Genomic DNA, 288,358 nt, shown 5'->3' with positions numbered 1-288,358 from the left:
GTCCTTGTTATATAGGCTTCCTGGTGAAAGCTATTGCGCAATAGATAGCCGGTTAAGGTCCTTACTTGTCCAGTGGCTTTAAACTCCTATTTTCAATGAAGAGAGGGATGTTATCCTTTTGAAAAGGACTTCTAGATCATGAAAGTTGGGGACAAAAGAAGCTCACCCCCAGGTAGCTTCAAAGCAGGAACATGATTGAAAGTTATGTCCATATTTATACCTGAAAGAATACAAACATAACTTTCATAGTGGAAAAGTAAAAAAAACATTGTACTATGGTCAAAACACTGCACTGTGTATATATATGTAGCCATCAAATTAAAAAATTAAAAACAGAGTAAACACAAACACCAATGTTGAATATAAATCATATTGAGCCTCATTTACTAACATTAGAGGCCATTCATGAATTGCAAAATGGGCATGCTACAGCGCAAAACATTTCTGTACATTTTATTACCCACTCTCATTTAAATATTTTTATATATGGCAGATCCTTACTTGCATACTGCTGAAAAATTGCACTGGATTAGATTGCATAATCAATCTACCAAGCAGAGTCCGACTTTTCTGCAGGCAAACAATGATTGGTCCATAGCGAGTGTGACCAATAAATCATTGATGCACCAGCAAGACATAGGTCTTTGACAGGCTTATTTGCATATGAGTCCTTATCTAATTGAGTCGCATTAATGTGAACATGCCCATGCTGTACTTGGCCTCATTAGCCTTTCCCTTCACCATTCCGCCTCATCAAGGGTTATGCAATTCTCAAAAGTCTACATACGGAGGTATCTGTGTGCATTTTTTTGTGCACGGTACAGAAATGAGTTGCGTGTGCAAAAAAAGCAGACATATGCTCAACTCTAAACGCACCCCTATACATTCTTAACTAGTCCTGTACACAAGTCTCTATAATAAGACCTGTAAGAGAAAACTGCCATTTTAAAGTGATTTTGGTTCATTTTTGGCAACATTTTAGAACTACATACATGTAATACATTTGTCCCAATTCAGTTATGTAGTTTTAGATGTAAACAAACTTTTGTCGTAATTCTAAGTAATTTTACTTTGTATCCACTGAACAGGGGCAAGCATGCCATTAGATTTGCAAAAACATATGGGCGTAGGTCGAAATTTAATCATTTAATATGTAACCATTTAAATTATTACTGAAACTGGTATAAACAGCAAAACAAATGTTTTAGCCGTTTTAGAAGTGTGTTTCAGGCAACTTAAAAGTGGATGGTGATATAAACCATATGCAGAGAATTATGGTCCAAAGGAAGCACATGTTACAAATTATGACTGATAAAAATCTATCAGTACTGGAAATGGAGCGGGAGCTTTGCATCTCGGGTGGTAACACACAAAGTTACTTATTACTTTTCTGCTTCCGTGTATAAACTATCTTTTCAAATAAGCACATTATAAATGTCAGATAGAAAACTTTGTTGTTTGCACAGTATCATTCACACATAATTAAACTATATACCATTACTGAGTAAAATGTTACTTGCCATAGGTCCTAAATTGCTATCATGCCCTATTTTAATAATAATCATTTTATAATTTATATAACACGTTTCTCCTGACAGGACTCCAAGCAGTTTACATATTTTGTAAATGGTGAGACTGCCATCTTGGGCATGCTCAGCTGCTGTCCTATGTAAGCCATGACCCATTGGAGCTTAACTGCAAATTTCCTACCACAAACACACATACTAGGGTCCATATTTGTCATAAACCAATTAACCCACAAGTATGTTTTTGGACTCTGGGAGGAAACCTGATTACCCGTGGAAAACCAACTTGAATACAGAGAGAACAAACAAACTTCCCACTATTTGGAATCAAACCCCAGACAACCTAAAAATATTTTTTACTGTATCATCCGTTTGGCAAGCGCCACATAAAAGAGGGTTAGAATAGTGCTTTGTGCATTGTAGAAAGTGAGTCATGTAGGGTTGTCAATGCTGCATTAGTTCACAAAAATGCCCAACAGATCATTGAAAGTTGGGTTACAAACACAAAATGTGTCACAATAAAAGTATAAGACAAGACCTAATCTTCACCAGCTCTGACCTGGTGAAAAGATCAAGTACTTTGGTGGAGTAGAAGGATTGTGCACAAGGAACACAACCCTAAAAATGCTCCCCCTCCTCACCCATTATTTCATTACTATAATCCCGCTCCGCAAAATGAAGTCTCATTTCTGCACTACTCCAAAAAAATGGCACCCTGCTGTACCTATTCCGTACGTTGGTAGGAATGCTTTCAATCCTACTCTCTGTATGTGCATTATTATTATTATTATTCATTTTTATTTATAGGGCGCCGCTAGGTATCCATAGCGCCGTACAGGGACAGACAGAAACACGGTACAGGCAAAGACAGCACGGAACAGTTAACAAAAAGCACAGTAACTCAGAGCTTAAAGTACAGCTAGATGAAAGGTGATAGCCCCCGGGGGGTAGAGAGAGGGGTAGAAGGGCTTCACGGAAGAGACAAGGAGCTGGAGAGCAGAGTTAATGTGGTGGAGAACAGGAGGAGGGGAGGCCCTGCTCGAGGAAGCGTACAATCTAAGGGGAGGGTAGGACGGACAGAGACGCAAGGGTAGAAGGAGGAAAGGGGGAGAGCGGAGGCAGAGACGGAGAGGGGGGGAGAGGAGAGTGAGGTAGGAGGGGGACAGGAAGGAGGGCAAGAGAGGGAGGCGAGTAGGTCGGAGACTGGAAGGAGGGCAGTTAAGTGCATAAGGAGCTCTTCTGATAACACAGCAATCTTGGTCTGTAAAGGTGCCAAATCTTGGAATTCTCAAGCACTGTAGCAAGTGTGGCTTCAACTGACCTCCTATAAAGGGTTAAGTAAACATCAGGATACGTAATGGAGATATAATGAGGTCAAAGGCAGAAAAGTAGAGAAAAATTAAGCCTGTGCTTGGTATATCCCATATTATATATGTTACCAGCTGCATGACAATAAGCCCGCGTTTGGTATATCCCATATTATATATGTTACCAGCTGCATGGCAAAAAGCCCGCGCTTGGTATATCCCATATTATATATCGTACCAGCTGCATGGCAATATAAATGCCCATATATGTATACTAAAGAAAAAGACAGTTGTTGTCAGCACTTATCCTTAACACTGCATATGTGTGTGTACCTAGCAAAATGAAAGCAGGTATTAGTTCATATTTTGCTCAAAACATTTAAGCCTGCATCCCAGCGTCAAGGGCACCTCATTGTATGCAGTTCCTACACTGACCTATATTCTATAGACACCATGCAGTTAAAATTAAATGCACTCACCTCCCGGGTATATGGGCTCACATCTAACAAGGGCTGGCTTGTAGCCCACACCCAAATGAGCCTTAAATAGGCTTGAAGGACAGCATACAGGGGCAGAAAAGTGTCCATAGTTGAAAGCATAAAGCAATTGAAAGAGTGTCATAAGGTAGAATAAAAATTAATAAATAACAATTTGTAGGGTTTATAGAAAAGTGGTTTACTTTCAAATAAATAGAATATATAATTTTCCTGCATGCATTTCTGGGTATAACTGTACATACAACATTGCTTTTAAAACCCTAAAATCCCATTCTCATCACTCAAGGCACCAACAGGACTTCACTTTTTCACAATTAAAATGCCACATAGAAGAGTATTCTAAACTAGCGATCAGACCAGAAACTGTCACCATGAAATAACATTTTTTAATTAAAAAACTGTATCATACAATACCTATTGAATCAATACAGCCATGTCATAGTTACCACATTTCCATAGACAATCCAAGTTTGTAAAGATTTCTCACTGCAAATGTCCTTATTTTTCATTTCAGACTTATTGTACTGTACAGTTGCTCTTATTCTGCACATTGGATACCATTCTCAATATATATCCTTATTTTTCAAGCTTTAGACATTAGCAAATAAGTATAAATAAATATTTCTCTAAAGTCCCTCTAGAACAGAGGTGTCCAAACTCAGTCCTGAAGGGTTTAAATGAGCTCATGTTTTCAGGATTTCTTCCGGACCAACAGCTCATCTTTTCAGGATTTCTTGAATCATGCACAGGCGAGTTAATCCATTTGGCTGGGTCGGTAATTATCCCACCTGTTTCTACAGATAGAAATCCTGAAAACATTAACTGCTGGTAGCCCTTGAGTACTGAGTTTGGACACCTCTGATTGAGACAGTACTGCACGTGACAAGATGACCATGTTTGTTCCAGTTTTAGCCACCCATTCATTTCTGCCCTCTTCTTTTTTGCATAGACTCACTCTTTAACTTATCTTATAGGTATTTAAACAATAATATGTCCTCTGCTAGTGCACCCATTTAAAAAACATTTACAGGCATAGAAAACTGCAATGAAATTAGGCCTATTAAATAAATAAATAAAATAAATTAGACACAATGAAAGGACTGAAAGCAATTAGGAAACTGCATAAGGCCAAAATCTGTTCAAGGAATTGAAACTGTTTTGTGTTCACTGTGTGTGATCTTGCTATTTTTCTTGTATGATGTCTATATTAACACTAATAGGCTATGAAAATGTGACAGTATAAAATCAGTTATACAGCGTACAACTTTATCTTCATTGCTTATTTATATGGCACCACTAAAGTCTTCAGAGCCATACAGTGGGAAAATAGAGTATAGTATCTAATGCAATGAAAATGCAGAAGTAAGCAAAGGTAAAATACTCAGGAAGCATAAAATAATAACAAGATATTATTATACATAATTAGCATTGTATAGAACAAAAGGAAGGGGGTGGGCGACATTGAGTGAAAATGTGGGCAGAGGCAGACTGGAACAACAGGAGTGGAATTAGGTGGGATACTGGTAGGCTTTGATGAATAGATGGGTTTAAGGAGTATTTAAACATTTGGAGGCTGGTGGAGATGTTGAGTAGGGGTGGAAGTGTATGACTAGCGGCACGGAATAAGTTTTCGAGGCAGTAGTAAGATGTGGTTATCAGTGGTGAGTTGAGATTTGGTCAAATATGTAGGGGAGGGGGAAGGAGTGGCTGGGGCTTTGCATATGAGTAGATTAAATAGTATTTCATAGGGAACAGGGAGTCAGTGTAGTGATTGGAGGTACAGGAGCAGAGTTAACTCAGAAGCTGGAGATGCAGGTTCCCAGGTATAATAGGTGAAGTACAGTCACAGGATATCAGTATTACAAGTTTTAGTTTGGAAGCTGGGGACACAGGATGATCCACGGAAGAATCAGACAGGAGGAAGGTCAGGAAAGCCAGGGTCTGAAGCTGGAAGATCCACAATAACAACAGGGAGCATTATTGTGGTTTTTTTTCTTGGGTTTCACAATAAAAGGTGCTAGACAATGGAACCAACATTAGTCAGATACCAGGGGACAATCAGGACCAGATCACAGGAGTTTCTCAGAGAAACCAGCAGCAAAGAAAAATGATGAATTGACACAGTTTGCTGGAACAGGCAGTTTTATAAAGGCCAGACACAGGTGATTAGGATCCAAGTCTGTCACGTCTCACGGGAGATTCCTATCATTCAGTGTAGCCACAGGCCTTTCCAAGGAGCGAAGTCTAACGAACCACTCGGTCGTCACCTAGAACCACCACAAGGAGGGGGATTTGCAGGTCACGGCCCTTAGGTTATCCCACAGACGTAATAGGTGATAGATGGTAGATGAGAGATTCATCAGGATTAGGGAGAGCAGACTCTGTAGTGGTAGAGTAGTACAGCACAGCAGGGCAGGATTGGTTAGCTGAAGTAGCACAGCACACACATAAGAATCCAAGCCACTACAGTGGAACACTGGGTCGGATACACTGAGGATACACCACACTCAGAAAAGTCACCAGGTGGGATATGCTGGTGCTCAGACAGCGGAGTGGTCAGAAAGGCTAGCCGGGTCGGATACACAGGGGCACAGACAGCAGCGTAGTCAATATGGATAGCTGGGTTGGATACACAGGAGCACTGGAAGCAGCGTAATCAATATGGATAGCCGGGTTGGATACATAGGTACACAGGCAGCGTTGGGTCCAAAAGCAGTGGTCTAAAAAGCCACGGGTCGTACACAGGGAAACACCAGAAAACATGCATAGGATACACAGGGAGAGCCAGACACCAAGTGGTAACTTGTTGCTCTGACACAAGCAGTATGTCAGAGTGTGCTAGATATAGGAGAAGGGATTTCAAATTCCCCGCCCCTGTGTCACATGACCGCAGCCACGCTGCATGCCCGGAAGAACAGAGCAGTGGCAGAGATCGGGAACAGGAGCAAGGACAGGTAAGTCTCTTACAGAGTCTAATGATGAAAATTGAACCCTCTGCAGGCAGGATCTGTAATAAGCAAAGAAGCATCCACAGAGAAGATGCTGTACTGCAGCCAGAGGCAGATCGTGACACTTAGCCTTTACTCCGGGAAGATCATTGGTGACTTCAGTGGAGTGAAGAGAACATAAACCTTATGGTAGAGGTCAAGGAGTGAGTAAGCGGAAAGAAAGTTTGTGAGGCACGCTGCATCAGTATTTTGAGTACTTTGGTGACAAATGAAAGAAGAAAAATTGGGAGATAGTTGGAGAGAGAGATGGATGAGGAGAAAGCTTTTTTTAAGCTTAGATGAGACAAGAGATGCTGGTGAAAAGGTAAAAGTTGAAGTGTAGAGCTAAACGCAGGTAGGTGTTGGGGGAATGAGAGGCAGATAAGTCGATAGGGGGTGGTGTCAGGGAGCAGGTAGTGAAAGAAGAACATAGAAGAACGTAGACACTATCAGCAGATACAGGGGGGAAAAACAGTAATGCCGGTGTGGCCTGGCAAGAGAAGATTTCTTGATGGATAGTGTCACGAATCATCCTACAACTTAAGTTATCCAATCCTGTTGTTTACGAGAGCTTCACCTTTAGCAAACCCCTTTCCCATGTAACTAGAGGTGTTCGCCAGTAATCGGTTGTACCCAAGACTTATTCTTGAGTAGTGATAACTTAACTCAGGTAGGTGGGCACCACAAAGGACTTGGTAGCAGGAAGCTGAGCAGACATCTCTATGGAAACAGGGATGCAGGATGTACCTGAACCAGAATATACTGAGTTGCAATAGGATGTAGCACCAAACTCCATCAACTCCAACAGTTTGGCAGTATAGAGTAGAGAATGGAGCTGGGGAGCAACACAGTGCAAGTGAAGGTGCCAGAGCAAGATCCAGCTGTCAATCTGGATGGTGAAACATCAATGGCACAAGTGCATCTGATGAAGCCGATAGAGGGCACCGTGATCCTGTGGCTGGGTGGTGTACTCACAGACAAAAGACTAAGTCAAACAACAGCCAAAGGGTCGGTCCAGAAAGATATATACGATATATACAAGCAAAAAATCTATCCAGGCAGCGATCAGGGGTAGTTAGGTCACAGGCAGAGGTCAAAACCAAGTATCAAACAAGAGCAGAATATACTCAGGAACAAGAGCACGGAGAAGCAAGCATGTGAACACTATAACAGACAAAGGCTCAGTGAAACTGAGAGGTATTTAAAGCAGTAGCAGCCAATCAGGGCAGGTGTCAGATTGAGCTGCAGGTGAGTGGAGTTCATGTGATCACACCCAGGCTGACAACAATACTGCAGCAGCCAAAATTAAACTGCAGTTACCTGTCAAGAGCTATAAGGGAGGAGGAGTGAGTAAGCAGGTAGCAGACAGAGGAGGTAGTTGTAGGATGTGAAAAGGCAATTGGTTGAGGGACTGCGTGGAAGTAGGAAACCTAGGGCCTCATATAAATTTGGAAGCGTTTTACGTAAAAATGCAGGAGTAAACTCCCACCCAAAATATGCCAAATCACCAGAACACTAATGCGATAGGGCTGTACTTGGCTATTGAAAGAGAGCTGGCGCAATGAGGAAGGCACCAGCTCCCTGCTCCAGCTCACTGCAGCATAACTAACATGCAAAGATGACGCCAGAAGGCTGTCTGTACAGAGGAGCCAGCACGGAAGCAAGAAGGAGGAGGAATGAGAAAGCACAAGAAGAGGACACAGCATGAAGATACATCAAAAAGAAGCAGTGAGAAGAAGAAGAGAAGCTGTGTGTCACGTTAGTGGTACTGAAGAGGCCACTGACTGTTATTAATGCCACTAGATTGGGAGGCGCAGAGTCTAACACACCCCTGGTATTCACCAGGGACCCCCGCAAGGAGGTATGGGCTTGGCTGCGTGAGGTGTGCAGGTCGCGGTTCTCCCAACTAGTCAACAGTGCAGTGGAGCGAACACAGGAAGTCAGATAGAGGGTGCAAAACAACCGAGACGAGGTACACAAGGGAATAGCGAAGAGAATGGTCAGAGGAAGTCGAGGTCACGAACTTGCTGGACAAGAGGTACCGAATCACAAAGCAAAGGAATAGTCAGGAAACAAGCCAAAAGTCAGCAATGGGAATAGTAAACAGGAACAGGACACTGGAATGCTGGAGACTGGAGAACCAATATTCTGGCACCAGATTGTTGGGAGAAGGTGCCAGATATACCCTACAGTGTCCTGTGATAGGTGGAGGTAGATACACCTGACCGCCGACATATCTGAGGAGAGCGGCGTCCCGTTGCCTACCAACAGGACACAGACCTACTGCGCAAGCACACGCTGCGATAGCCAGAAGCGTGTCCCATTGCTAGGCAACAGGACGTGATTCCGCAGAAAGACAGGCGTCCGTCCCCAGCACATATGCACAGTGCGGGGACGGCGCGGGACACTGTGGAGCACTTAGGTAATTAAATTACTGCAGGCACTGGTGAGAAGAGGGGGTTGGAGAGAATAAGAGAGTGGACTGGGAAGGAGAGGGTCTCAAGGGAACAGGGAAGATTTAGGGAGCTGGAGGTTGGAGAGAATTGAGCATTTTTTTGGGGAATGTAGTTGAAATGTCGGCAATGAAAATGTTGAAATTCAGAATGTTGACACCATAATGTTGACAGTCACCATAATGTTGATACAGTTAAAATGTCAAGATCCAGAATATTGACATGTTCATTAGGTTGACGTGGTTAAAAATGTCGACAGTCACAATGTTGACATAAACCAACAAATTGAAACCAACAACAATACCGGCATTACAGTAAAAAAAAAAACATTAAAAATAAAATATGTGCCCCCCCAAAAAATAGCTTAATCAACTCTAGTGCTGCCAACCTAGGCAGGTACTAGCAAAATCGGAGGGACAAAAACAGATGGAAATCCACCTATTTTACTATTACCAGCACTAGGCTTTGCCAGCCACGGCCGGTTGCACTGTAACAGGAAAACCTCCAGCGTGGGGTCAAACCAACCCCAGGTCAGTCAGCACGGGCTGGATTCCCTAGGAAAAATGGGTCCGCAAAAAAAACTGTTTCTCCCCCTAGTTGTACCCAGCCCTGTGCTGAAAAAACTTGGGCTCTTCCCACACCACTGGGTGGTTGGTGTGGGGTAATAATAAAGATTTTATAGTAAAAGACCACTTTGTCGCTGGTGCAATACAGGTCCAAGAACCAACATACCCATGGCTGCCAGGGCATGCTGGTACTTGGGGAACCGCAAGTGCCAGCATGTCCTGGCAAACAGGGCCGCTGGGAACTGTAGTGCAGCAAAGAAAAATGTAAATAAAACACACACACCACTGTAAAAAATACTTTAATTGAAATAAAAAAAACCCTACACAAACCCTCATTTACCCTATTTATTACTCACCTAAATACGGGAGTCTTCCTTTGTAATAGATGTATTAAATCTGTCTGATACTTAAATATGAATGTTATTAATGTCAGGATTGGTGAGGGAAGGGGTGTCTGTTTATGAAATGGGAATGCAATGTATTTAATGTTTCTTTTATTGTAGAGAAATAGGTCTGTTTAGTAAATTGGAATTTTATTAGTTTAACGTTGGGGGGGATACGTCCGTTTAGTAAATGTGAATGTTATTCATGCTGGAGCTTTATGGGGTAACAGACATATTTATTAAATGTAAATGCTAGTAATTAAATTCTGGGGCTGATAGTGTGAAGGCTTACCTGTGGGTTGAGGGTCCGATGGCTTCCCCTGAGCCTGTGGCGCTGCTCCCTGCTTGGTTGGGGTGGCGAGACAGTCATGGCTCACCTCCCGGCCATTTGAATGTTTGGCGCGCAACGGGCCAATCAGTTTGCAGAGCATCAGGTTGACGCCGCATGACGTCAGCATGCCAACAGATATTTAAGCTGGCGCGGGCCGCCATTTTCAGTTAGTCGGCAGTGAAAGGCAGAAGAGGACATCGGACAAGAGGCGATGCGAATAAGAGAAGACACCGGAGAGATGAAGACGGCAAGGACAAGAGTAGAAGACAGAAGACGGCGTGGAAGAGGAAACGGAGGCAGAGGGCCCTTGTTAGAGCTAGGAGCTACTCTGCTCCCTGAAGACTGGCAGATCAAGACCAGAAGACGGCGGCAGACAGGGAATTCCTGGAGAAGATCCTTGAAGACTTGGGAAACAGGTAGGGCCCTTCTGGGCACCATATCTCCCGGCCCACATCTGCACTATTTGGTTACAAAAGGACACAAGGCCCTGCTGCAATTTGGGCATTAGGCCCGTGGCCAGATAGAGGGCACAAGGCCCTGTAGTTAATAGCTAGACATCAGGCCCTGTAGTAGTTAGAAGGGCACAAGCCTTGTAATTAATACCTAGGCACCAGGCCCTGTAGTAGTTAGAAGGGCACAAGCCCTGTAGTTAATAGCTATGCACCAGGCCCTGTAGTAGCTAGAAGGGCACAATCCCCTTCAGTTGATAGCTAGAGCATCAGGCCCTGTATTTGATAGCTAGGGCACAAGGAATTTTAGTTGATAGTTAGGGCACCAGGCCCTTTAGTTGATAGTTAGGGCACCAGGCTCTTAGTTATTGTTGGGGTACCGGGCCCTGGAGTTAGGGAGAAGGGCACAAGGCTCTTAGCTAGAAAGTTGAGGGAGGTGCCTTACGCCTTGTTTGGTTAGGAGAGCATTAGGTCCAGCTGGTTAGTAGGGTAGTAGTTCCTTATATTTGATAGGCCTTTGTTTAGCAGGGTGCTAGGTCCTTGGTAGTGTAGGGGACACTTGGTCCCTTGATAGTTAAACCTTTAAGTTACTGAGAGTGGCACATAAGCCTCCTCTCATCTGTCCAAAAGGGCACCTAAAATCCTAAGCCCCAAAACAAGACGGACTTAACAGCCAGGGCTCAGGCTGCAGGTGGAGGCCTGCGGAGCGGCTGAGTTCCTGTGGCCCTGGGTAACCTGGGATGTGTGAGTAGGCTTGAGTTCTGATTCCTATTCATGTGAGAGAAGTGACAGTGTGTCGCATAGTGGTCCTTCCAAACCTGGTGAGTGTCTGGGGTGTGGGGAAGAGTAGCGCAGTTTGTGTGACTTTGTCTCCCTTAGCAGCTCTTACAATAGGGTGAAAGGAGGCCTGTTTATGAAACAAAAAAGGTACTGATTTAAGGTCCGTCTGGTTAAGGGGAGGGAGGATTAGATTGTCCACTCATTGATCAGCTTTCCAGGAGGGCGAATAGTAATCATCTCTTTTCCAAAGAGGGACCCAACATTCCAGGATACAGCCATGCAGCAACTAAGTATAAGACACCAGCAGCAGCTCTAGAGCTGTAACTAGACATTTTAGTCTCCTGAACACAACAGAACACTGCTGCCCCCCTTAAAAAGGATCTGTCACCTTTGCAACAGGTCCCCTTTTGTTTATTACATGTCAGTCAAAGTCTACAGGGAGAAAACCTTCACCTGCTCCGCTCTTCAGAGTCAGATTAATATTCTGCCCTCCACGCCTGTCCCTGGCTCAAGCCAGCACCACTCACCAGTGTAGAGTACTGACATAGAGCAGGAGAAGGCAGTAGCCACTTTTAATAGATGTTTAGCATTTAGACGTACTAATTCTCTGATTCTGATTCTCTATTTCAAAAACAGAGCAAAAACTAGAAATGTGAATGTTTTATTGTTTAGCAGAAAGATATACATGTCCTATCATTGAATAAAAATTTACCCTGTCCTATTTTTCCATTATCAGAATGGACAACTACTGTAACAAACAGTTTTGCCATTTAGCTACACCGTTCAACATCAACATAAAATATTTATTTTAGGTCTTTTGAGACTCCTTAATCAATAATGACTTGAAAAAATATTCTGAAAGGCCTTCAGCGACATTAAACAATTATTAACACATTATTTATGCCCACTGCTGAATGTGAGAGATCCTTTATCACCATAAACATTAAATAGTTTTTTCCCTGTAAGATTCAAGGTGTAAAACTGAATGAAGTAGAGTGTTCATTTGTTTATTTGGCCCTTTATTACCTGATTCTGCAGCTAGAAAACAGAGTGACAGAAGTGTCATGTCCAGCTGCTGCAGAGAAATCAATAACACTGGGCAGATATATTAGTGAATATACTGTATGTGTAAAAGGATTTACTTACCTCTTGAAGCTCATGAGAAAAGAAATGGCAATGGCTTATAGTACACAGCCAAGAGCAAAGTCAGAAATGGAAATTTGGCTCTTACAATTTAACTGGCTCAGGCTTTGTGGGACAGTGTTGCTGAAACCCAGAGTTTCTCAAAAAATATACTTGGTTCATTAGAAATATGATAACTAAGTTGAAGTAAAATTGGCCATTGTAGTCCCTAGTAAAGTGTTCTCCTTCCCCAGTGGTGTTTTATGAATTTATCAGTGTCACACCCTTATTTAATACAGATAACCCACACTGCAGTATTAGCTCCCCATATTAAAACAATAAATATTTTTTTCATACCATATTCAAATAAATGTAACCATGGTATCAAAGATATACTTCAGCTCAGTATATGTATATATATATATATATATATATATATATGTATCAGAGAGAAAACCACTTGGCTTGGGTAGCTATCAGAGACACACCACGAGCAGGCTAGCCACTTGCTACTGAGAGCCAAAGTTGGATAATGTATAATGACCAGGGACAAAGCTAAAGTCATCAAACAGGCAAACAAAGCAGAACCAGAGTAAAATTGCTTGTGCAAACATTGGTAGGCGAGAAGGCCACCATACACATCACAATCCATCCTTCATCATCTCCCCACCTCTGTTTGGTAAACCAGATTGCAGTCTGTTTGTAAAGGAAGGACAAGAAGGCAATCTAGTGCTAAGTGTAGGTAAATTGGTATAAAGGAGCTGCCTATGGGTAAGGATCCATAACCTGATTCCTAATGAAAAAATAAGATGGTATTAAAATACCTTTTTATTGTCTCTCCTAAAATCTTGAAATTGAAATAAATGAAATAGCCCTAAATATCACTACTGCCAGTAGTGGACCAACTGTAAACCACTTAATACATTAAAGCTGCACAATTAATTCACAAAGTAAAGTTCACTTAAAATCAATCAATTTCCAAATTGACCCTACTCTAGACATTAATGACCCTCTACTGGGTATATCCACGACTGATCAAACTTCTGAATGTCATTCTCCCAGCTGCACATGGCTCAAGGATTCTATAAGCAGGTGAATACCAGGTAAGTATTACTTACACCAGGGTACAAAGCTAAAAAAATATCCAAGCTTTTAAATTCATGCTGTAGAACTGCAGGAAAAAAATATTTTTAATACACTCAAGTGAGCAAGGAAGAGGCCAGCACTCTGGCCAACTTATATTTCAGTTGGGCAATCTATTAACCTTTTAAAATGTAAATCTATAGGATATAGTACTTTTGTCACACTCCGCTCCCCGGGCATCTCCTCCCAAGCCTCAAAACACTGACTATCACTTTAAACCCTCTTCTTAGTACAGGCTGTCAGCCACGGTTTGCACCTGTGATTACTTCACCTGTGTTTTAGTCAGTTCTGCCATTGGTCAGCCCTCCTTTATAAGACCCGTCCTTTCACCTATTCATTGCTGGTTCTTTAAGTCTACACCTGGCCTGATTCAGCTACCTCTGCCATTATTACTTATCACTATCTACTCTGTCTACACCGCTGACTACTGCTGACTCGTTCCACATCCCTGTGGTAAGCTGCGGCTCATTGTTGTTGCATATGTGGATTCCGCTGATCTGTTCATCTTCAGTAATCTTCATTGAACTTTGTATCTATGTTCCACTCCTTAGTGGTACTTGCTGTGACCAATGCTCACTATGTATTCTGTCTGCACTACTGAACTTCACTGATGGTTCCTACCCTCCTGTATACAGCTGTGACCCATCATCTGCAGTATACTCAACACTTCATTGAACTTTGTACTAATGTTCCACTCCTTAGTGGTACTTACTGGGACCAATGCTCATTATGTATTCTGTCTGCACTATTGAACTTATAAGGCCCCTCCTTTCACCTATTCATTGCTGGTTCTTCAAGATAACACCTGGCCTGATTCAGATACTTCTGCCATTATTACCTTATCGCTATCTACTCTGTCTACACCGCTGACTATTGCTGACTCTTTCCACATCCCTGTGGTAAGCGGTGGTTCATCGTTGCTGTGTATCCGGACTCTGCTGATCTCTGCGCACCTGTTCCACCTACCTGTGGTAACCGCTATGATCAACGCCCACTATCTACTCTGTCTACACCGCTGACTACTGCTGACTCGTTCCACATCCCTGTGGTAAGCTGTGGCTCATCGTTGTTGCATATCTGGATTCCACTGATCTGTTCATCTTCAGTAAACTTCATTGAACTTTGTATCTATGTTACACTCCTTAGTGGTACTTGCTGTGACCAATGCTCACTATGTATTCTGTCTGCACTACTGAACTTCACTGATGGCTCCTACCCTCCTACATAGAGCTGTGACCCATCATCTGCAGTATACTCGTCACTTCATTGAACTTGTATCTATTTTCCACTCCTTAGTGGTACTTGCTGTGACCAATGCTCACTATGTATTTTGTCTGCACTACTGAACTTCACTGATGGTTCTTACTTTCCTGTATACAGCTGTGACCCATCATCTGCAGTATACTTAACACTTCATTGAACTTTGTACTAATGTTCCACTCCTTAGTGGTACTTGCTGGGAGCAACACTCATTATGTATTCTGTCTGCACTATTGAACTTCGCTGATAGATACTACTCTCCGGTATACAGCCGTGACTCATCACCTGCAGTATACTCAATCTTCATTGAACTGTATATTTCTCTATGCTGTCTAGATCGGTTCTCCACCTGTCTCACTGGGAACTTCCTTGGAGGGCCGCGACCTGCAGGGTGGAAGCCGCTGAAGCCCAAATTCCCTTGCGGAAATCCCTGGTGAATACTTTCCATCTTGTTAGACTCCGCGCCTCTAAGGAAGTCTAGCCAATACCAATTGAGACAGCAGGATCTCACTCATTCCTTCGTGAGCAAACCTGACAACTTTATTTGGCTGTTCCCACTACAACAAGACTTTTCTCTAGTCTCTAAATATCCCTGAAAACTCAACTCTTCAGGAAAGCTTTTCAAATACCTGAATCACCTTCTTAACCTCTCTAAGCTATTCTGCCCTATCACCACCCCTCTACACAGTTCACTCAAACCAACACCCAGACCAACATTTCAGTGTGACTGGATCACATAGCCCCAACAAGGGTGCAGAGTGGGGACGGGGCAAGCACAAAATACCGAGGCTCAAATATACCTGGAGGCCCTGGTCTGCCATTTGTAGTGAGAGGAGCCACCAACTTGGTGTGACCCCCGCCCCTTTCAATCTCTATGGAAGTGGCCCTAAGATGTTGCTGTAGGCCAGAAATTCCTCTTGGCGGCCCTGGGCCCCACTAAGCACTGTATTCTATTACGTTCTGACTTAACCACTTGTATCTAACTTTTATTTTCTTTATAGATTGTAAGCTTGTGAACAGGATCCTCTTCCCTTTTTGCTTTTCTGTTAATATTCAACTTTGTATTATTACTGTTTGTTCCCTATTGCAAAGCAATATGAAGTGTACATATAAATAAATGTTTATAAATTGATTTCGCAATATTTTTTAATCATGCTAGCAACTTTTTATTTCCTTTTCTTCAAGAAAATACATGATTTTTAATATCTAAATTGCTATTATACTCATATTTATTTATTTCTTTAGATAGGGCTGTAATGGTTATCGCTCTGCCACACTTAGAAATGTTGCTATTGTTATTAAATTTGTTCCGCTCAATTCAAGGCATGCTTGAAGAAATTCAGCAGGATGTTTGTAAAACAACATGCATGATAGTGACACTTTAAGCATTAAAGATTAAACACAGAAAGTACTAGGAATAAGACAGGTTATACCGCAGAGTGATAGTTTTAAAATTGTTGTTCAGCTACATGGGTCATCTTATTCATGCAGCAGTCTACTAGTTTACTCCAACACCACTTTTGATTAATGTTCCCAGACTTGCTTATTTCATGAAAATCCTTACCTAAAGGTTTGTCCTGTGTCCAAAATATAAACAGGGGCAATCTAATAGCCAGTTTACACATGCATATTTTTGCTGATAATTATTTTCTATTATTTTTTTCAATTTTTTTTTTAAAAAAAAGGGCATGATGCTTTGCATGTCATTGTAATTATACTTTTATTAGTGCATGCATTTGCATCATTCTTCTTATTGTCTAAAATAACATTCTTATAAGATTACCGTGTAATCATTTATTTGTCACCAGTCATAAAATGGTAAGACCGCAAGATATAAACATTGTGGGCTTGATTCTTTAAGGAACGTAAATGCCAATATGTGCCGTATTTTGCGTAAAACGATCTACACATGCCCAGGACTGGACCATATGGCAGTGAATACAGCAACATCCAATCCATCTTCAAGCGCAAAGGGCCCACACCACAGCCTAAGTTTTCAGGGGCGGAACGAAGAGGGGATTGATGGGTATGCACATAGTCAATGTTCAGTAAGGGCATGCCAAGTTCAAGCACACACTGCAGTGCCGGTTCAAACTTGCAATCAGCAGCAACTATAAAAATGCATTTTATGTACAGTAGACATTAACAACATCCTAATAAAATGTATATTTTTTAATTATTTTTTTATTATTAATGACTATACTTTTAACAGGTGACATTAATTGAATGCTTTTTTATTCTGTATGTTCTGATGGGACTTTATTTTCAACATATGTATTGGACGTATCCTGCTGTGTATTGTCAGCCAGAACAACGCGTACGTAGACAACAAGAGACTTTTCTGCAAATCTGCTCCTTGTTGAATATGTGCACATGTCCGCTTTATGTGCGTTTTAAATGGCAATTTACGTTCCTTTTCGTCCCTTAACAAATAAGGCCTTGTAACTGTTTTTCATTTACATGTATAGAGAGCTAGGTCTGATTTAGCCATTGCACATATAAGCAAACACCTTAATACTTTTCTAAACAGAGTTTCATCAATATTGCTTTTAACTGAACAAATACAATAACAAAGAAAATAATTATAGTGTATTTACTGTTTAAAGGTGTGGCAGAACAATAACCACTACCGTCCTATATAAATAAATACATGTTAAAAAACAACAATTTATTTTTATTTAAATGCTAAAGGAATATGTACTTGCCTGCAGTAACACAAATAGAAAAGTTTCTGTTACGTGAAAAACAAGTGGTCATATAATGATATAACAAAGTTACCTTTTAGACACAAAATATAAGTAGGCTACTTATTGCACTAATAAAAATGTAATGGCAATGGTAAGCAAAGCATTGTATGCATTTGAAATAAATAATTTAAAATGATTCCTAATTAGAGCATTAATAATAGCATGCACAGTGCACTTGTCACCGGCTTTTAGAGAGTTCCTATATCAATTTCAGTGGATGTTACAAAAGAATCCCAAAGGATGTTCTTTAAAGCATCCCACCAGGACTAGCGATGCAATTGATAGAACTTCGGTGGTTGCCTTGGGCTTGTCACGATATGGAGGACTTGGAGTGCCCAACTGGTTTGCCCGGTGTAGCACTGCCCTCTTGAGGTGCGGAGAGGGAGAGGGAGGTTTTCACCAGAGGCTCCCGCAAGGGAGTATGGTCTTGGCGGCTCCCTAACCACAGCTCGCGGTCCTCTCAGAGGGCAACAGGTGAAACCTGTAGGAGAGCCTGAAATATTGAGGAACAGGGGGACAGAAGAAGATGTTCTGCAGCAGTGGTTACTGAAGAGGTCCAGTGGATCTAGGCAAAGCCTATAAGCCAGAATACAGTAGAAAGAGGTTCTGCAGCAGCAGCTGCGGATGAATCATGTGGTGCTTGTAGCGCCTTTGTATCAGGAACACTTAAGCAAAGAGGTTCTGCAGCGGTGGTTGCTGATGAATCCTGTGGAGCTTGGTAGCACTATTGTATCAGGAACACTTAAGCAAAGAGGTTCAGCAGCGGCAGCTGCTGATGAATTCTGTGGAGCAAAGATGTTCTGTAGCAACGGCTGCTGATGACTCCTGTGGAGCTTGGTAGCGCCTTTGTATCAGGAACACTTGACTAAAGAGGCTCTGCAGCGGTGGCTGCTGATAAATCCTGTGGAGCTTGGAAGCGCCTTTGAGTCAGGAACACAAGAAATAAAGCAGAGATACAGAAGCCAGTATAGAGACATGTCTAACCTGAAGGTGAGACCTGAAGATCTGGCAACTTGTTAAAAAAGCAGGTTCTTTAAATAGGCAGAGCTGACAGGCAATTAGCCAATCAAGACAGTGCAAGTAATAAGCAGACGTGGTGTGTGCACGCTTAGTTTAGCCCAGCAAGTAAATGCAGAAAGAGGTGAGAACAGACCATAATGCAGGTTTAGCTAGTGCAATGTGTGACAAGATCCCAATGTTTAGGGGGTGCCAAAAATAATGAAGGAGTGACATAATGTTACTCATCATGGAATTATTTTATGTAATTTATCTTTATTGAATATTTAAGGCAGTTTCATCAATAGAATACTGAAGCAGAGAAATGTATAATAAAACCACCAATATGAATGCATTATGTTGTAAAGCAATCAAAAACATATTGTATTATAAGAAAGTAGAAAGAGAAAGAGGGATGGTGCCACCTGGACTCCGTGAGGAGAGATTCAGATAAAGGGAGAAGAGGGTATCGGGGTGGGTGGGGGGTATTGTTACCTGGTATATAAAATGTACTACTCATGCCACAGTTAGATAGGAAGATGGGGGAGGGCTGGGTTACTCAAGAATGTGAGCTTTCCTGAGTCCTGGAATTTGATCCAGAGACACCAAGTGGAATAGTACTCCGTGAACCTATCGGCCGTTGAGAGTAAAAGCTTGTTCATTGCTCTGCAGAATTCTAGTCTCTGGAACCAGTCCCTAATGGACGGGGGAGTAAGTGATCTCCAATGGGTCGGTATCACAGACTTTGCAGCCGAAATGAGATGTTTCAAAATGGATTTTTTAAAACTAGAGATCGGGATTTTGATTTTGTTGAGGAGACAAAAAGCAGGGTCATCAGGTACCTCATCCCCTAATATTTTGATGGAAATCTCTATGACCTGATTCCAGAAAAGTTAGAGAGCGGCACAGTACCACCAAATGTGTAGAGAAGTACTTGGGGTGTTCTGACATCTCCAACAAGAGTCCAGGGAGTCCCGGTAGATTTTTGATGATTGTGCCAGACATATTTAGCATTTAGAGAGGACTATGCAGTGGGTTTCTACAACAGAGACACTGGTGGAGCATGTGTAGGTGGCCAATCTGCGGTGATCCCACACAGAGCACTAGCCGTGGACTTGGAGGATCAGAGCATGCAACAATCTCCCACCTGCTAGGGTAAACAGCAGGAGTGAGGATGCAACACCTGAGGGGGAAGATGTCACTTCCATGTGGAGAGGTAGAAGGCACCTCCATGGCTTCTGCCGGCCCTAAATGCCACAGCACAATGGACATTCCACTAGGCAATGATTTTCATTAAATAAGCACAATTTGGTATAAGCAGATAGATCATCACTATGAATACGTTGACCCATGTTCCTGAACATTTTTAAAACTGCTGCTCCACTTCTACAGTGTAGTTATGTTACACTCCTGGGGGTAAATGTATCAAGCTGAAAGTTTTCCGACGGGTTTGAAAAGTGGAGATGTTCCCTATAGCAACCAATAAGATTCTAGCTGTCATTTAGTAGAATGTACTAAATAAATAAATGATTGATGAATTTTTTTTTAAAACCCGCCAGAAAACTCTCAGCTTGATACATTTACCCACTGATATTAAAACTCTCCTGTGCCTGTCTTACTCCTGGCCCTGACTGTGTTTATTCTTATGTATCTTTTGTTTTTCAAAGGGCAGACCCCTACCCATTTTTTCTGGCAATATGATTAGTTATCACATGGCTCTATACATCAAAGGGGTTACTGTCAGCGACAGCAAATACTGTCATGGCCAAAAATATTGCAACATTTGGATTTTTTCTGATAGTGCACCATTTCTTGGAGAAAATTGTTGTAATTGAAACATTTTGGTATCCATATAACTAACGTATGTCTTTGGACTGCAGTGGAATACAAACACAGAAAAGTAAAAAATGTACTAATAGTTTATTCCATAAAGAAATCCTTAAATAGGCCTGACAAAATCATTACCACCTGTTAGAAGTAGTTAGAAATAATTAGATTTAAAGCAGGTGATTCGCTTTCACTTTGGAACTGAATTCGACTGTGTAAAGTAGCAGGTGCCTGCAATATAAAATTAAACAAGCTTTAATAGAGAAAATGACTCATTCTACTGTTTTGTGCCACTGTGTGTACTGCAATGAGCATGGAGAAAAAAAAGAAAGCTAGAATGGGGACAGAAGATTGTAGCCAAACATGTACAATCTCAAGGCTACAAATCAACCACAAGAGAGCTTGATGTTCCCATTTCCACCATACATAATATTATTAGGAAGTTTAAGCCCCATGGCAATGCAGCCAACTTTCCTGGATAGGTCCACAAGAGAAAACATAAGAGAAAATTGAAAACAAGATTTTTGGAAAGGTGGAGAAAGCACCTTGCTCAACTGCCCGATTACCAGGGCCCAACTGGCCGATGATCTGATGGGCCGGTCCGCATGCCCGCCGAGCAGCAGCACTCTGCACGTTGCTCGGCGGACGGAGAGTCAGTGACTACCGCCTATGCAAGTAATCACCTGGGACAGCCCCACCTGACAGGTGCCGTCCCATGTGATTACTTGCATAGGTGGCAGTCACTGACACTCCGTTCACTGACTAGCACACAGGAATAATGTAACAAGGTAAGTGTGTGTGTGTGTGGCTATGGTGTGTGGCCCCATGTAGCTATAGTGTGCGTGTGTGGCCCCATGTTCATATAGTGTTTGTGCAGGGGTGGGCTGGGCCGCTTATAATTACAGCTATTAGGGCCAGCCACCCCCCGAAAGCAATATCGCTGGTAAAAACCGGCGATAAATGTGCTGCATATCTGTGATGCAGCCCCACATCAATGACGCGACTGCATCACGTGTCATGTGATGCGGCCGACTGTGCGGCGTGCGGACCCCGGGCCGACATCTGCCAGCCTGCGCCTGTGTGTGTGTTTGGCCATGTTCATATAGTGTGCGCGTTTGGCCATGTTTATAAAGTGTGCATGTGTGTGTGCATGCAGTATATTAATATAATATGTGAGGGAAGGGAGCATCTTAATATAGTGCGGGGGCTAATTATTTATGGTGAGGTGAAGGAACCTTTAATTTAATGCTGGGTTGGTTTAGGGCTATCAATTGAATATGGGACTGATTTTGGGGAGGAGGGCTATTTATTAAATGTGAATATGAATTATTGCCGGGGATGGATGTGGAAAATGGCTATACTTATTAAACTTTAATGCTATTTTATTTATTGCTGGGACTGTTTTGAGGGAGGGAAATATGTTTTGAGTAAATGGGTTTACTGTTAATTTAATGTTGGGGCTGGTTGGAGGCAAATAGGTCTACTTATTAAATGTGAATATTATTATTGTGGGGACTGGAGGGAGACCTAATTATAAATCATGAGTGCTGCTGTTTTAACACCAGGGCTGGTTGGAGTTTTCTAAGTCTCATGTACCCATTTATTTATTTTTTCAAAATAGGGCAACCAATATTCCAGGATCAAGACAAGAATGGACTGTGCTAAAGAAACCAGGTGCTACAAGTGGTGAAAATGACCAAGACAGGTAGGAGAGAGCAGGACAGTTTGCCACCTTCCCTGAATCTGGTGGGGCAGTCCTGAATTTGGGTGACTGTCTCACTTAGTCAGGATTTGGTCCGACTGCAAGGACAGTTGGGAGGTATGTCCTGCTTCACAACGTACTGCTTGTAAAGGCAGAGCTGTGTGCTTCTAACAGTGTTTATTTGTCTAAAATGATAACCATGTTACATAATAGGGGCCCTGCTGTCAAAAATACCCCTGGCCCTCTGAGCGTTAATCCAGCTCTGGTTAGGGGAAGGGAGCTGATGGCTGCTCCCAGTTCCCAGACAGGACACAGACTGCAGAGCAAGCCGAGGAGCTATAAGTCTTGCAAGATTTGGTAATCTCGTGAGAAAAAGAGTTTCCCTGCTCACTCTACAGGAAGTTCCCACCCTTATGGAAATCAGTAGCACCAGACGCATAGATAAGTACAGTGACTGGGGATGTCATAATGTGCCTGGGGGGATGGCGTGATGTGGCTTGGAGGGTGTGATAAATGTAATGTTTTATTATAATGTATGTATCAATGCCCCATGTTGGCCAAACCCACAACACAATGTGGCCACGCCCTCTTCGGCGCCGCCACTGTGCGGCACATAATTTTTTTTATACTGGTACTGAGGTGGGCCTGTGTACTTTAAATGCCAGGGCTGATTCTTAGCCCCAGTCCCGCCCTGCCGATTACCAATATGTTCAAGAATGCGTAAAATTAAAATGCGAGATCAGCTCTGAGACCACCCTCTAAACTAGGAATGCCCTTCAAAATACCCAATCTCCACCTTAGGTAATTCTAAGTTGCTACAGAACAAAATCTCATTATTGCATGTGTGCGCAATAGGAGGAAAATTTCTGTGCCTCGCTCACATTCAGCAAGGACCACCTTGTTCCTCCCATCATAAGCAAAATTTTGCACATCAATGTCATCTTGACATTCTAATTCATGAGCTTACTTGACACAATAGCATAAAAATATGAGTATGATGCCATAAAATGACATTGCTCTGTGACCCTGTAGTTTTACAGCTTAGAAAATGACCCTATTTATAAGTATACCTTCATACAAAACAAAGAAATAATTTTGACTATTCATCTGTAATCATTATATATATATATATATATATATATATATATATATATATATATATATATATATATATATACACACACACACACACCTTACTGGAACCATTTCCTGTACCCATATTTATAAGGCAATGCCTAATTGCCAAAGTAAATGTAAAAGTTAAATCTGATATTGATTTACTAAAAGGAGTATTGGCTCTATTGCAGCTCCTATGAGCCTCACTTTTACTTTTTTTACTTTTCTGTTTGATTACAAGCAGTGACCTTAAATCTAAAATATGTTTGTATGTTTTTAATACATGTTGTGATCAACCCATTGATATTACAACATGTGTGACCTGAAAGTTACTCCGTTTGCCCAGTAATGTTCCTATCAAACTCAACAGGATCATCATTCACCATGTTTGTAATTTCGATTGGAGGAAGAATGCAGGTGGCTCTTTTGCTGTCGTCTTACGACTACAAGAATAGGCCCAAATATCACAATTGTTCAACCATTCACTCAAAAATTGTCTGATAACAACAACAAACAAGCTTGTAGTCAGCTATACAGCAAATATAAATAGTATCTTAAACATCTGTAGTACTCCCAGGACATGAATGTTTTTACATATATATTTGTAAATGTTATTATTAGCAATTCTATAAAAAGTAACTTGTACTTTAGGTATAATGGTCCTTTAATTAGTTTTTTTTACAGATTGTAATCTGTATGTTACCATTACTAATGCTAGAGATTTAGTGAACACACGTATGGAAATCATATTATAGCTCTTGTGATACTGAATACCATTTGCGACATGTCACAGTGGCATGATGATTCTTGCCCCAGGGAAATGTATTTAGAGAAGCTATGAACACCCCCAATTTTGGAAGGCAAAGCACATCCATCATCGGCAGCAGTAAATCAATATTAAGACTCACAGACAACATTCCTTTAATCTATCAGTTGCCACCACCCCTGCCCACAAATGTTAATAATATTGACATAAGTGCTAACACAATTTCCAAATCAGGACTTCTTAACCTTTTTTATCCAGGACCTAAAATTTATTTGACGGTCAGTTTAACAACATACAGTTCAGTTACAATACAATAATACTTTATTTATTATTTTATTGTTGCCTACATTTTAAGCATACCATTGTTAATATGTAATCAACAGGAAATAAGAACATGTCCAATTTTATATTAAAGCACAATTAATAATAGCTTATTGTTTGGGAGCACACAAGTGTTTGAAGTGGAAATTTAGAAGTATAGGTATAAAAATTAAGTTTGCCCAATCAGTAAGTATGTGTGATTACTGAAAGCAGATTTCTCTACTGGAAGCACTGGGGCAGTACCTAATTTACATGTCTGTTTAGTAGACTTGTATCAAAATTAGATCTATTAAAAATTAGTATTACATAAGTGATAGAACCAATATACTCAGACAACACAGTAAAAATGATTGCTTACCTTATTACTAAGGGCAAATGTATGCTTAAGAGATTTTAATAGAAACTGACAAAGTAAATGTGAACTTTACAGTTTGTATTTTAAAGACTTAAATGGTTTTTCCACTATGTCACAGACTGTAACCCCAACAGTGATTTTGTTTTCTACTATTAGCACTACAAATGCGATTTACTTATTGAAATGTCATTGCAGTCTGCTCTTTGTTTGCAAAGCAAAGATTGGCTACAATTTTTAGTCAATTAATAAATAATCTGTATTCAAACTTTAAAACATTAATAAATAAAATACATAAGACCCAAAACGACAACACGCAAAAACCAAAAAGTACAGAGTAACAACTGTCCCTAGCCTTCAAACACCAAACCAAGGGTTTGTGGCCGGTGAGCCGAATACGGTGGACGTGTTCTAGGGAAGTTCCCTACACATCTTCCCTGATCCACCTCAATCCAAGGATATAAAATATATATATATATATATATATATATATATATATATATATATATATATATATAACGTTAAAACTATTTTAGGGGAGGGCAAAGAGGGTCAGGGCAAGAAAGTGTGCGGAGGGTGAGTAGGAAGAACTAAGGGGTTAAGGTGTAATGAAAAAGGTGGGGTATGGGATCTAGGGGAAATAAACCACAGCCATTAACAACATACAAATCCTTTCTCTGAAGCTCTTTTCCTGGGATCTCGAGCAAAGTGAATGAGAAAGGACATGTGACATGCTAGGACTTATATAGACAGAGTTCTAGGCACTCCCATTTTTTTCCTTATTGGTCGGCCTGGGATGTGGCATTTTAACTCCCTGCAGGTAAGTTTAAATTCACTTACTCTCACATGTATGCATACAAGTTCTTTCGTCCATATGGGACGCTCTTATCATCATTTTCACTACCAACTAATATACTAATTATTAATCAAGCTTTAATGAAGGAGTGAACAAAATTATGAAGACGAAGGAGCCAGTCAGGCAGATTTAGGAGCCAGCTTGTCATATTAAGAATTGAGTTGTGCCCCTCTAGTTCTATAAAAGTTCACTAAACAGGCACCAGCAAAGTCTTTAGGATCTGTTGCTAGTAATTTCAAAAATTACATTATTAAAAACATGGTCAACGAGTTGCAAAGCTGAGAAACAAAATAGTTTTGGGTGAAAAAGTTAAGAACCCTTAACCTAAAGTTACCCACACACATTACAATCTTTTAAAAACCAATAACAATTTTTTATTGTAGAATGTATCCCTCCTCTGCAGAACGCTGCAATTTTATTATGCAGGTGCTTTTTTTTTCTTTACAATAGACGCATAGGGCCTGATTCATGCTGCAAGCTGCCTTTTAAAAAAGGAGGAAGGAACTTGAGCGTAGTTCCGACCATATTCAAATCAAAGCAAATCTCAAGATGCGTTTTGATTGAATCTGGGTGTAAGTACGTTCTGCCTTAACAGTCCATTCTGCCTAAACAGTCCTATGTAGACAGACAGAACCGGTGGTAGTCAGCATATTGATACTGACTACCCCAACAACACTTACCCCAACGTGTTGACAGCGAACGCCTCCTTCCCGACCAGGCTCCTTCCCGACAGATGTGACCAATGACTGGAAGGCATCGCGACGAATGAAGACGCCGGCGACAGTTGATGACGTCACCGGCAAGCGCAACACTGTTATCGGTGCTGTTAAGGGGGTAATGTAAGTATGCAGCCATGGACAACGTACTTTGCAAACCGTTGTACATTGTCCATAAAAAGTATACAAATATGAAAACATTGATGACTATTTTGTCTACTACACTTCTTGTCAGCTTAGAAATTACTGTGGTACCAATTTTATATATATGTAGCACTCACCCATTACCAATATTTAAAATTTACATAAATCTACATTTAGATATATAAAAGTCACTTAATCAAAAATGCTACTACAATTGAATTATTATTAAACCAAGATGGTATTAAAGTATCCATTTTAAAAATCCATTCAGTTTCACATTCCCCTAGCATTAAGGTGCAGAAACCTCTACTTAAACCCAAATTAATCTCAACTATTCCAAGGCATTCTAGCTCATCGGGTGTAATCGGGAGCCAGAATCATTTCTTACATGAATTCTATGGGCATTTTTACTTGTTGTTATTTTATTCACCTTTAACATCTGGAATCTCACTCTTTCATTATCGAGAACTCCACTGCATGTCAGCTTGGGGCAGGTAAACTCTAAGAAGGTAGAGGGGAAGACTTCATCTCTCTAGCCAAGAAAAAAACACAAAAGTGGATATTTTCGCATATAAAAATGATTTCACCATAGCCAATAGCATGTATTTTTGCAGTCCTAAAAATTGTCATGACTGTGATTCATTATAATAATTAAACTAAAAAAATACAATGTAAGCTTTCAGATGTTTGTAAGATGTTTGTCTGAGGAAGGGTTTGCAACATTCGTTTTTTTTATTCAACAGATTTCAGACTTATGTTAATTCTCAACCAAAGAATCAAAGCTCCTCTGGAGGATCTGGAAAAAAAGACCACATGAGTCCATTTCTGATTGAAATGTAAAGGGATGGCCTCCTCTGGAATAAGGATATCAATTGAAGAAGGGTAAAAAGAGTACTTTGTAACACAAAGCTTATAATTCCGAGACTCTTGTCGAAGAGACAACAGCTAACCGAAATATCATGTTTAGGGTAAGAACTAAGGCTAAACTCCTTATACATTCCCATCAGAAGCAAAGATTAAGATATGGGAGACCTGAGGATATAAAATGTCAAAGCCAGATTGCTCTGCAAGTGAACAGAATCTCTCATATCCATCATCGTCATCACCATTTATTTATATAGCGCCACTAATTCCGCAGCGCTGTACAGAGAACTCACTCACATCAGTCCCTGCCCCATTGGGGCTTACAGTCTAAATTCCCTAACACACACACACACACACACACACAGACACACAGAGGTATATCATCATCAGCTACTTATATAGAGCCACTAATTCCGCAGCACTGTACAGAGAACTCACTAACATCAGTCCCTGCCCCAGTGGATCTTACAATCTAAATTTCCTAACATACTGTACACACACACACAGAGACTAGGGTCAATTTAATAGCAGCCAATTAGACTTTGAGTATGTTTTTTGGGATATGGGAGGAAACCGGAGCACTCAGAGGAAACCCACTCAAACACTGGGAGAACATACAAACTCCACACAAATAAGGTTATAGTAGGGAATCGAACTTGTGACAGTGCTGTGAGACAGAAATGCTAACCACTAAGCACAAGTTTTTATTCATTGGAGTCACCGTCAGATCTATCTTTGGGGTGTCTCAGAATTTGACAGAAGCAATGGCAATTCAAAGCTTGAAAATTATGAAGGTTCAGTTCATAATTGCAGCTGCAACAAGGTGCAGCTGCAAGTTTGCATTTGTTTCAATATGTATGATGCATCTGCACTGTAGTCCATTCACATTTTCACCTGTGCCCTTTGATCATTGGATTTAAAAATTTAGAGCTATTATATAGGATAGGAGCATACAGCGTTTGATAACTCATGCTGCCATCCAATCAAACAAGGGTATAATACCCTAAGTCATGGGCTCCTCCAGTTGCCAGGAGTCAAAGATTTGCCTCTCTTCAGATTTGAATCTTTTACACACCACTTGAGGCTGGACCTCGCTTATGAATATATTATGATCTCCTCTGATAGACTCCAGTGATCCCACAGACTGATGCAGTCGGCTTTATGTCCTTAAATATTCCCAAAAATTCAAGACGACTTCAGCTGAGATCTAGCCTTTCTACTTGAACTCCTTTGTTGAATATTGCACTTTACTTACTTAGTGAGCTGGAACAAATACCATGTCCTGCTCTATGCTGAAAAGTATACCAAGAAACAATAGATATTAAGAGGTAAAAAAGATGGGCCTTTTTCCAATTGATTTTACATCCACACTGTCAGACATGTGTGAACTTTCAGGATTTGGTTTCTATACTTCAGAAGCAAAAGAGGACTGTCCATCAGAAGTATGTCATCAAGTCATCAGTTGTATACTTTGATTCTCTCCTCTTTCATAGTTGCTATAATGTCTTTAAAACATCTTTGGTGCCATAGAAAGTCTTAAAGGTAAGCAGGACAGAAAGTGATAATCTGCAACAGCAAACCAAAAACACTTCAGGGGGCTCTGATACAAAGGAACATGTATAAAATCTATTCAATCAGGTAGCTGAACCATGGAAATGAAGGCCTGTGAGGATTCCATTATGAATGTGTGTCATCTTCAATGGAAGGAATAGGACTGATAATCAGTCAGGATTGGCACTGGCAGAGTCGAGACGCAGAGTCTAACCAGGGCCATCTTAACAACATTATGGGCCCCCGGGCAAAGCAGTGCACCGGGGCCCCTACATATATATATATATATATATATATATAGATAGATATAGATATAGATAGATAGATATAGATATAGATGTATAGAGATACATATATAGAGATAGAGATAGATAGATATACTTGCTCAGTGACCCTTGAAGGTTTTTTTTGCAGGTTTTTTCTTTTGCAGGGTTATTTATTCTAATTAAGAGCCCTGCATATGGGCCCCCCTTGCCCATGGGGCCCCCGGGCACCTGCCCATTGTGCCCAATAAAAAAGATGGCCATGAGTCTAACGGATTCCCGGGTATTCACCAAGAAGTGCCTCACAGTGTTATGGACTTTGCTGCTGGGAGGCCGCTAACTACCACCTGATGTGACTAGCAAGAGAATTATGTCAGGAGGGAGGCACCATATCGGTGGGCAAAAGCGGAGTCAGAAACAAGACGAAGGTCGAGGTCAAATACACAAGTTCCAAACAGTAGACAAGCCAGAGTCAGGGTTATAGGTACAGGTTCAAGCTGAGAGGCAAAATTAAGTCAATTAACAGTAATGATTAAACTTCAGCAAACAGCAAGGAAAGCTAGAGCAGGTAAGACCTGACACTCTGCCAGTGATTCCTTCACTTTCTGAACGCTAGTTATAAATAATATCACTTTTTCATACACTAAATAGCCAGCACAGAGGGATCATAAAAAAGAGTCTATACAGGTCTGGAGGCAGGAATCTGGAAAAGGACACCTGGCAGTTTCAAGATACAATGACCAGAGGAATCTACCAATGCCACATCAAGTGAGAGGTCAAGACCCTTCAACCTATGAATGCAGACCTTAATTCTATAACTGTGTATCTGTGTGATGTCACTGATTGTGCATCAGAGGAATTCATGACAAGGAATAGAAAGGGTTGGCAAAGAAAGAGAGGGAAGGTAAGCAGCAAATGATCAGAAACGGACATTGACTTCACTATAAAGTTATCCTTTCATCTTACATCTATGCCTTTCACATGCAAAGCAAACATACTTAATATCTCTAATATCCACCCAGTCTTCTAACCCCATCACCTCTTTTCCACTCACAACTTGCTCCTCTGCCCACCTGCACCTCCTCCCTCTTCCTCACTCACAGCCCATGATTTTGCCTTCTACTACAAAGAGAAAATCAACATAATTCAACAAGACATTTCTTTGTGCCAAATCCTGCACACACCACCACCTCTCCTACACTTCTCAATCCACCATCAATTCATTCTTTCCAGTAACCAGGCGCGGGCTGGGAGGTACCAGCCCGTGGGGCGCACAGGCGGCCGCATCACGTGACACGCGATGCGGCCGCGTCATAATGACGTGGCCCGAACAGCCGCTAGACTTAGCGGCCCGGGTGCCCGCTGCCCCCCGATCCAGCCCGCCCCTGCCAGTAACCAAAGATGACGTTTCTGCACTCCTCTCACCATCTAACCCTACATTCTGGCCCCTCCAACTGTATTTCCTCCCTACTTTTCCACTCCCTCTCCATGACTGCATGTCCACCTCTAACTTACCTTTTCAGTCTGTCTGTCTTCACTGGCACATTTCCATCCTCCTTCAAATTTAAAAAAAAACAATCTGAATCCAGCCTCACTCTACAACAACTACTCTATTTCTCTCCTCCTCTTTGCCTCCCAAACTACAGGAATGTGTGTACAGTGCATATCTCACTTTCTCACCTCTCACTTCATTCTCAACCAACTACATAGATGCATCTACCCCAATGTTGCGCTAAGACTGCGCTCACAAAAGTGATCAATGATCTATTTACAGCAAAGTTTAAGGGTCATTTCTCTAAACTCATCCTCCTGAATCTCTCTGCTACTTTTAACACTGTTGATTATCCGCTTCACCTATACACCCTCTGCCATTAGCCTAACCAGCTCTTTCCTGATTCACATCCTACCACTACTTTACTGTCTCTACCTCAGTTACATCCCACTCCCCACTCTTTCTATCTTTTCAGGCCCCTCAGCGCTCTGTTCTTGGCCCTTTGCTTTTCTCACTGCACACTTCTTCTCATGCGGCCTCCATTACCACTTTTCAGATGATGACACCAAAATCTACCTCTCCTGCCCTGAATTATCCCCTTCTGTACTGATGTAACCAATTGTCTCTCTGCTACCTATATACGGATGTCCCAATGATACATAAAGCACAACATATCCAAAACAGAGCTAATCCTTTTCTCGTTTCACTCCTCTCAGAGTCACCACCCCCCTTAAATCTCTCTCACTGTAAATAATACCACAATTTCAGTGGTCTCCAAAGCCTGCTGCCCTGGTGTCACAAATGACTCCACCTTCTGTTTTATTCCTCACAACTAGTCTCTCTACCAGTCCTGTCACCTCCAGCTTAGAATTATTGCCAGAATATGCACTTTTCATACTACCTTTTCAATATGCTACCAAAGCTTTTATCTCCCACCATGACTACTCCAAGCTCCTCTGATTTGGTATTCACCTCACCCATCTATCCTCATTTCAGTCCATCTTAAATCCCACAGCAAGACTGATCTTTCTCCCCTGCACTACATCTGCCATACCACAATCCATACAATGGCTTCCCATATCCTCCAGAATACAATTCAAATTTCTTCCCCTTACCTACAAAGCCCTCAACAAATTTACCCATTCATACCTCTCAACTCATCTCAAAATACTCTCGCTCTCACCATCTTAGATCGACCTCTGACTTGTGCCTCAAATTGTTTCTGGTAACCACCTCTTATTCCTACCTACCTTCACCACCCACTTATGGAATTCCCTACTACACCCAGACTATCCCACAGCTTTCAAATCTTTAAACTCTCTTTGAAAACCCATTTCTTTATTATAACTTAACCTATTCTGAACTATACTACCCACACGAATGCGCTCACAGCTGTCCCATTCTGCACTCTGAGCCCCGCTCTTTCCTCTTGTTTCAGATATGCCCTCTTCCAATTAGAATATAAGTTCTCTCATGAGTAGGGCTCTCGCTACCCTTTGTTTTTATATCTGCATTTATTGTGTCTACTTTGTATGTCTGTTTTATGTATTTCCTGCTTTCCCCCAGTGCTGCAGAGCACTGTGACACTGTACACAGCAACGATAATAGTAATATTAATAATAATAATAGACTCACATAAAAAATAAATATGAGCACATACACCAACACATGTAAGTAACCTATGCAGAACACCTATATATATAAAAACAATGCCTTACAGGAGTTCATTATCAATATGTGCTACGAAAAAATACTATTTCCAGAAACAACCCTAAAATATACTTACCTTTTAAGTAGAAACACTTAATGGAGAATCACTCATAGGTAATAGCAACAGCAAGCTGGAGGAGCCCCAGGATGATTATTATTAGCATTTATTTAAACATTCCAACATATTACCCACCACTGTACATTAAGGAGATCATGATACAAACAAATAACATACATTGACCTGAAACAGAAGGTTAAGATGACCCTGCTGAAATAAGCTTACATTCTAAGAGGAGTGAGGTACACTTGATATGTAAGTTAGCGTAATAACAAATGTAGCTATTGGGGGGATACATGCTCATAGATACAGACACTATTCTAATTATTGGCTCCAGGCAGTTGGTAGACACAGGTACTATGCTAGTTCCGGGTTCAGGGCAGTTGACAAACACAGGCAGAGCGCCAGTTCCTGGCAGTTGGTTTCTACAGGTAAAGTGCCACTTCATGGCTCCAGGCAGTTGATGGTCACAGGCACTGTACTAATTCTAGGCATTTAGTGATCACAGGTAAAGTAGTATTTCCTGGCTTCAAGCAGCTGATAATTGCAGGTATAGTGTTAATTCCTGACTCTATGCAGTTAGTAATCGCATGTACAGCTCTTGTTCCTGGCTCTAGTCAGTTGGTAAATTCAGGCACAGAGCTAGTTCCTGGCTCCAGGCAGTTGGAAATTCCAGGCACTGTGCAAGATCCTGTCCCCAGACAGTTAATGATCACTGGCACTGTGCTAGATCCTGCCTCAGACAGTTCATGATCACTGGCACTGTGCTAGATTCTGCCCCCAGACAGTTCATGATCACTGGCACTGTGCTAGATCCTGCCCCCAGACAGTTCATGATCACTGGCACTGTGCTAGATCCTGTCCCCAGACAGTTCATGATCACTGGCACTGTGCTAGATCCTGTCCCCAGACAGTTGATGATCACTGGCACTGAGCTAGATCCTGTCCCCAGACAGTTGATGGTCACTGGCACGGTGCTAGATCCTGTCCCCAGACAGTTGATGATCACTGGCACTGTGCTAGATCCTGTCCCCAGACAGTTGATAATCACTGGCACTGCTAGATCCTGCCCCCAGACAGTTCATGGTCACTGGCACTGTGCTAGATCCTGTCCACAGACAGTTGATGGTCACTGGCACTGTGCTAGATCCTGTCCACAGACAGTTGATGATCACTGGCACTGTGCTAGATCCTGTCCCCAGACAGTTGATGATCACTGGCACTGAGCTAGATCCTGTCCCCAGACAGTTGATGATCACTGGCACTGCTAGATCCTGCCCCCAGACAGTTCATGGTCACTGGCACTGTGCTAGATCCTGTCCCCAGACAGTTCATGATCACTGGCACTGTGCTAGATCCTGTCCCCAGACAGTTAATGATCACTGGCACTGTGCTAGATCCTTTCCCCAAACAGTTAATGATCACTGGCACTGTGCTAGATCCTGTCCCCAGACAGTAGATGATCACTGGCACTGAGCTAGATCCTGTCCCCAGACAGTTGATGGTCACTGGCACTGTGCTAGATCCTGTCCCCAGACAGTTGATGATCCTGGCACTGTGCTAGATCCTGTCCCCAGACAGTTGATGATCCTAGTACTGTACTAGATCCTGTCCCAAGATAGTTGATGATCACTGGTACTGTGCTAGATCCTGTCCCCAAACAGTTGATGATCACTGGCACTGTGCTAGATCCTGTCCCCAGACAGTTGATGATCCTGGCACTGTGCTAGATCCTGTCCCCAGACAGTTGATGGTCACTGGCACTGTGCTAGATCCTGTCCCCAGACAGTTGATGATCACTGGCACTGTGCTAGATCCTGTCCCCAGACAGTTGATGATCACTGGCACTGTGCTAGATCCTGTCCCCAGACAGTTGATCACTGGCACTGAGCTAGATCCTGTCCCCAGACAGTTGATGGTCACTGGCACTGTGCTAGATCCTGTCCCCAGACAGTTGATGATCCTGGCACTGTGCTAGATCCTGTCCCCAGACAGTTGATGATCCTAGTACTGTGCAAGATCCTGTCCCAAGACAGTTGATGATCACTGGTACTGTGCTAGATCCTGTCCCCAAACAGTTGATGATCACTGGCACTGTGCTAGATCCTGTCCCCAGACAGTTGATGATCCTGGCACTGTGCTAGATCCTGTCCCCAGACAGTTGATGGTCACTGTCACTGTGCTAGATCCTGCCCCCAGACAGTTGATGATCCTAGTACTTTGCTAGATCCTGCCCCAAGACAGTTAATAATCACTGGTACTGTGCTAGATCCTGTCCCAGACAGTTAATAATCACTGGTACTGTGCTAGATCCTGTCCCAGACAGTTCATGATCACTGGCAGTGTGCTAGATCCTGCCCCAGACAGTTCATGATCACTGGCACTGTGCTAGATCCTGCCCCCAGACAGTTCATGATCACTGGCACTGTGCTAGATCCTGCCCCCAGACAGTTCATGATCACTGGCACTGTGCTAGATCCTGTCCCCAGACAGTTGATGATCACTGGCACTGTGCTAGATCCTGTCCCCAGACAGTTGATGATCACTGGCACTGCTAGATCCTGCCCCCAGACAGTTCATGGTCACTGGCACTGTGCTAGATCCTGTCCCCAGACAGTTCATGGTCACTGGCACTGTGCTAGATCCTGTCCCCAGACAGTTAATGATCACTGGCACTGTGCTAGATCCTTTCCCCAAACAGTTAATGATCACTGGCACTGTGCTAGATCCTGTCCCCAGACAGTTGATGATCACTGGCACTGTGCTAGATCCTGTCCCCACACAGTTGATGATCACTGGCACTGAGCTAGATCCTGTCCCCAGACAGTTGATGGTCACTGGCACTGTGCTAGATCCTGTCCCCAGACAGTTGATGATCACTGGCACTGTGCTAGATCCTGTCCCCAGACAGTTGATGATCACTGGCACTGAGCTAGATCCTTTCCCCAGACAGTTGATGGTCACTGGCACTGTGCTAGATCCTGTCCCCAGACAGTTGATGATCCTGGCACTGTGCTAGATCCTGTCCCCAGACAGTTGATGATCCTAGTACTGTACTAGATCCTGTCCCAAGATAGTTGATGATCACTGGTACTGTGCTAGATCCTGTCCCCAAACAGTTGATTATCACTGGCACTGTGCTAGATCCTGTCCCCAGACAGTTGATGATCCTGGCACTGTGCTAGATCCTGTCCCCAGACAGTTGATGGTCACTGGCACTGTGCTAGATCCTGTCCCCAGACAGTTGATGATCACTGGCACTGTGCTAGATCCTGTCCCCAGACAGTTGATCACTGGCACTGTGCTAGATCCTGTCCCCAGACAGTTGATCACTGGCACTGAGCTAGATCCTGTCCCCAGACAGTTGATGGTCACTGGCACTGTGCTAGATCCTGTCCCCAGACAGTTGATGATCCTGGCACTGTGCTAGATCCTGTCCCCAGACAGTTGATGATCCTAGTACTGTGCTAGATCCTGTCCCCAAACAGTTGATGATCACTGGCACTGTGCTAGATCCTGTCCCCAGACAGTTGATGATCCTGGCACTGTGCTAGATCCTGTCCCCAGACAGTTGATGGTCACTGGCACTGTGCTAGATCCTGTCCCCAGACAGTTGATGATCCTGGCACTGTGCTAGATCCTGTCCCCAGACAGTTGATGATCCTAGTACTGTGCTAGATCCTGCCCCAAGACAGTTAATAATCACTGGTACTGTGCTAGATCCTGTCCCCAAACAGTTGATGATCACTGGCACTGTGCTAGATCCTGTCCCCAGACAGTTGATGATCCTGGCACTGTGCTAGATCCTGTCCCCAGACAGTTGATGGTCACTGGCACTGTGCTAGATCCTGTCCCCAGACAGTTGATGATCCTGGCACTGTGCTAGATCCTGTCCCCAGACAGTTGATGATCCTAGTACTGTGCTAGATCCTGCCCCAAGACAGTTGATGATTACTGGTACTGTGCTAGATCCTGTCCCCAAACAGTTGATGATCACTGGCACTGTGCTAGATCCTGTCCCCAGACAGTTGATGATCCTGGCACTGTGCTAGATCCTGTCCCCAGACAGTTGATGATCCTAGTACTGTGCTAGATCCTGCCCCAAGACAGTTGATGATCACTGGTACTGTGCTAGATCCTGTCCCCAAACAGTTGATGATCACTGGCACTGTGCTAGATCCTGTCCCCAGACAGTTGATGATCCTGGCACTGTGCTAGATCCTGTCCCCAGACAGTTGATGGTCACTGGCACTGTGCTAGATCCTGTCCCCAGACAGTTGATGATCCTGGCACTGTGCTAGATCCTGTCCCCAGACAGTTGATGATCCTAGTACTGTGCTAGATCCTGCCCCAAGACAGTTGATGATCACTGGCACTGTGCTAGATCCTGTCCCCAAAAAGTTGATGATCACTGGCACTGTGCTAGATCCTGTCCCCAGACAGTTGATGATCACTGGCACTGTGCTAGATCCTGTCCCCAGACAGTTCATGATCACTGGCACTGTGCTAGATCCTGTCCCCAAACAGTTCATGATCACTGGCACTGTGCTAGATCCTGTCCCCAGACAGTTCATGATCACTGGCACTGTGCTAGATCCTGTCCCCAGACAGTTAATGATCACTGGCACTGTGCTAGATCCTGTCCCCAGACAGTTGATGATCACTGGCACTGTGCTAGATCCTGTCCCCACACAGTTGATGATCACTGGCACTGTGCTAGATCCTGTCCCCACACAGTTGATGATCACTGGCACTGTGCTAGATCCTGTCCCCACACAGTTGATGATCACTGGCACTGTGCTAGATCCTGTCCCCACACAGTTGATGATCACTGGCACTGTGCTAGATCCTGTCTCCAGACAGTTGATGATCACTGGCACTGTGCTAGCTCCTGTCTCCAGGCAGTTGGTAATTGCAGGTTCAGGGCTTCTTCCTGGCTCCACGCAGTTGGTAAGCATTTCCTGACACTGAGCCCATCAGGTCAGTTGTAGATGAGCCAGCTTCCTCTAAAATAGGAGCATCTAAGGACTAAGAACAGAAAAAAATAATGGTTAAGGAAACAAAGAGGAGGTCATATCCAATTAGGAGTGTGGAATGGAGCAAATTGCATTTGTGAGCTACAACAAAGGACCACCAGCAAATTGTATTTTCACTTGACAGAGTAATTCCCAACCATCTGTTTTGCTAAAGGTTTATAGAAATATAGTAAATATAAACCTCATATTTCATTTTAGAAAGCATATTGCTAACAATACTGGAACATGTCTGTTTAGTACAGCCGTCATAAACAACTTTCAATGTGGCTTTGTAACAATTAATTTAGAATGTTTCCCCCTGCTCAAATATTAGCATTACTGCTTTTAAAATCAGTTATTACTGAACCATCCATGCTATTTTATCATTATATATAGCACCCTGAAATGTAGGGTTTATGTATGTTACAATACAACAAGAACAGACTGAAATATAAATCCTAAAGGAATTCATAACGATCTGTGCAAATCAGCATACATCCTTTGTAGCAGAGTGAAATAAATATATATATATACAATTTAAATATATGCCATGAAAGGCATAAAACACACATATTACTTATATTAAATATTACTCACAAATTCACAAATTTATCCATAAATACAATGTATAGTATATTATACTATGATTAGTATAATATACTATAGTGCTCTACTATATATAAGTTTAGCAAAAAAAATCCCTACTCTTCCCTGCCTGAGACAAAACCTCACATAAGTACAAAAGATTCTGAGACAGCAGAAATACAATGCAAATGTGATCAGCATTAGTTGCCTTTAAAACAGCAGTGAAATGTTGAAAATTCAGGCAGATGAGATCCCAGGAGTCTGAATGGAAAAAAAAAACAATTCAGGGATCAGCCCTCTCTATTATTTCCCTGCTCTTGGAAGATTAAGAAGCAGCAGTATTTTGTGTAAATAATTTATCAGCCAAGCCACCGCCTCATCTCTCTATACACACCCTCCCCCACTAGACCATCCCATTGCTGTGTCCAGCAGATTCACTCCCACCTCAAGCCATCAAGCATGATGATGGATGAAATCCAAACATAGAGAGCAGCTAGACAAGTGTAATCGATATGCAGCAAGATCGATTAAAGCAGCTTCCACCCAAAGCCTCTGCCCAGTTAAAAACTGATTGAAATTCTAGTGCTGCAAAAACAGGACACAACTAGGATAACAAGGTTGCACTGTTGTGTAAAAGTCAGATGTTTGTATCCATTTTTATTAACTTTGTATATCTGTTGAAGCGATGTAACATTTGTTACAATTGCAATGGTAAACATTTGCATAAAAAAGTATAACAAAACATCTACAAACATCAAAACCTTTCAAGTTCTAATATATTATATTTAGGGGGAGAGAGAGAAAGAGAGAGATTGTTATTAGCATTTATCTATATAGCGCTAGAATATTCTGTAGAGCTTTACAATTAGAAACAAACGCAGTAATAAAACGAGACTTGGTATTACAGACAGACAGAGATGTAATAGGGCCCTGCTCACAAGCTAACCATCTATATGACAATAGGAGTTGAAGCATGGTTAAGTGCTATATATTGTATAATGGTCATGCTAGATTGCAATGGTAAAAAGTGCTTACATATGATCGTAGGATCCAGTCACCCACAATGTTGGTCAGGGGGTAAGTGGGTTGTTTGAGTATAGGAAGAACACATGTAAATCTTGTGTGAACTGTTTAGAGGGGTGGTAATATGGTATAAAAGCTTAGGGGGTTAAGAGGGTGATTGATACATTTGATAAGCTTGCCTGAAGAGGTGAGTTTTCAGAGAACGCTTGAAGGTTTGGAGGCTAGAGGAAAGTCTTATCGTGCGACATAGGCAATTCTACTGAGAAAAAAAAGTCCTGTAACTGGAAGTGGGAGCACGTAACGATTGTGGGTGAAAGACACGGATCTTGCGCAGAACAAAGGTGTTAATTTGGGAGATATTTTGAGACAAGTGCAGAATCAGTCTAGTTGCTGCATGCAAAATAATTGTAGGTCTGAGAGTCTGCTTCAGTGAAGACCAGTAAAAAAGGGTATTGTAATAGTCAATGCAGGAGATAATGAATGCATCAATTAAACTTTTTTGTGTGAGATATGTGCATATTCTGTTTCTTAGATATAAGTAACAGGGTTTAGATACAAATTGGATGTGGGGAACAAAGTGTAGTTCTGAATTAAGGAGACCTAGGCAGCAAGCTAGCCTCCTGCATCTCTCAATGGTTACCAAGGGGTTGATAAGGATAGTTTAAAAAAAAAAAAAACATATTACATGTCAGTTATTATATGTTATGAGACCATCCTTGTTAAAACAGTATTGCAGTATTAAGGTCTTCTAGTTTATGGTTATACAACTGATTTTATAATAAATTGCTATACTAAGGCAATATATACAGGATAAAAAAAATATGTACATATTATAAAGTATATATGCATTTTAAAAAAAATTGTGCCATTACAAGTTTTATGTACAATAGAAGTAATAGTAACATCTAAATGAGGTTGACCTTCCAGTGTAAAATATACTTTTTCATGCCATGGTTTTAAAGTAAGATTTCATGTGAGGTGAATAAGGCAGCTTGAGTATTACTACAAATATAAGAAAGTGACTGAAAATCAGTTTAGCTCAGAAAATCTGTGACATCTGACTGGTCTACGCTGTCTGACATTTTGTTAAATAGTTCTGGCAGTAGTGGCTTGGCAGTCATCTGTATTATTGATCACCTAAAAGTTACTTTTCATGTAATTTTATGAATATTTATAATAGTCATGATATTAATCACAAGTCAAATGTCACAGTCCAAATCCATTTAGAGATATAACAATTTTTTTTCATATTAAATTTAAAACTCAATATTGCTCATTAAATAACATATAATACAGTGCATTTGGCACAAATGGGCTGTAGCCCAAAGTAACCAATTAGATGCCAACATGTATTTTCCTAAACTGTGATAGATAAATGATAGGGTTTCAGCACATTCCATTTGATTATATTGTTAAATAAGAACCAATGCAGGGCCGTAACGAGGGCTTTTCCAGCAGTGACACCGCAGCCGTAAGGTCAAGAGGGGCACTACATCTGCCTGCCCATTGCATGCCAAATCACCACCAATGATGCGATGCATGCCACGGGACATGCTAAGATGCAAAAATTATGTCAGGACGCTGTCTGAACACAGGAGACTAAAGGAACCAGCAGGGGAAAAAAACATGAAGACACAGAAAGAAGAAGAGAAGTTTAGGAGCACTCAGGTAATTAAATTATTGCAGAGGCTGGAGAGAACAGGATGGAGGGCTGGAGAGGAGGGGTCAGGAGAGAATGGGGTGGGGGTCTGGAGAGGAGGGGGAGGGAAGACTGGAGATGAAAGAAGCTGGAGAGAAGAGGGTCTAGAGAAAAGGAGGGGGTGTGGAGAGGAGGGTCTGGAAAGAATAGGGAGGGGGTCTGGAGTGATAAGGAGTGGGGGCTGGAGACAACAAAGGTGGTGGCCTGGTGAGGAAGTGGTCTGGAGAGAATGGGGAGGGGGTCTGGAGAGAACAGTGGGAGATTCATGGCGCAGGGGGTTGGAGAGAAGCGGGATTTTCTTTGGCGTACCCAAAATATATGAAACATATTCTAAAAGTATTTAAGTGACATAAAAAAGGAATCAGTAAAATATTAATTAGCAATAATAATTTCTAATAAATGTGGAGAAAGTTATAAGCCATATTTTGATTGTGGGGCCTTTGTATTAAATGGGAATGTTAATAATTTAATGTGAGGGGTGAAATCAGTCTGTTGTTAAATATGGAGGTTATTAATTTAATGCTGGGTTTGATGAGGAGGAATATGTCTGTTTATTTAAATGGGGATGATATTAATTTAACGGTGGGGGCTGTTGAGCGGAATTATATGTCTTAATTAAATGAGTGTTATTAATTTAATTTTGGGGCTGGTGGTGGTGGAATATGCCTGTTTATTAAATGGGAATGCTATTAATTTAATGTCTGGGCTGGTTGGTTGGAAGGAGGCTTATTTATTAAACGTAAACACTTAATTAATTTAATGTTGGGCCGGTTAGGGGAAAAGAGGCCTAATTATTAAACCTGGGTGCTATTAATTTAATGTTGGCGCTATATGGAGGGAAATAGACATTAAATGTAAATGCTATTAATTAAATTCTGGAGCCAATTGTGGGGAAATAGGCCTGTTTATTAAACAGAAAAGGCTACTTATTTAATGTCCGTCTGGTTGTGGGGAAGGAGGCCTAGATCACTTAATGCTCAACTTTTCAGGAAGTGGATTGTAACAATCTATTTTCCAAACAGGGACCCAAAATTCTAGGAACGAGCCAAAGGGGCAGTGTTCTGTTTTGTCCAGCTCACTAAAATGTCTAGTCATCTGCATGAATGTATTTGATCTTGTATGTCTCATCCTTCTCACCAACTGCCCATTGCATGTTCCCATCTCAGTCCATCAGCTCCATCAGCAGAGCTAGAAAGCTGAATGTGAGTCAGAGTTTGTTATAGATAAGTAATCAGAAAAAAAGTTTATTAACCCTGAGATCATATACATAATACATACCCTCAACATTTCAGGGCCTAAAATCAAGACACAGCTGGCAATTCTGACCAATCTCCGCCCAGATAAGCCTAGCCACACCCATATTTGACACTCCTTCTGATCCCAAAACTCTGGACTGTGCTTTGGAAATTGGGACTGTTGGGTATATGCACATGTAACCAGGCTGGCTTTTTTATACTGAGCAGCCAAGTGCTGAAGTTACTGTGGAAACGCAAGGTGAAGCAGTGGTCAGCCATAACAGAAAGTCTGTGAGGAGCAGAGAGAGAGGCAAGAAGGAAAGAGGTTCTGGGGGTCTGAGAGGTGGCAGCGAAAAGAGAAGCAGTGAGGTGTGTGTGGAAAGCAGAGTCTGCTGAAACGACCGAGTGTACAGAGGAAGAGAGGGATACCCAAGCTATGAAAAGAGAAGCTGGGTGTAGATTTGCGCAGAGAGGTCTTTTATCTGGATCACTACAGAAAAATCCACTATTAAGCTGCCTAAACAGCCTGAGGAGATAACACAGCAAAGCGAGCCTATGTGCAGAGAGGGAGACTCCCGCTATTAGAAAATTGCGTGTGAGCAGAGAGGGACAGCTAGCAAGATCAGGCTTGCAGTTAGTCCATGACCCAACAGTGGCTTAGACCCTCATCTTCAGTCAAAGGGAGAGAGAGAAGTAAAAACACACCAAACACTGTGATACTATTAATGCTGAACATACATCAGAGACTGTGTTACCTGTCAGAGATATAATAAAGCTACCAATGTTTCAACAAGTGCACCAATGTTAATTAGTTAAACTCACAAACTATTTAATATTAGCAGGATTGTGATTATTATTGATTTCTATTTTCACACTGTGTGTGGGTGTATTGTGGGAGAGTTTGGGGCGCCAGTGAATGTATGTGTGGCAGCCATCTTGTTGTTTAGTTATTACTGTACTGTGGCCTTTGATTAATATCTTACCTGCTGTCCCATTTTTCCTGTTCATAATTTCCTCATATTAAATCCGCCTCTTCCATTTATTTCCCCTCAAATAAACAGCCAGTTGATTCTTTGCATCCACAGTGTGCGGTACATTATTATTCAGAGGGTTACTGTGGTCGGGTACAAGGGGCTTCCGAGTCAACCCCTGGTGGATTCAGTCACAGTCCAAATCACACCATACTGTGTAGAAGACTCGGGTGGTGGCACTGAAGAGAGACAGAACATTTTACCACCCCTTTCGGTGTGCTAAGGAAAGGGGTGCTACACGCATATTCAACTGTAAATATAACAATATACGGAAATCTAAAGTCAAAACATTGTATTAATGTGTTTGCTTAAATTGAACCTCATATTATCTTTGTACTATTTTTAAAGATAATATACAAAATACAGAAATTCAAAATTGCTGTCATGCTTTGTCCACTTTCCTTTCTCATTACAGCTTGTATAGCAATAATATATGACTGTAGTGTCAGTAATTAGCAGCATTCATATTGTGTCTATGGCCCTGTATTTGTAGAGATCATCTGGTGTGGAAATTTCATCTTAAGCATAGGCTATTCATGATCAATGTTCATGTGTGGGTTAAAGAAATAGAGTTCTTGTCAGGGAATCCACGGATTAGAAATTTAAAGTAGCTTTATTAGGCAGCCAACTTACTGCCTTCCATCTGGTTCACAAATAGAAAATCTTAACACAGCGGAGGTTCCTACTCAGCAAAGCACTGCATAGCCTCAGTCAGTCTTTTAAAGCATCTCTCCTGCAGACTGGCTCGTCTCTCTCTGCAGCTACCAGTAAATAATTACAAAGGATCATATTGAAATATAAAACTATTTTGGAATTTCACACATAAACATTTAGAAGCTTTTTAGAACAAAAATAACCTTGATTAATAATTGTGTCTGGTGCAATTAATAATAATAATAATAATAATATTATGACATTGGCCCTTACCTTAGTCTTTATCTTCAAGTATGTTTAATAGTATGAGAGACTGATTACAATTATTTACATATATAAGAAAGCACATTTTTTAAAATACACATGTTGGTACATACTGAAAGTTTTTTTGGGAACCCTGGTTCCAAAAGATTATTTACCTGAGATGTGGCAGGTCTCCCAATGTTCAGTGTATGCCCAGCACTGCTCAGCTTATTCCTGCACAAACCCGCTGGCGGTGTATTGCCAGTGTAACACACCATGCCTGTCGGGTAAAAGACAGTCAGGAGCCTCTTGATATCTACTACACTCTGCTCATTCCTGCTGACCCAGTGTTTTTTTCAGGCAGGCAAATACTAGAACTATAACGAAGCTTGACTAGAAATATACAGAAAGTCTAACAATCTTTTAGTCTACACACTTTATTAGTAATTAAACAGCAGAATGGAGGTGGTATAGTGGTCCAAGATAGAACAGATTACATACAAAGAGGCTTCTGGGAAAAGCTACTTATAGATTAGTAGATAAAGACCCAACAGAGTGTTTCAAAATTGAACTTTTTCATTGTCACATAATGTCAATCAGGATAGCATTATCTCAAAGGAAGACTTTAATTTGATTTCAATGCCAAACACCCAGTGATACCCATTTGTACCCATCATATTCCAAAAGATCTATAATAGTTTTAAAACACCTCCTGGCAGACCAATCATTTCTGGCATAAATTCTCTTGACAGCTGATCTCTCCCATTGTATAGATTAACATGAAGCCTTATGAGATACAACTTCAATACTTCACGAAAGATTCAACCTTGATCTTACAACTCCTTAAAAGCTCAAGTGGAGAGCCAGATATATATGGGTAACAATCCATGTACAGCAGTAAAGGGAAACATGAAATAGCTGGAAGGCCAAATGCGCGGTCCTCCAGCCTTCAAAGGGGTCACACAGAGGAAGGAGGGAGAGCACAGTGCACTCCCTCCTCCTCCAGATATACTACATGACCTCCCTGCACTTTGCAGAGCAGATCATGTAATGCTGATTAAAGCTGCCCCCACTCTGATAAGATCGGGAGCAACCAGCTGGGAGGCCGAAAGCAAAGACTTGGCAGCCACTGGCAGCCGTGGGCCAGCTGTTGGCCACCGCTAATGTTCAGGACCTGTACACCTCAATCCACCATAATCAGATTTGGGTTTGGCAAAAGAGAAAAGGGGAGTTTTTTAAGTGAGAGTTACTTACAAAGGGGATACAAGGGTTATCTTAATTAATTTTTATTGAAATAAATACAGATGGCTCAGAATGTGGCCCTAGACCCTTTATAAGCAGATACAACATAGATTCCAGAAAAATTGAGGCAATATTAAAAAAAACATTAGGATAAATTACTTACAGGTCCACTTTTAGATCCAAACATATCCAAAAAAGTGATAATAATTTGACTATTAAATTAACCAACACTGCTTCCAAATGGCTATCACAAGCACAAAGAAAACACAGTTTCCTGTGCCAACACTGTAATGTATGGAAACATATGGATACAAAATCAGACTATTAATATACTTATAAAACAAGAGGGAGTGCTTCATTCAACATGTATCAAATCATTTAAAGTAGAAAAACAAAGGTTGAACCATGGAGCACACAGTGTTCCCTCTAAGCTGAGCAATCTGGAAATGATAGAGTTAAACCTGTATCTTACTAGGAAACATCCTGCAGATTGTGAATGCAAACCTTTCGGGTGGAGCCCTCATTAGAGTGACTTTTTAACTCTTTCCAGATTGCTCAGCTTAGAGGGAACACTGGGAGCACTCCAGGCCTTTATCCAAAAAATATTAAATAAAACTTCCCTTTATTAGCAATCTTTAAAAGCACTCATTAATACATTGGTAACAGGCGAATTATCTATAAAAGATGTGAAAAGTAGGAAAATCTGTGATTTAAAATGTAGACCGTGAGAGGGACTGATCTTATTTAACCGAGCACTCATATAATATGGAATAGCAATCTAGCCCGTAATAAGTAGTTCTTAGCCAATATTTTGAATTTGAACAACAATTCAAAAGATTGTCTTTATTATTATTGTATTATTATCATTGTAAGAAAACCATCCCTTTAATTTAAATCTCTTATTGTTCAACCTTTGTTTTTCTCCTTTAAATGCATTAATATACTTAAAAAGAATATACTTTAAGGGGACATTTTACATGTAATTCCACTTTTGTGGTCTGATGAAGTCGTGGACAAAACATATAAACTCCCATACTGTGTCTCCCTCTCCATTGTGTTCTGGCTTGATTGGGTGGAAATGCTTCACCAATAACCATGATGTCACTTCTGGATCGGGCTACAGCTCAAGGTGGAAGCTGCTCTCCACTATACCCCAACAATTTGGAATGCCAGATAAGGTTATTCTTTTTACACTACTTTAAGAGCTTTTAGCGAAGATTTATTAAAAAGCTGTCTACATACTACACATAAATGTCCGTTTCAGGCCTCTGTTTTATTTCCAGAGTAAGTGGTATGCAAAACCATTTCTAGTGGTAAAGAGATAATTTCATAAACCCATAGTGAGTGGTGTGTTCCAGAAAAAAAGTTAGTGGGATATTGGCACATTAGAAAAATATGGAGGCAGAACAGGTATCAAGGGAATTAAGACTGTTAAAGACACCTCATTAGTTTAACAATAGCTGAAAGAAAGAGGGAATTGCAAATGATAAAAAAATATATCACTTTCCAGCTTAGAGAGTACAATTATTAATTATTAGAAATAAAACAAGGACAGGTTGAAATAGAATATGAGGATATCTTAATAAAACAAAATTTCTTAGAGATTAACTGAATTATCAACATAACAAAGTTTCTGGGACCGGAAACAAAAAAAGTAACCAACACCTCTCAGTATTAGCACATTATGTACTCCGGCAGCACAATACAGAACAAATATAGGCATCCAAGATTAGGAAAAATGCCATTATATAAATGCCCATTTACGTGATGCACCACAAGCTATGCAGGCTGGATAAGCACGTAAGTGAGCTATCTGTGCTTCATACTAATTATCTGCTAACTATATGAGTGCTAGTGATAGATAATTTCACAGTGGTTTTATTAAGATCTATTTATACTATATATTGCTTCATGCTTTTATTAAAATCATAATTTAGGATTGTCTCCCTTAAAATGAACATATTACCCCATTTACTTTACCTATTTCAAACACTCCCAGTGAAGGTACCCAAATCTATTCTGCTACAGCTGCACCGCTGGTTTTCCCAATTTGTCCGGCGTCACAAACCCCCATGTACCAGATTTGCGACTCTGCATCGAGCCACACACAATGGAGGTAGGGGATTTTGAGACATTAACCTTTATTATAACGCTACCCACCTGGGCAAAGCCGTGGCATTGTTTTCAGGTGGACTTGGCCCAAGGTGGATAGATCTGGAATCCTCTACTTGCAAGATGTCTTTTTTGGGCTCGTCATTGGGGATGACAGCAAGCGATTTACTTTCCACATATGGGACTATTGTAGATTGCATTTCAAGACCACCACAATACCCTCTCCCATAGCGCCTTTCTGGGATAACTCTGTTTTCTCACTAGGGCAATGCCACTCGTTTTCAATTTTGGCACATGAGAGTCATAAAGCTGATTAGAGATGTACTTTAGTCTGGTCATTGTATTTTACTGGCATCCCTCAAAGAAAAGTTTGATTTCCCGTCAATCAGCCCTTTTGCGTGCCTTCAGGTAAAATATTATGTTGAATCTCTCTCAAAACCTGACATTACGAGTTGGCTAACCCCTCTGGAATCTATGTATGTCAAAGATCTCCTTCAAAGAGGTTTAATATCTAACTTACAGTCAGGTCCATAAATATTGGGACATCTACACAATTCTCATATTTTGGGCTCTATACAACACCACAATGGATTTGAAAGGAAACTAACAATATGTGCTTTAACTGCAGACGTTCAGCTTTAATGTGAGGGAATTTACATCCAAATCAGGTGAACGGTGTAGGAATTACAATGGTTTCTATATGTGCCTCCCACTTTTTAAGGGACCAAAAGTAATGGGACAAACTAAACAATCCTACATCAAACCTTCACTTTTTAATACTTTGTTGCAAATCCTTTGCAGTCAATTACAGCCTGAAGTCTGGAAGGCATAGACATCACCAGACGCTGGGTTTCATCCCTGGTGATGCTCTGCCAGGCCTCTACTGCAAATGTCTTCAGTTCCTGCTTGTTCTTGGGGCATTTTCCCTTCAGTTTTGTCTTCATCAAGTAAAATGCATGCTCAATCAGATTCAGGTCAGATGATTGACTTGGCCATTGCATAACATTCCACTTGTTAGCCTTAAAAAACTCTTTGGTTGCTTTTGCAGTATGCTTCGGGTCATTGTCAATCTGCACTGTGAAGCGCCATCCAATGAGTTCTGAAGCATTTGACTGAATATGAGCAGATAATATTGCCCGAATTCATCCTGCTTTGTCAGTAGTCACATCATCAATATATACAAGAGAACCAGTTCCATTGGCAGCCATACATGCCCACACCATGACACTACCACCACCATGCTTCACTGATGAGGTGGTATGTTTTGGATCATGAGCAGTTCCTTTTCTTCTCCATACTCTTGTCTTCCCATCACTCTGGTACAAGTTGATCTTTGTCTCTTCTGTCCATAGGATGTTGTTCCAGAACTGTAATGGCTTTTTTTAGATGTTGTTTGCCAAACTGTAATCTGGTCTTCCTGTTTTTGTGGCTCACAAATGGTTTACATCTTGTGGTGAACCCTCTATATTCACTCTTGTGAAGTCTTCTCTTGATTGTTGACTTTGACACATATACACCTACCTCCTGGAGAGTGTTCTTGATTTGGTCAACTGTTGTGAAGGGGTTTTTCTTCACCAGGGAAAAAATTATTTTGTCATTCACCACAGTTGTTTTCCGTGGTCTTCCGGGGCTTTTGGTGTTGCTGAGCTCTCTGGTGCGTTCTTTCTTTTTAAGAATGTTCCTAACAGTTGATTTGGCCACACCTAATGTTTTTGCTATCTCTCTAAAGTTTTGATTTTTCAGCCTAATGATGGCTTGCTTCACTGATGGTGACAGCTCTTTGGATCTCAAATCAGGGGCGCACGCAGGATTGTCAGAGGGGGGTTTCCCCCCCTGACCCCCCCCCCCACCCCCAAAAAAAAACCACGCGAGAGAGCTGCTGCGCATGCAGCCGTTTCGGCGGCGCTGTCCTATACAGCCTATATGCTGTCAAAGAAGCGTCCGCGGTGGTGCTGTATAGGACAGTGCCACTATGGTGGGCACTTAGTTAGCGGAGGGGGGGGGTTTCTGAAGACCCAGAAACCCCCCATGCGTGCGCCACTGCATATTGAGAGTCAACAGCAACAGATTTCAAATGTAAATGTCACACCTAGAATCAACTCCAGACCTTTTACCTGCTTAATTGATGATGAAATAACAAGGGAATAGTCCACACATGTCCATGAAATAGCTTTTGAGTCGATTGTCCCATTAATTTTGGTTAGAGGTGTGCACCGGCCACTTTTGGTGTTTTAGATTTTGGGTTTTGGGTTCTGATTGGTTTTGCCAAAACACCCCACTAAAGGTTTTGGTTCTGATTTTGGGTTTTGGGTTCTGATTTTTTTTTAAAAAAGCATAAAAAGTGCTAAAATCCATATTTATTTATTTTTTTCACTCCTACACTATTATTAACCTCAATAACATTCATTTCCACTAATTTCCAGTCTATTCTGAACACCTCACAATATTGTTTTTAGTCCAAAAGGTTGCACCTAGGTAGCTGGATGTCTAAGCTAAGAGACACATGTGGGTGGCACAAACACGTGGCCCATCTAGGAGTGGCACTGCAGTGGCAGACAGGATGGCAGTTTGCAAGAGTTTTCTAGAGGTGCAAGATGGAATTGTCCTTGGGCCCTCCCACCCACCCTGATGTTGTTGAAATAGGACATTCGCACTTTAACAAACCAATCAGGAACAGTGAACGTAGTTCAATCTCTGGTACTAATATTTCTGAACTGCAGGAACAGTGAATGTAGTTTAATCTCTGGTACTAATATTTCTGGACTGCAGGAACAGTGAACGTAGTTTAATCTCTGGTACTAATATTTCTGGACTGCAGGAACAGTGAATGTAGTTTAATCTCTGGTACTAATATTTCTGGACTGCAGGAACAGTGAACGTAGTTTAATCTCTGGTACTAATATTTCTGGACTGCAGAAACAGTGAACGTAGTTTAATCTCTGGTACTAATATTTCTGGATTGCAGGAACAGTGAACGTATTTATATATTGCAGTAGAATTTTTTTTATACTTTTTTAATAATTTTTTAATATTTTTTTAAAATTATTTTTGTATAATTTTTTTAATTATTTTTGTATAATGTTTTTTTTTGTTTGTTTTTTTTTTATGATTTTTTAATAATTTTAAAATAACAATGGATTTAGCAGAACAAAGCACAGGACACAGCACCACTGGCCTCGGTTTCATTTTTTTTCACCGCCGGAAATACCTGAACAGTGCTCGGATCCCCTTGGATCCGCACTGTTCGGGTGGGCTCGGATTGCGCTAATCCGAGCCCTCTCATCTCTACTTTTGGTCCTTTAAAAGTGGGAGGCACATATAAAAACAGTTGTAATTCCTATACCATTCACCTGATTTGGATGTAAATACCCTCAAATTAAAGCTGGAAGTCTGCAGTTAAAGCACATCTTTTACCTAAAGGCATGCAAAAGGGCTGATTGACGGAAAATCGAACTTTTCTTTGAGGGCCTGCCCAAAGATTGCTCTATTTTGGGATGATGTGGCTGCTCTAATAAGTGAAGTTAAACAGAGACAAAATTACTAAATTCCCTGGTCCTTCCTTTTGGGCTCTCCACTAGAGGCTCTCAATAAATATGCAGAGAAGCTGTCCATACAAATCCTTAATGCAGCCAGATGCCTAGTGGCTAAGAACTGGAGAAAATCAGATCCCCATCTAGACAACACCTCATCAATAAAATATGGTTCATGGCATCAATGGAATTTTTTTTGGCATATCTCAATGATAAATCCCACAAAATCTCCCACATTCGGTGCGTTTGGTTTATATATAATAGCCCCCCTCCCCCCCAGTTCACACGACACCAGTGTCTACACTTACACGCCCTTTCCCTCCGCCACTGTGCCTCTCCAAACACAAGAAGGTGCCACTCAATGATACAAATTTCTGGTGAGCATGCTCAGTACTAAAAGGTGGATTTTATGCAAAAAGCTTGGCTTGTGCCCAACTCTAAATGAGGCCTGATATGTTTAATAGGGCCCACACTGTTCTGCTTTGACCTTTGACACGTGTTGATTGGAAGGTGGGGTATATAAGAGCTCACTGTTTGCATATGCACTTATCCTTGATAAAGGGTCCTGTTGGGATACAAAAGAAAGGATAACGGGTTCAATAGGGGTTCTTGTTACAGGTATACAGGCATATTTATTACCCACTGCATTTTAACCACGATTAATTTCAATCCTAATCGCAAAGATAAGGATTGAAATATCAGGAATACTTATAAAAATTCTTCACTAGGAGCAGCAGTCACGAAAAAACCACTCTTCCTGTGAAGACCGGTTTTATCCTCTATGGTCACTACATACCTGCCTACTACTCTCCCGGAATTCCCAGGATGCTACCGAATTTCGGGGAGTCCTCCCGGACTCCCGGGAGAGTAGGCAAAACCCATAAGCCGAAATGTCACCACGCCCTCCTCCTACCCCATGTCACACACATGACTTCTCCCCCGGGGAAGAAATCTTAAAAGTGGGCATGTATGGGTCACTATCATAAAATGGCCACCTTTGTGATAGCAACCAGAGGGGAGAGCAAGTTAGTTGCAGTGAGGGATCCGAAAATTTCCTCTGCCGCAATACTCTCCCCATAGGCTTCAATGGCTAATGCCAGATTCACCTGGAACATGTTAAATTGTGGAAAATAGCAGTCCCCATAGACATCTATGGGGACTGCTTTGGAGTTCGAAGAGAAATGCAAAGCAACAAATAGGGATGCCCTCTTAATAAATGTGTATGTTACTTAAATGTGCATCTGTCCCCAGAAAACGTTTGTTTTCAGGGGATTTTCATGAAAAAAAATGAATCAAAAATAGGTCCCATAGTATAGTATAGGAAGGTTAGCCCAATTTTGCCAAATAAATGCACAGTAAATAAGATTGCATGACAATGATTCGAAGCTCTGTTGGTTGCGTCTGCTTCATATCCTCAATCCAATTGATTCTTGTATATTGATGTACAGAGACTGAATTGCTTTGCCCCAGAGGATAATGTAATAAAAGCACAACTCCTGACTAGAAGTAACCTCTTACCCTACTGAGCTCACACCAACCCTCTGGTGGTAGCACTTGAAATCATTGCAGCTACAAAATGCAGTTTCTTCATTTGTCCCCAGAAGCTCTTTCTTGATAAGCAGAAACACCGGGTGTGAGTGAAAACCGGAATCGCCGGAATGCAGAAACACCGGAATGATTTGGCTCTCTGCAGCGCCCTCTGCTGCTTGGTGTCTTGAGTGAATGTCATAGCTATATATTCTAGTTATCTGTTCTACTTGCCTGAATGTAAGTTGGGATGGAGCGCTGAGTGCATTACCCATCCATTCCGGCTTCTATAATTGAGGTACGAGAACCTTAATCATACATTCCGGCTGCCGGAATGGGTCTGCCAGTATCTTAGTCATCCATTCCAGCTGCCGAAATGGAGCTACGAGGACCTTAACCATCCATTCGGGTTCCGGAATGGGGCTCTGAGCACCTTACCCATCCATTCCGGGTGCCGGAATGGGTCTGCCAGTACCTTAGCCATCCATTCTGGGTGCTGGAATGGGTCTGCGAGTATCTTACCCACCCATTCCAGGTGCCAGAATGGCTGCCAGAATGGGTCTACGAGTACCTTAGCCATCCATTCCGGCTGCCAGAATAGGTCTGTCAGTGACTTAGCCATCCATTCCGGCTGCCGCAATGGGTCTGCGAGTACCTTAGCCATCCATTCCGGGTGCCGGAATGGGTCTGCCAATACCTTAGCCATTCATTCTGGGTGCTGGAATGGTTCTGCAAGTACCTTAGCCATCCATTCCATGTGCCGGAATGGGTCTGCGAGTACCTTACCCATCCATTCTGGGTGCTGGAATGGGTCTCGAGTACCTTACCCATCCATTCCAGGTGCCAGAATGGGTCTGTTAGTACCTTAACCATCCATTCCGGCTGCCGGAATGGGTCTGCGAGTACCTTAGCCATCCATTCCGGCTGCCGGAATAGGTCTGCGAGTACCTTAGCCATCTATTCTGGGTGCCGGAATGGGTCTGTGAGTACCTTACCCATCCATTCCGGTTGCCGGGAATGGGTCTGCCAGTACCATAGCTATCCATTCCGGGTGCCGGAATGGGTCTCAGAGTTCCATAGCTATCCAGGCCGGGTGTGTGAATGGGTCTGTGAGTACCACAGCTATTCATTCTGGGTCCTGGAATGGGGCTCTGAGGACCTTAACCATCCATTCTGGCTGCCGGAATGGAGGTCTGAGTACATTAAGAATCCATTCCGACTACTGGAATGGGGCTCAGAGTATATTAATCATTCATTCCGGCACCCGGAATGGATGATTAATATAAACAAAACCTTATTCCGACACCCGGAATGGATGGCTAAGGTACTCAGTCATCCATTCCCGCAGCTGGAATGAATGGTTAAGGTACTAAGAGCCCCATTTCGGGTGCCGGAATGGATAGTTAGGGTACTCTGAGCCCCATTCCGGCACTTGGAATAGTTGTCTAAGATACTTAGAGCCTAATACTGGTTGCCGGGATGGATGACTAAGGTACTCAGACATCCATTCCAGCACCTGTAATGAGTGGTAAAGGTGGCTAAGATATTGAGACATCCATTCTGGTTGCCGGAATGGATGGCTAAGGTGCTCATACATTCATTCCGGGAGCCGTATTGGATTGCTAAGGTCCTCAGAGCTCCATTCCATTCCACTTTTACACATATAATATTGCATATATATTGTATTGTGTGTACGTGAATATATATATATATATATATATATATATATATATATATATATATAGACACATACACACAATACAATATATGCAACATTATATGTGTAACAGTTGTTTCACATATTACAGAGCACATATCTGTGTAGCAGAACAGAATGCACTATACAGGCAGAGAAAACACAACAAGCTTCGCTCAAAACACCAGGCAGCAGAGGGTGCTGCAGTAAGCTGACTCATTCCGGCGATCCGGCAGTTCCGGATTTTACCTAATCCCAGAAAGACCCTCAAAGTCCTCAATCAGCATTGTGCTCAAATTGCACCCTCATGCAGGCATGATCACAGCAGGAAGACAAGCTCAGAGATCTGGTAATAAGAGGGAGGAGGCAGCTGAGGAAGGGGACTCAGCTTGAACTTGTACACAGTAGCTTTTTGCTGTTTTCAGTGGGGGTGGCCTGAGTTTGTATTGCTGCTGCAGTCATATCTGGCTCAGTAGGAGTTCAGCAAACAGCCAGCAGTCACTGTGCCCTGTACATACGGAATAAAGTGACTGTCGGTGCCAGGGACTGTGTTTTTTTCATCAGCAGTTCTACAAAATACACAGACAAGATCACAGTACCCGTAAAGTTCATGTCACTCCATAACACTCATTGCTCTACAGGAATTTATGGACCGAGAGCTTAAGGCAACCTTTCTTAACCCCTTCACTTAGTGCTCTATTTAGTGCACACTTCCCTTTTAAAAATCCTTCCACTCTCTCTACTTTCACTTCCCTCTCAGTTTAACACCTTCGCTTCCTGCCTTCAAGAGCACAATGCCAAATACCTTAACCCTCTCTACCTTCATGCAGTGCGCTGCGTGTTATATGAATCTGATAACCTCATTTACCTTCCTTCAACTCCTTCACTGTTTCCCCAAAGAGCTCAATCTGCAAGTCAAAAATTGTACCTTGATGTCTACCATCCTCCCTCTTTCTATTTCATGTCATCAACGTGTTTTTATTTTGTTGTTCAGTTTTGTCAGTTTAAAACAAACCACAAACAAACCTAAATATTTATCATTTAGAATAGTATTTTATAAATATGTAAAAATATCATATAAGCAGACCTCCCACGGTCATGGCAAAATAAAGTTTTCAATAATAGTATATGTGAGATGAAAATAAACTGATGATTGGATGTGGGATCAGATGATATTTTCCTGGTGAAGAGAGAATATCCTAATATAATACTGGACAGCTGATCGCACCCCCTATTGCAGCTTCTATAGCTGAACTCACTGAGGATTGGGGCTGGTACGGAAGTGGAGTTTAGCCTGCTGTATCATTTACACTGGGCCGATAGGGAGAGTCAGACACAACACAGTACAAACGTTGAGATAGATACTTTCATTTCTCCAGCGTTTGTGACATCATAAAGAGAAGAACTCCTAGGGAACAAGTCACACAGAGCAGGGAATCCTCAGCAGGGATTCCAAGGAGGAAAGAGGTCCACGTAGCTTCATTTCGTTGAATACAAAGGGGAAGAAAAGAATATAAACTGGACAGACAGCCACACGTCACTGAAGGGAGAAGAAAACATAAACACAAAACAAAAGGCAACACAGGACGAAGTGCTGCCTTTTCCTTGTGTCTTTACTTGGATGTGTTATTTACAATCTGTTTATACAGAGGGAAAACCCGATTGAGAGGCGGATTCTTTCTTATCCTGTGATCCTTATTTCTTCCACCCACCCCTTCCCTAAACCATTGCTTCTCCTTTCTAGCCAGCGGAGAGGGGGGTTGTGTTGGATGTAGTGTCATTCCTCTCACAGCCTTGTGGATTTTGGAAAGAGCCACGCTGTTGGATTTATGGAAACAGTTGTTGAAAAATAACGCTGCATAAAGCTACTCCTACACACATTGCTTTGGGATAATATAGGGGTCTTAACACTTCTTTGAAGGCACTTTGGATTTTTCTCTCAGAAGTGAGGACCTGTCAACTGCTCCAGGGGAGTTTCTGCTCTTGCACTTTGCTCTAATATTCCCGATGAGAGATTCCTGTTTTATTTCTTCGCATTGGTGAAAGTGGATTGACACTTGCCTGTTATCAAAAAGCGGATTATTTTTGTCTTAAATTGTGCCCATATCTTTGCCTCACATGAACACCCTCAGACCACCCTGGAATTACAAGGGGGGATTGTAGAACCGTCTATTAAGATCTGTTGTTTTGTTTCTTGGATTTGTGTCTTATATATACAGTGTTTTTTTATCTGTATTTCTGTCAGCTGGCATTGTGTCCACTTCGGTGGTGATGCCAATTGCCTCCAGCTCAGTACAGCCCACCCCTCCGGACTCAAGCCTCTTTACTCAGTGTCATCCGGTCCAAGCAGACAGGCTACGGGACCCCAAGCAGCAGCAGCCAGTGGGAGGCGGTGACAGCGGGGGTGGTGGAGGAGGAGGTGGGCTGTTGCCTTTCCAGATTTGCCTCGATCGAAGCCAGGCTGTAGCAGGGGCCGAGGCTGCAGCGGCCACCAGCAGAGAAGCTGGGCTAAGCAGCAGATTGCTTGCTCTTGCTTCTGCCTCCTCCCACCAGTACCCTCCTCTTCTGCAGGTCACCCCGTCTTTCTCTTCCCCTTCCTCCTTTTTCCAGTCTTTCTCCTCTGTTTCCTCTCCCCCCTCATCTCCACCACCTCCTATTGCTCCTTCCTTCCTATTCCCAGCTTTCCTGGAGCCCCCAAGGACTAGATCCAGATCTAGGTCTGGATTCATGATGAACCAACAGCAACAACAGCAGTTGCATGGCATGCCTGGGGTACCTCACTTCCACCACCAGCTCCAGACTCCACCACCTATTCCTCACCTTATTTCTTCTGCCCTGCGTGGGCCAGGCATGGACAGAAATGATAACAGCCCCCCAGAGGGAGCAAGACAACCCCACAGCCCTCCATTAGGCACAAGAAGGAGAGGAAACAGTCCGACAAGCAATGAACACCATCACCATCACCACCACCACCACATACGATCTCCAGCAGGTAGGATCACATTTTACTTCGGGGGACTTTAGAATTTGACATGAGGACTATTCTTCTGAAATATGTGTCTAACAAGTTTACATTGTTCACAAAGTTTACATACTCACTACTAGGGACTGTCATTGCCTGACAGATTAATGACCAGCCTGATTCGAACTCCCAAGTTATGTTTACAACTGTGAAACTGAGATAATGGAAGGCAGTGAAAGAGTTAAGTCATGGTGAATGTGGAATTTGAAACAGGCGTTTAAATGCCGGGGATGGTTATGAGACTAGACTATAACGGGTTAAGTGATATGTTTTGATGCAGACAGTAATGGGATTAAGAGCTGCGGAGTGATTGGGTGGCAATAACTGAATGGGTTGAGAGGACAATGAAGGTGAAGGGATTAAATTAGAATGTTCTGGGAATGAATAGGTTAATCTGACATTGGTATTGATCCAAACCATAACTATAACAGGATATTATGGAAGTGAATGGGAGAAAACAGGAGCAGAGGCACCGTTTCTCTCCCCTAGCTCCTGTCATACATTCCTATAATGCTGGACACATGCTTTTGTGGGCGGGGAAGTGGAACTTAAATGGATGTTACTGCTGCTGTATTGCTGTATGTGTGTTTTGTATAAATGCTGATCACATTCAGCAGTCTCCTTACGACTATCATTGTATTTGTGAGAAAGCAGTGTTATTATGCGAGCCAAACTGTCAGAAATGTTGCTGCAGTAGTTAAAGCCCAGGTAGCTGCTGATGTAGCTGTGGACCTGCATGTATCCACTGCAAAGGAGTGTAGTAGCTCCAGCCCTAATTCCTGCCTGACCCCAGACTGTGTTCCTGTCTGGTCTCTGATATTGCCTGCGCTAGAGAGCTTCATGAGCATTGTGCTATCTATTGAGTGGTCAGTATATGGAAAGGTCTGTGGTCTCCCTACTAACAGTATCAGAAGGAGACAGGGACTAATGAGGATATACTGGGATTAGGTAAAAGCCGTAATTGCCGGAACGCCGGAATGAGTCAGTTTACTAGAGCGCCCTCTGCTGCCTGGTGTCTTGAGAGAAACTTGTTGTATGTGTATATATATATATATATATATATATATATATATATATATACACACACACACACACACACACATACACATAATATATTTATATATATTTCTGTTTATCATGACGACAATATATTTTAGTTATCCTCTCTATCTGCCTGAATGTATGTTCAGAGTGCATTACCCATCCATTACAGCTGCCGGAATGGAGCTCCGAGGACCTTAGCCATCCATTCCGGCTAACAGCATGGAGCTCCGAGGAACTTAACCATTCATTCCCACTGCTGGAATGGAGCTCTGAACACCTTAGTCATCCATTCCGGCTGCCAGAAGTGGGCTCTCAGTATCTTAAACAATTATTCCAGGTGCTGGAATGGGGCTCTGAGTACATTATTCATACATTCCAGCAGTCGGAATGGAGCGCAGAGTACCCTAACCATCCATTCCAACTGCCAGAATGAATGTATGCGTACCTTAGACATCCATTCCGGCTACTGTAATGGATGTCTCGATTTCTTAGCCATCCATTCCGGGTGCTGGAATGGATGTCTGAGTACCTTAACCATTCTTTCCAGATATTGTAAGGGATGCCTGAGTACCTTAGTTATCTATCCCGGCTACCAGAATTGGGCTCTAAGTATCTTAGACAACTATTCCAAAGTGCCGGAATGGGGCTGAGTACCCTAACCATTCATTCCAGCAGCCGGAAAGGGGCTCTGAGTACCTTAACCATCCATTCCAGCTGCCAGCATGGAGCTCCAAGGACCCTAGCACCCATTCTGGCTACCGTAATGGATGTCTCGATTTCTTAGCCATTCATTCCGGCACCCGGAATGGATGTCTGAGTACCTTAACCATTCTTCCCAAATGTCGTAAGGGATGCCTGAGCACCTTAGTCATCCATCCTGGCAATCAGAATTGGGCTCTAAGTATCTTAGACAACTATTCCAAGTACTGGAATGGGGCTCAGAGTACCCTAACCATTCATTCCAGCTGCCGGAAAGGGACACCGAGTACCTTAGTCATTCATCCCGGCAATCAGAATTGGGCTCTAAGTATCTTAGACAACTATTCCAAGTACTGGAATGGGGCTCAGAGTACCCTAACCATTCATTCCAGCTGCCGGAAAGGGACACTGAGTACCTTAATCATTCATTCCAGGTGCCGTAAGTGATGCCTGAGTACCTTAGTTATCTATCCCGGCTACCAGAATTGGGCTCTAAGTATCTTAGACAACTATTCCAAGTGCTGAAATGGGGCTCAGAGTACCCTAACCATACATTCCAGCTGCCGGAAAGGGACACTGAGTACCTTAATCATTCATTCCAGGTGCCGTAAGTGATGCCTGAGTACCTTAGTTATCTATCCCGGCTACCAGAATTGGGCTCTAAGTATCTTAGACAACTATTCCAAGTGCTGAAATGGGGCTCAGAGTACCCTAACCATACATTCCAGCTGCCAGCATGGAGCTCCAAGGACCATAGCTATCCATTCCGGCTGCCAGAATTGGGCTCTTAGTATCGTAGACAATTATTCCAGGTACAGGAATGGGGCTCTGAGTACATTTTTCATCCATTCCAGCAGTCCGCATGAGGCTCAGAGTACCCTAACCATCCATTCCGGCTGCCAGAATGGGGCTCAGAGTACCTAAGATATCCCTGGCTACCGGAATGGATGTCTCAATATCTTAGCCAACCATTCCAGGTGCCCGAATGCATTTCTGAGTACTTAAGCGATCCATTCCGGGTGTCGGAATAAGGCTTTGTATATATTAATCATCCATTCTGGGTGCCAGAATGGTTGATTAATCTACTCAGAGCCCCTTTCCGGCAGCCAGAATGGATTCTTAATGTACTCAGACCTCCATTCCGGCAGCCAGAATGGATGGTTAAGGTCCTCGGAGCTCCATTCCGGCAGCCGGAATAGATGGCTAAGGTACTGACAGACCCATTCTGGCACCCGGAATGGATGGGTAAGGTAGGTGCTCAGAGCCCCATTCCAGCACCCGGAATGGATGGTTAAAGTCCTCGTAGCTCCATTACGGCAGCCAGAATGGATGGGTAATGCACTCAGCGTTCCATTCCAACATACATTCAGGCAGGTAGAAGGGTAGAATGGAAAACTATAATATATAGCTATGATATACAGAAATATATATAATTATATTATGTGTGTATATATATATATATATATATATATATATATATATATATATATAGTGGGAGAAACCACTGACATCTTTGACTTTTCGAATTTTGGGAATTGCTCCTTTGGGTTCTATAAAAAAAAACTATACTGGTAGATTATTTGACTTCTTACAGAATGCACCCTAGTGTGTGTGTGTGTGTGTATGTGTGTGTATGTGTGTGTGTGTGGTAGGGAGTTTAGACTGTGAGCTCCAATGGGCCAGGGACTAATGTGAATAATTTAATCTTCTCTGTAAAGCGCTGTTTAGTATGTTGACGCTATATAAATAAACAATACTAATAGATTGCATGCAGTTGTGTTCAGCATATATGTATGCATTACAGCTTCCCAACTAGACAGCTAGACTGTATAACCATAACATACTCTGCTGCACAGAACATGTGTGACTGATTGACAGATGCAATAGAACTGACTATATAATACAGGTATAAAATAAGTTACTTCTAAATGCTGATTTGTCCTGCTGTAAAGCAGGCCCTGATCTAATGTACAGTATATTGTATGCTTATGTTGTATGCATTCCTGCCTGTTTGTCAGCTGTCATTTCAGCTTGCTTATTGAAGCATCTTTGTGTTTGTAAGCCGGACAAGCAAAATGAGCATCAGCATGTTTGGCCAAATGACATGTTCTCCCTACAACTGAGGTATAAACATTTAATTGAGGGAGATGTGTGAGGTCATTCTTACCATTACAGAGATAATCAATGAAATTATTCTTGTGGTAAATGTTGAATTGAATGTCTTTGCTTCATAACATTGCTCTGTATTTTATTCCTGGGGGAAAAAGACCCAGTTCTAACAAAACAAGTATAATGTGGTGGTTGGTACATAGTTTTGATTTGATTAGATATTTTTCAAAGTACGAAAGGAATACATATTTGGATTTTGGATATAAACTATTTTATTTCTTAAGATGTCTATATTGTTTATTGAATCTGTTATTTATGGTGTTATATTTCTTCAGTTCTAAATTTTGATCAGCTGATATCTGGGATGCAAAACTATAAATGTAAGAAGCATTGAAGTCTAGTTTGCCAACATATTGTTTATTGAGTATAACTACTGTCAAGTTTTAATTGCACATGCGATTTAAATAGTAGTTTTGAAATAATTGCCTCATTATTATTGATTTGAACCCAACCATTGTATCAGTTCCTTGTAATTTGTGTGTGTGTGGGGGAGGGGGGGAGGGGGGGGGGGGTCATTTACAAGAACCAAATTGCGTGATACACTTTGTCTTGTTTAGTATATTTGCATACAGTGCATTTACGTTTCTTTTGTTGTAAGCCAGTGAGCGATATATTTGACATATGTTCTAATATTTATGTGTACCTAGTATTTGTTATGCAAATAAAATTATTTGAATGTGCACTTGACCTTTACTGAGTAAAAAAATAAGGCATGACAATTAAAGCACATCAGGCTGTAAATTAATTAAGTAGCGGATTCTGCAAGTTGATATTTGTCGACTTTTCGGAGGAAATTTAAAACGGCAATTGCTTTCAAGGCAAGTTTTGCCTTGAAAGTGATTGTCATATTTATTTATTTTATGTTTTTTATTACATTGCTTTGCTGTGTGTATCTGCACTCTTACCTATGCACATTGAATTAGCAAACAAGTTCCATCAAAAATACTGAATACTTTGAGTTTGGCGGTAAAATCCAGGCCTTTGCTTGTTGCAAAGTCACTGCAACACCTGAAATAAGTCACAAAATTGCATCTGTATCTGCAACCATAGGAAAACTTTGATCTGTCCCTCCTCCAGTGGGAAAATTGGTACCTTGCACACCATTTTGCACAGGAAATCGAAACGCAGAATCTATCACCGGGTGTGCAAAAGCATTCATATGAACACAAGACAAGCAGCTTTTCCGCTGGGATGTTTCATATACCCTGAAACGTTTTCTTAAAAATGAACGACAGTCATGCACTCAGTTATATTTTCTGTTACTATGTATTATATTGTAAAGAGTAGAGGCATTATTGAGGAGAAGCGGTAGGTTAACTCTTTTAGGGCCTTGTGGTATAAAACGTATAATAGTGTGGTATACACACTACGTCTGATAGCTGATAGTGTGGTATATTAGCAGCAGGCAAACATCTGTGTACAAAATAATATTCAATGGCACTTGGCTATCACTCCCAAAATTTGGCTATGCTGCTTTATTACCAGTTCCACTGTGATTGGCTTGTTGTAACCACTGTCTGAATTCTACTTTTAAAAAATCAGGTAGGAAAATCTGAATTTTGACATCACTCTGATTCTGATGTTGTGTTGACCTGCAGGCTTTAGACTTTTACATAATTGATTTTCAATTGTTAGGGGAGGTCCAAAGGACGAGTAGGGGGCATAATGATGCGAATCGAGTCATCACAGCCCTGCCCCTTGCTGCACAATGACGTGATTGCAATCAGCCAGGCCTGAGGACATGAAATTCATCTGTAAGGCACCATACCGCCCTTTGAACTAGAAGGAGAGATGGGATCTGGTCTCTCGGGTGTCTGGGAGAATTCCCCAAAATTCAGGGGTCTCCCAGACGTTCCGGGAGTGTAGGCAAGTATGGTTTAGGTTTTCATTCTACGGATCATTTATTGTTTCCCTGTAAGTGTGTAAATCATTACTTTCATTAGTAAATTGAAGGTACGCTGGGACTGAGTTACATCTGAAATGATGTCACTTTGGTATAAAATAACTCCTTGGTATAATACAGTCAGTTATCAGCTGAAGAACGGGTAACCTATCTAATGTATAAATTTGCCTTGTAGTAAGATATTTACTTCCCATTCCAATGCAAGCAATCAAGTCAACATTTTAGTAAGTCCAGGGACATTGCTTGGTCCTGGCACCAAAGTCTCAAGCTCAACTCTCCAGAATAAAATTGGTTTAGTGATAAAATTATTATTATTTGCAAATCCTGTTGCATGACATTAGTACCAGTATACATAAGAAATAATTCTACCCATCTAGCTGAAAAGTGGGGATCTGATGTCTTGGAACACCACCATTTCATTGATACCCCCCCCCCCCAATTACTCACTAATTGTCAATTCATCAGCTGCTAACCATAGCAGAATTATGAATTTTAGTGCTGTCAATTGTCATGTGTTGACAGCCGCTTATTAGAAATCAGCTGTAAATGGGGGGTTTAGGTTGAGTTATTACTATTGGTGGATGCTTCTTTAGTGAATATTTTGACATTTTAATTGAATAAAACGGTTTGATTTTCACTGTCCAGACTTTCAACAAAACAGACACTGTCTACTGATTTAATAAGACAGACAATTAATGCAATAAAATCCCCCTTCTCTTTCACTATTTATCATTTACAATGAATGTCAAACAATGCAAATTATTATTAAGGGGCATATTTATCAATATGTACCTGATCCCGATGATAAGTAGGATTTTTGTTAACATAATAAAAAATCTGTTATTGCTTGCACTTAAAAAGAGTAGCGTCAGTGCAGCTGAGTAATACGAAGCTGCTCTGTCAGTACTGGTCCAGAGCGCTACAAGTTATCTCATTGCTTTGTAGGGACAGTTTTCTTAGTTATGGACATACATGAGCCGGCTTGTGCAGTACACCTGGGCTTTCAGTACATCTCATGTGGACTGAAAGTTTCAAAATTACTTTCATTATTTAAAAAATAAATATATTTTAACTATTATTACTTGGAAAAGTTTTAATTCGAATATAAAGCATTTTTTAAATACTTGTGTTCTGTTATCAGCATCCTAAGATGTTATATTGTATTTATTGCCATAAATAAATGTTGCATTGTTATTATATTGTGAAATATTATACTCTACAAGGGCAGTTTGATGGAAAATTCAAATATGCATTGTTGGATCTCCTTCCTACCCATGCTTTCAGCGTGCAAAGTCATAACCCCTATTTGTGGCAGTGTGATTTATTTTACCCTCTCAGCTGAGTGGGGAATATTGAGCTGTCCATCTCCTCTCAAAGGCAGTGTCATTAGGTTGGTGACAGGCCTGAGGCAGTGACCACAAAGCACTAGGGATGTAGGGATGTATGCTAGTGTCAGGGGCAGACCTACCTTTTTTGTTTAGGGGTACAGTATACCTTGTAACAAAAATAAAATATAAATAAATGAATAAACGTAAATGTAGTACTCATGAATATATCTATCACTGTAATTGTCCACTTTCTGTATTATTTTCTTTATTTCATTCAGTCTCTGTGTTTTGTCTTTCTCTCTCTTTCTCCCTGTCTCATTTACTTGTGTCATTTCTTTTCCATCCTGAACTTTCTTTCTTGCAGTGCATGCAACGAACCCAACCCCCCTCCCAACCCCTGAAAATCCCTGTAATTGATTCTGTGCAGTTGCATAGTCTAAATGTAAGTCTTTTTTTCTAGTAGTTCTTCTCTTAGATCCAAATCTCCTGACCCTCGTTCCTTCCAATCTGTCTCTCTTTTGGGCCTGAGTAGAAGATCTACATATCTCCTGACTGTCCCAATTTCAGGAGGACTTTCCCACCAGCTTGATAGTCAGCACTTTTGTCCTGACTCCTGGAAAAGTGTGAGCTCTGTCCCCCGCTCACTTGCTCAGGCGTGGTTTTAGGGAAGGAAAGGGAGTTGGTGGTGGCTTAGCACTTCTGAAGCTCTAGTAGGGACACCCAAGAGGACATGGCATGACCACTGGTGTGACCATACCCTTGTGGTAGTGTTGCCACACCCATGTCCAGATTCCCAGGAGTCCAAAGTTGGGCGGTATGTATTTATTTCTAAAATTCCCCATTGGGCTCTATATGTACCTGACCAGTTTTAAAACTTAATAGCATCCACTGCTTATTTCTGTGATTTTGTAATGCAGTATGGTATATTAAGATTAATGCCAATGCATACTTGCTACTTTTCAAACACCGACTACGAGTCTCACAGTTTAGGACTATGTTTCACTTTCAAATGGTGATGGGTGAGTTTCGTGGTATGGCGGTTTATGAAACTATATGAGCATTTTGGCTATGGTGGCTTGTTGGCTATATACTAGCATGTGAGGCTTTATGGAAGTATTTTGACTATATGGGGCATATTGGCTGTCTGGTTGCATATGAGGCTATATAGAGATATACTGGCAATATGGAGTTATAATAACTATACTGACTATTTTAGAGTATGTGAGACTGAGTATATGGAGGTATTGGAAGGGTTAGCTGCATCTGATGTAAATGGCATATTCATCTTTTATGTAATAGCAGGCTAATGCCAATTTTTTATGGTGTGTCATACTACTTTAGATAATGACTTTTGCCATGTGCACTACACTTCAAATCATGTCATCTAACGGTTTTGCTCTAATGTAACACATTATTTTCATGCCACGCAGTACCATAGTGTACCACACTAATTTTGCCTCTGGTGGCGCACTAACTTGTCTCTGACAATCTCACTGTTAAATTGACAGGTCTGTTAATGCTACCATGAGGTGTCATGTTTTATTGTTTAATCTTCCTTTAGCCTTTGGAAAATACAGTATTTAACTTCAAGCAAGCTTGTACACACAGAAATGACATTGAATAGCCAGGACCTATAAGTACTTTATTTTGTTTTTGCTTTAATGTTACTTATTTAGCAGTGACTAAGTTACTACAAAAGAATAAACCTGGAAATACTGATTTGGGAAAAACGGCATTTTAATGGTAATTTATTATTAATTGCCATTGGTTTTAAAGTAATTATTTTTAATTAAGCCCACCTCTGCCCGGGATCATACCGGGAGAGTAGGTAAGTGTGTAATTTCTTTTTTCTTTTCTTTTTTTCAAAACTAAGGTCAAATCGCTATTTATTAACTTGAATCTTGAATATGTAATCTGTAATCTGTAATCTGAGTTCTCAAATTGGCCCAGCCGATTGTACTTGTTAAATTTTGCAACTAATTATGAAATTAAATGATAATATTATAACATTTTTCATAAGTAGGAGCCCCCTTTCCTGGAACTGTTAATTGGTACAATCAAACTGGCCTATTTGAAATAGTGATCTGGCCTGGTAAAACTAGTATGTATTAACAGTACAAAATGCTGCAAGATTAAAAAATATGGAATTCCAAGTTTCTTAAATAGTCAAGAAACATGAAATGTTACCTGCCTGCCTATAGTATATGTAAATATTACCTTTTGTCTTTTCATGGTAGTAAAGCATTTTTAGCACCTAATTTTGTTGTTCAAGGTCTGCAATAGTAAGAATATAAATAAAAAGTGCTTGTTATTCTCCCAAAGTATTTTTCAATATAATTTACTTATAAATAGCTATGTATCCTCACATCTTCTTGCTCTTTTTAAAATAATTTGATTGGAAGGTGGACTTAAAGTCACTTTTTTAGGGGGGGTATTCAATTGTTAGCGAGTTTGAAAGTTCGAGCGTGCAAAGTCATTTTTTTGCTATTTTACCTTATTTTCGAGCGCGAAAACTTCTCACGCAATTCTAATCTTTTTTTTTTTTTTTACCGAAACAGTGTTATCGCGCTCCAAGCGTTTGTCAATGTTAAAGTATAGGCTGGTTGCGAACCCTTAGCGGAAAAAGCTATTCAATTGTTTTTTAACGCCGAGTGTGAAAAAGGCAAATATGCTGTTTTATCTCGCATCTCCATGGTCTGCTCAAAGAAATTTTTTTTTTATTAAGTTAAGAAAAATATACATTAAACTGAGAAAATAGGTGTAAAAGTTCATTAAAAAAAAGAAAAGTACTTAAAAAAGTGTATAATAATTAATAATTTTTGGAAATTTCCCCCTTTAGAAAAAACCATAGTGGTGCATGTATTTAAACTTTTTTATATTATTTTTTTGTTTTTAAGGGGGGGGGGGGGGGGTGGTTGTGCCAAAAAGTATCATGTTTTGTTTTGTTTTTTTTAAAAGCAAAATCGTTTGCTCCCCACTCTATTTAGTCTTCTCCCTAGTGCTGGCAGGCTATTGATGTGTGAGTTAACATAGTAACATAGTTGATGAGGTTTAAAAAAGACACCAGTCCATCAAGTTCAACCTATTTTGGATCTCCTGCAATCCTGCACTTATATTTGAAATTAATCCAGAGTAAGCAACCGCCAATCTGTTTCAATTTTGAAAATCCCCCCAGACTCAATATTACAATCCAATTTTTACCCTATATCCACTACTATCCTTTATTTTAAATTAACGGTCGTATCCCTGGATACACCTTTCCGCTAAAAATTTGTCTAACCCTTTTTTAAACATATCTATTGAATCTGCCATCACAACTTTCCCTGGCAATGAATTCCATATCTTGACTGCCCTTACTGTAAAGAACCCCTTCCTTTGCTGGTTGTGAAATTTCCTCTCCTCTAACCTTAGGGGATGACCACGTGTCCTGTGTATGGTCCTTGGGGTAAAAAGTTCCCATGAAAGCTCTCCGTATTGACCCCTAATGTATTTGTACATAGTAATCATATCTCCCCTTAGACGCCTCTTTTCTAAAGTAAACATGCCTAAACTGGCTAACCTTTCCTCATAACTTAATGACTCCATACCCTTTATCAATTTTGTCGCCCTTCTCTGAACCCTTTCTAGTTCCAAATTATCTTTTTTATAGAGTGGTGCCCAGAACTGTACTGCATATTCAAGATGAGGTCTTACCAACGATTTATACAGTGGCAAAATTACACTGTCTTCCCTTGCATCTATGCCCCTTTTTATGCATGCCAATACTTTGTTTGCCCTTGCAGCTGCTGCTTGACATTGAGCACTATTGCTAAGTCTACTGTCTACAAGCACTCCCAAATCCTTTTCCATTATAGATTCTCCTAAATTAATTCCATTTAATTTATAGATTGCGTTCTTGTTTTTCATCCCTGAATGCATAACCTTACATTTATCTGTGTTAAACCTCATATTCCATTTGGCCGCCCAATCCTCCAGTTTTTTTAAGTCCCTCTGTAGAGAAGCTACATCTTGCTCTGATTTTATTACCTTACAGAGTTTAGTGTCATCTGCAAAAATAGAAACTTTACTCTCTAAACCATCACCAAGGTCATTAATAAATATATTAAAAAGGAGTGGTCCCAGCACGGAACCTTGGGGTACTCCACTTAAGACTTTTGACCAATTAGAAAATGTTCCATTTATCACAACTCTCTGTTCTCTATTCTCTAACCAGTTTTCGATCCAAGTCCAAATTTTGATTCCTAGACCCAGTTCCCTTATTTTGTAAACCAACCTCTTGTGTGGCACTGTATCAAAGGCCTTTGCAAAATCTAAGTAGACCACATCTACTGTCCTGCCCTGGTCTAAGTTCCCACTAACTTCCTCGTAGAAACTAATTAGATTAGTTTGACATGACCTATCCCTCACAAATCCATGTTGATTCCCACTAATAATTTTATTGCGTACCAAGTAATCCTGAATACTGTCCTTTAAAATACCTTCCAGTAGTTTCCCCACTATTGATGTCAGGCTTACAGGTCTATAATTCTCTGGTTGTGATCTCGTCCCCTTTTTAAACAACGGCACCACATCTGCTATTCGCCAATCCCTTGGTACTGAGCCTGATGAGATGAGTTAAACTCTTTGAAAAATTTGACGTAGGGTTCCCCCTAATTTCATTGAACCAGCACTAGGCAAACCAGCCGGGGTGATAGGCACTATAGCAGGGGGGGGACGGGGGGGGGGGATGCAGTTTGGGTCCCACGGCCATAATGACTAAACACCCACAGACTGTTCAGCGCTGGCCTGGATTCCCTAGGGATTGTGGTCCGCTGAAAAATGTAAGCGGGCCACCCCCCTAGGGACACCCAGCCCAGTGCCGATAGCACTAGGGCTGTGGGTAGTAGGGTAATAAATGGGGATTTTGTATGAAAAAAAACATAAAAAAAAAAAAATTTGATTTGTGGACATGTCCCAGCCAGCCATGTTGGCCTAAATAGTGTGGGCATGCTGCTACTTGTCTAACTACAAGCACCAGCGTACCCATAGCACCCAGGGCATGTTTGCACTTGTAGTAGAACCACAAGTGCCAACATGCTCTTACACGCACGGCTGACTGTGATCTGTAGTTCCACAAAGCAAAATGTTAAATAAAAGCACAACACCCTCATTCCAACCACAAATCTTTATTAAAAATAATAAAACCCCAAGAAATACAGTAAACACCCTCATGTACACCATAGATTTTTATTGAAAAAAACAAAAAACAAAATACTCACCATGGACGAAATCCTCAGTTTTATGATGCTTTACCTACACACACTCATTTACGCAAAGTCCCAAAAATTATTTTGTACCTTCAAAGAAATGTCCGGCTTGCCCACTGTCCCATTGTTGCTTGCAGTGCTGGGGCCCTTCTTCATTGCAGTGTGGGGGCCCATTCTCTTGTGCAGTGCTGGGGCCCTTCTTGATTGCAGTGTAGGGGCCCAATCTCCTTTGCAGTGCTGGGGCCATTCTTGATTGCATTAATTTACTTTTATTTTTTTATAGTAAAATGAGTGCCTTAACCATTTCAAACTCGCTAGGACCAATAATAGAGCGCGAGGGGGTGCATGCAAAAAAACAATTGAATTGAGTTTTGGTTTTTTTAAACGCGTGCTGAACAGGAAAAAACGAGCGCGTGTTTTTGTTTTTTTTCGAGCGCGAAATTTTAACGCATCTCGCTAACAATTGAATACCCCCCTTAGTGTCATAATAAAACATTTTTGGTATTGCTATTCTCCACTAGTAGGACGTAGGTGTTGGTATATGTTTTGTTTTTTTTCCTTGTACATTTGTTTTACTTTGTATGTTTAGCATGATTATTTGTTAAATAAAGATACAGGAAAGCATTACTGACAATCTGCTGCCCTTTTCATTATAAAAATACAGTTGTATATTTACTGTATCACCTGTATGGAAATGACACTAGAGGTATATTTACTAAACTGCGGGTTTGAAAAAGTGGTGATACAGCAACCAATCAGATTCTAGTTTCCATTTATTTAGTACATTCTACAAAATGACAGCCAGAATCTGATTGTTCGCTATAGGCAACATCTCCACTCTCTCAAACCTGCAGTTTATTAAATATATCCCTAATAGTCTTAATACATATAAATATTGGTATAACCTTGCTTGGGATCTATAGGCATACCATCCATTGTCAATGTGAGGTGGTAGAACTCTTGTCATAATACTGACTTTACCTTTATGTAGGTATGTATATTAAATGAAACAAAGGTAACCACACGTCAGGAGTTTTTTGTTGGTGGAGGCCAGTAGGTGTTCTATAGTTTTCCACAACACATTGTCCACAAAGGGCATTGTTCTTTTGAAGCTAAATCCTTATTTTCGATCATGCATTTGTCAATACAGCTGTATGCCAGCTTCTATTCATGCCAATAAATGAGGAGGTATGATGATTTGTATTAGACTATTCCCATATGTTTATTAAATAAATATATAAAAATAGAGTGAAATGAACTGCTTTTTAAGTAAGGAATATTAACCTTAAAATAGGCTTTATTTACTTCTCCCTTCCACGGTTATAGATTTTTCCTTGCCCAGCCAAAATCCTGTTGGCATTTTTTTCTCTGATTAGTAATGCTTGACTACATGAAGTTGTGACACACGGCTTGAAATCGTGACACCTGGGTCCTTTTCATCTACAATAGTTGACATGTGTCACCAGACCATTTTACCAGTGGACCAATAAGAGGCTAAAACAGTTGACACTGCAGCCTCTGAGCGGTTCCTAATACCTGTGAGATTCGTCTGTATTTTTTGTTATTTCTCTCAGTATTTCGTCTGCAATTTTAAAACCATTTATATTTATTTCTTCCCCTTTTTTTAAACTGATTATCTTTTCTTAAAACCACACAGTTGTTAAAGTGAACCTTTGCTATTCATTTATGTATTGATATATAATTTAATTCATCATTTATGGCAAATAAAATATACAAAACACTATGCAATACAAGTTCAGATTGTAACACTGCTTAGTGGGTCGTGCCATTTTAGTCACATAGCAACGGAAAATTATGCATAATGTCTTCAATTAAGTTGTTTTTGGTGTGCACAATAATTTAGCTTTTTCTTCATAACCAAGTTAACTGTGTTAATTCTGAGAAAAATGACAGAGATGTTAAAACAGTGGATTGAGGAATATTGCAGAGCTGCTTGCTGCCAGTATTATTTAAATTCAATATGAGGCTTTGGGCTCAGCAGTAATAATTAGCACCTTACATTTGTTCTCCAGATAAGAAAAGTGCCTGGCTTCTGATAGAGCTTATTACTCATTTTATACTATTTGTACATATTGGTTCATTATTAATATTGCTCTAAAAATATGTTGATATACATTGCATCTTACAGCATGTTTAATAATTATTAAATAACATCTTTCTAATAAATGCACAAAATGATAATGTCTTAGAAAATAAATGTTAAGACGTCAACAATATTCATTAAAGGAAAATGTTCTTCTAGGTGGGGGTTACTGTTACTCTAGATTACTACAAAAGAAAATGTGGGGCTTTTATAGTACAGACACCATCAATATAGTTGCCAATTGTCCCTAATTTCCAGAGACAGTCCCAGGTGTTAGACATTGGCCCCTGGTTTTCAAATTTGACCTACTGCGCAGTAAAAATTATCTTTTTCTGCCTTTCAGTTGAAATTTGTAGAATATATTCTTATTTTCTTGAGAATATATGTTGATGTTCATTCAAGAGAAGTATTTAATATGAAATATATATAAATATATATATATAAATAAAGTGAACTCACTATAATAGGGATTGTGGTGTGCTTTTGTGTATGGTGTGTTGGCCTACCTTTTAGTGTATCATGGGGGAATTCAATTAACCGCGTTACTTGTGAGAGTAACGCGCCCCGCACACCATTACTGTTACTATGGTAATAGTGCACATTATTACCGTTAGTACAGTAGTTTCAACACTGACTTTTGCTCGCAGCTGTGAGAACCGCGAGCAGAAACCTGTGTTAAAATTACCGTTCTAACGTTAACAGTGCCGCATTACTCGGTCAGCTGAATTCCGCCCCATATGTGTTTATGATGTTCTACATAATAACAATAATTAGTATGATTGAGAACTGCTATATCACTTGCCCTGCAATATCTTCAAACAAAATACTGGCAACCAGTGGCCATATTTTCCTAACAAGCTAGCATGGCATTCACATTGCAGTTTCCTTGTTGTGTGTATCAAGAGGACCTAGAAAGGTGTAAAATGTTTTATTTTCAATTTTTCATAAATAATTAACATTTTTTATATCTATTTATAAAGAGAAGTATACTGATATGGTAATGGAAAATGCATAACATTATGCACTAGAGAACATAAGCAAACAAAAACAACAATATTTTAGCGTTTTTAAGTTTCCGGGAGAGGGGGCGTGGCTGGAGGGTGGGAGGGGGCGGGGCGAGGCCAATTGCGTCATTTTGGCATCGCGGGGGCGGGGCTAAAATGACGCAATTGGCCCCTCCCGCCCTCCAAAATGGCGTGATTTACCGAGAATCGCGTCAAATGACGTGATTCTTGGTGATATTCAGGATCTGGGAGAAATGCCAGCTCGCCTGGGAGCCCAGGTGACTGACCCGAATTTCGGGAGTCTCCCGGACTTTCCGGGAGAGTTGGCAAGTATGAAATAAGGGTTTGCTTTACATATCTGTATGTTTAAAAACAGAAAAATAAATGGTGCTTTTGTCCCCGTCCCTGACTGAGTCGCCCGCCTGGGGGTGGTTATTCCTAAAACAGGAGTCACTCCACACATGTACCCTCCCCCGTTTAGTGGAAACCAGCCCAGGCTTTCTATTGCTGGGACTGTCTAACGAGTGTTGCCTAAGAGAATTTCTGGGATTTCATGCTACCCTAGATGTGATGATACATACATTTTTTTAGACTCAACTAGAATGCAAAAGTATATAAATAGGGCTATCTAAGGAGGATATTGTACTATTTAGACAACTGTGTACCAAGTAACAGAGATCAAAATTACCTTGGATTTGTACTGCTGTGCCCAGATGGTATGTATTTGCAGTTTTTATATAGCGCCTACACATTAAGCACCGCTTTATAGAGATTATGCACCTCTGCACAGTAAGAAGTGCCCATAAAATGCACCTACTACACCAACATTATAAGTAGTAAACTCACTCTGCCTAACTGCTCCCCTTGTCCTGTGCATTTATAAATGGCCCCCTCCCTGTGCGCAGAAGTGGAGAATATCCAGCGGGCAGACCACAAGTCACAAATAGCATAGACAGGCTGAAAAAGGTAAATGAAACGTTTTCGTGAATAAAATAAGCAAGCAAACATAATATATGATTTATTTTGAATTAAAATAGTAAGTAAAAAATTGTTAATGCATGTGGGCAGGTACACACTTATGCTGCAATGTAAAGGACCAATTAATCTAAAATACAAGTTGCCTTACATGAAAAAACTATTAATAACATTTGCTATGTAGTGGACTGTAAGTTATTGGTCTCTGTTATTAGACATGTTCTGCAAATTGGCTGGCTATTGTCAATTGAATTGCTGACAGGAAGTCTTTTGTGTTTAGTAAAAACATCTTCCACCCATATGCGCAAACTTAGGATGGGTTTCAAGTTGTCCACAACCTCCCCCCACCCTCCCCCTAAACACACAACTAAAATTGAAAATGTAGTTTTGGGTGGCATTATTAATAAATATAACTTACCTGTGATGTCCCTGTGGGGGGGGGGGGGTGCCCAATGACAGCAGCAGTCAGAGAAGGCTATGCTCGCTGTTGATGAACAACACTCTGTCTATATGAAAAAAGGTTGTCTTAGCAGGAGTGGGTAGAGTGCCCAGAGGTCTGCCATAGTCAGATAGTTTTCCTAGCTCTTACAGAGACAGGCGTTTATCATTTATAGACAGCACTTTGTCGGCAGGACTGAACACAGCCTTTCTTGACTGTGGCAGACCTAAGATTCATCTGATCCCAATGTCATATTACAAAGCGGCTTAGCCCTACTCTCAAAATAGACCTACCTGGCTATTTGTTATTTTCTAAGTAAAAAAGAAAAAAGTCAGCAATAGACTGCAGCACGGCAAGATAGCAAGACTTCATGGGGAAAGAGAGCTATTAATTAATGAGGAGTGAACTATTAAGCTTTGTATGACAAATCACTACATCAATTTGTGGGAATTCCATCTACTAATAATAATATGGACAAATTAAACTCATCATTGTCAGCTACAATCTGTCAGTTTCCAGCTTGTAAGATAGAAAGCCACAGTCTATATAACATTCCTACCTCATTGTTTTATATCAAATTGGGGGGCATTTATTAAAAAGGGTACAAATTAATAAGTATCAGTATTGCCCATTGCAACCAATCAAATGTTTGTTTGTTTTTTTCAAATTTGTAGTAGAAAAATAACAGTTTTCTAATTGGTTAATTTGTGCCACGTCACTATCTTTCTTTGCAACAACTTTGATAGAGTAATTTTGTGCCAATGTCTTTGTAAAAGAGAAAAAGAAACACATATAATAAGCAGTGTAGGAGTGATGCAGAGTTGGCTGCAATTGCAACCATATGCAAAGAGGAAACTATCATAAGATGCATGTCGGTTGGCAGCAGTGGCATATGCACCTGGTTTACGCCAGCCATACATCACATATACTTATGTCCCACCTGCGCCCCATGTTTTTAATTTTCTTGTTTGCAACAACCACTTTTAGGCATCAATAAAACTGCTAAAAACCTCTTTAATGCAGCAGACACAACTCCCTGTCTCATGTATGAAAAAGAAAATTATTTAGGCACACACACACAAAAGCATAATATATGCCAGTGCAATGAGGAAAGCCCCAATCAGAGTTAGCAGTGTATTCACAAAGAGGCAATTACAGTTTGCTAGCGCTGGTGACCATCATCGTCATCATCCGCTATTTGCACCTGGCCCTGACCGACCACTAATAATAAGGCTTTCACATTGCACATATGTGTCTTTGTCCCTGTCTGTTACAATCGCATGAACACGCCCTTATTATACTCAGCCTACGTTAGAATGCCCCTGTCCCACCTATCCAGGTGCAAGCAGGTGTGACAGCATCACACAGATCTGCATGGGTGCATATGTGTGCGGACACTTGGCATGCGTTAGTTTACGTAAGACAGCAAGTTGGCGTAATACTCACTCAGCATCATCCCCTATGTTAGGGGTCAAATAAAAATGCTTTCTAGTGTATTTCCAAGGGGAATAAATATTATTAAATTATTAACAATATTCATTAAAAAAAAAAGTCTTATGTTTTCTTCAATATTTTTTTAAGTAAAAAGGTAGAAAAAAAGGCCAAAAAAACATACTTTTTCTTTACCACACTGATGTTGATAACGGTATTGGATATCTATAAGAGTTAATTATAGCTTCATATATTTACTAGAAAAAGGAAGTCATCATTTCCGTGTTATAGAAGTTTAGTGATGGATAATGTTTATATGAGGTTGGGAATGAGACAACAAAGAAAGTTACATGATGTAGTGCAGCTGGTGAGAAGGGGCCTGTAATATGGCCAGTAACAAACCAATACAGTTGTATTTTATCACTGAATGCAGAAGGGGTTCTATCAGTGTCAGAACTATTGCCACTACAGCAGGACCAGTTCTTGAGCGGTAACATTATTATTATTATTATTGTAGATTTACATACCTTCCAACATTTGTCCCCAGGTTGGCGGATCCTCCCACTACACAGGCCAGTGGCGGATCCAGGGGGTGTGGGTGATCGGGGCGATCGCCTCCCCTTGCAGGGGCTTGCTCCCTGCGGCTGCACACTATGTGCAGGTCCGTTCGGCAGAGACAGGCAGGGAGAGTGTGCTGGCCGGCCGCTCTGATTGTGTTTGAAATATAAATAGGTTATATTCTCGTTACAATGGATCTTAAACATACAGTCATTTGTACAATTATATTCTGCTCATATTTATGCAGACATTTGGCTAGCCCTACTACTTCATCAGGCTCATAGACATCTTTTATTAAAATTTGGTATCTGCAGAAAATGCTATTTTGCTCTCTGCTGCAGGATCACCAACCAGAATCTCTGTTCTTATCATGCCACTAATTTGTTCATTTGAGGCCTGCATTTTACCTTGATGAGATTTTGGTGGGATTAGATTGCATTCAGAATATAATGAGATTTATTAAATTTGCAGTTGTATTGTCCTGGAAGGAAAATTGAATTCTTTTCGAAGCAATCTAAAATCTGAAAAATGTAACTAGTCTAATTAAATGTATTCAAATTCCAAATCAAAGGTAGTATTACAGTAAAGTCAACGCAACATAATAATTTTATGGAGTGTCTCTGTATGTCATTGTAATTTACCCTTCAACCAAAAAAATCAGTGTTATAAAGGAGATTTATAATGTGCCTTATTGTAATAAGTTGTGTGTCATTATTCTACTTATTTTACACCAATGTGAACAGTTTCGACAGGTGTTAATCTCAATGACTAAAAATGTGTGAAAATAATTCAAACTTTCAACACAGCTCCAGTCACGAATAGGTAACACGTCAAAACAAAATGAACATACAATAAAAGTAAAACTTGTTCATGTATCTCCCCAGTGTACACTTGTTAACCTTTTTTCTCTCTATTGACAACATTGATAATGGTCTATACAGTTTATTTCAACTTTTACCTCTCCAGCTCTCCTAATTATACGTAAAATAAATTAGTAATGCAGTAAGTAGTGACTTCTTTCATTATAGTGGGAGTCAGTTATACTTGCCAGGATTACTATTATATCAAGTTTAATTTAACCTGCAAATAGCTTATCTGCCATAATATGCTGCTCTTGTAATATTAAGACTATGCATGATAGTTTCAATATTAATTTTCAGCTATGCAGAGTAACCACGATACATGACTATGTCAATTGATTGAAAAGTAAAGAATAAACATATTCAAACATGGATGTTAGGATATAATTTTTTTGCTTATTAATTTTCTTCATTTTTTTGTGCTGGTATATCTGTAAATGCTGGGTTCACTAGTGGTAATCTAAGACTCCTTCATTTATGATGTTCATGTATAAATATAGTCATGCATATACTGGTATTACAATTTCAATTTCTAGGCCTTTGCTTCTAAACCTTTCCTATTTGCAGTCTGGGGAGGGGGAAGACATCACTCCTTGAAAGCAGACTTGTTAGGACAAAGTTTATAGCTGTCTGATAATAAACTTTAAGTGATTATAATACATACATATGTACAGGGGTGTAGGAAAAATTTTCATGGGGGGAAAGGCCAGGGACTACTATAGGGCTTGGAGCCCCTTTTTCTCATTTTTGGTATCTCGTTTTATGACAGTTGTAACAGTGACTGTATATATACAAAGACACCCAATCCTCCTATCCTATGTTAATTTTTGTCAGTGTTTCTGAGGTTGGCCAAAAATGTATTTATACATTATTAAATAAATATTATTATTTATATTAATTACCAATTAGTACAATAGCTGTTAGAAAGATAGATCAATTCAATTGTTCATCTTAAAAATTTACATTTTTCATAGTCAATAGCCTAGTTTTAATTCAGAGTTCGTTGACAGCCTAATCTCATTTGATTGGGAGTATTATTTAATCTATAGTCACTGCCTCACTGGTTATGGTATGTGCTATAAATTTAAATTGCTATATCTCATTTTTGTTACTGGACGAAATACAGGTTATTTATGAAATGTTTATGAATGGAACACTTAGGGGTATATTTACTAAGCTGCGGGTTTGAAAAAGTGGAGATGTTGCCTATAGCAACCAATCAGATTCTAGCTCTCATTTTGCAGAATGTACTAAATAAATGACAGCTAGAATCTGATTGGTTGCTATAGGCAACATCTCCACTTCTTCAAACCCGCAGTTTAGTAAATCTAGCCCTTAGAGTTTTTAAAATAAACAAATCAATCAAACTGTATTAAATCTATAGTAAGCAATCTATATTAGAACAGATTCTTAGTTATATTAGAACAGTTCTTAGTTATACTAAGACAATCTATCATTTAAAAAAGTTTCACAAGTTTAGAACAGATACCATGACTTCAGGAAGTAGCATGAAGGCTTTATGGGGGGCAAAATACAGTCTTTGCCCACCCAACAGAAATCATTGGGGGGCAATTGCCCCACTGGTTCCTAAAAGCCTTCATATGTAAAACGTGAATGCAAGTGTGTGCAGAGTCACTGGAAATCTATAGATCCCAGATTGTATGAGACCTCCCAGAGCCCCCACCTTCCATTTTACCAGCTACTTGTGAAGGAATATCATGTTAATTCTACTTAAACGCGGTGGTGTTCAGGGACTCTCCAGCTGAAACTAAAGTGTAGCTTCAACACCAAATATTTACACGCAAACAATCCACAAATCTACCAAAGACAGCCAGGAAGAGTCAAAGGATCATAGAGAAACAGAGGCCAGCACATATGTGTTTTAAAGGGCATACTTCAGTTTATAGTTCCACATGACAGATTTAGCTCTAACTGTAGGTTTAGACATACCCTAGACTGTATTTATTCACATCCACCTTTATTTTGATCTTTTTAATATTCCATGTTATCTGTGCTGTCATGGTATGTATTAAGTCTGGGTAAGGTATACTGTCCTCTTTTGTAATCGACTTGATTCTCATTCATATATGAATGAAAGAAAATATTTTTATTAGGGCATATTGGTATCAAGTTACTTTAGTGCAAAGCAGCATTTACAAGCTATATAGTACTTCAAAGCGTATTGCTGCACGAAGGTAGATTGTAACTGAATTCATAGGTGAATCCTACAATACACTTACATTAGGTCTAAATGACTTTGTCATTGCATTACAGAGTATTGGAATGTCAACCAAATCAATTTTGTCAGGCTAAAGAAATCCCCTAGTCTTTGTGTACAAAATAGCTAGAGGCAATATGGTAATGCTTAAAATATAATATGAGAAGGAACGAGTGGGGCCTGGTGCTATATTCACATAAGCACAAACTAAACCGTGGAAAATAAGTAACATTACTTTTGCTCCCTTTCCCTTCTTTTGTTCATAAATCTGTTATACTACATTAAATTCATTCTGGTTATCGTTATATTTCACATTGCATTACCATAAAACAACCTTGTTTAAAAATTAAACCTTGAAGAAAATATACATTGAATTACTGCATAAATATGTGGATCCTGACATATTTTCCATATTAACTGAGTCCTTTGTGTGATGCTATTTATCATATCTGTTCCTGAAACTATAAGGGATATTTTTGCAGGCAGAGTGTGTCCTTGACAGAGGCCTTAGTCTGGAAAGTTCCAATCTGTTTTGCTAAAAATAAGGCGTAAAAAAAATAAAAAGCTTAATTCTAACTGTTTAGAATGGGAACAAGGTGTGCAATTGTACATGTTGTTCATGCTTTGACCTTGAAAAAGAGGCTCTTTACTTCTAAAGCTACACAGTTGGCAATAGTGCCAGACGCTGGCATCTCTATGGCATGCAGGGCTTTGTTAAAAAGTTGGAAGTGGATCAGCTCTGAAATCTTGTACCAGGTAGACGTAAAACTTTGTTTAATTTCTCAAAGTCACTCCAAAAGCAATTGCATTTTTCAGAGAAGGGACTACTTATGCATATCTAAATAATGCCTGCTGGCTGCTTCACTATATTGACCAAGTCAGCATTATTAACCTGCAGATTCTTCAATATTTTCATCACACTTAGGATACTAATATTATTACTATTACTACTATAATTATTACAATAGTTAACCCTTTATAAACGGTAGGAGCCAGCAGCAGCTAGATTTAAGTATTGTGGTACTAGAAGTTTGCAACATTTCAAGTCACATGACATTGCTTAATCCAGTGTTGGCTAACTTGTAACACTCCAGGTGTTGTGAAACTACAAGTCCCAGCATACCCTTCCAGCAAAAAGTTGTTATATATTGGCAAAGCGTGCTGGGACTTGTAGTTTCACAACACCTGGAGTGTCACAGGTTAGCCAACACTGGCTTAATCCAATTAAATTAAATTATCTTGTAAAGTATTTACAGAAAGTGAAACAGCATACCGACACAACTGTACTTTCAATAATGTTGATTATCTATTAAATATGTCTGTTGTTGCAAAAATAGTCCTTGTGTTCTGAGCTACATTTGTATTTTTATTATGTACATAAAACAAAGATATCCCCATTTTACATAACAATAATTTCACTAGGTAGCTGTGCTCAAAGTATATGGATAATGGCTGCCTTCATTGCAGGTGTTTAGCATTGATGAAACCAGTTCTAAGGTTGTGATATTTTCAATTGGGTGCTGTAAGCACAACCTAGACCAGTGTTGGTTAACCTGTGACACTTCAGGTGTTGTGAAATTACAAGTCCCAGCAATAAGCTGCTATATATTGGCAAAGCATGCTGGGACTTGTAGTTTCACAACACCTGGAGTGTTACAGGTTAGCCAACACTGACCTAGACACTACACCGGGATGGCAGCATGGTGCAAATCAATGCACTGGCCAAACTGGAAATTTGGAAGTGGCTGTATGAAAAATGCAATGGGAATGTAAGTGAATGGAATTTGATAGTTTTATAATGAAGGCAGTAAGAGAAGTAGCGGTATGGCATACTACTGTATATACCACAATGCAGGTCATATGAACAATTTCTGAAAGTATATCAGGAAAAGTTCAATTTAAGAAGAGAAAACATAATGGGGGTATAACCAATGTTAAAGGTGTTATGCAAATGAGGGCACAATGGCAATAGAAAGGCCATCATTTTTTTCCCAGTAAAAATGTATTTTTAACAAGCCGAAGCAGGCTCCTTTAAGGGTGTGACTTTTTGGAATGCACTTTGTTTAGAAAACTAGAACACACTGTGTTAAAATGGAACAAGATCAATGCAACGACATTGCAGAAATGACAACTTGGAAATTGGCAGTAGGGCAGGCAGTACAGCATGACAATCAGGGGAGGAAGGGAATCGTTCACATACAAAAAAAAAAGCAAAAAAAAAAAAAAAAAGCTTCAATACCTACTGTACTGCCAGCTGTATTTACCAGAACAGCTTGTTGATGGCACAACTTCCAGGCTGATCTTCAGCTGTTCTTTTTTATTTTTAATGTAGTGCTTATTAAAGATGCCGCTTCACCAGTCTATGAAATTATCTGCACATGGGCCTGACAGCTAAGATATCATTACATGCTTAACATTTATATTGATGGTCTTCAACATGTGTGTCATTTTGCATCACTTTAAAATACTTTCTACAATATTTCATTGCTAAACAGGTACGAACAGAAAAATAACAATATCGATCAGTTAGCAGAAATGTCCTGCAATTCAACATAACTTTTTTTTAGTCTAACTGGCTCTAGACTGGTAATAGATATGGAGCTAATTTACTAATATAGTGCAAAAGTGCAATGCTTAGCAACCAATCGCAAACAGTAAGCTTTGATCAGCAAAGGGTTACTGCACATTGCCAATTTTGCCTGCACAATGTTAATAAATTATCCCCAATATCTGATTGGTTGCATTAGGTTAAAGCGCATGTTTGTTATAAGCTCCATGTTGAAATTAGGCATCAAATCATGTTGAATTCAATTTACAACTAGAGATGTTCACTGACCCCTGTGTTCTGGTTTTAGTTTTGGTTTTGGATCTGGATTAACTTTGTGTTTTGGTTATTGTTTTCGCAAAACCGCCCTTAGGTGTTTTGGATCCCGATTTTTTTTCTTCTAAAATCCCGTTTTTGGGTTTTTTTTTTGCTAAAATCACATATTTTTGCTTCCCCCCCTACATTATTATTAACCTCAATAACACTAATTTCAAGTCATTTGCAGTCAATTTTGACCACCTCACAGGTCACAATATTATTTCCATATACTTTCAAACAAAGATTGCAGCGACCTGGCTGGATGCTAAGCGACAGAGCAATGACTCAATCACACGGCAGTTCCTAGCACATCTAGGAAACATTGCCACACAGCAATTGCAGAAAAGAAAAGTGGTGCAATTAGCAATGGAGCAATGGAACACAGTACAATGTGACTGCAGATTTAGAAGACCAAGCCTGCCAGATCTATTATCTGTTTTTCAGCAATGAGAATTAGCAATGGAGCTCTCCTGAATGTCACTGGAGACTTTGAAGAACACTGCTACCCCTCCTCTTTCTTTTCTACCTATGACGCTGCCCAACTGCACTAGAGACTGCCAAGAACCATGCTACCCCATCTGTGTCCATCTGTGAAATGGCGCTGGATTGCCGTGGAGGGTGGTACTTATAGAATCCTAAGCTCGCGAGATTCGACGACGTAATGATGACGTTTTGCCTCAGTTTCAAATCCGAGGGCACGGAAAAGTACAGAGCTGGTTCGGCTCGTTACTCGGATCTAAGTTTGGGTGTGTTCGGTTCTCGGGGAACCGTGCCTGTGCATCTCTATTCACAACATTATACTTTTTGTATCCAGGTAAAATTTTGAATACTATAGATGCTAAAAAAAATTATGTTTAGTTGACCATAAAGTTTAGGCATACGAAGCACTGTAGGATTTGCCATACATCTTAACTGGAAAATCTTAACTACTTTTTTATCGAACTATCTATTTTTTCTCCTTTTCAAAAAAACAGTCACCCACTCAAACGTTTTATTGTAACTCATGAACAATCAATGTTTTGCTCTTTTTATGGCGAACAAATCATGAGGTATTATAATTATATTTATGTCTTATAGGACAGAGAACCCTGCTGTGTCTTTAAGATACAACTCTCTAAAACAAGTTTAAAAGAGTTTAATTCATTTTAATGTGGAAAGTTAAATTGAATATTGGATTGCAACTATACTCACAGTACAGGGCGTTCTTAATTAACTTTAATAAAGGTGTTTTGCATTGTACTACTGTTTAGCTTATTTTGCAGCATTGCAATCTTTTACATCTATCTATGTTTAAAAGGTTAACGCTGCTCCTCACCTTTATAAATGCACACACAAAACACTCAAGCAAATTTGGTAAAATGTTTGCAAATGACTCTTTTGTGTACTTAAATAGTTCTACTGACTAGATTATATCTGCAATGCCATCTAAAAGGCAAATGTCTGCTGTGGGAGTAACTGCACAACAAGAAGCAGTAAAAATACGAAGGGCGGAGTCTGACGACAACCTATGACTGATGACCAAAGAGAACGTGAACGTGATCATCATCGTCATGCAAATATGACTCCTTAGCAAATTGCCTATCACAGAAAAAACAATGGAAGAGCGAACAGGACAGAGTAATATCACGTCAACGTCTACAAAGTCAGTGAACAAGCTGCCACGCCATTCTTGATGTTGGTAACTTTGATGAAACAAATTTTAATGCTCTTAACTGTGGTCCCATGAACAGTATTTGTGAATTTTGCCACGCTAAATATTTTGCGACTGAGCAGCCATTTGACAAACTTTTCAATAAATGCCGCCACAAGAGTAAAGTCAAATTAGGTGCAATAAGGTCTTTTCCCTGTTATTGAGCACTTAATGAAAGGACAGCATGAACATTCTAAGAACACTCTTATTTTTTTCCGTTATTTTGATGGGCTTTTATCTAGTGGTGGTATATTATACTACAGAATATGTTAAGAAAGAGATGCAAATCTTACTTGATTGGTTTGAATGCCACAAACATGTTCACAGAACCATTGTCAATAAAGTCTGGTTCAAATCAGTAGCCCACTTTCGCCGTTTGCACTTGAGGTTTGCTGTTCTCCTTTGGCTGTAAAATCCACATTTTAAAATATTTTTATTTTTAAACACTATTTAAATAATATTTTAAAATAATAAAAAAGTATTTTATTTCCTTTAATGAATTGTGTTGGGGAGAGGACATGGGAGACTCTCTTGAACTGGAAGAGTGGGCTTCCATTCGTGAAGCTGTTGCTGAATCCTCTATATGGACTCGTATCAAGGAGAAATTATATAAAGTTCTCATTCGATGGTACCTGGTTCCTTTCAGATTGAATGCAATGTTTCCCACATCGTCAGATCTTTGCTGGCGGAACTATGGTCATCAGGGTTCCCTGTCTCATGTTTGGTGGAGTTGCCCTAGAATTGAATCCTTTTGGCGAGAAGTATTAGAACTTATTAATAAGATCCCACATTTGTCAGTTCCTTTTCATCTCTCCTCTGCCTTCTGCCTTCTGCCTTGTCTACCACGAGGATTCCACAGATTAGTATGGAAACTTCCTGGCCATATTCTAACTGCAGCCAGATGTTTAATTGCAAAAAAATTGGAAAAACCCTGAACCCCCACAGCTCCTGCCCTAATTGCCAACATTTGGCAAATATATAAAATGGAACACATCACTAGCTTACTTCACGGCAATCCCAACCTATTTACTTGTACTTTAATACCGAAGGTCCTCTCCGATTCTTTGTATTTTCACATAGGAGATGAGAGTTCATTACACATTTTGTCATCCATTCCCCCCTCTTATTTCATCTCCCCCCTCTGCCTTTCCCTACCCTTTTCTCCCCCTACTAACATTTCCTTATTCCTCCCCCTCTGTTCCTTTTCTCTCTTACGATCTATACATCTGCCTGTACTATTTTGATGCACATAACTGCAATCTCACGCTGAGAAACTTTAATACTTTCATTCTCTTATTAAAAAATTGCATTGTGGATTTGTACTTGTTCTGATATTTATATGTTAACATTCCAATCCCAATCCTCTCCCCGCTCTTTTCTTTTTTGTACCCCTTGCTCACACCCTTTACTTAAATGAAATGTCAATAAAATTTTATTTAAAAAAAAAAAGTATTTTAAAATTGTTTTTAAATTTAAAAGACAGTGTTTGAAGTTCAAGCTTTGCAGATCGCAGGTAACTAATATCCAATACAGAGAACACCCAGTAACCAATATACAATAAATAGAGCATCTTAATAAACTATATACACTGTTATTTTTTTCCCGTCATTTTGACGGGCTTTTAACTATTTCTATTATAAAGAACTCAAAATAAAGTTTACACACAGTGCGTTTGTTTAACAAGCCTGTGTAAAGATACACTCAGAGAGCATGCACAGTGATATCTTAAGTGAAAAATTATTTCTTTTGTTATCGGACTGCTGGAAAAATTGTATAGTGTCACCAGAGCTCACCTAAGTGTGAAGACTATTCCAGGAAGGGCATTACATATATATTTACAAATAAGTATCTTAAGGTGCAAGACATGTGGTCTTGCACAGCTTTGAACTTTTATGTTTGAGCAAATGCATCTAACTGTCCATTTAGTATATTCATAATTGCATGCCCAAGTCCTGGTTTTGGACCTGCCCCTGGATACTATTACTGTCCCACAGTACTTCAAGCATCCAACTAACCACCAGAAACCTAGGAGAATGTCGTGCAACAGCGGTAGTTCAACCACTGACTACACAATCTATCATGTCAGTGCAAGAGCAGTGAAGCTGAAATGGGTCTAAACAGCACATGTGCAGGCTCCCTGGCATCCTCAGAACAGAGCAGAGACTGCAGGAGGTTGGACCACATCACTGCCCCTCCAATTTTTGCAACGGGGTCTGATGATGTAGTATTAAACCCTTGGCTGGGGATCTATGTGGGTTGTTTCCTAACAAAGTTCAAATCTGCAGTAACCAAAAGAAACCAACTAGCAATTAACTTTTATCCGTCTAATTCACATTAGACATTGAAAGCAAGTGTCTAGTTGCTGTTGCACATTCAGAGATGATGAGATATTGTGATTAAAAACGTTCAAAAGTGTAAATAGACAATATAATCAGAATTGTTTTTTCCTATACAAAACAAAAGGAATTGTACTATATAGTTGGTCAATGCTGAAAAACAGGGAAAGCACAGTTGGCAACTATGTCCTTCTCGTTATTGACATTGCTACATGGACACACCTGACTGACAACTAAAGCTAGTGAGCATTCACATCCTATAGGTTACAATTAGTGCGGTAGGGTGATGAATGCACATTTGGCTAGTACGCAGTCATTGGGGGAGATTCAATTTAGCACAATGTGTCTCCAGCGCATCCATGGAGACACATTGCAACAATGTTCTGGCTGGAATCTGGTCTGATTTTTCCTCACATCCATGGAGGTGTGAGGAAAAGTGAATGAAGATTCCCTACAGTGATGGCCAACAATGTGCGCATCCAGACATTGCGGTGATGTCTCCAGATATCATCCAGACATTGCGGTGATGTCTCCAGATATCATCCAGACATTGCGGTGATGTTTCCAGATATCATCCAGACATTGCGGTGATGTCTCCAGATATCATCCAGACATTGCGGTGATGTTTCCAGATATCATCCAGACATTGAGGTGATGTCTGGCTGCACATCGCCGGCATTTGAATCACCCCCATTGTCTGTCCATAGTTTTCTCCAGGCATGGACAGATTGCTCTGCAGCCAATTTGGCCTGAAATGAGACGTTGGCTGTAAGAATTACCTTAAATAATCAAAGTAAATTGCGTGCTCTAGTTAGATTGGTATTTTTACCCTTTTTCTGGGAGTCCTTGAATGCTTTTCTGCCAGAGTTCTGTACATTATTGTTTTTAGACAGACAAACTGGGCTGTTGAGATCATAATATTGTTAGAGGAGGAGAAATAAATACAGTATCTCAAATACAGTATGTCACTTAGGGGTACTTTCATTTCAAGATGCGGTCATCCCCAGCGGCAGTGTTTGTGGTCTTTCAAGATTTGGGAAATTGTTTGTATATACTGACATACAGTTCGCTATAGAGATCTATAATCTCTATTTGCACAGCCATTCAGACTTCAGCGACTGTAACTTGAACCAAAATTACAGTGGGTACAAAACAAGTGCCTGTGTGTATGAGCCCTTAATCTGTGAAAACAATGCAGGTAAAAGTCTTCAATCATAGTAATACAATGAATAAAAGGCAGCAGAATTCAACTATCCATTTTACATGTCTCTCGATAACAGGAGCTTACTGTGGTTTCTGTAGGTTGTCATACTTGATATTAGTTTATTGGTCATAAAACTCTTTATAGCTGCTGTAATATAACTTAGAGCTGTCCTTCAAGTTGAGTGCCTTTTTACAGTTCTAGGTAGACGTCAATTTATTGGATTCTGCTGGTTGCATGTCAGCCTATTTTAATTCTTTCTTGCCTTCCATATTGCCTTGATTCATGCTTGAGGGACAAGGACGAAGAGCTCCTCTAGCTTTTAGCCAAACTACATGTTACCTTTGCACTTAAAAACTCATTTAAGAGAATAAATGTCAGTTCACTACAGACTGCTACAAATTTATGTTGTTAGCACTACATTATTAAATGAAAGGTATGAATCCCATGTTGTAATTTAATCAAAGGGCACTCATAACATTCTTACCATAGTTGCCAATATTTTCTGCTAAGCTTTTGTATAGCTTAGAAACTGACCCCCAAATTGCTTGTTTCAAAAATAATTGTCAGCATATTTGGGATTAATTTTTTTCCCATTTCTGGTACTTTTACATATGTCAGTAGCAAAGCACATTTTCTCTGTTGGTAAACTGAGTTTATTGCATGGGGCAAAACACATTCTATCTATCTATCTATCTATCTATCTATCTATCTATCAAAGGCTAACGCTGCTCCTCACCTATTTATAAATACACACACAAAACACACAAATAAATTTGGTAAAATGTTTGCAAATGACTCTACTGAATAGATTTTCCTCACTTTTTCTGCCTTTCTTGTGTCATTTATTTAGGTTTTTTTGGCTGACAGTTACCATTTATTACCTTTGCTATTCCAAATTGACTCAATTTTCGATCCATTCGTTTTATTTTCACTTTGTGTTAAGTTAATAGGAATATACTACCTAACTTAAGCAATAAAGTGTAACTGCGATGCCACCTAAAAGGCAAATGTCTGCTGTGGAAGTAACTGCACAGCAAGAAACAGAAAAAAGATGAAGGACAGAGCGTGATAAAGGCAGACGACAAACTATGACTGATGACCATACAGAACTCGAACGATCGTCATTGCCATGTGAATATGACTCCTCAGCAAATTGTCCGTCACAGAGAAAACAATCAAAGAGCGAACAGGACAGAGGTAACATCTTGTCAACGTCTACGAAGTCAGCAAACAAGATGCCACGCCATTCTTGAAGTTGGTAACTTTGATGAAACAAATTTGAATGCTCATAACTGTGGTCCCATGAACAATATTTGTGAATTTTGCCACGCTAAGCATTTTGCGACTGAGCAGCCTTCTAACAAACTATTCAAACAATGCTGCCACAAGGGTAAAGTCAAATTAGGTGCAATAAGGTCTTTCCCTGTTATTGAGCACTTAATGAAAGGACAGCATGAACATTCTAAAGACACTCTAATTTTTTCCTTCATTTTAACTAGTGGTGGTATGTTATATTACGAAAGAAGGTATGAAAGAGAAATGTATCTTATTTAATTGGTTTGAATGCCACAAACATGTTCACAGCACCTTTGTCAATAAAGTTTGCTTCAAATCAGCAGCCCACCTTCGCTGTTTGCACTTGAGGTTTGCTGTTCTCTTTTGGCTTTAAAATCAACATTTTAAAATATTTTTATTTTTAAACACTTTAAATAATATTTTTAATTAATAAAAAAGGATTTTAAAATTGTTTTTAAATTTAAACAGTGAACACTACAGTGTTTGAAGTTTGAATTTTGCATACCAAAAAAAACTCCTCAGAGATGCTTATCTATCTCTTTCTGGCTAATTTCAAAAGATTATTGACACTTGAATAGGTTCAGACTCATATCATCTAGCAAAGCACATGTTGAGATTACATTACAAGGTTACATACAATATGCATTGTCATACATGAATTCAACAGAAAATAACAATCAGTCATTGGATATACTACATAATTGTCACAAAGGACTATTCCGGGGTGGTGGGGGGCATCATTTTTGGCTCAGCCTCCTGACGCGATCATCAAAATTCGCCACAGGGGGTGGGTCCAAAATGACAAGAATCACTGTGAATCACATAATAGAGATCCCCGTCCTGCCCACTTCACTAGGAAGTAGGCGGGATGCTGGAGAGTAGCCTGTTCCGGGCAAGTATGACTAATTCCAGTGCTGGTTCTTCAAATGGTCACGTCTTCTTATGCTGGGAGCAGTCACCTAATGCTTGCAACAATTGCTTATCACTTCGAAGGGCACTATCATGTGCCAGTTTAGGAATTTACTAAGCACCAAAACAATGGGTTTGGTGGCAATATGGCAGTAAGTTACCTGGCAATAAAAGCACTTAAAATTGAGTATTTCTGCCCATATACTGAGCTATACACATCTCAAATGCTCCTGCCTCCGCATTAGCAGCATATGTGCCTGGTTACTTAAGTCATCATCACCAGCGAGTATTTATATTTACCCTTTAGCAGGTACAAAAGATAGGCTTCCTACAAGGCATATATGCTAGTTTCTGTAGGTCTCCATGAGCCACATCTGTGTAAATACTAGTGCTAGCGTACATCCCTTTCTGTAAGTGTTAGATACACGCTCTTCTACACAGGGACATTTGCATTCACTTGCTTTCTGAGCCTGTTTACAGGTGATTTCACACAAGATGAGCTATGCAAACTGGCATACATCATCCTCTGAATCAGCCCCAAAATGATTTAGGAATAGCAGCTGTGCAAAAACCATAAAAGACACACATACAGTAAATATGGACCAAACCTATATATTGACCTTGACTTTCAATACAAAGCACCATCTGACACAGTAAAGGCGACTTTACTTTACTGGGTATGAACTGGGTATGAAAAGTAAAACGCCTTGATGTCTCAAGTAATGGATATCACCTTGGCCTGAGGGACGGAAATGTAATACTAGCTGTCTGCCAAAGATTAAATATTTAAAATTTCAGGTACTGTTTTCTCACATGTCTGTGATGGAGTGAGATATTGTGAGCATTATTTACCAACATTGCATTCAGATGCAAATTAACACAAAACTATAACAGCCAATCAGGTATTTACTTTCATTGTGTAACTAGCACTAAACATATCAAAGCTAATTGCTGATTGAGGGCTGTGCGTTAGTGCAAATTTGTTTAGCAATACAATATCAGTAAATAAAACTCATGTCAAAGTTTCCCTATAAAGTTCATTATTTTGTCTTGTAATTAGATTAATTACCTAGCTTTCCATTCAGATGGGAGATGTGCATTAAGCTAGAATTAGATGTGTTCTCTTATAAATTAATCCATAATAGTGTGTGTGTCCTCAATTCCATAACATTATCACTGAGAATAACCCATGATATTATTTTCCACTGGATACTGAATAAATAGTCCAAACATATTGCTAAGTTAATAGTGTTTGTGTGCAGGAATGCCTCTATTTTAAGTAAACTAGATTGCAAGCTTCATTGGGGCAGGGACTGATGTGAGTAAAGCTGGGTACATACTACACTGTTTTTGTCCAATAATCGGCTGAATCAGCCGACATACGACCGCTCGTTCAAAAGTCGGGTCAGTGTGTGCAGTGACATGATGGTCGAAAGTCTGCCCAAATGGACGATTATCGCCTCATTTGGTTGGTCGTATCGTTTAATATTTTCGTTCCAATCTCGTTTTCGCTGTGTAGTCTGTATAAACTTCCGACCGATTTACAACAGTGAGTACGAAATTACAGTTATTGCTCACGACAACATGGCTGTAAAAAGTCGCTAAAGGGACGTCCGCTCTTCCCTTTATCGTCCTAAACAAGGCTAGTGTGTATGCAGTCCATTGACCGAGCGATCGGACCATCGGTCGCATGTAAAATCGCTCGGCATAAAAAGTTGGTCGAAATTTCTGTGTGTACCCAACTTAAGTAAACATTCTCTGTACAGCACTGCCTAATATGCTGTTGCTGTATAATTAATACCTGTACAACAACATTGTTTCCAGTTGCCTCTCTTAAATATATAAAAAAAAAGTGTTTAATATTATTAGTTAAAAAACAGCTATTTGTTATCAGATGCAAAATTACTGTCTCTTAAGACATTGATTTCCAACTCTAAATAGCCTTAAACATCTTTTTTGTAGAGGAATGCTCCTTAAATGGTCTCTGATTTTACAAAAATTCTCTAATGTAACTGTACTGGGTAGTATGCAACCTGCTATCTTTTCTCACCTCTAACCTGAGCTAGTTCAGCACTGCAATTGCTCTAAGCTGCTAGAACACCTTAATAATGGCTTTTATAATACATCATACATTTTTTATTCCGCTGAATGGCATAAAGGCCAGAAGGTATAAACTTACCAGTTTCTGAAGTTATAGTTCCTCTACAAGAAGACAGGCCACAACTTGCCTGTAATATTTGCTATTGGATTTTTTCAAGAGGGCAAACAGTGTTCTTATGTTAGTGGTAGCTGTTCTTGCACAGCATCATTACTGAAATAGTTATGAGATTTAATTATTTTAGGTTTACCAAGCAAGCGCATGATGTTTTGTATTGTTGTAATTAGCGTAACATTAACTATCACCCCTTATGTTTGATATGTTTACAGGGTTCTGCTCTTTGTGACATGATTAAGGAAATACAATATTTTATTGTTAGTCTTTTACTATTTTATATTGACACCACATGGATCGTTTTTTCTGTAGTTGTTGATGATATCTACTTTGTCTGAGCAGTTGGTTTATCATACACAGAAATGATTGTGTAGTTTAGTCAGCCGTATTAGTCAATAGATCTGTCACATAATTTGCATGCAGACAGCTGAGCTGTGTACAGCATCTATATATCACTTGATCAGCACTGGATTTGTGATAGATAAGAGTAAAAAAAAAATGTTATTATTATGGAACAGTAATAAACAGGTCTGGAGAAGGATATTAATATCTTTACTGGAAAACCACTTATTTTAACCGTTTGTGTTAATTATTAAACTACTTCCCTAGTGAACCTCATTTTTGTGTTAAATTACTCCTAACATAGGAGGTACCTTTTATCAGGTTTCACCATTTTAATTTTCTTTTCTCTATTATATTGGTTGATCTTCATATTTTCACATCCCTCCCAGCATTTAAATTTTTGTTATTGAGACACAGCGAGAAGGGGACATGGCATGGTCGCATGACCTTGTCCCCTAGGCACACCCTTGGACTGCCAGACAGCACCCGCTTACCGTTGCTCTGCAGTGCAGATCACCAGCAGGAAACACCTCACAGCAATCCCAGCAGTCGGGACAAACTTCTTGGCTGTCGGAAGAGTTGGACAGTCCCCCAGAATCAATACTGTCCCAACTAAATTAGTATGTGCTCACATATATCCCTTATAATAGATGGAGCAAAAAGCAACCCATTGCACGTACTCGTTGAGTATGCAGGATTTGTATACATGCCTCCATAATTGTGATGTTTTGTCTGAATAGGAGTCTTCTGATAGAAAATTCTAAATGTATAATGTGTGTCAAGATTTAATCTTTTGTTAACCTGGAATTCTTATGTTATCTAATTCAGAAGGTTTTGCTTACTAACATTGCATTTAGGTACAAATTGAGCACTAAATAATAGCAACCAATCAGACACTCGGGGTTATATTTACTAAGCAGTTGTGATTCACTGCACTTTGCCATCATTTTTTTTTAAAGTGCAATTTTATTAACCCGATGGCCTTTGTGTTTAATAAAATTTCCATTTTAAAAAATGAAGCAAAGTGCAGAGATTAGTAAATATACCCTTTGGTTTTGTTGCCTAACACTAGACAGATACTTTTAGTAATTGAGTACTAGTGTATGCTGAAAGAAATTAAATAATGTCCCTTTAATCATTAAATAATTTTCAGTGCAGAAACTTGAACTATGATGGCAACAAAATAATGCACACCTGGCCCTGGGTCAACCTAACTTTTAAAATTCTTCTTTTCTTCTAAGGTAGAGGACATCTAAAAGGTACTTCTTGGATGCTGTTCATCATCTTTGAGTACCTGGGATTATGTAGTCTTCTGCCTATGGTCTCACTACCCCACAGTAGTCACAAATGTCATTGGGGCTGAACTAACAAGCACTAATAGCTTTTCACTATTAGAAGGTGTCTTATCCAATGGTTAGGGTCTTTGGATCTATGGAGTCTATTTATGACCCTCTGCAAAATCTACACCAAAATTATCATACCTTATCGCCGTCTTTCGTAACAATAAAGGATGACGTTGTGTACTTATCCATCAAAAAGTCATGCCGCAACAGAGCGTCCAATAAAAGGCTGTCCCAGCAATAAGTCTCTGTTAGTGACAACTCCGGCTTCTGACCCGGATTCTTTACTGGATATGTGTGCCCATAGGTCAGCGCATGCACAGAGTCAGTTTAGTTAGAGGAGGGAGGGGAGGAGTTTCTAGCCTGCTGGGGAGGGATCAGAGATCCCTCTCCTGTGGAGCTCTCCCCATAGGCTAGAATTGGGGACAAGCTTCACTTTTTGGAGTTTGGTAAATAGGTCCAGACCACAGTCCCCATTGGGAAATATGGGGATTGTGGTATTCTGTCTAACGCAGGAGATTTCTCTTTAGGATAATGTTAAACAGCCATTTCTGCATGGATTTAGGCTCAATAATTAGGCCCCTATATCACATTTAGCAGCTAAAAATGCTAGACAACAAAGTAGACAACCTTTATAATAACGGTGGTAAAATGTAAACATTGTTTACCTAGATAAAGCAACTTAAGTTATTAATAACAAGTAATTATACTTTCTGCATTATGTAATATGTGAAATGAGTTACAGTAGTAACATGTGGCAGATGCACATAACAACAAGCTACATCTTTTATGTCCCTTCTATAGCTACGTTTCATGTTAGTACACACAGAATTTTGATAAAGCACCATAGTATTTTTTCTTCTTCAAAGTCAGTTTGCCGATTCTGTACATTATAGCATGCTTGTACAATTCTGTGACAGGTCTTATGGATACAGCACTGTACATCACATTGGCTATTATTAGCTCCTTATACTCTATAGGCCTGAGTCATTAAGGGAAGTAAAGCATAAGAAACGAGTAACTTTGCACCTGGGCAAAACCATGTTACATTGGAGGGGGAGGTAAATTTAAAATGTGTGGACAGATTTATAGTTGGGGTAGGGCATGTCCTATATTTCAGTGTAATAATAAAGCTATCAAGTATTTGTGTATTACCTGAAAAAACAGCCAGTATTTAACTTATGGGCAACATTATAAACTAATTTGCACCTCTTGTATCGTAACATGGTTTGTTCCAGAGAACAATTACTCCTTTTTTGCCTTACTTCCTTAATGACTCAGGCCCTATATATTTGCAGCAGCAGGCCAGGACATTTATCCAGAACAATACCGCTTCACACTCATCTGCTTACCTGTTACAGATAGAATATTAAAAGGCCACTAAATCTAATATTCAAGTTTATCCAACATGAAAAGGCATCTTTTAGTAGTCACAAATATATATGTAAAAGTTATTCACCATGCTTAAAATGTTTGAAATGATGGGCTTGATTCATCAATATCTTGCATGAAATTAGAACTGAGGGATGAGTTAAGCCCGAGGGAAAGTAAATGCTGTAGTTTGGAGTACATAACCATTCTGGATTTCTGAGGGTTAACAAAATGAATTGGTGTGGTTATGTACAAGCAGGTGTCATGAAGAGGATAGGGACAGGGGCTTTGACCTTAAAAGGAGTGGGGCGGAGTTAGATCACTCTCTCAGCCCAGGACAGCAATCCCTCTCTCCCATTCCCGAGTCCTGGTGCAAGTGTTCGCTACCTGATCGAGGTACAGTACAAATGGCCATAAAATGCACAGGCCGGCGTTGTCAGGGGAGTGGACTCGTGGATGAAGGCCGTGGTAGATATGGGCTATGGTTCAGCTCTGGAATGTACTTGGCATCACATGTCTATGGGCCTTGGTAGGAAGCGGATGTTATGATTCAACCCCTGAGGTAACAGGAGGTGCTCGGTGTGTGAAAACAACATGGTCTGCCGTCCTGCGGCTGTTGCAGCCTTTAACGTTGCAGGTAACCACTGTACGTTAATAAATAAAGTGGGTAAGCACACATTTATGGTAGTCAGGTGTTTGGAACCCGTACCCTTCAAAGAATCGGCTTAGGTTCGGTGCAAGTACAGCTCATCTGGGCTGACTTGCGGTGCATTACGATTAGCCCGGAGGGGTGCGGGTTGCGGATAGCCTGGGGACGGCTGTCCCATTAAGTGTAACAAACAGTGTGCGTTTTTGGATGGACAAGGTCGAATACAGTGTTCTCCCGCCACCATAGCAGCTTAGGTTTATTTAAATAAGAGTTATTTGCCAACAAGTCGGTGTGGTGTCTTTTATTACTTAAGATTTAAGGCTAAAACTAAGGTCTGTTGGTTATGTTATCAACTATAAGCATTTTATAGCTCTGCGCATGCTCAGAAACTTTACATCAATGAACACAATTAAATGCATTTCACATCTGAACGCAACTCCCTACGACTTTAAGGGCGGAACAAGGGTGGAACCAGGTGGATGGATGTAGTCACAGGTGGATGGATGTAGTCAATATACATTAAGGGTGTGCCGAGAGCAAGGCCTACGCAGATTCAAGTTCAGGGCATCTCTTAGGTACGTGTTTTTTTTAGCCGTATCATTTGCACCAGCTACAGGGCAAGTGTAAGTGTAAGTGCCGACTGATAGTGATGACAACAGGTATGCATACCATGTGTTTGCAAGTAAGAGAAACTTATGCATTAAGAACATCCTGAGTTATGTATTTCATGTAAAAAATAGTAAAAACTAAAACATTTTTTAATCATGATTATAGTATCAAGATTTATAAGTTTATTTTATAAAATCATTTTTTTTTGCCTGCATTCTGACCGGACTTTATGTTGCACATATGCATGTACATATTCTACGGTGTGTCATGCCTGTCTACCTACGGCAAGTAACGCATTGCCAGAGTATACTTATACCCAGGTTCAAATGGAAATATTGTTTTTGAATATGTGCGTACAAGTGATGTTCGTTTTTTTTAAAAGTCAAGTCCTGTTCACATTGCGTCGAAGATGAATCAAGCCCTATATGTGCTCTTTTTAGCTGAATGCTCTTGTGCTATGTTATAAGCCATTTTAAGCTCAGAGCAATTCCTATTTTTTATTTACAGCAGGATGATTTACTAACATGGTGCAAGAGTGCAAATGTGCAGTAACCCATAGCAACCAATCAGATATGTGCTTATATTAGACTGACGTATGTTGGACATGTCCAAAATCATTACAGATTGGTCGCTGCATCTTGTAAATCACCTCCAGGATGTCTGATTTACTTAGAACAAATGCTTCTCCCATGCAGCACACATTTTAATTAACTTTAGTTCAAATTCCTAAGAGATTTCTACATTTGTAAACATTGCTAAGAAGAATTTTTTATCTAAAGCAACTGCAGACCAAAATAGAACTTACTTTAACCATGAAGGTAAACTACATGGCAAAGTAAAGGAGTACTTTGCTCCTAAGCGTTGCATGCTTAGTATAGAGCACACAGGATGCTGAACATATTTACTTAAGAATAAACACATCATTTGTTTAAGGTAGATTATTTAGCTTACTAACACACAGGTTTTCATGTATGTAAATGTCAAAAAATAGATTTACTTTTCAGTTTATTGCAGTAGAATACATCTCATCATTTGGATTCAGTAGCCTTTTAAACCGACTTACATTTTAACATCAAAATAGCTGAGTATTCAGAGAAAATATAATAGTCTATACAAACCTTGGTTGTGTACATCTTTGTGTCATTCTGTTTAATATGTGTATTAATAATTATGAATGCTTAATTATATACTGTATATCTGCCATTTATAAGATATGATATTTTTATTCCTATATACTTTATAAAGCAGAGTAAATTTGGACATACATTGGTTTACTTTATGTGGATGGATACAGTATACAGTACAGGTTATTGATATTTATAAAAGCTTATTATTTGAGATGGGATCACATCTGTTTTTTGACATGTGCAGACTATTGAATGGATTTTAAGGCTTGTTACTACAAGTTCAGCCAAGTCCAGTCACATCTACATTTGAATAAACAGCAGCAGCAAGAGATGAGTGCTGCAGGTACAGGCTGTAATATGTTGTATTAGGCAATACAATATACAGGCAGGTGTTCTATACTGTGATGGCTGTTCTGTATACTGGGTGGGCTGTAATATATACTTATATATAACATCAACAAGGGTGAGTGGGTGCCACGTGCACATGCCACTGATGTGTGCTGCAATTCAAAGCTTTTGGGGGGGGGGACAGGAAGGGGGGTTAGTGGTGGACTAGTTTTTCGAAAGCACTATGCACACTTCCAGGAATCGTGGTGCCCTTCTAAGACCACATGTTCTTTTTGTGTGCACGCACATTGTCCCAATTAGCCCAGGACAATGTTAGCAGGCATGCCATAGATGCTATAATGTGTACTGGATATCAATCTTTGCACTCAGGGCCGGATTAACCCGAGTTCTAACTGGGCTACAGGGGCCTCAGGCATCCAGGGGGCCCTTGAAAGTGCTCAGCAGCATTATTGATCGGACCAGGGGCATTTAAGCCCCCGGCCCGATCAATACTGCTGTGCCTGTGTAGTCCTTCCCCAGCGCTCAATAATCTCCATACTGAGAAGATCTCGTGAGGGTGAGACTATGAGACTATGTCAGTGTTGCTCTTTGCTTTGCAGAAGTGGGAAAATATATATACATAAATTAATAGCAAACATGTTATTAATTCAGATATCATATATCTTCAACAAAAGAAATACAAATAAATACATTGGAATGTATTTGTATTGCTTCCTTCCTTCCTCAAAACAAGTCATAATCCATTATTGTATTAAATGGGGCGTATTCAATTGTCGGCGGAAACGCCGAAAATCCTGCGTTATTACCGTTAGTACGGTAATAGTGCGTGGAAAAACCGTTAATACGGTAATTTTCTCGCTGGCTTTCAGCTCGCAGCTCCCTGAGCCGCGAGCTGAAATCCAGCTAACTACTACGGTAGTAGTTTTTACGCGGCGGGACTTCCGGAGAATTGAATATGCCCCAATGGGTTATCAATTATAAAATGATGATAATAATAATAATAATAATAACAACAATAATAATAACAATAATAATAATAATAATAATAATAATAATAATAATAATAATATAATTGAATTTAGCCTTGCAACAAAATAGTTTTTCCCCAAATCAAAATATAGAAGAGTACAAGAAGCTTAGGCATGTGCAGTTATTTACAAATGTCTGGTATTGCTTAGAAACCAAAAACATGTTATTACTAGGGATGTGCACCGGCGACTTTTGAGGTCTCGTGTTTTGTGTTTTGGATCCGGATTTTCGTTATTTTTGAGGTTCGGATTTGTCTCGCAAAACACTTGACGAAAGGTCTCGGTTCGGATTTAAGGTATTGGATTCGGATTTTTTTTGAAAAAAACATAAAAAGTTTAAAAATCAAGTTTTTGGGCTTATTTTCACTCCTAGGCTATTATTAACCTCAATAACATTCAATAACAAGCATTTCCACTAATTTACAGTGTATTCTGAATCTGAACACCTCACAATATAGTTATTAGTCCAAAACGTTGCAACAAGGTATCTTTCTGGACTGCGTAGAGGAGTGGGTCACCACAATATATATTAAAAACCCTGAACTTTTATGATTCGCACCAATAATTGTACCTGGACTGCGTAGAGGAGTGGGTCACCACAATATATTAAAAACCCTGAACTTTTATGAATCGCACCAATAAATGTACCTGGACTGCGTAGAGGAGTGGGTCACCACAATATATATAATAAGAAAACCATCAACTGGTTTGATTCGCACCAATAAATGTACCTGGACTGCGTAGAGGAGTGGGTCACCACAATATATTAAAAACCCTGAACTTTTATGAATCGCACCAATAAATGTACCTGGACTGCGTAGAGGAGTGGGTCACCACAATATATATAATAAGAAAACCATCAACTTGTTTGATTCGCACCAATAAATGTACCTGGACTGCGTAGAGGAGTGGGTCACCACAATATATTAAAAACCCTGAACTTTTATGAATCGCACCAATAAATGTACCTGGACTGCGTAGAGGAGTGGGTCACCACAATATCTTAAAAACCCTGAACTTTTATGAATCGCACCAATAAATGTACCTGGACTGCGTAGAGGAGTGGGTCACCACAATATATATAATAAGAAAACCATCAACTTGTTTGATTCGCACCAATAAATGTACCTGGACTGCGTAGAGGAGTGGGTCACCACAATATATTAAAAACCCTGAACTTTTATGAATCGCACCAATAAATGTACCTGGACTGCGTAGAGGAGTGGGTCACCACAATATCTTAAAAACCCTGAACTTTTATGAATCGCACCAATAAATGTACCTGGACTGCATAGAGGAGTGGGTCACCACAATATATATAATAAGAAAACCATCAACTTGTTTGATTCGCACCAATAAATGTACCTGGACTGCGTAGAGGAGTGGGTCACCACAATATATTAAAAACCCTGAACTTTTATGAATCGCACCAATAAATGTACCTGGACTGCGTAGAGGAGTGGGTCACCACAATATATATAATAAGAAAACCATCAACTTGTTTGATTCGCACCAATAAATGTACCTGGACTGCGTAGAGGAGTGGGTCACCACAATATATTAAAAACCCTGAACTTTTATGAATCGCACCAATAAATGTACCTGGACTGCGTAGAGGAGTGGGTCACCACAATATCTTAAAAACCCTGAACTTTTATGAATCGCACCAATAAATGTACCTGGACTGCGTAGAGGAGTGGGTCACCACAATATATATAATAAGAAAACCATCAACTTGTTTGATTCGCACCAATAAATGTACCTGGACTGCGTAGAGGAGTGGGTCACCACAATATATATAATAAGAAAACCATCAACTTGTTTGATTCGCACCAATAAATGTACCTGGACTGCGTAGAGGAGTGGGCACTGGGCACCACAATAAAATATATAAAAAACCTTCAACAGGTCTGCATTACACTACACATACGGCTGCTCCTCCATCCTCTCCATCATATACATGTTGGAGTTTTAGCGTGTGACAACCTCTTGTTTTTGATAATGTCAGTGCATTTTGAATATTTTTCAATTTGCCCCACACCACTGAATGTACTTTATCTATGATACGCATCTATCTATCTTGACTGCGTAGTGTGGTGGCCCCGGTACACAATTTGGTACCGGGGCCACAATAAAATAAATACACCCTCCACGTGTCAGAATTCCACCAAACAAGTATCTGGACTGCGTAGTGGGGTGGCCCCGGTACCCAACTTGATACCGGGGCCACAATAAAATAAATACACCCTCCACGTGTCAGAATTCCACCAAACAAGTATCTGGACTGCGTAGTGGGGTGGCCCCGGTACCCAACTTAATACCGGGGCCACAATAAAATAAATACACCCTCCACGTGTCAGAATTCCACCAAACAAGTATCTGGACTGCGTAGTGGGGTGGCCCCGGTACCCAACTTGATACCGGGGCCACAATAAAATAAATACACCCTCCACGTGTCAGAATTCCACCAAACAAGTATCTGGACTGCGTAGTGGGGTGGCCCCGGTACCCAACTTGATACCGGGGCCACAATACCTCCTCCAAACATGCTACAGACAATTCGTCATTGAGATCCCATTAAGTATGTTAAAGACAGACAGGGTCCAAGTGTTATTAGTTGACTTTGTAAAGAAAAAAACTGTCCCTGTTGCACATAGTCGTGCAATGAAGACTTACTTTTTCATTTAAAGGCACGATCTTTCAAGTGTAGTGTTTGTAAGTCTAAGTCATATTATACTTTTGGTAAAATTGGGTTTTTTTGTTCCTCTTTATGTTAAATAATTAGTAATAGAATTAAAGTAGGAAATAGAATTAAATAGAATTAAAGTAGGAAATAGAGTGGTATAGAGTTGTAGTGTGGTATAGATAGAGTGGTCCACACAATATAATAATAAAACCCTCAACTGGTCTGAATTCCACCAAACAAGTATCTTGACTGCGTAGTGTGGTGGCCCCGGTACACAATTTGGTACCGAGGCCACAATATAATTAAAAAACCCTCCACGTGTCGGAATTCCACCAAACAAGTATCTGGACTGCATAGTGGGGTGGCCCCGGTACCCAATTTGATACCGGGGCCACAATACCTCCTCAAAACATGCTCCAGACAATTCGTCATTGACAGACCCCAGACAGACAGGGTCGTAGTGTTATTGTTTGACTTTGTAAACCCAAAAAAATGTCCCTGTTGCACTTGCACATAGTCGTGCAATCAAGACTGACTTTTTCATTTAAAGGCACGATCTTTCAAGTGTAGTGTTTGTAAGTCTAAGTCATATTATACTTTTGGTAAAATTGGTTTTTTTGGTTCCTCTTTATGGTAATTAATTAGTAATAGAATTAAAGTAGGAAATAGAATTAAATAGAATTAAAGTAGGAAATAGAGTGGTATAGAGTTGTAGTGTGGTATAGATAGAGTGGTCCACACAATATAATAATAAAACCCTCAACTGGTCTGAATTCCACCAAACAAGTATCTTGACTGCGTAGTGTGGTGGCCCCGGTACACAATTTGGTACCGAGGCCACAATATAATTTAAAAACCCTCCACGTGTCGGAATTCCACCAAACAAGTATCTGGACTGCATAGTGGGGTGGCCCCGGTACCCAATTTGATACCGGGGCCACATTACCTCCTCCAATTTCCAAGTGTAGTGTTTATAACATCTTAACACTACACTAATTCTAGCACGTCAAAACCTCTTGTTTTAAATAATGACAGGGCATTTAACTTTTGATTTAATTTATTGAATTTGTTGGCATTTTCTTTTACTTTTTGAACATGGCAAACGACTGTTGAATGGTCACATAATGCCAAAAAAAAAGGTGCAAGATGGAATTGTCCTTGGGCCCTCCCACCCACCCTTATGTTGTTGAAATAGGACATGCACACTTTAACAAACCAATCATTTCAGCGACAGGGCCTACCAAACAACTGTGGCTGAAATGATTGGTTTGTTTGGGCCCCCACACCAATAAAACAATTCATCTCTCCCTGTACAAACTAAACAGGCTCTACTGAGGAAAGATGTCGTCCTTATCCTCAACCTCTGATTCCTCTCCCCCTACAGTGTGTACTTCCTCCTCCTCACACATTATCAATTCGTCCCCGCTGGACTCCACAACCACAGTCCCTCTGTACTGTCTGGAGGGCAGTGCTGTACTTCATTGAGGAATTGATTATTCATTTTTATAAACATCATTTTTTCAACGTTGTGAGGAAGCAACCTCCTTCGCCGCTCACTGACCAGGTTCCCCGCTGCACTAAAAACTCTTTCCGAGTACACACTGGAGGGGGGACAACTCAGTTAAAAAATAGAGCCAGTTTGTACAGGGGCTTCCAAACTGCCTTTTGGAGTTCTACCACGTCACTACCTCTAGTTAATTTAGATTGCAAGGCTTGTAAATATAAATACTTTGAAGATAAAAAAAAGCAGGCTGCACAGACTGTGGAGCTAGAAAGTGAAATTAAATGGACCACGTTACTTTGGTGGCTATCTATGCCCCCCCCCCCCCCCCCGCCCTACACTTGTAGTTGAATATAAATAAAGCAGCCTGCATAGACTGTAGAACTAGCAATTCAAATATACAAAGAAATGGACAAAGGCAGTTTGGTATCTGTCTGCATCAGATCCCCTCTCCACTAGGAGTAAAACAGAAAACTTTTCAGCCGTTATATAATCTAGAATATAAATAGAAATTGAGAAATGCAATTTGGTATCTGTCTGCATCATAATCATCAACATCCTCCTCAGCGCCAGCTACATCAATATCCTCCTCCCAGTGCACAACATTCACACCTTCATTAGCCAAATCTGTAACTGGACTGTGGGTGATCCTTCCAGCATATGCAGAGGGCGTGCTGCAAATGCTGGATGGAGTCACCTCTTCCCGTACAGTGATGGGAAGGTCAGGGTTCACAACCAACAACACCCTTGGACTCGCCTTGGGGATTTGTGATGTCATCTGTTTAGAAGGCAGAGTTCTTTGCTGTTTTGTTGTTGTTGCTGACAGCATAACTCTCTTAAATTTTTTGTAGGGGGGGGGAGGAGGGCTTTGATCCTTGGGTGAAGTTGGACCACTAGTCATGAACACGGGACAGGGCCTAAGCCGTTCCTTGCCACTACTTGTCGTAATTGGCATATTGCCAACTTTACGTTTCTCCTCAGATGATTTTAAGTTTCTTTTTTTGCTGTTTTTTGAGAACTTGGGCTTTTTGGATTTTACATGCCCTGTACTAGGAGATTGGGCATCGTGCTTGCCAGACGACGTTGATGGCATTTCATCGTCTATGTCATGACTAGTGGCAGCAGCTTCAGCATTAGGAGGAAGTGGGTCTTGATCTTTCCCTACTTTATCCTCCAAATTTTTGGTCTCCATTATATGTAGCACAAGATACTGCAGAATGTGTGAACTTGGTAATATTGCAGTACCAATGGACTTATAATGCTGGATTGGTTTTGCAAATTTGGTTATAATTATTATATATTTTTTTTTTTTTTTTTAATTTTTTATTTTTTTTTACTTTTTTTTTATTTTTTACAAACTTGGGAATAATGGGGAAATAACTATGCCCTTAGAAGCACAGAGCACAGGACACAGCACCACTGGACTGAACAGGACACGGCACAGGACCCAGCAGCACTACGGAACTCAGCAGGACAGAGCACAGGACACAGCACCACTGGACTGATACTGCAGAATGTGTAAACTTTGTAATATTGCAGTACCACTGGACTTTTACTGCTGAATGTGTGAACTTGGTAATATTGCAGTACCAATGGACTTATACTGCTGGATTGGTTTTGCAAATTTGGTTATAATTATTATATATTTTTTTTTTTTTAAATTTTTTATTTTTTTTTACTTTTTTTTTATTTTTTACAAACTTGGGAATAATGGGGAAATAACTATGCCCTTAGAAGCACAGAGCACAGGACACAGCACCACTGGACTGAACAGGACACGGCACAGGACCCAGCAGCACTACGGAACTCAGCAGGACAGAGCACAGGACACAGCACCACTGGACTGATACTGCAGAATGTGTAAACTTTGTAATATTGCAGTACCACTGGACTTTTACTGCTGAATGTGTGAACTTGGTAATATTGCAGTACCAATGGGCTTATACTGCAGGATTGGTTGTGAAAATTTTGTGGTAATTAAAAAATATTAAAGTAGTTTTTGGTATTTTATAAAAAAAAACTTTTTTTTATTTTTTTAAACACAGGGGAATATTGGGGAAATAACTATGCCCTTAGAAGCACAGAGCACAGGACACAGCACCACTGGACTGAGCAGGACACAGCACAGGACCCAGCAGCACCACTGACCTCAGAAGGACAGAGCACAGCACACAGCACCACTGGACTGATACTGCAGAACACAGCACAGCACAGCACAGCACAGCACAGCACTAAACAGCACAGCACTAAACAGCACAGAACTAAACAGCACAGAGGACCACCTAACACACCCTCCCTCTACCCTGATCAATGCCCGAGTGAAGATGGCGGCGACTAGCGGGGAATTTATAGGATCCGAGTATCGCGAGATCCGACAACGGGATTATGAGTCAGAGCCTCAGTTTCACTTTTGAATTTGGCGCCAATACCCGGATCTGTCTCGGATCCGACTCGGATCCGCAACGTTCGGGTGGGCTCGGATTTCAGAAATCCGAGCGCGCTCATCCCTAGTTATTACCTTTCTCTGCTCACCTGCTTTATCACTGTAGTTATGGCTACTTTGGCACATGGGGACACAGCAACTAATGTGTTAGTCATTTAAATGTTCTCCATGGCACTTTCTGAACAATATAAAGGGGGGCGTAGGGGGACGTGGGGGGTCAAATCACATGTGCAGACAGTTTTTGTTTTTTTTCTAATGCTCCATAATGCATTTTCAATTCAAAGCCTAGATCGCAAATAAAACCTTGATGCTTGGGGACATTTAATATGTGGGTGTATTTAAAATATGTTTACTTTGTAATACGTTCAGTTGGTTCTTCTGGTCCTGAGGAGATGTGTGTCGACTTTTTTCTTACTCACAGTGGTATACTTCCCAAAATTTTCACTGTCCGAAAAGAGACAATTGCAGCCTCATCTCTACAGACTAATGGACACAAATAAGGAAGCAAAGATAGAAATATTACATGAGTAAAGTTCATAGTTACAATGCAGTAGCTATGGTTCTTTTGCATTTACAAACTAGCCATATTTCAGAGCTGTGAAGGTTCTTTATAACCAGCATGCCAAGCAGTTAATAACTGCATGGGCATGCTGGGACCTGTAGTGCACCAAGGACAAAATCTCCTTGTGTACGTCATACTTGTCAACTTTGGATATCACCCCTCATGGAGATCTCCAAAGTTGGGTGTATCTTGGGGCCACGTTAAATGCATTGTCCTGGTCCCGCACCCTGCTATACAATACCAATTTTGGCCTATTATAGCAGGACGGGGCCAGGATGACATGGTTAGCCCCACCCCCATCCACTTCCCAAAAGAAGCGGGCAGGATTCAGGAGGTTGCCTTGCTCTCCCCGGAGTCCAGAAGAGCTCACAAACATTTGTGAGTTTCCCGGACATTCCAGGAGAGTAGACATGGTGTATGTTCTCCCCGTGTATATGTGGGTTTCCTACTGGTGTTCTGGTTTTCTCCCACACTTCAAAGACATAGGTTAATTGCTGTAAAGCACTGTGTAATATGTAAGCACTAGAAACTGATAATAATAATAAAAGAAAAGATGGCATTTTAATTCCCAAAGTGAAACTGTCTGTTCAAAAAGGACAATTTGGAGTTAGTTAACAGAAAACAGATGTGTGGTCTCAAAACCCCATTACAGACTGAACTTCTCTAATCTGTCAATCATGGGATTAGGCTAATGCCAGGTTTAGAGAATATTCCTTAGTAGAGAGGTCTTCTATGTGAAGATTTTGTCAGAATAGAGAATTTTCTGTGCTCTAATGATTTATTCACTTAATCTGTTTTAGAGTATTGGACATGAACTTTGGGACAACTTGTGCCAAACTACAGATGTTTTGTTGAATAAGAGAATTAGAGGAAACTTCTAGTTGATAAATACAAACTTTTAAAAAATAAATAACAAATAAAATAAAAAATACACAGTTTTCTGGATTATAGTGAGTTAACCGAATACTTTCCTTAAAATAAGTTTGAGAACATGAAGAACATATAAAATTAAGAAAACACATTTTGATTTGGTGGGGATAGTCTTTGCTCCATTAAACACATTGTGGGGTATTTTTCCGCGGATTCTCGGCTCTTTGCATTCATTTTTTAATATGGCAATTTTATTAAGGACAAAGCCCATTGGGTTTTGTCTGTAATAAAATCAACGGTTTAAAAAAATTATGGCAAAGCACCGAGAATCATCGGTTCGTCTGAACCGCTATTTAGTAAAAAATAACCCGTGTCTCATCACTTTCTTTGGATGTTTAAACTAATGTAGTTTTGTCTTGTATGCAATTTGAGCATAGGACCCCCATTCTTAGAAAATTAGCATTCCAAGCTATAGTTCCCGGTACCAAAATCCAGTAACGTCATGTTTTTCCCAGTCTGTAGCTTGGCATCCAAATAAATCTGCTTGTGGGACACCTATACTAAAATAAGTGTTTTTTTAATGCTAGTAAAAGTATGTAAATGGGTACAGGGATGAAACTATTGGTTCAAACCACCCCATACTAACTCCCACTTGCACGTGCCTGGTTACACATCACTTGTTAGCAACACTGGTGTTTTGCTAACGCTAGTGGGTAACCACCGTAATACAAATATTATAACTGTTTTACAGTATTTGGCATCCAGATTAAGTAAAATTTATATCACATGTGCATAGTTACCAGCATTTGTACATCATTTCCAGGGATCCTAATTATTATTGTTATTATTATTATAGGTGTGTAAGGCACCACATTGTCCGTTCAGTAGGGAAAATAGAGCATACATAAAACAGGAACATACAACTTAGACAAAATATTTGCAGACATGAAAACAAAGGGTAGGGCGGGCCCTGGTCATCTAAGTGGGAGAGGTGACAGCCGAAACAAGAGGAGCGAGTGTGGAACAGAGTGGAGATTGGAACAGTCGTGAGGGTGCATTAGTGTGAGTAGAATCAACGGGGATATTGTAAGCTCTAAAAAATAATATAAAAAATAGAATCATACAATATAAACAAGTATATAAGAATGTCACGCATGGTGTATACCTTGATCATGACATGTGCGTTTAACAGGGCTTGTTCATCCAATGGGCTGACTAGGCTGAAGCCTAGGGCGCAAAGCTTTTAGGGGGAGCAAAATTGTGATAGGGAGAGGTAAAAACTTAAATTCATTTTAAAATATAAGAGAATTAGAGAAAAAATGCAGTATGGTGTAATGACGTATTGCCATGGTAAAGGCTGAAGACAATGAGTCATCCTTGGGCAGGTGCTTGAGGATAAGTGAGTAGGAGAGACAAGGATAACGACAGGCACAGTAGCGCTCAATCTTGCCTCCATTCTGATTTTAATGAAAACAAAATAAGTGACAAAGATTGCTGTGACCCTTTTAAAAAGTTAAGTAGAGCTGAGTTTTGAACATATGGGAACATAAAGTTTTGGAGGGGGGGAAGGAAACTGGATTTTAAATTAAGGACAAGTTTGTTTTTACCTACAGCATATTAGCCTGCTGTGAAAGGTGAAGTGGCACTACAAGCGTATTAGCCTATAGACTTTTCCAAGGATCACACACAATGCAAAGACTAAAAAATGTCCCTGAAACCAGGAACAGTTAGCAACAATGCATGTATGTCCAAGTTATTTTCTGTTTAAAGTGATCTGCAGTTAGTAGAAATACAGTGTAGAGTTTCTGAAGATTATGAAGCCAGACCTGGTACAGCAGAGGTGTGAAACTTGAGGCTCAATTTACCTATTTCTACAGTACACTTTGTGGTTATGGGATTCACTCTTACAGTGGGCTCCTCACCAACTTCTGCACCCATGTTTCCATGTTCTTTGTCAGATGACATATTATTACGGTACCTCCCAATATTTTATGTATAAAGGGACAATTCATTTGCTGGTCATGTGGCGTGCATGCATCGCGCCTCGCACACTACCGGCAATTACTTTAGAAATCTTGACTCATTTTGCAAGGAAAAATTAGTGGAGATTTCTGTACATTCGACATGTCTTACGGATGTTCCGGACACACTTCGTGGCTAATTGAATCCCCCTCGGATAATCTGGAAATGAAAATGCGCCTCAAAATGGGGTACGGCCATGCCACATTTCGGATGTGGCTGTGTCATGTGACTGTGCCACATTCCATGTGGGGAAGCACTTGGCTGTCTCTGATCTTCTGTCCTAAATACACCCCCACATTGCCACACACACCTATGGCAAATGTGTGCAGCACCCATTCACCACTGCTCTGCTGTGCAAAGTGGTACATACCTCCCAACATTCCGGAAGTACCCACAAGTACTTACATAGTACCCCAGGGTCCAGTAAGCATAGTTTATGGGCCCTCTTGGATAGGACAAAGTTTTGCTTAAAAAAAAGCTGGTTCGTATTCATGACTCAATCAAGGTGAGTCTTCTATCCCTTATGAGAAATTCAAGTGATCAAAATAATAATTATATAGAAATATGTTTGGTAAAACCTCTGTGTAGATTCATTGTCTGGTGAACATGTCAAATGTAGCAGGATTGACTAGCAATACCATAAAAATAACTTGATTATGTTTGATATATGTTCAGATAGTCCTAAACAACACACTGGGGCAGATTCAATTCCCTGCGTTGTTCCTTACTACGGTAATTGCTGAGCTTATTTTTGCTTGGCGCTCCGTGTTGGAAATACCGTAGTAACGGTAATAATACGCAGCAATTACTGTAGTAAAGAACAGTGCAGGGAATTAAATCTGCCCCATTGATACAATTTACATATTTCTGCTGTTTCCTGGTAAAAAAAAAAGTTGTGATGCATTTTTTATTCAGAAAAAAAGGTTTAGAGCCCCAGCCATGAACCTGTCAAAGTCTGATTAATCAGCCAACCTTCCCCTATGTCACAAGAGAAGGAATTATTATAAAAAATATTTTAAAAGCAATAAAATCACAATTTCTCAGTTTTGTTGGGGATCAGTCTGCTGCTCAGAAATTGTTCAAATATTCTAGCCTTCCCCCAGGACATAGAGTATGCTTGAAATTATGCTAGTCTAATACAAGGTGGTTTTCCTTTGATTAACCTACATGTCACACATCCTACACAGGACGTGGATTGTCCCAAACTGGAAATCATCTTTAAACTAAAACACAAAGAATCACCCTGAAATGGTTTCTATGCAGATCTGTGACTTTATGACGAAACAACTACAATATTGCAGCTTTCAAACTTGCCATAATATCTTTAACAAAAAAATGTAGATTCGTGTCTACAGTAAGATGCAAATTAGCTTACAGCTTACAGTATATGTTCCTAACATACAAAATGCTTATTTGCCCATTAAGGGTTGATATGTAGCAGGTTATATATAATAATAATTAGGTTATAATACATAAGTGATGCTTATATTTGTGTACGTTTTTATAAATAATATATGCACAGAATATGGACAAATGTCTGCACTTAAGTGTTCTTTCGGAAATCGTATTGTAAATTCTTACTGATATTAGAAGTCATCTTGGAGATTCATGACATGTATAGAAGCAGTTAAGCTGCAGCCTATATATGGACACGGAACTCCTCGGTGAATGCTAATATCCTTATCATTTCCATTTTCCATTATCCAATACTCTATACTACTTTTCATCATAATAATCTTCATTTTTTTACCATGCATATTAAGTGTAAATACTATACAGTGTCTGGATATGTGAGTCTTACTTGTTTTTTTTTATTATTATTTTACAATCTGCCTAATTAATGGTGTCTCTATAATACAACCTCATTATTCAGCTTATTTCCATTTTTTTCACATGTCAACTTCACTTCTGCAGCACAAAAGCATTATTAAGATCTCAGTCGTGTGCACCCTGTTTTCGTTCACTTTTGACTTTATAGCTGAGGTTTCACACCAATTTAGCTAGCACTGCCACAGCAGAGACTGTTACTGTTGTGTGTTTTCACAGTCTGAGACTTTCATTAGCGTATTTGTGTAGGATATGTGTTGGTAGAACTTATCTTAAAGAATTCTAATTATCCCACATTAACTAGGGAGTATTCTTGTTAGCTGTTTCCTAACTTTTTCGGCAGTGCAGCCAAAAATAATACAGTCTGCATGGTTTTCAGTTCTGGAACTGCGTGCTTTCCGCAGCTCAGCAAGGTCAGCAAGATTCCTCTCAAGTTTTTCAGGCCAAGTCTAAAGGAGTAGAGTGCGTTTGGAAAGGATTCTGCAAGGCTCTTAAAAGAACATGTTGTACTGTATAAAAATAATTAAAAATTAAAGTGCAAGTGGGGGATTACCTTTAAGAACTGGAAAAATGGGCAAAATAAACCAAAGTGATAGTAACGCACGCCTTAGTGATGCATTATTAATGCATTTTGCATGTGCCTTTCATGTGTTGCAGTTGTACCCATACCATATATTGTATTGGCAGTGCACATTAATGCATGAGAAATAGGACTAGCTGCATTTTATATTTGTAATTGCAATGGTGAGAACAGTACCCTCCTATTGTCATTTTTTTAATGTAGTTATTGAGCATTTATTAATGTCTCAAAAAACATATAGTTGTTAACAAGATATTAATTATGCTCCCCATGCCCTTTTGTGAGCGCTGCAATGGTGAGACATGACATTTTTGTTTGCAAGTGTAGTATTTTTTTGCTGCTAACTTTTACTATGATCAGTGTCATAGCAAGAGATTAACACGCTGGTCTACACATCCCAGACATCGTTGGTATTACTGCCATGCTCCCGTTATTAGTGTTTCACTCCCATGAAACACAAATGTCCTCCTAGTTGTACAGTACTGTAGTGTGCTGTGATATAGTACATAATATCATACCTCCCAACATTTAGAATGTCAAAAGTGGGGCAAAATAATCCCTGCCCCATTTCTACCCAAACCCCAACCACAAATTGACACATTTAGACAAAACTCCACCCACTTTCCCATTAAGCCCAGTACCTTTTGCGGCCCACAAATCGGGATGTCTCACCAAAGTCAGGACAGTTCGGAAGTATTGTAAGGTACGTCCCCACAATTACGCTGCTGCCAGGGACGGTCGCCCGACTCCTTCTGGCCACAAGTGTCCCATTGTTTAGCAAAGGGATGTAGTTGTTCTCGGGTCAGCTTCTTTTTCTGCACGCATGTGTGCCAGCTGCATCCACGTTGCTTAGCAACAGGGGCAGTTTCCTCCATGCTGTCAGCGGTCAGTGATGTCTCTGACCATCAGGAACCCCCAATTAGGATTAGCCTCTGATTACTGTCAGCACCAATCAGCAGTGTGCTGCCTCTATTTAAATCAGTCTCTGGCACCATTAGGGTGCCAAAGTATTAGGCTCACATCTGACTCCAGCATTCCTGTTCTCAGCATCTCCTCTATTCCATTGCGTTCCTTGTTTGACACGGCTTGTTCTTGACCCCCCTTTGGATCCTGATTTGGCACTGCATTCCTCTCCTGGTATTACCTTGGCTTCTCTGACCATCCTTTGTCTTTCAATTTGGTACCTTATTGCCTCGCTGGTTTGATCTTGGACTGTCTGACTATTCGCTGTTCACCCCTATGTCGCCGGTGACTGTCTTGGTGTCTTGCAGTTGCGCTAATACTAGCAAATAGCCATCAACTCATATTCACCTTCTTCGTTACATGTATGTAATATTGATGCAGGGAGATCTGAGTGTCAAGACCTGTTATGTCATTGTTAGGAAGAGGAGAGATGTTAGCCCTGGATTCTCCCCTACTATTTCATATGGCGGCCATCTCAGAAAAGTCTCCCTTTAAGACAGCTCCTAGCAACATATACAAAATTAATTTAAACCTGAGATCAATATAGTTAAACACAAGCCTTTTCATGCAATATGCTGTAGCCATGGAAGCGACTATTTAACGCAATGTTTAAAGATAAATAGGATTATAAACTGTCAATACAGTGGCTCAGTGGTTAGACCTTCTGCCTCACAGCGCTGGGATCATGAGTTCGATTCTCAAACAGGTGCTTAAAGGATCTGCTGCTAAAGTCTTGGTGCCAGATATCTTAGGATACCTTCAGAGGTCTTATGGAGTTCGTGAGGCAGAGCTGTTTTGGCAGCATAAGGGGGACCTACACAATATTAGTCTTGTGGTTTTAATGTTGTGGCTGATCGGTGTGTATATTTTACGTGGAGATTTCCTTTTAAAATAATTTAAAAAATAATTATTTTCAAGTCCCAAATGATAAGTGATCATTTCAAACTTATTGCATATTGTAATTTTTCAGTCTCTCAGATTTTCTTCTGCATTAATCCACTTCACACACCATAATTACAAGTGGAGTACTGGCTGAAACCTCATGCTTATGGAAGTATGGATCTCATGGGACCAATGTGCTTTGTAATTACAATTTTAGAAGAAACAGCAAAAGGAAAAAAAAAGCAAGTGAGACATTTACATTTCCGGTGCTTATTGTGAATTTATGGTTATAAAATAGTAAACGTATTACAATTGTTTCTGGGAGAATTGGTATATTGGAGATAAAGAATACAGAGCCAAAATATATTCATTTCATACCTGATAGCACTTACATACAATCTCCAGGAGCACCAGAGCTTAATGGATAAACATCAGGAGGACCCTATATGATATTACCAAAGAACATCATAGCTCCCAACATTTAGAATCATGGGACAAAATAAGCCCCATCCACATTTCACCCAAATCCCACCCACAGACATGCAAATTATTATAAAACTCCACACACTTGTGTTAGGCCCCACCCTTTATGCAGCCCACAAATCAGGATGTCCCTCCAAAATCGGGACAGTTGGCAGCTATAGTGCAACCTTAGAATACCACAGAGAATTGCATTCAGGATACGAATACTTGAATACTAGTTTTAATTCTATACACAGCTATTTATGCCACAAAACACCAATGTTTACCAAAAAAAGATATAGGGGTAGATTTACTAAACTGCGGGTTTGAAAAAGTGGAGATGTTGCCAATAGCAACCAATCAGATTCTAGCTGTCATTTATTTAGTACATTCTACAAAATGACAGCTAGAATCTGATTGGTTGCTATAGGCAGCAGCTCCACTTTTTCAAACCCGCAGTTTAGTAAATATACCCCATAGTATGTGTTAGTACACTGAATTTGAGAACAAAATGAGATTTTGTGAGTTATTGATGAGATAAAACGTACATGTCTTTACTTTAGACAGGAAAAATGGACAGTTTGGATAGAAAGAATAAAAGGTTCCAATCAGGGGCGGACCTAGACTTTATGTTTGGGGGGGGGGGGGGGGGTGATTTTGCATAATCATGCCCCTCCTTTACTCTGATTGGCTGGCCTGCGTTAAACCCTGCCTTCCGCTCGTGATTGGCTCCGCCCCCTCCCGTTTTGATTGGCGGCTGGGAACTAGCTTTCTGCTGCTAGGGGGGGCGAATGCCCCGATCGCCCCCCCTGGATCCGCCACTGGTTCCAATGAATGAATTGAATGTTGCAGTGGAAAGCTGCATTGTTCTGGCGATAAAGTCTTCGAGTTCCACTTTTGATGCGCCGTGCTGTGCAATACCATTCCACGCTGTATTTGTAAATTTACAATTCATGGACTTTATCATTTATGATTAGAGGTGACATTCAATACATTCTTTCCTTTAGGTGTTGCTGGGGTAGGGCCTTGGACACTTTAGCCAAATTCTGAAAGCAAAACATGCAGCATTTCGAGGGCAAATGCCAAAAGATTTTAAAATGCCATGAAATAGCTTTGAACATGTTCCTCGTCTTTAGAGGGAAGTATTAATTTAGTAAAGAATAAGCAGGCTAATAAAAAGTAACGAGGCTGTAAATTTAGCAAGTGAGGGAGGCACAGCAAGGGGCACTACAACTTATTAGCTCGTTATGTGAACAAATCAAGTGTTGCCCCTTTATAATTTGTACCATTAAACTGTATATTGCTCTAATACCATATGATACCCTGTACAGCTAAATCATACTTGCCAACTCTCCCAGAATGTCAGGGAGACTCCCGAATTCCAGGTAGGTCTCCTGGACTCCATAGAGAGCAGGACATTCTCCTGCATCCTGCCCACTTCCTAGTTAAGTGGGCAGGATGGTGCTTTCATGTAATTGTGTCCAGGGGTGGGGCCAAAATGTTGCAATTTGCCCTGCCCGCTCCCATCCTCACACTTCACCACCCTTCTGGGATTTCCCGAAGAGAAAGAGTAAAGAATTGGCAAATATGAGCTAAATTCTTAACTGCTCCGTGATACCAGTCTAATCTGCTCTGCATTACCCCATGCATCCTGTGGAGATTCCCAAAGTGGATGTGCTATTAGAGCTATTTATAGCACATCTTGCTCTTCAATATAGATTGAAAAAAATATGGTTCACGAAGATTTTGGTGTAGTCTATAAAACAAAAGTGGGTTTGGATGTAATGGACACATTTTGGGACACCATAAAACACACCTAGTAATGAATACATAATAAGGTTATTGTGATTAGAATCAGAACATGCTTTTCGACAACAGTAATTAGTTACAGAGAAGAAAACTAGAAGCCTTTCGCTGTTATATGGCAGAGGCGTGTGATCGAGGTGTTTGGCAGTGATAAAACTTTCTAATTATTGCACATCAAAGGTTATAACATTTTTTTAGCAAAGAAAAAAAATATCATACTTTTTTTTCCTAACATCTGACTTTTTCAGTCAGACATAAAATTAATGTTTTTCGTAATATTTTCCATTACAATTATAAGAATTTACACATAATCGTGATAATTTACAGCAGGCTTCACAACATTTTGATTATTCCAGGTCACACTTATTTATAATGCTGATTTACAGTATAATAATATATGATGATTTTCAGACTCTGCACTTAATGCAACTCTAACAAATTTTCTATATTAAAAACAGGGAATGTTAGTTCACATATTGCAATATATGTTAAGTCTTCTCATTCTGGCCAGTCCTAACAGTTTTTATCTGGGCTAAAGTCTTACCTGCACATAGCATTTAAAGGCAAGTCTATCCCAAGCACTAGCAGCCATGGGACACCTGGGACTCACCTTAAACAAGTTGGAATTAATTAATGAATGGGGTGCAAGAGAGATGGGACTTACCCATACTTGCCTACTTTTGAAAAATCATTTCAGGGAGATTAAGAAACACTCTGCTGCTGATGGGGGCGTGTCTAGTTCCAAACCTGGCTTACCTAGTGTACCCAGGTTTGTTTCTAGCACCACCAGTTGTAACTTATAGTACTATGTGCAGCATACTGCCACAGGGGGTTGTGTAGAAGGGCTGAATGGAAGAGAGCAAGCTTGCAATCAAAAGGTGACATTGTGCCATCACATGCGCACACGAGCATGCGTAAGCTGGCAGTTCGGAGACACAGCTTGGATCCAGGAGGTTATACTACCTTCTGGGGAAGTATCCCAATATTCTGGGAGGTCAGGAAACTACGTGTATTACATCAGAGAGACCCACAGGGAACATTGTGGCAATGGTGCAACACCTCTAAACCTTAGTAATAAAGCCCCAACAAGGCAATGCTTAATTTATTCCCTAGTAGTTATTAAAGACTTGACAAGAAAGACTATTACACAGCCGTCACAGCAGTGAGGTGGCTTACGTAAAGGTCTTTACTTAGTGATCGGGGTGAGATAGGTGTATCCCGGAGGGTATCCTACTTTCTTGGGAGTCTGGGAGGGCTCCCAATATTCCGAGAGACTCCTGGACATTCCAGGAGAGTAGGCAACTATGGACTTATATTGTATAAACAAAAAAAAGACATAGATCCTCTGAACTCTCCATGAACAGACTAGGGTGCAAGAGGGGGTTGCCCACATTATATAGACAAAAACAAGGATACTCTGCATTCTCCAAACACATAAACGACTTTTCTATATTAACAAAAGTATTTGGCCACACCTGTTAATTATTGAATTGAGGTGTTTCAAACAGACCCGGTGTCAGAGGTGTATAAAATCAAGCACCTAGCTTTCCATTTGCAAACATTTGTGATACAAAATAGATCCTTCTGAAGAGCGCAGTGGCTTCATGCGTGGTACTGTGATAGGGTGCCACTTTTGCAATAAGACGGTTCGTGGAATTTAATCTCTGCTGGATATTCCACGGTCAACTGTAAGTGATATTATTAGAAGGTGGAAGCGTTTAGGAACAGCAACTCAGCCACGAAGCAGAAGACTGTGTAAAATCACATAGTGGGGTCAACAACTGCTAAGGCGCATGGTGCGTAAAAGTAGCCAACGCTTTGCTGCTTTCATAACTGAAGAGTAGTAATCTTCCAATGGCATTAATGTAAGCACAAAAACTGTACAGTGGGAGCTTAATGGAATGAGTTTCCATGGCCGAGCAGCTGCATGCAAGCCTCACATCACCAAGACCAATGCCAAGCGCTGGATGGAGTGGTGTAAAGCACACCGACACTGGACTGTGAAGCAGTGGAAATGTGTTCTGTGGAGTGACGAATCACGACTTCTGGCAGTCAGATGGGTGAGTCTGGGTTTGGCGGATGCTGGGAGGACGTTACCTGCCTGACTGCATAATGCCAACTGTGAAGTTTGGTGGAGGAGAGATAATGGTATGGGGTTGTTTTTCAGGGTTTGGGCTAGGTCCTTATCTCCAATGAAGGGCAATCTTAATGCTTTAGCACACCAAGTCATTTTGGACAATTCTATGCTTTCAACTATTGGATATTCAATACGTTTTTAAAATCTACTGAAATTCATGGAAGTCCTGTGAGTGCCGCTGACTTTTTTGAATGCACTTCCCTTTGTGTGTGTGTGCGTATATATACTATTAAATTATTAAATTCCATTCACTTACATTTTCTATACAGCCACTTCTAAATTTCCACTTCAACCACTGTATATATATATATATATATATATATATATAGTTTTACAGTGAAAGCAGTTACAAGAAGTGTCGGTATGGTTGGTGGGGTACGTTATTCCGACGAGTCTATTACCGACACTGAGTATACAGACACTTCCAAAGACACTGGCATCTAGACTGCCAGAAATTGCGAACAGAGTGAATGCTGGCACTTCACTTTCTCGTCTAATAATAGATCGACATTGAGATTTCTGTATTTAAAGCGGAAATGGCAAGAGACGTCGCCTATCCCTAACCCTAAACATAACCGTAACCCTAACCCTTAGATTAAATTGTCCAGTTACCGGGTCCTGCCTTTGCCGCTTTAAATTCAGAAATCTCCACGTGAAGTGTAGGCAGTGGAGGATCCAGGGGTGGGGCTTGCTGCCGGCGGCTTCACACTATGTGCAGGTCCGTTCGTTAGATACAAGCAGGTAGAGTGTGCTGCCCGGCAGCTCTGATTGTGAAAGCCGGGCAGTATACTCTCCCTGCCTTTCTCTGCCGAACCGACCTAGCCTTAGCTGTCAAAAAGGGGGCGGGGACTAAATCGCCCCCTACTTCCCAAATCACCCCCGTAAAATAAACTTCTAGAACCGCCCCTGAGTGTAGGCATGCAGTATGTTCGCAATTTCTAGCAGTCTGGATGTCAGTATCGTCAGAAATGTTCTCTGTCTGTTTTATTGTAAGTCTGCATTTAATCCATGTCGCTGTTATAGTATCCGGCATTTTTTTTGTCTATATACTCAATATATGTAATAGACTTGTCAGAATAATGAGTACCACCGGGTGTGGCATACCACTGTATACCGGCCCACTTCCACCACTGTATATATGCAGTATATATTCATTTATCAAAGTTCTGCGATTATCATTGCTACATAACGGGCGTAAACACACGTACTATGAATCTGTGAAGCAGCTGCCCTGCACTGCATGTTATTTACATGGTAAATATGTTGACAATTTGCAGCTCTGCCAGGAAATTAACTCTCCAGCTGTTGTCATTTAAAGAGATGAAAACCAATATCTTTCCATAGTGCCGTATGTACCTGATGCATGATATTGTGGTATTCTCCTCCTTTAGCATCTGTAAGACTCCTTTTTAATGAAATAAAGCTTGTTCCACACGTAAGGGCTTGTAAGGGGGACAGGAGGGCAGTTGTCCATGGATTGCCCTTGCTTTTCCAGATGCAGTAAGAGAATGTAAAGTGCTATAAATACTGTAACAAGTGCATAGTCATGTGGTTATGTATTTATCTAGCTCAGCAGCAGCCATCTAGCAGCTATTCCCATAATGCTTTAGGGGATGAAATGGGTACAGTAATAGTGTTTCTGCAGGAGGACATGGCTGCTCGTTCATCATGAATCACTAGCTCTGCATTCCTTCCCATAATAGCCTATGTATGTAAACACATGTACCATAGATCACTTACTTGTGCTTGCCCTCAGGGCCAAATGCTGCCTGTGCTCTGATGAACCATAACAGCAAAAACTATTATGTTAAAAAATATGGTACTGTGTTATATTGAGCAGTAAGCCTTTACTACACATACTAAAAATGGCAAAATAGCTGCCTGTAGGTGTAACTATGTTTTAGTACATGCCTGTGCCATACCTAGTTGGTTAAGCATTGACTTAGAGCTGTACTACCACCTAAGATTTTCCTGGGGCTCCACAATTCACTGGCAAATTAATTTTGGTAACCACATTTAAATGGTGACGGAGAATGTATGAACTAGGGGCCCAAGCTTGTGATTCATCCTTCACGCTCACTGGTTTTCGGCCCTGGGTTGTGAGAGAAAGAGACACTGATTCTATTGTTTTTATTTATACGTTATATTTGGCTATTTTAAGCATTAGGTGACTATTAATATATATATATATATATATATATATATATATATATATATATATAGATATCTCTCTCTCTCTGTCTCTCTCTCTCTCTCTATATATATATAGATATATATATATATATATATATATATATATATATATATATATATCTATAGATATATATATATCTATAGATATATATCTATAGATATATACACATGTACATACTTGCCCACTTGAGCAGTTTCTGCACCAGGAGATCAGGGCTCAGTGAATCGCGTCATTTGGCCCCCTGAACTGGCAACACATTTCCAGGCCTATTACAACAAGGGGCAGGGCCACAATTATGCATGAATTGCCTCACTAAGCCCTGCCCTCCGCCACTTAATTTACTATTAAAGTTGCCGGGAACCGGGAGATAGGCCTGTGGAAGTCAATTCTGATGTGTGTATATATATATATATATATATATATATATATATATATATATATGTATGTATATATGTATGTATATATATGTATATATATATATATATATATATATGTATGTATATATGTATGTATATATGTATGTATATATATATATATATATATATATATATATATATATATATGTATGTATATATATATATATATATATAATGTGTGTGTATGTGTATATATATATATATATATATATGTGTGTGTGTATATATATATATATATATATATATATATATATATATATATGTATATATATATATATATATATACATACATATATGTATGTGTGTATATCTATATCATACTTGCCAACTTTGGCCACTTGCTTTCCGGGAGATCGGTGGGGGAGGAGGGCGTGTGGGGGCAGGGCTCAGCGATTCACGTAATTGGCCCCGCCACCTACACTAACATCGGGGCCACGATGATGTGCAAAATCGCGTCATAAGCCCAGCCCCCAGCTACTTAGCTTGATGAAGGGCCAGCAACCGGGAGGTTTGCCTGCTCTCCCCGGAGTGCAGGAGGACTCCCAGAAATTTGGGAGTCTCCCGGACATTCCAGTATATATACTCAATGGTTACGAGATTGGTCGTGGTTGCTCCTATCTAACAAAGAATGCGACTGTTCAGCTTGTGGTACATATATTATTAAAAGTCTTTATAAGAATAGGTGTCTGTAAAATGATATAAGGATAATTATCCAAAACAGTAGCAATAATGTGGCCAATTAAATAAGTTATATTTTATAAACTAGCTGCCAAAACCTACTTGAAATATTAATGTTACTTTACTCTAAGGCTATAGCACCTCTTAATAAATACCCTGTTTGGCAGGTGGCCCCGTTGCAGCTTGTTTATTTCCAAATCTTAAATTTTAGTTCACAGCAGTTGGGTCAGATCTTTATCTTATTTACCCAGAAGCTACCTATTGCTGTAAAGCAACTTGTTTAAATCCTCCAAGTACACAAAGCAAGAATGCTGCCGGTCATATTAACCATTTCTTAGCTGCAACTGTTTTCTTTTTTTTTTTTTAAAGTCTGGTGTATTTTCTGTGATTTAGAAAAATGGCATCTCATCTTTAAAACTAATACGGTAATGATTATGAAATCACTTGTTTTAAAACTCCATATAGGTTGCATGTAGTCATACTATTCACAGTGAGACATTAGTATTTTATACAAGCTTACTGCACTTCTATTATCATTTAGTTTTGCTGACTGGGGAGTGCCGATTCGGAGTGTTAAGTTGCCATCACAGGCTGCGGCATTAAAATACAGTGTAGTGAATGAAGAGTGTTGAAACAAGATAGCAAGGTGCTGACTGAGGCTTGGGAGAAAGTGTAATAGATGAGAGGCCTGAGTCATTAAGGAGAGCAAAGCAAAAAAAGGAGTACATTTGTGTCTGGACAAACTATGTTGCAATGCAAGGGGTGCAAATTAGTTTATTATTTTGCACATTAGGAAATACTGGCTGCTTTTTCATGCAGCACACAAATACTTGATAGCTTTATTTTTACATTGAAATTTAAAGTTGATCCTACCCCATGTCCTACCCCAATTATTTATCTATCTCCACATTTAAAATTTACTTCCCCCTTCAATGCAACATGGTTTTGCCAAAGTGCAAAATTACTCCCTTTTTTTGCTCAGGCCTGGGGTGGATAGTGTTATACCCTAGTTAATCATTGGGATGACATATGCAACGACTAGGGAGAAATTCTCATTAATGAAAAGGGAGACATAACATTCTAGTCGGTGGGGTTTATAAAATGCTGCTCATAGCAGCAATGTGGGCTGTGTTATAATGTTGTATGCTGTTCATTAGAGCAATTAGTTTCTGCATTTTGGGCTATAAGATATGCTGCTCATACCATACAGTTATATCCTGATCATTGCTATAATGTTCCGACAATGGTTATAATGCACTTGTGTGAAGAAGAGTAGCCTATTTAAAAGGCACATGTACTGCAGCAATACTCGTTCTGTTATTTGACATTAAATAGGGTCCATAGTTTCATTGAGCACACGAGAGTTTGTTCTGTAGCGTTAGTCTGAAAGTAAACAGTATCAAAACATAAGTCATACTCCCTGTTTGTGTTTGTAAAATGAAAGCATAATGACATTGAAAATGCTTATATGAAAAGGCTTTGCTCAGGAACTAGTTAGTATGGCATTTATTTCCACAAATGACAGTGTCTTCTTGTCATTCTGGTATAATAGCGATCACCTTTAGAGATTTCATCTCACTTTGTGTTCTTCTCTAGTTGAATAATTTATTGTACCTTGATGCTATCAGACTAGTTGTTTTCAGGAAACATTTTGCACAGAGAGAACATTTATCAACGTTTAACTTCCTGTTCTATATTAGGTACAAAATAGCACCATGTTTATCAAAGATAAAAAAAAATAATTTGTTTGTTATGTACGTAATGTCCTAGAAAATATAAGGCGCTTGAAATATATTAATTTGTTTTCCTATGTCCTTGAACTTTGTATAATAATCTGTATTTTTTTTTTAATTTTAACTTTGCCATATTGGGAGGAATTCAATTCCCCCCGAATTAGCGCAGCGTTAAATCTATTACCTTTATTACGATAAACTTAACCTGGCTTTCTGCTCGCAGCTCAGGGAGCGCTGAATCTACCGTAATAACAGTATTTAAGCGCACTATTACCGTAATGACGGTAATAGTGCGCAGGCTGCGTTACTTTTTACAGTAACGCACCCAATTGAATTCCCCTCTTTGGGGCGTATTCAATTGTGAGCGTTAATGCTGCAAAACGAGCGCTCGTAAAATATTACCGTTTATACAGTAATATTGCGCGCGAAAAGCTTTAATACGGTAGTTTACTCGCGGAATTTCAGGAGCTGCGAGCTGAAATTCCGCGAGTTATTACCGCATTAACGCTAAGATTTTTCGAGCGTTCGTTTGTTAGCGTTAACGCTAACAATTGAATACGCCCCTTTTTTGTGTCTTTTCCCTATACAATTTTTATCTTTAAGTTTTGAATGACACCGAATGATAATAAACATAATTGAGGGCCAGAACCCTTCAAGGATTTTTGTAATGTATAGATAAGGGATAATGAATATATAGATAATGGAGGAGATAAGCGGGATGAGATGGTGTGGAGGTTACCATTTCTATAGATTTTTTGACCGCCCATCTTAAAATAATTTTGCCTTTTAATTTATTAGATATACAATGTAAACTGCCTTTTGGTGCTTTGCTCTCCATCCTCTTATTTCCCATGAGACAAACTCTCCAGTGTTACATTGACACATATCCCTATCTTCTTGCATGTTTTTCTAAACAAGTCTCAGTGCAGTCAAATTATTCAAACACTTTGGTTTTAGTCGTGTCAGATTTCAGCTTTGAGCTAATTAATTAGGCAGCAAAATTATTATGTATTGTTGAGAGACTAGGGATTTTTGTTTGCCTTTGAGAAATCACTGAAAACTCATGAAATAAAAAATAGGCACACTCTAATTTAAAGATGAAACAAAAAAATGGATCTTTTTTTTTTTTTTTTTTAATGTTTAATTTTTAATGATTGAAATTATAATGTGGACATTTTTTAAAGGCACTATGCCTTTAACAATGGGTAGTGTGGGTTGTTTACTCACATGGCACATTTTCAACGGCTGTGACTGTTTTTTAAATAAACTAAGTAAAAGGATGTCAATTCTTGAGAATTGTAATTTAGAGTCCATATCCATCTTTGAGTTTTGACGCACTTTCTGTTACACACTGAAACACTAGAATTTTCACGCACAATGTACTTTGAGCAAGATTCATGCCGCAAACGCACTTAGTAATAATTACTGGGACAATATTTTTGGATTATATTTTTGTTAGTTATGCACTTACCATGCCAACACAGTCACGTAAACTGCAGTGGCGGAACTAGCGAGCTGTGGGTGGTACACGGAAGCAGGGGGGATGAAACCGGTGCCCACAGCCCACTAGTTCCCTGTGCAGCGGGCCCCATTGTCTCCATGAGCCCACTGCACCTGCTGCACCAAAGGTAGTTCCGACACTGGTAAACTGCACAGATGGGCATGGATCCTTGGTATTCATTTAACTGAATATTAAACAGATGTAGATGGGTGAATACATTTGTTAAGATTTGACCAATAGTAGGCCCTTTGCTCACTGGCATACTACTCAGCTGTCCCGATGTCCTGCCCAGGGACATGTTCATCCCGCTGGTTGGAATGTTGGGGGGGGGGTATCTAATTGGAATCCCAGCGCTGCAGCCCTCTGGGGCCCTGACCATACCCACGTTGTGTCATGGCCTCACTCCAGTAGTGCAGTGCCCATGCCCCCTATTTATTGTCTCAATAACTAGAGCCAATTCGAAAAAATACTTTCATTTTTGAATTTGGCAACCACAAGATACCTTAAATTTAAATTCATTCAATTTGAGGGGGTTGGCATTATGCAAAATTTGTACTTATGTAATTGTTGTACATAGTTCAGGTTGTATAAGTTTAATCTAAAAGGAAAATTTAATATTCTTGAATCTGGATTGAGGAAACTTGGTTTTATTTCAAAGGTCAAATGCATTGGAGTGCACAGCCACAAGTCACCTGTTCACAAAACACTACTGCAGAGTGCGCTGGAGGGCAATGCACTCTACAAACACAACATACCAGTCTTATCCATCACAGGAGTCATGCGTGGTTAATGACAAGGTCATGTTATCATTCTGTGATCAGAATATAATTAGATTACTTATCACTACCATTTGGAAAGTGAACAACTAAGTCATGTAAAGGAGCAAAGAACTAGACCTGATAGGTTGCGGTGACAGGAAAAAATGGGAGAGGAAGGAAATCCTATATGACCTAGTTTTCCTAAGAGAGCCAGACCATGTGAAAAAGCTGTGTTATTATTTTATGATTTTTTTCCACTGTACTGTGCTGTGACACTCTATACTGATCTGATGTAGGAGATTGGGGTGGTAGGATGGGAAGGTGATAGCAATTGGCAATTACGCCTGGACACATAAATCACATTACATATAAATCCAAAAAGGACAGAACAGGTAGTGGGATTGCAACCCCTCAGTAAGTGAATATTGACACTGTTGCAGTAATAATAATATATGCATTTTTGCTATACTAAAACCAGCTGAAGTTGTGTTCCAGGGCTTCGTCTTGTGAGCTGTACTGTGTTTACTTTGTGCTGTTAGTCTTGGCAGTGTGGAACCTCTTCAGCATTTCCTGTGTGGGTTGGAATGCTCTGCAGCTTGTCACACCTGTCTGTAATCCAGGAAACAGCCAGCATTGCAGGAGCTGGCTGCCTCCCAGCTATGTGAAACCTGGCACTGCCCTTTGGGGACCATGCTTGACCCTAATACAGAGTAGACTCTGCTCTAAATGTGTTACTAGCCAGCTGAAATATAATGCACTAATCCCCAACAAACAGAACGGCTTCATTGTAGTTTTGTTTAATAACTGTGATAACTTTGTGACTACAGATGTTGTTATCAATTGCATTTTAATAACATGGTGCTTGCAGAGATAGGTGTAACATGCTAACTGTTCTTTGTGTAATTCATGATAAGATGAATTGACTTGGCAAGGTAATAGCAGGTAGTAACGATGATGAACTCGCCATATGTGACATCTGACTGAAGGGTTATTGCGTGCCACTAATGCTAGTTCCCAGAATAAATCCTTTGGGTATAACCAATGCCTCACGTATGCAGACTATGTTTTGTTTTGTTTTTTATATGAGACTGGCACCTGCTAAAGCAAAGGTAATTCTACTAAAAATGTCATGTTTTTGGAAGGTTGAATAAAGACAAAGGTCCATCAAGTTCAACCTTTCAAGTTGTAATTGTGTTGATCCAGAAGAAGGTAAAATAACTCCCCACCCCACTCCCAGTCTGACAGTTGTCCTCTGTATGGTCCTTGGTACTATAACGTCCGTCTGTATCGTTTGCAATAAAGATTCTCCGATGCGATTGCTGTGGATCTAAAACACATAGGTTTTATTCGCAAAATACTAGGAGGCAAAGTTTGGCATGCATACGCTTGCGCTGTGAGAACAATGGTTTCCAAAGCCAGAGGTGAACAATTTATTCACTGTACAATTGTAAAAAGCAGTGGCATCACAAAGTTACGGTAAGGTCCACATTCATAGGTCGATGGGTCATAACCTCCCAAGAACTCAATGTCCCATTGGTGGATTCTGGTCATTATTCTTTGAGATAGTCAGGTGTCCTTCCTCAGGCTTATGCCTCTAGACTTGTATAAAGCAGTTCTTTTATGACATTTCTGGCCTTGCTATTTGGTGTATGAAAAGTGATATTATTTATAACTAGCGTCTGCAATGTCCGAACACTTCATATATAATACCAGAAATGTTCTCATGCAGTTGCGAACAGAATGATACCAACCTCGATGTCATTTAAATGTTGGAAACAATAATTAGCCTCTTTACACTTTATATTTTATATTAAAAGATAGCAAATATGTTAAACATATTTAAATATTGCTACGATAATAATCACTTTGCGTATTAATCGCATCGCAACTGATTGTAGTATACAGAAACTATTGATTACCACCTTTGTTGAATTCAACAGTACACATAGGTTGTCAGACCAATCTTTGGATTTACCTTGAATATATCTACATATTAATTATATTACCTGTTAGGTGGCTTCATTCCAAAGTCAAACTTTTTCTATACTTTAACCATTCTTTTATATTTTTTTACTGAGGTTGCCTGTCTCTAAACCCTCTTAAATATTCCTGTTTCCTTCTTACCGTGAATTGCCCAAAACTGTACTGCATAGTCAACTAGTGACAAAGAGTAGTGGAACACAGACACTTTTCATCATAAGTAGTTTTTTAGCTTCAGTCATGCTAATATCTCATTTTTATTGCGTTATTATTACAGCTGGAAAAGAGCAGCACTTATACCGCTTGTAATAAACTCCTTAAATACTGTATGGGACAAGCTGCTCAAATATAATGGATTTCAATTGGAATGCATCTTTAATAAGACGTTTTGATACTTTACCAAAACACTGCCGTCAACGTTTTAAAAGTCACTAGTGATTAAAGCGCTCATGTGACATCCTCCTCGTAGCATATAGGTTAATTAGTAAAAATTTGGAGCAATTACACTTTGCTCTTTAAACTCCTGTACTACACCAACCTTATAAAATGGCAATACTATGTTTGCATTTATACCACTTTTTACACATCCCAGGAATGTTTTCTCCTTGTTGTTGTTGCATGGCACTGTGTTCTGCTATTCAGCCGTCTGTCAATTAGTATTCCGCATAGATCCCTGTTTTTTTTTAATTAAGTCAGCGGTATGATCCCTCTTTTTCTGTATACTGAGTGCACAGACACACACTAATCAATTTTTCATGCACATTGACACACACTATTTCTTTTGCGCACTATTACAATTCTCATACACACTGACTCACACCCCTTCTCTCATGCACAAATTTATCATACACACTGACTCACAGTCTGATGCATACAAACTGACTCAAATTCACTCTCATACACACTGACACACACTAGTACATTTCTCATGCGCACTGTCACACATTTTCTCTATCATACACACAGTCGTACACACAGACACATAAACTTACCTTTTCCTGCGTTGCTGCCTCCAGCTTCCTCAATGATAGTATGGGTTAGGGGTCGTATCTGTGTTCTGATTACCTGACACAGTCACTCAGCCAATCAGAGCACAGCAGAGACAGTGAGTAAAACATTAACTGTTACTTAAAGTCAGGAGTTTATGGACTAATCAGCAAACTACTTGTTCCTTTGGCATCTAATAAGGTAGTTATGAAATGCTGGGGGATATTGCAGAACTAAGGTTCTCAAAGCTTTGAAATAAAAAACTGGGATACTCATGTGACCTGGTTTGCTTTTTTTTTGCCTTTTGATTGAGTGAGTTAATTTATCTGCATTATACTGTTACCTTTAATGTGTCAGAAGGATGAACTGTGAGAAAACAAGCCATGTGTATTCAATATTTCAAGGGCTAAACCATGGGAGCCCTAAGGACATTTGTACTCACAGAATTAAATAAAGTCATAGAAATTTACACTTCCAGCCAGAGCCATGACTAGAAATTTTAAAGCCCCGGGTAAGAAGGAAATCTGACGCCCCTCAACTGTAACCAACTTAACCTAAATGATTAATTTCCCTGCGTTCCTTCAGCTTTGCACCCTGGCCGGTTGTTTCCCTCATACAGCCCCAGCTTTGGCCCTGGTTACAGCAAAGTAAACCCTGTTTATAAGTAGGATATTTTTTGTGTTCTGCACATAAAACCATAAAGGTATGCTTTGGACACAGGTTTTTGAATAATTCTGGACAATTTAGGGATTAATAGTCCTCTAGCACACTATAATACACCAGCTGAAAGATTGGCTGTCTCTTTATCCATTTAGCCAGCCAAGAATGCAATGGGCCAGCTGTGATGAAAATTGTAGTCTCTAAATATTAAGGAATGTTTCTCCTGGCAAGATTAGATAAATCACAACATCAGTTGTTAGAAGACAAACTTAAAGCAACTTAAAGCATACCTCCCAACTTTTATTGGTCCTGAATCGGCACAGTGTGCGCAGGATGCTGCTGTGTGACACACCTTCAAGTGCTTCCACAAAATTGCACTTTTCATACATACTTTGATGTGCTTAACTGGTATCCATTGAATTGATTGGAGTCCAGCTCATCACATACAAAACACGTGGTCTCTGCACATGCACACTACAAAAATTGTGACATCTCAGACAAGAGAGTCTCTGAAGACGAAAACACTTAACCAGCAGACTTGTTTGCTTTTTCATTAGCTTTACACTTACCATTGAGGATTAAATTATCCCTGGGCCAGTCCGACCAATAGGGGTAAAAGTGGGAGGGCTGGGCACCTCATATATATCCCCAGGGAAAGTTATCTGTTCCAGTCAGCTCCACGAGATCCCGGCCACCCACCCCAGGATCGAAGTTTTCTCCTTGTTTCATCGTGTTTTAATCAATGCTTTTTCCAGCGTCTCAGAGCAGGCACAGTTGGAGGGAGGGCACTGTGAGCAGCAGCTGATGAATACGGCGCTATTGCTGATTGGCCTCAGGTCACTGCCCCCTTCGAGGTTAAGTGACTCTTGATCCTTTTTGTGTGAGGGATCCCTTAGCCTGCTTAGAAGCAGGTCATTTTGAGTCGAGAGGGGGTGTGGTCACCTGCCGCCAGATACAGCGCCGGCCAAGCAGTTAGGGAGTAGCCTGGTTTGTTAAGCGGATGCAAGGCCAGTTTGCCATGTCCACACTTGGTTCCAGTTATCAGTCGTTAGCTGTCCCGCAGTGCACTTTTTCCACCACCAATTTCATTTTAAAAATACACTGTGACCTAATTTCACCACGGATTCAGTCTCTGTGTCGTTATGTTAGTTATATTAAGTAAGTAATCTACGGTAATTCAAGGTATAGGAAAAGGTATGAAGTTAGGCATCCAGGTTATGATGGTTAATATTATTATTGTTTATTTGTATAGTGCCACTATATAGCGCAGTGCTTTCCAGAAAATATGTAATCGCTCAAATCAGTACCTGCCCGATTGGAGTTTATAATCCAAAAGGCTCCTTTTTAATACTCCCAGCAGCTCACCAAAAAACTTATCTGCACTCCAGGTGCCACAGGGAATTGACTCATTGACAATTTCTTCTCCCACCAGCTCACATTGGCTCTGAAATGGGAAGGGGAGGACAGAGAGGGAATGGAGAGAGGAAAGAGATTACTGAGAGGGAGGAGACAGGGAGAAACCGATCTCCCTGATTTGCAGTATATAGAACAAGGTAGCTGGTCATGAGGGAGTAGCCAGTCCCCAGAAGTACAGAGATCGATGTAAGGAACAAAAGAAAGAGTTATATATGTGTTGTGGGAAGAGAGCTGTCAGTGACTCAAACGAATATTTAGTAAGTTTATATGGTTAGCAGTTCTTGATTAACCAGCATCTGATCTCACTACCCAACTCATTATTACTTGCTCAAACAGCTTGTGGGTTGCGGGGGACGGAGCCAGTCATCAAATGCTGTGAAGAAATAAATTATTGAAGACTAACAGGTGGCCGCTGTGTGGCGCCACTGTATTCCGGCGCCCTGGCGGTCGTACATGCTGCACCACCTTACTTGCAGTCTTGACACAAACACACACCAATTTGATTTTGAATTGTAGGAGGGAAGCGGGGCTTCTGGATTATATCCATGCAAACTAGTGGAAAACATACAAACTCTACACAGATAGGACCATGGCTCCTGTGCTGTGAGGCAGCAATACTAACCAATGTGCACCTACTTCACCACTTTCAAACTGAATGCAAACGTCATTGACACCCTAGTGCAGTGGTGGGCAACAGGCGAGCAGTGATTGGCCCGGTGAGCCCTCTCCTGATGCCCCCCAGCCAGCTGCTCCCAATCTTATCAGAACAGAGGCAGCTGACTTCCGGGTCAGGTGACCTGCTCTGCACAGTGCAGGGAGGTCATGCAGCATACGTGGAGGAGGAGCGTGCTCTGTGCTCTCCCTTCTTTCTCTGTGTGGCTGGAGGGCTTGTAATGTCATTATTCACTTCAATGTGTGCTGATACTAATGTGATATGAAGCAACATCACAGCCATGTAAACAGGTTGTCTGTTTATTCCTTTGTTACCTGCTATCAAACTGTGGTAGTTAAAGTGGCAGGTCACAAGTTTGAACACAACCAAAAACTCACAACGTGGAACAGTAACTTCTGTTTCTTAGGCCATCAAATAAGTTTTTTGCATATTTTAAGTGTATTCAGTTTACTGGTACTAAGCCATTATGAATTGTCATGCCATATTGATAGTGTTGACCATGTTCTTGTCATATACTTCCAGATAACTACACAACTTTTATTTAGTATCTTAAATAAGAAGACAATGTTTTGTGGTCTGTTTGTATCATTTAAAGCAAGTGTGGAAATGACTTCATCAAAAATGTGCTACTGGAAGTTTGGAAATTCTTTGCATTTATTTTTATTATCTATGTAAACATTTATATGGTGAAGTAAATGATCCACTTCACTTGCAGTAAGAAAGTTTCTGTATACATCCCAGAATGAAGAATTTATAAAATAAATATTTATACTACTTTTACATGCACTTGATTTCTTACAAACGATTTTGCTTCTGAAAACTTAAAAAAGCAGAAAAGATTTAACAGTATAGTGTAATCACATACATTTTCATCAATATTAAGCACTTTTAAATTTGCTTTTAGCTTTATTGATCATTTTATATTATTATATTTCATTGTAAAATGTATCTTTATTAATTGAATATTTCCTTTTTTTGTTGGTCTATTTTTCTGATATTATTACAGTCATAATCATTAAATAGTATAAGTTGTGTTATATATCAAAATGGTTCTCCAGTTAATTGTAACTCTCAAACATCCCTAAACCACCTATTTATGACCTTCTTATAAATGTAAAAACATTTGATTTATACTCACCTATCTCCAACAGAAATATAATATACAGACACTGAATAGCTCCTTGCTCACTTCTTCCAGCCTGTATGGATAACAATTAAGTCTGTATACCAGCTTTTCCATCTAGTTCTTATTCCTTACTGATAAATAGTAATGTGTTATACATTATACTAGAACCTAGCACTATGATGTATTATTCAATATATTATATTAATATTAATATATTATTGTTATAATATAGCTGCCATAGGTTACATTTTTATAGCTGTTTTGGAGATTATATAGGATTCTGTAGTATCAAGTAGAAATAGGCTTATTTTACTTGAACTTATTTCTCTATTGTGATGTCTTTGCAGCAATACAGATGTTTCTCTTCTTCTTTCTCAGTCTCCTTGGCTCTCCCGGAGTCCATCACTTATATAGTTAGGTTAGATTGGAACGCAACAAGTTCCTGGATACTGTGGCCTTAGTGGAGCAAGCTTATAACTCAGTTTATATGCATGTACAGTGTTTTGCCCAAGCTGTGGAAACGAGCATGTACATTGAGCCTCTTTTAACATTTTAAAATTTTATAAAAATCTCTTTATTGACTAATTAATATTAATTGTTTTTATTTGCCTCAGTTTCTAGCGCTTTTTTCTTAAATCCCAATTTTTAACAAATTTATTTTCTTATTATCCTTTCATGGCATTATCTTTAGAATTATATCATCCTTCACCCTACCTGCAACACAGACATTTGTCCATATTGCCCCCTCATTACTCCACTCATCTCTATTTAACACTCGTAAACTTTTTTTCTATTTATAGTCACTAACAGGAACATTCTCACCCTGTCGACAGAGGAAAAAAAGGTAACATATTTTACAATCATCTTACTGATCATTCTATTTCTGATTCTATCAGCTGGTGATATATCATCTAATCCAGCTCCCCCATCCCCTGTCCACCGTATACGTATATCAGAACACCGAAATCCATCAGACCTCAACACATCACCTGTCTTCTTCTCTTCCAAAGTCCTTTAAATGTGCCCCTGGAATGCACAATCTGTTTGTAACAAACTAAACTCCATACATAACCTCTTCCTCTCTAACAACCTAAACCTTCTGGCAATAACAGAAACATGGCTTACACAATCAGACACTGCCTCACATATAGACGTTTCACATGGTGGCCTTCTTCTTTTCCACAACTCCAGACCTGAAAGCAGACAAGGAGGTGTGTTTGGACTACTTCTTTCCCCACATTGTACATTCACAATACTACCAAATGTCCCGTCATTTACATCTCTGGAAGTACATACTGCTAAGAATTTTAACCCATTGTCTATGCGTGTTGTTGTGATCAGTTGCACCCTTGGACCAGTCCAACAATTTCTTGAAAATTTCTCTAAATGGCTCACTCATTTATTATCTTCCTCTCCAACATCCCCATCCACATTTCACTAGCGCTTCTACTTCCTCCCTCTACCTCTCCCGGTGGACTGATTCTTGTACTTAACAGGATGGCCACTGCCTTGATCTTGTTTTCTCTAGACTATACTCAGTTTCTGATTTCTTTCCCCCTCTTGGACCATCACCTTATCAGCTACAAGCTCTCCACTAGTACTTTAACCTATCTGCTGTGTAATTCTATCAAGCCTCCTCATACCTGCATTAATTTTCAACAGTTTTCAACCTCTCTCCAACAACTTCTCTCCCCAATGTCTACATTCTTCTCCCCTGATATGGCAGTAGCTCATTTTCACCAAACCCTAGCAACAGTCCTTGATCAAGTGACTCCAGCAACTCTTCATACTCCATGTCAACTTCGATGTCAGCCGTGGCACACTAAAGCAACATGAAGTCTTCAAAAACTCGCAAAGCAGTATGCCATTGACATAAATCTCATACCTCTAATGATTTCCTCACATATACTGCTATCTACCACACATATAGAAATGCTCTGGACACTGCTAAACAAACACATCCAATATCTTATCTATACTCAGCCCTCGAACCCCAAACACCTTTTTAGCACATTTAAATTTCTTCTCAACCCTAGCACCCCAAACCCTCAAACAAGTGCCCAAGATCTTGCTTCCTACTTCAAGGGCAAGATTGATAATATCCGGCTTGAACTGGAATCCTCTTCCTTGACAAACAACCAGATCAATTCCTTCCCAGAATCCTCTAACACCCTTTCTTCATTTGATCCCACAAATGAAGATGCAGTATTTACTTTCTTCTTATCTTTCTACTCTACCCCCTGTCCTCTTGACCCTATACCCTCAGAGATCGGTATATCTGTGTCTTCTGTGCTTATCCCACTCCAAACTAAAATCTGTAATCTCTCTCTCTACTGTTATCTTTCCGTCATTATTTAAGCATACAGTGATTACTCCTATTCTGAAAAAACTAAATTCCGACCCAAACACTCCCTCAAATTACCGTCCCATATCTCAACTCCAATGCACCTCAAAGCTTCTCGAGAGAATTGCCTTGCTTTCTTTCTTCACACAACCTACTGGATCCTCTTCAGTCAGGCTTTCATTCTAAACACTCCACAGAGACTGCATTGACTAAGGTTGTCAACATTTTGATTATTGCTAAATCTAAAGGTCATGACTCACTTCTAATTCTCCTGGATATCTCTGCTGCATTTAACACTGTTGACCACTCTTTTCTCATACAAATGCACAATCCCTAGGTCTTCAAGAAAATGTTCTCTCCTGGTTCTCATCATAGCTATCAAATTGCTCTGTCAGTGTTAGTTTCTCTGGATCCACCTCTACTCCACTTTCTTTATCAGTTGGAGTACCACAAGGCTCAGTCTTTGGTCCTATCTATACCACTTCTCTTTGAAATCTGGATTTGTTTCATCTGTACGCGGATGATACCCAGATTTATCTATCCTCTCCTAATCTTTCACCATCTGTGTTGGCCCACATCACTCACTGTCTTTATGCCATTTTATCTTGGATGTTCTCTCACCAACTCAAACTCAATCTTTCAAAAACATAGTAAATGATATTCCCCTATCAATAGTATACAAAAATGAAAGGTGTTCATTCTAACATTATTGCTAGACTTATTTTAAGGGATTGGCACTCCCTTGAGGGTGCGACATGGACCTGTCTCTTTTTTACTATAAAACAAAAATTGGATGTACAGTGAACCTTGGAGTATGAGCGCAACAGAACTTATCTTTATTTCATAATAAATTATATTCCAACCCACCAACAGAAGTTACATACCTGACATTGTTATTTCTGTTGACAACATGACCATAAATCCCACCCCGCAAGCCCGCTGCCTAGGTCTGACTCTTGACTCAGAGCTATCCTTTGTTCCCCATATTGACTGTATATCTAAATCATGTTAAATACATCTATAAAACATTTCCAGAATACGCACATGTTTCACACAGGACACTGCAAAAACCTTAATTCATGCACACATCATCTCCTGCATTGACTAATGCAATTGTTACTGATCTTCACCAAATCAGGCACTGACTCCTACAAACTATTTAAGGAATGTGTGGGTTACCACTTTGTTTCTTAAAAATACAAGTAGATAAAGTTTATATAATATTTGAAAGTGATATGTATGTTTTGGGTCTTTGCATTTGTATGTATGTTTGTAGTATACTTTTTATGGGCTCTACATACATATGAAGACTGTCAGTGTCGGACTGGGGCATGAAGGGCCCACCGGGGAATGCAACACTAGGGGCCCACCAAAGGGGGTGTGATCAGCCATCATAGAGGCGGGACCGACACTAGAGGGGGAGTGGTCAGTCCACGAAGGACAGCTAGCACCATAGTGTAGCATGTAAAGAATGCAGTGTGTGTATAAAGAGTACACAGTGTTGACCTGCCCCTTAGATTGGGCAGAACAGTCACCAAAAATCAGGATTGTCCCACTAGACCAGGATTGGCTAACCTGTGGCACTCCAGGTGTTGTGAAACTACAAACCCCAGCATACTTTGCCAATATATAGAAGCTTATTGCTGGAAGGGTATGCTGGGACTTATAGTTTCACAACACCTGGAGTACAACAGGTTAGCCAAGCCTGCACTAGACTCAGAACATTTGACAGACTGTCCAAACTGTTGTTGTCACTTTTAACACCTGTGGCTGCTGGTTTCTTTAGTTGCGGCTTGTCTGGATCCTGGAATGTTGAGGGCCGGCCCTATTTGGAAAAAATAATGGGTACATTTAGAAACGTCAACCATCCCTGCCATTAAATAAACAGCACCCACATTTAATTATAGACCCAAACCAACTCAGCATTAAAGGTCCCATCACCCCCTCCCTATAGTGTTCTCTGTGCAGCCCCCCCTCACTATAGTTTAGCATAGGTAGCCCCCCTATAGTTTAGTATAGATAGGCAGCCCCCCTATGCCACATAGTAGTGCCCCCAAAACAATGTTATGCCACACAGTAGCGCCCCCAAAACAATGTTATGCCACATAGTGCCCCAAATGTTATGCCACAGTGCCCCAAATGTTATGCCACAGTGCCCCAAATGTTATGCCATATAGTGCCCTCAATGTTATGCCACATAGTGCCCCCAAAGTTATGCCACATAGTGCCCCCAATGTTATGCCACAAATGGTTAAAAAATATACTTACCGATATCTTGCTTGCTGCAGGCTCTCTGTCCTTCTCTCTTCTTCAGCGGCGGCGGCAGGCGGGAAGATCAGCTGACAGGGGGAGGTCATGATCACATGATCGCAGCGGCGATCGCAATTGAGCAGCGGGGACGCTGGGTTCTCGTGGGGCCTCCAGGTAAGCTCCGCCCACGGATAAAAGGGGGTGTGGCCGTACGGTAGCCCGGGCTACCGGTGGTTTAACCGGTAGTCCGCTGGGTCAGTCCGCCACTGAAGACTGTCAATAGGTAGTATTTGTGGGATTGTTTCACTAAAATGTTGCTTTTTAGTATAATAAAAGAGACACTATTGCTTAACAACAGAGCACTGGATTCTTAAGGTTAAAATCAATAGACTACCAAATTAATAAAATTAGATCATTAGTTTGACTTAAGTCTTGAGAATTACCTCTTAAACCAGTAGTGAGCAACTGGCGGCTTAGGGGACAAGATGCAGCCCTTAGGGAGGTCACATATGGCCCTATTCACCTGGATTATTTCCTATAGAGTTTATGTAGCAGGGTTATTTTTAGATTGGTTGGTGATATGTTTTGACCAGTTTGACTAGCCAGTCATAGATTAGCATACAGTATGGGTTGTCTGCACACTTTGGTCTACTATTCTGATCTGTTGGTGCTTCTCTGCAAAAGCAATGCACAGACCTACCACTGCTTTGTACAGCAGTCATATAACTTAGAATATTAATGTACTGTAATAAAAGTGGAAAACTAAAGTTCCTAAAAACACCTTTAAAACAGATGGTACTAACATTAGGGAGGAGGGTGCTGCAAACTTTAATAAATTATAGATTATTTGTGTAATGTTCCATATGGTTTAAAGGTGTTTTAAGATGCTTATCTTTTACATTACAACAATTAGGGTAAAAGATAAGCATCTTAAAACACTACTAGTAAGTAGACCAATGACTCTACACCCAACTGGCTCTAGGTCCTCATCTTCTAAGAGTGGATTTAGATCCTTTTCTTACATGTCTATCACCTGGAAATCTATATCCAATCAACTTTAGAACTCATTTATATTTTATTTGTGTCATTTCACAATTTCGGAGCAAACATATAAAATCATGTTGAGATATAGCTACAAAAGGGAGCAATTTAAAACATTAGGTGCCCCATTTAGAATTAAGAGCACCAGCTAAGCGTGGAAAGGTACAGTGGAATAAACCATGTTGCTATACACATGCAATGTTTTTGCGGGGAAAATACTGCCAACTTTTGCATTTGGCAAATAAATCATGTGCAGCTTTTTTATACTGTGATTTAGAGTTGAGCTAATAACAGGGCCATCACTTAAATCTAAATCTGACTGAACTTGTTAAATTTGCTTCCCCCCTCCTTCCTCACCTGTAGTGTAACATTTACTAGATTTATTCCAAACTGTAAATTGGTCCCAAGGAGTGAATTCTATGTTGTCCTTATGATTTTTATTGTGCTGTATTTTATTTACTATATTAATTAATATATGAATTAATTGTATCATTATCAAACATTTGGTAAATGTGGTTGTAACATGACAGTGATTAGCTTGTGGGTCATTCCACATCAGATCACCCAAAAAAACATGATTTGTCCACCACCCATCTCAGATTTTTTTAAAATTTTTTTAGTTAAGAGAGGATGTCAAAACAACTATTTCTGCCAAATATCTCGACTGTCTGACAATTAGTTGATTATATATTGATTTTTCAATTTATTAAATAATTTACTAATCGCGGCTTCTTTATCCAGTTTATTTGAAGTATTATGGGTGTTTATTAAGTAATCCACACAAAATTTGGACCACTAAGGTAACTCTTCCTCCCGAATCCAAAAATCCAAACGAAATTACTTTATCTGCCTCATGTTTTGCGTTACAGCAAAAACGCACGGTTTTCGAATATCAGTAAAAACGCTAGATTCAATTGACATTAGGGATCCCATTTTTGGGGGGCTGTTTAAAAAAGGCATAAATTACTACCACAAAAAAATCAGCCAGGTACTCTGTTTCATAGTGGAGAAAAAAAAATAATGAAGTTGATGCTCGATTACTGTTGTACCGCATACATAATTTACACATTGTTAAATACCATACCAAAAAAGTGAACTAAACTGAGGCAATGGGATAAAACTCCCATACAGGAAATAAAGCAAACAGAAACTGATGGGAAGGGGATTCCCTTTACAGAGACCAAAACTGAAACTTTCCAGAGAAAGAGAGAGGAAGACACAGAAAGAGTCAATCATGGCAGCTGCTCATTTGGTAGTCTTTTACATACAGACTGCCATATTACTATTTACTCAAAAACCATTGGATTACATAGCTGGGACCACTCTACAGGTGAAGAAAAAGAACTTTTGATTCTGAGAACTGTAGTTTCAAATGCAGTAACCAATGATCTTGAAACCTTAGTCTGCTACCATCATGAAAAGCTACTGCTGCTAAGATATGAAGAATTTCAGAAAACATGCTGTAATCCTTTTTTTGTCTCACAAAAAAGGAGCCAGAAAAAGCTTAAAAGTTATGTCACTGAAGTGGACCAAACAACATGGAAACTGTCAGCTTGTTGTATATTTTAGGCAAGATGATTGTGACACTTCAGACTGTGTGAGCCTGTGCGTTATTAGCGATAGCCATGACCATGTAGCTATAACTGTGCATGTCTTCATTACGGTAGCTATGAAACACTTAGCGAAACTATTGTCAAAATTGGAGTCCGTATTTAAAAGACTACCAAATGAGCAGCTGGAAAGTTTCAGTTTTGGTCTCTCTAAAGGGAATCCCCTTCCCATCAGATTGTTTGTTTCATTTCTTGTATGGGAGTTTTATCCCATTGCCTCAGTTTAGTTCACTTTTTTGGTATGGTATTTAACAATGTGTAAATTATGTATGCTGTACAGCAGTAATCGAGCATCGACTTCATTATTTTTTTTCTCCACTATGAAACAGAGTACCCAGCTGATTTTTTTTGGGGGGTAGTAATTTATACCTTTTTTAAACAGCCCCCAAAAAATGGGATCCCTAATGTCAATTGAATCTAGCATTTTTAATGATATTGGAAAACCGTGCGTTTTTGCCGTAACGCAAAACATGAGGCAGATAAAGTAATTTGGTTTGGATTTTTGGATTCGGGAGGAAGAGTTACTTTAGTGGTCCAAATTTTGTGTCGATTCCTTAATAAACACCCGTAATACTTCAAATAAACTGGATAAAGAAGCCGCGATTAGTAAATTATTTAATAAATTGAAAAATCAATATATAATCAACTAATTGTCAGACAGTCGAGATATTTGGCAGAAATAGTTGTTTTGACATCCTCTCTTAACTAAAAAAATTTCGTATAAATCTGAGATGGGTGGTGGACAACCCTGGTTGTGTGCTGACGCTAAGCGTTTGCACTTAACTGTATTTGTCCAGCTGTACACATGCTGTATTCACATGGTCACTGCATAGCCATTATATGAGGCTTAAATTTTATTATTCCATGTATACTGATGGTCTTAAATGGATCTAACAAGCCATGGAATAGCAGGTAATCTTCCTTGCTAATGATAGACTTTTCATTAGTCGGAATCCTCCAGCTGATACTTTGGGGCATATTCAATACGGGTTCCGGTCCGCGGTAACGCGTTATTGCTGGTATTACGGTACCGCAATAACGCGGATTTTCGTACGCAACCCTATGGGCTGCGAACGAAAATCCACGTTATTGCGGTAACGTGGATGACGTTCGCGGGCCGTTCCGGCGCGTTACCACGGACCGGAACCCGAATTGAATATGCCCCTTTGAATCAGGAAAAAAACTGAATATATTCAGTGCTTGAACTGGGCACAAACCTTGTTGAGTCTAACCTTTGTCTCAGATTTTGCACAGAAACCTGTTTGCATTTATTAATGTGAATGGAACTTGCAATTCTTTTTCTGCCAATGGAAAATTAAATCCTATTCATATACTCCAATATTGTGTCCCTAGTTGTTGCATCATTATTATTATTATTATTATTATTATTATTATTATTATTATTATTAAAAAATAACAAAACATTTCTCACACATAAGGAAGGATATATGATTTTTTAAGTCATGATTTTAACAAAACATATTGATGCGAATTAACAATTGTTTCAATATACTATACTTCCGGAATATGTTGTCCACATGATGACACTGTATTTCCCAACAGGGGAGAATTTATGAAGGAGTGATTTGAGCAACTAATCGGTTTTTGGCGAGTTTTTGGGTGGGTTACAAACTGTCTGAGATATTAAATTCTAAACCGGCGGAAAATTGCTGACAAGCCACGTTTGACAAATGAATCATGTTACAAATTACCATGCCGATGTTTTACATTTTCTGAATACAAAGCACCAGATATAGTAAGCTGCAGTTTTGCAAATCATTGGGGAACCTGCATTTACTTCAATTCGCCAGTGGTTTGAAGTGTTTGGCTGGGCTTGAACTCAACGCATCTTGCCGCCCATCGATGGCGATTTCAGTTTTAAGTCACCAATTGTTGCATCATAAATCCAGCAACTTGGAGACTAAAATCGTAGGCGATATGAGATGAGTTCAAACCCGCAGAAATAACTGATCTTTGATAAATTCCCACCTACATGTACTAAACATATGCACTAATGATTTCTATAATACATCTGTATATGTAGCTTAGCAGTCTTGCAGAATGGCATTGGTAAATATTGGCCTGGCTTAAGAGGATTTGGGCATAACTTGGACAGTTGGGAAGTGTGGTACATTTTGTCCTGATTTTTCTAATTGGGAGGTTGGGAGGTATGCAAGCGTCTGATTGGTTGATATAGAGAGATGTTTTTTCTGCAGTTACAAGTGTACCAGTTTTTAGAAATGTATCCTATATGATTTGAATTAAAATAGATGACAAGCAATGTATTCCACAATAAATTAATAATTTGCATATGTATGTAACAGTAATCCAATATTCCTTGCCTATCTGCACTGTCTCATCTCATCTAGGCTCTCCTACAGGCACAACCATTTATTCACATTAGATAATGTTTTTTTGTAACACATTCATTATTCTCATAGCATGTTGTAGCACTGTGACATGAGTAAAACGTACAGACACAAAAATATCTCTCATACGGATAGTCACTTCTGATGCTTTTCTTTAGTATTTAGAACATAGTTGCCTACTCTCCCAGAATGTCCGGGAGATTCACAAATTTCTGGGCAACCTCCCGGATCCCGGCCAGTTTGGTAAGTTAAATGGACGGGGCGGGACTTAGTGATAAGATTCACATGTCATTGTGGCCCTGCCCCTGCTGTTATAGGCCAAAAATGGTGATGACTGTTTAGAGGGTGGGGCCAATGACGCAATTCTCCAATATTAGATGTCACAGAACAGAATAATCCATCACTTTGTGCTAAACTGTATGGATGCACAGCACTAATCAGCTGTACACAAAAACAGCATACACCTGGTAATCTCACTTTACGTTACTGAGGAACTGTAAGAACATTTTCTAAAAAAGCATTACTCTCCAGAGTTCTTTCAAACACAGTTTCATTTTGGAAAATGTCCCTTTGTGAAATCTTTTCAATTATTTTCATACCTGTTTGTGTGCTGGCAGATTCCCTCTTGCAAGGATTGTACTGACCTTTCTTTTATTGAAGACAGATAAATTCTGTAAAATTTGTCATATGCAGTTATAGTGCTCTGCGAGTTGATCTGCTTAAAATATCAATTCTGTTTTTGTCCTTTAAAGATGATTTGTATCAGACTGTGTACATTTGAAGGGTGACTGACGTGAATGATTAAATACATTAGCTGTAGGCTGAAGTGCTGTGTAATGCATACCTGCCAACTTTTCCTCGTTGGCTTCAGGGAGATCCTGGGGGAGGTGGGCATGCGGGGGTGGGGCTTGATGAATCGCATCATTTTGGCCCCACCCCCTGAACGATTGTCACAATTTTGGCCAATTACATCAGAGGGCAGGGCTAGGATGACGCGATATTTGCACCATTAAGCCCCCCCCCCCCCCCTGCCACTTATCTATCTAAAGAAAAGCAGCTAATGAATCTCTAGAGACTGAAGTATCTTTTACATTTCTGTGTCCATTACTGAAGTCATGTTGTCTTACCTGTCAGTCTTTGATTAAATCTTGGTCTCCATGAAAATGGCCACCTCCATAGGCATCAATACATGGACATAGGACACAATTTCTGAACTGTGTCATCATGCCACAGATGGCAAAGCCAACCACGTCTTGTACTGGCTCAGCATCAGGGAGAATGCCAGACTCTTCAGGGAGTGAGGGAGATCACCCCTATTTCAGGGAGTCTCCCTGACATTCAGTGAGAGTTGGCAAGTATGGTGTAATGTTGACACTACATAAATAAAGGGTTAAAAATAATAATTACAAGTAAAGCCAAAAATGTACATTTTCATAGAGCCCCAGTTTTTGGAGTGGGTAGAAACCATATGTAATAGTTATCTGTGCTCAAACCAGATCAAAGCTGACCTTCACCACCTCAGAGATAACAGAGGATTTCGGTGCAAGGACGAGGAGAAGGAGCAGCTCAACACCCTCCATGGTAACTACTCATTACCATGTATGTACACCTACTCTTTACCAACTCCTCCGGCCACGTCTCAGACATACATTCGTGTAAAACAGCCATTTGGAGGCAAACATGGTGGAAAAAGTGAGAATGGGACGTGCTTTCCGCCATATTTGCCTTGATACATAGAGCCCTTAGTTTAGAGTGGAGTTCAAGGACTTCAGATAAAAAATAAAATCATATTTATCCTAGAAGCACTTTCATACCTCCCAACTGTCCCAGTTTCAGCAGAACAGTCCTGATTTTAGGACTCTCTTCCAACCCCCACCCCTAGGGACGTGTTTGTCCTGTAGGTGGGAACTTTGGGGATATCTTCCATTGCAGGGAAGTGGTGAACAGGTGCAGTGCACCAAATGCTGCACTGTTTGGATGAGAATGGAGACTTTTAATGTACAGACTAGGGCTTTACAGCGCTAGGGAGCTCTTGCGGCGTGTCCACAGCCCCACCGTGACCTCGCCCACATTGTGACTTGACCACGCCTCTGTCCCGCTGTCGGGATCTCAAATGTTGGGAGGTATGTTGTTTGCAGGTTCCTCAATAACTCTAATGGTCCTACAGTGCTCTGTTCTCTTCTCTGATTGCATGGTGTGGTACTGTTATAGCTATCACTGAACTCAGCAAATCTAGAGAATGGCGCTTACAAGGTAAACTTAAACTAGATACATGACACAAAAATATTTTTTCTTCTGTGAGTTACTCTTTAACAGTATCGCTGGTAGAATAATTTCTCTTTGCAAGTGATAACATCAGTGTTATAAAAGCTAATGTGTATATATCTGAATTTGCTTTCAAGATAGATTCTGCTACATGGCAATAATTTTGAGTTTCTGTTAATATATCATAGCCTCCTGATGTGTTTAAGATTCAAATTATTACATTTGTGTCATCCCAGTTTATCCATAGAAAATTGATCTTATTATTTCAACCAGAAAAAAGATATTCGTGGGTACATTGTACTTTAATCCATTACACATGTTACATAAACAGTGACTGCTCATTTTAGTATTCAAACAAAACAAATAGCTGCATCTGCACATAAATCATAGGACTTAACCTTAAATATTGTCTGACAAAAGATGCAAACTTTTTATGCCAGCTTGCAGATGGGCTGCCGATATACGACAGTTTTAATTAGCAAATTTTATTTTGTCAAAAATAAAATTAAAAATAATACAGGTACTGTAGATCACAATTTTAAACAGCAAAGAACATTGTGAGGAGTACTATTTAGTAACCTATCTCAGAGATGCACTAAAACCACAGCAATCAGACATTTGCTTTCATTGTCTAACCTGCGTTAGACAAAAAAAAAAGCTAATTGCTTATTGGTTGGTATCGTTTTAGTGCAGAATTGGACTTTCGACCAACCCAAATGTGTTAACCAGAATCTATATAGGTTGGAGATACATTGGCATATTTATTAGAAGGTTTCTTTTTTTTTGTTGTCATGTCTTTGCCTGTAGATACCTATTTAACAAGCATTGCGGCGGTACATGTGCTAACTCAACAGTTGTTCTTTTATCATCATCTCAGAAGAAAATCATTGAAAAAATGTTTTATTATTTGAGAAAATTAATTTTCCTATGTTGAAAGGTTTTAATTATTTTATTTTCTATCTATCTATCTATATTTATTTATTAGTAGAACTGAAAGCCCACATCTGGTCTTTCAGTTCCACTAGGTATGTGCAGGCCAGTTAGACAGCGCACGCATGCGCTTATCCCCCAAGAGCGGCCTGAGTAAGCAGTAAGTTAACCCTTACTGATCCATGCCAGTATTTATTGCAGCAATAAGTGATTTATCGCCAGAATAGAAAAAAAAAGTAGGGGCAACAATCCTGGTCATAGTACAGAGTTTATATTTGTCAATAATGTAAAAACAAGGCAAGGTTTTCAATCAATTATAAGTAAAAAAAATATGCTTAAAATATGGGGCTTAAAATCCCCCAACACTAAAAATTTGACCTCTAAATCGGTCTCTCAATCTAAATCGGACTCTAAACTAGTTATTTTATGGGTTGTTGTTTTATGGGGACTTTATTTCCCGGGTGGACTATGATAGATCAAAACACAATTTATTTGCGGAATCTTTTATTCAGTTAAAATTGTGTTCGTGTGTATACTTATTTTTACTCTTTTTGGTATAATAAGCAGGGGTCTTAGGGGCCTGTGCCTTTATACTGGGACCACAGGGTTGGCATAGTTACCACTCCAGGGGTGGCTGCACCATTCACAGCTGAACATAGGCATTGTACAGTAAGGGCGTGCTGAGGGCATGCCAAAGCGACTGCGGCCGATTCAAGCTCTGGGAATCCTGTACCTATGTGTTTTTTAGCCATATCATTTCCACCAGCTACAGGGCAGATGTAAGTGTCAACTGATAGTGATGACTACACGTATGTAAGCCACTAGGTAGCACAGCATGTACAGTATGCATTAAGAACATCTTGAATAATGTATTTAATGTAAAAAAATAATTAAAAAAACAATCAAAACATTTATATTAATGATTATAATATTATGAGTTGGTAATTTCTTTTACACATTTTTTAACAATATTTTTATTAGAAGCACTTAGTGCATACAAAAATCACAGTATAAATTTTGAGATTTACAATGGTGCAAAGGAATGAAAAATATCAATTTAAGCATAGTAAAATTACTAACATAGATAAGTTAAGCCATCATGGAAGACTGAAAGTTAATGACACAGTTGAGTCAATCTTTTGTGGAAAAGTGAGTTTAATAAATAATTTATCATAGATATCAAAGTGTTCATAAAATAATCCAATAAACAATACCTCTCAATCTACACCTTACACATTTTTTTTACATGCGTTTCTGATGGGATATTATGTTGTATTTATGCATGTGTATATCCTGCTGCTTGTCTGACTGTCTACATATGGCAAGTAATGTATAGCCAGAGCGTATTTAAATCCAGATTGAAACGTTTCATGAGATCCACTTGTATTTGAATACGGGCATAAGTGCGTACAAGTTACTTGCGTTCTTTTTTAAATGCAAGTTGGGTTCATACTCCGAAGAGGAATCAGGCCCTGTTTGCCTGAAAACAGTGAAAACAATTTTGGTGATCACCACAGCTATTTAATAAATCAGTAAATAGATTCACGCTCTTCTCTACTTAACACTTAATAAATGGTGATGTGCAATGTCCGTCAATTTATTTTGTGAGGTTAGGAAAATGGTGACTTATCAGTCAATTTGCCCTAAATAGATTTAGGGGTAAATGTATCAAGCTGAGAGTTTTCCGGCGGGTTTGAAAAACCAATCAGATTCTAGCTATCATTTATTTAGTACATTCTACAAAATGATAGGTAGAATCTGATTGGTTGTTATAGGCAACATCTCCACTTTTCAAACCCGCCGGAAAACTCTCAGCTTGATACATTTACCCCTTAGTGTTTTAAATTTTGCATGAAGACACTAATTTATCCAGTAGATGTAATTTTTAAAGCACCACCATGTGTCATTCCCTCATTCACTATTAATATACAATTCTTATAGGTAGGAGACATATGTAATATATTACTACAATGGGCTACAAGTTCCTATATCTTTCTCTCCAAATGTGTAAATGTTTGATTTATGAAGAAATCAGAGGATTACCACTGATACGTGTCACTTATATATTACATGGATTACAAAATGTTTTCATAATAGGTATATCCTCTTTATTATTTCTTTCTAGAGATACAATATCTGGTTAAACACAGGAGCAGGACTAAGGTCAAATCAGCCCAATTTGCTCAAAATCTGAGTACCTTACAATTTTTCACTGTCAGGCTTACACTGGACCCCCACTGTCTTAGTGGGAGTTCTACCATACACACTTTTATAGAGATGCCGTGTCTCTCTGTATGTGCACTGGCATTTTCTCCTACCCAAAACTGCAGTCATCAAAACTTCTGTTAGCTTTGACCAGGAATGGGGAAAGACAAGACAGGTAAAACAGAATCGTACATCGTGATTCCAGATCATTTTCTTTTTCTTTTTTTTGTGTATAATTATGACTGGAAATGCACAATAAAAAAATACATGTATTTGTTTTTTTTGGATAGGATTAGTTTCCTTTTGATAGAACTAAAAATAGCCATCTTTTAAAATAAAAACTATCCTTTTTGCCAATTAAAACCTTTGTTTTCATGTGTGGTTAAAATTTCATCAGGTTGCTTAGGTGGGCAATAATGTATTAAGTAGCCTGTGGGTACAAATACCATCAACTACAGTGTAAATCTGCCTCCACAGAGCACTGCCCTAAATTACGCTCAACATGCATCCAACTCAGCATTAAGCTTATAAATGTGGAGATGAAGAGTCAGAATGATATAGAGCATGAATTTTAATAGTGTAAGACATAACAGCTGGTTATTGAAGTGACACAGAAGAGAGAAGTTTGCAAATAATGTGTTTTAACACATACAGTACAAGTGATTTCAAAGAAAAGCATGGTAATTCTTGTGTTCTGCTGTAATCTGTCTTCATGTCACCAAAATGTTAGCATTTATTTGAAACCACAAAGACTTGGTTGGACTGATTCATCAAGGCACGCATTCTGAGCGCAACCTGCGTTTAGTATTAAACTCACGTATATAGGCTTTGTGTACTCCCGAATTCATTAAGGCACGGATCTCAAGATACGTGTACTGTTGAAATCAGGGGCAGGTCTGCTGTGCTGTACTACACAAGATGCTGCAGGATACGTCCAATACCTATGTGTATTATAAATTTGCCAAAGAACACACAGAAAAAAAAGAAAATTATTGCATTTATCTCACCTGTTAATAATATAGGCATTAATGATCAAACTTTTTCAAAGAAATAAATTTTTTAAGATGTTGTTAAAGTCTACTGAGCATAAAATACATTTTACAGTTGCTTGTGATTGCAAACACATGTATTAAAGTAATTTTATCGTTTTCAAATAAGCATTGCCCAAGCGATTGTATTGTGTTTCTAATGCACAAAATGATTTATTTTAGCAGATGTAAAGTTTAACAGTTCAATACATGATTGTAATATAATACAGTACAGTACAACCAATATCAAAAGATAATTACATACCGCTGCTATCGCTGCGTTACCACGGGCCCCAGTGGACAGTATATCTGTTTAGAATACTGTGGTCAGAGTAGACTAAAGACTGGGGGAGCAGCTATAATCATATATACATTCAGTGTTACAGAGAACAATAGAAAACACGTGGCTTGCTTCTATAGGTTCAGACTTCGGGTGGGTCCAGGGTAAACAGGTCATAGGCTAGTTCAGACTAAGGAATCCAAAGGTGGGGGTCATCTCTCCAGGGGATGTGCTCCAGTTACAATTAGTCCATTAGCATTTTACCATCTGATATCAATCTGGCTATTTATTCCCTAACATCAATAACTAGAGTATGCAATATGCGATCTCTTCGACGATGGAACCGGACAGCTGCTGATGAATAGGGGATTAGTATGATATCAGACATGACACATTTCCTATAACCTGAACCTTAAATAACACTAAAGTGTACATATACTCATAATATATAAACTAATAATAAACCAAATACTATCTGCTCATAAATCACTTTGGAATGGAATCTATAAATATATATGTGAAACTAAATGTTATAGTGCATGTGCGTGCGGATTTTACCGTGCGATCGCACCATGCCACGCGTTACGTGACGTACGGATCTGTGTTACATGGCGTACGGATCGCAATGGCACGGCAAAACAATATTAACCAATATACTTTCATTCATCCAATTATACGACTTCGACACATGTTATAGCATGTATACTAGACTGTCACCACTACTGATCAGGACTTAGACTTGCCCTTTAGCTGGAGCAGGAGATACTGCACAAAAATAAGTTATTTGGGATGGCCAGAGCTGGATTCGGAAGTGGCTGTGAGCCCTTGAAGTTGGCACGCCACTACTATAAATTGACTACAGCCAAAACCCGCCCCCGCCCAGTTCACTCCTAGAAATAATAGGCTGTAGTAAGTGTTCTTCGTTTTCAAACACGCAGCAGACAGGGCTGCATTCACAAACGTATTTTCCGCAGAGTGATTTTGCATACGATACGCTCAAAATCGGCCATAATATTTTTACTTTAATATTGAGAGTTCTATTTATCAAGATCCAGCAATATGGAAGATTTCCTATCACTGGTCATCTTCTTTCACCCAGCTGAAGATGAAAAGATCGCTGGGGTGATGCTCAGTTGTCCGGCAATACTGGAATTATCGAATCATACATGCGCAGTCAACAGGAAGTACGGAGAGGCTCCAGTTCGATTTTCGACTGAAAAAAAATAATAAAGTTTACCAAAAAAATGATTATAACTTTAACATATGAAAATATGCTTTATTTAAATAATAAAGCATGTATTCTTGTCCCCAGCAGCTGTTATCACAATCCTGAGATGGTGATAGGGGCAGGAGGACAGCAGTGGTACTTGTACCTCCCCTATCCTTGGTAAATAAAAACTAGTTCACGTTATTACTTTGTTCTGATCTGCATTTCATTACTGAAAGCATCACTTCATTTTTTCTCAAAAACAGCATTTTTGATTTTTATAAGACATTTGAAATCCATGCCTTACCAACTAAAATTCTCAATAGGTAGAAAAGATGCAGAAGTGTGATGGAGAGAGGTGACTTTGGTATTTGAGGTTTATCTTTTCCACGATATTGTCCATTTAACAGAATAACATATTTTTCTAACCTCTATTTTCTCTCACTGTGTCTGTTAGTAAATGTACCGATGCCTGACTTTATTGAAAGATAATACTATAAAATGTTAGAAAGGCTAAACAAAAGGGAGGACTAAGGTCGCCATTTCAACCATTTATAGTTAGACACATTGGAAACATACATGCTCTATAATTGCATTGAATATAGTTCAAATTTATACTTGCAACTTATACACTCTACACCATCCGAGTACTCACACACTCTACAAGATCCGAGTACTCACACACTCTACACCATCCGAGTACTCACACACTCTACAAGATCCGAGTACTCACACACTCTACACCATCCTAGTACTCACACACTCTACACCATCCTAGTACTCACACCTCCCTTCTGTGTGGTCACCCCCTTCCCCTTTCCGACCCAAGTTTCCCCCCCCCCTCATACTTTCCACTTTCTCCGCAGTTAATTTTTTATTTTATAACGCATATAACATGTAAAAAATTCAAGTCTCTTTTGAACGCAACGTGCCGATTTAATTGTACTGTTTTTGTTTCTCCATGTTTGTACAATAGCTTTACAGTGATGTTCCTTGTATTTACCTGCTTACCCATCCAGAATAAAGAATTCTAAAAAATGTTTATACCTGCAATAATATCAGCATCTGAATATATTTCAGTGCAGCTATATTGGGTCTACTATTTTTCAAAATGTACCTGAATTTTACAATCTATCTTCAACTCTCAAAACTTTCACTTTCAAACTCCTGAATAACTTTAGACCTCCACTTTGCGAGCATCATATGAAAGAAGGTAACACAGGTCACTCTGTATCGCCACTCTTCTCACATGTTAGGGAAAGTGCTGGTGGTTGTCGTAACAACCAGTGTACAGACAGCCTCTGGTACTCTTACTTGGTTACTAGCACTTGCTGGCCAATGATGTAAAACAGTTACAGAAAACTCTGCCTCTTATCCTGATAATATGGGAGCACCACAATCCTGAATTACCGTATGTTAAAACAAGCATTGTAAGATTTCTAGTGTAAAAAAGACTGAAAAAACTAGGCACATGGGACCTATGCTCAGGACATCATTTGAGATCCACTTCACCACTACATTCTTTCATAGTTCACATTCCTTATTCTGGCTATTTCTTCCTTCTGTACACATCAATTCTATTCCCACCAACTGTCATGTTAAACACAGTAGGTAAGTCACAGATAATGCATGCACAGATGGATCTGTATAAAGTCTAGGCCACACTAATGAATTATAATCTTTGCACCTGTCCAGAATTTAAAATTGAGCTGTCTGAAAACTACTTAGTTTCCCATAGATGATAGAATATAATTGCATGTACCTTTTAGATTAGTGCCATGGGGCATGGCATTAGGGTTATTTATAATACCAGCAGTTTCTGGTCCCCCATGAGAATGATATTTACTGTATCGTAGTAATGTCCTAACAAGTTAATTTTATTGTATACAACTATATATGCTATTTATGTAGAATAGGGGCTATATTGCAAGGTAGAAAAGGCTATTGCATATATTTCCAAAAATTGCATTGTTCCAGTTTAAGAAACCATCAATAGAAACATATTCTAGAGCAGCAAAGTAGTCTACTCATTAGCAGGTTCCTCCATTTTCCTATTTCTCTCTCAAATACTAGACATTATCCCTAGCTACCTCCAGTGTGCGCCCTAATCCCTTTTGGGATAATTTATTCTAGAGTTTAAGGCTATTGTTTTTGTAATGTATTTTTTTCAGATATTTATGCGTTAATTAGCTAAACCGGAATAAGTTTTTTTTTATTATTGTAATAGTGATCTTGCTCCTGTTAAAAGCATTCATCTCAGGATGAACTCTGCTAGGTGCAGTTATATAGCTTAGCGTGACATGCAATCTGTTTTAAGTCTTTTGAGTTGTACAGAGCATGAGAACTTTAGACTGGAATGTTTAAGTGTCTGTGTTCCTTCTTGTTCTGTCAGAACATAAAGAAACCCACACACCTACCAATTTTTCTCCTCCCTCACCTGCTCCCAGCACCTAATAAGTGTCACAGTGCAGCTGCCGTCGCTGCCTTCTACTTTGAACTGCTTTTCTTTCGGACTTCCAGCCTTGGCCTCTTTCTTTTTGTTTCACTGATGCTTCATTGAAACTCAATTTGTATGGCATGCTAAAGTAACAAAAAAGCTGTAAATGTGAAGCAGGATTTTGTAGAAATATATAAACACCAAATTACCCGCCCTAAGCAGGGAAAAATGTTTAGTTGACAGTTGATGTTTTAATACCATGGTGCATAGAGGAATAAGTCATATAATAAGCTTGATGCCTGTAGACTAATGAAGGCTAATGTCTGACTGGTTACCATGATTTACAGCAAAATGATGACTCTCACATGGAGGTTCTATGTATCTCACTTTGCCCATATCAGTTCAGGTTGTTTGCAGCTTAAATTGAGAATGCATATTTTCTAACAGTATGTTCCAACAATTCAGACTTGTGATGCAGCTTAAATTACAGTGAAAGTAACTAGTTTACTCTATACGGCACCCAAAAAGAAGCAAAAGATGACACTTTTGGACAAGCTGAATAGTTGTCCTGGTTTTCTGTTTCAGAATATGGAAGCCCTACATTGTGATAAATAAGTTGTTTCACTTACATTTCTACCTTTAAAGAGAATCTCTTGTGTTTGAGACTTAAAAGAAGTTTCGTTAAAAATATAGGTAGGTTCAGGGCTCTGCTCCTGCTGGAAAGTGATTCAGCAGTGAGATCTGAATTTGCATTGTGGAATACTATCATTGTAGCATAACTCCAGATCTCTAGAAGACCAGGAGGAGGAATTAAGAGACTCGGAATTATGTTGCTGCTCACAGTTACAGATGAGATTTGTCTCATTTCATATGTTTTACTGGTAGAATGTGGCCTTACTGGTAGACTGTGGCCTTAATTGTTCTCAGTCCTGCCCCAACCACACCACACATGGGTCCAGATCAAGCATTTGGAATCCCCCCCCCCCTCTAGAAACCCTGCATTTACCCTGCATTACATGATTTGGCTATACTGGTTGCTCTATGGGCTTGGTTATTTATGCTAGCCATGCAACTATATATTGGAGACTTTGTCATAATTGTAGAACTAAAAACATGTTTTAGTCTAATTTCAACAAGTGCATCATTGAAAGGAAAATGTCATTTGCTAGTAGGTTATACTTAACAGTCCGCGTGAGGGAAACTCTCAAACTGACACTACCACCTACTAGCTATGAATACAATTTGTGATGACACTTTGCCTTTGGGCTGGTGCTTCTATATGTGTCACATAAGTACCTAGCAGACTACACCTCTCTTCCTTTATTCTATTACTACTGGACATGACTAGCAAACAAATTGTTCTATTATAATCAATCACCTTCAATAAATAATAATAAATACAACATCAACTAGGAACAAATGCTGAAAATTGCATCTACTGTGTGATGCTGTTCATTTGCTTTATACAGAAAAAAACAAATACTTAAGATACTGTGGAGGTGATTTAGAAAAGGTTTCATTTTTCATCCAGCTTGGTGGACTTGTGTTTAGATCCATCAGCCAATCAAGTTAGAAAAAAGTAAAAAAAAATCCCTAACCTGGCTGGCTTTTGGATACTCACTTCACCTAGGGGGAAACTTCTAGTAAACAATTTCCATAGTATTAAGGGGCAGATGACAACTCTGTGATTCTTGTGTGTTTGTTTCAAGGACCGTTGGATCCTACATTGGGTGTTTCTCATATTAGATGTAGAGATTTTGGATGCTACTATGGCTGTGTGAGAGATCCCTTAGCATAGTAACTGCAACTGGTGAAAATGTCATGAGTATACCCTTTAAAATCCATGGATAATTTTATGTTTTATCAGAATTACTTGTGCATATTTCACTACCACTATGTAATAGCCATACAATTATTTTAAGGAAATATGTAAGGGAAAGGAAAGATAGAGGTAAATGCATAGAAAACGCTCAGTAGAGTCCAAAACTTTATGGTATTTTTACATAATTGTATCTCACCAGGGCATTTGTATATGGGATTGTGTACTCCATAAAGTCCATGATACTATCATCATACAGTAGATTGCTTAAGTAGACTTCATTTAACCAGTGATAAAGGTTTTAATATTGCTGTTGTATTTGTGAAGAAAATTAGGGCTCTAATTAATATAAATTTGCCAGAGATAGTCATGTTAAGTTTAAAATGTTAAAACAAGTTGCACTTATGAACTTTGTTTTATTTAAGTACATTTGACTGCACACTCTTCCTGATAAGAGCCTCTCATCATTACTCTGTGTTGTTGTATTACCCAGCACCTTCCACTATCTAAGTTTGTTGATTGTTTCTATTGTCCTCTCAATATAATGACACTGCTCATCACATACAGCTACTTCCTTACTAACATCATCACACATGTGTACAGGTCTCCCTTAAGATAAGCAAACTTGTCTCCTGAAATACCCTGTGCTCTATTGAGCATTTGGATTATCTCATTGGCTACAGGTTGTTTTGCTGATTTCATGTTAAACTATTTGAAAATGAAAAGTCCATGCCACTTGTAAAAGAGACAAAATACAAGTTTGCCGGGATATACACCGATCAGCAAAACATTAAAACCACCTGCCTAATATTGTGTAGGTTCCACTTGTGCTGCCTAAACAGCTTGGACCCATCGTGGCGTGGATTTCATAAAACCTCAGAAGGTGTCCTGTAGTATCTGGCGCCAAGACTTTAGCGGCAGATCCTTTAAGTCCTGTAAATTGTGAGGTGGGGCCTCCAAGGTTCGGACTCATTTTTACAGCACATCCCACAGATGCTCAATCAGATTGAGATCTAGGGAATTTGGAGACCAAGTCAACACCTTGAACACTTTGTCACATTCGTCAAACCATTCCTGAACAGTTTTTGCAATGCGCGTTCATTATTCTGCTTTTAGAGGCCACTGCCATCAGGGAATTGCGTTGCCATGAAGGGGTGTGCTTGGTCTGCAACAATATATAGGTAGGTGGTACTTGTCAAAGTAACATACACATGAACGCCAGGACCCCAGGTTTCCCAGCAGTACATTGACCAGATGATCACACTGCCTCCGCTGGCTTGCCTTCTTCCCATAGTGCATCCTGGTGCCATCTCTTTCCCAGGTAAATGCCACACCCAGCCATCCACATGATAAAAAAGAAAATGTGATTCATCAGACCAGGCCACCTTCTTTCATTGCACAATGTTCCAGTTCTGGCACTCACATGCCCATTTTAGGTTCTTTCGGCTGTGGACAGGGGTCAGCATGGGCACTATGCAGCCCCATACGCAGCAAGCTGCGATGCACTGTGTGATCTAACACCTTTCTATCATAGCCAGCATTAACTTTTTCAGCAATTTGTGCTACAGTAGTCTTCGGTGGGATTGAACCAAATGGAATAGCCTTCACTCCCCATGTGCATCAATGAACCTTGAGCGCCCATGACCCTGTCACCAGCATCAACACTTTTGGTAAGTGCCAATCACTGCATACCGGGAACACTCCATAAAACCTACCATATTGGAGATGCTCCGACCCAGTCGTCTAGTCAACACAGTTTTGCCTTTTGTCAAAGTTGCTTAGATCCTTACGCTTACCCAGTTTTCCTGCTTCCAACACACTAACTTCAAGAACTGAAATTAATGCCTAATATATCCCACCCTTTGACAGGTGCCATTGTGATAAATTACTGTTATTCACATCACTTCTGAAGTGGTTTTATTGTTGTGGCTGATCGGTGTATGACCTGTAAACTTGCTTTGTACAGAATAATGGCATTGCCACCTAGCAACAGCTGGTGCTGCAGGTAGCAAGTCTCCCAACATACTCCTGAGGGAAGAAGGGTGCCACCCTCCAATAGGTGTTTCCAGAGCTAATTGTTGGTAATCCATCCCTAACGAAGGAAAAAGAGAAAGGAATAAGGGGAACCTCCTGACTAGTGAAGAGGACAATTGTGTGTGTTGGAACCACTGCTGGATATTTATTGTAATATAAGGATGCAAAACATAATGACACAACCATCAAATTGAAAAGTAAACAGTAATCGAGGGATGAAAGACAAATAATCAATTATCTCTGGAAACAATAACACTGGAACGCTGAAGAATATAACATGGGGAAGCTGGCAGCTGTCTTATAACGCACTACATTTATTGCTTTTAGATTTCACAGATGCTTCTTGCTCCATTCTGTGCATTTAATGCAAGTTATATGTGCAGGTCCACTTGGACGTCACATGCAGCGGTTAGGCATTTGTTCACACGAGCCCCAGCTCTGTTCTTAGATTTTAAAGATATACATACCCTCCCCAAAACTTTGCTCTGGGATCTGTTGACGGAGAGTTTTACCCCTGCTTTGGTGTCAATGGAATAACCTCCAATGACCTCCAAAACGCAAATAAAAACTTCAGTTTACAACTGCTTGTCAAAACGTTCATTTACACTTTCATTTCAATGTTTTTAAATGCAAATTAAACGCCAGTGAGTATAAGCCCTAGACATTGTAAATTGGCTGTATGCCACATACTGTCAAGTACTAGACTTTGCATGAAGTTTTGTACTCTCTGATATAGCAGCAATGTAAACCTGCTTTCCCAAGATCTTTATGATGCAAATAAAAAGAGAATACCATGATTAAAACTCTTGGAGGGGAAATAAATCTTTTGGTTAGGTATGCAGTAGCATTTATTTGGCTTTAATAACACTGAGCAAACACATTTTCCTACAATATTTTGCTCGACATCTGTGACAACCATCGGCACTGAGTAGATTAACATGAGACATTTTTGTGGGTTCTAAATATATTAGTTGCCACATTCCAGCCCTTGTGAATCCTACATGCTCAAGCTGCCCTGTACTTCCTGTTGTTTTTGCTATGAAACATAGTAGAAGGCTGAAAATACTAAGTTATCAGTAGCAAAAGAAGAAAACCAGGGAAAAAGTGTAATTAAATGACGATAAACATATTTCCATGCTTCCCCTTAATATGTGCTTTGTTTACATGGTAAATGTAGCCCTTCATATATTTGTTTTAAAGCTATTTATGATAACAAATGACTTTGTAGTTTGTATTACTAATATTTAAACAAGCATCTCGTACAAGTGTAAACAATTTTGGAAAACTCTTTTCTGTTAATAGTACTTTAAAGTATAACTCCGCCCAAAACTAAAATGTTGTGTTGGTTGAAGTTAGGTAAGTCAAAGAAAGAAAAAATACTGGCTCACCGGTCCTCTCTTCCAGCAGGGCACTTGATGACTGTAATGGACGGAGCAGTAGAGCCACTCTTCTGCTTGGACCAGATGTTTATCACATTCAGCAGCATTGCCAAGTCCCCTAGCCTATGAGCTCCCCATTTGGATTAATGATTGGAATACGTGGATGGGCTAAATCTGTGGACTGAACTGATTTTGTTTGGCCAGTGATTTATTTGAATTTGCCTATGACACTGCATCAAAATCAAATGGACTACACCAGAGCAAACAAATGTTTGATCTAGTGATGCATTTTTAACGCGCTTACCATGCGCTTTTCATCTGATGAACTTTTACCAGTACAATCCACAGTATTGGTAGTGCGCATTAGTGCATGATAAGTAGATGTGCTGTGTTCTAAAGGGCAGATTCAATTCCCTAAGTATCTGCGCGCTGTGCCTCTGGAGCGGCCGCAATCCACCTCACGTACATATTTTTTTACTGAAGTAACGTTGATTTCTGCGCGCGCCCCATAGAGGTGCAACCAAAATCCATGTTACTTTTTACCGTAATGTCTGTAAAAATGCGTGTCCGCAATGTTCTTAGGAATCTGCCCATAAAATTTAAAAAATCAACTTTATCATTTTACATTGCAATGGTGGGTATGGTTTTATTTGTCTTATTACTTAAACTCTTTTCATTTTGTAAGACGTGGAAAGCACACTAATATTGTATAGGTGTGAACAAACCCTGAAACTAGGCTCTCAAGATTACTGTGAGGTTTTTGTTACATTGTTGCAACAGAGTTCAGCTCTAGCCATAATGTATAACTTTTAATACTAAAGAGAAGGTGATGCATTTCATTGTTTTTAATATAGCCAGACAAATGTTCTGATTGGGACATACCTTTTCAAAGATGAAACTTCTAATGAACAGGACATATAGGTAAACAAATGAATATAATACAACATTTAAAGCTGTTATTCTTTATTTTAACTGATAGAAGTGAGGATCAGAAGAGAGGTGTACAGACATATTGCCTCTATTAAAACACGCCTAAAAATGTACTTCCCCTTTAACAGCAATGCTACGTTGCTTTCATGTTCTTGATGGTGACAGAATGAGAGGAGGATAGCTTTGTGCTGAACACTGCTCAGGTAAAATAGCAGAATAAGGGTTTAATAGTGCCCTGTAATCACTGCAGCTCTAGAATTAGAATTCTGCCCACAGTTGAAGAAGTCGGATGACAGAAGTCTGCATGACTTGAAGCATATGGTTACAGCCAAAGATAGAAACAGTTCTCCCACTCTTTTCTGTGAAAAGAACTGTGCTTAGCAGAGTTTATTAATACGGACCGAACAGCAGTCTGCACTGCTTGTTTCATTCACATCTGCAGTGTGGATAACCCATTAACATCTGTAATGCAGCCACTGGAGAGCTCTCAAGCATCACATTTAATGTGAATGGCAGTAATGCTGTTGGTATGCTGGCATAAATTGATCCAAACATCCCAATATGCATGCTTTCTTACTTAGCTTATTCCTTGCAATTTTTGAGGAGATATTACTTTTTTTTATTGTTTATTTATATAGTGACACCATTTTATGCAACTCCATAGAGAATATGCACACAATATTAAAGCTACACACCCAGATATGGTGAAAATTCATCCTACCCAGAGTGCCCCTTGTTGGAGCCCTGTGGGTTTATCCCAGGGCCTCGTCATTTGTCCTCTAGCACTGGCTGAAAGCTGGGTGCTGTGTGAAGCTGCAGAGGGTGGCGTGACCACACAGGCGAGGAGGCGTGGCCATGTGCCAATTTAGAAATGTTAAATGTTGGGAGGTAGGTTATACTGAAAATTGTATGTTTGGAAATTCAATACTTTGTGTGGATTTTGTTATTAAGTAAGATAAGAGAACCCTCATTTCTTAGATATATCTTTTGTTCAAAAGTTGGTGTCAATATCCTGTAGCATGCAGAATAAAACAGCTCATAATAAGTAATACATGCACAATGGAAACTGTTAAAGAGCAACTAAATCCTTAGGGGTCTATTTAACAAATGGTGAAGAGCCAAAATACTGGTAAAGGCTCTTTCACCACTTTTCTTAGTTAACAAAAGGTTAATGCTGCAGATATGAGAGATTTCCTGGCATTAACCTAATTACCATAGACCTCTATGGGGACAGCAACATTAGGAGATTTATTAAGTTGCGAAAAGCTCAAGATGGCGTTTCCTGTCCTTTTCCAGCTGAAGCCTCTCCAACATCGCTTTGAAAGTGATATGCGTATAGCGTCTTCTCTATCCTCCAGCAGTGTTAGGCTGCCAGTGAACAGAAAAAATCTTAGTGGAGGAGAGGGGCCTTTGGTGAGGATCCCAGCGCAGTCCCATCGTGGTAAATTACAACAGTACTGCAGTATGTATCTCTGTGATTTATGATTGTTACCAATGCTGAATAATAAATAACCACCCTAGTCTAGTATTCCAAACAGAAACCATTAACAAGCGATATATTGGCAAATAAAAATCTTCAAAACACAATCTTCGTTAATCTGCTGGTTCCAACACTAACCCTGCTATATCTCTGGATGTTATATGTAATATCTTTCCCTTGCTTCCTGACCTGCAGTTGCAAATAGTAAACAGTCCCAGTTAACCTCTAAACACATTCAGATTCAAGAGTCACACGGTGGCTTAGTGGTTAGCAATTTTGCCTCACAGCATTGGGGTCGGTCATAAGTTTGATTCCTGACCATGGCCTTATCTGTGTGGAGTTTGTATGTTCTCCCCGTGTTTGCGTGGGTTTCTAACCTGGTACTCTGGATTCCTCCTACACTCCAAAAACATACTAGTAGGTTAAGTGGCTACTATTAAATTGACCTTAGTCTGTTTCAGTCTGTGTGTGTATGTTAGGGAATTTAGACTGTAAGCCCCAATGGTGCAGGGACTGATGTGAATGAGTTCTCTGACCAGCGCTGCGGAATTAGTGGTGCTGTATAAATAGCTGCTGCTGCTGTTGCTGCTGCTGCTGATGATGGTGATGATGAAGAGTCACATAAGAAAATTGAACTTGTTTAAGACCAAACATTTTTTTCTATTATGTTTGCCTGTTGTCACCATACTGAAATGCAAAGTATTCTGTCATCATAAATACCACCACAATACTGGTTAAATAGACTTCCACATGCAGATGGTTATCGCTGATAGTAACCCTTTGATATATTGAGCAAAATTAAAATTGCCCTATTGCCAACAAAACCTCCTGTTTTCGTCAGCAATAGAGTGTTTTGTTCTTTGATAAATATACCATTTAGTCCTATATGCATTGGCAGCAATCTGTAACTTACTAGTTTAATCACTGATCACTTTAATAATATAATAATTGCAACCCAGTAATATGTAACCTATCTAAACAAATAAAATTCTAATAATAATAATAATAATAGGAGAAAAAAGCATTTCAGACAAGTAAAGATTAATGAAAAGCCAATGGGAAATTAAAACCTGTGTGCGAGTATGTGTAAATACCAAGATTCTTCTTATAGCCTTCCACAGTGATTTAATGGGATTGCTGCTTTAAACTAGGAAAGATGGCCCTCAGGTGTGCCCCTTCTAGTTTTTGTTAAATATACCTACTACACACATTCTATAGCATTAATGTTTTGAAATATAAATTCATACTTGCCAACTCTCTCGGAATGTCTGGGAGACTCCCGAAAAACGGGTCGGTCTCCTGGACTCCCGGGAGAGCAGGCAATTCTCCCGATTCCCAGCCGGCTGTGCAAATTAAACAGAGGCGGCGGGGCTTAGTGGCGCCATGTATGCGTCATTGTGGCCCCGCCCGTATTTTTATTGGCCGAAAAAAGTGATAACGGCTTTGGGGGCGGGGCTAATGATGCAATTCTTTGAGCCCCGCCCCCACACAACCACCTGCCTCCCGAACCTCCCAGGACACAAGTTGCCAATGTTGGCAACTATGTATAAATTTTGTTCAAATATTTGCATTTGGAAATAGAATGTTCGGGGAATCCTGATAATACCTGTTAATGTGACTATGCTATTTTTCAAAGGATGATGCATGACATCCATCATTTATTACAGCTCCAGAATACAGTTATGTTTACTTTACACTGACCGGTGATTCATATACCTCCCAACTTTCACAAATGCAGCAGAGAAGTTACAATTTCTGGACCCCAAGGGAGGCGAGTGAGACTTCATAGTAAAATAGGTATGGTTTTGCAGATCAGGGTGCTGTTTGTGTGAAATTGGCACAGGGAGTTGCCAGCAGAAATCCGGGTTAAAATTACCGTATTAACGGTAATAGTGTGCAGGCCGTGTTACTCTCGAGAGTAACACGATCCATTGAATCTGCCCCATAGTATGATAATTATTATAATTAGTAATGGTACTATAGATATACCAATTCATCACTGACTTAATAAGTTGTTTTCCAAGCCTTTATATTTTCCCACTATCCAACAACTAAAAGAAAATGGTCATAGAACTGAGGGGCAGCAATGTTGTTCTGTGTTTTCTATTATTGTTCCATAGTTTGGGTGCACAGCTTCATTAAAGATGAATGATCCATATTATATACCAAGGTACTGTAGACCTTGCAATAATTTCTCTCTGTACCATAGTAGCATAACATGTCTCATTAATGGTGATCATATGTCTTTACAATAAGCAAGTTGCTTTCAACAAATGCTTTTACCTGCTATTGCCCCTTTAAGCACTGCATGGGTGTAATGGTTTGCTTGACATCCAAGAGAATATGGTTCCTATTTCCTGCTCTGATCCCAGCTTCTGTGTTTTATTGTTTTAAACTAGAACTAATAAAGACAACTTTAAACTATTTTTATCTGCTTCAGTGACCCTTTGTAATCCCAAGATTTATTCACCCTCCATTTGTTTGAAGCCTTAACAAAAGATAAAAGCACACTGCTTCAGTTGTGGGGTTATATAAAGGATGTGTGAATTACATGAAATGTGAACTGGTTAATCCATCCGTTTTGTGCCACACACATTGTTACAGCAGCATCTCAGAATGTTTCCTTCCATCACTGCCTGTCCAACTGGTAAATCACAGAGTGTATACATGTATTTAGTATGCTCACTCTCAGACATATTGGTTTCATACCTGTCTAGTACAATATTTTTCTGTGTGATCTATGTGTAAAATGCAAAGTGGCAAAGAAATGCACTATACGTCCAAACTTTGAAAACAAATAATTGGGACAAAATAAGCCCCACTTTCAATATACCCAAATCGGCTCCTCCTACCCACATCCCTGGTCACTCAACCATGTCCCCTTTTTAAGAAACTTATACAAAAACTTTTGCGATCTGATTGAAAAAATACATAATTGAAAAAATAAATCTAAAAAAAATAAATAGATAGAAAAAAAATGCACATTAATTCAATACATAAACTCCCATGCCTGTCACATACAGTCCCTGCCTGTCACATACAGTCCCTGCCTGTCACATATAGTCCCATGCCTGGACAATCCAAAAACACAAGCTGCACGTCACATTCATAGTTGCTTCTATCATGATCATGTACAACTTATAAAGTTACATCTTACACTAATCAAAGAGACCACTGCTGTTTATTACAGCTATACCAGGCTGCTTAAAATTATATAATAATATATGATAAAATGCTCTCCCTACTGTAAATGATTGGGATATTGTAAGTTAACAAGATGTTATGTAAGACTGTGGGCATATTGCTTTTATACAGGTCACAGAATTCAGAGTTGAATTCTAATATCCCTAATTGACAGTATGGGATACATTATTCCTTATAATACACAGGTTTTCCTAATGAGCACTGAAGCGATGCCATCAGAACTCACAGTTCAGACAGATATTATTTACAGGAGTTTATACATGTATTAACATCACTTGTGTATTATAAGAACAATAATCATGTAACGCTGTGCCCCTCAACCCAACATATGCAGTTCTAAGTGAGGTTTAACAGCCTGATGCCCACCACAGTTACATTAAATGTCAAATGCCCACCATATACAGCCCAATACCAACATAAAAGCTATCTGCCATCACACACAGCCTTATGCCAGCTCAGTCATATGCTCAGCCACAAAGTATTCATACTGGTCCCGCCATTCTGGTGCAGAGTTCACTTCTAAAAACAAGTCAATCAACCTGTCATTGGTAACAGCACAATGGTTGCATTTTGCTATGTAGTGAAATCAGACATTGTTATGGTTTCTTCCTATTAGCAGTGCATTCACTTATTACATTTTACCAGTCAGGTAGTTCTGTGTCCTGAGATCCATTACTGAAAGGGCGGTCCCTCAATGGGACTCTGGGTGTTTGCAGGTTTTAGCTGTATAGAGATACTGCTATAATGAATGGAATATAAGATTTAACATGCCCACTGCAGTACAGTATACAATATCCGAAGTCATATCAGACATTTGTATAAAAGCACAGAGTGTGATGTGGATAGATGAATCTGCTGGGCAGCAAAGGACCCTTAAATTGTATTTAGTATTGGCAACTAAACAACTGAGATCTATAGTAAAGCATTTCCATGTGGTAAATCTTTGCTGAATACAGATCAATAAATGATAACTACCTACATAGAACTAATGTTTGCAAATTACCACTTGTGTTGTTGAGTATGATTGCCCTTTTATTTGTTAACAACAGAAAGAGGTTCTCAGATAATCATAGATTTTGCCTATCATTTAAAATTTTCATGTGTTAAGCAATGTTTGCTGAGTGTTTAGCTCAAACTTCATAGATAGATAATACATGAATGCATTTTTTACATGCTTCAAGCCCCACAGCAAAATGCATTGATGTCAATACAGTACAAAATGAACACTACAGAAATCTATTTGAACAAGTTGAATATATGAACTTAATTTAATGTAAATTAAATTTACTGCACCATTTGACAGGAGCCTCATGTCACCACTCTGTTGGGGCACAACCTGCGCATTTTACTATTTAACTCTCAGCCCGTGGCCTCCTGCATACCTCTTCTCCACCTTACCTCCCCTTACCTCCCCTTACCTCCAACATTCTAGGTTTTAAAATTGGGACAGTGTATGAAAAGTGACATGGCCACATTACAACAGGGATGTGGCCAAACCCAAAGTGCATAGATCCTAGTCACATCTATCTTTGTACTGCTGCCCTTTAGCACAACTGCAAAGAGCTTTGAGAGGTTAAATGGCAGTTTCTGCAGGCACACAGGACTTCTCAAGGTGTTTTGGGCATTCCCTATAAATATTGACCTGTCTGTCAAAACTATCATGCGGACAGATGACAAATTCAGCTCAAAGCCACAAAATGACTAATTTGTAATTAAAATGAGTTCATATTTTAGTAAAATGCGAATCACATAACCACTTTTATCGGTGTACATTCTAAAACCTAGTGATTGAAATAATTGTTTGCTGGACAAACTTGTTAACATGCTAATTGTGTTACGATTCAAGTCTGTGACATTCACAAATGTCACACAACATAATGTAAGAGGTCTCAGATGAATGTCCAGAAAATAATATTCTGCTAGAAAGGTTATAGAAATACTTTGTTTTTTTGGTTAGTGTGCTGTGTCGTGGGCTCATTTGTATGTAAACAGATGTTTTAAGAAGTGTTAGACACCTAGGATATTGTTCGGATATTGCTTGAGACACCATCCTCAATGGAATTGAGTGTGAGTGTCAAAAACAACCATTATTTCCACATAGCACTGAAACATGTCAGGCCATTATAACATTAACATCACTATTACAGTATAAAAGTAAAAATGCAATTTGATTCTATATTAAAAATACTTTGAGGCATACATATATTTACTATATATACCTTTTCTGTCCAATTCTTTGCTGTGCAGATATCTTCTTAAATGTCCCCAAACAGATTAATCAACATGTATAGATATAAATGCAATATACAGATCCTGATTCATTAAAGGACGTAAATGCAGATTTTGTGCGTACAATCCTTCTGCACATGCCCAGAATTGGACCATAAGCCACAGAACGCAGCCGCGGTCAATTCATCTTCCAACGCAAAGGACACACTGCAGCTTACTATTTCAGGGAGGGAACAGGGCGGGAAAGGGGCATTTGCCCGTAGTCAATGCACAGTAAGGGTGTGCCAATCCTGAGCGCACACAGCAGCATTTGATTCAAACTCTGGGCATCTCTCAGGTACTTGTTTTTCTGCCGTATCTCTTGCTCCAGCTACAAGTCTAGTCTAAGTGCCGATTACTAGTGATGATGGCTGTATATGCACGCTATTACATGTGTTTGCAATCAGGAGCAAATTTAAACATTTATTTTATGTACAGTAGACAATAAGAACATCCAAATAAATGTATATCATGGAAAATAAAATATAACAAACCCATTTTTTTTATTTTGTAATGTTTTATCATCGATACCTATATTATTAACAGGTCACATTAGTTTTTGTTTTCTGTGCATTCTTTTGTGATTTTATATTCCACATATGTGTTGGACATATCCTCCAGTGTCTTCACATCCGCTCCTTGTTGAGTGCGGGCATACATATACCCCCAATTTACATGTGTTTTAAAACAAACGCACTTTGCTCTCAGTATGCGTACCTTAATGATCAGGTCCATGTTCTTTTCTCACACTAAAGTACTGTATGTCCTCACTTTCTAATTATTAATGAAAATAAAACTGTACTTAAGTATAGATAATATTATACTTGTATTGTATTGAAATATTTACCTAACAATGTGGGCCTGATTAATCATCTGATTAATCATCGGCAATAAGACCCTAGGCGTGCCATATTTTGCGTGGAATAGCTCTGCGCATGCTCAGAAATGGATTTTCCACGAATGAACGCAATTGCATGCAAATCATGTCAGAATGTCACTTAAGTACGTGTTTTTTAGCTGTATCATTTGCAATAGCTAAAGGGCAGGTGTAAGTGCCGTCTGCTAGTGATGATTATCACAATATCATCTTTGTATCAAAAACTACTCTCATGCGTGCCACTAGATAGCACAGAGCATGTGTATGTAGTAGTAAGAAAAAATGGATTTTATTGATTATAGTGTTATGAGTTGGTAATTTCTTATATAATTATTTTTTTTTGCGTGCATTGTGATGGGACTTGATATTGCACATATGCGTATCCTGCAGTCTTTTCTATCTGTTAACATACAACAAGTACTGTTGAGGCAGAGTGTACTTATATCCAGATTCAAATGGAAACAAACGTATCTTGAGATCCACACGCTCAAGTTCCATGGTCGTTTTAAAATTGCAACTTGCGTGCCTTTTGTGTTCGCGTTCGATGATGAACCTGTATGTGTATGCTAAATAGCTTCCATGTCTGAGAGATCATTTGTACAAAAGTTAATAAAGCCAGGCAAGGATCCTATCCATTATAGTTTTAGGACCACAGGCTACAGGGGATACTGTTCTGTTGCTGTTATGTATAATGAAGTGCCTGGATTTCCATTTTACCCCCCCCCCCCCCCCACCACACTACACTCTTTTCTTACACAACACAACACAGCATAGCATAGAAGCCATACCACAGCGATACAATTTGGCATGGAAAAAGTTTTAGTCATAATAATGAAATAATCATGAAATAAGAAAAAACACCAGGAATTCATAATAACACTATATTATAGTGCCAGAATTTATGCCATCACTATACTTAGTGTAGGTGTACACTTAATTCAAAACCACAAACAAAAGAAAACTAATACCCTTCCTCCACCCTTTACAATCACATCCACGCTTGCCACCTGGTATATTCTCTGTTCAAAACGACATTAAAATGTATTATTTCCATTCTAAGTCACTTTCTTTATATTGCCACCCACGCTATAACACCTGTTTTGGCTTGATTTAAACTGGTATTATATAGGCAGTATTGTCAGTAATAATAAGAGGTTGTCCACTTTTGGATAACATCATCTATATAGCAAACAGTGGGGACTCTCCCATTTACCTGAAGACGGTCAGAACTGATGGATGTAGTCCATCCATAGCTCTGCCATAGAGCTATGGAAGAGCGCTGGATAACCTGCAATGCACTTCTTTTCCGCAGTATGGAAAATAAGCAGCATTCTCCATAGTCCAGCTCTGCGGCTGCAATTAACAGAGAGGGTTACCCCGCTCCACCTATTTGCTTACAGAGGTGCATGTTTAGGGGTTTCCTAAAGGTGAGAATCCCTCTAAGAATGATAGTAATAGACCCCTAACTACTACACATAATAGAGATATGTAATGGTTATTTATGTTAAAACAATATTGCCAATACAGTTAAAACCATTATTGGGGATGAGGGGATAATGGAATAAAATACTGAAATGGTGGCTTTATGATGAAACTTGGGCTGTCCTGCAATCCTGGCACTTTGGGCCCAGGACTTTGTGGCCATCCTACTTATACCCCATTCATACTGCACCAAAATCCCGGGTTTTTGCCGGGGCGAGCTCAAACGACTCGGGTCTTGGTGCAGTATGAATGGTACAAGTCAAAAATCCCGGGTCTAAAAACCCGGGTCTTCAACCCGGGATTTATTGAGGGGTAATTCCCGGGTCGGACCCGGGTTGCCTGCACTATGAATGGTGCAACCCGGGTTTTTCAACCCGGTTTGCACAGAAAACAAGCTGATTGGCTGTCGTCGGCCATTAATGTGGTAAACAATCACCACCCACTTTTGCATCATCTTTATGCGTCAAAAAACCAGTCACCTTTCAATGACATCACCATTTTTCAGCCAATGAAAACTGCTCTGGTGATGACTCCCACAAATTGCCAGGGCACAGACTTGTGCATTATGAATGGGGTCAACCCGGGAAATTCCCGGGTCCGAGGTGCAGTATGAATGGTGTTTCTGAGCTGGGACGCTCCGAGCCCCGGCAAAAACCCGGCTTGAAAAACCCGGGATATTCCCGGGGCGGCAGTATGAAAGCGGTATAAATTGGGCCAGTTGGCAGAGCAAAAAATATGGGCACTTCCACTCATATTAATAAATACAACATCGGGAAAGGAGATTGTTTTATAGCGCAGAATAACTATGCCTTTTCCTGGACATTTATAGATAAATTAAATTAAACCATATTTAAAATTATCCTCTTTCCTCTTTTGACATCTTGTGCTTAAAACTAAGCTCAACTTACAAAAAAATGTACATAACTAAAATGATAATAATGTGATTTGAAAAATTTTTTATTACATTTTCTACTGCTTTTTGGTTGAAAAATAACCATCACTGGAGTTTTCTGCTAACATGTAAATGAAAGAAGTTGAAAGCTAATAGTTTGTACTCTCACAGTCCCTCACTTCCCTAGTTGCTTTTATAATAGGGAATGTTTACTGTTAGTTGTTTTTGTTTTAGTTTTTTACCTTGTGGAGTCAATGTTGCTGCTGCAGTCTGCAAAAGAATTAATGGTTAAATATTGTGTTTCAAAAATAGGGTAAGAGAAAAATTAATATATTTTCAAATCATCTCATCAACTAGAGAGTATGTATGAACAAAACAATCCAGAGGACATTTAGTTTAGGTTCTTTTCAGTAGATAGTCCTGACAAATATATCATAATGGGTAACTTATAACAGTTGTTAATGCACCTTTTAAATGTAATTTGTAATCATTTATAAGCTTGAGGTGCAAGTGAACTTGCAAAGCTAGTAGAGAGATGCAGTGCGCTGCCTGATTGTATGTTCAGGTCTATCAATGTGTTCATAAGCACCACTTAGAAAATATATCATTGCTAGTAGTGAATAATTCCTTTCTTGTTTTCTTGTGTAGGTCATTTGGGCCAAATGTTTCAGTGTCAGCCAGTGCATCAAGACCACATATGCAACGATGACAACGAAAAGGTACGGGTGCCCTTAAAAGCTCATAAATAACATGACAACCTTTCACACTTTTAAAGAAAATTCAATAATTGCTCATTACTTAAGCAATAACACATGGCGAGAAGTGCATTAAACATTTCAGCGCACAGCCTGGGAGTCTTAAACGCCTTAAGGAAGAAGCTTAACCTTTATTAAAGAATGTTTCTCATGAAATTCAAATATGTGCCTACATATTACGTAATATATTTATTCATGTGTATTTCTGTCTGCAGATAGATGCATTAACAGACGGTACATTGCAAAAGAAACACAAAATAATAAATGCAACAAACTGAGAGATGATTTGAATGAATAGTTAAATAAAATAATGTAACTTGTGTGTTCCAGATGCCTAGCTCAGCAAAGTGAGAGCATTTTGGGATGTTTGGGACATTTTGAGGGAGGGTAGTAATACATGTCCATGCCCTCCAAATGCCCTTCTGAGCATGTGTGGGGACCTGCACATGTGCTGTGAAGACCCATATTTTGTTCCTGAAAGCCAAATGCAGAAATTAAAATCTGAAACAGGGCTTCAATGCTCATGCACTGCTCCCTGCTCGTGCTCAGAAGAGCAGAGTGGGGGACAGCGTAAAGGTTGGACTGTGGCCAGCATAGTGGCTTAGTGGTTAGCACTTCTGCCTCACTGCACTGGGGTCATGAGTTCAATTCCCCACCATGGCCTTATCTGTGTGGAGTTTGTATGTTCTCCCCGTGTTTACGTGGGTTTCCTCAGGGCACTCTGGTTCCTTCCCACAATCCAAAAACATACTAGTAGGTTAATTGGCTGCTATCAAATTGACCCTAGTCTGTCTGTGTGTGTATTAGGGAATTTAGACTGAAAGCTCTTTTGGGGCAGGCACTGATGTGTGTTCTCTGTAAAGCGCTGCAAAATTGGTGGCGCTATATAAATAAATGATGATGATGATGACCTTTTTGTTTCAAAAAGAATTCAGGGGGTGTACAGTTTCCCACTTTTTTGTTAGTTTGATGTTCTGTCCTAAACATTTTGTCAAAGGCAGAAGTGCATAACGATTGTTAAGTTATATCATGTTATGGTGGACATTGTATGAGTCCAAAATCAACTCCATTCACAACGACATCCCATCAGGTGCCTCTCTCATCACCCCCCACTCTTCTCCTGTCCTCCCCTTGTAGTCTGCCCACACTTGTTCTTTTTCTCTCAAGTCGCTGGGGATGAAGACATGGTCTTTCTCCTGTTCTTCCCCCTGCCCCCTGGACCCTATCTCTTCCAGCCTCCTAACATCTGCTCCCATCTTGCCCACCTCTTCAACCAGTCCCTCTCATCAGGTATCTTTCTTTATGTGTCCATGCATGCCCTCGTCTCCTCCATCCTCAAAAAACTCACCCTATACCCTGACACTTTCTCCAAATATTTATCAACCTCTCCCCTCCTCTTCGCCTCTAAGCTCCTCAAGAGGATTGTCTACTAAGCCACCTTGCCTTCCTTTCCTCCCACTCCCTCCTTAAACCTCTTCAATACAGCTTTAGTCCCCTGCACTTCACAGAAACTGCCCTCACCAAGGTCAGTAATTTTTTACTTGCCGCCAAATCCAAAGGTTTCACTGTACTTATCCTCTTCAACCTCTCAGCTGTCTTTGACACTGTATACCACACTCTCCTTCTGAAAATCCTTCACTCCTTCGGTCTGCGTAATACTGTCCTCTCCTGGCTGTCCTCCTACCTTTCCAACTGCTCATTCTCTGTCTATACCCCTGACTCCACCTCCCAAATCATTGTGTTCCTAACCTCCCAAGACCCCTCACCTCTCAGCTTCTCTCTACCCATTGAAAGTATTACCCTCACATCTGTTCCACAAGTCTTCTGCCTAGGAGTTATCCACATCTCCTCCCTCTCTTTAACTCCCCACTTTTAATCCCTTTCTCAATCATGCCACATCCACATTCAACTTCCAGTTCTCCAGGATTGGACCCTTTTTCACCCTAGAGGCATCGAAGATCGTCATCCACTCTCTTGTCATCTCTCGCCTGAATTACTGCTACATCCTTTTCTCTGACCTTTCTTTTTCCCGCCTCTCCCCATTACAATCCATCCTCAATGCCACTGTTCAGGCTTATTTTTCTTTCCCACCACTATGCAGCTGCCTCCTGCCTCCTGTCAGTCCCCATACTGGCTGCCTTTCGCCTACAGAGTCCAGTTCAAACTCTTTACCTTTCCTTTTCCCCGTACAACTCCAATCTCCTCTCCCTTCTGCCCTTTCTGTTCTGTCAGCACCCGTCACCTCTCCATCTCTCTCATCTTCTCCTCTCACTCCCGCCTACCAGACTGCCCCCATCCTCTGGAACTCAATCCCTCTCACTATCAGGCTCTCCACCACTCACCAAGGCTTCAAACGAGAACTAAAAATCCACTCCCTCACCAAGCCATCCAGTTCTCCTCCTAAACCACCCCTACTGCCCCATCACACTAACCCACCCCCTTTGCGTCTGTCTCATTTTTTTATCCCTCCCATCTAGAGTGTAAGTTCTGACAAGCAAGGCCCTCTTCCCTGGTGTCATCCTTTCATGACCTATGCTACCAGCACACCTGTGTCTTCTGTCATTTCCTTAATCAGTGCCTCTGTTCCTGTTTGCAGTGCCCATCTTCTTTGTTACAGGCTCAGCTTGTGCTGACTTGCTCCTCATTCTGCCCCCCATTCCCCAACTTGTCATGCCTCTTTCTTCTAATTATAGTGAGAGGTTATAGCCTGCTAGTAACGCACTGCTGCTAGTTGGCTTCTCGTTACTGTGTATTTTGCCTGTGTTGTATTGTCCTGTTATGTCATGTACTACTTTACTTTATGCTCACTGTGCTGTGGACCATTTGTAGCTCCTTATTAATAAAATATATTAATAAAGTAAGCAGAGAGAAGAAAATTGGTGTTTGCACTCAGACATAGATTTAATTAATCTCATCAAAGATTCAAAATTGAATAATTAATTCTTATTTTAAACTGTGTTCATACACATGTATGTTGCATAATACAAAGGATCAAATATGAATGTAGCATGCACTGGTCTTCTGCATCTGTTTTTTCAATGATCATATGTTGTGGTCTCTGTTTACCATACATAATCCCTAGTTAATGCTCTATTATTGCTTGGTTAACTCTCCAGTGAAAGCATAGCAGCTCAGATCGATATACAGTAGAAATGCCTATAGGTCAGCGTTTCAACTTTCAAACTCAAGATATCCTGGTTTTGACCTGTTTTTTACCTTAAAAACTGGGGAAAACACTTTGGTGCAACCAAAGAGTGTGCATGCAAAAGAGGAGACAATATTGCATTCCCTTTGTCAGATGTTAGGAGAAATATTATTATTTAATATTTGACCACAGAGCTAGATTGCAGTCTATCTGCAATTTTATTTATTTTTGGTTTGGTTTGGTTTTTAATATTTCGCCAGCTTTTTAGGTATAGGATGATCTACTATCATTTTTAATAAATACTAATAAAATTTAGTTTTATAATTTACACTTATCCTTCCATTGTCTTGAGTGCCCTTTTAGTCACCTTATTTTTTTTCTCCCAATAGTTAGGAGAAATTGCCAGATTGTTGTTGTTGTTGTTGTTGTTGTTAGGGACATCATTAAATAGAAGACCTATCATTTAATATCTTGTGTATGAAGCTGGCCACCACTAATCGTGCTATTTTATTTAGGTTTATTACTAACAAATATTACATCTTGGTTCAAGACACTACAGACAAACGTCCTTACCAATAGTATTGTATGGACCATTTTATTGTATATCCTCCTTCCCTTTTACTTGGGCCTCTGGCGAGCCTTAATGCACCACTTGCCAGAGGGAAAGTGGGGTTTGTTAAATATCTCTTCACACAGTTAGACTCGTCTCAGCTTTTCTGGGTTTTATCTTCAATACCATGCCTCCTTCTGAGGAGGCTTCTCTCTTCAGGTTGTATTTCCTTGCAGGTTCCATCAAGAAATTCCTTAGCTGACTCCCTAAAAACATTTGCAGAAGTACACACACACTCTCACAGGTAAAGGGGATAAGCCATTTGGCACATTTATTAAAGTAAAGGCCTGGTAACTTAGGGTCTGACACCTGACTAACAATGGTTAATGTGGATAAATGGATTTTCTCTGCAAATAGCAGGGGGAAAAGGTGCAACCTTGAAGCTTTAAGGGTTACATGTTGCAAATGCAAACACTTACAATAACATGTACATGGTATAACACAATACAAAGTGGTATCACAAACAGCTAAATTGATGTAGCAATAAAGAGTAGCATAGAAATAATAATAATGCAATGGTAATGTAAATACAGGCACATGCAACTGTATAACAGTAGCTCGAATCAGTTTGGTTAAACCATACTTGCCTACTCTCCCAGAAAGTCTGAGAGACTTTCAAATTCTGGGGAGTCTTCCCGGATTCCTGGGAAACCACGGCACTCTCTTGCATGTCGCCCACACCTCTAGTAAATTGCAATTAAGGCATAAACACAGATCTTTTTCAATGGCAATTCAGGCCCAACTGGTTTCAGTGACTCTCCTCACAATACAGCAATGTGTAGGGGCAACAGCAATCAGATACAGGCGTCTTGAAAAATGGCAAAGAAACAGGACAGACAGTAGGCAAATGGAATACTCCTCAAATCTCCCTGGATCTCTTAAGAATGATAAAGTCTCTCTCATCTGCTATCTTGTAGTAAAACATTCACAGTACTCAGTGTGTGCCTTCTGTCTTCCCCAGTTCTCCCAATTACAGTGTGCTGTGCAGTCTTTCTTTGGTTCTCACCACCTTCAGGACACTCAGGCTTACAGCAAACGGGCTGGCTGTGTGCTTCTCTAGATGTGGTAGCAAACTGGCAGACACTGTTTCATGGTAACAGGTGACCTCCCTGTGTAGGTCTGTTGGCCACAATACAAACCTCTTCCCAACTTGTCCACACTTTTTTCTGTGGTTTTGGCTCCAAAACCCTGATTTTTGGCTAGAAATGAGGTCCCTTCATGTCTTCACACTTGACAAGTGTAGTTTTCAGCACCAAATATTGTTACATTGCCCCCTGTTGCCTAGAACTCTGCCCACCATGTCGGTCAAGTTTCTGGACCCATACCTCCCATTCTGGTAAGCACTGAGTCTGGGGGTTACGCTATTAATCTGGAAAAATAATAGTAGACATGATCAGAGCTATTAGGTGAGATGAGAGCCTTTTCTTAAGTGGCAACATACTAGGGGCTTCAAAAAAGAGGCTCTCACTTGCCTCTTCTTACCTCCTCAGTCTGTGGCACTTGCTCTCTTGCTTCTACTCTGCTTTCTGTGTCAGCCATGGTGCTACAGCAGTGAGAAGTCAGCAATCGGAGTATGGGGTTAGGTCAAGTACTGTTTTGGAGTTGCACTTGAACTGTGTCCTAGTCACACAAGTTCCATCCCATTGCTGAGAGTGTTTAAGGTATAAATGTGTATATGTATGTGTCATTGAAGACACCTTCAATGTCTGTCATTCCAAAAAAAACACCCACCCTTGTCCACAAAATAAAATTATATCCTGCAATTTGGCAACTTGACACCTGAAAAAAATCCCTAGGGAATCCAGCCCCGCTTTGACCAGCCTGTGGTTGGTTGTCATTATGGAGGGGGGACCCCACTCTGCGGTTTCCCCTGCTATAATCCCTCTCGCTTTTTGTCCCCCCTAATTTTGGTACTACCAGCACTAGGGTTCAACTGGCAGGGGAGGAGGGGGCACGCTGTATTTTTTTTACTGTGTTATTTAATGTATTGCACCGACAGGTCTGGAGCTTGTATTGTCGGTGGCTGTATTGTGCTGGCTGGTCTGGCGCTGACATTGCCATTTGCCGACTGTTGACCTTACTACCTGTGGACAGTCACAATGTTGCCAATTTAACTACATAGACACAATAAACCTGTCAACATTTCTGACTGTTGACATTTTAGTGTCAACAGTCTGACTGTCGATAGGTTCAGCATTGACAGATCGTACCCAACCACTGTTTTGATACCCAAGTTCAAATTAAAGTTAGTTTACAATATTTCTCAATGATTCATTTTCAGTCTATCAAATATGTAGACACTTCTTTTAACCTGCAGACAAAATTTCCCAAGGGTGAAACATACATTTAAACATATGGAAAATGTACTGAAATACATACTGAAATACTCAAGCCATATGGCACCTATAAACTGATATATCCATCATTTTGGAATTGTGACCTTTTGTCTGCTTCTGGTAACAATGCCCTATCATGTGATGATGCTTAAGAATGTTCACACAGAATGCTCTCCTTTATTATTTAATGACTATACAGCCTTTGCAAGAATTTCCAGGCACATTAGTGTCTATTTGTCAAAGATTCATTTTTGTGAAGTTGCTTTATTGGGTTTTTTGTACTATTGCTACATACATTTACTTCCAGCTGAGATGTATGGACTTGAAAACTGACGTCTTAAACTTGATTTTTAAGGTCATGTCAGTGGTATGCCTCAAACATTTAGAATCCCAAAGGCGGGATAAGGTAAGCCCCGCTCCAGTTCTGACCAAACATTAGCAAAAGATAAAACTCTACCCAATTTTTCTGCTAAGCCCCCAGCCCTTTTGCAGCCCACGAATCAGGATGTCTCACCAAAAATTCGGACAGTTGGGAGGTATGCAGTGGCACTTTAATAATTAGTAAATATTAGAAACCTATTTTTAAATCTTTACTGTAACAGAAGTTACTGCAACCACTGGCCAAAATAATATTTTCGGATGATTTTTCTTTTTCTTAAAATTAACAATTCAATATTAAAAGGCCACCATCTGGCATTACTGTTGTATTTGATAGTGATCAGCCAGGAGACACTTGGAAAAAGTCAGTTGTGCCAGGCAGTAGAGGGCAGCTTGGGATTAAACAGGAGACATGGGTAAGCAATTATTTGCTCACTTGTATGTCTCTTGCCCAAGCACATACCACCTTCAGGCTGGGAAGCATGGCTTTATCACATACTGTTATTGCATTTAACATCGTGAGGTGGTCCAACCCCCTTTAAATGGACTTTAGTTAATGCCTTAAAACATAACTTATAATTATATTTTTCATTTCTTGTTGAATGCTCGGAAATGGTTAGACTTCCATTTTGTTTCCATTCATATAGGAAATTGATGCAATAATTTCAAAATCAATGTGATTAATTGCTTTGGTGGAAATAAAGCTCATACTTAGATCATAAAGCTTATTTTGACAATATTACAGGATAATAAAATGGACTTTTATATACTGAATTTGGAAATATACTAGCTTTGGCATGGTTTAGAATTACTCTCCGGGGACATAGAGTAGCGGGTGCATGTTGATGGCCTAATCATCTGGGAGTGTTTATTTTAGTCTGAAAGTGTTTAACTATATTTTCACACCTATCACAAATGTGTGCCCAATGTTAATTACACTCCATTTTCACTTTGACCATTATATATATATATATATATATATATATATATATATATATATATATACGCACACACACAGTGGTTGAAGTGGAAACTTAGAAGTGGTGCTATGGAAAACGTAAGAGAACATTTTACATTCAGGACATGTTCACATTTTATCTAATATCTCACTTGAACTGAATTTCATGTCTGTTTTAAAGTTATATACCGTAACAATTTAAACAAAAATTTTGACAGCTTAGCCTCTCACTAGTTTGTTGATACCAAATACATGCAGTTCCCATCACAGGTGTTACTATCACAAATCTCCAAATACAACCAATGCCAACATGAGAAAATCAGAAAATTATAGTACAAACTATTGCCCATATTGTGTTGAGTACCTTTATACCTAACTTGGATAGGATTGCTTATGTATGTGCACAGGAAAATGGTGAAAATATCAGCGTAAATAGGCATTCTCATGTAATATGAAGTTAGCCTATCTCTGGACTGATAGATAGTTTTGATTGTTAAGGGGTGCCTATTGGGGGTGGGCAGAGCTGGATTTACACCTCATGCGGCCCTAGGCAAGATATCGGTTTGGGGCCCCCCCTTCACACACACAGTGGCCCCTCACACACACGCAGGGCTGCCATTAGAAATTGTGGGGCCCAGTACAAACGAAAGAGTCTGGGCCCCCCCCTTCCCAATGTATAGTACGGGTTATATTACATTGGCTCCATATTAAGCCACACATAGTACCCCCAGATCATATTATGCTACACATAGTACTCCCAGATCATAGTATCATACACATAGTACCCCCAGATCATATTATCATTCACATAGTACCCCCAGATCATGTTATCATACACATAGTACCCCCAGATCATATTATCATACACATAGTACCCCCAGATCATATCAAGCCACACATAGTACCCCCAGATTATATCATGCCCCACATAGTACCCCCAGATCATATTATCATACACATAGTACCCCCAGATCATATTATCATACACATAGTACCACCAGATCATATTATCATACACATAGTACCCCCAGATCATATAATCATACACATATTACCCCCAGATCATATCAAGCCACACATAGTACCCCCAGATCATATCATGCCCCACATAGTACCCGCAGATCATATCAAGCCACACATAGTACCCCCAGATCATATCATGCCCCACATAGTACCCCCAGTTGATATCACGCCACACATAATACCCTCAATACATAATATATTTGTTACATTGACATATGTGCATAGTGTAGGAACCCCCTGTGTGCTCACATTCTACTCAGCGCGCCAGCCAAGACAGGAACATCAGCTGTCAGCACAGGCAGTCCCACAAGCCGGACATCACAGAAGAATACAGCCGCCGGCTCTATCACAACCCCACCCCCCAGTGACAAGAAACAGTTCTCAAAATAAAAGAGCCGACCCCCCCTCGCACGAGTCGCGCGCGGGGGGGGGGGGGCTGCCGCGAGTCGGGGGAGAGGCCACAATTTTTTTATTTTTATTTATTTTTTTATATTTTCACTTGTCCCCCCCCAGCTGGGCCCCCGGGAGCCGCTAGGCCCTAGGCAGGTGCCTAGGTTGCCTAGCGGTAAATCCGGCCCTGGTGGTGGGCAGTATCTAATTATTACATTTATGTACATGATATTTTTACATTTTTGTATATCTGGTTATTTTATTTATTGTTATACTTTATTTTTAAGAATAACCCTGCTGTATTTTACTCATCGGAAAACAAGAATCTGCAACTGCTATGTGAGAGCCGCACATCAGCTTCCGTTTTTCAGTAATAGTGGGAACTTGGAGCACAGGGTATGATTTTGTGAAGACTATATAGGTCATAGTTTACATGTAATTTCCTAAGGTATTCTTGTCAGTGTCATGAATGATATTTAACTCCGGAAGCTCCATAAAATTCAAGCCTGTCTTAGAGCTAATAGGGTTAAGCCCCATTTTCTTGCAGGTCGACAGGTCCACATAACTGCATCCCACACAGCCCCAACATCCGAGTATCTCTTGTTCTCTGGACAACACAAAAAAAAATAATAATAAGTAAAAGCTGTTTTGTGTGGGGAGCGAAGTACATGGGAACTGCTTTTAGTTTGATTCACAAGTGTACTGAATTCATGGTGAGTGAGATCAGTAGGAAATGAGAGACTAGGACCTTTCATGTGTGGCCTCACTGCAATAAAACATGACTCACTGTCTAGAGCATTAACCATACCATATTAGAAGTAGTTCTGTGTATTAAAAATAAGTTGTGCATTGCTTAGAAGTACTGCAGTTTAACCATATACAAGGCTGGATGTAAGCTAAACAATATTTTTTATGAAACTATTCAGTTATGGTGGATTTAGCCATAAAAATGACATAAAAAATCATATTTATGTCAGCTTGGTGATTGGTAAAATAATAAACTTGTAACAGCTGCTTGCTACTTCTGTTATTTTTTTAGCTTGTCAGTCATAGGTCAGGCAGAGTTGTATTTACTTTCACATGAAAACGCAACGTACACTATATGGACAAAAGTATTCGGACATCTGACCATTACCTCAACAGGGACTGTAATGACATTGTATTCAAATACATATACTTTAATATAGAGATGGTCCCCTTTTTGCAATGGTAACAGCTTCCACTCTTCTTGGAAGACTTTACACAAGATGTTGGAGTGTTTCTGTGGGTAATTGTGCCCATTCATTCTGTAGAACATTTATGAGGTCAGGAACTGAGGTTGGACGAGAAGGTCTGTCTCACAATAAATACACAAAAAATATTCTGCGCTATACCTAAATATGGATAGATTGATTGATTGGTTTGATTGAGGAAAGCATATGTCATGAAAATGCTGTTTATAAGATATCACATACAAATGTACAAGGGTATAAGATACAAATGCATACAAGTACAAAAATGTATAAAATATTTGTATAAAAACAAATAAACATAATAAACATAAAGTCTCTGGTAAAATATATTATTGCATCCGTATGGGTTCACTACTGCCTTGAAAAAGTCACTCCTGTGACGAAACACGTCGGCCAATCACGAGTCACATCCAGTTTCTCCACATCCGGTTCGTCATATCCGGTTCATGACATATGCTTTCCTCAATCAAACCAATCAATCAATCTATCCATATTTAGGTATAGCGCAGAATATTTTTTGTGTATTTATATGTTAACAGGTTGGACTCTCCTGATATTCCGCTGCTGACCTATCTCATCCTATAGTGCGCTTCCCCTCCTATATCTGTCTCACAATCCCTATTCCAGTTCATCCCAAAAGTATTCAATGGGGTTGAGGTCAGGGAATTGTGCGGGCCAGTCAAGTTCTTCCACACCGAAGTCATCAAACCATGTCTTGTAGTCCTTGCTTTGTGCACTGCGGCACAATCATGTTGGACTAGAAAAGGGCCTTCTTCAAACTATTGCCACACAGTTGGAAATGTCTGTATACTCAGTGTCGGTAATAGACTCGTCGGAATAATGTACCCAACCAACCATATCGACACTTCTCGTAACTGCTTTCACTGTAAAACTATATATATATATATATATATATATATATATATATATATATATATACAGTGGTTGAAGTGGAAATTTAGTAGTGGCTGTATAGAAAAAGTAAGTGAATGGAATTTAATAGTATATATACGCGAACACACAGAAAATACCATAAGTTTGCTTGTACCTCCCAACACAGCAAAGAAAATGTACTCAAAATGGGCAAAAAGGTGTTTTCATTTTATTGGGTGAAATTGCAAGACAGTGAACTAAAGCAAAATGCATGTATTGTAAACAAGAAATACATTGAGGTTATTGCTTTGGTATCAATCCACATTTCCAAAAGAGCAAAAAGCAATATTGTACACATAGGTTTTCATAATAGAATTTGCACTTAAAAATGATAATGCATTATTATTTGTTGCTAGTTTGCAATATCTTGAATGAAATGCATAAAATGTGTAGGAATAATATCGTTTGTCCAATAAAGCTTACTACATGATGAGCAGACAATAAATTGTAAGCAGGGCCGGATTAAGAGAATGGAGGCCCCTGGGCTAAGGGGGACCACATTCCCCCGTTAGCCACCTGAAAGCTCCTTACTGAGGAGATGTTGTGACACTCTCACCAGATCTCCTCAGTAAGGAGATTACTGAGCACCGCGGAAGGACAACAGTGACAGACTCAGAAGCATCGATTGGGGCGGGGGCGCCCGATCAATAATGCTGCTGAGCTCTGTCAAGGGCCCCCTGGATGCCTGAGGCCCCTGGGCTGTAGCCCAGTTAGACCTCGGGTTAATCCGGCCCTGATTGTAAGGGACCACATCATTTGCAAGAGGGTCTCCTGAGAGGGTCTCCTGAGTGTGTAGATGCCAGGGTAGGGAAAACCTGGGTACTTTTAGGGCCCACCACATCTCCTAGCTCATCAGAGTTTTTTCTGTAGTATAAGGCTTAGTGGACTATTCTCCTGGCTCCCACTGACAAAAAATACCAGTGGGAAACAGGTAAGTGTTACATGCTGTTTATCGAATTCTGACCTTTTGGAAGGCATTTGGTGCCAATTTCAGTTGCATTGTAATGTTGATGGGTCCTTTGCTTTCCATCTCCACCAACAGATGAGAGAACTGTTTTAACACACTGATCGTTGAAGAGCGATAATCTTCCAACATATTTCCCCACCAAATGTCCCTTATTGCTATGCATTACCTTACTGAAAAACACTTTTTTTTTTCCCAAGCACAGCTGTTTCACTAACGGCATCCAATTGCATTCCAAAATACCTTTGTATACTTTTTTGTATTTATTCCCTCCATACATTCTAGGTCACCAACTCCATTTTCTGCTATACAGCAGAAGACCTAAGTAAATCCTGCACCTCCGCAGTTGGGCTAAAGTATTCTGGATCCAGGACCTTTCCACTCATTCTTTTGCTATTTTTCCGTCATGCCCAAAGGAGTAACATTATTTTAATCAGTAAACAGAACCAAATGGCAATAGTCCACTAGTTTAGAAATATGAGTCTTGGCAAACTCCTGTCTATGCTTCTGAAAGACATTTCTCACAGTTTGCACTGTTACTTGGACTCAAAGTTCTCTTCTACTCCAGCAGCCACGTTTGGTTCACTGAGACCAACATATTTGGCTAAAACTGCTGATATATCTCTTGGGTGACTTTTGCTCATGTCCCCTTCCTAATTGATTTTAAATCTGACTAGTCTTTTTAAAATGATTTACAATATGCTTTTCAATGTTTAAGAGTACTTGGCGTAATACCGATTTTACATCAAAAAAATGTTTTTCTCATTAAGCTTGCTTTAGAATTTTACCAATAATATTGTTGGCACCTGATTTATCGTAATTGCATCTACCCCAATATAGTTCCATCTATATATCTATGAAATAATGTGTCCCCTTCATAAATATAAAATATTTAAATATAAGGAGTTCTGTGACCATAAAAAAAACACAAAAATGTAGGTCGACTGATTTTATACAATTTTCAGTAATGGGGTGTTATTCATTATAATACACAAGTTGAACACTGACATTTGTGTAAAAGATAAGTTTTGTTTTGAGAGTAGTAATAGAATCTCTTAACTGAAGCTTGTAATTGGTTCTCCATCTCGCGTCCATCTCTGTTCCCTGGTTTTCCGTTGGGGCTGCAAGTGGAACAAAGGAGCCCGGGAAAATGTAATTTCCTCTAAAAACAGATACAAGGATCAGTCCCATGGGCTCCAGACAGGGGGAGTAGTGGTAGTGCAGCTTTAAAGTAATGCTATCCCAAACACACAGTGGAGGCAGCCATTTTGTGATTGGCACACATATTCATGAGAATGCAGCCTATCAATACACAATGTGCTATGAATAGATCAAGCATGTCCCATGAACATTACCAATTAAATAATTCAATGATATCAATTGTTCCCAGTCAATTGATACTCTGCATTGCTGTTAATAGAGGCTACATCTATAGTGTTTATCATTACTTGTAATAGCATTGGAAGAGTTCAGCTGATAACAGAACCTTTTACTACTAAAAACACAGATAGTTTTCTTTTCTATTGCAGATTATTGTAGCAAACAGCTTTGGCAACAAAAACATCCTCTGATCGGCAGATCAACAGCAGTGCAAAACTTGCTTTAGTGCTATTACAATACAACAAAATGATATTTTGATAATAGCAACACAAGATTTCAGTACAGTTTTCTATCAACTGATCACAAGACCTTTTTACTGCTGTGAAAGCAGTAAAAGGTTCTATGATTGGTTGAGCTCTCTAGAAGTGACAGTATAATGAGCATTCGGGCGTGGTCTCCCCTCTCTAATAGCTGAGCTAAAAGTTGGGCTATGACAGGGACATGGCTTAAAGGTAAGAAAAAAATTTGTTACTGTAATAAAAAAAATAATAGTGTGCATATCTACTCATCTATCTCTCTCTCTCATATATATATATATATATATATATATATATATATATATATATATATATACACACACATACATATATACACATATACATACATATATCTATCTATCTATATATGCGGTGGGGGCATAATCCATATCATATAATCATCATATAGTCATGGCACGTTTAGGGTCTGGTTATTTCACAATGGGGCGTAGCCATGTCACCTAGGATGTCTGTAGCGCTACTGAAGTGCTAAGCCGCCCCCAATACCCCTCGAGACATATCTCCATTGCTGCAGGCACCTGTTCACCTCCCAGCCTTCCTAGCTGTCAGGACAAACATCCATTTTCTGTATGTTGCTTACAACTATTATAATGTAGTGCTGTTCTAGGCAATGTTGAGTATTTAGTAACTGAGTAATTGGTATTTGAGTAACTAATTTAGTAATGTATAAATTCTTTTTCCCATAACGTAAGTTACTGCAACTGATCATTTTGCCTTATGGTTATTCAGAATAGGCCAGCATCAAATAAATATAATTCCTTATTTTTATATATTTTCTGACCATCTTTTATACAGTCGCAAAAGATTAAAAACTATAGACTTTAGTAAGCGAGATTGAAATACCTAAATTATTATGTAATAGTAGTCTTAAGAAACCCTTTAATGAACACAAGCAAAAATACTGCTGTTAAGTTTTGTGCTCAGTAGTGACATAGACACAGTAGATCATTTATTTTTAAAAAAGCCTTGGAAATGTTGCAAAAGAATTTCCGTCTGCAAAAAAATAGCCTTGGGTCGTGGTAAGCAGAATTAACCAGCTGCACTTTTGTTTTACAGTGTTTCAAAGCTAGATTTTGATGTTTCTTATGTTTGATGCCTAATAGTGGTCACACCTGCAAATCATTTGGTGATAGCTTGGAAATTGTGATGGCAAACAAAAAAACAGCCTTCAGGTTACCAAAGTTTTTAGGAGTTAATGCAACTTTAAATCTTTTTGGGGAAAAGGATCTAGACAAATGAGCATTTTTCCATTCTTTAATATTCTTATTTTGTTGAAAGTAACAAAATGCACGAAACTAATCTTAGATTTATGCAAGACACGACCTTGATGTGGCAGGTATACAAATTTAAAGGGAAATGATACCTACAATAAATATAAGTGACTTTATATGAAACAGCTGTAAACAACACAAACCTACACACCAACCAACCACAGGATTTGCACAGGGGGATTTTACATTTACCTTACAAAATATTCTTATTCACTGAATTTGAGACAGTGGTTGGCATTGCTGCCTCACAGCTCTGGGCTTCGGTTTGATTTCACTCCAGAGTCCTATCTGCATGGTTTCCTTGAAGAAAAAAAAAACACCTTTAGCAAGAAGCAAGGTGGCATCCAGTAGTATGACAGAACATCCCCTAAACCTGGTGGGTAACAGGCAGCTTGCAAGCCACTAGTGATCCACCAAGCCTTCACCTGCGGGCCCCCGCCTGCTGCTCCCAGTATCACTTATTGTCTGCAAGCAGATAATAAGAGTGAATGGAACCAGCTGGCTTCCTTGTCATGTGACCTCTTCTGCATACTGCAAGGAGGTCACGCAGCACAGCCTATCAGAGGAGGGGGAGGAGTTAGTGCAGTGGATGCTGGACTACATCTTCTCCCTCCTTCCTCTGCAGGCTCCAGCTGTGCATGTAAGTGTGAAGGAGTCCGAGGGGAGATGGTAGAAGATAGAGGGTAGATGTGCAGAGGTTTGCATGGAGATCTGAGTGCCATGGAGGCATGTGGGAGAGTTTTGGAATAATTGGGGGGGGGGGGGGGCATTTTGTGACAGGTGGGAGTCTGAGGACATGTGGTGATATTTTGGAGAAAGTGGCAGATCTGAGTGGCATGTGGGTTGATTTTGGAGCATGTGGGTGCATTTTGGAATGAGTGATGTGGGGTTGATGAAGTGTTTTGAAATTAAGGGTAATGTGCAGAGATTGTGGAGGGCCACAAATGTGGCCCTTGAAGTATATTGGATTGCCTATTACTGTCATAAATGCTTAATTTGGTTCAGATCTGATGACTGAGAAGGTCATAGCTTGTGGATGGGGCATTATCATCTTGGAGAAAACCCCATATATAAGAAATCAAATACTGTAACATGGGATGAAGATGATTACTCAGTACAACTATTATTAAGTAGTGATTAGCATTGACCTTGATACCTAAGGGATTGACTGAGCCAAAACTGTACTAGGTAAATGTTGCCCACAACATTACTGGACAACCAGAACACTTCATTGTTTAAAGCAAGCACTAAGACCAGTGGCAGGCAGTTTATGTAAATGCTTTTCGTATGTCCAAATGTTTAAACCACACTGAAATGTTTATCAAACTAGTTAATAGACTATACCTGACCCCCTCCAGAATCCATAAAATGTGGCCCTCCAAGTCTAAGTTGTGCTGGGGACAATGCTCAATGGTTGGGGATTTGCTTCATATTTTTTGGGCATGTCCGGTTTTACACTCTTTTTGGGCTCAGGTATTTGATTTAGCTAAGAAGGTAACCGGATTAGCTCTTTCTCAGGCCCCTGAAATTGCCCTTCTTCAAGAATAAACATGTCTCATGTCCCGAGACAGGCCTGTTATGGGTTTAACCGTATTCTCATTGCTGCCAGAGCTGCCATAGCCCAGGCATGGAGGGCGCCGCTCCCCCCCACCCTATCAAAAGTAATAACCAAAGTCCAATATGCGTTCGAGATGGAAACACTTGATGTCCCCTACTCTATGAGACCATGCTCCCCACTGTTGAAATGGTTTGAATGGCATGTCTATGTGACTGAGGGTTGGTGGTGCTCCGGTTAATAATCCTTCTTCCCCTCCCCCTACTAATGGAGGTCCTTTGCCAATAGATGCGCCTTGATGGAGTGTTTAAATTGGGCTGTCAAAGACTTAGACCAAGTCTGGTGGGTTAGGAATTGCCACAGTAGAATGTAGACTGTATACTGTATAATGTCTGTAACCTGCATATGCTGTATTGGTGTGTTCATATCCCCCCTCCCCCTTCCCTTTTTTTTTCTTTTTTCTGTATCCCCTGTTAACCTCACAAATCTCAATAAAAACGATTAATGAAAAAAAAAAAAAGACAAAAGCGAGGGCTATATCATTCATTAGGTTGGCGCTAGGTCTGCTCTTGTCCTTTTGTCCTGAACATGGTGAAGGATGAGTACTCATTTTTGGTTAAACTTGCTGCTCGTGGTACAGGTTGAAATTTGCAATTTTGATCTGCAGTTGCTCACCTGTTATTTTTTCACTTTAAATTAAATGACAAATATGATACTGGATTATGCGCTTCTGCTCACTGTTACCCATTGCTGATAATATGTTCCTTTGGAGTTCTGAGCTGACATTACTTTTGACACAGTTGCTCGACAAAACATTAGCAAGTTGAACTGTCACTGAGGTCTCCTCCTGCACCCATGCTACTCATTATATAAAAGGGCAATCTAGAATTTTTGCACATGAGCCTATGCTGGCTTGCTTTATTAACGCATGGGACACATCTTTGTGGAAACCTTTGTTTTCAATATGCTCGGTTTTCCTCACTTACTCAAAACAGGTTTTTCCATGTTTTTGTCCACTAACTATGCAGAAGGGGGTTCAGATGGGTCGCTCTACAAGTGAAAATCTAAACTAATGCAGAAATATTGAGTCACACATGCCCCCTCTCCAGCACACCTTCTTCTTACCTTCTTCTCCACTGCACAGCACACAGGATGAGAAGATCTCCAGCAGCCCGCCGGCACTCAGTTAATTCAGTTAATTCTGCTGTGTGGGTGTGGTTGATATATAACTAGGAACACTAAAGGACACATTTCATGTAAAGATGCTCACTGACTCCTGTGTTTTGGTTTTGGATCTGGATTACCGTCGTGTTTTGGTTTTGGTTTTGCCAAACCGCCATTGTGTGTTTTGTTTTTGGTTTTGTTTTGAAATTTGTTAAAAAAATTACATTTTTTGGGCCTAAAATAACAGAATTTAGGTATTATTTTGTACCTACACTATTATTAATCTCATTAACACTAATTTCCAGTCATTTCCATTCAATTTTGACCACCTCCTAGGTCACAATATGATTTTCATACACTTTCAAAGAGAAATTGCTGCAGTTCTTGCCAGTGATAAGAAAAAGGCCATTGTCATACCTCTTAAGTGTGGAATTATTTTTACACAAATCCTGGCAACAGTAGTCTAGCCATTTGTAGCGTTTTTAAAGCCACACTCAGTAGAGGTAGGGAACTTAACCATCTGGGATCCTCATCCATGTTAACTCATTTTTCAGCGAGTTCTTGGAAAGCTGTTGGGAAAATCAGAAACTTAGGTAAAAAAAAAAATAACAACAAGCAGTCCAGTATCATCTGCCTCCCTTCTCTCATCTACATCCCAGCACCTGCAATCTACCCCCCCAACACCTTCATCATCAATATCCCCAGAACCAATAATTTACAGTTAAACAATCCTTTGCAAGAGGAAGCAAGTATGAAATCTGTCACCCAGTCGCAAAGCGGATCACAGACGCCATAAGGACTATGCTAGTATTAGAACTGCATCCAATGTCCATTATTAATGCAGCTGGTTTTAGACAGTTACTTGAGCTGTCCCTATTACCAAATTCCATGACGACCCCATTTTACTCGAAAAGCTATTCCTCACCTCTACCAGAAAGTTCTTAAAAATGTAATCATTGGGCTACAAAATGACATTCTACCCACTGTACACTTAACCACAGATATGTGGGCAAGCGGAACTGGGCAAAGTATAGATTATATGACTGTGACAGGCCACTGGGTTGGTCATTCGCCTTCACCAGCAGGGACAGCAGCACCGTGTACCCAAGTACGTCACATTTTTCAGAAGTAGGCTACTTTGTGTATCAACAGCTTCACTAAGAGGCATACAGCTGACAATCTGTTCCAAAAACTAAGGGATGTCATTGAAAGATGGCTAATCCTGCTTGGACTCTCCTGAGGATATGTCATTTCTGATGACGACCCCAATATTGTTCAAGCATTACAGCGGGGTTGAATTCCATCACATTTCCTGTTTTGCACACAATCCACTTGGTGTTACAGAACTTTTAAAAAATGACAATGACATGCAGGAGATGCTGTTTTTGTACATAAAAATTTAGGGGCAATTTCAGTTTTCTGCAACAGCATGTAGGAGAGTGCAGCAGCTGCAAGAAGACTAGCATTTGAGGGGAATGTACTTTAGTCCAGTGAAGTAGTCACCTGTGAAGAGAGTGCAGACACGGTTAGCTTGAGTCAAGTGATTGCCTTAATAATACATTTTGACAAGGAGCTACAGAAATTTAACGTGTGACATAAAACAAAGTATATGTGCTAACTATATTTTAATTGTAGACTAAATACTTAATTTGCTTCGCAAGGATCCAAGACCTATCCACATCTTGTTTAGACGTCTTCTCCTTCAGTTTCTCAGGCAACTGCTTGTTGTACCAAAAATTGCTTTCCCAAGACACCCAGTGGTGATGGAGATGATTCCGCACAACATTTAGATATTTGTTCTGCTGTAAAAGAATTGGCCAAAAATCGTGACAGCTCTGCCCTAAAATGAACTACTAATTCCATTTCGAAGGACATTATCGGCAATTACATCATAGTACACAGACTTCTATGATGGTGGGATGAATTAGTATCGTTTGAGGAAGATTAGCACTGAACCCTCCACCTCTCCTGTTTCTGAGTGAGCTATGGTACAATAAAATGTAACTGTAGAGTGTCAGCCCTATTATTTCTATTTCAGCAATTACAATTAGCAATGGACCTCTGCTCTTTGGGTGTTACCTATAGAACGCAGTAGAATTTGCCTGCAAATTCTACAGACAAAACTGCTTGTCTTCCTCTTCATCAATGACTCTTAGCAATTGAGCACTCGACTTTGGGTGTATATTACACCCAAACCATATTAGTGCAAATTAGGAAAAATACAGTTTAATGCCTGCTAGGCCCTCCACCATCCTTTGCATGTTAATAGTAGGATTGGTTGCAGTTATGGGCAAGGTCACACATTTTTTGGTCAAATCCTTCAAACCAGCCCAGATGTCAAACTGTTGTGGTCTGCCACCTGCGTCAACTCTGCTTGTGTTTGGAAAAGGCAAATTGGTGCCAGAACCTCACGTGCCAGAACTGCTGCCACTGGTGCCACCTTGCTGCCACTTGCGCAGGACTTACACAATCAACCGCATCATCATCAGCGCCCTCGTCTGCTACCCAAATCTCCCCCTCATCCTCTTCTAATTCCAAAGTGTCATCTTCACTTGGTTTATCACCGGCTACACTCGGGCTGTTCAGGCACACATCAGCAGAACTGCTGAAAGGGTCCCTCTTTATGGGTACACTAACAGAATGCTCACGATTAGACATACCACTGTTGGATGGACTCTCCACAGGGATTGGTGTCATTTGTGATTCAGAGCAAACATTATCCTCTAATGCCTTACTGTTATCTTGCAGCTCGGCTTTGAAGCGTAACAGTAGTTGTGCATCACTTGTAGGCTCGGTAACATTTTTGGATCTGCCACTAATAGAGAAAGGTGAAGGCCTCATTCTCTCTTTGCCACTGTGTGTGTAGAATGGCATGATGCCAATTTTTTTTTTTTTTAATCGGCACGTAACTTTTCCTCAGTTACACTTCTTTTTTGCTTCAACACGGTAAAATTTTTTTGTGGTGTTTGTTTTTTTGACTGATTTCAAAAGACTGTAGTTTGACATCGCCTTTCCCAGATGATGTACTTGGAACACTACCATCAGGACTGGTGACAGAACCTGGTTGCTCATTCTGCTCATATGTGGACTGCTTTGAATCCATTCTGAGCCAAAAGCACTTGTAGTGCTACAAATTGTTTTAGATACTGCTGACAAATATGACTTTTGACAGCCAGAAAAATGATTGCAAAAGAATGGGGGACACCCCAAAAGCACTTGGAGTGCCAGAAACTGAACAAAAACCCTCCTCTCTTCTCCTCTTACTGCTGTAACAACTGGTATTAAGATTAGAATGGTATTGAATAGAAACAATAATGTGTCCAATTACTGCTCTGTCCCGCCGCTGATATAGCCAGTGACCTAACCCTGCTTTCTCCCTCTGTCAAATGGCGATGGATTGCTGTGGAGGCTGGTATTTATGCTTTTCAAATCTCGCGAGAACCAAGCTCCGAAAAACAAATACGTCACGATGACGTTTTGCCTCGATTTCGAATCCGAATGGGCGGGAGAGTACCGAGCATGCTTGGCTCGGTACTCGGAAAGGCTAAATTCGGTAGGATTCGGATCTCGGGAAACCGAGCCCGCCCATCTCTAATTTCATGTGACGACAAATGCGAAATTTTATGACCACGGTGAATATTTTGTGCAAAATTTCATTTTCTATTACTGAACAGTCTTCTGGACATTATTATGGGCTGGCTTTCTCTTACTTGCAAATTTCATGATTTAACTATTGTACTACGTACAATAACTATTTCATTATACATTTTATTAAAATTTAAATATTAATTTAACAGTTTTAATATGTACTATAACAAAATGTGTTGTGCAGTCAGACATGAACACATTTTTTTCAAACAGCATTATGCAAATATATATTTTTTGCCCTGTGAAAGGATGTACTTGGTATTGATATTTGGTGGCTAGCACAAATTCATATTGGGCAGGAAGATATTCCCTATCTTCCTGTTCCTGGATATCTTCCTGTTCCTGTGATGTGCAGTGGAGAATAAATCTGCAGACTGGATGTGCCATCTGAATAAAGGGCTCGCTGAGAGGATTTCTATCTTATCCGGTACCATCAGAGTGACTGCTAATCTTGGCCCAGATTTACTGAATATTCGGTACGAGCACTATACATCTGTGGAGAGTGTCATATATCACTTTTAATACACTATGTTTGGCGCCCCCAGTCTTTTTGTATTTCTTTTTGTATTTCATATATATATATATATATATATATATATATATATATATATAGGCTTGAAATAGCATAATATTGTATCTCAATAGTAAACTTACAAGATAGTGGTGAATTATATCTCAGTATTAATGAGAAATTTGCGATTACTAATAAATAATTGGGAATATTGTATTTCAGAAGTTTATCTATACAACGATAATGGTCGTATTGCAATAGTAAATATAAAATAACCAACACCTTATCTGGCGTTCAGCAGGCTGTGATTCAGAGAACAGCTGCGAGGGATCTGCGGTCCCCCTAAAAAACAGTATAGCAAAAAACAGAAATTGCAACAATGAATTCTGAATCACATAAACAAATAATGTGTGTACTGCGGATAATTCCCAAATCAACTCATTTATTAAAATTTAAAAATACAACAATATATAAAAAATACAATTAAAAAAAACATGCCCTATTTGCATGTAGCCAGAATAAAGAAACATACACCTATGGTTATTCGGTGTTAACCCATGTAAAAATTAATGTAGATTTGCAAAAACAATGGTTATTAATGGTAGGTCCTTCTAATACCATTTGATCACATGCTCCATGCATTTAAACCATCTAATATATTCAATGTTTCAAGCATTGCATCCCAAAAAGATCCTGAGCCAACATATTATGCATCCGAAAGAAAAGCCGTTACTTTGTCAACAACTCATAGACCACCACAAGTGAGTTTTCGAGGTATGTAATCCCCAAATTATACAATGCCCTCTGCCGATTTTATAGGCTAGTAAAGAATATATTGAGCAGTTGGTTTGAGCTGCATGTAAGGAATAACCATAGCTATATGTTTATATATCCAAGCTATATGCAAATAGGGCATGTTTTTTTTAAATTGCATTTTTTTATACATTGTTGTATATTAACATATGAATATTTTAATAAATGAGTTGATCTGGGAATTATCCGCAGTGCACACATTATTTGTTTATGTGATCCATTGCTGCAATTTCTGGTTTTTGGTATCGCAATAGTAAACCTACATAATAACGAACCAATAATATTTCATTATATATAAATGTATTTACACAGAAAACCTATCCTATGAGAAAGAACATAGAACATATAAAGGAAATAATTCACACGGAAGATGTGAGCAATGTAAATTTATGATATCCATCAAGTTTTCTCTTGCAGGGCACATTATTGTCATAATTCTATTAATAGTGGAACCTTGTTCGTGAAATGTGTTTAACCTGCACATGCAGTAAGAGTTATGTTGTCACATAGTGAGCTCTTTAAAGGATAGAGTAAGTGAACATTGGTACAGAATGTCAGTGTCGGACTGGCCCGCCGGGGGACCGGTCTATCCCCCGGTAGGCCCCGACCCTGATCGCTCCCCTCTTCGTTGGTGGGGGAGCGAGTAACTGAAGAAAAAAAAAACAAAATAAACCTTGCGTGTCTGCAGCGCCGGCTCCGTGCGCACTGAATGCCGGGCGTGATGACGTCATCACGCCCGACATTCAGTGAGGAGCGCCGCAGACAGAAGACAGAAGACAGAAGAGAAGATAGAATCAGATAGAAAAGGTAAGTGAGGGAATGGAAGAAAGAAAGAGAGCGTGAAGGGGGAGCATGAAGGGGGAGCCTGATGGCAGAGCATGAAGGGGGAGCATGAAGGGGGAGCCTGAAGGGGGAGTGCAGGGGGAGCATTATGGCAGAGTGAAGGCGGAGCATGATGGAAGAGTATGAAGGCAGAATGAAGGGGGAGCATGAAGGCAGAGCATGATGGCAGAGCATGAAGGGGGAGCATGAAGGCAGAGTATGATGGCAGAATGGAGGGGGAGCATGAAGGCAGAGCATGAAGGCAGAGTGAAGGGGGAGCATGATGGCAGAGTGAAGGGGGAGCATGACGGCAGAGTGAAGGGGGAGCATGACGGCAGAGTGAAGGGGGAGCATGACGGCAGAGTGAAGGGGGAGCATGACGGCAGAGTGGAGGGGGAGCATGACGGCAGAGTGGAGGGGGAGCATGACGGCAGAGTGGAGGGGGAGCATGAAGGCAGAGTGAAGGGGGAGCATGAAGGGGGAGCATGAAGGCAGAGTGAAGGAGGAGCATGAAGGCAGAGTGGAGGGGGAGCATGAAGGCAGAGTGGAGGGGGAGCATGATGGCAGAGTGAAGGGGGAGCATGAAGGCAGAGTGGAGGGGGAGCATGAAGGCAGAGTGGAGGGGGAGCATGAAGGCAGAGTGGAGGGGGAGCATGAAGGCAGAGTGAAGGGGGAGCATGAAGGCAGAGTGAAGGGGGAGCATGATGGCAGAGTTAAGGGGGGCCAGGAGAAGGGGGGAACAAAAGCAGCATGACACAGGGTGATGAAGGGGGGGCAAAAACAGCATGGAGGGCGCAGTGTGATCATAAGGAGGCCCAGCATGGTGATTAAGGGGCACAGTAATGTGTGTGTGATGGCACAGCGGGCTTGTGGCAATGTAATGTGTGTGTGGTAGGTGGTAGCTAAATAATGGGTGCTATTTTCTTTGTAGGGTGAAGGTGGGACAATTTAATTTAAGATGGGGTGGTTTGGGGGCTTTTAATTAAATGTGAATATGAATTATTTAATGGCAGTGACGGTTGCGGGAAATAGGTATATTTATTATACGTATACATAAATGCGATTTATTGCAGGGGCTGTCTGGAGGGAGGGAAATAGGTTTATTAAATGGGAATACTATAACTTTAATGTTGGGGCTGGAGGAAGGCCTAAGTATTAATTTTTGGTCCTATTGATTTAATGCCAGGGCTGGTTGGAATCTTCTAAATGTACCCATTATTTTTTCCAAATAGGGCCCTCAACATTCCAAGATCCAGACAAGCAGCAACTAAAGAAACCAGCAGCTACAGGTGGTAAAAGTGACAAGAACAGGTAGGACAGTCTGTCAAATATTCTGAGTCTAGTGCAGGCTTGGCTAACCTGTGGCACTCAGGTGTTGTGAAACTACAAGTCTCAGCACACCCTTCCAGCAATAAGCTGCTATATATTGGCAAAGCATGCTGGGGCTTGTAGTTTCACAACACCTGGAGTGCCACAGGTTAGCCAAGCCTGGTCTAGTGGGACAATCCCGATTTATGGTGACTGTTCTGCCCAATCTAAGGGGCAGGTCAGACTGTGTACTCTTTATACACACACTGCATTCTTTATATACTACACTATGGTGCTAGCTGTACTTCGTGGGCTGACCCCTCCCCCTCTAGCGTCTAGTCTCGCCTCTATAATGACTGGCCACACCCCCTCTGGTGGGCCCCTAGCGTTGCAGTTCCCCGGTGGGCCCTTCATGCCCCAGTCCGACACTGCAGAATGTCCAGAAGGAGGAAGTTTAATAGCCCAATATTTTCAAGTACATGTGTTAGACCAAAGGTGTGAAAATGATTGATCTAGAACATGTTACTGCAGGCCCTAAAAGATGAAATAGATACAATTGTTTATTACTATGTGTATTGTACTACATAAACCTTCTAGCTTTCAATCGAAAACATGGATTAAATAAACCCAATGTGTAGTGCAGTGGTGTAGCTAAAGGGCCCTGGTGTTCAATATGAACAGTGGCCCAAACATACAGGAGCATCAGCGCAACTGTTTTACTAGATATCGGAGACTTTCTAGTCTAAATTCTCATGGGACAGCTGTGCAGTGAGATTTCATTACACAGTGCTTGTGATTTGACTAACCTCTTCAAACTGCAAAACAGGCTGTTTTGGTGCTTCTATGGCCATAAAACGGGGGGACAAAATTAAGAAACTCTTAAGTTAATTGAGTTCGCAAGTGGAGCCCCAGAGCCCCAGTGCAGTTCCTACCTTTGCCAACCCTATTGTTACATCACTGATTTCATTACTGGTGTGTAGTATTATATATTTGTATACAAGCCTGTATTAAGTATTATTAACCCCTTATCACCTGGATCCTAATTAGATAGCAATGTAAATGTTTTTTCTTATGCTTTGGAATGGCAACTTAGAGACTAATTCATTAGCACTATTTGACATTTTTGTGCCATAAACACAGTTTAAGTGTTCCAGTAAACAGTGCTGGCGCTGTTCATCCCAACTGACTAGTGAATAATTCACTGACCAATATTCTTGAATTCCTTAAATCCTGACATCATCAAATTCTGATTCAGTACAAATTGATGGTGTAGCTAATGCAAAAGGTCAACTTGTTTGTAAGATCATCTGGGCAGGCTTACCTTTTGCTTAATGTCAATGTGCGTAATTTGTTTGTATCATGTTTGCCTCAATGTACTGTGTAATATGTCAGCGCTTTATAAATAAAGCATAATCTTGAAAATTGTACAATTGCCGGTGGAGACAATTGCATTCTATTTCCAGACATGGGTATTGTCTGTAATAATCAGGGCCATAGAAACTGAATTATATATTCAGGGCTACCCCTAGGATGGCTGCCATACCAGTCTGAGAACCTCCACACATTGTGTTGCATGTATTTAGAATGATAATTGGTGTGCTTATATGAATGAATATAAAAATATTATTAATTATAAAGGTTGTTTAAAAAATATCAGGAAGCTATTATTGATAAAAGATTCATTCACAATATATATTTGTAACTATTTGTATTACTTGCGATAAGCCATTGACAGTGCTATCGTCTTTTCTTCTTCAAAATGAAAAACTGAGAAAGGACAATCCTTAGAAATCATAGTTGAGAACATTTGAACAGAATGGGCCTCATTTAAAGATTTAAGCAAAGGGTAATTTGCTCCTGGATAAACTGTATTGATATACAAAGGTACCATGTGGATTTTAGCACACAAATACTGGGCTGCTTTATTGTTACACTGCAATCTAGAGTTGAGCTAGCACACGAACCGTAAATCTGCCCACGCGTTTTATATTTGCCTTCCCAACGTGGTTTTACCAATGTGCGAATTTGCTCCTTTTTGTTTTACTTTGCTCCTAATTCTAATTGAGCCCCTTTATCACTAAAGAGGATGCTTATATTACCTTCTGGAAGTACAACACATATAAAGGCAAAAGCATTGGAATTAATTGTAACACATTTCTAAAGAAGCTTAAACATTCATCTTCAAAAATATAAAATATTTATCATATTTAAAGCATAACCGCTACTCCGGGAGTCTCCTGAATTTTCGGGAGTCCAAAAGAAACTGAGATTTTAACACAGTCCGGCTTTATTTCTTATTCTATGTTTTTTAATAAGTTTTTTAGATTACTTCCAACAAAGATTGCAAATAGCACTTTTACTAAGAACATACTAACTTACCATTGTTTAAGTTACCTGTGATTTGTTTTCATTTCATTAACCAAAGTGTCTGACATTGACTTGGCAACTGGAAGATTTAAATTAATGATTGTTACATGGAAATGAGAATTTACTCTTTTCTAATATGCCCAGCTCCTGTCACTTTTGTTTTATGAACTTGGCAAACAAATGATTAAATACAAATGTGAAGGTGAATCTGTTGTATTTGTATTTTAGTAAGTTTGACGTCTCTCCCTTTTGCAGAGGCAATTTGGATATCCTGACACAACAACTCAGTGGCCAGATAAGGTTTTTTTTTTCCAATATACAGAACAGTGACTCTTGTGGACAAATTATTGTGTATAACAAAATACAAACAAAGCGTATCACAGACATGAAGGTAATGTTGTTAAATTATGAGCTGTAGAAATAAAAATCATTCTAGAAATGAATGTAAAAGTATCATTTTTCTTTAACACCTAAATCATACTTCATCAGGACAAATAAGAGCATGACCTCAATCAACCTATACCATTACCATTTCCCATTAGGCCAAATACATTTTGTCGTCTGAAAATTGGAACTGACCTGTAAAAATCATGGTTGTTGGGAGGTATGGTTAAACAATCTCTTTCCGTACCATAGCAGCAATATTCATAGTCTTTAAGATGACTGTAGTTATTCTAACATTCTGAGGGCATTTTAAGGTATTTTTACCATAGATTAATTGTGGTGAGAATGTGTGAAATCATTGATGTGTGACTGGGGCCTCTTGAGTTCAGCCTGTGCAGTTAGGAATTCAGTAGAACAACAAAATAGTAATTAGAACCTAAGACAACAGCCCTCTAACCTTGTTGATGTTATGACACATTGCATGTTATCATTAACAAACATGAGTACTTAAAAAAGGAAAGGCTTGGCAAAACCTTCATTTTTAATTAAAGTATTGTTCACATATCCTTCCTGGTGCAAACTTTGCTCTTCATGTAAAACATTTTTCAGAAAACACCCGCTGCTCTGTTCTTCCTGGCGGCGCTTGGCTGTGATCATGTGACACGGAAGCAGGGAATTTGAATTCCTTTCCTTTATATCTTGCCCGCTCTGACACTCTGCCTATGTCAGAGCACCAAGTTACAGTTTGACGTCTGGCTCTCTCCCTCTGTGTTTCCTGTGCTGCTTCCTCGTGTTTCCTCTGTGTATGACCTCTGCCTTATTTGACCACTGCTACTGAATTATCCTACTACTCTGTTGCCTGAGTCCTTCTGTGTATTCGACTCGGCTGACATCCTGTGTATCTGACCCTGCTATCCACATTGACTTCTCTGCTGCCTGTGCTTCAGTATATCCGACCTGGCAGTGCTCCCGTGTATCCGACCCAGCTATTCGTACTGACTACTCTGCTGCCTGTTCCTCTGTGTAACCGAACCGGTTATTATTATAGTCCTTCCACTGCCAGAGTATCAGTGTTTCTGACTCTGCAACTCTCCTGACTGTGGTATCTCTTCTGTGTATCCAACCTGGTGTTCCATTGAAACATGACAGTATTCCTCTGTGTGTGCTGTGCTTTCTCAGCTAATTATCCTGCCGTGCTTTTCCGCTTCAGGGTCTGCTCTTCGGATCTCTCATCTAAAGACTCTCACATATTACGTCAGTGGAATAACCTAGGGGCCGCAACTTGCGGGACTTCGGAAGCAGAACCCATCCCGCCTTGTGGTGGTTCTTGGTGTCCGTTAGGAAGGCCAGTGTCAACTATGACTAATAGGAGTCTCTCGTGAGACGTAACACTAAGTTATTATCTGTCAGAAAATAATTTTCAGTTCAATGGTAGGATATTTGTGGGCAACTTTAACATATAAAATATACTGCACAAGTTAGGCTAGAGGTTTTTTGCCCATTTATCAGGTCAAACACCCAATGAATGACTGTGTAGCCTAATATCGCATTAGTGTGTATACATATGCGATGCATGAGAGTACTGATCATCGTTTCATTTGATTGGTCGTTTTGTTATGCTCCTTTCTGGACATCTGTAAATTTAAGATGTCTCTACCTCTCCCACGTAGTACTTTGTTGGAATGTCAGGCAACTGGCAATAATGTGCTTTTAATGGAAAATCAATAGTAAACCTGTTTTAGATGCTCCATATGACATTTATGTGTTGCTGTTTGCAAGTGTCTTCTTACTACATGTGGAAATACACATTCTCCATACAGTATCATGTATTTCCTGAAGTGACATGCGACCTTATATTCGATTGCTCATTATTATAATATTCTTGTTTATGTGTACTGATTTTACATATTATAGACAGTAAAACCTCTATGTGTATAGAACTGTATTAAAGTATATATATAATATATATATAGAGAGAGAGAGATTCCAGGTGAGGCGGCACTCAAGGATTTAAGACAAATTGTAGTTTGTATCAAAAGGGTGTATTTAATCCATTCCAAAGTTTCAGTATAGAACTTCCCTCAGGGACATCATGTGAGAGTCTGACAGACACTCAATACATATAGTGCACTGCATAATTAACATACCGTCCACCATCTGCAAGGTAAAATGAGCTACCTATGTTAGCTCTGCCATCCCAGCATGCATTGCAAGGGAATAGCACACCCACTAAATCAAAACTGCCAATGAATAAACAATGCAGGGCAACATCTTCATAAGGGACGTGGCTAACAAACGTCACCATGGCAACTCAAATTGTAAACATGCAAAAAAAACAAATATTGTAATGCAAAAGTATTAAACCAGCATCTATTTACCTACTGATCGCTGGATAACCGCATAAAGTGCCATAATCATTTAAAACTACACTAAATAAAGACATTTAAAAAGAAAAGGAGAATGCATATATGTTGATATACAAATGGGAAAGCCACACATTATACAATATATCAGTGTGACTTACAATATCTGCATGTATATATGAGCTATATTTAGTGAAGAGAACTCTTACTGTTATTAATACATGTATTAACCATTAGTACTACTAAAAACAGTTGCAACCTGGATTTCTATATATAATGATACTATATAACTACATAATCTATTATTTGCATGATCATATCTAAATAAAGCAGCTATAAACCACTAACAATACATTGTATATTCTAATGAATGTTCGAGAATGCATGCCCATGGGAGACCACCGAGGCTCGAATAAAAGAGCCTGGGAAGTCTCACAGGGAGCATGCATCCAGATCTACAAGAAACAATTTAGAGGGAGATGCTCATTAAGCCCATATGGAGCCACTGTATTCAAGCGATATATTCAAGCAGATTCCAATTGCATTAATTTATTATCTCTATCTCCACCTCTAAACAATGGTGGAACATGGTCAATAATTTTATACCGGAGCATAGCCATATTGTGTCTAGCAAAAAATGTTCAAAAAATGTCTAGCAACCAGTTGTTCACTATTGGTTTTTTTTTTCTATGGCCATTCTTATAGCTAATCTGTGAAGAGCCATCGTTTCCTTGAATTGCCGAGATGTTTTGCCCACGTAGTAAAAGCCATGTAATGTACACACTATTTATGAGTGCCAAGCACCTGGATACTGTGTGTGTATATATATATATATATATATATATATATATATATATATATTATACAGATGTGTTTTGTATAGATGTGTATTGCATATGCCTGTGAAAATTGCTGCCCGGTTGGTCATGCAAAATCATTTAAAACGTGTGTACGCATTAACCGACCAACCGATCGGACCTTTGGTCATAGGTACAATCGTTGTAGACATTGGTCGGAAAATTCTGCAGTGTGTACCCAACCTAAGTAGAGTCACCTACAGACACAGCCAGTATTGGCATAGCAATCAAAACTGACATGCGATGATTTTCTATAGCTTTGTGCTCTATATTTGGAACCTTTTGATCGTTGTCTGATACTGCAATCAGACCACTGAGCTCCTGTATAATTTTTAAACATGAGAACCTCTTGAAAACCTACTGTTGTTTGCCTTTACTTTGTTCCTGAACATCATTCCTTGCTGTCTACTATTGACCATAGTTCCTGTTTTGAATTTCATATATTGAGATCCATGTGTGGCTGTGAGCCATGCTATTTAGATTATAACCAACTAATTGTTGTCCACAGCATCAAGAAACTACAATAGTGATGTCACCAGGGTTTCCCATAGCTGGAGGAAGACCCAAATGCATACATGTCCACTTTTTTGGTTACCCCTCTGAGAAATTCCGGAGAGGAGGTAAAGTACGGATGAGGTGGGGGACTGAGGTCAAAATAGCATGATTTGCAGTGTACCGCCCCATCCTCAGTGACACTATGATACAATCGCGACCTCACATCATGGAGGCTCCCATCCTGGGGAAGTGGACATGATGCAAGAGAAATGCCTGCTGTCCTGGGGGTCCTTCCTAGAATTCGGGAGAGTGGGCAAGTATGCCTAAATGTCCAGTGGAAACTTATTCCAGGTCTCCCTTAACGATAGCGCTAATAAACCACACGTTATTTAGATCTAAAAGTAGTAGATGGCAACTATTACACTCAGTTTGTACTGAATATTTAACTCCTGGAAATAAGGGGCACTCACCAGCATGCCCCGCTACATTCCTCTAGTTAAAAGTAAGTATGAAAAAAGTAACAAATGTGAAAAATACATGTATAATCTTGTGTTTGTGCCCTATTCCACACATTAAACCTTGTTTAAAGTATACATGTGTAAAATCCATGTACTCAGGAAGATTAGAGGATTAAAATATGTGGGTATGTTGCAGGAATCTTGGCAATATGTGATTTGTAGTTATTTTAGCCTGTTTGTCTCCTACATAACGTGTTTACAATTAAGATTATATTAAGAAGACTAAAATATAAAACATAAAACAGTTATTCCAAAGAAAACTACTTCCTTGTCAAAATGTGAAAAATTGTCTTGTTATGGAGTTGCTCCTGTATATGAAGGATAAGGAGACAAGGAAAATATGAGTTTATTGACATATAGAAATTGTCACAGGCACTAGGAGTCTTTACCCAGGGATCACCAGGTGATGGACTTACCAGAGCAGTATAGATGGTAATATGGTACTCTGGTAGCGGGGTGATCACGGAACAGGAGACAGCAGATGATAGAGATGCTCGTGAAAGTCTATGACTAGCAGCACTGGTAATATATATGTAGTAGTACACGAGGAACTAAATGGACAAAGGAAACGTGAGGGTAGTCAGTGGTCTGCGGTAGCAAGTTGTACCACTGCTATAGTGAGGAGGAATGTCCAACAGCAACGAGGAGGTGATGAGAGTCAGCGGTCTGCATTTAGCAAGTTGTACCGCTGTCTAGGTGAAGGAATGGAATCCAGGTGGAGGTATCCGAGGAGTCAGTGGTCTGCGTTAGCAAGTTGTACCACTGCTATGTGAGAGGACACCGGAACAGGTGACACAGGAAACAGGGATCAGTGGTCTGCCTCTAGCAAGTTGTACCACTGAATATATATGTGAGGAGGAGCACGGGGAGAGACTGCAATACAGAGGATACACGGACACCCTGAACTTGATCCACGATGACATGCACAATATAGTAATGACTGAACAGCACTGCACAATACTACAAAGTCACAGGAACTATCTGGGCAAAAGATAACACAGTCAATGATGGCAATAGTCTCAGCGGATAGTAAGCTCCAGAGGAGAACAACTCAGTCCAGCAAGATATGCAATACACCAGCACAGTCAATGAGAAGTATGCATACCGTGGTTCAGGAGCAGGCTGTCAGACAGGAGTGCAGAGATACCTGAACGGCTGGAGGCCGGCAGGATGCGAAGTCCCTGGAGGGTGAAGCGGTAATCAAGTAGGTGCAGCGCACAGGTAGGTAGACCAACAGGGATAGCAACAAATACTCAGGAAGCAGTAGTATGTAGAACTGGACTCCTGGAGAACCCTGAAGAGTAGCGATGGTCTAGACGAGATGAAAGCAGCGAGGCGTAGATCCGATGCAGACTGGCGAGTAGACACCGGCAGGAACACTGAGAAGCACGGAGAGCGGATCAGCTGCTGCAGACACGAGTAGAACTGAGGAGTAGCAGCCAGCAGGACTCTGCAGGTACATGGAGGTAGCGGGTAGAAATCAGCAGGTGCAGTCACGATGAAACACGGGAGAGTAGAGCTGAGCTGGAACTGTTGAGCACGGAGAGCAGCGGATAGGAATCAGCTGGTGCAGTCTCGAGGAAACACAGGAGAGTTGAGGTGAGCTGAAGACTGTAGTGCACGGAGGCAGCGGATAGGAATTAGCTAAACAGTCACGATGAAACACAGGAGAGTTGAAGTGGTCTGAAGACTGTAGTGCATGGAGGCAGCGGTTAGGAATCAGCTAAACAGTCACGATGAAACACAGGAGAGTTGAAGTGGTCTGAAGACTGTAGTGCACGGAGGCAGCGGATAGGAATCAGCTAAACAGTCACGATGAAACACAGGAGAGTTGAAGTGGTCTGAAGACTGTAGTGCACGGAGGCAGCGGATAGGAATCAGCTAATACAGTCACGATGACACACAGGAGAATTGAAGTGGTCTGGAAACCACAGGAATCAGCAGCGCTGAATACACGAGGAAACACAGGAACACCTTCAGAGGCTCATGGGGAATGAGACTCCAAGATCAGGCAACGAGGTATGGAACTCAGGTGCTTTAAATAGGAAGTGTTGCCTGATCAGCCAATTAACTAAAGGGACAGGTACTGAAGGTTTGAAAGGGCTGCGCATGCGCAGACCCTCAGGATGGTGGACGGCCACGGTTCCTAAATACACGGGAAGAAGCACTCACAGTCTGGTGAGTGACAGAACCCCCCCCCCCCTTTTAAAGGTGGGCACAGAACACCTGGAACCGGGCTTGTCCGGATTTTTGGAATAAAACTTCTTAAGAAGAGCTGGAGCGTTGAGATCTTCAGCTTTGATCCATGAACGCTCCTCAGGACCAAAGCCCTTCCAATGAACGAGGAAACGAAGAACTCCTCGCAAAATTTTTGCGTCCAATACCTCAGTAATCTCGAAATCTTCCTCCTGATGAACTTGAACTGGCTGAGGTGCTGAAGGAGGAGCCGAGAAACGGTTGATGATGAGAGGTTTGAGCAAGGACACATGGAAGGCGTTGGAAATACGAAGGTTCTTAGGAAGTAGAAGTTTGAAACAAACTGGATTTATCACTTGAATGATCCTATATGGACCAATAAAACGGGGAGCGAATTTCATAGATGGGACCTTCAAACGAATATTTTTGGTAGATAACCAGACACGATCTCCAATTTTCAGTGGTGGAATAGCCCGCCTCTTCTTATCTGCGAAAGACTTATATTTGGCAGATGTCTTCTTTAAACAGGTTTTGACCTGAGACCAAATATTTTTGAAGGTCTGACACACAGTCTCTACAGCAGGAACTTGGGTGGGAGGGAGGGCAGGAAATTCCGGAAAAGACGGATGGTGACCGTAAACCACAAAGAATGGAGTTTTGGAAGATGACTCATGGTACATGTTGTTATGAGCGAATTCAGCCCAAGGAAGCAATTCTACCCAGTTGTCCTGATTGGCTGATGAAAACATCCTTATAAAGGTCTCGAGATCTTGATTGACCCGTTCAGTTTGTCCGTTTGATTGAGGATGGTAGGAAGATGAGAGTGCTAATCGTATGCCCAAGGTTTTACAACGGGCCCGCCAGAATCTGGAAACGAATTGTACTCCTCTATCTGACACAATCTCAGACGGACATCCATGAATACGAAAGATTTCCTTGACGAAGTGTTCAGCCAGAGTAGACGAGGAAGGCAAACCAGACAAAGGGACAAAATGAGCCATCTTCGAAAATCTGTCTACCACTACCCAAATAGTATTACAATTTTTACTAGGCGGAAGATCAGTAACAAAGTCCATACTAATATGGGTCCAGGGCTTGGACGGAATGGGTAGTGATTGAAGCAACCCCGCTGGAGTTCTGCGGGAGGATTTAAACTGAGAACACAATTCACAAGCAGCTACAAACTCTTTCATGTCTCTCCTCATCGAGGGCCACCAGTAACTTCGAGAGAGAATCTCAAAGGTCTTGCGTTCACCAGTATGTCCAGAAAAACGAGAAGAATGGAACCACGAAAGGATTTTCCTCCTAAGAGTAGGAGGCACGAGGGTCTTTCCAAATGGTAGCACTTTAGTGGAAGAAGCAGCCAGCGAGATACATTTGGGGTCTAGTATAGAGTGGTTGGGAACCTCTTCAACGTCAGAGGACGTCACAAAAGCTCGGGATAGAGCGTCAGCTTTCTTGTTCTTGGCAGCTGGTTTGAAGGTTATGATTAATTCGAAATGAGAAAAGAAAAGAGACCATCTTGCTTGACGAGGATTCAAGCATTGGGCAGACTGTAGGTATGACAAGTTCTTATGATCCGTGAAAATCGTCACAGGGTGACGAGCTCCTTCCAACAAGTATCTCCACTCCTCTAAAGCTACTTTGATAGCCAGCAACTCCTTGTCCCCGATAGTGTAATTTTTCTCCGCATGCAGGAGACCCCGAGAGTAAAAGGCACAAGGATGGAATTTTTGTTGCTCCGATCGTTGGGAGAGAATGGCTCCTAAGCCAACATTAGAGGCATCTACTTCTAGGAAGAAGGGAAGTGTCACATCAGGCTGGCGAAGAATGGGAGCAGAGGAGAAGGACTCTTTAAGGAATTGAAAGGCTTGGAGAGCCTCGGATGACCATTGCTTAGTATTGGCCCCTTTACGAGTCAGGGCCACAATCGGAGATGCAATGGACGAGAAGTCTTGAATGAAGCGTCTATAGTAATTGCCAAAACCTAAAAAACGCTGGATGGCACGAAGGGTAGTTGGCTGGGGCCAATGTAATACAGCATTCACCTTTTCTGGATCCATTTGTAGGCCGACTCCGGAAACAATATACCCCAAAAATGGAATCTGTGGCAACTCGAATGAACATTTTTCTAGTTTGCAGAATAATGAATTTTTCCGGAGTCTGGAAAGGACCTCTGCCACATGTTGGTGATGAGAAGGCAGGTCCTGTGAAAAGATCAATATGTCGTCCAGGTAGACAACGACACATACATATAACAAGTCCCGAAAGATCTCATTAATGAAGCCCTGGAAAACAGCGGGGGCATTACACAACCCGAAAGGCATTACTAGATATTCATAATGCCCATCTCTGGTGTTGAACGCTGTCTTCCATTCGTCACCAGACCGGATTCTAATTAAATTATAGGCACCACGAAGATCCAACTTGGTAAAGATCCGAGCTCCCTTGATGCGATCAAATAACTCAGTGATCAACGGAATGGGATACCGATTTTTAATAGTAATGGCATTGAGTCCACGAAAATCTATGCAGGGGCGTAGTGATCCATCCTTCTTTTTTACGAAGAAGAACCCGGCTCCAGCGGGAGAGGTGGAAGGTCGAATAAACCCACGCTGGAGATTCTCTTGGATGTAATCAGATGTAGCTTGAGTTTCAGGTAACGAAAGTGGATACACCCGACCCCTAGGAGGAGTCTTGCCAGGTAGAAGATCGATCGGACAATCCCATGAACGATGAGGAGGAAGATGTTCAGACTGAGCTTTATCAAAAACATCGGCAAATGAAGCATACTGAGGAGGAAGTCCCGGTGAGGAAGATGAGATGGAAGATTGCTGTATTTTAAGAGGAATGACTTGAGAAAGACAACGATGATGACATTCAGCTCCCCAAGACGTAACTTGAGGAGTGCGCCAGTCAATCTGGGGAGAATGACATTGAAGCCATGGAAGGCCTAAGACAATCGGACTTGTCGTAACAGGAAGAATTAAAAACGAAATCTCTTCATGGTGTAGCACACCAATCTGAAGCGTTACTGGAGACGTACTCTGGGTGATGAGACCATTGATGAGACGTGATCCATCTATAGCAGTCACAGTAATCGGTGTTTTTAAAGTAATCACTGGTAGGGACCATTGATTCACTAGGGATTTAGAAATGAAATTTCCTGCTGCTCCAGAGTCAATCAGTGCTTGAGACTCAAAGGATTTGGTAGCAAAGGAAATCGTAACATCAAAAGCGCAGACTTTTAATTTCGTAGAAGATGGAGAGGACTCCAGGGACCCTAACTTCACCTCTCCAGAACTAGTTAGGGCCTGGCATTTCCCGATTTCTTAGGGCAAGAACTGAGCATATGTGTGGAATCAGCACAATAGATACAAAGTCTATTCTTTACTCTTCGGTTCCTCTCCTCTGAAGTTAATTTGGAACGTCCTATCTCCATGGGGATCACAGGAGATGAAGCTGGACGAAATTGAGGGGTTGAGCGAAGAGGTGCTTTAACTGAAGTTGTTTTCTCAGATTCCCTTTCACGAAACCTCATGTCTACACGATGGCAAAGAGAAATCAAATCTTCTAATGACCTAGGAAGCTCTTGGGTAGTCAGTGCATCTTTAATTTTATCGGAGAGCCCCTGCCAGAAGGCGGCAATTAATGCTTCAGTGTTCCACTGAAGTTCAGAGGCTAATATCCTAAATTGAATGACGTACTGGCCTACTGTACGAGAACCCTGACGTAAACGGAGAATGCTGGAAGCAGCGGAGGTCACACGACCTGGTTCATCGAATACACTTCGGAACATAGAAATGAATTTGGCACTATCTTGTAATACAGGATCGTTTCTCTCCCACAGAGGGGAAGCCCAAGCCAGAGCTTGTCCAGAAAACAATGAAATAAGATAGGCCACTCTGGAACGATGGGTAGAAAAATTTTGAGGTTGGAGCTCAAAATGAACTGAGCATTGGTTGAGAAAACCCCTACAAGTTTTGGGGTCTCCATCGTATTTTGACGGAGTAGGCAGGTGAAGCGTGGAAGCCGTAGACACCTGGGATGGCACTGGGGAAACGGAGGAAAGCACAGGAGCTTCAACATTAGCTGTAACGGTCTGTCCAGATGTTCCTTGGGAGGCTAACGACTGGTAACATTGAAGTAACAGCTGTTGGCGAGCATCCTGTTGCTCCACACGGGTGACCAGATGCTGCAGCATCTCTTTGGCTGTAGGTTCCGTATCTGGGTCTGTCATGGCCTGATCTTACTGTCACGGGCACTAGGAGTCTTTACCCAGGGATCACCAGGTGATGGACTTACCAGAGCAGTATAGATGGTAATATGGTACTCTGGTAGCGGGGTGATCACGGAACAGGAGACAGCAGATGATAGAGATGCTCGTGAAAGTCTATGACTAGCAGCACTGGTAATATATATGTAGTAGTACACGAGGAACTGAATGGACAAAGGAAACGTGAGGGTAGTCAGTGGTCTGCGGTAGCAAGTTGTACCACTGCTATAGTGAGAAGGAATGTCCAACAGCAACGAGGAGGTGATGAGAGTCAGCGGTCTGCGTTTAGCAAGTTGTACCGCTGTCTAGGTGAAGGAATGGAATCCAGGTGGAGGTATCCGAGGAGTCAGTGGTCTGCGTTAGCAAGTTGTACCACTGCTATGTGAGAGGACACTGGAACAGGTGACACAGGAAACAGGGATCAGTGGTCTGCCTCTAGCAAGTTGTACCACTGAATATATATGTGAGGAGGAGCACGGGGAGAGACTGCAATACAGAGGATACACGGACACCCTGAACTTGATCCACGATGACATGCACAATATAGTAATGACTGAACAGCACTGCACAATACTACAAAGTCACAGGAACTATCCGGGCAAAAGATAACACAGTCAATGATGGCAATAGTCTCAGCGGATAGTAAGCTCCAGAGGAGAACAACTCAGTCCAGCAACATATGCAATACACCAGCACAGTCAATGAGAAGTATGCATACCGTGGTTCAGGAGCAGGCTGTCAGACAGGAGCCTTAATTCTATAAATGTAAAAACAGCCCCGAAATGAACTCAGAACCCTGAATCGGTATTCCCACATTCCCATGACATGCTGCAAAATTCACCCACAAGCCCTCAGACTCCACTTACCACAAAGTGCCACGTATGCATTCAGACCCCACTTGCCATAAAATGTGCCATCAGACCCCCACAACCCTTAAATCATACTTGTAGTTCAAAACTCCCCTACACACCCCTCAGACTTACCCACATGTCATTCAGACCTCAACACATGCCCCCCACACCTCTCCACATGCCGTCTCGTACTTCTCATAATGCCCCCCACAAACTAGCGCTGCCCACATGTCCTCCAGTCACTTGGCACTACCCACATGCCCTCTGCTCACTGGATATCCTAACATGCCTATTCCCTCCAGTATAAAAATACTTACCTTGACAACTGCAAGGAAGGAGCGCATGTGGTGCAGAATACACAGCACTCACTCTCTTCTTCCTCCTCTGATTAGATGTGCATTTGTATGACCTCCCTGCAGTGTGCAGAAGTAACATGAAGTGGAAGCTGATTGCTCCCGTTCAAATTTTATTCTCTGCTTTATAACAAAAGTCAGACTAGGAGCAGCAAGCTGGGGGCCATAGGTGAAGGTTCGTCAGGCAGTCCATTACTCACCAGTGTCTCACACAGTTCAAGCTCAAATGGAAAAGCATATGATGTCAATTAATCTTAATGTGACATCAGTAACCACACCCCTATTTTGAATCGACCAATTTGCACATAACATAGTGTGAAAAGCGTGCAAACAGATGGCTCCTCACACAGGTTTTTCTGAAACACTTTGACATTTATTTTACTTGTCAGGATGGATAAAAAGTCTTGGCAGTGTCTTAAACAAAATGAAACTTTCACAGCAATAAACATAATCCAATACTCCTCAACTCTGGCTATAACTGTTAGGTCCCTAACTGGTCACTGGTCACTTTTTGGCATCAGTCTCTCACACACAGATCAAACCCAGCTATTTAAGCATCCTGTCAGGCCTTGCTCTGGCTGACTCCTTAAAAGTAAGTAACTGTGTGTGTGTGTGTGTGTGTGTGTGTGTGTGTGTGTGTAGATTTAACCCTCTCTGCACCTTTAGGCTGTAGTTTCACCACCACTCTTTCCTGTACCAAACGGTGGCAAAGTGTCCCAATCGCCTCAATAGCAAGAGAGCAGTTAAAGAATGAGAACTGAGACTGAACCACAAATACATATAATACTAGGGGGTATATTTACTAAACTGCAGGTTTGAAAAAATGGAGATGTCATTAGTTTAGTACATTCTACAAAATGACAGCTATAATCTGGCTGGTTGCTATAGACAACATCTCCACTTTTTCAAACCCACAGTTTAGTAAATTTACCCCTAAGTGTTAAGTGATATTTAGTTGTTTCCATATCAACCCTACATATTATTTTTAATATGATTTCTTTTAACAAGTCTCCTTTTATAGATGTATTCTTCTTATGTACAGAGGCATATATGTTCAGTGTCTATACAGATATAAATATCATTTATTTTACACAAACATGTAACTGTCCAGTATGCACCCACACTTTTCTGCACTTTTGGTTCATATAAAATGTATTTCTGAACACTATTGGGGGAATAAAGAACCCAGATAGAAAGGATTGGATAATGTAGGAGGTGGAGAAGCTTTGTTAAGGGGTAGAAGCTCTGGAACTGCTTAAACTGCTAAACGTTTACATTCTTAAGTATCTAGTCAAAGAGTGTCCATAATGTTCATCGTTTTTCTTAGCCTCACAGTTACTGAAATTCTTACATCACAGACATAGGAAATCCTCGTTTGAATATAGATGAGTAAGTCAAAATGCTTCTGACTCATTCGCCCTCAGAATGTTTTCAACATCTTTTTCAAAAACTAAAAGGAGAAAACATTTACATCCATGACATCTATTGTGTTGAAAAATGTGTTGCAATTTAGACTACAATTAATGTAAAAACTGTGAGCCCTGGAAACCAGGGACAATTGGCAGGGCCATCTTTTCCATTGGGCACAAAGGGCAGCTGCCCAGGGGCCCCACGGGCAAGGGGGCCCCATAGGCACGGCTCTTAATGAGAATAAATAATCCTGCAAAAGAAAAAAACCTGCAAAAAAAACCTACAAGGGTCACTGCGCAAGTACATCTATCTATCTTTATCTCTATATTTCTATATCTATATCTGTATCTGTATACATCTATATATCTATATCTATATCTAGGGGCCCCGGTGCACTGCTTTGCCCGGGGGCCCATAATGTTGTTAAGATGGCCCTGACAATTGGATCATATGTTATGTTAGTATGTTGCACTACGGATGTCAGTGAGTTCAAGATATGAAGGTTTATGACCATTACAGCACCCTTAGCTAGCTACTGCGCATTTACCTTTTATTAAATGCATAAATTAATGGAACTCTGGTTATCTCTGGGGTTTTCAGTATTTTTTCCTGACCTCACAGAAATGTAAATATGCTCACCCATCTGTTTAGACATATGCTGGTTTAAGAGGTGGCTTGATTTGCCATGAATTTATGATAGGGGTGGGTAGACCAAGCTGTGTTGTGATGCCACATTGCGTTTTACTGCGTACAAATAAAGTTAGATGAGAATGACATGGGTTTATTTTCCAGTTAGCAAAATCATTTGTACAGCAAGTGGGATTGATAGCTGTTCTTAGCGTTTACGTACCAGAACATTTGCAAGTACAGTTGACTGAAAATTGATTTCTTATATGGCAGAGGAGGCCTATATTATATCACTAATAGGCTTCAGAGCCAAATGTTTTCTAAGCTGATGCAGCCCCATTCCATTGTGTGTATTATAAATATCCTTTTTATAGTATTTTGGATGTTCCTCAGCAAAACATTTTCACGTTCACAGCAATTAAATGCATTTTATCTATTTTACATATTTTTACATTGTTTATTGATCTGTGAGTTATGCCACATTTGGGAAATATTGAGATTTGTTCTGTCTTTTGCCAGCTTGAAGGTGAAGTATAAAAATATATGCAACCCCTGTTTAGTTTTTAAACTGCTGCAACTGATCAGCGACTGCTTCATTGTGTGGTTTGGAATTGATACTTTTAATCTGAAATCCCTCTTTCAGATTAGACAGCTGTTGAATACAGTATATTATTGCATTCACGCTGGCCCAATTTTCAGCACCTAAATATGGCAGTTGTGTTGCCATGATTGTCTGTAAGCCTATCCTTCAGCGATTCCGAACCTGCCAGCGGTGGGACCTGGAACCATACAGAGTGGTTCGTGGCCCTGCAATCATTATAGACAACATACAAATAGAAGGCTTTAGGAAAAAACACAAATATTATTTTATATATATATATATATATATATATATATATATATATATATTTATTTATAAAATCTCAAGAGATTGCAGCTTGGGGTTGGTCCTTGTTTTTTTTTCTGTTTGCAACATTATTTGATTCTATGTTAAGTGGTTAAAAGAAGCATTTACCGCTAATTTCCTACTGTCTATAGTTCGTTGCTATTAAATTTTTAGATACTGAAAGTTGTGGCTCCATCAAAGCACAGACTACATTCTTGGTTATCGTTTTGTCGTCCAGAGTAAAACCTACATCCACATCACAAAATTCCAGTGCCTCTACAAGCTAGTGATAAAAATGAAATGTGTGTTGCAACAAAGACATCAATAGATTTGTCACTTTACACTTAAAAAGGGTTTTCTGCGTTAATTTGCTTAGTCCTGCAAAGTTCTGATACTTACAATCAGTGAAGACTTCTGCTGGGGAGGTTATATAAATATAAGCACCAGAAAAGAGGGGGATCTAACACACCATCAAAAAAAGACAGCTGGCTCCTGATTGGATAAACATGCAAACATCTAACCAAGAATCGGCTCTCATATATAACCAATAAGAGGTTGAATAACCATTTAAATTCTCTCTGCAGACAGAAATAGCAACAGTACTTGTTTATAACTCATCATTAGACATGATAATAGAGAGAAAGTGTTAAAGGGATGGCCTTCCTTGGTTCCCTTCCTCTATCGGAAAGCAGCTGCACATAATCAGCCCTGACAGCAGGGAGAGAAAAGAGCTGTCAGTTCTTGGGGACCCAACCAGTCTTAGCTGTTTAAGCATCTTAGCAGGGGGTCTTATAGTAACCGTAGCTCCTGATTGAATTGGCAAAGGCTTCTGTTCAATCAGGAGATGCATTCATTATATACATACTGAACATCTTTCTCCTTTCCTGGGTGACATCTCTAGCAATGTACTGCTGCATTCCCTAGCTGGCAGGGTTGTCCAAAACTGAACAACAGCTTCAAACAGGTAGGGCCGCATGAGGATATCCGAGAGTACTCTTGCGGCCCCTGGCTGTTTCCTGCTTTATTGTCAGATTTTTTTGTAATAGCTTGTAACACTTGTTTTAAAATGCCTGCTACGTTATTATAGTTTGGTGTCTCTTTCAATGATTAAATGTATTGTTTTAGCTTGTTACTGAGATTACATGCGGCCCCTTTGAAGGTTAGTGGGTCGCCACATGCTGTCCCTGAAGTGCATCAGGTTGCACATCTCTGGTGTAGATGAAGTCTTTTAAAATATCCTGTCAGAACCATTATTTTAAGGTAATTGTTGGCGATGTATTGATATTGCTACAGAATTTCCACAAGCATGATTTCCCCTTGTGAATAACTTTATGGTCTAGGTGTACTCAGGGATCTGTACTTGGACCAATGCTATTTAATATCTTTATTGATGACATTACAAATGGTATTGAAGGGGAAGTATGCCTTTTTGCAGATGACACAAAGATATGCAACAGGATAGACACACCAGGAGGGGTAAAACAAATAATCAATGATCTAGGTAGACTAGAGGAATGGTCAAGAGTGCAGCATCTACAGTTTAATGCAACAAAATGCAAATCATGCACTTCAGTATTAAAAACCGAAAGGCTAAATATAGTAATAATGGCACTATAATGGAAACTACTGAGGAGAAAACGGATCTAGGAGTCACTATTTCTGGTGACTTAAAGGCAGGTAAGCAATGGAATGAAGCAATGAGAATGGCAAGTCAGATGCTTAGTAGCATAGGGAGAGGAATCAGCAGCAGATAGAAAGAAATAATAACGCCACTGTATAGGTCATTGGTGGGGCCTCATCTAGAATACTGTGTTCAATTCCGGCGGCCATATCTCCATAAGAATATAAATACAGTGGCAACTAAAAGGGTGCATGGCCTACAGCACAAAACTTATCCAGAAAGACTAAAAGATCTTATTATATATAGTTTGGAGCAGAGAAGGGAAAGGGGGGGGGGCATGATGGAAACGTTCAAATATATCAAGGGTTTTAACAATGTACAAGAGCAAAACATTGTTTAAAGGAAGAGATATATCATCATCATCATCACCATTTATATATATTCGAACATGAGGACATGCACTGAAACTCTAGGGAAGTAGGTTGAGAGGAAATTTGAGCAACAATTAATTAAAGGAAACGGTAGTAGATAAGTGGAATAGGCTCCATCAGAATTGGTAGAGGCTAATACAGTAGAGCAATTTAAACATGCTTGGGATAGGCATAACAAAAGAACTAAATATGGTTTGAGGTTACCATAGGTTAAAAATGGGCAGACTAAATGGGCCAAGTGGTTCTTATCTGCCATCAAATGTTTCTATGTAGGTGAGGTTTCCTTTTTATTTTAGGTATGTGTTTTTCTTGAAGTCACCACTGGCTCCATCCTCTGCTATATTGTTTCATCCTCTGCTATATTGGATGCAGAGATAGATAGATAGATAGATAGATAGATAGATAGATAGATAGATAGATAGATAGATAGATACACACACACTGATCAGCCACAACATTAAACACACCTGCCTAATAGGCCCTCCTCGTGCCGCAAAACAGCTCTGACTCGTCGAGGCATGAACTCTATAAGACCTGTGAAGGTGTCCTGCGGTATCTGGCACCAAGACGTTAGCAGCAGATCTTTTAAGTCCTGTAAGTTGTGAGGTGGGGCCTCCATGGCTTGGACCTGTTTTTCCAGAGCATCCCACAGATGCTCGATCGGATTGAGATCTGGGGAATTTGGAGACACCTTGAACACTTTTTTATGTTCCTCAAACCATTTGTGAACAATTTTTGCAGTGTGGCAGGGCGCATTATCCTGTTGGAAGAAGCCACTGCCATCAGGGAATACTATTGCCAGGAAGGGGTGTATTTGGTCTGCAACAATGTTTAGGTAGATGGTACTTGTTAAAGTAACATCTGCATGAATGCCAGGACCCAAGGTTTCCCAGCAGAACATTGCCCAGAGCATTACACTGCCTCCTCCGGCTTGCCTTCTTCCCGTAGTGCATCTTGGTGTCATCTATTTCCGAGGTAAAGGACGCAGACGCACCTGACCGTCCATATGATGTAAAAGAAAATGTGGTTCATCAGTCCACCTTCTTCTATTGCTCCATGGTCAAGTTCTGGCGCTCACATACCCATTGTATGTGCTTTCGGTGATGGACAGGGGTCAGCATAGGCACACTAACCTGTCTGCGGCTACACAGCTTCATTCGGAGGAAGCTGTGATGCATCGTGTGTTGTGACACCTACGATAGCCAGCATTATCTTTTTCAGCAACTTGTGCTACAGCAGCTCTTCTGTGGACTGAACCAGATGGGCTATCCTTCGCACACCACGCCGCACATCAATGAGCCTTGGGCACCCATGACCCTCTCATCAGTTCACCTGTTGTCCTTCCTTGGACCACTTTTGGTAGGTGCTAACCAATGCATAACAGACACTCCCCACAAGACCTGCTGTTTTGGAGATGCTCTGACCCAGCCGTCTAACCATCATAATTTGGTCCTTCTCAAAGTCGTTGAGATCCTTACGCTTACCAATTTTTCCTGCTTCCAACACATCAACTTCAAGAGTTGCCTGTTCATTTGTTGTCTAATATATCCCATCCCTTGACAGGTGCCATTGTAACTAGATAATCAATGTTATTCACTTTACTTGTCAGTGGTTTTAATGTTGTGGCTGATAGATAGATGGATACCTATCTATCTATACGAGTCATAACTATTTTCTGTAGTTTGGGTTCTAATTTAAAACTGGTTATTAAAGCTATTAATATTGCAGCACAAAGAATCCTAAATTACATACTATTGTTATCATGTAAAATTATATGCAGACAGCCTGTATTGTTTCACATATGAAATTTGAAGATCAGAACTGCCATATACAACTCTAATGTGTAGTAATGTGACTGAATGTTTGCCCAGACGAAATATGGCTGTCATGTCATTGACATCCTGTTACGTCACGTCTACACCAACACAGACTACCTTCCCCTCCTAGAGGGTTGCTGCTGGTTCAGTCATTTCTATGATTCAGTTATGACTAATTGCCGGTCATAGAATTCTGATTGCCAGGAGTCAGCATAAATGATTTAGTGATGTTGTCTCACAGCTGCTGAGCTAAGAAGCCAGAAGTCCAAAGTTAATTGGGGTGGGAATGTAATTAACCGCAGCACAAAAAAATGTTACTGTAACAGCGACCCCGAATTAATATACGTTTTCCCTCTAGTGTTTGAATTGTATCTTTTAGATTGCTGATGTCTAAACAGCTTGGACTGGTTTACATCTAAGGTCTCCCCATAGAAATTACCGTTGTAAACGTAACCCCCTGCGGGACAGTTGGACACATCTTTAATTCTGGCAAATATGGTCTTAGAAATGAAGCGCACAACCATCTCATTTACGAACACGTATAATATTTAATTCGGTTAGTATACATTTGTTCTGCTCTTTAGTTTTATTTTATACCTAAACAGTTTACTTCAACCTCTTCTGTGAGTATTAGCTACGGTTGATGTGAGGTTCCCAGATCAAACATGGCTACGTTTCCGCTACTCATACATAATAATGGGTTGGGAGAGGCGCTGCTGGTCTCAGTGACGTCACAGAAGCACGCCAAGCATTAGGGGCGGGCCTTACTCACCGCCCAGGCCCAGATTACAGGGAGGAGGAAGAAGCAGTAACAGCAGCTACAGATAAATAAAGAGAATGGAGAGGGGTGGGTGGCGGTGGTGTACAGAGAAGCAGCGGCCTCGGCGTATGTAGAAACGCGGCCCGCGCCTCCCAATCCGGTGGGGAGTGACGAGTCCTCTCCCCTGGCGGCGGAGAGCGGGGTCTGGCCACGGAGGAGGCGAGTTGTGTATAACATTATGTACTCTGTATGTATATCTCTCTCCGTGCTTACATCTACCATGGCGGGGTGGGGGCTATGTATATACTCGTGCCGTGTCCTGTGTGTGCCTATGTATAGGGGGATGGGGCCGCTCTTATGTTGTATAGCTTACTGATGTGGAATGAGAACATATAATATATGTATACCTTCATCCGCCTCTATATGTGTTTATTTTATTTAGAACGTATTGGTTTGGGCTTGATAGGTTATAGCCGAGTTTTATGTGTGTGTTTACAATATGCTTTAAAATGCCATCATTCTACCTGTGCATTTCATCAGTTACCTTTTTAAGTTAGTAATGAATAGCTTGCCTTTAGGAACTCTATAACATCAATCTGTTTTTTAAAATACATCTGAACACATATGTGGTGGGACACAACTACCATTTGATTTTGTTTTAGCTGTGAAATTATCTGTATTCATGTTATCTTTTACTATAAAAGGGGAAAACGTCTGAAATACTCAGTACTGCTGTCTATTTCATGCAATTGCAGAAGGAATAGCACAGATCACTCTGTTCTGGGTTTATATAGCTTGGAGACTAGAGAAGAGGAAAGGGCCTACTGCTGCCTTTGTCTCATCTGTTTCTCTATCTCTTTATCTTATCAGAGAAGATGGGGTTGTACTCATCTTCCTCAGAGCAGACATACAGTGTACATACCCAGTATCTCAACTGTGAGCATTTGATATTTTGTATATACACTTTTTATCTTCACTCATTTATGATACTTTGTATATAGCTGTAGTATGCAGGTATATTTTATTTTGAGTGTTTAAAGCAGCCACTGATGGATGCTAATATGTATGATGATCAATGCTTTGTTTCCAAACACACCTTTTTGGCAAATGTTTATATTGAGATCTGGAGCTTGGCTTTACAGATATGAGAAATGAAAACATTGTAATTGAGTGTATAATAATTTTCTGCTTGAATTTGTATTTACATGTCATAGTATGTTATATCTGAGTGTTTTAATGTTATGGATTAATGTTCATGTGAGTAGCTTAATATTTGTACATGGTGGGGTTTGTTTTGTTGTTTTAAAAATATATATTTTTTGAGACATGTCTGTCCATCTTTGTGTGAACTCTGGTGACAACCTTGCGTAGGCCTTCTCTTATGTTTGTATTATACTTTTAAATTTGTTGCTTTTTTTGTTTTTACAGTGGTAGAAGTTCAATATTTTGTATATAACTTTATCATATGTACACATTTAAATGTTAACGCCTAGGCAAACAAAAGTTTGTCAAATCACAGAAGGCAAGACAGCTGATAAATGTAACTTACCCTTGGCTTCATCTCTAGTGTTTTAATCAGATTCTTTCTGGATACAAATCTTTATGTACTGTTACTAGTATCTGTTTTGCTCTGAAATGAAACGGTACCAAATCGAGCACGTGTGTGATTCATATAGTTGATTGTGGTTTGTTAATTGACATATGAATATCTGGTGAATCACATGCTGATGTGTATTTGAATTTGTTGTACGTTGATATATTTAAAGGACTATCGCCCAACAGGGGCATTCTGTATAAACTTCTGTGTCTGTGAATTTATGTGTGTATATATTACATACACCAATTCTTTTTTCATATATTTATTTGCTATGGTTTACAGTTTATTTTTGTGAATTTGCCTTTTAAACAGAAGACTGTTAGAAGCGATACTGTGTTACTGTATTAAAAGGCTAAATGTCCCAGATGACTTAATCTGTGCTTATAATCCGCCTTAGGGGGAGACCATTTTATAATATAAATTTATATATTAGAAGGTGGACCTACCCTAGCTTAAACACATTTGCAACAGAACAAACATCCATATAGTTCATAAGCCAGTCATCAAAACATTAATCAGCAAATATTATTATATCACTTGTTTGTCTTGTCTTTGCATTAATGAATTGTAATAAAGGAAAAATATATAATACCACTTAATACTTTGAATAACATTTGTGTTTTTGTGCGATCTTTGCGCTAGAGTGCTCACATGGACATTAAGTGGGTGTGCCTTAAACTACTAACTACTGTGCTATATTTATAGTTTAACAATGGTGTATGCACATGGAATGTCTCTTCTGAAAACTTGTGCAGCATTAGTCTGCTCCTGATGTAGTGGTGTGTGTTTGTTTTTTGTGGTTTTATTTTCTTCCTGGTATAACAATTTGCATTGCATGAAATAATTTGGTTCTATTATCCATGCAGAATTTATAAACATGGTGTTTTTAGTCAAATTGGGGTACCTACAGTCCTTCACTTTATGTAGTCTATAAGACAGATTAGCTTTTAGATGTAGTTAGGTACTTTTATAAAGTCCCTTTTTATGTGTTTCTACATGGAGATAATCTCAAACATAGTTTGTGTATACTAAACAGTCTGGTAATAGGCAAGCTCCAGATCTATTTTTGCTTTACCATTCCACACTGTATTTGTAAATTTGCATGATTTTTTTTTCTTCACATCAGTGATAAGTTTATATAGTTTACTCAGACAGCTACCCAGTACTAAAGGATATGATAGATATTGTTATCTAGAACTTGCACTTCAGGTTATATTTATTTACACATCACTGCAGTGTTCTTGCGTTTTGTAATGTTTTTATCACTGTTTTAAATATTTAAAGCTTGTATTTATTTTAAACATAGTTTGTCTCTGTCTGAAAGTACTTGCACATGTTTCTTATCAAATACTATCTGCATGTTTTTTGTCTTTAATTCCCCATACGCTTTTCTTTCCATGGGGTTTTAATTCAGGTGAGGCATCCATGAAATTATTTGTATTTTGGGATCTGTTAGGGAACTGCATGTCATTCTGTGATATTGGAATTTCACTATTAAAAAAAGCTAGTTTACAATTTGCAAGAATGGGTAAGAAATTGTCCCATGTTATAAAGGGAGTAAAGATTGTACAATCTAAATGAAATGTAAGATATTTCAAATTAAGCCACGTCGTTTTTTTGTTTTGTTTTTTTTAAACTTTGTAGTTTTTCACACCAATCCAAAATGCTCATCTATTTGGCCGACCCCTCCTCTAGCTATGTCAAATGTCTGCCTGACCACAGTGTTTGTTCATGGATGGGAGACATTTTTTCTTATACACACCAGACTTCCTGTAAATAGTATTGTTGGGAAGCACAACCTGTTTTCCATAGGACTGTTTTCCATAGGTGTATGTATGCTGCAACCATCAAATTTGGCTCCACTGGAGTGAATACAAAAATGTGGGGGAGAAAGGTACTTAACACCAAATTGAATAAAGTGAATTTACATCTACCTTTCATCAAACAGCTTGAGTTTTGGTTTCTTACATTTTGTCCAGAGGGTAGTCAAGCATGCTCATTACTTTGCTTTGTTTTTACTGGCTGGGAAGTAGTCAAACAGGAAATCCAGGCAGGTTCCTATTGACTGTCACAAAAATTACCAAAACAGAACCCTATAAAAATAAAATTAACCAGCTTCAACAGTGATCCATTGTCAATCTAGGATCTTACAAGGAAACTTTCAGCACCTAAATTAATTATAATCATTATCTTTTAAAATTATTACTTATGTTTGCAAATTATGCATATATATTTTTTTAATATAAAGCAGCTTACATTTTTTATTTGTTGTCCTTTTTTTTTTATATGTACTTGTATCTGTTCTTTGCTTCACCATGGTATTGATGTTGCACATGACTTTATGTAACATGGTACCATTTGTTTTCTACTTAGTTTAGTAATACAAACTTGCTGGGAAAGTTATGTTTTAAAATTCATACCTCGCAGAACGCTGTGACGGTAGCACGGTGGCTAAGTGGTTAGCATTTCTGCCTCACAGCAACGGGGTCATGAGTTCAATTCCCAATCATGGCCTTATCTGTGTGGAGTTTGTATGTTCTTCCCGTGTTTGCGTGGGTTTCCTCCGGGCACTCCGGTTTCCTCCCACACTCCAAAAACATACTAGTAGGGTAATTGGTGGCTATCAAAATTGACCCTAGTCTGTGTGTGTTAGGGAATTTAGACTGTAAGCTCCAATGGGGCAGGGACTGATGTGTATGTGTTCTCTGTACAGCGCTGCGGAATTAGTGATGCTATATAAATAGATGATGATGATTCTGGGGTAGACTTTTGTACATCCGTTTTCATTTTTAGTATGTTTAAAATTTGTCCTTTTTATCTAATGTAGTGGACATGGTTCAATAAACCTTTTTAAACAGAATGTTTAAGGACAATATAATGCCAGCTTTATATTACTCCCATTTCTTTATTGACTATATGCCCTTTCTAAATAGGTTAATACGGTGGATCCCAACTTTCTCAGTTTGAGGCACCCTTAGGGTCTCTGTAATTTTTTTTTTTTCTTTTTTCAAGGCACCTCTAAGCCACTACTATTTCTAAGTAGTCCCCCACCTTGCTTAACTGGCTCTGGCTGAGGCACCCCAGGGAGCCGCAGCGGGCTGTTTGTGAATCAATGGGTTATAGGACATAATCCTTTTTTTGTGGTAGGGATTTCAGCAGCAGGAAAAACCTACTAGCAGTATTTGTACATCAAATTTTACATTTTGCTTTAAGCACACATCTAATATTTCATGGTTAATACACAATTTCATTTGACATGATGTGAATTGGAAATACTGCTTTCTCATTTTTTCCTTTTCTAAACTGAAGCAATAATCATTCAAACAGCAACACCATGAAGGAGGAAATATAATGATGTAATGATGATGTAAGAATATGAACATGAAACTGCTTGTCTCTATTTCCTATTTGTTCTACACAGCAAACCAAATTAAGGTAATAAAAAGATAACATTTTTGTGAATCCATTTTCACTCATGTTTTTTTTTATTTTTGCTTCTAAAAATTGTTGTCATTAGGCAGCACTATATGCCTGGTGTACACTGCACCCCCCCCCCCCCCTTTGGGGCAACCATTTTGTGGTCTAAATCAATATTCCTGTGAATGCAGAATATACATTTAGGAACTAGAAATAGTAAATTAACGAATAGTGTACTGCCAAATGATTCTTTTGCTTTAGCTGATCTTTGCTGTCCACCATTCATCCAAAATAAGTCATGGGAACTTTTTTTTTTTTTCTCTTTCTGGGAAGTGTTAGTTACTTCAGCGCATTATTTATACATGTTGCTTGAATGTCTTGGATAGATTACAAGCATGCAGTGTATAGTTCATATTACACTTTCCTTTACTTGCCTCAGTTGAAACTTCAGAGTCTGGAGGATTTTTCTTTGCGCACTTCTGCTGGTAGATTTACACTGGAAAGTATTTTTCAGATTACAGATCAAAGTTGAAATGTCTAAGATAGATAAAATCATCCTTCTCAGTTTTTTTTTTTTTTTTTTACCCCTTAAATTTTGAGACTCCTCTTTCTATGAGCCCCCACCTCATACGGAAATAGAAAAACATGAGCATTTATGAATTTGTGTGGTAAAAAGTGTTTTTCTCTGCAATATCGTATGTGACTGACACTAATCACTGTAATTTCTTTAAGTGTGCTTAGTGGTGTAAAATGCTCAGCTTGTGTGTGTGTGTGTTTAAGCCCTTAATGTTTTTGCTTTTTTTGTGACAGTCTACAGATATTAATAGAATGAGAAATAAATATATGTGGTTTTAGTGCTTAATTTTACTGTGCAAATGTTAATACAAACATGCAAACACCCCTTGTGGCAGCATGGATTCAGCAGTCCTTTTTTAGAAAAAAAACAAAACAGCATTTTGAGCTTAATGGAGGTCACTGTAGACATATGACTAGAGCAAGGTGCCTTTGAAAAAAGCAGGGGGACACTATAAAAAAAAAAAAGCACTGGTATGGTGACATTAGCATTTAGCACCATTTACATGTGGTGGTCAAGTGTTTTAAAACATTGGTAAATAGGCAACTTCAGAATTTATTTATTTTTACCAATGTTTTAAAACACTAGAACAACACATGTAAATGGTGCCAAATGCTAATATCACCATACCAGTGCTTTTTGGGGTTTTTTTTTTGCTAGTGTCCCCCTGCTTATTCGGTTAAAATGTAGTTTATAAAAATTACATGTTTAAAATGATTTTTTTTTTTTCTTCCTTTTATGTGTTGTTAGCCCTAAATTGTCTAGTGGTCCTTGGTGACTGTAGATAATAGAATGCTTATGGTATGTAGCATTTTGAGAGGTGTTGCAGCAGTTGTGTGAAATATCATGATGATTAAAACTGCTTACTACCACCTAAACTAGCAATCCATCTCTCAGCCTAAACATGGGGCGTAGGGGAAATTAATTGTTCAAAGCAGCTCCTTAGGTTCCAGGCAGTGGATGAAGCTATAATGCTCTGCTCACATCCTTATTGATTAACTACCTCCCCAACATTAACTTCTCCATTTTATATCTAAACACAGCAACTTGAATTCTCCTGTATGTTAGTGAACCTGGTATTGGTCCTGAATTGAATTGACAAGCTTGGCCTGCCTGACAGACCACATCCAAAAACTTTGTTCTGGTTTTCAAGCCTTAGACATCGTATTTAAAATGGAGGGCTTTCTGGTTACTTTTAGGCCACCACAGTTACCCCCTAACACGTGCTTTGTAACAGCTGTGGAAATGCATATGTTTGGCATTCTGTTTTTGTAGCAAGGGGTCATAATTTTTATTTTATTTTTTTTACGAGCAGATTTCAATTTTATTGCCACCTTATCTCTGAAAGCCATGTTTTATCTGGCCAGTGTGCAAAACAATTTACACACTTTAAGGGGGGTATTCAATTGTTGCTTTTAACGCGCTAAACCCAAAAAAAACGAGCGCTCGAAAAATATTACAGTTTATACGGTAATATGCGCGTAAATACTGTTAATACGGTAGTTTACTCGCTGAATTTCATCTCGCAGCTCAGGGAGCTGCGAGATGAAATTTAGCGAGTAATTACCGTATTGATGCTAATATTTTTAGAGCGCTCGTTTGAGAGCGTTAACAGCAACAATTGAATACCCCCCTAAGGGTACGATTCAATTCTGCCCGCGAATAACGAGGCGTTAACAGTATTACTGTTAATATGGTAATTTTAACCCGGATTTCTTCTCGCGGCTTAGGGAGCAGCAAGTAAAAATCCAGCGTTGAAATTACCGCATTAACGGTAAAACTGCTAACGCTGCATTATGCGTGGGAGAATTGAATCGGCCCCTAAATATGAGTGAAACCTGGGGATCATTGATCCCTACACTGATGTGGATGTTCTTGTTAGACAGGCAGCAATACAAAACCAAACAGACAAAAACATAGATTTGAAATGTGAGAAATTTCCATGTTAAATTCTGTTTTGGTAAGTGCTTTGTATAGCAACAGTGAAAACAGGACATGGTTCTTAAGCCTATAAACCCCACCCGGCCCTCTATGCAGGATTCATTTGCGATGCTTGTGAGGAAAACATTAAATAAAACAATTTAAATATGCCCTTAGGGTAGTGTCTCAAGTCAATTGTCACTACTTGCTTAATGCAGCGTCTATGCGCTCTGAATCTAAAGCCTTTATTTCTATGCGTAAAACATGGAAAGGATGTTGCAAGCAATTTAACTGTTGATTATTCATAATTAACCTATTTTGAGCAAATGTCTAAAGTCCACCAAAAAATGGTCTCCAGTTGAAATGTCTAATATTTCAGCAGACCGTCGTCACACAGCAATTTAAGTGCTTATCATCTGAGATTTAAAAGTTTTGTACTTTTTTATAGCTGCTATAAAAATTGTTCATGAGCACTTCTGAAACTGGAAAAGAACAAGCGTGAAAAGCGTGTCAACGTCCTTAGGCTCTGAAATATCAAGATTAACTGTTTATTTTGGGAAAGTTTTTTTTTTTTTTTTTTTTTTTTATACACTACTTTATTTCACTCTATCAATTGTTTTTATGAGTCGCATGTTTTATGTGTTATTTACTATGTTACATAGTCCATGCTGAAACAATATTTACTGTTTTGTGTTTTAGATTGCAGATGGTTTGCTAATCCAGTCCTTTCCTGATATCTTAATCTGTATACATGCTCTTGAACCTGCTGCCATTTGGCTGAGTTGTGGGAGGTTACTGTTTAATTGAAAATGTGTCTTGATGCTGTAGCATTAAAACAGACCCATTTTACCCTTCTTTGTTTCAGCAGTAGCTGAATTTAAATTGGTTTGATGCATTTTCTTTCAGGGGAAAAAAAGAAAAAAGGGAGCTGCTAACAGGGTTTTTTTTTGGTTTTCAAAAGCCTTGAATGTGTGTTTGCATAACACAATTTGTATTTAAAAGGAGTTCATGTAGTGTTCTGGCTTTGACATGCAAATGGAGTTGAAAATTCAATTTGAGTAACTTTGATGAGATTGCTGTGTTTGGTGTAATTTCTTCTGAGTTGTCTATGCATTTTCAGACTAGTTATGTTGGATGTGGTGCTTTCATTTCACGAAATGTTTTTATATCCCACATACATGTTGAATCAGTTTATGGAAATAAAACAAAGCCTGACTTGATTTCTTTTGAGCACTCAATTGGATTTCACATGCAATGCATATTTCATAGAAATTACATATTTACTATATTTTTTGCAATCTCCCGGATGCTTTAAACAGCTAACGAAGACAAAAGGTGGTCAAAAGGACAACAATTACTGATCAGTAATCCTTGTGTATGTAATCTCACTTTGCATGTTATTTGAAAACTGGTGATCCACTAATGGAAATCTCTAAATCAGTTTAATTGTAAACTACATTTTAAGTTAACTATTTTTAAACCATATGTTTTTCTAAGGACTTGGATACAAATCTTGAAGGAGAATAGTTTTTGTCTTTTCCGGATTAATGCAAAGAACTATTAAATATACAACAATTCTTAGACTGGCTTCCTGATGGCCATTATTCTTTTAAAATGTCGTCTTTGAAACCATATCCAATTTTTACTGAGCACAATTTGAAATGGTTGCAAAACAGCTGCTTTATTTGCACCTTAATATGTCGCTCCTGGTACCATATTTTCTTTGAGTAGTCAGTGATACTGTCTGCCTTCATGTATGTGTGCCTGTTTTCTGCGTCTGGTATGCATCTCGCTGTGGAAAGTGGTCATTGTTATTGTAAACCATATTTGCATGGTCTGATTGCAATGTGCAGAAGGATCACAATCAATGGTTCTTTGCTTTATTGCAACAAATCTTCTGAACTTTGTTACATGTCTATATTTAACTATAAAAATTTATTTACTGTTAGTGTTAATATTGCAACCTATATGTACCGGATGCATTATTAGTGTTTATTGAAAGTATTACGTTTTCTAGCTTGGGTTATAAAAAGAACCAGCTTCTAGTGTGCTTTAGTTTATCATTAGATACTGGAATGAAATGGCAACTGTAAGTTATGTGTTGGGGTTCTCAAGTTTATAGCTTGCCAAATATTGAATTTGCTTTGGGACATTGTAACAAAAGTGCCTTCTCAAACATACTATTGTATGCTTCATATTGACAGTATAGTTTGACAGACTACATATGCTAGCCATTTGTAATGTTTTACCGAACATTTTATGGACACTGATGATTTGTTTAGGTTGAGAATAGCTTTTTTTTTTACTAATCTGGCATTTCATAATTTTCTTGGGTGAGATGTGACTTTCTGCTGGTAGCATATTAGAATACATATCTGGTATATTTATAGATGTGTGTTGTAAAATGAGCAGTTAGCAAGTAGTTATCGTACATTTTTTGACCAGGTACTTAAAAGTTTGCTGTTGTAGATTAAGCAGCAAAACAACTGTATGTTCGTAAGTTTCAGACAGTGCAACTTGTGAGGAGTTGAAAATATTTTCAAGGCACTTTCTGCTAGTTTCAATATATGATAGGCATTGTTTTGGTATTTCAGTTTGGAGTGTATGTACATTTTGGTTATGGTTACATGCATCAGTCAGCTGGTAAGGGTATTACTATGTTAAATGTTGCAGGATATCTTTCATTAGTGGTAAAGATTTGTAGCAGAGTACAGCTTCTTAACTATTGGTCACGGCCATCAAATCTGTATTGTTGCCTAGCCCTTAGACGCTGATCACATTGCATTTTGTGGTACTTTATTCATGCCGGAATACAACACCATAAAAAGTCATGCAGATATAAAGTGTTAAGACTAATAAGGGCAAATGGGGTCACAAAAAAGTAGAATAATGCCACATTCGTAGCACATGCTGTGTGGTGAAAATTGTATTCATAATTTATGTCTATAGCAAAAGCATATTCCGTATCACTTTACAATTTTTAACATTTCAGAATTGTTAGACACCATCCAAAAATGCCCGGTGATCATATCGACATTATCAACCCTCTCCAAATTACTGCAATTACAAATGATGCATTGGTTGTCAAATGCCTTTTTTTTTTTTCCTTGCACAAAAAGGAAAGAATCTTTCAAATTTCTGTAACCCCCTCTGTCCGCCCCCCCCCTCTTAATTTGAGATGTCAATGCTGTTGCCAGCTTGTCAGCAGTGACAGTGTCAAGACAAAAGTGTAATACATTATTACATCATTTCCTTTGTGACATTTAAGTTTGTTTTAACAGAGAGCAGCTTATAGCATGTTTCTGTAACTGACCACTTGGTTGATGTGAGAGTGACCTACATGTATAACTTTAATGCCTAGGTAATTTGTTTATTTTTCTTTGTGCTTCAGAACGAAGATAGTCCCAGCCCAAAAAGACAGAGATTATCAAATTCGGTTTTTGATTACACAGCGGCATCTCCTGCGCCATCGCCGCCAATGCGACCATGGGAGATGACATCAAATAGGCGGCCTCCTTCGGCTCGTCCCAATCAACACCACTTCTCAGGGGAAAGATGTAACACTCCTGCTCGCAACAGAAGAAGGTAATACAGGATTCTGCTGTAAGGTCCTTTTGGATGTGTCCATGGGTAGTCATTAAGTATTTGAGGTTAATATGGCATTTTTCCATTGACATTTCCTTTTTACACACAGATTTAACACCTTAAACAGCATGTTAGAAAAATAATGCAAGAATCATACACCCCCCCCTTCCCCCTATATTCTATGGAGAAAATAAAAAAATCGTGTTGCAGATCTTTGTTATACATACACTACACTTCCAATTTTGCTTTCAGAGCCAATACATTTATAATCTATATTAAGCTTTGTATTTGTGTCCTTTTGAAAGGCTAACCACTCATTTACAGATTTATTTATTTTTTGTCCTGTTAAAAAAACAAAAAACCTACATAAATACCCTAATAAACATTTTCTGATAAAATAAGAAAATAAAAAAATGATCTATTTCAAAACCCTATGCCATCTGTGAGCATTTTCTGTAAATATACATTAGTAGTGGTATATGGCATTGAGCAGCCCCCTCAGCCATGTCTCATTTCCCAAACCATTAGGTTTGAACGGAGTGGCACAAGTGTATTTTGATGTAGAGGGGTGGCCCTATACAAGTTTCACTACGACTGTCTGAGCCCCCAAAAGAATTTAGGAGCTTCAGGCCATACTATATACAGTATATGAATTGTACATTTCGCCACTCAGGAAAAATCAACACAAATGAACCTGCCCTTAAATACGTTAATCTCCTAAATCTGTTTGAACCCTTTCACTGCTGAGCCTATCTTGGCACCTTTTGATCTGGTCGCATTCCATCATTCATATTAGTATATTGTTTATACAGTAAACACACAAATTGCACCTTTTTGTTTAGTTTTTTTTTTTTGTTTTATCTTTTAGAAGATTTTGAATTTTCAGAAAATACCTTTTTAGATTGCTTATCTTTTGTCCAAGAAAGTGGTGGTGTTTTTTTTTTTTTGTTTGTTTTTTTGTTCTGTTTCTTTTTTTATTATTGCAATTTCAAGAATGACCTAAAAAAAAACAAGTGTGTTAGGCTTTTTTTTAAATTTATTTACTCTAAATACCATCTCTGGACTTAACACTTCCTGTAGGGCAGGCCTGACCGACCTGTAGGTCTCCAAGTGTTGTGAAACTACAAGCCTCAGTGACCTTTGCCATTATGTACCTGGAGAGCCACATGTTGGTCAGGCCAGCTGTAGTGTATTATTGCCTGGTGAATCACCAAGCAGTAAGTTCTAAGAGGCCATGTTTTAAAGCGGGCACCCCCATCAAATGAGTCGCACATAGGAAGAAGAGTGCACACAGTACTTCCTTCTCTGGGTATGCCGTTTGGCCTTCCTGCACTGTGCAAGGTCACATGATGCTGAAGTCTGCTGCCCTATTCTAATAAGATCAAAGGCCATAAGCTTAGTTTGCCAGATGCCGTCTGCTGCCCACCTGTGGTCTAAACTGCAGAAACTGCTGTTTTTGCACAAATATTGCATGTTTGATCTGTAAATCCAGTGTTAATATTCTTCTTTTGGCCCATTTGTGGTCTCCTTCTCATGCGCATGGCAAAATTATGTGGACACCCCTTCTCATTGTGTTAGTATCAGAGTATTACGCAAAACTTTACACTCGATAATGGCTATTCAAATGAGTCCCTGCCCCAGTAAACTCTATTATTCCTAACACAGGTATTCACACACTTGGACCAGGTTAATCAAAGTCATTAAACTTGCCGGTATGTTTATGTGATATCATTCAAGCATATGACATGACTAGTTTTTGTTTTTATCTTTTAGCCCTCCTGCTAGGCGACAAAGAGGAAGAAGGGACAGACTGTCTCGCCACAATTCCATTAGCCAAGATGAAAATTATCACCACCTCTCATATGGTCAGCAGCAGCCAATAGAGGAACCCAGGGCTTTCCACCCACCGAATGTATCCCCTCGCATGCTGCACCCAGCTGCACATCCACAACAGCAGAGTGCCGTAATGGTTGACATCCATGAACAGGTGGGAAAGAATTTACAGTTCTGATGATCCTATTCAGAGGAGATTATATACACACAACCAACTTATTTTTTATTAGCCTTGTAATTGGGGCTCTCTCTTCCAGATTCACCAGGGCACAGTGCCGGTTTCTTACACTGTCACAACAGTGGCACCACACGGGATCCCCCTCTGTACTGGACAGCACATCCCTGCTTGTAGTGCACAGCAGGTTCCAGGCTGTTCTGTGGTCTTCAGTGGACAGCACTTACCAGTCTGCAGTGTGCCTCCTCCAGTAAGCTGTGAAATATTTTTTTTTTCTATTTGCATTCCACCTCCAATTTTATTTCCGTCATTGTTTTGAATGAATCGTACTGTCATTCCTCCTAAACAGAACCTTCACTTGTGCTTGTCTAAAATGGAATACAGCTTATTAACTTTGATTGTTCCCTCTTCTACAGATGCTTCAAGCTTGCTCAGTTCAACATTTACCGGTTCCCTATGCTGCTTTCCCACCCCTTATTTCCAGTGATCCTTTCCTACTGCATCCTCCACACCTTTCCCCACATCACCATGCTCATCTGCCCCCTCCTGGCCAATTTGTGCCCTTCCAGACACAACAGTCTCGCTCGGTAAGAACATTTCTACAATTCACTGATAACTGTAAACTATCTGAATTTTCAGTTAACTATGTTCTCATCAGTTTGTGTTCTGATTTTGTTTTGTTGTTTTCCTGTTTGCCTCCATGTTATGCTATTGTACGTGTTATATACTTAATTTAGAAAAGGTAAAATGCGACATGCAATGCATCTCATATTGTAATGGGTTGACCTGCACAGGCCAACTTACCTTTTCTATCTTTATAATAGCGGGAAGGTCCGCTTAAATTAAGAGACTGTTTTATTAGTCTTAGTGATTACTCATACAACGGGCTATTAATTGTATTACTGAGCTGGTAAAAAAAGTGATAAGAATGTAGAAAGTATTTGCTATAGCATTGAATACATCCATATATTAACAATCCTTGGTTAATCTGACACCTCCATAATTCATACTTGCTTTGGGATTTCAGTACTGACTGGGACATCTGCAGGCTGTATTTGTCTCCCAACAGCATGGAGATCATTAAATTATTGGTTTCCTGTCCCTCCTATACTGTAATATGCTATAGTTTATCACACTACATTCTGGAGAAATCTGGAAACCTAAATTTTGTCTCCATGCTGTTAGCTGGAACCTGTGAGGAAGGGAATTTACAGACCAGTCACCTATTCTTCTCTGGATTGAGCCAGAATTTTTATGATTAAAAGATGGGTGTGTTTCTCTGAGACTAGCCTCTTTGAAACTTGAACCCCTCCCCCCCCCCCCCCATTAACTTAGTTGCTCTGTGCCCACTGCCGGGAGTAATATATAATGACAGAGGATTTATTAGAGTAACTTAGTAAATTGATATGGGTTGGGTGGAAAGTGGACCCAAAATGCTTCAGAAAATGTACTTGTCTCTTACCTAAGAAATGTTCTTGTATGACCCAGGGGATGTTTTTGTTGTTTCCTGCAGCCTCTGCAAAGGATAGAGAATGAAGTGGAACTGTTGGGTGAACATCTACCTGTGGGTGGATTTACATACCCTCCACCTGCTCATGCACCAACGTTACAGCCAACTGCCCCGTTACAATTCATAACTCATGATCCTTTGCACCAGGAGGTTTCCTTTGGAGTTGTAAGTCATTTTCTGTTAGTTCGCTGTTCAAAATTTGTATTCTAAAAATGTAAGAAAAGAATCTATTACCAAGTTGCTTTGTGTAATGTGTACTTTCCAGAAGAAAAGGTTACCCTTGTGCACCTGTTTTGCTTTGGTGGATGACGTGTAATACAGTTTTTTTGGCTGATTGCTAATATCGCATGCCAAGACAGACTGCTAGCATACAGAATATGTTCTCTTGGGTCGTTTTTTCTGTACCTCACAGCTCTCCTCCTTGGGCAGCTGGCATAGGAGAAAAGCCCAGCACATAAAGAGCATCCTCTATTAAATAGGGTTTGCAACATGATCATACAAATGAAGTTGTAACACCTTCTATATTGTGATATAACACACATGAATATCTGATAACACTAATTAGGCAAGACTAGAAAATAATACTTTATATTTATGCAATAATTTAAAAGACTGCGGTAAACTAGTAAATGTCAAATTAAACAATTGGAGAGAAGTAGAACCCTTCTTTTTTGTATATATAACAACAATTCAGTAAAGAATTTTTAAATCATAACTAAAATAATACTAGGTTACTCCACAAACTGCAGAAATTGGCAAAAATACCTTTGTAAAATAAGAGAACACAGCTTCCCACTTGGTGGACTAAACTGTGTCCAGAGCTGTGTATGCCATTGTTTATCTAGTGTTTTACAAGAGACAATATATGGAAATGGTGTCTATGAAACAAAATCGGACAATAGTGTCACTGCTCCAGAGGGCTTACATTCTAATTGTATTTTGGCTACATAGACCTAAGTTGGTGGAGTAAGTACACTAGATGGTTGGGCTCTGCCACACCATGTATGTATGATCCTGATTATTTGAATGCCTCACTAGTTAAGGACTGCCTCTGCAAAATACATGTACAAAGTCAGATCATAGTTAGATATAGGAATGTAAAAATCCAGCAATGGAGTTCAGTTTGCTTTTGAGAATTGGTATGGTAACTGTTTTTATATATAAAATATATAATAGTATACAGGAAAAATGACAGTGGGTTGAGAGGAGTTGTTAACAACTATGGTATGGGCAAAAACATTATTGGGATGGGGTAAGAGAAGAAAGGAGTAGAAAGGTTGACTGTGATAGGAGAAAGGGTCAAATGTGAAGAATGTTTGGAAAGTAGGAGAGAAGGATCATCACTACTTCTCCAATGCCTGTGAAGCCTGCAAAATCTTTAGGAGAATACAAGAGGAAGGGAAGGGGGGGCAGGCGCAGTATGGAAGTGAGCATTGAATACATTAAAACAATTTTAGGGATCAGTTTGTGTAAGGATTAACACATAGGGCTAGATTTTATAAAGGGTGGTTTGGTAAAACCGACAGCTTTCAGATTTGTTTATTTATTTCTGATTTTAAAACCTAAACAGCCAGAATTGACATTTTACAAATCGTCATCCCGATTTTAACAATGATGAACATACAGCCATCCAAATGGCCAAAAAAGAAGGCGGTTGTGAGCGGCTAGATTGCTCAAACTGCATGTTTGAGCTGTTTTGCTGTTCAGAGCATAAGAGGAAGTACCATTAACATTTCAATTATTGGGGCCATTATTTAATAGTTATGGGGCAAAATTAATTTATACTTGTGTGTGCCCTTTTTTAAGGGGATACTATTGTATTGTATTGTATTGTATTGTATTTTGGGGTAAATATGAATATAATTGTTAATGGTGGATATAATTATGTTGCACAATTTGGAATTTCATAGCACCTGAATAATTCAATAATTTTGTCCCCTCAATATAATGAAAATTAAGATTTGCCCCCATAAGTAAACTTTAAAATAATTTTGCCCCAATAATATAAATGTCAGTGGTGCTTCCTCTTATGTGTTCTGCATGGCAAAATGAGATCAAACAGCATGTTTGAGCTATCAAGCCATTCAGAAGCAGGTATTAACTGTCCTATTTTTTTGGATGGCGGTTTTAACTAGACCACCGGCGGCTTAGACAAAACCCCCTGAGGCTTAGCTGTTTTCAATCCGTCGCACATCGCCAGGCATTTTAAGTTGCAACTTCAAACTGCTCTATAGTAAATTTGGCTTTTAAGACCACAAAACTGCCGGCTGCGTGGCAGTTTAAAACAGCCACCAGACTCGATTCTTAGTAAATCTAGCCCATAGACTTGATATACATGGTTTATTGCCCACGGTGTTGCCAAGCAAGAGTTAACAGTTGAGAGGAAACAGAGTAGAACACCTCCTCCAGGGGTGTTCTGAGCACTATGAAGTGCACAGTGAATGTGTTTGTGAATTCAGTTGTGGTCTTTGGTTTAATGGAGGAATGTCCTGGAACTGTAACAGGGCATACCAATAATGCCAAAGGCTCTGTTGTATGCTTTGACCAGTAATTTCGGTTTGGAAGTAAATAGGAAGGAAGAGTTTCAGAGATTTGGTTGGGTGCAAAATCAGAGTGGTCGATGGAGTGACTGTCACAGGTATAGTGGGGGAATTGGTAAGGAGGATGCAGGTAATATTGTACATGTTTGAAATAAATTGATGGTTTTGAGAACAGAATGGAGAGCTGAAAACCTCAGGATTAACTAGGTCTAACTGATGCGCAACCTTGTCAGTGCTACAATTCATCCATTGTTTCAGCCCAAAGGAAAATGAAAGTGAGATAAGATATGAGGCCCAGGAGTTTGGTCATTAGTTTGTTAGTTGAAGTCCCTTAATGGGAAAGTGGGAGGTAGGGGTGAAATAACGTTGGCCAGGATAAAAAAAAATTGGAGAGGTAAGTAATGGCAGAAGATCTATAGCTAGTTGATGAATAATGACAACATGTAAACGGTGAGGGTAGGAAAGATAGATAGCATACACGTCCAAAGAGAGGGAAACAAGTCTCTGGAAAGCACCTGATACTTGGCAGCTGGAAGGGAGTAGATCGACCCCTTTTCATGAGGTATAGGATGAACAGTCTGTCATGGCGGATGGCAGTTTCCACTGCAGGGTCATACTGTGGCAGTGAGCTGGAGGAGGAACCAAAGAGAGAATTGCTGTACAGGTCTGGTCTGTTAGTGAGAGAACAAACATTTCTCTTGTCTCTTAAAAAGCTGTTTTGAGACTCCTGTTTTTGCTTATGACTCTTCAATAGCAGAACAAGGGTCTTTTTAAATGTTATTTGCATGAATATTTCTAATTATCACAATTTTTAATTTACAGCCTTATCCTCCATTTATGCCTCGAAGACTAACTGGTCGTAGCAGATATCGATCGCAACAGCCAATACCACCACCACCTTACCATCCAAGCCTTTTACCTTATGTTTTGTAAGTACTTGAAACTCAAATATTCCATACCTTTTTTTCAACAGCTACATTATATCAGTATATTGTATCGGTTATATATAGTAATCTTTACTACACCACGTGTGCAAACACAAATATCCATCAATTCTTTATATTTATTTTGTCTATTCTGGAAGTTTGGACAGCCAAGCTCCAGTACTGACCTAAAGTACAAAACAAATGAAGGATTCAGGAAAATAAAATTATTTATATGTGTGTGTGTGTGTGTGTATATATATATATATATATATAATATATATATAATATATATATTTCTGACAGCTTTTGAGTGAAATCTCAAATGAGTACTATCTATGAAAGAGGAAGATATATTTTACTGAAGATGAGTGGCATTATTTTGCTGTTAAATATCAGCAAGGCCAGTCCCACTTGTCTTAGTACTGATAAGGTTCTGAATTTGGGTATTTATCTCTTAACTATCAGGTTATAGTGTAATAGTTCCCTTGATTTTTCCCAATCCTGTTACTGGACACCATACAGCATATGTAATAGCATGGAGTAAGTCTGAGAAACGTGTTGCCTCTAACAACCAGTCATAGATGGATGAATAGATATATATATATATATATATCTAATGTACACAGGACTTATAATTACTTGCTAAAGGTTGTCCTGTGCGAAGGTTATTATTGAAAGTCTTAGAGAACTCTGTTTTTACTCAATCCTTAATATTGTATTTTATGAACTAACTATTATACATCTGCCCTATTTACTTTTGGCTTTCAAGTTAGTTTTCCAGAGTTATGACGAATTGGTTTAAAGATGATGCCATGATATCTGTTTAGAAACGCTGGCAGGGAGTTTTCTCTGCACATTTTAATACTGGCTGGCTGGTAGATAACAACCCTCCGTGCGCGGTGTGGGGCTTTTGGTAATACATGAAACCTCAGTGAACCAGTCTGACGGTAGCCTGATTTTATTTTGTCTTAATATTTTTTTAGTTCTGAATAATTCAGAATATGACAAGCTCTCATAAAAATCGGACTTTATTTGCTGGACTTAAACACAAGCAGAATGTGACGATAAATGTTTGGCAAAATATTGAGTAGTGCTCAACTGTATTAAGTGTTCATGTACACTGAAACAGTCCTTCTGCTTGCTTTAATGCTATGATTTTATTTAATTAAAGTTACCTTACATTTGGCAACACAAAATGTATCATTTGTTCTCTTCTATATTGCTTGCTTGTGGAGGTACTCAATGCATGTAGTAGTATGTCACGATGTATACATTTTGGAGAGAGCGCAAGTATTTTTTCTAATGCTTTTTGAATTTCAATCCCTCCATTTAAGACTATTTTTATATTACTCTATACCCATGACCCCAGCCAGCTCCCTGCAAAACAGCACTTATTTGTTTTCAGTTTGTTTTTTTTATTAATAAACTATTGCATTAATATTTTAGACTATGCATTGAACTGACATTCTGTTAATTGTTATGCTCACTTATTTTGTTTGCGTTTTTAGTAGATGTGTAGCATATACGAGTTTCCGATTCTCTGTATAAATAAGACTATTTTTATAGCAGTTTGAAAAGACCTAAGGACACTAGGAAACTTTTTTTTATGTTTATTTTAGATCAATGCTTCCAGTGCCTCCTACTGTAGGACCAGCCTTTAGCTTCGAGTTGGATGTAGAAGATGGGGAGGTGGAAAACTATGAGGTTGGTGTATGTATTCACAAACATATTTTATTTGCAATTCCTTAATGCCCTTAGACAAATAGCCAAAAAACACTGTTAAATATCTATATAAAGCTTTTTTAACTACTTTTCTAACCAGTCTGGAAGTGTATCACTTACCCTTTACAAATTCTATGCATTAATTAGGAAATACATTTGTAGAATGTCCATTTCATTTTTTCATTGCAGGCATTGCTGAATCTAGCCGAAAGACTTGGTGAAGCTAAACCACGGGGATTAACAAAAGCAGACATTGAACAGCTTCCATCATATAGGTTTAACCCAAACAACCACCAGTCGGAGCAGACCTTGTAAGTTTCAGTAAATGTGCAAATTAAATGTTTGATTATCTCAAATGGAATTAAGGTTGTACAGTTAAGGCACAAGTGATTGGTGTCTTATGCTACAGCTTCTGCTGTAAATTTTGATATTTCTGTTTTTTTCTAATGCGGTGGAAGAGGCATAAAGGGATAGTCAAAACAAAAGTATGTGTGTTAGGCCTGGTCTAATGTAATTTTATTTGTGTTTTTCCCTTCCAGGTGTGTAGTGTGCATGTGTGATTTCGAGTCAAGACAACTTCTAAGAGTCTTACCATGCAACCACGAATTCCACGCCAAGTGTGTCGACAAGTGGCTTAAGGTGATATTTTTATTTTAAGAGTAGTGTTTTGTTTTTTTTGCTCTTTTGAGCTGGTGATTCCAATGATTTGTCTGCATATATGCTGTATTATAAACTATAATTTAGTTTAACTACTGATAGGCACCCCTAAGGTCTGTGTAGTCTGTCTTTTTTTGTTTTGTTTTTTTTGTAAGGTTCTTCTGAATTCTTGCAATCTCTGAATTGAGCAAAAGTCACCCAGGCTGTAAGGCTGCTGTACAGCAGTAGCTGGAAAGCACTATGGGCCTGATTTTCAGTTAGGAGCAAAGCAAATTGCACCTTTGCAAAACCATGTTGCATTAGAGGGGAAGGTACATTTATAATGTGGGAACAGATTTGTAGTTCAACTTTAATTTCAGTTTAAAAATAAAGCTATCAAGTATGTGTGCTACTTGAAAAACAGCCAGTATTTTCCTTGCTTGCAAAAAGATAAGTCAATTTGTACCCCTTGTATTGTAACCTCTGGTTTGTCCAGGTGCAAAGTTGCTCCTTTTCTGTGCTTTGCTCCTCACTCAAAATCAGGCCCTTTGCGGCTAATGGCACCTTATCTTTGTCTGATCTTTGCTTTAAAAACCATTATTGAAAGCCAATGACAGTATAGTCCCTCTTACCCTGCTTATGTTTTGAGTACCCTAGATTACTAAATTGTAAGGTTACAACCTCAAATACTTGGGACATATAGTGAACTTTTTAAGAAACGGTAATAAAATAACTGCAATACATTGTAATGAGTGTTTTTTTATGCTCTAAAACTTTCACTTTGTACCTGTTCTAGAACAAGCTGAATTTTTCACATTTATTAACATAAAATGTATGTTTGATTTGTTTCTGACATGAAAACACATTAATTAATCCTTTTACATTAAACAATATTTACCCATCAACTCATTTAAATTCTTCTGCTTTTTTCATCTAGGCAAATCGTACCTGCCCTATTTGTCGAGCTGATGCTTCAGAAGTACATCGTGATTCAGAATGACCAATCTCAGAGCACAATTCTCGCTCGGGTGTTCCTAGTCACGTGTGTGTGTAATTTCATATGCACACCAACTATCCATTGAACTTAACCCGTGTGGCTTCCAGCCTATTCTTTACACAAAAGGGTCTGTGGACCTCTTTTTGCACTGTGTGATTTAATCAATTATAAAGCTTATAATTAGTCTTCACAATTATGGGATTGTTATACTAACCGTGTGATTGGGACTCCAAAGATTATTATTATTATTTTTTTATATTCCTTAGCTTATTTTGTGTGTGCACTAACATTCCCTGGTTTTCGTGTGATCATTCCGAGTGTATTTGCTGCAAGATTACGTGGATGTGATCTTTTAGCATGTGCTTTTATATTTAAACGGAAAATATGAAACAAAATACAGTGGTAGCTCCAAACAATTTAGCAATCTACCTTATTATAGAGCCTTCAGATACTGTGAGTGCGAACGGATGGAATGTAAGACTGTGTGTTAGTGGCGATGTTGCTTTGTATGTTGGCTTGTGTCGAGCACAAGAGCGTGAATATGTGCAGTTGGGAACCTATATACCAGCATGTACTGAGAACGTATGTGTGTAGTATTACTTATGCTGCAATGTATAATCTTGTGTGTTATTTAAACAGTACTAGTACTGTACACTGGTTTCTTTTCTTGTGTTTGCAGTTGCACACTGAATGCTAAGGGTGTAGCAATCTATAGGCATTTCATACCGCTTTCTCACCTTTCCATATAATTTTTATTTTGCCACTGCAGGAAAAGGGGAAAAGTGCATCAGTTCATAACTTAAGTACTACTAAAGGACACTACAGAAGTTGCTATTTTTTTCTTGTTTATTGAAAATTGGGCAAGAGCCCAACAATGAACTGATCATTTATTAAGCCATAAGTATACATATTTTTTTGGTGAGAGTACCTCTTGTGTATGTAAAGCGTGCCCTTTGTAAAGTCTTTCAATTTCTTTTAAATAGTAGCTAAATTCTATTTTGGTTAACTTTATCCAAATTTTAATTATTGTAATATTTGCACCACACCAGGTCATTTTGTGATAATATACGTTGTATTTTTTATTTTTTTTTTGTATAATCAATTGTAGGTGTTTAATAGGCATGATCCTATTTTATTTTTGGAGCCATCTTTGTCTTAAATGTTGCTTAATTTATTTCACTTTGTTACTGAGTTCTAAACAGCATTTGAAATGAACACTGAAATGTATTTCACAAAAAGCAAACTCCAAACTTGATGACCAATACATGGTTGAAGTGCTTTTAAGTGTCCACAAGAAAAAAGGCCTGCAAAGCATAGACTGTTTTCTTCAGATTTATTGGTTAATTTGTCTACTTCATTAAACCGTTTTACATCTCTTAACTGAACAGGACACAACTGAAACAGTCTGTGTCAATGTAGGTAAATCTGGGCATGGATGTAACGTGTAACATTTACCTCTCCATTGTTCATATGTGGTTTTCTTAGTTAACGCTCATGACCATTCTCTATTTCCAGTTTAAAAATGGACCTGTTGTTACTATGAATCTATATTTTCTATTTCAATGGTGCAGCACAAATTGTGTGTGCCATGCAAAGCTTGTGTTCCAGAAATTATTAAATATTTAGTTCTTTACATTTTAATGTCTCATCCCTCTGTTTGCTGCTGTTTCCTAATTCCAGTGGCATTCTATAGAAATTAGGACATCAAAGATTTAGCAGTATGAGGAATTAAAATTGCTTTGCTTCAAGCCCTGTCAAGGAGACAAATTGGCATGTAGGACTTGTAGGTCCATTTTGGTTAGGTATTGTAAGGATGGCACATTTTGGTCATTGTATTCATCCTTATACACATGGAGACAGCCATTTGGTGGCTAAACCAAAATTTAGCTGATTAATTTGCTAGGAACAAGTCTAAGGTACGATGCACAAAGTGCTTTATGCCTTAATGATTTCATTAGCTCCTAATTGATAGGCAACATTCGCTTGAATATTGGTTTAGCCACAAATTTGCCTTGTGTATATGGCAGTGGGTTAAATACTCTTTTTTGAGTTTTCCTATTTACATTCACAAGAGGAACAGACCACAAATTAGTGGGTGATCTTTGGTAGCTCATTCTCTGATTTAAATATTGGTTAAATAAATTTTTCAAATGCACTTTTTCATTTTCCCCCTGCAATGCTGCTGCTTAATTGGGTGTTCATTTTTCTATTGGTTGCAATAGCACAAGCAGCACAATTATTGATATTGCTGTATTTTGCTACCAGTCCCAGCTTTAAGTTAGTAATGTGTGTATCATAACTTGTGATGCATGTCTGTCCTGTGCCTGTCACAGTTCTGTGTCTCAGACAGTGTTCTGTTTAACTTCATGCTGCTTCCCCTTTTTCCGAGCTTTTGGTTCAGTGGACTAAACAAAAGCACAATTTGCCTATGGTTTTTACACACTGTTGCCTCCATTACCCAATAGCAAAGACAGAACATTTAACTTTTTTAAAATAATATTAAAACCTGTAAACACCACAATGTTCTGGAACCAAATGGACAAAACTTGCTCTTAGTATCATTATAAATCGAACTTGTCCTTGTACTAACCAGCCACTGGCCATTGTCACATTTTTAATAAACTAATGAAACCATGTAATTGCAGACATTGTATACCACACTCCTCTTATAATGCTACAAATACTTTTTATATACTGCGAAAAAGTTTTTACTTGTATAGACTTAACACTATTACACTCAATATTCACTTTATTAAAGCATGCAAGCATCGCACTTTTTCTAGCTTAAACTGAGCTAAATGGGATAATAAAACAAACAAAAAAAAGTCTAGGGTACACATTTAATAAATTTATGTTCACCTTCTGGCACAATGCAATTTACTTGTTTCGTTTTATTTTAGGACAAATGTTTAAAGAGTAGGGTCACTATTCAGAGTTTTCTAGTTACACTCTGGAGGCTGGTACTTCTGGAAAAAATTATTTTTTTGCATGGGTCTCGTGCAGACGTGTGCTGACTAACTTCCTGTGGTTAATATACTAAATAGAGCTAAATCTATAACAAGCACACATGCATGTGTTCTGAACCAGCACGTACCAGCTACAAATTTCTCATTTTTCGGGTTTTGCGATTTTACTTTTTTTTTTTTTTTTTTTGTACGTACGGCCAACATGTCCAGGAGTCAGATGATCTTTCTCAGCTGTTACTGCCATTTGTTCTATATCTGATGCCTCTAGCCCTAGCATGCAGTAGTGCCTGACCAGCACAAGAATCAATACAGATGTTGGTTGTCATCTCCCACTCCCTAAACCTTTTATCAACCGTTGGCTTCAACATCTAGCATTCTGTTTGCATTTTCTTTTTACTTTTTGCATGAAATTCTTGCTTTTTCATGTTTTGTGGCTCTTGTCTACAAGTGGTTATCAAGGCCTTAAGATGTTCAGGGTTTTATTTGATAGAAATTGTTTTTTATAGTCTTTCCTTATATACCTTGCCCCTTTACAGTATTTTTCCCCCCTCTTCTTCCTAGTGAAATATTTCATCTGAATTATCTTTAGGCCTTACAGGAAAGAGCCTTTTGTGTGCTCTCCCTTCTTGGTACATTTACAGTTACCTCATTTTGCTATTTATGTGTTTCAGATTTGCCAATGAAAGCTTATGGATTTTATTGGATTCATATTTTTTTTTTCTTTAAATCATTCTCTATTGTATCATTTAACATGACATGTAGTTTTAAATGTATTATAAATATCTGTAACCAAATCATTTGAAGGCTTGATAAATTTTTAACAATTTGTACATTTTTTATGAGAGTTACTAGTAATGCTTTACTAAGTAGTGCAATGATTTATTTTTTATTTTTATTTTTTTTATCCCTGTGTCCAATTTTGGAGTTGAGAGAGGGTTGTTCAGTAATAAATGTATGGTGTACACCTAAGTCTGCTTTGATTTGTGTATTGAAACTGTAAAACAGTTTGTTTTATTTTTTACCATACATTATTTGGCAAAAAAAAGCTTCCAGAGACGATATACAGAATATAAATGGCTAATGAACTTCACTGAAGATAATGTTTGGTTCATTGATAACTTGTCACTGGTGTCCTTAATTGAAGAAAGAAAATATCCGTCTACTTTACTGAAAATAAACATAGTACATGTTCAGCATTGAACATTCTAATCCAATGTGCTTTGAGCAGCTTTGTTTTCCACGAGCAAAAAATGAAGCAAGAAGTTAGTGAATAGTGGGCATGATTATATTTGGCTTATATTTGTATTCCCTGACACATCTATTTTCTAAAGAACTTGCCTAAATTGTGCATTTCCTCATTAAATTACAGCATATATATGTACCAATGACCATTACCTGCGAACGACCAGAATATTCTGTCCATCAGTGTTATATCAGTGATGTATTTTATGAAAGCTATTCACAGTAGGTATGTAAATGGGTTTTTTTTGGTTGTCCACAGCACAGGATCTAAATGTGGGTTGTTTTTCTGGTGCATTTGGGGTGGGACAAGCAAATGTGTGGTTACTACAGACTGTAACCTTTTCTACAGGAACAGCTCATGTTATACTGTGCAAAGGCAATAAATTGCGACTAAATTGTAATATTCTGAGAACCCATTATAAACAGTACTAAACACATTCATATATTCCCCCCCCCCCCTTTCCCAGTATATTTGTTTGTACTGATGTTAAAGGTGCAAACATGGCTTTTTATTTTTTTTTTAGTGGATGTAAGGGTGATTACCAAATTATTTAAAAAATGACTGGTAGCTGAGGGGGGAGCGTGATATTTTTGTACTGGAAAAGATGGAATTGTTTATCTGCGTGGGAACACAAACGCAACTTGTTGGATAGTGGCAAAATGAGAGATATAAAGTCATATTGTCCAACTGGAGGCTCAGCAATAGCTGTTTAAACACAGCATTTTTATTTTTTAAAAAATATTCAAATTCTTTGAGAATGGATAGTAATGTTGAAAGTGTTTCAAAGAAGCTTCATGTCACTGTAGGTACAGCATTAAAATTGTCTCTAGCAATGCCACATATCTCTCTACAAATGTGGGGCAATGATCTTGAAAGAAACATCTAGGATAGTGTCAAAAGAAGTGGTCTTTTAAAAACAGTTGAAGATAGGTAAGAAGGAATTGATTAGTAATGTGTAAGGCAAGAATGGACTCTATGAAATGGTTTGCCCTGGCATCTACAGCAATAATCCGTTTAGTGCGATGGCTACAATCCTAGGATAGTGTCACCTTTTGAAGGAGAATACCTATTTGGAAAGAAGCTGGACTCCTGTTCCACAGTTTTCTTGAGGGAAGTTTGTATGAATACTACAAGACAGGTCCATATCCTGGATGCCTTCTAAGGAGCGAGAGCAGATTTAGTCATAACAGGGATTTCTTAAAAGCCAAACACAGGCCTTGAAGATGCCACCTCAGTCAATTTCATGCAGGGATTTCCAGGACTTGTATTGTGTCTACAGAGAGGCAATGCTCTTTAGGCATTTAAATTGATCTTCCCAATACTTACCAAAGGATTTGTTCTACTGGAACATAATGGTGGCAGACAGTCACTTCTAAAGTCTATTCTTCTGAAAATCTGCAGACACATTTGAATTCATGAGATATCCACCATGCAACAGCGTTCTTAGATACCCATCTCCAAAAAGTCAATAAATATCTGCTTGTTGGGCTGTCTACAGTTGTAAAACCAGGAGCTGATTGACAGGGTTCCTAATCGGTGCTTAGCGCTATTCCACGGTTTTTATTGTAGAAAAACATGGTGAAGGAAGTTGTACAATTTTAAATTCATGACATCTCAACAACATTTTAACATTGCGTCAAAAAATTTCTCCGATTTCTGATTTTTCAACGAACATTTCTCATTCTGTTGCGAGAGCTGGTTTGGCTTGAGAACCAACAAGAAAAAAAAACAAAACAGCAATTTCAGACTAAAATAGTTAGTGATTTGCCTAGACCCAATAAAAGGAAAATAATTCTTGTCCCTGGAAGTTTGCAAAGGAATCTCTGGTCCATGGTGGGGAAGTGCTTAAGAGTGTTAGGGCTCATGAACACAGCCATGGATGCCATGCCCTGGATGAGACTACACATGAGGCACCTTTTAAAAAAAAAATGTTTTCTCTGAGCCAGGAAAAGAAGTTGAAACTCTGTTTCAAGTCATTTTTTTTTTTTTTTTTTTTATGAGACCAGATGAAATCTGCAACGGGGGCAAAGAAAACAATCGCAGTAAAATCATGTGCGGAACATTATTGGATTTTGTTTGAAACATATGCCAGCAAAACTGAATGGGATGCTCTCTTTTGTCACCTGACAGCCCATTAAATACAGAATAAAACAATGGAATGAAAAATTGCACTCGTGAACGCAGCAATATTTCCAGCAAAAAGTGTCATCACAACTGCATCTCTATCAGAAAATGAACGAAGACCATAGCAAATTTACTGCAAAAGCTTTACCACTAATTCACCATAAAAAAAAAAAAAATCTTGAGTCCCAGCACATTGGTCTGTAAAACATGAAATTATGTACTTTTTTACTAGTTCAAAGAAATACTCAAAATGAAGATAAGTATAAATTCCTTAACAATGGATCCAGTGTTTACAAAATTCTTATTGTTTTTGAAGTTGGCACATATAAATAGGCGATTGCTTTTATTTTATATAATAAAACATACGCTTTATTTTGGTTTTTTTTACACAACACTTGGTGTTTGAAATTACATATCTAAACACTATTACCATTGGTGCAATAACCATACTGAAGTTACCACTTAGTGACTGTGCTAATCTGAGCTATAGACTGCTACCACGCCATCCTTTTGTAGTTGCATGCGCTTCCAGTTTGTTGGAAAAATGACATAAATTAACACAATGATGGTCTTTACACACTTAACCCTTCCCAGAGTTGCATGATTCCTCTAAAACCCTTTATTTTAGAAGGATAGCGAGAAAGGTTCTTTTATTTCACAATATACTAAACTGCTCTTGCGTTAAAACACAGCAATAGACATGATATACACTAGCCAAAAAAAAATACACATTCCCCTGCTGGGCTCCAACTTATTCCTACCAGAGATTGCTGCTATAAAGTGCGATGAAAACTACTTTTTAGATGGTAAAGGCTTGATAGAATCTCGCCAGTCCAGCTTAAAATGGCAACTCCTTTTGGCTGCTCTTACATTAGAATTTTGAATTCAGTTTATAATATGCGTCTCCCCAAATCCTGTTGATTGCCAGGGTGCAAAGAATATGAAGGGACAGTGAAAGTTATTGTGTTTCTACTAAGTTTTTGGCCACGAAGGAGATGGGTTGCAGAAGTAGTGGTAGTTTCAGGTGGCAATAACAAAGCCACGGTATCTTCCAGTATATCTGAGTCTTCTACATCATGGACAAATCAGCATTAAAGTCCAGTATCGTGGAACCTGATTACGTGAGATTGCCGAGTCAACAAGGTTTCTCATTAAATCCAATATACACTGTTAAAATCAGAAAGCGATCCGCTTCAAAGGTATACTATACAATGTGGAAAGTTTCCAGGAACTTGTATACTCTTAAGGTACATATCGCTAAATAAATACTTCTGTCGGTTGCATCCTAGAATTTCTACCAGGAGAATTAAATAAAGGTCTAGCAGTGAAGGCACTTAATGTACAGAATTCTGCCTTAATGACGTTAATACAAAAGAGACGGCAAGGAGAATTGAACCATTATTTCTGCATTTTTGGCACTATGTTATTTGGACTTATGGAATTTGCATTTTAACCTTTTACAGGAAATATCTTTTGAAGTTCCTTGCTGGGATAGTAGTCTTTATAGTAGTGATTACACATAGAGTATTAGACCTGCAAGCACTCTAGGCTGAAGAACCCTTTCTTAACCTATTTCAGAATAATGTGGGTCTTGGGACAAATACTACCTTTTTGCTCAGTGATATCAAACTTTAATGTAGTTTAGGAAATTTTTGTCCCCTCCTTTTGCCTTAAGCTCAAGTGTTTCACTGTCTGGACTTTAAGGAAATATGCAATTACCTGTGTCACACTGCGGGGTGTAGGAACAAAAAGCAAATATTTTGAACAGGTGCAAAAAGAAAGAAAAAGATGACACTAAACACACTGCCAAATGGGTTAAATTTTGTATTCAAGAGGCCTACAAGATAGAAAAAGAAATTACAGATTCTATTAAGGCTCATTCAACTGTAGCAACGGTAGCATGATGAGCAGAGAAGGAGTCCTCAATCAATGATTTGTGTAAAGTACCAGGATGGTCTTCCTTGGTACATATTGTATTGAAGTCCAAACCTCAGCAGGCGTAATGTTTGTAGAAGGGTTCTGATTTTGAGGAACATCAAGTGAATTATCGGCTTGGGTATTACTACTTGGTATCCACTGCAACAGAAGAGGAAAAGGAAATCCATTAATTGACGTTTCCTTAATCGCCTCTATGGCAGCCAAACTTACATTACTAAGTTTTTATACTTTGTATATGTGATTTCTTCTTCTGAAGTTTTAAAAACATGTGTAAAGCCAAAAGTTGCCTTGAATAATGGGGAGTGACCTTATGTACTTTCTGATGGTGTCTTGTTTTCAGTTCTTGGTTGGGAAGATTAGTCCTTTGCTATCTGTAACCGTGGAGTTGATCAAGGAAAAATAATGGTGGTAATTGTTCATTTGGCACACACTTAGACTTATTTATTGAAGCTATGCATGTAGAGTACATGTAGTAATAGCTTGTGGTTAGTGTTTAGAGAGAGGAGTGATGTGAAAAAAACATGTTCCCAACCTACACAGTGGTAGGACAATTGTCTGCCAACTGCTATTCATTGTAATACAATTGAAGAGTATGTGTTCTCTCTACAATTGTGTGTTTCCAAGGCTTCCTTTTTTGTAGGGGTAAATGGAAAAGTTGTGTAGAGGACCTGGCTTGCCCAAGGTTTGTATCCCACTGGGCTGCTTGCTCTACCAATTGCTAGTTTGTAGACAAAAGAGATATTGGGAGCCATCAGTAGTTTCTAGAGTACAGCTTCTGCCACTCTGATCCTGTCTGATACTATAAGTAAATTGGCTTGCATCCGGAGAGGAGCCCCTTCCCAATGGCTCGAACTTAAACTAATGCTGAGTACATGATGGATACTGGCTGCCATATACATGTCTGCATACATACACAAACACTTTTTCGAACTTGTTTTCCTAGCATGTTGTTTTGCAAGGCTTCATTTATGTAATCGGAGTCTGTAGGAACACCACTTTAGCATCCTAAACTCTAACCACACTTTTTTTTTTATTTTTTAAAGTCTATAGTATAAAAATATATGTATTTTTGCCAATTCTGTCAGAGTATTGTATGTTGGTAGTAGCCTGCAGATTTCATATCCCAGATCAATTGATTTTTGCTATTCCTTAAATACTTTTTTCTTTTGTCCATTTAAAAAAAGTGGTTTACAAGTGTACTGAACAAGAAAATAACGGCTTTCCAACCTCTTTTATATTTAGGCACATGTTTACTGTGCATAATCCTAAATCTAGTCTTGTGATTTTTAACTACCTCCCCCCAGATGTCTGCAGGTAAACTAGTGGCGAGGGTTGAAATCCCTGTTGCCACTCAAACCAGCAAGCTGACGCATGGTAGTGGCTCTGGAAAATATATGTCTGGTTTTTACTGTGTTTACACAACTTATATTCCCATTCAATTTATGGTTCTTTATCATATACAGTGTGATTGCAGTAAAATCTGTGAAATATGCCTTTTGATGTAACAAAGTTAATACATTAAATTTGTATGTGTTTATTTGTATTTTGATACAATATAGAAAACACCCATCACCTTATTATACTGGAATTGCTGTAAAGGGAAATATATAAGCCTGATCATGTCACTACCTGCATATAGGAAAAACTACTACCCAAGTAAGGAATGTGCAAGAAAGAATTGGGGGTGGGAAAGGGGGAGTATAACATTTAGGGGGAATAAAAAAAGGTAATTGAAGGGCTGTGGCACAGGTTCTCATGTTAATTAAGATTCTGGTCTGAAACCAGATTAGAGGATGGTGTAACACTGACCACCACATTCTTTTCAGTGCCAAGTGGGAAGCTTTACTGTCTAAGTGTCCTTTTGATGAACCATGCAGTTGATATTGCTGTAAAATGTAGAGGACCCATTATTTCCTGTCCCCCAGCTGTCCTGTGTTGAATGATGTGCCCTGAGTCTATGCTTTGCCTGCTACTATGGATATAGACAGATAGGGTGGGTTGCGCTACCTCTAGATATGTAGAGCAGCCAATAAACGAACCTGAAGGTGTGCTTGAGGAAATCCCTACCCTCCCAAGGGGAAACGGGGTTTAAAATAAATAAATATCAGGTTCTGGGCGCTGATCAGTGTGGAATGTATGACGGGATGGATAAGTGAAGTGGGATATAGTAGATATTTATTGTAACATGGTTTACATGGAACACATTCCGGCCAGAAAAAATTGTGCATACAATGCACTATATTGTGTTATAAAGGCACATGAAATCACAAATGTATCACAAAAAAATAATAATATATATCACAAAAAATGTATGTATTTGTATACAGGAGCTCAAAAAACAAAAAACAAATGGAGAGCAAAAACACGGAAAAAAATCACAGTCCTGGCTTAACATTAAGCCCGCTAAGTAGGCTATAAGCCCTTGTAGATATGGCGTTAATGAATAAGAAGTGTTGTCCAAAGGACCAATGTAAATGTCCAAAAAAGTCAAACAAATGGTCCAGGGTGACTTACATATTGTCGTTCGGCAGAAAGGGTTGTTCACGGGGCGAGGATTCCTCCTGGCACACAATTAACTGTCTGTGGGTGTCTGGCTGATTAGCACCAGTAGGAGTGGTCAGTTGACTGTAAGAGGTACCCCAGGACATCTGTAAAAACCCTTTCCCCTAGACAGGTTGCCTGAGTAAACCTATCCCTATCCTGTAACAAGAGGGTTTTAAAATCAAATGAAAACTATCAGAAGAGAAGGGAGGGGGAGTTTATGGAGAAATGAAAGGTGCAAAGTATTGAAGTTGAATGGTCTTGTGACCTCATGCAATTGGTAGCAAATGCAACCAGTTGCTTGGTCAAAGCATGTTTTCGAGGCCAAGATTGTAGCATCAGCAGGGGAGAAAAAGTCCTGCACTCATGATTCATTTGAGACATACATGATGGTAATTCCAGCAGCATTTAGGAGAAAACTTTAGAGCCACGCTCTTCATTCATTTAAAGTGATCGTAGTTTTGTTCTATCTACTGTGCATTTTCAGGTGAATCTGTAAAACTAGATGCATATAAATATTTCGCCCTGACACCTGGTCTTCTGACTTTTATACCTCACTCTTGGTGTCCCATTGTCTTGAACTGCCTTTCCATCTCTTCTCCCCCCACCCTCCACCTTTTGGGTCTTGCCTATCCATCCTCCAGCCCTGTTTCTTCATGGACAGTTTCATCAATTTTGCCTGGCACTGCTCCATTGTTGCATTACAGTCTTTCATTGTAGCATGAATTACTCTACTTTGCTTTCTCATTTTGCAGGATGTTGCTTTGTAACTAATTATCTTGTGCAGCTCATATCTTGCGTGTCTCCCATGTTAACTCTCTTCTCTGCCACCTGCCCGCTCCCTCATTCCTGCTCCATCAATAAGCCCAGTGCCTCCCCACCTAGTACCCATTCACCCCACTCTCCCCTTCTTTCTTTCTACCCTATTCTCCCTTAGTTTCTCACCATGTCTTCTTGCTTCCTTTCATTTTCCTTTAAGTGCCACTCTCTTCAACTCTATCCATTTCTTTGTCTGTCATCTACTGCTCCCTCCTATTCTCACTTCCATTTCTTGATACCTGTGAATCCTGGCTTCCCCTCTATCCACAGACCACCCCTTCATCTTCCTGGGCGACTTTAACATCCCCATTAATAACCCCTCTGAGCCAGTGTCCATCAAACTTCTTGACCTTTCTACCGCCATTGGCCTCTCACAATGGACCTCCACCCACTTCCCATCTTCTGAACACAATCTCCTCTTTCTGTCTCCTGCACCGTTTCCTAAATCCTCCTTCACCAGATGCAAATTGATACCCTTGACTCTCTTATTGATTGAAACTCTCCTCTCCCCTATAACCACCTTGGCCTGTTCCAACCAGATGACCTCCCTCTACAGCCATACCCTACTCCTCTGCCACCTCTGTTTGATTCCACTGTTCCAAATCCCAACCTTGCACTCCAAATATGCATGGTTCCTTAAAAAATGCTCATGTACTCCCGCCACTGGTGGAAATCTCACTCCCTGGCAGACTACATTTCAAGTTCATTCTCTCCTACAGCTCCACTCACTTGCCAAGAAATCATTCAAGTGTCTCAGCTACTCCCAGTCTTTCAACCCCCAGCGAATTCAGCGTCCACCTGCCTTTCTGCCACTGGCTTTGTCTCCCTTTTCACCTCAAATTTCTCCATTGCCTGGCCCACAACTTCAACTTTTCCCTCTCCTCTGGCTTCCCCTCATTGCTCAACATTCAGCTCTTGTCTTACCCATTCAGAAAAAAACAATCTTGACCCACCTCCCTGTCTAACTACTGTCCCATCTATCTTCTCTCTCTTCCTCCAAAACACTTGAGTGTTTTGCATTTACAACCACCTCAAAAGCCTCTGACAACTACTTCCTTGACCTCACAGAAATTTACCTGACCAATGTCACCAATGATCTTCTTTCTGCCAAGTCCTTGACTTCTCCCTGCTTATCTGTCTGGACCTCTGTTTCCTTTGACACTGTAGACCACCCTCTACTGCTGTGCACCCTTCACACTATTGGCCTTTCTGGCACAGTCCTCTCTTGGTTCACCTTGTATCTCTCCAACAACTCTTGTTGAAGAGATACAAGGTTTGCTGTTTATACCTCTGGCTCCTCCACCATTCCTGCTTCCCATAGGAGTCCCTCACGGCTTCACTCTAGGTCCCCTGTCTCCAGAATCCCTACTATGCTGACACCTAAATCTTTTATTTTCTGATCTCTCCCTTTCCCTCTTTCAGGTATCATAATGCTCCTCTGCCATCTCATCCTGAATAACCCAAAATACGCTCTAAATTCACATACACACCTTTCACATGCAGCAATTTACACTAAGAAGGTGTCACCCAAAAACACCAAAATTGTGAACAACTCCATATACAAATATATGCTTATGAAAAGACAACTTTTATACAATAGTGATTTTATTGTAAATAAGGTTATTTAAAGAACATTTATCTTTGAAGCGATCTTATTCTCTTGGAAAGTGTGTGATCTCTAATGTTCTCTTATCCCGATTTCACATGTGCAAAAAAAAGTATAAAACAAAACACCATCATAGTGTAATCTGGTTAACCTTAATAGGGAGAAACTTTTGTTTTTATAGTTTCTTTGGAGACAAAAAAAAAGTAATGGCGATCTTAAATGAACTTTCCTCTCCACTGAGTAATGAAATGCAAGCACTTAGAGGTTTTATTTTACCCCCAATCAATCATTTGCTATTTAACTGGATAACATATTTATAAAATATTTGTTACCCAATAGTTACTTTTATATCCTATTTTAATCATAGCCATCAGACGCCATTTAGAAAAAATAACATTCTTTATTTCCATACAGTCTTTGGATAAAAGAATCTCATTATGACAAAGATTTGAACTTCTTGCAGTATCCAATTCCTATATGCTTACCGCTGTCACTGATGTAATATAAGCATGTGTGTGATATCCTAGATGTCTGCTTGATGTTTTGAAAACTGCCCATCAACTCCTATAGCTTGTCATGTTGGAAAGTGCACAATAGACCCTAGATTTCCAGAGTTCCAACGTGTTTCGATTAGGGTCTTTTTCAGGGCATGGGGATTGCAGTCTGAATACTAATTTTTAAACTCGTCACAACCAATCATGTTCTACTCCACACTCATGGGTTAGGGAGAGCAAATGGACCTGAGTTTTTTTTTTTTTTAATTTAAACCTTCAGATCTTTTAAAAAATGCATACTTTCTGGTACAAATACATTTTCCAATATAGAAGCATAACAGAAACAACATAGTGAAATTTTTTAATAACATATAACTATCTTAATCGTAATTGGGTAAAAAGCATTCTTTCCCCCATATTACGATATTGTTTCATAATTAAAACATAGGTAATATATAAAAATCATTACAAATAATGCAGGGAGATGAAAGTATATCCACTTTAATGAAACATATTAAAATAAATCTGTCCTTAATTTAAAATTGTAACCGGTTGGTTACAGAGACGGAATGTCTTCCAGCTGCGCCACTGCTATGCCTCACCACAGGGGCGCACGGAGGATTGTCATGGTGGGAGGGGGGGTTTCTCCCCGACCCAAAAAAAACCCGACAGAGCTGCTGCGCATGCGCAGCAGCTCCGTTTCGCCAGCGCTGTCCTAAACAGCAACTATATATATATATAATATATATATATATATATGTGTGTGTATATATTATAACTTTCCTAGAGGTTCTACCTATGTATTGTTTATAGCGACTTCATTCTGTCGTGTAAACACAATTCTGGGAATTACATTCTTTTATAAATAATTGGTGGAGGTGGCTCTTACATCGTGAGCTTTCATAACGTTACACTCAACGCTTTTACACATAGCACAGGACCCACACCTATAAAAACCACTAGATGTAATCACACTCCCAGTCACATGTCTGGGAATATAACTATGCACCAGGTGCTTCCTAAGATTAGGTGCCCTTCTGTTAATGAATTATGTAGTGTCTGAAATATCTTTTAAACTGGAGTCCCTGATTTAAAACTGGGCAAAAAATTGTAATTACCTTTTCTATCTTTTTAAAATCCGAATTATATTGTGGAATGAAACATTTTGCCATTTTTGTGTTTTCTCTCTTTTGGGGTTAACAAAGTATCTCTGTTTAAACTTTCTACCATTCCTATGATTTTATCTAGATCTTGTTCTTTGTATCCTTTAGAAATAGTTTTTTCATAATAAGCATTTATTTTCTAAAGTTCTCTACTTCTTCACAATCTCTTTTTATTCTTTGAATTTGGCTGAAGGGTATATTTTCCAACCATTTAGAATGGTGGTTACTGTCTACTCCAATATAGGAGTTGGAGTCTGTAGATTTTATATAATTATTTATCAATAGAAGATTATCCTAAACATAAGTTTCAAACTCCAGAAATTTAACCATATTTTTACTTATCGTAAATGTTTATTCTATGTTCAGACTGTAAAAATTAAGTTTAAAGCTTCATAAAATCTGGCCTTCAGAATCCAAATAATGTTGGAGAAGCTGTGGCGAAACTGGTACGTGCCCCAAACTTTAGCTATTGAAATATTTCATTTAATTTCACAGGTTTCCAAACTTAACACTTCTCCTTCTCCAGCTATGGCACTACTACACCTATATCCGCCACATTTCCAACGCCACAATCATTATGTCACTGGTTGCATACTTATTGCAGCTAGAGCTGCAATAGCACAGAATTGGAAATCCCCTTTAATCCCAGCTCTCTAAAATTATTACTAAAGTTCAACATAGTTACGAGATGGAAACTATAGGTTTTAAATATTCTACAGTGGCTTCCTCTCTGTTGATCAAATGGTTCATATGGTATGAGTATTTTACAGAACATAGATCAGGGTCTGATTCTTAAACCCTGTTGAGGGGTCTTTAAATTGTGTATTTGAGTCAGACCCAAAGGTACTCTTCTTATAATCTGTCTCCTGCTCTGTCTTCATCCCCTTCCCCCTACTTGTACTCCCCACTCTCTCCTCCCCCAGCTCTTTTTGTTGTAAGTACTTTGCAATATATGGTGTGTTTTTATTTTTACTTTTTACTTTTCTTGATTGTTTGTCTTTGGCAGTGCTGATTGATCATTGTATTCGATTTACTGATTTGTTTTTATGTTCCTCTAAAAACTCAATAAAAACCTTTTTAAGGTAAAAAGAAAAAATTAAGATTAGAACAAAGCATATCTAATGCCCATTCATCACATCGCCAGATTAAAAAAAATACATAGTCTAAATAGCGATGCTATGGAACCAGGTTCGTCCATATGGTGGGATCATTCCAAATATGGGATTTTTCCCATCATCCCATAAAGATGTTAGTATAACTAGGGACGAACCTGGTTCCTATTGCCGTCCTTGCCAGTTGAGCATAGTACTCCCGTCATACCAAAAATGGTTATTTCAGAGAATAAAGTCTATCTATTCTACTATGAATGCTTTAAGTTCCTCTTTCTTAGAAGATCGATCCCAGTAATATTTAACTGCTCTGATAACATCATTATGGTTAATGATGGCGTACAGGGATTTTACATACGCCATTACCAGGATGTAATTTTCATCTCAAATAAAGAACTGTAAAGCATTCAAGATGTGATCAACATCATAGATACATTCTTCTCCTATATCTAAATCGCTTTCTTCTCCACTCCCATTTTGAAGTAGCCGATTCCTTTCTTTGTTGAATCTACTGTACACGGTTAGTGACAAAATCATGTTTGTCTCTTGTATTTCCTATGGTTTTTTTTTTCCACAATAATTTTTTCTTATTTATCCAATTTTTTTTCTAATTTCATGTTCCATTTCTTTGTAATTCTCCAACTCAACAAATGGAGAAATTAATGTTTTTAAATAAATCAAATTATTATTAACTAGTTTTTATAAGCTCCCTCTTTCTCTCTTAAACTATCAATTCCATCAATGAGAAGGCACATCAATTTCAAATTTTGTACCATTTCTTTATAAACGCTTTTGATTTAGGACTGAATGTAGGAACTTTTACCATACTTAAACCTCTAAGTATTAACTGTTCGCTTAAATACTTTTTTAATTTGACTACCTCCCACCATAATTTACTTTCCTTACTCGGTTCTCTTTCTATTCTAATCATTATTCCTTCTATATGTAAGGTCCATGTATTCCATCATTAACCATAATGATGGTATCAGAGCAGTTAAATATCACTTGGACCAATCTTCCCATCACCGTCCCTGCCTGACTGGCAGGGACGGTGATGGGAACCAGGTTCGCCCCTAGTTATACTAACATTTTTATGGGGTGATGGGAAGAAACCCATATTTGGAATGATCCCACCATAGGGACGAACCTGGTTCTATGGCATCATTACATAGACTGTTTTTTTTGTTTTTTTTTAATCTGGCGAGGTGATGAAAGGGCATTAGATATGTTTTTGTTCTAAACTTAATTTTAACAGTCTGAACATAGAATTAACGTTTACGATAAGTGAAAATATGGTTCAATTTCTGGATTTTGAAATTTATGTTTGGGATAATCTTTTATTGATAAATAATTATAACAAATCTACAGACTCCAACTCCTATATTGGAGTAGACCGTAACCACCATTCTAAATGGTTGGAAAATATACCGTTCAGCCAAACTCAAAGAGTAAAAAGAAATTGTAAGAAGTAGAGAACTTTAGAAAATAAATGCTTATTATGAAAAATCAATTTATTTCTAAAGGACACAAAGAAGATGATTTAGATAAAATCATAGAAAAGGTAGAAAGTTTAAATAGAGGTACTTTGTTAATCCCTGTGGCCTAAACTCCATGCTTGTTGGTTACATCTTCTGGGATCTCTGCTCCCTTACCTTCCTGAAAGTCTGCTATAGAATGGAAATCATCACCCCCCCCCCCCCCCCCCCCCCCTCTATATTTCGGGAGGCAGGTACCTGAAAAACTTCCAGTCTGTGCTCCTCTTCCTCCTAAGAGCCGAAATACATTAGAGCAGGGGTGGGCAAACCTGTCCTCAAGGGCCATATCCAGTTCATGTTTTTAGGATTTTTGTCTGTAGAAACAGGTGGGATAATTACTGACCCAGCCAAATAGATTAACTCAGCTGTACATGATTAAAGAAATCCTAAAAACATGAACTGGATATGGCCCTTGAGGACAGGTTTGCCCACCCCTGCATTAGAGGGACCAGCTTTCCTGCCACATGCCAGTGGCGCACACGATCTCTGTGCCCACTTCTATGGCTGCCTACCTAAACCTACCTGCCCATTGAACTGCTTTTCACCTGGCTACCCTACATCACCCAGCTAAAGAAAAGCGCTGCCTATCTCTGACATTGCATCTGCATAAGCTGCATCGCTTTAGATGTCAAGACCTCTCTCCACAAGCTGTCTCTCCTTCCATGGCACACTCCCACACTCTGCTGCTGGCACTGGAGACCACTCTGCTATTTCAGCCAGCCGTTCAGTGTTCCTAGGCCTCCCACAGCAGCTGCTGGCCGCTATCTTGGATCCGATTCCCCACCCCCTTCCTCCTGGGGACAGCAGGGATCTCTATTCGATCCCCTTCTCTAGCACACCCAGGTAACAGCTTCCCCACACATCTGATTCCTTACCTGGCTTTTACTGATTGCATCTGTGGAGCTACAGTTGATTGCTGACTCTTTATCAGGGAGCAGCCTGACCTGGCACCAGCACTCTCAGGGTCACAGTGAGTACAGATTCACTTGTATTTAACGGTCTGCACAATATCAGCTGGCCCGTTCTTATAACTTGCTGTAAAACATGGACTTTGCTACAACACACCAGTGAGTATGGTATTGCTGCGCTCATGTGGCCAGCTCTGGAACTGCAGCCCATCATTTCTCAGCTGCGCAGTTTAGAATGTAGCTGTGTATACTGTAATATTGGGTCACTAATCTATATTGGTGATGCAGATTAATGGACTACTTTTTATCCCCATTTCTCCCCCTCTGTTTTCTATTCACCATTGCCTGTCCAGTTGCTGCCCCACTGCTTCTATAACAGCATAGTGATTGTGAGAGATTACACAAGCTGTACCACAGTTCCATCTGTCACCTTGGGGGCTCATAACTTTCTGGCATGAAGAGGGTCTGAATGCTGAGCTTATTTGCTAACGGGAGCACAAGGGAATCGTGTTGCATCAAGCTGAGTGGAAGCAGGATACTTTTCCTACCAGTTACAGCCCAGCTGCCATCTAATGCTGTCGGCTATTACTACAACTGTGGCAGTTCCAAAGACCTGAGTACATTTGTGTCGTCCTGCATAAGCCACGGATTTTGTGCACCACCTAGTGACTAATGTGTGGTACTGCATACTCATTTTTTTGGAAGCTTTTATACTGTTCCAGTGCTTCACCTGTTGTATAATACCTCAGCCCTGCCGACCTGAGTATGTCTACCTGACAGCTTTTCTTCTGGGTCTCTAACCTAGCTGCCTTCCATGCCATAACTCCTATCCACAAGGATACCTTTTCTATAGGAGGTGACCATTGCATACAGTTTGTTTAACCTGAATTACCTTGGCACTATGCCTCCTAAAAAGGTGAAGTCTGACAAATCAGCCCCTCTGGTGAACTTTGGTACTGGTTCTGCCACATCTTCATCACATGTTACTTCTCATGCCGTGATGCGGCAGGCGAGTCAACTTTCCCAGTTCTCTCCACCTAGGACCCAATCGGACCCAATTAGTGTTTTGGCTGACACACAGGCCCTGGAAATAGATGGTTTTGTTTTACGCTGAGGTCCATTCAGTCTCTGCTGACAGTTCTTAAAACGGACATTACCTCTCAACTCACGGCATCGATCAAGGAAATCAAAGCGGAAGTGACCGACCTTGGAGCTAGAACAGATCATCTTGAGAACAAGATGGAAGCACTTGTAGTTTCCCACAATGACTTGATCTCTGCTTATGATCTACTATGAGGATATCGGGATTAAAGACAAACTGGTGGATCTTGAAGATGGATCAAGGCATAATAATATTAAAATTCAGGGTATCCCTGACTGTCGCTAACTCTGATCTTTATGAATATGCTACTGACCTGTTCCAAAAGCTACTACCATTGGCCTTGAATTCTGACCTCCTCATAGACCATATTCATTGTTTGCCCAAAAGGAGAGAAAGCACACACACACACACAAAAATGGTGAATGTTTCATTTATTACACAATATAATTCAGATTTTAAAAAGATAGAAAAGGTGATTAAAAAATATTGGACAGTTTTAGTCGGGACCCCTGTTTAAAAGACATCATTTCAGAAACTCCGTCATTCATATACAGAAGGACACCTAATCTTAGGAACCACCTGGTGCATAGTTATATTCCCAGACCTGTGACTGGGAGTGTGATTACATCTAGTGGGTTTTACAGATGTGGGTCCTGTGCTATGTGTAAAAGTGTTAAGTGTAACGTTATGAAAGCTCACGATGTAAAAGTCCCCTTCACCAATTATGTATATCGGATAAAAGAATTCATAACATGTAATTCCCAGAATTGTGTTTACTGGATAGACTGAAATTGTCATAAACAATACATAGGTAGAAAGTTGAAGTGGTCCAAACATCTGAGAAATCTAAAAACAGATACACCCTACATTCTTGATCTTTACATTGTAAACAAACTCATAAGTGTGACATTAATTCCATAGTGTCATTTTGTAGGATTAAAAAGGTGGTAGGGAACTGGCATAAAACAGACTGTAAAACTGTTCTAGCTAAGACAGAAATACAACTTATTTATTCTTTTGGGACTTTAGGTTCAAACAAATAGTTTGACCGAATATAGTTTCTGGTCTAAAATATGAAACTGACAGATTACATTGTATTTTTATGTGTTTTCAGAGTGCTATCATTGTAAATTAGAGTACACCAACTTTAGCTCTATAAGGCATAGTGGTGGTGCAGCTGGTAGACATTCTATCTCTGTAACCAAATGATCTATGTTCAATCCCTTGATGGGGTAAGAACTTAACAGTGTTAATTATATTTTATTTTTTACAATTTTAAATTAAGGATGGATTTATTTTAATATTTTTCATTAAAGTGAATATACTTTTATCTCCCTGTGTTGTTTGTAATGATCTTTATATATCACCTATGCATTAATTATGGAACAATATCGTATTATGGGAGGAAAGAATGTTGCTGTTTTTTACCCAATTACGATTTAAGATTATAATTATATGTTATTTTAAAGTTTCATTATGTTTCTGTTTTGCTTCTATATTTGGAAAATGTATTTGTACCAGAAATGATGTATTGTTTAAATGATCTAAAGGTTTAAAACAGAGAACTGGGGTCTGATTGCTCATCCTAACCCCATGTGTGTGGAGCAGAACATTATTGGTTCTGAGGACTTTAAAAATCACGATTCAGACTGCAATCCCCATGCCTTGATAAAGATCCTAGTCAAAACGTGTTGGCACTGTTGGGATCCAGGACCTATTGTGCACTTTCCAACATGACAAGCTGTGGGAGTTGATTGCCGGTTTTCAAAACATCAAGCCACCATCTAGGACATCACACGCTGCAGATTGTTGATATTTTATACATGCTTCTATTCCATCGGAGACAGGGGTAAGTGTACACCTACATAGGAATTGGATACTGCAAGGAAAAGTCCAAATCTGTCATATTTTATCCAACGATTGTTTGGTAATAAAGAATGTTGTTTTTTTTATTGGCGTCTGAACGTGATTGTTATGATGTATAATACAAAGTAACTGGTGAATAAAATAGATATATTATATATATGTTATCCAAGTGAAGAGTAAATAGATTTGATTTGGGTTTAATTAAACTTCTGATTGTATTTTATTACTCAGTGGAGAGGAAAGTTCATTTATGGTTTCACATGAGAAATCGGGATAAGAGAAGATTAAAGATCACACACTTTCCAAGAGGAGAATAAGAATACTTCAAAGCGATAAATGTTTTTTAATGGACTTTATTTACAATAATATCACAATTGTATAAGTTGTTGTTTTTCATAAGCGCATATTTGTATTTTATTTGTATATTTAGATCTCCTCCTGAATGTCCCAAGGTTTTCTTAAACTCATTATGGACTTTGTCTTCCCTAAGTCAAGAGTCTACTCCGATCCCCAACTCTCCTTGATTGTTGCCATCACCACCATCTCCTCTGTCTGCCTTGGATACATCCTTGATTTTTCCCTGTATTGTACCTCCCACATCACTCTCTCGCCCCATCCTGTCTTTTTCCATCCCCGCAACATCGGTTGTATCAGAAACTTCCTCTCCGATGGTGCTGCCAATATTCTCAACCAGTCACTAATCATTTCTCACCTCGATTAACATAGAAACATAGAATCTGACGGCAGATAACAACCACTTGGCCCATCTAGTGTGCTCATTTTTTAACCTATGGTAACCTCAAGCCCTAATTGATCCTTAGTTCATTGTAAGAAAATCCTAACGTCGGTCCCAGGTATGTTTAAATTGCTCTACTGTAATAGTCTCTACCACCTCTGATGGGAGGCTATTCCACATATCCACTACCTTTTCTGTGAAGTCATTTTTTCCTCAAATTTCCTCTGAACCTATTTTCCTTCAGTTTCAGTGCATGTCCTTGTGTACTAATCTTTCTCTTCCTTTGACGAATATTTCCCTCCTGTCCTTGTTAAAATCCTTGATATATTTAAAAGTTTCTATCATGTCCTCCCTTTCCCTTCTCTGCTCCAAACTATACATATTAAGATCGATCTTTTAGTCTTTCCAAATAAGTTTTGTGCTGTAGACCATGCACCATTTTAGTTACCCTTTTTTTGTACAGTCTCTAGTGTATTTATATCCTTCTGGAGATATGGCATTCAGAACTGTACACAGTATTCTAGATGAGGCCGTACCAATGACCTATACGGTGGCGTTATTACTACTTTCTTTCTGATACCGATTGCTCTCCCTATGCAACCAAGTATCTGACTTGCCTTTCTTATTGCTTTGTTACATTGCTTACTTGCCTTTAAGTCACATGAAATAGTGACTTTAGATCCATTTCCTCCTCTGTAGTTTCCATTCTAGTGCTGTTAATACTATATTTAGCCTTTGGGTTTTTGAGACCCAAGTGCATGATTTAGCATTCTTGGCATTAAACTGTAGCTTCCATTCTCTTGACCATTCCTCTAGTCTACTTAGATCATCAATCACTTGTTTTGACCCTCCTGGTGTGTCTACCCTGTTACATATATTTGTGTCATCTGCAAAAAGGCATACTTCCCCTTCAATACCATTTGCAATGTCACCAATAAAGATATTAAAAAGCACTGGTCCAAGTACGGATCCGTAGGATACTCCACTGCAACTCTGTTTCCTATCCTGCAACCAAGATCTTATCCAATAAACCATCTTAAAATCCAATCCCAAGCTTTCAATTTATTTAACAATCTGTTATATGGGACAGTATCAAAAGCCCTTCTAAAGTATAAATAAGCTACATCTACGCCCCCCCCCCTGCAGCCTATCAATTTAATTAATTTACTAAATCATCTATTAATTTGGTTACCCAGTCAAAAAAATTCAATAAGATTTGTTTGACATTAACATCCCACAGTAAATCCATGCTGTTTTGGATCCCGTCAGTTACTGGGTTTTAGATAGACTACAACTTAGCAATTTTCCTACTGATGTAAGGCTTACTCTTCTGTAGTTGCTTGCCTCTTCCTTGCTTACACTTTTATGCAGTGAAACTACATTTGCTCTTTTCCAGCCCTCTGGAATTAATCCTATAGCTAGTGTCTTGTTTAATAATTATTTTTATTTTTATTTTTTTTTAAATATTTTTATTAAGGCTTTTGATATGACAGAGAATGTAAAAACAAAAAGCAGAGATATGCAGAATAAACAAATTGTTAAGTATATGAAATCCACAACTGTCAAACTTGGAAAGATAGTCAAAAGATTTAGGTATCCGATATGGTAAGTGAGACATATCCTTATAAACTCTGAATATATAATAATGAAGAATGTAGTAGAATAGAATAAAATCATTCTAAGAGATTAAAACTAATAGTTATTACTAGAACAATAACCGTAACAACAAAAATAGTGGAGTCAGAAACTTCTCACCTGAACCCAGAAAAGTCCACATCGCCAAGAAAAAAGTTATGAGAGGGATAGGAAAATGTAACTACATCAACTCTCTACTACCTATGGCTAGTGCAGTATAAAAGAGCGAGGGTCCGTTGAGAGTTGAAGGGAATACCAGATAGTATGATGAAAATATTGTTGGATGGCCTGTTTTGTTGGCATTGGCAATGACCGAATAAATTTACTCCAGCATTGGGACAAGGATGACGTAGGGAGCTTCTTATTGAATGTTGTCTCAAGCCATTTCAAATTAAAAAGGAATAAAAGTCTGGTGGTTGCCATCTAAAGTGTTGGTGAGTTGTCATATATTCTTTGCTGCAATATCACTTTATGCCCCACAAACCCAAGTAACAATTTATCGACCCTGGGGATGTTAGATTGGTCAGCCAAGTGCCCAAAAATTGGCCATTAAGGCATGCTAGTGAATGCTATGAGTAAAGTGAAAGTCAAAGCGGCCCAGAATAGTTGGATATAGGGACAGTCCCAAAAACAATGATTGATAGCAGCAGACCCAGAGCTACATTTTGGGCAGTTGCTATTAGATACGTTGATGGTGTGCCTTTGTTGTGGGGAGAGATACGCCTTGTGGGTAATTTTATAAGCCATCTCTTGGTATCCACTAGTCAGGATAAGGCATAATGTAATTTGGAATTTATGCAACATGTTGGTAATTTGGAGTCCAGATATTTCAGTGTTAAGGTCAAGTTCAGGTCTAATATGAGCCTATATTATGGAAGTGGAATAAGAGTCCTGGAGTATAAGGGAATTGAAAGGGTTAGGGAAGTTGTAGGGAGTTAGGGAAGGGAGGATGTAATGCAAATTGTGAGTAGCTTGTGAAAAAGACGAATCTGTCATTTGTGATTAAAGGCTACTCATTTGTATTCTCTTCATAGGTGAGGGATTTCTGGGAAGGTCCGACAAAGCCTTTCAATTTGGTGATACCTAATTGCCTCCACTTAGAGAAAGGTAGTAAGGCGATAAGGCTTCACCATTTAGGAATTCCAAGTTGCCCTCAAAGGGAAGGAATAGTGAGCATGTGTGAGATAATTTTTGACATCTGGCTAACTCCCAGGCTCAGCATGTTGAAAGTATTAAGAGGTAATCAATGCAATGGCTGTGGAGTTTATCCAAAGGGGCAAGCCTGAAGTACATAACCAAGGGATAGAAGATCACACAGTTGAGCAACTATTAAGGTGTCTGAGTACAAACTGTAACCATGGATCCAATCTATGTCGTAATTGACAGGCAATATTGTAATGTTTAAGATTGTGTAAGTCGATGCCACATCTTTGGGACAATTGCTGCAATTAAAAAAAAAGACTAATTCTTGATTTTTTTTTTTATCGTGAATCCTGCAAATTTAGCAAATCTGTCTAAGTATAAGGATCAGTGGTGTCGACTGTTTTGAATTCAAGATAAATAAGAGTATGTCTTCCGCAAAAGCAACAATAACTTGTCGACTACCAATTGCAGTGCCACAGTGGCCTTTGACAAAATAAATGTCGCAATAGCAGATCTTGAGCCAAATTGAACAGAAGTGGGGATAGTGGTCATCCTTGTTGCATTTCAGTACTCAAGGGGAAAGAAGCGGAGTTAACATTGTTTACCATAACATGGCCATGGGGATCAGAGTATATGGTATGAATACATTTGAAAGACAGGGCCAAAATGTTGTAAAAATTTTAAGTCTAGTCAAATGGGGCCAAGCTATCTTATCGAAAGCCTTTTCGGCATCTAGATTTACTATATTGTCTTTATGTTTGAATTGGTGAGTGTCTGCAATGGCTGTTTGGATACCTCTAACTGATTGCCTATGTTTAAAAAAACCTATCTGGGCAATAAAGATCAGGCGAGCCAGAACACATCTGCATACTATTCGCCATTTGGTTGAATAACCAATGGCGTTAATGGTGTTACCAGCACCCATTTAAGTTCTTCTAGTATTTTTGGATGTTTCCCATCTAAGCATACTAAAAGAACTTAAAGGGATGCTGGTTACACCATTAACAGAATTATTCATCCAGTCACTAGCTACAGGAGTAGTAATTCTGTAAAAGAGGAAATATGGTCCCACTGCACAAAAGTGGAAGCAAGGAAGCTTACTACAACCCACACCTGTCTTGTTCCTCTTCAGTCTAAATTCAAAGCTGCTGCAAGACTGCTCTTCCTTTCCTACCACTCCACTTCTGCCTCCCATCTCTGCAAAGCCTTACACTGTCTCCATTTCCCTTTCTCTTCAAAACCTTCTCCAACTCCTATGCTTCCTACATTTCCAATCTCCTCTCCATACATATACTCCATCTAGTTTTCTCCGGTTGACCAACCACAGCTGCCTCAACTCTCCGCTGGTAACCACATTTCACTCACACATCCAAGATTTTAGACATGATGCTCCGTGACTCTGCAAAGGTTGAAATGTTCTCTAAAAACTCACTTGTTCATTAAAGCCTATTATTCCAGCGTTTAACCACTTCCCTGTCCTCTTCATCTCATCTCTTCATGTGCCTTTCCACAAGCACAAAGTGAACATTACCTTCATTCATCCTCCCCTCTTTGTATAACACACTCTTGTCTCAACCCCATGTGTCCTACTTCTAGTTCCTTATATTGACTTTCCCCTGTGTCACCCTGTTTTCTGCTCCTTCCCCTCTAGACTGTAAGCTCTCAAGCAGTACCTTCTTCCCACCTGGCATCCTCCTTTCTTTAATTATGCCTTCTGCATGTCAGCTGTGTTTTACACCTTGGTCTCCACATCTCCCTTGTCTTTGCACTCAGTGGCTCTGATCCTGTTAGTTGCACCCACTCTCCTGGATACAGGTTCAGTTTGAACTGATTAATTTCCCTACCTCTTCCCTTATAACTTCTAGTTATAGTGTGTTTGTATACCACTTGCACCCCATTGCCTTTTATAGCTATTTGTAGCTGTGTTGTGATTTATATTGCAATGTGTTTATTTTATTTTTCTATAATGCTATGTGCTCTTTTGTTGTATACTCTCTGTATGGCTCTGCAGACCTTTTGTTGTGCCCTATAAATAAAGGATAATATTGTGAAGTTCCAAGGACAAGAACATGACCTAAAATCTGCTTGGGTTACAAATAAGCAAACTTTTGCTTATAATTATTGTGGGTCAGTGTGTTTTTTTTTTTTTTGTATTGAGTTTATGGCAGGTAATGTTGGATGGCAAAAGAGTTTCTGAAGATGGGGAACAGTGGTTTTAAAGACTGGAAATGAGTGGGACATTGCTTGTATGTCAATTGAGATAGATGTGCTTCTGCAGAGCTCCATCTGTTCACCTCTATTATCCTTATACATTGGACTCCAAAACCCTACAATTTTTTGCTCAAAACAAAACTACAGTATATATTTAGCCCTCTGACTGCTGTTCAGGTGAGTTTGGTCACTTTTTGCCACAGATACGCCACTCCCAACTCAGGCACATAGTCTAACACATGGTCACCATCAACATTATGGCCGAGAGTGGATATGGATGTAAAAGCTTGCCACCAAACATTTACCACCAGTGGTTACTGCAGCTTCCTGTACTTGAAAAAGTTAGCGTGTCCTCAATTCAGCATAGGCTTTAGTCTCAGACAGACAGACAGAGGCCTGGAAGGTGTGCAACCTGAGGGTTGCCTACCAAATTGTCCCTGGGCTTGCCCTGGCTATCACTGACCTTGGGCCGAATTGGGTTGTAAGCTCCCAGAATTCCACTGCAATTCACTCTGCCTCGACTGGAAGGCAACCCACCACATCCCTCCCCATCAGAATTGGCCTAAAGAAAAAGTGGAGAAGATGGCTGGCAGGCATCTCCTTGCCTTCTCCATCCCATTCCTAACTGAAATGCCACTTCAAAGACCTCTCTCAAAATGCTTCCACTTATAGACTCAATTGGAGCTCAACATCCCTCATTATGGAAAAGCAAAGATCCTTCAGCTAAAACCAGCTATTCTGATTGTAATTTTACCTGAATAATCCACCAATTTTTTCACTGTTACTTAATATCCTGCTGCAGACACAAATCATCTATATGTCCTCTCCTTACCATTCCTTCTGGATTTTCCTCCCCACTCTCCCTCCTCCAAAAATTCCCTTTTTGCAGGCCAATGACACTGAAGGGCCTGTCCTTCCCTTCTCAGTCACCACTTGGAGGAACCCATAATATCTGGCATCTCATGCCCTCTGCTGTGCACATGGGCATAACTTGCGTCAACCCCCCCATACCACTGAGAATCTTTGGGGTACTCAGACATCAGCTTCTTTCTTTCCTTCTGTGATACAGAAAGAGACACTTTGGGCTAGATTTACTAAGCTGCAGGTTTGAAAAAGTGGGGATGTTGCCTATAGCAACCAATCAGATTCTAGATGTCATTTTGTAGAATGTACTAAATAAATGAAAGCTAGAATCTAATTGGTTGCTATAGGCAACATCCCCACTTTTTCAAACCAACAGCTTAGTAAATCTAGCCCTTTGTGTCTGTATAGATTAACTTTCCCTTCTGCTTTCCATTCACCCTGGTCTCTCCTCATCTCTGCTACCCTCCCCTTTCAGCTTATCCTACACTCCTCTCCCTTTTCTCTAATCATTGCCTCCCCACAGTCCATAATATCCAAGAGCTAGCTTACAACCTTCCAAGCAATATTTGGAGGAAACATTGATTTTAGCTTTCCTGATCTGTCTGAATGCCCCCTCGCAATCCACAGTGATCTTTCCTGCAACCTTCTATGTATCCTGATACATACTTTTTGTTTTTATGGATTGTTAACATTGTATAGCAATTACCTATTATGCCCTTTGCCTCTCTAATTATTCTACAATATTGCTTCCCTTTCTGCAAAATTGTAGTTTTGAACTGATTAATCTTTAAATTGTCTTTAAATACCTTGTAGTGCACCAGGCACACAAGTGCTTGTATGCTATTCTACAGTCCTCTAGAACAATTCCTCTCTTACATGCTGCTCAAATCTGTCCAGAAACCTACGTTTGCCTCTGTCATGTCACGTACAGACATACTGGAAGCATAAGTATGTGAAATGTGTAACTTTCAAGAGGTCATGGACCAAGACGTCTCCTCCAAGAAGTTTGATATCATCTGGATGAAATATAAGCTGGAGGATTTAGAAAATTGGCCACTCTGCAGCAATGCTCTTATTTGATACATTCCAGAAATTATAAGTATGACTGCCCTCCCTGTATACCTGTTCTGCTTCTTTCAGCACATCCTCTAGGATGCCATATCTCAAGAGCTGAAACTACACAGTGCATGCCACACTCCACCATCAAGGATATTGAGGGGCGAGCTAGAATGCTGCCACTATTACAAAGTCAAAGAGGAGCTCATGATGTTTCTTTGCAAATGTTCAACTAGTGCCTTTCCAAAGTACACATTTGCAAATATTTTCAGATCTTGTTCCCTTCACCCTAAAGGAGCACAATGAAATTATCACCATAACCCTTCGTAACCATAATGTATGGTACAGGTGGGGCTTCCCTCGCCAACTGCTGGTCACTAAGAATGGGAAAATGACTGTGATGAAGATGAAAGAAAAGGTAAAGAAGCTACTTGTGTGTCTATGCCCTCTACTCCTGGAGTAAATCCCTCCTCCCGATTACTAAGTCATCCTTATCTTGATGATCTGGATCAAGGTGCCATAATTTGTTTTAAAATACAGGAGTGTCTAGTCTTTGCCTTGGTCTTCCCTAGGGATGACCGTCCACCTCTAATGCGATAAATGTTTTTTCTAAAACATAATGCCATGGCCCCCACATTGTTGTGACATATCCTCACAGTTGGAATTCTCGCTACTTAGCACCCACTCTGCCCCGCATATTCCCTGCGAACTAAGTGATGTTTAATCTGACTTGGCCTAAAGAGCTTTTCCGTTTTTTTTTGGTCTATTCTATTTTCTCTATACACGGACATCGATGATATTATCGTGCCATGCCCCACTCAAATTCCATTTTTATAATGTTGCTATTGGTTATCCATTTTGGTTAACTTGCATTGTACTCATCGGACGCATATAGTTTATGGAGCCTTAAGATTCTCCCGACTTCCTTTTCATCAAGGGTTGGGGATGGGTGTTAATTTCCTTATTGCAATGCACATGAACAATAGCCAATGTTTTCACTGTATCGACTTTTCTCTTCCTTACAATACCAGTAATAGGAAAATATTTGGAGGAGAGAGCGGACACAACCTAACCCCATAGCATAAAAATTTATGCAGGAAGAAGCAGAGTGCATCTTACAACTGGAGATCACACTGACCGGCACGAGGATTTAAGGCACTCTACACATATACAAATCGTAAGTGCATAGGCATATGATCTATTGTAGATCTTCCTAACAGTACTTCACTATTTGCATTTATTTTCTATATGTGAGGTATACTGTAATTGGATCAACTACAGCTTGAGCAATGACCACCTACAGTAAAGATACAAATGGTTATAATTTGTGACACCTACTGTGGGTAATAACTGTATTTTGCTTTGCACAGAGTTTACAATGACTGAGAAGTGACTGGTAGAGATCATATAACTATTGGGACATTCAAAATTCTATTATCCTAAACTAATAGATTTTCCAGGTGGATCCATGGATGGATGATTCAGATACCTGTGGCGTTTACAAAAGGTCAATGGCTCTCTCTATCAGACCATCAACAAAAATTCCACTAACAAACATTAAGGCCATTTTAATGTATTCAAATTTGACACATATTATTAATTTGTCTTCTAGTTAAAGTAATGAGGGCCCTCTACCCTTTAGAGCTGCTTTGATACAACCAAGCAAACCCTTATGCAAGGGTATGATATCCCAACTTTATGGCTTCTTCATTGATTCCCTAATTCCTGTACAGAGCCACTATTAACTGGAATGTAGGAAAGACATAAGACACATGAGGAGATCTGAGCAGCGCGAAAAAGTAGCAAAAAGATCAACTAAAATAATGGAAACTTTGTAAAAACTCTGCTGTAGATGGTACTATACCCTGGATAGACTGAGTAGGATGTTGGTTTCCATTGATCCCAGTTGTTGGCAAAACTGCGGCACTAGGGGTACGTTGCTTCAAATGCGGATTCCTGCCCTGTGATTACCTCTTACTGGGACACTGTACACTGTGTCCTTAACTTTATGATGGAAGCTCTAATCATAAAAGACCCTTGGACATTTATTTTATACTGCCCACCTCAAAATCTTAGCAAGTTCTCTAAAAAGTTAGTTTCACATATTTTGCTATTTAGCGAGGAACTGGGTGAAATATTTGCCTTCCTCCTTGCAGGAACTCATAAACTATATCTGACATGTCTATGCAATAGAGAAAATTACATATTCTTTACATGACAGAGTATATGGGTTAAGGCAAACCTGGACTTCATAGTTATTTAAATAGCCAAACAATTTACCATTCTGTGCTAATATCTAGTCTACCCTTACAAATGTTTGCTCCTCTCCCTAAAAATGAATTCCTCAATCATTTTAATAATGCCTAAAGTAGATCTTTTAGTGCCCTGGGCGCAAGATAACACTGGTACCCCCCACTCCACTCCTTCATTTTGGTGAGGGCGGTTGTAGACACCTTTGACAGTAGCACAGGGAGATGGGGGTGGGTCTATATTAAACAACATAGATTACAATATCCTGTCTCTTCTAGACCAGACCAGCCACTAACAAACCTATATTGCAAATGCAAGCTCTATTAACTTTTACCATTATCTCTATAAAACCCCAAAGCTCCCACACTAGAGCTGGCACCCTCCCTGACCTTGCACCCTAGGCGATAACACATGTCACACCTCCCTAGTTATGGCCATGCCATCAACAGATGTAACCAAAACCCAAACATTATATGTTAACGGCAGTATATATATATCATCATCATCAACATTTATTTATATAGCGCCAGCAAATTCCGTAGTGCTTTACAATTGGGAACAAACATTAATAAGACAATACTGGGTAATACATACAGACAGAGAGGTAAGAGAACCCTGCTCGAAAGCTTACAATCTATAGGACAATGGGAGTTTGAAACACAAGGGCATGTGCCTAGCATCATATTGCACAATGGACCAGCCAGACTGCAAAGGTAAAAGTACTGAGTGGGCTGTGTGTGTTGCAATGTTGGTCAGAAGGTTGTTGTCTTGCGTTAGCAGTGTAGAGGATGGTAATAGGGTAATCTAGGGAAATTAAGATGATGGTTGAGGAATATCATAACCTTGTCTGAAGAGGTGGGTTTTCAGTGAACGTTTAAAGACTAGAGGAAAGTCTTACTGTGCGTGGGAGGGAATTCCACAAAGTAGGTGCAGCCCGGAAAAAATCCTGTAACCGAGAATGGGAGGATGTGATGAGAGTGGAGAAGAGACGTAGATCTTGTGCAGAACGGAGGTGTCGAGTAGGGAGATATTTCGAGACAAGTGAGGAAAGGTATGTCGGTGCAATTTTGTTGATGGCCTTGTATGTTAGTAGAAGAATTTTATATTGGAGTCGTTGAAATACAGGCAGCCAATGTAGAGAACGATTATATTTATATATATATATATATATATATATATATATATATATATATATATATATAATATATATATATATATATATATATAATGTGTTTACTTTTTACCTTTGGTGGACCCATGAGCGGTGTCATTAATTTCTATAGATCACTCTTATTAGATATGCCTGCTCATGGTACGCTTTACCGTGGAATGGTTGTCGGTGCCATATGGAGGGAGGGGCAGTGGTTTGAGTATCTTACAAACTTGAATTTTCTGATACAACATTCTCTAGAGTTTACAGAGTATTGTGCTTAAAACTTAAAACAAAACGCATCTAGTGAACGGCAGTTCTGTGGCCGAAAATGCCTTGTTAATGAGAAAGAGCAGAGGAGAGTGGCAAAACTGACAGTCAACCTGACAGGAAGGTGACAGTTACTGAAATAACCATGTGTTACAACAGTGGTATGCAGAAGAGCATCTGTGAACGTACAGAACACCAAAGATTGAAGTGGATGCAACAGCAGAAACCCACACTGGGTTCCACTCCTGTCTGCTAAGAACAGGAAACATAGGCTACAGTGGGCACACCAAAACTGGATAGGTAAAGATAGGAAAACTGCCTGGTGTAAAAAAAATTGTTCTGCTCTGCATATATCACACGTAAAATCTGTTTGTTTATTTTCCAGACCGCATATTTATTAAAGAAATTACAATATTTGTGGTTTGGTTTAACAAGAGCCCAACACATCAGATTATTATCTAAAGACAGCTAATTTATTCATGATCATTTTGAATTTTAAAAATTATATTTTGGCGATTAGTATAACAACCGTGTACCTGAACAACACATAATTGGATGCTGATTATCATTGTAATGTTTAGTGCAAAGAAAAGTGTGTATTAAAGGTTTTTGTTGGCACCTATTGTGGGTATATAACATTTACTTGCTTCAATTTACTAACATTTTATCTCTTTGACAGTTGAGCGATACCTGGACAAAATATATCCAGAGGTGTGAATGCATGAACTAGAAGCTTGGTTTGAACATCCAAACAAAACAGAAAAAGCAAAAAAAATATTGAATGCCCTGGATGCAATCAATTGTACTATTGTGGAACTCACACTGCTGCACAGAATTGAAGAATCTCTTCTCATAACCACACAAATTTCTACTGCATGAATGTGCTGGTTGTGTGTGATACCAAACAGAAGAGATTCAACATTGTCGCAGGCTTACCTGGATCATCTCATGATTCCTAAACCATGGAATCCTTCCCTGGAGCTGGGATGATGATGGATGGTCCTAGCTGTGGTCCAGTTGTTCTGTGAAAGGGGCGGAAACAAAAGAGTGAAGGATAAATGTTCAGAGCATGCTGTGAGCAATAAGGGAATGAGAATGAAAGACCCCTGTAGAGAATAACACAAAGCAAAAGATGGTTAGGTGCCAGTGTGGGCAAACCACCGAGTCAGTGGAGAAATGTTATGCAAAATGAAGCAACCAAAAATGATGCCACAAACCTTAAAAGGGGAGTATTGCAGCACACTACTGTATGTGTCTAGACATCTTAGATGACTATTAAGGACCCAAATTCTTTGGTAGTGATGCGTTTTGCTTGCTAACTTTGTTTTGCAGCAGTAACCAGATTTCTGAGTGGACTTAGCAGCCACAAAGAGGTTCCATAGCCTGCGTTTCCTACAAAAATGCATAGAAATATATATTGCTTTATTTAAAAAAAAGAGAGAAATATTATGATATTTACATTTTTTCACTGCAAGAAAAAAAAAAAATCAGCCAGCAGCCAAACATGTGGAAAATTCCCTTCTTTAAAATGTTAGAAAATAGTTGGTTGCTGCAGGATGTAGGAATAAGAAGATAATGTTAAATCTCTTATGTTTGATGTTACACACAACCTACACATTTATGTACTAGAAGTTTTTGCGCTTATTCTCATATTCTCACATTCTGTGCAATGGTGTGACTGCCACACGGGTGTGATCGATTGCTTTCAGAACGCTATTTAAGCTCTCGTCACTCAATCTTTTTTTCTGCAAACAATAAATAAATTGAAAAGTATCTTTAGATGTTCTTATGACCTGGACACTTGCTGTGCTTAAAGCAAAGAGCTTTGTTTATCAAAAAAACAGAAAGCCCTACTGCTGGTGAAAAGAGGAGTTCTCCCTGGTGATGGGGCTTACTTCTATCTATACAACATAGGGGTTACTGCTGGCTATGACCCCTTTGGTGGTAAGTTTTGGCAGTGAAAGCATCTGCATTTCTTTGTATGGGGGAACATGTTTATCAAATATGATAGTGGTACTTGTACTGCTGCAATACCTGTTCTGATAACACTGGGTGAGTATGGCATAAAAAGAGTATTTGAAAAATAATTTATTATTGCAATAAACTTTTTTCAGTCTGAAGCTATTACAAATGAATGTGGTTACCGCCCAGCCCATTGAAAATAAAGATTATTTTCTTGGGAGGGTCGATACATCCTACTTGATATTTTCATAGACAATGCTAAATATACACTGCTAAATTTATATGCTCCCAACCAACATAACATAGTAACATCCATAGTAACATAGTTCATGAGATTGAAAAATCACACCAGTCCAACAAGCTCAACCTATTTTGGATCTCCTGCGATCCTGCACTTATATTTAAAATTGATCCAGAGTAAGCAACCGCCAATCTGTTTCAATTGTGAAAATCCCCCCAGACCCAATATTGCAGTCCTATTTTTACCCTGTATCCACTACTGTCCTTCATTTTAATTAACGGTCGTATCCCTGGATACACTTTTCTGCAAAAAAATTGTCTAACCCTTTCTTAAACATATCTATTGAATCTGCCATCACATCTTTCCCTGGCAATGAATTCCATATCTTGACTGCCCTTACTGTAAAGAACCCTTTCCTTTGCTGGTTGTAAAATTTCCTCTCCTCTAACCTTAGGGGGTGACCGCGTGTCCTGTGTATAGTCCATGGGGTAAAAAGTTTCCATGAAAGTTCTCTTTATTGACCCTTAATGTATTTGTACATAGTAATCATATCTCCCCTTAGACGCCTCTTTTCTAAAGTAAACATGCCTAACCTGGCTAACCTTTCCTCATAACTTAATGACTCCATACCCTTTATCAATTTTGTCGCCCTTCTCTGAACCCTTTCTAGTTCCAAATGATCTTTTTTATAATCAAAATAGAAAAAGTCCCAAGCGCTGTCTATCTTAACAATTAGAATCTGTTAAAGTGAGGTGCTGCCCTTGGGAATCTGAATGTTCTCTTCCACATTCACAATATTATAAAGCAGAAAATAGTTTCCCTGGCGCTCCACCACTCTAAAAATGATCTGTCACTCTTGAATTCTACTTGTGTATATGATTTTATTAAAATACATGAACATATAATTCCTCTGGCCAGAGTTCATATGTAAACTGTACGTTTACATATGAACATTCACTATTGGGGACTAACTCCAGCCGCATACCTAATATCTGGCACAATATGCTATTATTGGCTCAAAATGAGATAAACATTATGGAGAACCATATGACAACAAGGAACCTTTTTTCTTAAAAACATAAGTTTACTACAGTTCATATTAACAGGTTTAATTGAAATCCAACACACTGATGTTCAATTTTACTCTGGCCAGAGGTATTTTAATAAAATCATATACACAAGTAGAATTCAAGAGTGACAGATCATTTTTAGAGTGGTGGATCTTTTTTATAGAGTGGTGCCCAGAACTGTACTGCATATTCAAGATGAGGTCTTACCAACGTTTTATACAGTGGGAAAATTACTGTCTTCCCTTGCATCTATGCCCCTTTTTATGCATGCCAATACTTTGTTTGCCCTTGCAGCTGCTGCTTGACATTGAGCACTATTGCTAAGTCTACTGTCTACGAGAACTCCCAAATCCTTTTCCATTATAAATTCTCATAAATTCCATTTAATTTATAGATTGTGTTCTTGTTTGTGATCACTAAATGCATAACCTTACATTTATCTGTGTTAAACCTCATATTCCATTTGGCTGCCCAATCCTAACCATTCTTTTTTTTTTACAGTTATTCTTCACAAGATCTTAGAATGGGGAGGACACAATCTTATCATAGGTGGAGATTTCAGCTCGGTCAGCAATCCTAGACACACCACCACACTCTACAACATATCCCTTCTCATTTGACATCTAGATTTGGTAGACCCGTGGCGACTCCACAACCCCCTTCAGCGGGGCTACACATTTTTCTCTCATCCTCCTGGCACACATTCCCACATAGACTATCTCATGGTTTCTAAACACTTGTTTCACAAAATTAAGACCACCTTCATCAAAGAGCTTATCATTTCTGATCATGCCCCAATTCTTGTCTCACTGCAACTGAGCATACCTAAATATTCTAAAAATTACCAATCCTATATTGGAAGTTCCAAGGCTATATGTCTCAATCTGAATCATTTAAATACTTCCTCCAAACCACCTGGCATAATTATGTAGATAGCAACATTGACCATGTAGATGACCCCATATTATTTTGGGAAACCTCTAAGCAAGTCCTTCCTACACTCACTCCAAGAATAAGGACATTACAAGTAAGCTCTCTGACCTCAGCACTGCCCTGTCTACCGCATATCGGACGTACAAGCAATAGGACTCTGAGGTTTACAGGACCACCTAGCTATAGACCAAACAAATCTACGTCACTTTCCTTACTGAGGGGGCACAACATCAGCACGATTACCAAAGAAATAAATTTCACAATAATTAAATCTGTGAGACTTTTGGCTAATTTGGTGAATGGAGCACGGTCCAAAACCTGGGTCACTTTTGAAACAAATTAAAGCACTAATATCTGATCCAGCCACAATTTCTGACACACATGCGCGCTATTATAAGTCACTATACTCAGCCGGCCCACACAGCAAAGAGGAAGACATCAGGATTTTGCAAAACGCGGCATTGCCCAAACTTCCACAGGAGGATAGGTCAATCCTGGATTAGCCTATTACCGAGACTGAGGTAGCACACACGATAACCTCTATAGCTAATGGAAAATCCCCTGGCACAGACTGGTTCGGACCTGAATACTATAAGCTTTAACAAACCCATTTCACTCCAGCTCTCACTTCATTATTTAACCATGTACTTACCACAGGGTCCACCCCATGCAACATTAACAATGACTGCATCATCGTCTTGCTCAAACCAGGCAAAGACCCCACACTTGTTTCCTCCTACAGACCTATCTGTTTGCTCAACTAGGATTTTAAAATACTCACCAAAATCATGACCACTCGCTTACGACATGCCATGCCACACATGATTTCCCCTGCCCAGCTAGGCTTTGTCAAACATAGGTAGTCAGTAATGGGAATAAGAGCCGCTATTGCTGCTATCCAGGTCTCACACATGTCTAAGGCCCTAGACAACATCATTATTAACGATGCCAAAAAGGCTTTTGACAAAATTGCATGGCCCCATATCACAAGCTTGCTGAAATTTCAACATTATGGGCCTATCTTCCACAATTTTATATGCACTATAGACACTGACCGCTCTGCACACGTAACAGTCAATAGCATTAACTCTGCCTCCTTCTTTCTACATAGAGGCACCTGGCAGGACTCTCCCCTATTTCTGCTTCTCTTTAACCTTGTCCTAGACCCACTAATTATATACCTTCTCTCTCAATTAAACATTTGTGGCATTAGGGTAGGGATTAGAGAGGTAAAGATCACGGCTTTTGCAGATGATCTTCTAATCTTCACTTCTAACCCCCGCCAGTCCATACCATACTTAATTGACGCTATTGACAGGCTTACCACTTTTGCTGAATTTTCCATCAATTATAAGTCCGAGACCTTGGCCATACACAACCGTGACTCTTTCCGCTTTCCCTACTACAGTGTATGCTCACAACGTGGAACCTATAATCTGTAAATTTCCAATGGGAGCTGACTGATTGGCATGACCTTAGCCTAAACTTTTAAGGGAGATCCAATTTGAGTAAAATGTCCACCTTCCCCCAAATCCTATATGTCATGCAAATGACCCCCCCTTCTGCTGCTGAAAAATGTGCTTTTCTCTCCCGCCACCGATTTGCTTTTACTCAATACGTTCAAACAAGCCTCTCCACCCTGCACCAACAGGACCTCAATTCCCTCATTTCAAGTGGCCCCCGCTCCATCTCTTCCATATACACAGTTATAAAACCTGAACTCAGTCACCGAAGATGAGATATCAGGGACCCAAAAATGGTCACATCACTTCCCTGCCCTTTCGAACATCGACATCCTCCACACTTTCCAACTTACATTTAAAATCTCAGCCAGCAGCCACCAAGAGATGACCTACAAGTTTCTCCACCAAGCCAACCTATCACCTCTGCGACGACACATGATTGGCCTCTCCCTAGACAGCCTCTGCCTGAAATGCATGAACCCAGAGGCGGACCTCTATCACTGTCTGTCGGACTGTCAAAATATATACGTGTGTTCTGGGACAATTTGGCCACCTTTGGTAATGTGCTGGGTGTTCCTTTTCAGGCTACCCCCAACTGGGCTATATTGGGCTAACTGGCAGATCAACCCGATATCCCAAAACTTGACAAAAAACATTTGATGCTCCTGGCTGCAGTAGGCCGTAAAGCCACCCTTCAGCAGTGGATCCACTCTGCCCCGCCTTCTCCTGACATGACTTCTTTTTTTGTTCCCAATGGACTGGCTAGAAACAACACACAACAAGGAACTTTTGACACCAGCTCTTTTTCAATGTTGGGGAAAATTTATTAATTAATATATTAATTTATTCTGACATCCAACCTTCAATTCCGTGGATGGATCACTGATCTTTGGACTCAGGTGAGCACTAGTTTTTAGTTCCGGCTGGTGCAAATATCTGTGTTTTGAGTGGAAAACTTGTTTTTATAATGTAAAATGGGTCACTGGGAGATTTTACAAGGAATGTCCAGGATTTTACTTTAATTCTCAATGTCCATCCATCCAACCAACCTCTCCCTCTCATTCTTCTTTATAGGGGAAAGCTACTTTACCCATTCTAGCACCTAAATGTAATAATAATATATATCCAATAGCAATTGCTTGGGAACTGGTTTGCTTAAAACATATATGAAATGGAAAACTGATATTGCTGGAGTAGAGTCAAGAAACTGTATCTGGAGGAAGTGCCAGAGCCAACTTTCCAAATGAGTTGTGCTCAAATTAACAAAACTAGCTTTGATTTGAAAATAAAACAAAACAAAACATTACTTCGGCATCTATCCTGTCTTTACAGGGCTGTCTCTGTTTAGAGTAGTAAATAAAAACAAAAATGTGCATTTCCCCCCAAAATCCTTAACTTGAACTAGATAACCTAGACTGATTTCTGCCATAACAGTGAGACCACAAGCATGTCATAGTAAAATACAACCCTCAGGATGGTTCAGCACATGGCTGGTTCCTAAATAGGGGAGCTGAAGCAGCAGAAAACCAGGTGGTGTGCCTACCACCTTTCCAGAGGTTACATAACCTGTGCTAAAAAACACTTGGGCTTTTCCCTACCTGCCTAAGCTTTGGTGTTGGCTGGGATAATAAACAAGACTGGAACTGGGGGATCCCATTACAAAGACCTGCAGCTTTGCTTCTCTATAATTCTCTCTATTCTCTATATGTATGCCATCCAGGGGGAAATGTCAACATGTCTTCTGATTGTCTGGAGATAGCTATTCCCAGATACATGTTATTGCTAGATCACTGCAAGTTGTGGGCTACATGAGATCCTGTGGGAGCAAAAACATCGGTGTGGAAGAGTATTTATCTAAACCTGTTAAAACTTGTTTAATGTCCTCTCCAGCAGGGGCGCACGCAGGATTGTCAGGGGGGGTTGACCCAACCCCCCCCCCCAAAAAAAAACCCAGCGAGAGCTGCTGCCGCTTGCTCCGTTTTGGCAGCGCTGTCCTATACAGCAGCCGCGGCGCTGTCAAAGAAGCGTCCGCAGCGGTGCTGTATACAATACGGCACCGTCGCGGACGCTTCTTTGACAGCGCCGCGGCTGCTGTATAGGACAGTGCCACTATGGTGGGCACTTAGTTAGCGGAGGGGGGGTTCTGGAGACCCAGAAACCCCCCCTGCGTGCGCCACTGCCCAGGAAGTTACCGGTGTCTGAATGATACAGTATTGTGTCACAGGCACACAAGCATTATTTCTCAATTCAGAAAGTTTCAGGCTGGAAAGAAAGTAAAGTGTCTGTATTTGCTGATGACATTAACTATGCTGGTTTATTGACACAAAGAAGGATAGCAACTTGCTACAGAGAGATGTAAATACAATAACAAACCCGGCAGTGAAATAGCTAGATAGAGGCAACAAAGGAAAATAAAAATGGGTATAAATGCATGTGTTGCTGTCAGGCCGTGGCCTCTTGAGGATAACGAGAGCAGGACACTAACCGGTATTGGCGCTACTGAACTAACAGGTGTGGAGTCTAACGTACCCCTGGTATTCGCCAGGGACCCCCGCAAGGAGGTTTGGACTTCGCTGCACAGGGTACGCAGGTCGCGGTCCTGCTAGCCAGTTGCCAGTGTAGTGTAGAAGGGTCAGACGGTCCGGGTCAAGCCAAATCGGGAATGCAAGGTACCAAGGAAAATACAGAGAATGGTCAACGGTCGCGGAGCAGAATGGGTCACACAGAACGAGGGATAGTCTAATGAGCCAGGTCACAACGAGGAGACAGGAATACTGAGAACACTTCAGGAGACAGGAGTATGGAAAACCAGGAACACCAGGAATGGACCTGTTACTCTGGCACCATAATGGCGCCAGAGTCAGGTTTAAATAGCCAGGAGCAGCAGCTGATAGGAGAGCTTCTGGAGGGAGGCGTGCTGAGGAGTAATAGCGTCCCGGGGCAGGGCGCATGCGCCCGACGGCCGAAATCAGGAAGCTGCAGCGGGTCTGTTGCTAGGCAACAGACCGCTCGGCGGAAGTCGGGCGACCGTCCCTGGCTGTCAGTGATCAGCGGGGATGGCGCCTGACAGTATCCCCTCCCCTCCTCCCTCTCAAAGAAGGATTGGTTCTCTCCAGAAAATTAGCAAGAAGGCGAGGAGCATGCAGATCGTCCTCCGGAACCCAGGATCTCTCCTCAGGACCATAGCCCTTCCAATGTACCAGATACTGGGGTTTACTCCGAACAAAACGTCTCTTCAGAATTTTCTCTACTTCAAACTCATCTCCTAGAGAAGTCTTGATGGATGGAGGAGAGATAGGTTCCTTGAAAAATTCATTGAGAACTAGAGGTTTCAGGAAATATGGAAAGTGTTATGGATCTTGAGGGAAGGGGGTAAAGAAAGCTTGTACGAAACAGGATTAATGATTTGAGAGATAGCGAAAGGACCGATAAACCTGGGAGCCAACTTCATTGATGGAACTTGGAGTCGGAGGTTGCGAGTAGCCAGCCAAACACGGTCTCCCACTCTCAAAACTGGAAAACTCCTCCTATGGCGGTCAGCCGCTCTCTTATGTCGTTGTACTGATGTAGAAAGGGCTGTTTTAGTCTGGTTCCAGATTTGAGAAAAGTCATGGATGAGAGAGTCAGTAGCTGATAGGAGAGCTTCCGGAGGGAGGCGTGCCGAGGAGTAATAGCGTCCTGTTGCCTAGCAACGGGGCAGGGCGCATACCGAAATCAGGAAGCCGCAGGGGGTCTGTTGCTAGGCAACAGACCGCTCGGCGGAAGTCGGGCGTCCGTCCCCGGCTGTCAGTGATCAGCAGGGACGGCGCCTGACAGTTGCGTTGCAAACCTAGTATTACCATAAAATAAGATGCTCATTAGACCACAGCTTGATTATGAGATATAGTTTAGTGTACCACGCTGTAAGAAGGATATTGTTAGGAATACACAGGCAGGAAGAATGATTTTGATTTAAAACATGGTTTATTAAAACTCAGCAGCAGATGGGAAATAATGTCACAGTACTTTACCAGCAAAAATGATGAAACCATCTCAGGTATAAACTACTTGAGGCAGGTATGCAGACAAGCAGTTTAAAAAGCAGAAACAGTTGAGCCTTCCTAAAGAACAATGGCACTACTGAGACAGACCCGCACCACTTCATCGAGGATGGAATAAATGCTGAACTGAGAGTAGGTACTCTATTATATAGCTGTAGTAGAGCTACCTGTGAGTAGTGTGCTGCAGATGGAGGAGGTATTCATTAACCAAGCCGAGTAGTCTGTGCCAGAAATCACTGTAATCAGAAGCCAGAAACAGGAACCAGTGCCAACAGAGAGGCAGAGCCAAGGATCAGGAGCCAGAAACCATCATAATGCAGAGCCACACTATCACCAGCAAAATGAAACTGGACAGGTGAGGACCTACCTCGGAGAAACCCCCAGTAGGGAGTGTGCACTCCTCCAACAGTAACTTATCCGCCAATTGCCCCAAGATAAACTACAACAAAGTCGCAACATGCATATTTACATACCAAGCTGGGAAAAGGATAAAATGGATAACATGCAAATCCTACCAGTCACACCCCTCCTTGAGGATGTATCTAGGAACCCCTAACAAACTTTACCCAGGAAAAACTGATGGAACCTAGATGAAATCAGAAGGTGGAACTTTGGAAAATGATCTTCTTTTGAAGATTCTGGGCTTTAACATAGATTTTAGAAGAGAACAATGGAATTAATTCAAAATTTTATGTTTCTGGACTGAGCTAATTGAACTGTAACAGGGTTATTTTTTTCTACATAATCTTGTATGGGCCAATAAACTTGGGTTTTAACTTAGAAGACCTTGGTGAATATGATAGTTCTTATCGGAAATTATGTCTGGTTGTCCACTATGAAACTTAGCTTCTATGATACTGATCAAATAATCTCTTGAAGAAGAAGAACAAGCTTCAACGGGAGTGGATAATGAATGAAGTGTAGAATGTAAGCCATAAAAAATAAAAAGGAGAGGTTCCAGAGGCACTATGTGAAGAGTTGTTTTAGGCAAACTCTACCCAGAGCAGTGGTAATCATTTTTACGATTACCACCATAACGACACAGAGAAGTCCTCCAAATAAAAGACAAATCTGTAAAAAAAGATGTAAAGAAAAGCAGTCTTACCTGTATAACGAAGTTGCAGATGTCCGATTGGCGCAGGATGCTGACCGCAAATGAGTCCGACTACTGAGGTGTCCGTCGAGATTTTAACATCAGTGTGAATTCTTTTCCTCTTAACCAAACATTGCCGCTTTAAATTAAGTGTTTCAACACTTAACCTGTGGGGTCAGCATCCTGCGCCAATCGGACATCTGCAACTTCGCTATACAGGTAAGACTGCTTTTCTTTACATCTTTTTTTTACAGATTCGTATTTTATTTGGAGGACTTCTCTGTGTCGGGATATTCAGCACCGAGAACGCGTACCCCACCCACCCAGAGTAGATATTCCGCCCAATCATCTTGCATCTGAAACAATCTGTTCAGGAATATTATGTAACTTTAAGATACATCAGATGAACAAAGAGTAGGAGGTTGACTGAGTGGTATGAAATGACACATCTTGATAAATCTGTTTGCCGTCACCCAAATAATAGTGAAGCCCTTCTAGACAAGCAATTCCCCAATAAAGCCTATGGATATGTGTGTCCAAGGGTGTTTAGGAACAGGTAATGGATTCAATAAGCTATAAGGAATGGTTTGAGAAACCATATTGTGCGAATAAGACAAGAGCGTATATAATCTGTGTCCTACTTCCAGGTTGACCACCAAAAGCAATTTGGAAAGGTCTTTAGTCCTCTTCCTAATACCGAGATGCCCAGAAAGTTTTACAGCCATCAATAACATTTATTTGAGAAGTAAAGCACAGACATACAGTCTCTTGGTAACCAGATCAGCCTGGCATTGGACTGCCCTGGCATGAAGCAATCAACTTCTAAAATAAACAGCAGCTGGCAATCTGGACAGTGCAAAACTGGAGCTGTAACAAAAGCTTTCTTTAACAACCTGAAGTTGTTGAACTTGAAGAAAGTGTCTGTGGTGTCCATAGGGATGGGTTTCAAAGTGTCCCAAGAAATCACAGAGAGTGTCATTTATTACATTCAGGAAGACTGGTGGGGCATTACTGAGCCCGAAAGCCATTACAAGATATTCATAATGTCCAGTGTTAGTATTAAAGACAGTCTTTCACTCATCATGCTTATGAGGTTATATGCTACATGAAGATCTATTTTAGAGAAAATGGTGAATCTATAGAGGTGATCAAATAACTGATATTAATGGAAATGTTTCTTAATATTGATCTTATTTCCTGCTTGGAAATTCATGCATAGGTGTAGCCATTCATATTTTTTTGTAGATAAAAAGGATGTCTGCTCCCACTTGGGACCTGAAAGGGCGAATAAACCCCTTGTCAACCTTCTCTTTAATGTATTCTTCCATAGCCTTGGCTTCTGTAGCAGATAATGAATACAATCTTGCCTTTGGTAACAGAGCCACAGGAATGACCCCGCAGAATTCTCACTTACAAATCAGATAAGTGGTAAGGAGCAGGTAAATTTAAAGACTCCATGTGAAGATACCGGGTGTATCTGGCCCAATGCTACCCACTTCACGCTGGCTGGCCACCCACAGGTGCCTTCCTATGCCAGGGAAGTCTACCCAGTACCTTCTAGGATTCGTATGGTCACTCAGGCAAAATGCAGTTCTAAAAATACAACAGTATATTGTCATACAAACAACACTAGAATATAATGTATACACAGTAAATAAATGCCAGGCAGATTTACCACATTATCTGTCCCTTACCCCAATAACTTAAGGAGTTACAGTCACCTGCTGTCCAGACTTCACGACCCATGGATCCCTCTCAGCTGCATATATAGAGACTAGTTAGAAAACGATAATTCAAAACTAGATGCACCTTCATGAATGAAATCCAAGCATAAACACCCTTCCCCCCCTGGAGTTGTTCCTTATATCCCAGGTCTAATTTCCACAGTCTTTCCCCTCCCTGGGCAAACCCCTGGGTCTATTCTACTTAACCATTGGTCAGTGCTAGACTAGGGGGGTTGGACAGGGGAGTGAAGATGAGCTGTCCTTCCAGAGAACCTCCCCTGTTAGATGGCCTGTCTGGACTAGCCTGGTGAGAACAATGGACACTAATTAGTTTTCCTACTCCAGCACATGGCAACCTGATCCCTACCCACAATACCCCTGGCTTCACTTTAAAGACAATGAATAGCAACCTTACTGCAAGTCATCAATATACAATACACAATATACATATGTACACTGAACTACAATGTCCCCTTAGCCACATGTTATTGGACAATGCAGTTGTAGTCTGGTGAGCTAGGGAACAAAGCATGGGCTATAAAAAGTACTATAATCCACATTATGTGAGAAATGAGACACCGAATGCTCACAGGGTTATCCCATTCATTTCGTCACACTCCATAGCACTGATGCATAGAGAGATGTTTAAGCAGTTTTGAAGACAGAAATCACTCCATTGTACAATCTGAACATTCTTTTAATTGATTTCTGGATTATGCTGCCCCCCCATGGATAACCAAGGATTAACACAAATATTGGAAAGTTGGTAAGTATGAAAATGATCTCTTTGGAATGTTTCATTCCAATGGTATGCATCACTGGATGCTTTGAATACTTGATGGGACTTCCTGGGAGAGGTGAGCCCTCTACCTCTCTTAAAGTAATGTAATTACACAGAGGTAAGCAGGTATCTGCAAAGACTTGGCAAGATTAAAGTTCAGAAAATTGCCTGCTGCTCCACTATCTGTAAAGGCAGATATGTGGTTGATAGAAGATTTACATATTAAGAGAGCAGGGAAGTCTTTGGGAGTTTATTGTAGATTCTGATTTTAGACATAGGAGAACTACTCCCTTTTCTAGGTCCTGTGCTTTTCAGACTTCTCATTTTTAACAGGACGGCATGTGGCATAATAAACACCAAGACCACAATAAAGACATAAATTCATGACTGTTTGCCAACTCTTCTCTTCACTAGAAATATGGAAAACTCCTAGTTCTAGGTCTAGAACTGAAGAATTGTGGAAAACTGTATGAGAAGATTACTGTCTTGAAACCACTCTCTAAATCTCTGGTCAATCTTAATAGATAAATTCATCAACTAAATCTAAGAAGGAAGCTACTTCTTCTGGAACTGACTACAGAATGAAGGGTCATTTGAGTCGGTTTCAGCTGCCCATCTGTACAATTAATCTCCGCAAGGCGATTGAATTGTCTCATAGCATGTAAAGATGATTCAGCAGAGGATTTGTTATGAGCCGCGGCTCCCCGAAGGGCCGCCGCAACTCACTTCCGGCGGTCACAGGCGTCCCCGCCATCTCCATGACGACCGGGGCGTCCCTTCCGCTTCCTACGTCCCGGTTGCCTGGGCAACAACCGGGACGCTCTAGCTCTGCTGCCGCAAGCGCCCGGCCAGCGGTCTTACAGCCGGGTGCATGCGCGCAGAAAAAGATAACATATCTTTTACCTGTACTCTCTTAAAGGAACTCTGTATAACCGTATGTTCCTGCAAGCAACACATTACTATATGGTTCCAACCTGCCCTGTCTGTAGATACTGAGGATTTAGGAACAGAGATGCTTGTTCCATATATGTACTAACACTGAACATATTACCTGGTCATTAGTGCAGTAGGGAGGGGTCTCGCTGGCTCTCTCTCCTATTGGCCCCTCTCACTACTTAAGGCAGTGAGGATAGAGCCTCACTGCCAGTTATAGCTCCCAGTGTAGCTAGGCTCCTGTTCCTTGTTTCCCTGCTTCTGTGCTGTATTCTAGTGTGGATTACCCCTGGCTTGTTTCTGGACCTTATTGTATTGCCTGTGACCCCTGACCTCGGCTTGTTATCTGGTATCGCTGTCTGCTGCCGGCCCTTGACCGTTGCTTGGATCTCACGCTGCTGTGTACTACTTCACGCTACCCCTGGGTTCTCCCCAGTCAGTGCACATTTCACGACCCTCCGTTCGTCTGCAGCCAAGTCTGTCCCCACCACTAGGGGCTCCAGCGAACACCAGACTTCGGAGCAGACTCCAGGTTTTGTCGTGCTGACTGGAAGGGTTCCTAACAGGATTACTTTTCTATGTCATCAAGGGCAAGAGCTGAAAAGAAAGTCTCTACAGACTATAATGCTGGGTCATCTGGTTACAAAGAGAAGGCCCATGACTGCAGGTCTCCCTATAAAAGAGACAAATTAAATACCCACACATTGTGACTTACTGCCGGAAGAGTGTGAAATCTACTGAAAATACAGTTTGCAGCTGTGCATGAAATTGCTGAATGAGGCACTATCCCCAGTATAACAGGGAGATGCATCTTGGACTCCAAGGATGTGGATTGTTATGATGCTGTGGTTCTTGTTCACCCTTCTTGTGCTGCTTGTAGAACAGCCAGATTCTATACTGCGTGTCTCCATGACCACTCACAACACACCTGGAACTTTTTGACCAGCGATAATGGTAGGAATACACAAGCAGGAAGAATGAGGTTGTGTTGTGATAAAAGATGAAAGTTATTGAAACTCAGAAGCAGACAGGAAATAATGCCAGTCACACTATTGTACTTGCAAAAATGATATGCAGGATAATATAGATATACACGGTGTAGCAGAAAATATCTGGCAGTAGACACTCACTGGAAGTTTCTGACATTGATTCAGAATAGCAAACAGTCTGGAGCCAGAAATCACCATAACACTGGGCCAGGTGTTAGGAACCAGATGTCAACGTAATGCAGAGCCTGTAGTTACATTTTTCCAACCCTTCTCTGGCTCTCAACAGTCATCACTATTTACAACAGTGGGGAGGCACGACCTTAACTCTCAATGGCCTCTCAAGGAGTACTGCTCCTCTCAGAAATACAAAAGAAGTCAGTGGCATTTGGCCAGCTGGGTTGCCTTCCCCCTTTTCACTCCTCAACACCAAGCTCTCAGGGAGTGAGATCTTCCACACAGTCTGCCTCTCTTTGCTTCTCTCAATCCTCAAGGAATTGCAATGTACAGATATCACATTACAAAGTCTGCCTCTCTTTGCTCCTCCAATCCTTTACATTTAAGCAGCAAGTCCCAGCCCTGTGAACACCACTGCCTCATTCATGGTCTGTTGCTCTCCTCATTTGTATTCCACACATCTGTCAGAATGCCAGTTTGCACTGTCTCTTCACAGCACTCATGCCGACAATTCTAGAGTAAACAGGCAGGTATTTAGAATGATGCCAGTTACTGAGCATGATCCTCTTTATGTCAATGTGAAAACTCCTGTATAAGAACGACGGTTACCAGGCTTGATGTTGAAGTTCTCAGAACATTATTATCGGCCCCCTGTGTCTGATGGTTATTGTGATATGCTCCTTGTTTGAATATAAAAGTTATCAAATGTATCACTCAGCAAAGTATCTTTATTAGCGAATGCGGCAAAATGTTGCACCATAGATTATATCATTCAAGAATCCTGAATTTAAATACAGGACTCAGTATCTATCTGGCAAGCACAGCTGATACAAGTTCACTGAGAGGCAATCAGGAGATGGCTGACATCACAGAGGCGGAGAGATGAATGCCCAAAAAGTTAGTTCTATTTAAACCTGCTCTGCTGTCATTGCTTGCCAGAGTATAAGCTGTGGTGTTCTGAGCTATTGAGCATGTTATCCTGTTTACTACTTGACTTCTGATTATTGACCCGTCTTGTTCCTGTTCATGAGACTTGTATCCTGACTTTGTACTGCACTGACAGATTAGTTTTGACCTTGTCTTTTCATGACTATTCCCTTGACTGCTGATTCTGTTTTATGTTACCTGCATCTAGCGCTGACTTCAGCTAGTCTGACCACCTATCACACTAAGGGACAGTTTGGTGGACCGCAACCTGGTTAGTATATGCAGCCAAATCTGTCCCTCATTGGTGAGGGCTCTAATGAATACTGGTCGTAACTTAGACCACCACTCTCTGGCTGTGTCAACTCTAGTTGATGTTGTGTCCATAACCCCAGACCAATGAAGGTTTACTTCCAAGGATATTAAAGAAAAGGTTTAAAACAGCAGCCTTCTAAGAGAATTTATACATATCAGAAAGCTTCAATCCAAAAGCATAGCATGTGGTTATAATAGTCTGGTATTTATACATTGTCAGTAAAACGGCTTATGCATAATGTAGTAATATTCATCTAAGCTCATGCCCATACCGAGAACCTCTATAATTTGCCAAAAACTGACTTTTGTTATATAAACTAGCATCCTGCTAGAGAAAGGATGCAGTCCAACCACAGGATGCTAGAATGAAACACAAGTGTACTCTTCTAATATGCATTGTTTCATAAAGCAGACATATTTATAAAAATGTATATATTCTCATACTTGCCTACTTTTGAAGGCAGCTGTCTGGGAGGGGGTCCGTCGAGGGGGGCGTGGCGCCGTTAGGCTCCGCCCTGTCAATCATAGGCGGGTTTAACCAATCGCAGTAGGGGGCGGGGCCACAATGGCACATTTAGCCCCGCCCCCACCATCTTAAACAACGGCGACAGCTGGATCCGGGATTTTTGCCTGCTCTCTCAGGAGTCCCGGACATTCCTGAAGAGTAGGCAACTATGTATTCTTAATCAATGAAATGAATGACTACACAAATGCCAAATAAAAGAAAGGGAATAATTTCCTTTAACACTCCAAAAGTGTCCAAATGAGTCAGCGCACTCTGCCTAACCTATGGAACTCTAAGTATGGATATAAGTACTGCTGCAACTCTGGTTCTCTCCTAATCTGAACCACACCTCCTCACATTGTAATTTGTACCTCATATCTTTGCAGTCTGATGCAGTCTGCCACTCTGTCTCACTTCACTGTCCTGGACATTTTTACTTGGTAAATATAGCTTTGTTTTGTTTTATTTTCCTGCCTCACTCTTAACTCTTTTACTATAGTATGTGCATTGCCTTTGACTTTGTTCATCACTTTGCAATAGTGTTTCATTGCTGTTGTTTTACTACTTATTGCATTACTGATTACTTTGCCGCTGTCATACCTCCCTGGTTACCATCCGGACATCTACATTTCTAAGCCCAGGCACAGTTATGGCCCCTGCACCATCCTTGACGTTTCCCAAATAGGCTTCTGCACTATCTGTACCCTCCAGGTCTCCTTACCACCTAGGCCTGAGCGCCATCATGGTTGCTTCTAGGCCTCTCTATATTATGGCCTCTGTATCTTATAGCCCTCTGCACCAAAATGAACCACACTATGCCTTTTGTTCCCATTTGCTCCTTTTGTCTCTCATTATCCCCTCCCTTTAGAATGTAAGCTTTTACAGCAGGGTCCACTAATCTGTGTCTCATGTCTGTACTCTGTCTTATGCCTACCCACTCTCTGTCCCTATCTTGACTTGTGCTGTTTTGTTTTGTATGCCATGCAACTTGTTCTATCAATTGCATCCATGCATTTATTATTCTATTTATCTGTACTCATTGTTTTTATCTCTATGTACTTATGTAATGTTCTTGTTGGTGTTGGTTGTAACCTCCTATGCACGGTGCTGCAGAAGCCTTGTGGTGCCTTGTAAATAAAATAAAATGTTATTCTCTTTTCTGGATTTAAATCTTTATTTGAAAACTTATTTTTAACTTACCAATTTGCATCCAAACTTTATTATTGGGTAACTTAACCTTTTTCAGATGGCTTTTCAAATTGTGGTTCCTTTTTTAGTTTATAAAATCTTTGTCTCGGTCACGCTTGTGTGCAATCCTGGCTTCTGAGCCATGCACGTGGTAGGCAATGAGCTGAATGTCCTCCTGCATTTATCAGGCCCACAAAGAAAGCACATTCTGTGAAGGCTTTGATGTTTACACAGGCCCAAATTGACAGGAGTAGTGACTCCCGTCAGCACTGTCCTGAAGAAAGTACCCCCCCCTTTAGCCTTGTGGCTGTCTGTCACTCACCGGACTGTGAGTGCTTCTTCCCGGACTATTAGGAACCGTGGACGTCCTCTATCCTGAGGGACTGCGCATGCGCAGCCCTTTCCAAACCTTCAGTGTATGTTCCTTTAACTTAATTGGCAGATCAGGCAACCTCCCTATATTAAGCACCTGTGGTCAACACCACGTTGCCTGATCTTGGAGTCTCATTCCCCATGAGTCTCTGAAGGTGTTCCTGTGTTTCCTCGTTTATTCAGCCCAGCTGATTCCTGTGGTTTCCAAACCACTTCTACCTCTGTGGTTTCCAAACCACTTCTACTACTGTGGTTCCCATACCACTTCTACCATCTACTGTATCATCGTGACTGTGAGCTGATTCCTATCCGCTGCCTCCGTGCACTACAGTCTTCAAACCACTTCTCCTACTGTGGTTCCCATACCACTTCTACCATCTACTATATCATCGTGACTGTGAGCTGATTC

General features: G+C 39.7%; 1 protein-coding gene and 1 long non-coding RNA gene across 4 annotated transcripts; one reads left to right on the top strand and one right to left on the bottom strand.

Annotated features, from left to right (window-relative positions):
- Positions 1-55,234: 55,234 nt before the first annotated feature.
- RNF38 (ring finger protein 38) lies at positions 55,235-240,448 on the top strand. 3 transcript variants are annotated; one of them, XM_075208171.1, is made up of 13 exons: positions 56,679-56,869; positions 168,044-168,114; positions 195,492-195,627; positions 225,981-226,174; positions 227,948-228,161; positions 228,238-228,432; positions 228,599-228,769; positions 229,696-229,857; positions 233,055-233,161; positions 234,778-234,862; positions 235,070-235,191; positions 235,420-235,519; positions 236,454-240,448. In XM_075208171.1, the coding sequence occupies exons 1-13, from the start codon at positions 56,822-56,824 to the stop codon at positions 236,514-236,516; spliced, it is 1,668 nt and encodes a 555-aa protein (XP_075064272.1). In that variant the 5' UTR covers positions 56,679-56,821; the 3' UTR covers positions 236,517-240,448. The 3 variants fall into 3 exon arrangements, with proteins under 3 accessions (XP_075064263.1, XP_075064254.1, XP_075064272.1); XM_075208162.1 differs by lacking the exon at positions 195,492-195,627 and having other exon boundaries at positions 55,235-56,869; positions 228,265-228,432; XM_075208153.1 differs by lacking the exon at positions 195,492-195,627 and having other exon boundaries at positions 55,257-56,869.
- Positions 181,065-183,536, bottom strand: LOC142107583 (uncharacterized). Its single transcript, XR_012679982.1, has 3 exons — positions 183,474-183,536; positions 183,241-183,348; positions 181,065-181,281 (listed from the first exon to the last, which is right to left on the bottom strand). It is a non-coding gene; the product is annotated as an uncharacterized LOC142107583 (long non-coding RNA).
- Positions 240,449-288,358: the final 47,910 nt, after the last annotated feature.

This window comes from Mixophyes fleayi, chromosome 1 (assembly GCF_038048845.1).
Source record: "Mixophyes fleayi isolate aMixFle1 chromosome 1, aMixFle1.hap1, whole genome shotgun sequence".
NCBI classification, from domain to species: Eukaryota; Metazoa; Chordata; class Amphibia; order Anura; family Limnodynastidae; genus Mixophyes; species Mixophyes fleayi.
This window is presented reverse-complemented; position numbering and strand designations above follow the sequence as displayed.

What these genes read in the sequence shown, in the direction of transcription:
- RNF38 (XM_075208153.1), top strand. Translation starts at nt 56,149, where the DNA reads ATGCCAATTGCCTCCAGCTCAGTACAGCCCACCCCTCCGGACTCAAGC. An exon ending in TCTGCAGTGTGCCTCCTCCA is followed by an intron (nt 228,433 to 228,598) that starts GTAAGCTGTGAA and finishes CCTCTTCTACAG; the next exon opens with ATGCTTCAAGCTTGCTCAGT. An exon ending in GGGAGGTGGAAAACTATGAG is followed by an intron (nt 234,863 to 235,069) that starts GTTGGTGTATGT and finishes TTTTCATTGCAG; the next exon opens with GCATTGCTGAATCTAGCCGA.